This window comes from Myodes glareolus, chromosome 18 (assembly GCF_982192425.1).
Source record: "Myodes glareolus chromosome 18, mMyoGla1.1, whole genome shotgun sequence".
Taxonomy (NCBI): domain Eukaryota; kingdom Metazoa; phylum Chordata; class Mammalia; order Rodentia; family Cricetidae; genus Myodes; species Myodes glareolus.
Window position 1 is genome coordinate 34485812 of NC_142043.1, and position 212486 is coordinate 34698297.

General features: G+C 43.4%; 2 protein-coding genes, 1 long non-coding RNA gene and 1 pseudogene across 6 annotated transcripts; 1 reads left to right on the forward strand and 3 right to left on the reverse strand.

Annotated features, from left to right (window-relative positions):
• Positions 1 to 41876: 41876 nt before the first annotated feature.
• Positions 41877 to 170027, reverse strand: Uggt1 (UDP-glucose glycoprotein glucosyltransferase 1). Of its 2 annotated transcripts, XM_048430378.3 has the most exons (41): positions 169806 to 170027; positions 161485 to 161620; positions 156910 to 156992; positions 153622 to 153752; positions 141605 to 141717; positions 139222 to 139396; positions 130989 to 131085; positions 129317 to 129395; positions 128016 to 128116; positions 126824 to 126923; positions 125683 to 125743; positions 124079 to 124170; positions 121223 to 121373; positions 115367 to 115486; positions 111448 to 111533; positions 103283 to 103418; positions 101895 to 102026; positions 99247 to 99411; positions 94168 to 94288; positions 87570 to 87668; positions 86775 to 86798; positions 86197 to 86291; positions 83751 to 83957; positions 82783 to 82914; positions 82092 to 82222; positions 79079 to 79174; positions 76317 to 76419; positions 75135 to 75214; positions 74162 to 74351; positions 72594 to 72752; positions 71868 to 71953; positions 69834 to 69918; positions 67996 to 68084; positions 67369 to 67470; positions 66166 to 66250; positions 65006 to 65188; positions 59499 to 59659; positions 57816 to 57930; positions 48905 to 49021; positions 48369 to 48522; positions 41877 to 46149 (listed from the first exon to the last, which is right to left on the reverse strand). In XM_048430378.3, exons 1-41 carry the CDS (start codon positions 169861 to 169863, stop codon positions 46124 to 46126), a joined length of 4656 nt encoding a protein of 1551 aa, XP_048286335.3. In that variant the 5' UTR covers positions 169864 to 170027; the 3' UTR covers positions 41877 to 46123. The 2 variants fall into 2 exon arrangements, with proteins under 2 accessions (XP_048286335.3, XP_048286336.3); XM_048430379.3 differs by lacking the exon at positions 86775 to 86798.
• Positions 90837 to 93482, reverse strand: LOC125397951 (RNA polymerase II elongation factor ELL2 pseudogene; annotated as a pseudogene).
• Positions 170028 to 192207: 22180 nt separating the features above from the next.
• On the reverse strand, positions 192208 to 199152 carry Neurl3 (neuralized E3 ubiquitin protein ligase 3). The gene is made up of 4 exons (XM_087898062.1): positions 199011 to 199152; positions 194673 to 195161; positions 194150 to 194203; positions 192208 to 192800 (listed from the first exon to the last, which is right to left on the reverse strand). Exons 1-4 carry the CDS (start codon positions 199036 to 199038, stop codon positions 192607 to 192609), a joined length of 765 nt encoding a protein of 254 aa, XP_087754188.1. The 5' UTR covers positions 199039 to 199152; the 3' UTR covers positions 192208 to 192606.
• Positions 196554 to 207648, forward strand: LOC125397847 (uncharacterized). Of its 3 annotated transcripts, XR_015735454.1 has the most exons (6): positions 196554 to 197668; positions 198396 to 198493; positions 198742 to 204726; positions 206254 to 206328; positions 206421 to 206504; positions 207462 to 207648. It is a non-coding gene; the product is annotated as an uncharacterized LOC125397847 (long non-coding RNA). The 3 variants fall into 3 exon arrangements; XR_015735452.1 differs by having other exon boundaries at positions 196554 to 198493; XR_015735453.1 differs by having other exon boundaries at positions 196554 to 198493; positions 198941 to 204726.
• Positions 207649 to 212486: the final 4838 nt, after the last annotated feature.

Sequence of the window (212486 nt, forward strand, 5' to 3'; positions counted from 1 at the left end):
CTCTTATCCCTCTGGAATCCTTAGCCCAAATAAACTTCCATCTGTAGGTGCTTCTGCCGTGGTTGTCACAAGAGAAAAGTGACCAATCAATATCTAAAAGTGACCAATCTAATATTAGATATCTAATAATCTATATCGATACACACACCAAACCAAGCAGTCGGGTTTGCTGTTGCTGTGCTTTGTAAGACAGGATCTCACCATCACTCTCTGGTTGTCTTGGAACTCAGTACGCAGATCCTGCTGGCCTCGAACTCACAGAGATCCACCCGCCTCTACCTCCCAAGTGCTGGATTAAAGGCATGTGCCACTATGCCTGAAGGAGACCCCATACAGCAGGGACCCCCTCTCAGACCCCGGATTGGACACAAACCACACCCAAATGCCTGTTTTCACAGAGAGATCCTTTATTAAGCAGGGAAGAAAAAGTTAAAGCGGCTGCTTTCTGACTCAGATAAACAGCAGCGAATGACCTTGCGGTTGCCATTCTTATGAGAAGGAGGGGAGGTCTGTGTCAGAATGGGCTAAGACGCTGGGATATTTGATTTGGCCTGCTAATTAGGTGAACCAAAGGGGCCTCCTGATTGCTGGACCTTAATACTTTGGTAGCTGGACCTTGGTAGTCAGCCTCAGGAGCAGGAAGTGGCCAAATAAGGGAATGAACCTTGGGGGCTAGCTTCAGGAATGGAATCTAATGGTTTTTAGCAAGGCAGAGAGAATTTGGGGAGAAGGGCAGGGCCTGCCAGAGCCGCAAGTTCTAATGAGCTAATGTCCCTTCAATTCCCAGCTCAGAAAATAGTTTAAGAAAAATCTGAAAGAAATTGCAGTGGAATGCTCCCAAGGCTCCCAGAGCTTCGCCCCACCCAAACATTTCACTGGGAGATTTCTTAAGTAAACAGTGGGCCTCTCAGCCTGGTTCCTCTTCAGAGAATCCTGCAGGAAAAAGTCCTCCTTGAAAATGTCCTCCCTTTTTTTTTTTTTTTTTTTTTTTTTTTTGGACTCCAATCAGCTTTCTACAACTCATCTCCTGGTCAAAGGTGAAGTCAGACCTGAGCTCCGCCCCCTGAAGACAGTGCTCGCCCAACCATTCCTGTTTCCCATAAAGTCGAAGATTATGAAGTGTACCCGAGTCAAGCCCTGTCCACCCCAGCCCAGCTTGCTACCTAGCCCTGAAGGCCTGGTAGGAACCCCACCATGACCCGGGCCTCCTGAGCTGCTGGGGAAGCCATCTCACCACTAGGACTCTTGAGTTCCAATTAATGCACTCCTCCACCAACCCACAAACCAGTCATGTCTACTGCCCCAAGACCTCGACTGGATCAGCTGGGCTGCTTCTCCCTGCCCTCCCTCAGCCTTAGCCCATCCGCATGCCCTGCTCTATCAGAGCCCCTTGGCACACTGACCTTTCTGAAGGTGGAACAGACTCCTTGGCCTGAGGTCTCCGGTCACCTTAACCACTGAAATGAGCCAACAAGCCTGTCCCCTGACCAGCCTTATGAGGAGGGGACCCACACACACACACAAGTCCCACACACTAGGCCCCAGGGACCTGCAGAACTTCTGGGTGGACACTGGTAGGGTTTATTAGTGACAGGGGGCCTCACATTCAGGGATCCTCCTGCTGGGGGAAGCCCGCTCTCATCCCGGTGACTACATAGCCCTTCAGAAGCGGTCTGTCAGGTGGGGCCTTCCATTCCACTGTGCTGGATTGCTAGTTTTTGGTTTTTGGTTTTTGAACAGTGCCTCACATAGCCCAGGCAGTCCTCAAGTTCTCTATAGCTAAGAATGATATTAAATTTCCGATCCTCCTGCCTCCACCCCACAAGTACTGGAATCACACACACTCCATATGTCCAGCCCTAATTTATGCTGCCCTGAAGACTGAGCCCAGGACTTCATGCATTCTAGGTGAACACACTGCCAACTGACTACAGCTGCCTGTGCCCAGTCCTTGACTGTCTCTGTCAAATGGGAAACAGGTGTGTCTAGTATAGAACGCAGGCATCCACTGAAGGGAGATTCTAACTCTGACTGGGGAAAGACAGCCAAGGACCCTTATGGTCCCTGGAACACGGAAACACATGCACTGCTCAGCCACTCTGAGTCAAACCCATGGGCCCAGCCTCTCCTATGGTAAAAAAAAAAAATGGCCCCTTTTCCTTCCCTCCCACGATCCGCGGCAATTCCCATACTTTCATTCCACTTGGTTTCTGCTGAACCCCCCACCCCAGCTAGGCAGGCCACTTGGCCTCAGCACTAGTGGAACTAGGGGAAGCCAAGCTCCTGGACCTCACCCAGATGTGCCCAGGCCTTGCTCTGTGACAACTGTTCATTGTCAACCTCCGATAGCCACTTTGCATTCTGCTAATCCCCTCATTCCTGCCATCTGATCCAGCATCCAATGGCCTTTTCTAGTATCCCATGGAGTTACCCCAAGGGCACTCTCCCAAAAGGGACAGCATATACACACAAACACACACACACATGCACACACATGCAAACACTCACGTATGCACATACACACTCATGCATGCACACACAAACACACACACTCCTCCAGGTTGCTACCCCTCCTCCTGCATTCCAGATTCAGTCCTCATCTTCTGCCAGTTGTGGTGTTAGTACAGCTGAGGCCCTGCTGGAGGAAAGTACAGAGACTCTAGGGGTGGCCTGGTCCCTTGGGGGCACTATCGCTGAGTCCCCACCTCCCCTACAGGCTCTTAGCATACCCACCGGGAGTGAAACTATCTTCCCACCTACCCTGTGGTTCCAAGCACTACCATGCTCCCAGCTCTCATCCCTGCCCCTCAGTCTGGGGCTTTTCCCAATGTCCAGCCCTGGCAGAGACCCTGGGTTTGACCTCCTTTCTGTGCAGAGGGTCTTTGCTCCAGGTTCCCCCGTGGGCTTCTTTCTGAAGTCCTTCATTGTCACATCCTCCCACTGCAACCCCATCCCTCCTCCCACTGCAACCCCATTCCCAATGGTGCTCCAACCCTGTGGTTACTGAGAGGGGCCAGAGGGCTTTGGAAAACACTTTTCTTCATCCAACAAAAAAACCAAGCATTCAAGATGGAAGGTTTGGTCTCCAAGGAGCCACCTCCCCCTAATCTCTCCGTCCTTCTGGGACCACCCATCTCTAGCGCCTCAGCTACCAAGCACCTGAGGAGCTCTTCTAGGTCTGAAGGACAGTGTGTGTCCCCGACATGAATACACAGATTCTACACTGTTTGTGACAAGGGCTGCCTCCCAGGGACCCGCTGGTCTCATTCAGGCTCTGCAGGAGAGGTGCCCTGGCTTCCGCAGGCTGTGTCTCTGCCCTGAACTGTGGCTGCTCACCTCTAGCTACCAAGCTGCCACGAGATCCCTGGCAAGTCCAAAGCCTGTCAGTGTCCCTGCCGGGCATGGCTGGTGGCAGGGGGTCTTTTTTCTTGTATATCTATGTCATACAAAGCTGCCATAACTCCTTTACCTGTCTTTTTGATGTCAAATATGGAGTGGCTTAGGATTTGCCTCTTTATGAATAAAATCCTAGCAAATTCTCTTTGTCTTTGCCCAAAATGTTATTAAACTGTCTTTGCAGAACAGCATCCAGCCGCCATGCATGTGCACAGCTGCCAGCACCCTGTCATGTGACGGTCACTGTCTAGGACATGGCACGGCCTGGCTCGCCACCCTTTTGTTCGGAGACTGTGGGGCAGAGAGCAAGCAGGAACTCATGTTTAGGTTTCACAATAATCCTGTGACCAGGAGGAGAGTTTTGGGTGTTGATCTTGGCGTCTGGGTCCCAGGCACAACCTTCACTTTGATGACCAACCTGCTCATCTGACCAGCACATGGCTCTGCTGGTGTCAACATAGTAGTTAACAGAATCGACACTGTGGATCACAAACATGAATGCAGCCCTCAGTCCTTGGAACTTTCCAGACACTGTGACCTGGCAAGACAAGGCAGAGGTTCCTCCAACTTGTATCCTTGCTGAGTCCATTTCATGTTTAACTAAAGTATGATCTCCTTGATGGGAAATCCCTTAGAAAATTCTCCAACTCTATTCTAGGAGCCAAAGTCAAGATGCCCCAACTAATTTAGCTTCTGTTAAACTGCCTGATTGTGAAAAGTTCTCTCAGCAGCTGCTGAGGAAGATATCAGGAGGTAGGCTTTACCTAAAAAAAAGAAAGAAAGAAAGAAAGAAAGAAAGAAAGAAAGAAAGAAAGAAAGAAAGAAAGAAAGCAAAACCCTTGGTCTAAATGCTTGGGGCTACACTTAGGTCCCGAATACTCCATTGGCTATACACTGTATCCAAATGGTCATCTCTGGTGGGCTCCCTGTAACATTTTGGAGGCTCCAGCAAGATGTCCAGAGGCTGGACCCTGATACTGAGGAGCCTCAGAACCCCTAGGACTGGTGAAGCATACACTGGCTGGAGAGAACTCTTAGAGAGTATGCCCCCTGAGATGTTCCAGCTGATCACTGCCAAGCACTCCAGAGGCACCCCAAAAACACCGCCCAAAAGAAAAAAGATAAATTGAAAGTTATCAGTCTGAAAGCCTCCACAGGTAGGTGTGGTCTGTAAGAGGCACCATCTGGTTAGGACACAACTGGTTAGCTGTAGGTCCTGCGTCCTCTGGGATTGTGTGAGATGTCACCAGACTCCCCTGATCTGCTCAGGTGCATGAATGTGTAGTGGACACTCCTATTTGTCTCTGCTGGGTGTCTCTCTGTATGACTGGGCCTTCCTGTGTGTCCTGTGTGTGTTTCTGTCAGTTCTGTTGGTTGGAGAAACAGATCTAAAATGGAAGGGCGAGTGAGCCATCCCAAGACCATAACTTCTCCTTGGGCAATGGTATGATTTCCCCTCAGGCTCAAGGGCCACCCTTCTGGTGGCCACTGTGGCCCTGCAGTGGAAGCTGGCTGCTATGGCAATGCCAATGGCTCCCAAACCATGGTGGTAGTCACCGGTTTCCTGGTAATAACTAATGGCTTTCTCTGGGACAAAACAAGAACCACACATACCCCACTATACACATACACACACACACACACACACACACACACACACACACACACACACACACACGGCTTAAGGCCTGTGACATCTTATTGGGAACCTGAGTCCTTTTGGCCTGGTCAAGTTACTTAGAGGAACCCCAAATCTCATCCATTCTCTAAGCCCTAGCCACAAGAAATTGACCTGCCTCCCCAACTCCATCCCTCACCCCCACTTCCTACTCTGGAACACCCACTTCTTGCTTGCCTAATCACCTAACTACCATTTGAAGTTCTGGGGGTCTGGTCAAACATTAGTGGGAGGATTATTGAAAACAGCAGTCAGAAAGGCTGCCAGCTCATCCAGATAGGTCAGGTTTACTCCAGGACCTGATGAGGCATCTGCTGGGTTTCTGAAAAAGCTGAAAGGTATTGGTTACTCCCATAGACCCAGGTGCCCCCATTAACCATATTGCCTTTGCTATGCAGGTGGCCCCAGACATAAGGAGAAAGCTCCAGAAATTAGAGAGATTTGAAGGGATGAGAGATCCCAACTTCTGGAAGTTTTTCAGAAAGTTTACAGCAGCGTAGATTCAGTATAAATGAGATGGGAAAAGAATTTTCTCCTGTGCTGCACTCACTGCCTTTGGGGAAATGGACAAGTGAGGAAGACAGGCCAGGAGAAGGGGTTCAGGACTCAGTGGCATCATTTGGTTGATCTGTTGAAATTTAGACAAAAGTAAACATGAAGTACTCTACTCCAGGGTTTATATGACCTCCTCATAGATCCTGCCACCGAGAAAGAGTGTCGACAGGAAGTATAGGCGGGAAAACCAGACAGGAAGTAAAAGTGATACAATGAGAACAGGAGAATTCTGGGAAGCAGGGAGGTTCCTCTGGCACTCCTGCGCAGACCACCGAAGAGGCAACATGTAAGCTGTCACACTGAGAAAGGTACTGAGCCCATATGGCTAAAATAGATAAGGATAATGGGGTAATATATGTTATAAGAGCTAATAAGTAGCCAGAACTAAGGGCCAATCAGTTTATAACCTTATGGAGTCCTATATGTGATTTCTCTTTGGGACTTGCCGACTTGTTGGGGTGCCAGGTGGGACAGAAACCCCAACAAGCTGGCCCCTCATGCTACAATAATCTTATGGGGACTTAAAGAAAATTTAGAGTTATGATCAAGTCCTGACTGACGTATCCTGTGAGTCTTGATCATCTCAGGCAGCAGTCTTGAACCTGTTCTGGATGAAGAACTCAGACATCTGGGCCATCTGTCCCTACCAGAGATTTCTCAAAGATGATCAAAGATGATTTTTCTTAACTCTGAATAAATACACAGCCTCTCATTTTCTGTGGAAACAAAAGCAAAATCTCTCCTCCAAAGTAACATACCTTTTGACTTCAATTTTGAAGTCAAGGTATTTTCAAAATACCTATCTTGGATTAATTCTGCAGCATTTATAAGCAAATAGCTTTTAGCAGCTGTTGCTCTTTCCTTCAAACAATTCAAAGAGAGCATAATAACATACAGTATCAAGATTCTCTGTGTATTTTCCATCTTTATACAGCTTTATTTTAACCTCTATTTCTTTTATTTTTACTTTTAACTTTTGGCTTTTTGAGACAGGTTCTCTGTATATCTTTGTCCTGGAATTCCCTCTGTAAACCAGGCTATCCTTGAACTCATAGAGATCCATCTGTCTCTGCCTCCCCAGTGCTGGGATTAAAGGTATGTACCACCACACCCAGCTACTCTCTTTCTTTTTTATTTTAAGGCTTTAAACCTTTTTTTTTCAAGCCTGCATATATTTTTAACACACTGTAAACCATTAGAGGTTTTCTTACTCTTTGAATCTCTCTTTACTGTATATCTCTCTTTTTCGGACCACATGAGTCTTTCATTTGCTAAGGAATAAACACTCAAAAGCTCTTAAGGCGTTTCAAGGTCCTTGCCAGGAAGCAAGCTGCAACATTGTGTCCATAGCTCCATAGTCCGAACTGCCTGCTTGAAAGAGTCAGCAGTTTTCCGGGCAGGACGGCCCAGAAAGCCGACATTTTAAAACAGCGCAACTTTTTTCCTGCTATGGCTGAAAACCGAAATGCTTAACTCTAGTCTTTCCCAAGCTTTCTCAGGCTTTCTGTGGATGCAGTTATCCACGTTGGGCGCCATTCTGTAACATGATGGGGCCTGTTTGTTTGGGGGTTTCTGTCCCGCCCAGTACCCCACAGCTGGCAAGCCCCAAAGAAAATTAACCACACAGATCTCTATAAATTATAAAGCTGATTGGCCCATTAGGTCAGGCTACTTATTAGCTCTTATAATTTATGTTACCCCATTATCCTTATCTATGTTAGCCACATGGCTCAGTACCTTTCTCAGCTGGGCAAGTTACATACTGCCTCTTCAGTGGTCTGCACAGGAATGGCGGAGTATCCTGCTTCCCAGAATACTCCCAGTCTCTTTGCTCCACCCCTACTTCCTGTCTGGCTTTGCCGCCTATACTGCCTGCCTGGCCAATCAGCGTTTTATTAAAATATGATTGACAGAATACAGACAATTCTCCTACACCATTTCCCTCTTTTTTTTTTAAACAAAGGAAAATACCCATAGTCCATTTGTTGGGAATGTGGGCGTAGTATTTCAGGCTACTTCCAGCTGGTTGGGGGCACTGATAATCTTATGGGGACTTAAAGAAAATTTAGAGTTATAATCAAGTTCTGACTGGAGGAACCTGTGAGTCTTGATCATCTCAGGCAGCAGTCTTGAACCTGTTCTGGATGAAGAACTCTGTCATCTGGGCCATCTGTTCCTATCAGAGATTTCTCAGATGGTCTTCCTTTATCGAACCTGATTTTTCTTAACTCAGAATGAATCCAGAGCCTCTCATTTTCTGTGGAAACAAAAGCAAAATCTCTCCTCCAAAGTAACATACCTTTTGACTTCAGTTTTGAAGCCAAGGTATTTTCAAAATGCCTATCTTGGGTTAGTTCAGCAGCATTTATAAGCAAATATCTTTTAGCAGCTGTTGCTCCTTCCTCAACATTCAAACAATTCAAAGAGAGCATAATAGCATACAGTATCAAGATTCTCTGTGTATTTTCCATCTTTATGCGGCTTTACTTTAACCTCTATTTCTTTTATTTTTACTTTTACTTTTTGAGACAGGTTCTCTGTATATCTTTGTCCTGGAATAACTCTGTAGACCAGGCTGTCCTTGAACTCACAGAGATCCACCTGTCTCTGCCTCCTCAGTGCTAAGATTAAAGGTGTATGCTACCACACCTTGAACTCACAGAGATCTGTCTGTCTCTGCCTCCCAGGCATTGGGATTGAAGGTGTGTGCTACCACACCTTGAAGTCACAGAGGTCAATCTACCTCTGCCCCTTGAAGTCTCAGAGATCAATCTACCTCTGCCTCCCAAGCATTGGGATTAAAGGTGTGTACCACCACACCCAACTACTCCCTTTTTTTCTTTTTAACTTTTAAGAACTTTAACCTTTAGCCTGCATATATTTTTAACACACTGTAAACCATTTAGAGGTTTTCTTCATCTTTGAATCTCTCTTTACTGTATATCTCCCTTTTTCTGACCACATGAGTCTCTAATGGGTAGGACTAAAGCCATGGCTTTGACAGTTAGATCCAGCCCATTCCTTAGCTTTCCAGCCTCATGGCTGAGATACCAGCCAGAGCTGTGTTCACTGCCACAACTCTATGGTGTTTCAAGGTCCTTGCCAGTAAGCAAGCTGCATCATTCTGCTCACAGACCACACTCAGTCGGACTGCTTGCCTGAAAGAGTCAGAGATTGCTCTGGCAGGACAGTCCAGAAAGCCGGCATTTTAAAACAGCACAGCTTTTTTCCTGCTATGGCTGAAAACCAAAAAGCATGCATTCAGCTTTTTGTCAACACCATTTAAGTGTTTCGTGGCAGGACCTCTTAAAAGAGCTGCAGGGTTTTGAAGCTAAAGCTGAGTCAGGAAGCCTATCTTAGATGAGAGCACTTGTTTGCCTCTAGCAAGCAGAGCAGACCCAAGAAATTGCTGCTACCAAGAAAACATGCTTTACTCTATTCTTTCCCAAGCTTTCTCAGACTTTCTGTGGATTCAGTTATCCATGTCTGGGCGCCATTTGTAACATGAAGGGCTGGCTTGTTGGGGTATCTGTTCCCGCCCAGTACCCCACAACTGGCAAGTCCCAGAGAAAATCAATCACACAGAGATCTCTATAAGTTATAAAGCTGATTGGCCCATTAGGTCAGGCTTCTTATTAGTCCTTGTAACTTATATTAATTCATTATCATTATCTATGTTAGCCACATGGCTCAGTACCTTTCTCAGTATGACAGCTCACATGTTGCCTTTTCGGTGGTCTGTGCAGGAGTGGCAGAGGGAGCTTCCTGCTTCCCAGAATACTCCCAGTCTCTTTGCTCCACCCCTGCTTCCTGTCTGGCTCTGCTGCCTACACTGCCTGCCTGGCCAATCAGCGTTTTATTAAAATATGATTGACAGAATACAGACAATTCTCCCACACCATACAGACAATTCTCCCGCACCACAGAATACTCCTGTTCTCATTGACCTGCCTCTACTTCCTTTCTGGTTGCCCCGCCTATATTTCCTGCCTGGCTACTGACCAATCAGGTTTTATTAAAATATAATTGACAGAATATAGACATTTGTCCCACACCACCTCAGTTCACTTCCCTAATCTGTAACCTAGAGGAAGGAAAGCAGACACCTTCCCAAGACCATTTCAGCCATCCTGCAAATCCTCACACCCACATAGAAAACCAAGGATGGGGGTTCCTGGGAGGTGGTTGGCTACTGCTGGCTATGGATAATGGGGCTTCCTGAGATAGCCAATCCTGTCTGTGCCAGCACCAGGGTTGTGAAGTCTTAGGAATGGGCTGAGACTGAGCAGAGGACCTTCAAGGCCTTGAAAAGGGCTGTGGTGTCTGCCCTGGCCCTCTGAGACATTACTAAGTCATTCATTCCTCTTGTAAGTAGATGGTGCCTGAGGCATTGCCTAGGGACTCCTCATACAAACCCTGGGACCCTGAAAAAGGTCAGTGGCATATGGTTCCTAGAGACTTTGTAATGGTCTCTCACAGTAAGCAGATTTTCCTTCCACTTTCTGTCTTTCTCCCAAAGAGGCAACTTCTGCCTGGCTCCCGTCTCCCCACTTTTCCCCTTCTCCCTCTCTCTCTCTCTGCTCTTCTCCCTTCTCCTCTCTCCCTTTCCCCTCCATAACCCACTAAATAAATACTCACTTTCTCTGCATGGTGTATCTCTGTAGCTCACCCACCCCTGGGGCTCCCTGCCTGGGACCCACTGACCCTCATGGCCCACAGGCCACTGGGGGAACTGCAGCATTTTACCACTGCAGCTCCTTGTGGCCTGCTGCCCGCTGCAGCCACTCGGGGACCTGCGTTGTTTTATCTTTACCATAACAGACTTGACCTGGTCATAGCTGGATGGACGGCATGTATAAGGGAGAGCCATAGCTGCCATGTGCTGGTAAAAGGGGGACAAATTAACTTTAGGGCACACACTGATAGCCCTACACTCTGTTAAGGCGCTGGTGAGAGGAGCACCTGAAAGATGGATGCCTAGCTCCCAGGTGACCCAATAACAAGCTCTTCTTCTTCTTCTGCATCACAAGACAGCAGCCCTCAACCCTGCCAGTCTTCTGCCGGATGATGATCCCACAGCTTCCTGCGTGACTGTCTTGAGGTAACTGACCTGATCCAGTCTGTCAGACCTGATCTGACTGACGTCTCATGGGCGATACCAGGTCTGGTTCTCAGTGTAGAGCAGCTTCTCCTAAAACCAGGATCAGGTATGCAGGGGCAGCAATGGCCACCCAAGATAAGACTATCCTGGCACAATCTTTGAGCAGGGGAACCTCAGCTCAACAAGGTGAGCTTTTAGTTTTGACTTAAGCACTGTGCTGGGGGAAAGACAGGCTATCACAGTGTACACCAATAACTGATAAGCTCTAGCTACAGCCCATGGCCATGGGACTCTCTCTACAGAGAAAGAGGATTGCTAACCTCAGCAGAAAAAAAATCACAAATAGAGAAGAAATCCTGGCCCTATTGGACAGTATCTGGTTTATCTAAAAGGGTGTCCGTCGTCCATTGCAAAGTACACCGAAAGGGGACTCCCCAGAAGCCAGAGGCAACAGAGAAGCTGGTTTGGTCACCCAGGAAGTGGTCCTAGGACCAGTGAGGCCTCTCCAGGTATCGGTAACCCTGCTGGAGCCCAGCTTGCCAGACTGCCCAAGATACACCCCAGGGTAAGGCTGCCTGGGCGAAACAAGAACTGGTCAGATAGAATTGAGAAGGGTCGTGGATGCCGTATCTGGGAAGGCGACTGGTTACGGTTCCCCACCAAGTCACTCACTTAGGGAACCACAGGAACTCCTGGACTCCTCAGACCCAAGTACTATGTCCCGAATTTGAACATCCTGATTAAAGACACCGCTTTTAGATGTGCCACTGTGCTCAGGTGAACCCCAAAGGGGGAAAGGAAGACCCCCACAAGGGATACGAGCTCAAGGAAATGGGCTTGGGAAACATTGAGAGTGGGGCTTCACTGAAATCTGACCTACTGGTTTGTGCTGTGAGCATTTGCTGGTGTTTGCGAACACCTTCTCAGGATGAGTGGGGGCCTACCCCACCCTAACAGAGATTGCTCTAGAAGCTAAGAAACTTCTTCAGGAAATAATTGCTAGGTTTGGATTGCCCCCTAGCTTTGGGGTCTGACAATGGCCCAGCCTTCACAGCCAAAGCAGGTCAAAATCTGATGAAGGTATTAAATAAGCTGAGAATTACATTGTGTGTCTAGGCCGCAGAGTTCAGGTCAAGGGGAAAGAAGGAACAGAACTCTTAAGGAGACCCTGACCAGGTTGGTCTGAGAAACTGGTAAAAGCATTGGGCCAACCTCCTCCCTTTGCCCTGCTCAGAGCCCGATGTACTCTTACTGGGAGGAGCTTCCTCCTGAAGTTGTGCCTGGGAGACCACCTCCTATCCCCTCCAAGCTCCAAGACATTCCTCAGGCAGAAGTGTCTAACCGCTCCTTCTTCTCAAGTCCTTGCAGGTTTTCAGGAAGCATGCCAGGCCTTTGGCCAGACTGTGAAGGGAGTCTTGTCATTTCTCACCTCCAACGCTACCTACCAGGTCCAGTCAGGAGGCTTGGTTTGGATAAAGAACATCCGGGAACCTGTCTGGACAGGACCCTACCCTGTAATCTCACCACCCCAACTGTTATCAAGGAAGCCGGTGTCATCCATTGAAAACAGGTCATTGAGAACCACGACAAATGAGCTGTCACTTGGACCTTAGACCCCTTAAAGATAAGACTGATGAGAATTTACTAACCTGGGATACAAAATCCCCAAACCTGGCCATGGGAATCCGGAAAAACTGAGGATGGGGAACTACCTTTCAGGTGGACCTCTGCCCTCCTATGTTTCTTCTAGAGATAGAAGAATATGGGTTTGGGGAGCTGTAGGAATCAGGAAATCAGGTTGTGGAGAAAATTGGCTAGTAAAAGACCTCAGGAATCGCAATTTTATGCCTACCCTACTAATCGTGAGTCATTCTTCTGAGGATGGCCTCAAATTACCTGGCTTGTGTGTAGTGACAGTTGACTAAATGTGCCTCCTCTGACTCACTAACAAGTGAGTCACACCCCCACTCCACTTAGAATGGTCTACGTCATCCCCCAGGTATATGCCTATAATATAGGAGATGAGCAGAGAGCTCATACCAGGTTTGACTCAGTATTAATAAAGGTTGAACGGGCCCCGGTTCTGGTCCTGAACCTAGTAGGGGCAGGAACAGCCAATGCAACTGCCACAGGCATCTCAGCCTTCACTGTTGGGAGCCCAATCAGTTCCCAGAGAGACTTAGAGCTAGGCCATGTTCAGGCTGGAGAGCCAAGTGGACTCCCTCACACATAGTCCCACAGAACTGAAGGAGACGAGACCGCCTTTTGTATGAAACAGGGAGGACTTTGCAAGGCCTTGGAAGAAACTCGATGCGCCAACCAGTCAGTGGTAATTAGAAAAAGTCTTTCCATGGGCAGATCAAACCTCATTGAAATGACATAGATCAGATAATTGGTATCAGTCTCTGTTTACTGGGTTCCCAAGGCTGACCACTTTACTATTCAAGCATTAGCTGGACTATTGATTCTTATTCTGATTAGGCTGATAGTTAGATGTTGACAGAAGTTTCTGTCGTGCCCAATCCTGTGGCTGTTTAGCCCCCCAAAAAACACACAGTGGTCTATATTAATTATAAGCTGGTTGGTCTATTAGTTCAGGCTTCTTATTAACTCTTACATCTTAAAGTAGCCCATAATTCTTGTCCATGTTAGCCACGTGGCTTGGTACCTTTATCAGTGCGGTGTTCTCATCTTGCTTCCTCTGTGTCTGGGTGACAAATGCAGACTCAGCCTTTCCTCTTCCCAGAATTCTCCTGTTCTGGTTGCCCTGCCTATACTCCCTGCCTGGCTACTGGCCAATCAGCATTTTATTAAAGCAATACAAACAACAAATCTTTATAGGGTAGAAGACCATTGTTCCACTGCAGCCTCAACTGCATGGCCAACTATGTCACATGGAGAATAAACTCAGTTAAGTCCTTAGGAGCAGTTATGCCCCACTAGAGACAGAACGAGTCAACAATTTAACTCATAGAACTAGCGGAGAATGTGACAGGGAAAGGCAGTGCAGAGGTTCCTCCACCTTTTATTTCTCCATGGTCACTTCGGGTTTAGCTAGAATTAGATCTCTCTGATGGAGAATCCCATGGAAAATTACCCAAATCTATTCTGGGACCCAAGGCCACAATGTCCCAGTTCACTTATCCTAGCTTCTGTTAAACTGCTTGCTTGTGCAAACTTTCCCCTGAAGTTGCTGAGCGAGATGCCAGGATGTGGTTTTGCTCCAAATGCTAGGGACTACACTTAGGTCCCAAATACCTGAGAATAGCCCCGGCCAGCTGGGATAAAGGCTTTCATTGGCTATAAACTGTCTGAGTGGTCATGTCTGGTGAACTCCCTGTACCCTCGCAGTCCTTGTCCCCTGCCACCCATAATGAACCACAGCACACCAGAGCAAGCCTTGCACACAGCAAAGGCAACTGTCACCTAAAGGTTCTACCTGGGCGACTTCACACAGACCTCTGGAGGCCGCCTTTCCTCCATGAAGCTCCACTCTCCACTCAGGGGAGTCTTCTGGGCTAAAGTGTTAGGGTCCTAGAGAAGTCCCACAAAGGACCACCATCTGTTATCATTCTGCTGACCTTCCCTGTCACCTGGGTACCCTATCCCTTTAAGAGATAAGCTCCGCCCACCCCCAATTCCCCCTTCCTGGTCTCTCACCTTCTCTACTTCTCCTCTCTCCCTCCCTCCCTTCCTCCCTTTCTCTCCCTCTCTGTTCTTCTGAAGAGGCAACTATTGCCTCCCCCTTCCCCTTCCCCCTCCCTCTTCTCTCCTCTCTCTCTCTCTCTCTCTCTCTCTCTCTCTCTCTCTCTCTCTCTCTCTCTCTCTCTCTTCCCTCTACAGTCCCCTTGCCCTTATGCCCTTTCCAATACCCAGTAAATAAACTCTATACCGAAGCTCTCTCCGCATGGTATATCTGTCTGTCTTCCACCCACCGCAGTCTCCCACCCACCGTGGGACCTGCCAAGGTCGCGTAGCCGTAAATCTTTCACCATCCACATATAAAATCAGCAAGAGCATTTAGTATCTTGAAAAGGTACCAGCATGCTGGGAGCACGCATCCAACACAAAGGCAAAAGTGGTGAATGGTGACCCCCAAGGAAAGCTTGCGGGCTCTTTTATACACAACTAAAGAATTCTAAGAGCCGTGTGATTGTACGGTCTAGGATTGGCTTAGGCAAGTGGCAATCATGTTAGTACGTTTCTAATTGGTTAGGGCTAACAGGGCTTGGCTAAGGCTATAGCTTTTACGTTCTGGGGAAAGACTGCACAAATCCTAGGCTCTGTCCTTATTTGGTTATACCTTAGGGTTTGACTCAGATCTAGTACGTGCAGGTCTTGAAGTCCTCACTGTCAGAGGCGTCAGTGATTGGTTGCCCTTTGTTCATGTCTTCCTCAGAAACTGTGTTGTTTAGTTTGAAGAGGCAGGAATTGAGGCCTGGTTCTTAGCCGAGTTACCGGGGCTCCATCATGCTTTTTGCTGGGCCCTCTCATAGAGCAGTCAGTCCTCTGATTCCCTGACCCTTCCCCGAGTAACATCCTCCGTCCTGGTGCCTAACATGACGATTTCTGCCCTGGCTGGTGTAACTCCAACTTCAATTCCAGTGTAGCTCCCAGGTAAGAAACTCCTTCAGTTCAGCTAAGAGGAAGGAAGAAGCCATCAGCCACAACCTTCCTCTTCCTGGAAACCGGCCACTAATAAGGTCTTGCTGAGGGCCCATGCTTTCGGTTATTTCCAGGGAATAGGACTGGAAACAAGATCAAGAAAGCGACCACCACTCCGACTGAAGCATCTCAACGAGGTCGCTTGACTCGTGGTCGAGAGGGCGAAGGGCTCACAGTAGTGGGGAGCAAGCACACAGAACAGGACGTCTGTTGAGTTCTATCCTCACGCAGGCGGTAACTGTGTCTTCTCCACAGAGGCTGGGCTGCAACCTCACAGTCAGCGGCTGAAGCCGCTGAAGACCTGAGGAGGCAGCAGGGGCTGCGTGAAGACAAAGGTTTTTAACTGGTGGAAGGGATGGAAACATTTGCATGAAAGTTTTACGAGGCGAGAACATTAAAAAGATTTGGATTCCTGCCCTAAACACAAGTCTTACAGGGCTTGATAGGAAAGAAGAACACTTAATGTTTCTTACAATCCCTCACTGGAACGTGAGGGACGTCTCACTGACGTCTCACTGTGCATTTGAGCTTCCTAATAAGCTTCCAGTTTCCTACCATGGGATAATTGAAAGCCAAGCACGGCAGAGCATGCAAAACACTCTCAGACGTTTTGATGAAAATAGGAAGTAGAACTGGTCAGGTAGGGCAGGGACCCTATGTTAGTTAGGGTTTCTATTGCTCCGAAGAGATGCCATAGCCAAGGCAACTCTTATAAAGGAAACCTTCTTGGTATCAGATAATTATCAGTTGGGACTTGCTCATAGGTTCAAAGGTTTACACTATCATCATCACGGCAGGAAGCATGGCCGCAAGCAGGTAGAGAAGAGAGTTCTACATCTGGATAGGCAGGCAGCAGGAAGAGAGAGAGACACTGGGCCTGGCTTGAGCATCTGAAACCTCAAAGCCCACCCCCAGTGACCCACTCCCTCCAATAAGACCACACCTCCTCCAACATGGCCACCTGAATCTTTTCAAATAGTCACTCCCTATGAGCCTACGGGGGCCATTTTCATTCAAATTACCATAGATCCCATACTAGTTAGTATTTTTTTTTGCACATTTTTTTTCCTTTTGGGGGGCTATAATGTAATTACATCATTCCCTCCTTTCCCTTTCTTTCTCCAACTATTCCCATGTATTCTTGCTCTCACTCAAGTTTGTGTCCTCTTTTTATTTAATTGTTCTTAGGTGTGTGTGTGTGTGTGTGTGTATTTTTAAATACCTAAGTACAACCTGCTCTGTCTGTATAACGCTCTTTGTGTGTATATGTTTTCAGGACTGACTTCTTGGTGTCAGATAATCAGTTGGTGTGCTCTTCGTGGGTAGACAATTTCTCCTGCTCTCAACATTGACCAGTTGCCTGTAGTTAGCTCTTTGTAGGGTTGAGACTGCATGAGCTTTCCCCCTTCTGTTTGTGCTGCTTTTTGGTTGGGTTTTTTTTCCCCTTTGGTTTTTCAAGACAGGGTTTTTCTGTGTCGCTTTGGCTGTCCTGGAACTTGCTCTGCAGACTGTAGACTATAGTTTGTGGGCTGGCCTCAAACTCAGCGATCTGCCTGCCTCTGCCCCCAAGTTCTGGTATTAAAGGCAAGTGCCACCACCACCTGGTCTTTTTGGGTTTTCTTTTTTGTTGTTTTTTTTTAATAGATTTATTTATTTACTTATTTATTTATTTATTTATTTATTTTACAGTGTTCTGTCTGCATGTATATCTGCAGGCCGGAAGAAGGCACCAGATTTCATTACAGATGGTTGTGAGCCACCATGTGGTTGCTGAGAATTGAACTCAGGACCTCTGGAAGAACAAGCAGTGCTCTTAACCTCTGAGCCATCTCTCCAGCTCCCTTGTTTTTGTTTTTCTGTGTAGCCTTAGCTGTCCTAGAACTAGCTACACAGAAAAGGCTGGCCTCGAGCTCACAGAGTGCTGGGATTAAAGGCATGTGCCACCACTGTCGACTCTCCTCTAGCCTTTATAATCTTTCTGCCCCCTCTGCTGAAGTGATTCCTGAGCCTTGGGTGCAGGAACCGTGTTGCAGACGTATGAGTCAGGACTGGACTCCACAACTTTATATTCTGATCAGCTGTGGTTTTCTGTAATGATCTCCATCTGTTGCAAAGAGAAGCTTCCTTGATAAAAGGCGAGAACTACACCTACCTGTGGGTATAAAGATAAATATTTAGAATGTAGTTAAGGAGTATGTTGGTTAAATAAACTGGCAGTAATAGGTTCCCTAAGATTCATGGCTTCACTAGCCACAGGTAGTTGGCTGGGTTTCCAGTACCAGGCGTGAGTTCCCTCTCATTGAGCATGTCTTAAGTTCAATTAGAGAGTCGTTGGTTACTGCCTGTCGACTTGACACAACCTAGCATCACTCTAGAAGGGAGCCTCAGTGAGGAATTATGTCTAGATCGGTCAGCATGTAGGCAGGCATGTCTGAGTCAAGGGTAGGGGGAAGAGGGAGTCGTGGTTGCTCACTGACCTGGCCTACCATCGGCAGCACCCTCATGAACTATATTAGATGCAAAGGGTAGGCCAAGTGCCAACCAGCAGATAAGCAGGCAAGCATGTGCTGATCTTTCTCTCTGGATGTGAGGTGACTTGAGTTCCTGCCTCAACTTCCCCTCCGTGATGGGTTGTAACCTGGAACAGGGAGCTGAATAAGCCCTTTTTTCCCCCTAAGTTGCTCTTTGGCTAGAGCATTTTAAGAATGAGTAAAACAGAACAGCTCTCACGGTGTCCTTGCAAGAGGCAGGAATACCAGGAGGGAGACCTTCCTGGGTTCTTGTTATCTTCTCTCCTAAATGAAAGACCCTACCTGGAAGCCATATAAGGATGGGACTGAAATTGAAAGGAGACACCTGAACACACCATGGGTAGGCCAACGGGACTGCCCCCCCACCCCATATCTCACTCCAGTTTCTATCATCAGCCCTATAAAAGGCCCCGAATTAGCAGCTTGGTGGCATCCTATTATCTGGGAACTTCCCTGCCATACAAGATACAAGTCTCTAAAGTTCCCACCTATGACTCCAAAATAGACTTCTTCCTAAAACTCCCCTTCTGTAGTTTGTGAATTTCCTTCTTTGAATCTTAGGAACAAGCACTCGAAGACCGCTGACTCAAGCAGGAGTTTTGTGTGACCGTGAGCATCAGGCACCCAAACTCCTAATTCGAGAGGGAAAAGCCTCCACCAAACTCAAAGACACCCTGCTTTTGATGCCGTCCCAGTCTACATAGTGAAAGACCTTGTCTCAAAACTCAGGGTGAACCAGTTGCCCCTGCAGAGAGGTCTGCGTGTTGGGTGCTGGAGTGGGGGTTAAGGGGGAGACGGTCCATGCTCCCATCCTGGCTGGCCTGCTTGATCCTGCACCCACTTCACCGCTCGCGGGAGCAGGAAGCTCGTCCGAGTTTAGTTTCTGTTGCTGTCTGAGACAAGCAGCCCAGGCAGGCCTCTAGCTTGCTATGCAGCAGGGAATGACTTGACCCTCCTCTTGCCTCCACAGTCTCTGCAGAGGCTTCCCAGCCGCTCAACACAATTCCCTGACTACCCAGTGCTCGCGATGGAATCCGAGGCTCCCTGAGGTCTAGCTGGACACTCCATCCGTCAAGTAATAGCCGCAGCCTAGGCTTTAGTTTCAAGTCCTTAGGTAAGGGAAGATGTTGATTGAGACCCTTTTCCTACACTCAGGGGCCACGAGATACCTTCTTCATGATACTGTCTTTTATTTTTTTTTTTGCTTAAATTAGCATTTGATTTATTATTGACATATACTGAAAAGCCTATTGCTCCTGTTTTTTAAGTGTGTGATTTCCGACATCCATTGAGAGTACTTGGGGGTTGGGTTCAAAGATATTAGTTATGCTTCCTTTTGGCCATTCCCTATATGTATATAAGGTACAGTTGTGTGCCACAGGTACCCCAGGAGGTCAGAGAAGGATGTCAGATTGTTGTCGGAGTCAGGGTTTCACAGGGGTGAACTGTCTGCACAGGTGTCTGAGTTCTTTCTAAAGACAAACAAAACCTGAATGCCCAGGGACCAAAAAAAAAAAAAAAATTCCGAAAAGGTGGAAATGGGGATTTATTAAAGGAAAAGCAAAGTGCAGAAATAGCCCTGTTGAAAAGAATGGAATTTCAGAGCTAGACAATTTCCAAGTGGTGTTTGAACTGGTTCTTTTACGAAGCCTCCAGACCCTTTTCCCCTTTGGTCTCCTTTCCTATTCATTGTTTCCTCTGTGCAAACTGAAAATAACCTCCAAAACAGACAGTATTGTTTAACCAAAATAGTCAGAAAAACACGAGTCATTGTCCAAAGAATGGCCTTGATTTGATGGATGGCCCAGTTGATGCACGCCCTTGTTTGTCAAGGCCTCTCCTCGTGTGGGAAGGTTACCTCCTTCCCTTCCCACTGGGAATGTCTCTCTTCTATATGAATGTTATCTTTTTTCTCAGCCCTTTTGCTGACACCTCATGAGATCCCTGGGCCTGAAGTTACAGAGAACGGTGAGATGCCGTGTAGGTTATGGAAAAGGAGGTTGAGTCCTCTAGAAAAACATCTCCTACCTACTGACCCTTCGCTCCAGCCCCTCGGCTTACCTTTTGAGCGAGAAAAAGACAAAACGCTTCTCACATGGGGATTCTCCTTCTCTGCCCCCACCTGCTTGTCAGAGCATCGCGACTGCCCTCACATGCCCCCAGGCCCGGCTGGACCAGGTTCTGGGGATTCAAACTCGTGCCCTCACCCTTGCTGGCAGGTGCTTTCCCCACCGAGCCGTCTCCCCAGCTCTCTTCTGTGGTCTTTCATGGAGCGCCTTTTCCCAGACTTTTGTTTGACCTTTCTTGAAGAAAAGTTCCCAGTTTCCATAAAGTCTAAGTTGTCAGTCTTTGTCTACTTCCTGGTTACTGTGTCAGCATCTTTTTGCCCAGGGATGAGGGAACCCAAGTACAGCGTGACACCGGCAGGGAGGCTCCTCAGAGAGCACACGGCATCCTCATCAGCCCCTTTCCTCTGTCCTGTTCCCGGAAGTACACGTGATGGCTGGGGCCCTAGCATCCATTTAAACAACCAGGTAGTGTAAGGGCACAAACCCCGCACAACTGGAGGAACCTGAGACATCAAGATTCGATACTGACCCTGAGCTGAGCTTCCAGGTTTCCTGTACGTAAGGCAGGAGACTTCTATTGTTCGGGCCTTTGTTCCTCACAACACAGTTATAGCTTTAAAAAAAAAAAATTCTTTTATAAAGAAAAATTCAAGCCAGGTGTAGTGGCACACATTGTTAATCTCAGCACTCTGGAGGCAGAGGCAGGCAAATCTTGGTGAGCTGGAGGCCAGCCTGGTCTACAAAGCAAGTTTCAGAACAGCCAAGGCTACACAGAGAAACCCTGTCTTGTAGAACAAAAGAAAACTGAAAGATCCAGCCAAACGGGAAGGATGAATACAAGACACATCCTTCAAGCCTCTCCTCCAGTGAGTATTGCCTCTAGCAGGGTTCCACTGCCTAACAACCCATCAATGGGTTAACCTACTCATGAAGCTCACGGTTTTATTACCCAGTCAGCTGTCAGTGGTAGCACCACTTCTGGGTACAAGTCTCTTATACATGAACATTCGTTTCAGTACAAATTTTGAGCCAGGGTCTCAGAAAGCCCTGATTGGCCTTGAACTTCCTAGGTAGCTGAGGGTGACCTTGAATGTTTGACTTTCCTGCTTGTTCCCCAAGTGCAGGGATTACAGGCATACACCTACACCTAGAGTCCAGTTTATATGGGGCTGGAGACTGAATCCAGGGCTCTGTACATGCTAGTGGTTAGGATATAAGGGCTGCACCTTGTTCTTGTATGGGAATTAACGCTTGTCTCCCACAGTGAATCGATCTCATGAGAGCTGGTTGTTCTAAAGTGAGGTCACCCATGAGTTTGTCCCTTCTCTACCAAGCCATTGCTCCATCTTGCTGTCATGCAGCCATGGCCTCCCTCATCAGAGGGCAACTAGGTGAGACCACTGATTTTGGATTTTCCGTCTCTGAAGTGTGCCCTCGATAAGCCTTGTTGATGTATGTGTGTCACCGCAACACGGAACAAATGACTAGCAAGAGCCAGTGAAGGTTGACTTAAGTCGGAAGGGTGGGGCCCAAACTCAGTAGGACCACTGTTCTCATCGGAGGAGGTGGGAAGAGACTGGGAAGACAGCTTCGAATGCTTGCCTCACAAGCTTGATTACCTGAGCAGAACCCCTATATCACGTAAAAACCAGGTGGGGTGGGATGTGCTTGTAACCCCAGCACTGGGCACGGCAGACAGATCTGCTGGGTTCAGAAGCCAACCAGCCAGCCTAATTAGCAAGCTGGCGAGAGACCCTGCCTCAGAAAAGACAGTAGAGAGCCAGCAAGATGGTTCAGCAGGGATAGGTTCGTGTCACAAAGTCTGATGGCCTGAGTTCTGTTACCTAGGCCCACACAAGCACCCGGTGGAAGGAAATGACCAGCTCCACCAGAAAGTCAACCTCTGACCTTCAAACTAGAGCCATGACACACACACACACACACACACACACACACACTCACTTATGCAGTCACACACATATCACACACATGCACACACATGCTCATACACACATGTACACACGCACCCGGTGGAAGGAAATGACCAGCTCCACCAGAAAGTCAACCTCTGACCTTCAAACTAGAGCCATCACACACACACACACACACACACACACACACACACACACTCACTTACGCAGTCACACACATATCACACACACACACACACACACACATGCTCATACACACATGTACACACGCACCCAGTGGAAGGAAATGACCAGCTCCACCAGCAAATCAACCTCTGACCTTCAAACTAGAGCCACGACACACAACACACACTCACACACACATGCACATCCACACACGTACACATGCATATCCACACACGTGCACGTACACACATGTACACATGCACATACGCACGCACACCCTCTTCATAGGAGCTCTGACCTGATCAGCTGCAGTCTGAGTCATTGCAGCCACTGATGAGTCACACTGGTGGCCGTGAGGCAGGTGAGGCTTGACCGAAACTAGGAAGAGGAGCTTAGCCGCAGAAGGGAGGCCACTGGGAGGGAGCAGTGTCCTTCAGGGCTGTGTTTGTTATTTTCCCATTGCTATGATCAGATACCCAGACAAAAAGTTACTTGGCAGAGAGAGGGTTTATCTTGGCTCAGAGCTCCAGAGGGGACGCGGTCTATCATGGCGGGAAGGCACAGAGACAAGACTGAAGTCAGCCAGGCAGTCTGGAAGTAGAGTGAAAATAGGAAGTCAGCTAGGTATGAACCCTCAAAGCCCCAGCCCCAGTGATGGGCCTCAGCCTTGGAAAGGTTCCACAACCTTCCCAAACAGCGCCACCTGCTGGAGAACCAAGGGTGCAAACACATGTGCCTGTGGAGAGGGGCATGTCACATTCAAATCACAGCAGGGAGCTTGAGTTTTATTTTGTTGTGGGTGGGTTTGCTTGTTTGGTTTTTTTGTTGACTGGTTGTCATTGTTTGTCAGTGTTTCTAACCCAGGCTGGATCAGACTCATCTTGTACTTCTGATCCTCCTGCCCCTACCTCCTAAGTGCTCGGATTATAGAAACGGGCTACCATGCCTGGTTTATATGGTGCAGGAGACTGAACCAAGGGCTTCCTGAATCAAGTACTCTACCAACTGAGCCACATTCTCAGTGCAGTGGCCCCTTCCAGTGGCCCCTTCCTGCTTTCCACGTGTTCCAGCTGCCACGATTCTCTAGCCAAGTGCATGGGGCCGAGTGACCCCACACTGAACTCTCTGAGCGGGTGAGTCACGGGAGGCCCTTCCTTCTCCTTTGAGTTGCTCCTATCAAGCTGCTCACAACGATGAGAATCTAAGGAACACAGTTTTAAAGAGCAGATTTGTGTAGTAAGGGCCGCTGCTGAGGAAATTCGAATCACATTGTGGAAATAAAGTCAACTCAATGATAAAAGCAAAGATGGTGGATAAGGAGCCGTAGCCACCCCTGGTGTTTGAGCAGCGACTGAAATGTGGGCAGGGGGATGGCAGGAAAGGGCAACTCTGGTCCCCGCTGACTCACCCAGGGACTCTGGACAAGACTACTTCTAAGCAGGGCCTCCTGTGTGATTAGTTAAGTGAGCATATTTGACCTCGGGTGGGTGCTAAGTTGGAAGGGAGAGCAAAACTGTGGAAGCTGACACTTGCTGCCAGTTCCTGGCTGCCTGGACGGACCCCTTTATCTGTCAGCTTTCTTGGGACAAGGGCTGGAGATCGTTGCCTGGCTTCCTTCGGGTCTGATTTACAGAGAACTGGAGAGCAAGGCAAAATCCTAGCTAAGTAGCAGAACAAAGCACTGGACCCAAGGTTCAGTGCTTTCAGGAAATGAATCACCAGCGTGAGTCGCAAACTCCTCAGCTTCCTTTTTATTTATGCATTTATGTGTTTCTTTTAATGAGCTGTGCCCTGGGGTCAGGAGTTGGCCAGCTGTGGCTTGTCTAATCGGGACACTTCCAACCCTGTGCTCCAGGGAACTACAGCACGCCATGCTCCCTGACCCCTCTGTATAATCACAGCCTTGGTGCCTCTGTCTGGAGATACTCCCTTCCCTTTCGGCTACAACTGTTCTAACATTCCAGCTTCAGACACCGCCACCCTGTTGTCCAGGAGTGTGAACGGCTCAGCGCTTACTCCCGGAACCATGACCCCATGCTACTTACCGCTCTCATTGCCTTAACAAAATGGGTTTAGTTTGGCTCACAGCTGGAGGATACAGTCCCTAATGATGTTTCCCATCATTAGGATTGCATGGCACCAGGGAGCAAGGCAGCTGGTCACATTTTATCAGCAGTCAGGAAGCAGAGAGAGATGAATGCGGGGGCTCAGTACCTTTTCCTTTTCATTCAGCCCAGGACCCCAGTCTGAGAATGATGTCACCTTCCCCTGGAGCGGCTCTTCCTATCTCCTGGATTTCTACCATCCTTCTAGATTCTTCCAATGGTCCTGAGTGTAGTAGCCAAGGAGGTCCTGTTACGACAGAGCTGTGCCTGGTTACTTTTTCAGGCATGACCCTCCAGCGCTGTCTGTGCTGCTCAGCCTGTGACTGTCAGCCAAAGTCCCAACTATGGCCTATGAGAGGTTATGGCAGCAGCTCACGCATACAGCTCATTGGAACACTTCCGCCCACGTTCACCCTGACTCAGCTGCCTGCTTGCTACAGTGATACATCCGGGACCGCTTCAGCCCTTGCCACAGAGACACAAGCAGTTGTAGAGGTAAGACAAAGCAGTTGTAGGCTGCCAGTCACGCACGTACATCTTGGAACAGGCCCTGCTACCTAGATCAACCTTCTGGTGATGGTAACCCCAGCTGCCATCTAAGACCAAGAGCAGCCTGCCCGACTGAGCCTGTCCCAACAGTCTGACACAGCATGACCATAGTACAAGGCTGTTTTATGCCACCATTCATGTGTATATGCATGTATGTGCTTATATGTGTGCATGTTGTGTACATTTGTGTCTGCATATGTTTGCATGGCTAACTGCATCTACTCATGCATGTGTGAGTGTGTCTATACAAGCATGTGCGTACATGTGTGTTTGCTAGAATGTGTATTTGCACACATGTGTGTGCCTTTGTGTATGAGCGGGGCATATAGGTTCTTACACTGCAAAATCCATACGTTTCCCCTGAGCTTAACTCTAGCCATTGTCCTTTTGGCTTGAATCCACACTGCCTCTCCTGTTTACCTGTTGAGTATCCATGACTCTATAGCTCAGGGCGACTCCATAGCTTTGAGCTGTCCATCCTCCTGCCTCAGCCTCTCTGTAGTCAGATTACAGGTCTGCACACTATGTGCAGGTCTGCATCTTTATCGCTTTGCTTTCACATATCCCATAATATTAAGTTAATTCACGGACTACATACTGTCTATGATTTCCTCTATACTTGCCTAACAACAGCAAAGCACACATGAGCATATTGGTACATGGATGCACATGTAGAGGGTTTTAGTGACTCTAGGTTACAAAGTCTTCTCCTCCTTGATTTCCTCACTCAGCGGTGTAGGAAGCTCTATGGAACCCTCCGATCCCCTCAGATCACACCCCACCTCCTGGTCTTTTCACGGCTGCATAATATTCCACGGCGCTGGCAAAGGTAATTTACTCATCCGGTTCTCGATAAATGAGCAATCCTTGGTTGTCAGTTTGGGGCAGGGGTGAGTTAGGGTCAGAGCTTGGACCCTGGTAGCCTCCCTAATAAGTCAGGTTTGGCCACCTGTTTTCAGAAAGTCAATTAAATGAACAAGAATACTGAGAAACAGAAAAGGGAGACTTAGTGTGTTCACCTTGGCAAGAGGGACAAAGAGGCCCAGTGACAGTAGTCCCGTGTCCATCTGTGGGTCCAGACAGGAGGTGTAGGGTTAAATAGAGAGCAAGAGGTGTGGTCAAGACAGGGTCCCTCCAGTTATTGTCTCTGTGGCAATCTTTCTTGCTCAGTGGTCTGATAAATTGTAACTTCTTCAGAAGCAAATCCTCCTCTGGCTGGTCCAGGCCCCAGCCTTTTTCTTCTCCCAGAAAGGAGATTCCTGGAGAAACTGCAGTTTCTGGAGCCCATCATCTCAACAATCTGATACTTACAGTCTTTAGCACAGCTCGTTCCTGCCTGGACAGCCTACCTGCCTCGCCCTTGGGCTTCATCTCTGTAAGCAGCTGCCTAGCTGGAGCTTCTGGGTCTGAGGACAGAGCACCTTAGACTTTAGCATGTGTTGCTGAGAGACTTGCCAGAGCATCAGACATGCAGCCTAGGCAATGTCATGGTCTACCCTGTCCCTTTGAAAGACAAGCCACGCCCACCACCACAGGCAAGCTGATCTTCAGCTTCCAGCCTGAGTCCCTTCTCTTTTACATTTCTCCCCAAGGGGCAACCTTGCTCCATTCTCCCCACTTCTCCCCCACCTCCGTCTCTCTCTCTGTTTCTCTCTGCTCTTCCCCCTTCTCCCATTCCCTTCTATAACCCACTAAATAAATATCCAACCTCACTCTTCATGGCGTGCCTACCCATGTCTCTGTCTCTCGCCTGCTGCGTGGCTCCCTGCCTGGTACCAGCCACCTTCGGAGACCTGTGGCGTGGTCTCGTGGTGTGCCCATCTGTCTGTCTCTCCTCTTGGAACTCGCTGCCCCTTGTGGCCCACTGCAGCCACTTGGGGAACTGCGCCATCCCTGCCTGGGACTGGCTGCTCTCAGGACCCACTGCCCACTGCCCCGCTTGGGGGCCTACAGCATTTCTGCCACTGCAGCCACTTGGGGATCCGCAGCATTTTTACTTAATCCATTACAAGCTAGACTTCTGCTAAAACTGTCACTAGTTGAAGGATCCCACACGCTCCACACACACAGTTCAATGCCCTCTACACAGCCACCACTATCTCTGTCGCTTCCACTGGCCCAGCTAAACTTCAGGGCTCATCAGCACTGCTTCAATCTAAACAAAATCTCTCCTGAATTTCCTCTACTAGTTCCAGCAAGATGAGGCAGACAGAGCCTGGCTGGTGGTGGTGCACGCCTTTAATCCCAGCACTCGGGAGGCAGAGGCAGGCAGATCTCTGTGAGTTTGAGACCAGCTGTCTGAACAAGGACTGCCTAGCCACAAGTATCCACCCCATCCTGAGGACAAACATTGCTCTATGTATGGAGCAGGGTGGGCCCACTAGGAATGGCAGCCGAGGTGCCACATTTTCACTTCGTTTTAATATCTAGTGTCTCAGAAAATGTCAGGTTTTAGGACCGAGGAAGCGGCCAGACTCATATGTTAGGTATGGGCCACTGCACTTAGTGAACACTGATTAGCTAATAACTTTGTCAGAATAGGCACGAAGAAAGCCTTGGGCGTAGCTGAAAGAGAACTAAAATGCCTGAGGCCTGAAGGATTTCTGAACAAGAACACCTCCAGGCACAGCGGAGGCAAGCGGACCCAGAACCACAGCAGCCAGCAAGGGGAGAGAGCAGAGGACCTGCGACGGGAAAGGAAAGAGGTGCCCTCTAGGCCCCAGCGGCTGCCAGAATGATTTGGAATCGGCATTAAACCCCAGAGAGTGGAACCTACTATGCAGTGAGGCACGGGCCAGGCAGAATCCAAGATGGTGAGGCAAAGTGCTGGGTGCGACCACACCTGACCACAGCTATGCCCTTGTCCCGTGGTCTGTGGGATGCTTGAGGCTTCCAACCTCACTGAGGCAGGGGACCGGGGACATGTGAAGGGTGGCAATATCTCTAAGCATCGGTGTGAAAAGCTAACCATAGGAGAGGCATAGGGAGACACTTTAAGACTCAGCAAATGGAGTGCAGGCGGGGTAAGGAGCTATTAGGAAAAGATGTCACAACACAAAGCTCGAGACAAAGGGAGCTTGTTTGTTTGTCTATGTGGGTTTGTGATATGGCTCAGCCAGTAAAGGTACTTGCCACCAAGTCTGACAAACCTGGGTTCAATTCCTGGGACCCACATGAAGGCGTGAGAGAACCAGCTTTGGCAAGCTGATCTCTGACCTCTACATACGTGCCATGATGCGTGGCGCGCATACACTATCCCTTCGCAGAAATGGAAGTTTTAAAATTTTCAATTTATATTTTATGTGTGTAAATATTCTTACATATATGCCTGTGTATTACTTGTGTGAAGTGTCCAGGGATGCCAGAAGAGGGCTACTGATCCCCCAGAACTCAAGTTACAGACAGTAGTGAACCTCCAAGTGGGTGTTGGGATTTGAACCCCAGTCCTCTGGAAAAGCAGTCAGCATTTTCAAACCACTGAACTATCTCTCCAGCTCTAATTTTTTTTTAATTGTCGGCCTTAGAAGAAATTAAGTTCTAGTGGGGGAGCAATGACGAATGCCGGAAAGGAGAGCCAGCTGGAGGCTCTGTAGGTGCAGGAGCTTCCTGAGCAAGCCTGGGAAGTTGACTTTGATCCCTGGTCTCACGGGGGAAGGGAAGGACTACCTCTAATGTTGTCCTCTGTCCTCCATACACTTACCTTGGATGGTATTGGGTGCCGGTGTTCACACACACACACACACACACACACACACACACACACACCCTATGTACACCCAATAATCCTCAAAGAAGGGTTATAAGCCTGGATAGCGATCCCTTATCAAGTACATGATTTGTAACTATTTTTTCTGATTCAGTTACTCTCAGGCTGGTCCCCTTCTGATGTATATTTTCTTTCCCATTTTTTATGTTACTGGGTTCATTTGCTTTTGTTTTGTGTGTTGTGTCTCCCCAGGAAAAGCCTGTCACACAACAGCCTGATGCCTGGAGTTTGGTGGAAGGACAGAAATCACTCACAAGTTGTCCTGGCCACACACGGGCTGTGGCACACATGCATGTCCCGCGCTACCGTCTCGCCCGCAAGAACGACGCGGCACACTTAGGATCCTTCTGCAGAAAAGCTTTAATGCATCTTGAGAGAGAGAGCATAACCTTACATGGCGGAGACCAAGAATGAGGGGAACCCAGCCCTTATAAAGGAAACAGTCCTCGCTTCGGACGTGTCACTCTTGGATTGGTCCGCTGCCCATTATCCCAGATGATGCCTCGGAAGCAGGCAGGGACGCAGCAGTAGAAAGTTACCAAGCACACGCACTGGGATTAAAGGCGTGTGCTGCTACAACACCTTGAACTCACAGAGATCTGCCTGTCTCTGCCTCCCAGGCATTGGGACCAAAGGCGTGTACTACCACACCTTGAGGTCACAGAGGTCAATCTGCCTCAGCCTCCCAGGCACCTTGAGGTCACAGAGGTCAATCTCTACCTTTGTCCCTTGAAGCAATGGAGAATGTGGTTGCGGCCCTCCACACATGCACCTCCGCACATGAGCACACTCACACACAAATGTCTCAGCTAAGGAAATGTGAGAGTCTATTTCGGGGTTCTCTGTTCCTCACAGGAAGGGGAGGAGGACCAGAGGGGCTGTGGGAATATAGAGACAAGGATGCACCTCTAGCGACCTTCCTTCACCTGGTCCTGCTTTCTGCTGTGCAATTATGCTGGCATCTCAGGAGTCCGTGGAAGGGTTAATCTGCTCACAATGTCAAGCATCTGTGGAAATGCGTTCACAGGTGAACAAAAACCTGTGCTCCCCAATCTCCTAGGTGTCCTGCTTATTTCTTCCTGTTGCGGAGATAAAACACCTTGACAAAAGCAACATAAGGGACAGAGGGTTTGTTTAGCTCGAAATTCCAAGTTCGAGCCCATCCCAGCAGTGGCGGCAGGCACCTAAGCTAACTGGTCCCGTCACAGCCACAGTGTGGAGCAGAAAACAAGGGGTTCGAGCATTCATGCTTGTCCTTCACTCTTTCTCATTCAGTTGAGGACCTCGGCCTCACCCCTGAGATGGTGTCACCCACATTCAGGGAGGACTTCCCAACTCAAATCACTCAGAAAATCCCACAGAAGCAGGCCCACAGGCTAGTGTGTAACATGAGCGGGCCTGCTTGTTGGGGTTTCTGTCCCACCCCGTGCCCCACAACTGTTTAGCCCCAAAAGAAAATCACACAGAGATCTCTATAAGTTATAAAGCTGATTGGCGCATTAGGTCAGGCTACTTATTAGCTCTTGTAGCTTATATTAACACATTATTCTGATCTATGTTAGCCATGTGGCTCAGTACCTTTTTCAGTGGGGCAGATCACATCCTGCTGCTTCGGTGATCTGGGAAGGAGTGGGAGGAATCAACTTCCTCCTTCCCAGAATTCTCCTATTCTTGAATCATTTCTACTTCCTGTTTGGTTTTCCCGCCTATACTTCCTGCCTGGCCAATCAGCGTTTATTTAAAACATGATTGACAGAATACAGACAATTCTCCTGCACCACTAGTGTAATCTACATAATCTCTGCCCATGAGTCTAGTGTCAAGTAGACACTATTATAACTAGCCACATCCTCCTAGGTGTTTCTTTCTTTTAAAGTGTGTGTGTATGCACGTGTATGCATGCACACGTATGTATGGAGGCTCAGGTGTGGGTATATGTGGGGGCGGTGGTCAGAGAACAACTTTGTGGAGCAGCTCCTCTCCTACCTTTCCATGGGTTCTGGGGATCAAATTCAAGAGTCAGGATTGCAAAACTGTGCTTTCACTAACTAAGAAAACTCATTGGTCCTCCTGCTTGCTTCTTCATCCAATCAAAATTAACCATCATGGAAACATTTTGTCACAGATTTTTGCATTATTATAAGATACACTGGTTCAGTCTCCTTCTTTGTTATAGGTCCTGACTGCTCTCTCTCTCTCTCTCTCTCTCTCTCTCTCTCTCTCTCTCTCTCTCTCTCATTTTTGTCAGTTTTGATGGTTTTCATGTTTATAGGAATTTGTTCCTGCAATTGTTGCTGTATATCCTTCTCTAAAAAGTAGGAGGTAGGAACTGGAGAGCTGGTTCAGTGGTGAATTTGGGGCTCTTCCAGGGCACTGGAGTTCAGTTCCCAGTGGTGGGTTGGTCACAACTTCCTGTTACTCGTTTCATGGGGCCTATCGCCCTCTTCTGGCTTTCATGGGCACTACACTCATGCATGGCATAAGGTCCCACATACGTTCACAGACACAGAAATAAAAAATAAATCTTTTTAAAACAGGTGGTACTGTTTCCTTTTCTAATTTTGATTATTCAAATATTCTCTCTCTTTTTCTCTCTCTCCCCCTCCCCCCAACACCCACCCCACTCTGCTAAGGGCTTTTGCAATTTTGTTGATATTTTCTAAGAAGTAATTTTGGCTTCGTTGATGTTTATTTCTCCCTTTGGCATTTTATAATTATTCCATTAAGACTGTCAGCTGGGTAACAAACTGACTCCAGAGACTTATATCCACCAGGCAAGTGATCCCTTCATTTTTAACAGAGGCTGTATTTATAGCTACCTGTTTTGTTAATCCCAAAGATGGGAAGAGAAAGACCAAGTCATCATGGCCAACTCAATTAAAGCAGGAAATTAATTAAAGCAAGCTCTTTTATTCTTGTACAAGGGCTGCCTCCCCCTAAGGCAGGGTTTGAGAGGTCAGCATTGGATGTGAGAACGACAAGACTTTTATTGCTCAGGGGTGGGGGGTTCCAAACGCGGGGCTGGAGGGGGCAAAATAGGCCAGGGTACAGGGGCAGAATATAAGCACCCTGAAACAAATACGTGGTTGGAAGGTGACAAAACAAGGTGGTTCTGACAACCTTTTCAAGCAGAGGTAGGGCTGCAGTATGGTTATAGACAACTTCCTGAAACCAAGACATGATTACCATTCCCAGAGCAGGCAGAACAGAATCATTTGTAGTTAAGGTTACAGGAAGGGCATAGCCCAACCCTTGAGAAATAGACGCTTAATCATAAACAAGAATGAACCTAGTTTGCCATTACTATAAGATGGCTTTTGAGCCTAAGATGGAGGTAGGCTGGTTCTTCACTTTCCGTCTTAGAGTTGCATCCCGAGAGTTTTATATGTTGTACCTTTACTTTGAATATATCAGTGCATTTCCAAATTTCCTTTTGGATTTTTTTCTTTGATTGGTTGGGAAAGAATATGGTGTTGTCGGGTGCTCAGGGTGAATCCTGAAGTCCTAGCTGCTAAGGAAACTGAGGCAGGAGGACCACTCCAAAGACAACACAGAGACTAATTAAGACACCTGGACAATGCACTTGGTAGCCTCGCTTCTTCAGCATTGACTGTGTGCACACAAATCCCCCTCCAAACAATGAATCTGGCTTCCTGGCTTCATCAGAGCCTCCCTGAGCCCACGCTTTCATAGGGCTATATGCACTCTCTGAAAAATGGTGCAGATTTTTCACCCCTAATGACAATCAAATTGAGACAGTTTCTAGTTTGCTTTGTTCCCAGTGTTCACACACAGTGAGGCACACTGTGTCCTTCAAATGAACTTTGAGATAGACTCCCCTATTCAACATCTTAGGCCTCTGTGTAGTTGCCATGAATATGATTAAAATACTATGCATTTTGAGAAGGAACATTGCAGTATGAATATGTGACCTAATCTATCAATCAAACTAAGGAATCACCCAAACCACACCTTTAGTAACTATCCCCTTCTAGACCCCATACAAAGGGGCCCTAGGCTGTAGCCTGGGCCCTAGAGTGTCCTCACCCACATGGCCCATCAGTCTGGATAGCCAGTCTGTAACTTCCTCTATTGCTCAACTCGAATCAAGTTGTTTTGCTTCTACAAATCTTCATGAGCCCTTATTTTCAATTCTTTAGATAAGAGGCCAAGAACTTAGAAACTTCTGTTCCGACCTCTGGCATCAGCTTCAGTTCAGGATGTTAAAGTCAGCCAGAGTCAGGTAGAAAAGGAGCCATTTCAAACAGACCAAGATAATTTTCACTTTGGGTCGAAATTTCCAGTCTTCCCCTTCTACTGCTGATTTCTAACTTCATTCCATTTTGACTGAACTATTTGTCGCAAAATTTCAATTCTTGTTTTGTATTTTTGAGACAAGACATGGTGTATTCCAGGATAGCCATACACTTGCTCAATAGCCAAAGATGCCCTTGAAAATGCTGGATCCTCTTGCCTCTACCTCCCCAAGCACTGAGATTAAAGGTGTGTACAACCACACTTGGCTGATGAGGTAATGGGGACAGAGCCCAGAACTCCATGCGTGTTCAGCAAGCATAACGCTAACGGTGCCACAGGCCAGTCAATTCGACTTTCACAATGCACAGAACCTTTAGCATTAGAAGAGATGGTGCAGGAGTGGGGAGCACTGGCTGCTCTCGCAGAGAACCCAGGTTCCGTTTGTTCGCTGCGTCCACTTGGCAGCTCACAGCTGTCTGTAACTCCAGTTCCAGAGGATCTGATGCCCTTTCTGGCCTCTCTGGGTACTGTGCTGGATAGTTTCATGTCAACTTAACACAAGCTAAAGTCACCTGAGAGGAGGGAACCTCAATGAAAAAAAAAAAAAACACGTCTGTAAGATCCGGCACAAGTGTATTTTCTTTAGTAATTGATGGAGTAAGGCCCAGCCCATTGTAGGTGGTGCCATCCCTGGGCTGGTGGTCCTGTGTTCTATAAGAAAGCAGGCTGAGCAATCTAGGAAGAGGAAGCCAGTAAGCAGCACCCCTCCATGGCCTCGACATCAGCTCCTGGCTCTAGGTTCCTCCCCTGTTTTGAGTTCTTGCCCTCACTGCTTTCAGTGATGAACTGTGATGTGGAAGCATAAGTTGAATGAACCCTTTCCTTCCCAAGTTGCTTTGTGTTTATCACAGCAATAAAAATCCTAACCAAGACAGGTACTGCACATACATGTGGAACATACATAACTACAGGTAAACCACTCATACATAAACTAAGTCTCACACACATACACACACGCATGCACGTTCTGAGAAGCAGAGAGCTCCCTGTTTGCTGTGTCTAACAAGCTTTTACTATCACTAACTAGCTTTTATTATCACTTGGTCCTTCTAGACCCTTACTGATCTTCTGCTTGGATATTCTATTCAGTGTTGAATAGATATTAAAGTTACTCCGTCATCATCAGTCTACAACTCTTTCTCCCTTTGGTTCTGTTCATTTTCGCTCTGTATATTTTGGTGCTCTTCTGCTAGGGATGAATCTATGACCTCACACACCCTAGGCAAGCGTTTGACTGCTGAGCCACACCCTCCAGGAGGTTGAATTTTTTAAAGCATACTATTTAATTCCTTTATTTCCTTTGCTGTAAATTCTTTTCGAGTTGTTTTTGTTTCTTTTCAAGACAGGGCCCTACTTAGCTCTGGCTGCCTTGAACTCACTATGGCGCTGAGGATAGCTTTGAGCTCATCATTCCCCATGCCTCCACCTCTCAAGTGCTGCTATCACAGGAGTGTGCCACCAGACCCAACTCCTTCACTGTATAATTTTATTATTTTATTTCTCTCCTCCTTTTTGAAACAGGGCCTCGCTGTAGCCACAACTGGCTCAAACGTGAAAGTATCTTGCCTTATCCTCCTAATGCTAGGCCTGCACCACCAAGCTTGGCTCATCTCTCTAAGCCTTCTGACAGATGACACCGGAGCATGGCACTGTAACATGGTTGCCACCACTGAACAAAGGTGTCTCTGGTTTCTCAGGGTCCCACCAAAGCCTGCTATAAAATACATCAAGCTATATCTGCACAGGACATCGGGTCCACGCCAGCACCAGAATGCAGACCACTGTCTTTGCACCTACAAAGCATTCAAGGCTGAGGTAGAGCCTCGCACGTGTCTCTCAGAAAATGTCAGGAGTGTTTTGGGGTGGGGCGATGGCTCAGAGGGTAAAATATTTGTTATTTGGCATGATGATATTAGTTCAAATCCCCATTACACATATAAAGCCAAACTCAGCAGTCGGAATCTGGACCTCAGTGCTCCTATGAAGATACGTGAGAGAGAGTGGGAGAAAGCCCAAGAAGTTCATAGTCCAGCAAGCAGCAGCAAACAGCAGACAGAAGGTGAAGAACAACCCTCAAGCTCATCGTCTGACCTCCACATGAATGCGCACATACAAATGACCACATGTGTGTGCACAGACAAACACACACACACACACATATACACACATATTCATACGTGCTTAAAAACATACAGAGGAAAAAGAAAATACGCAAGTATTACCAGTCTATCCCTTCGTGAAGCGCCCCCTAGTGGCTGCCAGCGCACAAGCCGCTCCAGGGCTGCACTTGCTCTTGCCAGGTCAGCAGGCGACCAACGCGATGTCACCCCGGGATTTTTATGTTTGTATATTGCAGACCATCACTCCTCCGCGTATTCTTTTTGCAGTTGTATGTGTATGAGTGTTTTGCCTGCCTGTATATCTGTGTACCACATGTGTACCTTATTCCAGCAGAGGCCAGGAGAAGACATCGGATTCTCTGGAGTAACAGAACATTGTGAGCCACTATGTGGGTGCTGGGAATTGAACTGAGGTCCTCCGGAAGAGCAGCCGGTGCTGCTAACCACCAGGCCATCTCTTCAGCTTCCTCCTCCACATATTTTTAAGTCATGTCACAAGGGTCATGTAACGACCCAGTGACATCATACTATCTGCATCTTGGGCTGCTAATGTACACTCTGATTTTTGCACAGTTAGAAAACCACCTAAAAACTGTTTTTTGAGACAACATCTGACCTTGAACTCACTATATAGCCGAGGTTGACCCTAACATTCTGATCATCCTGCCTCCACAGCCAGAGTGCGGGACTGCAGACGGGCATCACCGCGTCAAGTCCAGGAACCTCGTGTATACAAGGTAAGCACCCTACCAACTGAGTTACGAACCCAGGCATCTAAGGGGTAAGTTTTCAAAACGTATCCTAATTCTTAAGCAGCATCCAATTCTACGAACCCAGGTATCTAAGGGGTAAGTTTTCAGAAAGTATCCTAATTCTTAAGCAGCATCCAATTCCTAATGATTTCTTGATAAATTCACTTCTATCATGATAAACTGGACCAGCTCTGGTATTATCAGTCTTGAAACAGAGCTCACTCTATTTACAGAGCCTCACGTCAGCTTCCTTATTATTAGTGGGTGGCATCTTCCCTTGTAACCCAGGCTGGCCTCAAACACATGACCCACACATCCCGTTTGCTTCAGACACCTAAGTAATGGGATTCTGGCTGTGTGCCCCTGTGTGTCACCATGCCTGGCTATTGTTTGATGTATTTCTTTTATTTCAACCTATTTTTCATTAATATTCTTCTTTTAAAATTAAATTTTTATATATATACATGAGTGCACATGTGTATGTGTGTCTGTGTGTGCATGTATTTGTGTGTATCTGTATTTCTGTGCGTGCATGTGTGTCTGTGTATGTGTGCATGTGTCTGTGTGTGTGCACATGGGCTCCTGTGGAAGTCAGAAGACAACCTTTGGGCTTGCTGACTGCTAGGCCTGTCTACAGTGTGGGATCCCGGAACCAAATCAGGTTTGGTGCAATCATCTTTACCCACTGAGCCACCGCACTGGCTTAATATGTATCCTTAGCAAATTGATTCTCAGAATCCAGTCTGAAAATGTTGTTCCTAATTAGTGTTTAAGGCTGGTAACACATAATTCAATTTTAATTTTTTACTTTAATGGTTATTTAGCTATTTGTTTCCCATCCTTTCCCATTATTCTTTTGTTCTTTTCTCCTATTATTTTTGTTTGGAATTTATTTTTATTTCAAATGATGTGCATGTGTGTGCAGGTCCCCTTGGGTCCAGAAGAGGGCACTGATCTCTTGAAGCCAGGGTTATATATGTGCTTATGTACTGCCTGATGTGGGTGACATAAATCAAATTTAGGTTCTCTGCAAGAACATTGTCCACTCTAATTGCTGAGCTATCTTTCTATCCCCTGGGGAAATTTATTTAACAGTGTGTGTGTGTGTGTGTGTGTGTGTGTGTGTGTGTGTGTGTGCGCGCGCGCGCGCACGCACAGGCATGTGTGGATTCGTGTGTGTGCATGTGTGTGATGAAGAGGATTTATTAGAATGTCTGGGCAGTCGACATCAGACACTGTGCATGCTGGAGAGGCTAAGAACCCAGTAGCACACTTGTTCTGGGTGTGCAGATGTCTCTGAAGGCCTAGAAGATTCCTAGAGCTTCCAGGTCTTCAGTCTATGCTGGGTGCCGATGCCAACGAAGAAGGCAGCCCCACCAGGAATACATGTGCCCTTGACCCAGGGGGCAGACCAGCCAGCAGCCACGCTTTCCCCTCCGACCTCTCTACATCTGAGCCACCACTGGAAGACGATGGGATGGTCTTCTTCCCCAGTTCCTGGAAATGCCTTCACAGACCCACCCAGAGATGTGTCTCTCAGTTGATTCCAGATGCAATCACATTAACCATTGAGATAGCCATCATGGAAGAAAGGTCTTCTGGCTTAGTCTGCCGTGTGGGTGTGCACGTTAGGTCAACCTCAGATGCTGTTCCCTGGGTTCTGTCTGCCTTAGCTGTGGCCGTGGATGTTCTGGAAGTTGCTCTGTAGACCAGGCTGGCTTTGAATTCAGAAATCTGCTCACTGGCTCTGCCTCCTGAGCACTGGGATTAATGGCATGTGCCACCATGCCTGGCAACCTTTGGCCTTCAGCACTTGGCCTGTGTGACACTAGCACTGACAGGACATACCTCTAGGCATGGATGTGAGGACACTTCTAGATTGTTTATTTTAGCAAACAGAATGGACTGAGGTCTCAGGCTAGATGAGAAAATGAGCTGAGTATTAACATTCATGTCTCTCAAGCTCCACCACGATGTACAATGGTGAGCCAAAGCAAATTCTTAAGTTGCTTTTTGTCATTTTGTTGCAACAATGAGAACAGTTTAATGACTATTGTGACCTTTATATTTTTTTAAGATGTATTTATTTATTATGTATACAGTATTCTGCCTACATACATCCTATAGGCCAGTAGAGGGCACCAGATCTTATTACAGATGGTTGTGAGCCACCATGTGGTTGCTGGGAATTGAACTCAGGACCTTTGGAAGAGCAACCTCTCCAGTCAGTCCCTATATGTCTCTAAGAAGGCAGGGTGCTGGGGGTAGAGTATAATATAGTAGTTTTGGGTTCAATCTCCAGCAATGTGGGGAAAAATATACAAAAAGCAAAACCAGGAGTGGTGATGGATGGGTGGTTAAGGAGAGACACACATCAGGAGGGGTGTGGCTCTGGGGGATACCTCAGTTGGTGGAGCCCTTGGCTAGCATGTGTGAAGCCCTGGGTGCCAACATTTAGGTGGTAAAGTAAGAGTTCAAGACCATCCTGGCAATACAGAGAATCCGAGGCTAGTCTGGGGTGGGGTGGAGGGTCACGGAGAGCGTCCCTGTTTTTATTCTAGCTCCAGGGGGAACAGCTGACAAGGCTGCAGTGGGCAGAGGGAGCAGAAAGCTGGGTGACTCCTCCACTGAGGCTCACAGGAGGGAGGTGAGGCAGGGGATCATTTGAATGATTCTAGTAAATACGGGACGTCAGTTGCCCCTGCGTGCCCAGACAAGGCTTCAGGCCAGCGGTTCTCAACCTCCCAACGCTGCAACTCTTTAATGCAGTTCCTCATGTTGTGAAGAACCCCACCAGTATTTTCATTGCTAGTTCATAACTGTAATTTTGTTATCAATCTGGGTTGAGGTCGGGCGGGCAGTGGTGGCGCACGCCTTTCATCCCAGCACCCGGGAGGCAGATGCAGGTGGATCTCTGTGAGTTCAAGACCATAATGGTCTACAGAGCAAGTGCCAGGACAGGCTCCAAAGCTACACAGGGAAACCCTGTCTCGAAAAAAAACAAAACAAAACAAAACAAATCTGCTATGCAACCCTTGTGAAAAGGTCGTCCCACCCCCAAAGGGGCTGCAGCCCACAGGGTAAGAACAGTTGCTCTAGGCCCAGAGTATGAACCCAAAGAGGGAGGTGGCTGAGGGGTGACCGTGACCCTAACAGGTCACACCAGAGGACAGACCTCTAGTCGGAGTTTCACATCTGTATCAAGGAGGCATTAAAAAGAAAAACTATCACTAGGCCTACTGACCTGAGTTCAAGTCCCGAGAGGAAAACCAACTCCTCTACGGTATTCTCAAAGCTCCACACGTGATGAACCTAGTGTTCCTGAGGGCATCACCTCTGCTTGCTGCCGTCTTCGACACACAACAAAAATACACCACACATGGGACACACTGAACAGACAATGAACACTGCCTAGGACACCTAACAGTCTGACTACAGAAAATACACACTTTAAATATTTTTCTACCACTATTTCGCAGCATGTATCAAATCAATCCATCTTTGTATTGTATTAAATGTTTGATTTTTTTAATTAAAAAATTTAAATTTTTTTAACATTTTCCAGCTTGGGCTGGAGAAATGGCTCAGCGATTAAAAACACCGCCACAGCCTCCTCTTACAGAGGATCCAGCACCAATATCAGGTGGCTTGTAGCTGCTTGTAACTCCAGTGCCAGGGGATCTGGCGGTGCCTGCACACACACATAGCACACATAAACTCCCATGGGCACACAACACACACATATGTGTAAGTTTAAAAATCATCAGACGCTAGATGATGGTGGAGCACCCCTTTAATCCCAGCATTTGGGAGGCAGAGGCAGGCGGGTCTCACAAGTTCGAGGCCAGCCTGGTCTACAAAGCAAGTTGGAGGACAGCCAGGGCTGCCTCAGCAAAAAAAAGAAAAAAAATAAGAAAAACCACCACCAACCAAAAAAAAAAAAAAAATCATTAGACGACGGGGTTTGGGAAATGGCTTGGTAACTAAAGTGCTTGCTGCAAAAGGCAACCTAAGTCCAGATCTCTAAAAGCCACACTATAAAAAAGTGAGATGTCAAAGGGCAGCCATTTGCCCAGAACTTACAGGGAAATGGGAGATGGAGGTGTGAGAATGTGCAGGAGCTCAATCAAGTTAGCTGGGCATGCGCAGTGGGAAGTGGGAAGCCAATCACGGACTTCCATGTGGGCACGAGGCATCTCTTTCTCTCTCACACACACACGCCACAATCATTAGAACAGAATTGCCAGCAGTTTCTGAAATGGCTCCGACATTTGCACTATGCATTTATGCAAACTGAACGTTGAAGATTACCTGTGTCCCACAGCACCAAACATGTAGCCAAGATCTAACTAGATAAACTAGCACATCCACTTCATCAGTACATAACTTAAAGAAATGGTGCGGTGGTTTGGACAAATGTTGGGAGATGCCAGAGCTGTGAAACAGCTGTCAAAATGGGCGGCACGCAGGAAGTGGAACCAGCCCACGAGATAGATGGATGCTACAGGCAGCAAGGCCCAAGGGGAGCAGTCGCCGGAGGGGAGCAGTTGACCTAGGATACTGAAGTAGAGAACTGAGTTTCCCTTATGGGTTAAAGCATCACTTTTTTGGTTCAGTATTTTCTCACTGTGCTCTGATTTCTCCCTTTTAGAACAGTATATTCTGAACCACTGTATGTTGGAAGTTTGGAACCTGCCTTTAGATCTAATGGAGGGTTACACATTGCTTGAGTCTAAGAGACTTGCAAACAGTGTTGAGACTGTTGAAAGTCTATGGGGACTTTTGAACTGCAGCATGTGGCGGCTGAAATGAGGTATCCCCCATCATCACTTGGTCTCTAGTTGCTGATGCCGTCTGGGGCGCCTCAGGATGTGTGGTCTTGTGAGAGGAAGGGTAACTGAAGGCATGTGACCATTTCTGGTTCTTGCTCTTTGTTTCTTGTTTGCAGTTAAAGACCTGAGCCCTCAGCTTCCGCTCCAGCCTGAACCATTAGGCCAAACAAATCTTTCCTTTTATAAGTGGCCTCTGTCATGGTGTCCCAGCGCAGCAATAGAAAAGAAACTAAGAAAATTATAAAATTGCATGTATACCACACAATGTTTTGAAATAATATATATAATCTGTTATCAATAAATGTCTGGTGTATGTACCTATTTTGACTATTCAGGGACACATGAATATTGCTCAGGCAAAAGGAGTCTAGAATGAAAAACATTTGGAAATCTCGGAGCTCGAGGTGAGTTAGGTTAATGGGACTTCCAGCTAGAAGAACCGACAGCTATCACATACTGTGGTGATAATCATCAATATAGTTGTATTTCAAATCTTCACACTGTGAACCTTGAGTACACATATATTTAGAAATTAAAATTTTAGGCTAAAAATATAAATGTAGGACACATTAACAGTACTAAGGAATCAACAAGGAAAGTCTAAGAGGCCGGTTCCTAACCTAGGTATTGCTAACTAGCTTACCTGGTGAGTTCCAGAAACAGAAAATGAAGACTCCTGAGGAATAGAAGGTGAGGGTGTCCTTACACACCCCCACACACTCCAGAACACCCCCCTCCAACAAAATCCATGTCAATCTGAGCCCAGTTCAAGGTCTGGAACTGTCCTGGTCCCAGATCAGTCCCAGACCTGGCCAGATCGACGAGATGCACACGGACTCCCTCAAGGTCCTTCACCAACACAGGGAAGCAGCCACTTCTGTGCCGGCCTTCTATTTAAGCACTGTTTCACCGGCCACCAAATCCCTCCCCATCTTGACTGCCATCTCAGTAAGAACACTTCACACACCAGTCTGAAGGGTGCACCGATTTCAGAGGGGCAGGATGTGTTCAGCTTCTCTCCTGCCCCAGAGTGGCTCAGAGAACGGGCAGGGGGCAGAACCACATGCCTCCTGAGGAACTCAATGGGGAGGTCTGCCAGAGGCTTCGCCCCTCTGCCTCTCATGGCCCACACTGCCAGGGCTGTTTGCCATCCGGGCTCTATTGGGGGCATGACCCGAGGCTGGGGGCCTGGCTGCTGGCCCAAGATCTGAAGGACTAGCTATGGCCACACCATCAGGGTTTGTGAGTTCTCAAGGCGAAGGGTTAGACTGTTCTCTACCAATCTACTCTTCACGCACCCCCCACGCATGCACTCACGCAGCTAAATGACCAACCAGACAGCTGTAAAGAAGAGAGGAGGAGTTTATTGTGTTGAGCAGAGCTTACTCTCATGATAAACCAGCATCCTTTGGACTGAGACATTCACAGACATTAACCTCATACCAAGTGAGGTGTGGGTTTGAGTGGAAGGTTGGACATGGTTTCTTTAAACACCCTAAGTTTTGTCTCCATTTGTCCTTTTTTGATTGGAAAACAGAGTGCTTGGGAGTCTTTTGTTCCAAACTGCCAACCTTAGGTTAGTGTGGTTTGCATCTGGTTAAAGGAATGGTGCCCATTTCTCTCCTGAGCTCAATGGGGACGTAAGGCAGTGCAGAAAGCACGGGCGGGAAGAGACCACGGCTCCAAGCCCTACTCATGAGTCACAGACCCTCCACGTTGCGAGGGACCCAGGACACTCAGGAGAGGTCTCCTGCTTTCCTTCCCCAAGTTCATGGACTTCCTCGGAGCATGTTGGTGCTTGGCGCTGACTCTCACCTGCTGCTATGAACTGTCAGCACTCACTGGCACCATGGGAAGGAGAGTCTCTGCCCAATTCACTGACTCACCATTGCTATTTAACACAGAAGGGCTCTTCCTGTTACTACATGGACAGACAGACACCAGCGATGGGGGAAGAGATGGGAAATTTCATTAACTTCCTGAGTGACAGTGTTTAATGTGCTTGGACTTGATCTGGCATGTGAAAGTCCTCATTAAGACTTTCCTCGTTACCTTAAGGCAGAGAAAACAGGAGCTCGTGACTTCCAAAAACAAAAGTGCTACCTTCCTAAACAAGAAATATGATGAGCCATCTGACCAACTCTGGTTGTCACACAACATCCCCAGAAAGTCAAGTACCCAATAATTCACTAAGAAGACGGAGCCCTGAAGTCACATTTAGGATTCGTGCATAGACCACACTCCACATCACCAAGACATTTCTCATTCGACAGCCTTCCATGAGATCTATCCAGCAAAGTGGATCAGAGCGCCCTTCCAACTCCTCAGGTAAATAATTTCTTTTAATCATGCAGGTCTAAGAACAATTTTAGAAAAAGATTTAGTCATGGAGGAGATAGGGACAAGAGGAGCGACTTCATACTCCTGACCATGTGAGAGTTCTAAATCTCACATTTAGATTAGACACAGACAACTGTGTCTGACAGTTCTAAATCAGGCCAGTCACGTTGACTTTCTGTTTTTCTCTTCCTTATCTCTGGGCTCTTGGACTCAGCCTGAAACCAGATGACACACATCAGGCAGAGTCTCAAGAAGGTTCAGAACACAGTTTCAAGTAGTGTCAGGAAACATGGAGCCTGCTTCTGGCCAGACACAATGCACAATGCATGGGTGCCTGGAGACAAGCATGCTCATCAGAAAGGCAGCTTCCGCCAGACTAACAATGTCAACATCTTATGAAACCAATACACCACCACTCTCAACTTGACTAAACCCAGGAGCTGGAGAGCTGTGCTCTGACGGTCTGGGATGCCAATCAAGTGCCACTTTCTGCAGAACACAGAGACTGACTAGCACTGGCACGTGTAATTCTGACGAATCACAGTTCACCCTACCCTACTGATTCAGAAAGCAAACTTTCTACTACTATATGACAAGAGGTCAAAAAAAACTATATATGCGTATGCCAAAAACAACAGTGAACTTTCCAGAAGCTTGGACAATCCATATGATCCGTTATCTCCTGCTTCTTGGAAACTATTTCACCTTTCTTTCCAGTCACAGTCTGCTTTTCCATAGAGCTATCAGATGAGACAAACATGGACACCTTCCCTGGGGCACTTAATGGCAGCATCACTTCTAGGGCATTTGCTTAATTTGTTGAGATGAAGCTGGAAGCAAGGAAGAAGCTGGCAAAGGAGGGGCCTGGCCAACTTTAGAAGCAAGCTGGGTCTGGCGTATCCAGCATCAACTAGTATGACTTATGTCAGGGTGGCGACCCATGAGGAACCACAGAGAACGCATAAACGACTTGGTAAAAAGGAAACTGGCCACTAGGGCCAACATTAAAAAGCACATCCCTGTGACCTGATTATTTCCTGCTTATCACAGGCTCCCGGTACACGGGGAACACTGTGTTTATGCCTCCAGTTGAGGACAGCATAGTGGCATCCCTGAAAACTTAATACAATGTGGACACAAAGGCTGAACAACGGTTGGCTCTAAGTTAACTTCTGGATTTAAAAATGGGGGAAAATTAATTACTTGATATGTGTGGTGAAATTCTTATTTTAAAGTTCATGTTGTAATATACAGTGTGTTGATGCCATGTGCTAGCTAAGAAGTTGGCTACAGAACATGTTTATCTCAAAGTGTCCTCCAAGGCCCTTTGTCTGGGGATGTGAGGCCCCCTCTAACTTCATGACAAAACAGTTCAATAGTCCAAGAGTCAAACATGACATCCTTGAACACAGCCGGGAAGTAATTCATTCCCAGACACCTTTCCAAGGGCAGAGAACTCAGCCACTTCCTAGCCCGCTGTCTACGCGCCTGCAGCAGGAAGGGAGGCTGCAAGCTCAGCTGGTTTCTGCAGGGTGTTGTGAGCACCAAATCTGATGATGGTGTTTTTAATTTTGCTATTTGTTCTTTCACTTGTAACCTTACCTGAGGGAACACTCTGCTCTGCCCAGGACACTCACTGAGGAACTCCAGGGGCTGAGTTAAGTAAGGAGTTTCTGTTGGCTGTGTGAGCTCCTGATAGATGATGCTTTGCGGTCTCTCTCTATTTATTACTTAATAACGGCCCATTCAACCCAACTATGGCTACTGTCGATCATTCCTCCTTGGAAACACACGTATTACCTAGCTTAGGTGGGCAAAGACTTCTCCTGTGTACGCACACTTCATATCCACTCTTTCTGAGGGGGTGGGGTGCAGTGCTGGGATGGAACACAGGGCCTTGAGCTTGCTAGACAAGCACTTTGTCTGCCACTGAGCCACACCCCAGCTCCCTTCTTGTTTTTAAAAGGCAGGTTAAAGAGGAAGAATAGCCCCTGTGAGCTGGAAGGCAGGTCAGTACCCAGAAACCCTCTCTGCTGCAGATCCCTGACTCCTGGGCAGAGATGACACCAGACACCTCCACAGCCAGGGTAACACTGTGTCCCCGGCTCCACAGCCCAGGCTGCTCCTGCCCTCGTGAGGTTGGGCTGTGGCTGTGGACATACAAACAGCAATGACGGGTGCTGCTTCACACAGCAGCAGCTACCTTAGAACTGTACCGGGCCTTGGACGCATCTCCAAAGCTAAAGGCAATCACAGAGTCAAAATGAAAGGGAAACAGACAGAGTATAGGAAACTGAGTTCCAGAGACAGTCATTCCTCGTCATAGGTCTCAGAGCAGAGAGAAAGGAAAGTCCAAAGCCAGTCTCCTGGGTCTGAGAGAAAACTATGGTGGCCATCCAGACGGAGGCTGAGTACACTGAGATGGGTCACTGAGGGACTCAGCATGCCTGTGCCCAGCCAGGAAACTGACAACCGACAGTTTTTTAGAAAGTAGGAAGAAAAAGCAAACATTTTCATAAATATAAAAATCGTTTACAAAACAATTATGTAGAAAGTTCACTGGGAATAAAGCTTCCTTTAAAGTCAGCCACAGCAGACTGAAAGAGAATGGCCAATTTTTTTGTCTTCTTCCTTTGATCACCACAAAACTTCCCCCTGCCTGTCGTCTCCACAACCCTCATCCAAACAGCCCCAGTTCTCCTCAAAACTGGTTTCTTAGCAACTGAGCCAACCCTGAAGACACATGATTATCGGTCGGGCTCAATTAAACAATGAGCCTAATGCCTGGGAAGAGAATGTGGGGCACGAGATGGGAGAAGCATGTTGGCATAGACCTTGAGGCATCTGCCGGCCTGACCTGGTGCAGGGTGGGCATCTGCAGGGCAGCAAGGGCTGCAGGTAAACTGAGGTAAGGAAGAACATGGTGGCTTCTCTGGCCAGCTTCCAAGCCAGTGCAGCAATGTGTGCTCTTGGACGTGGGCACAAAGGACTCAGCTTCCTTCAGCTGCTGCCACCACTTCTCCCTCTGGTGTGAAGAGAGTCCCAGAAGGTCAGCCACTTGTCTTCCTCTGAGGTACAAATCCAACAGAGCCTTAGCCCCAAAGATCCAGCACCCACTAGGGTGCAGTAGTCTAAATCAATATGTGGGACACCTGCCCAGTCAGTTCTTCAGCAGTTGTATCGACAGATCAGAAAAAACCATTTAGTATAAAAACTGTCAGACGGTGGGATTTCCCATCTTCCTCCAGAGATCATAATTCTTCATGTTTCTCAGGTTCTATGGAAAAGAACAAGAGAACATAAGACTCACGCCATAAACACAGCATGAGCACTGTCCACAGCACACCCCACGAAGCTCTCAGATGGAGTTAGAGGAGCCTGGGGTTTGGCATTTTTGTATTAAAGTTTGAAAGCAAACATAAGGGAAAGGACACATTTTCAGTTTTAGGAATAGCTGACTCGCACTGCGGCTACATTGCTTTCACAAGGGCAGTACTGGCTCCCAGCCAACATTTGTTCTGTGTGCCAGGGTAACTGTTTTCTTTGATCCTTAAACATTTAATGTTACTAATTGATATGGAACAGTAAAGTAAGCTTCTTCATATGTATTGTCTTTGCCTTGCATTGAGTTATTTAAGATGCGCTCTCACCAGAGGAGCTGCTGAAGGAGGAAGCATTTTCTTTCATATGTTCCTATTTATAACCATTATTGTGTGCACACGCCATGGTGCATACGTGTGGGTCAGAGGAGGACTGTGTAGAGTTGGTTCTCTCCTCCACTTTACATGGGTTCTGGGATCAGACTCAGGTCATCACTAGGTTGGGCAGCAGGCACCTTGCCCGCTGAGCACAGTGGTGCAGGATCTCAGAGGCTCCCGGTAACAGACTCACTGCTTTGGAGCAAGGGCTTTCCAGACCCACAGCTTCAGCAAGGCTCATTCCCCAGTCTCACCACTGTCTCCTCTATGTGTGGCATTATCAGTACATCAATATTTTTGATATAGCATTACTAATGGTCGCTCTAACTTGATTTCTGCCTCCTTATTCCTATGTGGCTTTTCTTTTGAGTAGTTTGTTCATATTCTTTGTCCATTTATCTACAGATAAATTTCACAACGAATATTTTTTTAAATGTATTTTTCATTTTTTATGTGTATGGGTGTTTTGTTTGCATATATATCTGTATATCACATGCACGCTGAGCCCATAAAGGCCAGAAGAGGGCATCAGACACACCCAGAACTGAAATTACTGTCGGTGCTTTTAACCATCTCCCGCCCCAAATCTGAGTTGTTTTTATGGTGACTGGGTGACTGTGTAGCCTTCTAGCTAGGACTCTTACTACCCTGAGTCTCCAGAATGGACTGCCAAGTCACTCAGGACCCAAGCTCTGTATTTGCTCTTGGGATAACTTTAAAGGAGGAGAAATATTAAAATCCAGAGCTCAATTTATTCATTGTTTTTGTACACTGGTCTCAAACTTACTGTGTAGCTGAAAAGTGAGTTTTACTCTTGATCGTCTCACTTCTTAGCTTTGGATTAATTATTAACACTTGTATGGATGGCCAAAGTATTAAGCATTTATTGTAAGTTTTTGTGGCTTCAAAAACAAAACACTTAATTTGACTGGTAAAAATACGAAAGTATTTTGCACAGAGATCCATGTCTGTCCTTGGAAGTGCTAGGAATGGAACCCAAGGTCTTGCACACACTAGGTAAGTGTTCTAACACTGAGTCACACATCCGGCCTTCAGAAAGACACGTCTTACCTCAGACATTATGCTCTTTCAGCTTGCTGCTATAAAATAACACTGTATGTGTGTTTGGTTTTCTAACTTTGTTTCTGTTGTTTGAGACAGGATCTCACTACATTTCCTTGACTGGCCTGGACTCACTATATAATCAAGCTGACCTCAAACCCAGAGATCCACCTGTCTGTTTCTAAAGTGCTGAGACTAAAGGTGTGTGCTGCCACGCCCGGTGATGTGTCTCCCTCTAAATAAGTAAACATATTATGAAGTTGTAATAAAATGATATGGAATAAAGTAAAAAAATTGAAGTAAAGAAGACATAACTTTTTTTATTTTCAGCTTAAATACAAACACTCCATTCTCACTCCAATGCTTGTTTTACACTATTCTCTTTCAAACGAATATATCTTTTGTCCTGATCTAAATTTATTCACTCTCTAGTACCTTGGCAGATTTAATGAAAACAACATACACTTTTTAAAAAAAGAATTTTAGAAAGCATCTCTTCTTCCTTCACCAAAATAAGAAAGTGTATGTGTGTAACTGTGTGTGTTGGGTAGAGGACTGCAAAACTTCACTGAAAGCACTCTTTAGAGGGCTGGCCAAAGGAACAAAATGAAAAGCAGAACTTAGCTGAGGTGAGACTAAGAGAAAAGTAGCTCTCTCCCCTTATGTCACGATTCTGCTGTCTTCCCAACAAACCAGAGACAAAGAAGCACTTACCCAAAGCCAGGCTCACACTCACCTTTCTGTGTCTTCTCTACATGCAGGGTCCCCATCTTCTTCTCCTTTTGGAAGAGGTTCTGCAGCTGCTTGATCTCCTGATCATAGTCCTGCCACTCGGGAACGATTCGCACAGCAGCCTCCAGTTTGGGTTCTTTAGTCATGGGATTATTACACTGAAAACACAAGGAACACACCTCAGTGAGCTCAAGAAAAGGCACGCTGTACAGAATGCAAAGGGGTCTCCCGTGGGCATGGGTGAGACTGAGGAAGAAGATCAGGACTTCAGGGTTAGCCAAGATTATACAGTAAGAAACTCTCAAAGCCAAAGGGAGCAAAGGTCACAGGCACAGATGTGCAATGGAGGGCAAGCAGTGACTCAGCAGAAGATGGTCTGCCCTCTGTGTGGGGATCTAGCTTCCTGAGGAAAGCAAAGAACCCGGCTGAAACAACCAAGACCTGCTTTGCAGCTTCAACCACAACTCAGAGAGCTAGCTTGAAGCAGCATCAGCAGCCGCTCAGGCACAGTCGTGGTCCAGAGCAGGGAAGGCAGCTCACCAGGTCGATGGTCTTAGCCCTCTTCTTAGATGCGTCATCACACCACGTCTCACACCAAAGCCATTCTTGAGGGAGGGATTTGATTGGCACCTGATGGATCATGTTATTGGGCAAATCCTGTTTGGTAAAGAAAGTAAAACACAAAGATCTAAAACTCAGAAATTTAAATAAGCAACCAAAAAAAAAAACTGTTAGCTTAAAATTCAGCTAGATGGCTGGAGAGATGGCTCAGCATTTAGGAGTATACTGTTCTTTCAGAGGATTGGAGTTCAGTTCCCAGCACCCAAGGTGGGCAACTCACAACCAGTAACTCCAGTTCCAAGGGATCTGATGCCCTTTTCTAGCTTCTGCAGCCACCTACACACATATGCACATACCCACACACAGATTCGCACACACATAATTAAAAGTAAAAAACAAAAACAAACAATAATTTCACCTCAACTAGGGGCCCACGGATGGGACTACAAAGTTAAAGCATTAGCAGCTCTTACAGAGGACCCAGGTTGTTCCCCACCAATGGTATGGCAGCTCACAACCATCTGTATCTCCAGATCTGATGCCCTCTATGGCTGCCTTCAGTACTAGGCACACACATGGTGCATATACACACAGGCAGGCCAACACGTATACATATAAAAAACAAACACAAACAAAGTTCAAATACATTTTCCTGTATAAAGGTAATTTTTTCAGTTACTTTTTTATTTTTTTCTGTGATAAGCACATTTTTTTTTATTTATTAAAAATGTCCACCTCCTCCCTGCCTCCCTTTTCCCTCCCCCTCCCCACCTTCCCCTCCCTCTCCAAGCCTAAGAGCAGTCAGGGTTCCCTGCCCCGTGGGAAGTCCAAGGTCCCCCCCTCCATCCAGGTCTATAAAGGTGAGCATCCAAACAAACCAGGCTTCCACAAAGCCAGTCCATGCAGTAGAATCAAAACCCAGTGCCATTGTCCTTGGTTTCTCAGTCAGCCTTCATTGCCAGTCACATTCAGAGTGTCCAGTTTGATCACATGCTCCATCACTCCCAGTCCAGCTGGCCTTGGTGAGCTCCCATTAGATCAGTCCCACCGTCTCAGTGGGTGGACGCACCTCTCGTGGTCCTGACTTCCTTGCTCATGTTCTCCCTCCTTCTGCTCCTCATTTGGATAAAGGTAATTTTTTTTTTAAATCCCATTCTTTTGTTTTTGTTGAGACAGTGTCTCACTCTTGCCCAGGCTGGCTTGGAACTTGTGAAGTCCTCCTGCCTGGCCTCTCAAGCTGGCATTACAGCTGCGAGCCACCATGCCTGGCCTCTGTTCACTTCTAAAGTTCAACTAGTTTATAATTTTCCAGAAAAGAATCTGTGACTCTCCCGTCTGAACCCTGTTCCCCAATGTAGGAGCCCATATGTCCCCCATAATAAAATGCTCCATTATCCTAACGCACTGAGAAAAATCTAACATATCAATGAAATAAAAAGCACAGAATGACTGTGAAGCTTGTAAAGAAAGATGTAGTGCGGCCAGCTGAGCGCAGTAACACAACTGCACTCTAGCACTCTGGAGGCAAAGGCACGAGATCAGAGGCTCTGAGTTCCATGCGCCCTGGCTATGTGGGGTCCTGACTTCAAACCACACAAGTCAGACTAAATAGTATGTTCCAAGCAACAATCACTTGTACTCTAGCGTTTAATGAGATAAATGATTCCTATGGTGGTCTGAAAAAGAATAGGTTCGTAGATTTGAATACTTCATCCCCATTTGGTGGAACTGTTCCCACCAACCATATGGCAGTTCACAACCATCTATATTGAGAAGGATTAGGAAGTGTGGCCTTGCTGGAGAGGTTGTTCCCAGGGCAGGTTTTGAGGATTCAAAAGACACCATTCCCAGTTTCTCTCTTTCTCCACTTGCAATCAAGATGTGAGTTCTCAGCTGTTCCTGCTACCATGGTTCTTGCCCTGTCATCAGACTAACCCTCTGGAAATGTAGGCCTAATTAAACACTTTATCAATTGCCTTGGTCATGGTGCAACAATAAAACCCAATAAACTTAAATTATCAAATATCAATCTTGATGCATCTGAGTTTAGTTTTAGACATTGCTGACCTGGAACTACTGCAATATAAAGAACAGAGTGTCCATCTAACTTTATATTCTGCGGGAAAACAAATTCTACCTCTAGTACTGGCAGACAAGGTAAATGAGACTAACTTGAATCCCAAAGACAACTGAGAAGCTGAATGATGTCATGAAAGACACATACTTGAGGCTAGGAGTGTGGCTCAGAGAAGTGTGTATTCTGTGTAAATGAGGCCCAGTTCAATCACTATTACCACCACCACCAAAAACAAATGAAAAACACATACATTTTAACCCTTTGCATAGATTATGGCTTCCAATTTAGTGTTTTTATGAGATTCCTGAATGTGTAAATGAGTCTCTAATTCTTGTGCCTTTTCTTGTGCTCTTTTGCTTCTGCTTCTTTGCTTTGCCCAATTTCAATGTCTTTTTTATCTTTTAATTTTATTATTATCTCTTAGAAGCCTGCTTATTTTCTAATGGGAGACAGGAAGTCAGCGAATCCAGATGTGAGGGGAAGTAAGGGGGAACTGGAAGGAGTAGAGGGATTGGAAACTGTAATCAGGAGATACTACATGAGGAAAACATAATCTATTTTCAATAAAGAAAAAAAAACAGCTGAGAGAAAACATGAACAAAAAATGACAAAAGCATGAGACCCACAGCAGCTGCATAGATGAGAGTTGACAGGTGGCACAGAGATGTTAAAGTCAAGATAGTCAACTCTACATAAGACTATGCTAAAAAATAAAGGATAGGGAATTTCAGCAAAGAACTGAAAACAAAAAAATATTAACATGGGGGGAAAAAAATCAAAATATCTTTTTTTTTTTTTTTTGGTTTTTCGAGACAGGGTTTCTCTGTGTATCTCTAGCTGTCCTGGAACTCACTCTGTAGACCAGGCTGGCCTTAAACTCAGAGATCCACCTGCCTCTGCCTCCCTGAGTGCTGGGATTAAAGGTATGTGCCACCACCGACCAGCTAAACCAAAACATCTTTATTAAAATCAAGAACAAACAGAAGGCTAAACAAATTAGACAGGAAATCCTAAGAACAAAGTACAAAAACTTAAAATGAAGGATTAAACGGAAGAGAGCACTGAGTACAGGCATGTGGCCGCGGGAGAACTCTGCAGGATACTGCTTAAAGACAGTCAGAGACGAATCCCAAAATAGGACAAAGTCACAAATTTTAAAGAAAAAACCCACAAACCCTGCTAAAAACAAGCAAGACCTAAATGAAGCCATAAGTACGCAGTAGAGGGTCTGTCAAAGCTCGCTACAGCAGCACACACCTGCACACTGAGCACACGGAAAGAAGCAGGAGTTCATCATCATGATATGCAGGCCAGCCTCAGTTACAATGTGAGAGACAGACCCTGCCTCAAAACAAAACGAAAAACAACCCACAACCAGACACCTGGCCACCTCATTGCAATACAAATCTTAAACATGGCAACTAATTTTAAAATAAAATCATCAGGGCAGCAGGTAACAGCTCAATCGGAAATCAGAAACCAAAAGACCATGATATAGAAACTGCATGAAAACTTCTAAAAGAAATAACTGTCAAGTTGCAAGTTCAAATTCACTGAATATCTACTTCAAGTATAGGAAATTGGGGTATAGTTCAGTGGCGGAAGGCTGCCTAGCAATATGAAGTCCTCCTGGGTTAAATCCACAGAATGATGCCCTATGCAAAAGAAATGAGCATAAATACTAAAGAATGAAGATGGACCCTTACCTTACACTATTTGCAAATAAACCAAACTGTAGCAAAGACCTTAAGCTGTAAAACTCTTAGAAGAAAGCACTGGGGAAATCCCTATGATATTGGATTTGAGTATGAACTTCAGGATATAACAGTAAAAGGCATAGGCAAAAAAAGAAAGGGGAAATCGGAGAAAATGTCAACCTCTTGCTTAGTAATGGATTAATATTCATAACATAAAAGAACTCTTGAAACTCAATAACAAATAACTCTAAAATGAGTGACTGGCTTTAACAGACCTTTCTCCACATATAACATACGAATGATCACACAGAAAGATAGCAACAACACTTGTCACTTCAGAAAAACCAAAACCAAAACCACAGTGAGAATCAAGCACGGAAGTCCAAGCCTGTAATCAAAAGACAAGGAAGACTGGACAGGAAGACCACAGAATTAGAGGCTAGCCCGGATCACAGACACCCCCTCCCCACAGTAAGACTCTCCTTCAAACCCATTAGGTCAACTATTGTTTAAATTTAGCGTGTGTGCTTGTGGACGTGCTTGTGTACGTATGTGGAGGTCAGAGGACAAATCTCACCACATGCGTTGTAGGGCTCAAGCTTGGGTTATCAGATGTGCTGACAAGCACCTTTACCCACTTTGCCATTTTGTTGACCCTGTTTTCTTTTTTTCAGAGAGAGCTATGCATCTAGCTCTGGCTGCAGTGACCCTCGTCTCTGCTTCTGGAGTTCTGGGGTCAGACTGCACCACCACACCTAGCCAGGACAACTTTTAAAAAATAAATTAGAGATGTAGATAGGGCTTGAGAGATGGCTCAGCAAGTGAAGGCACCTGCTGCCAAGCCTCACAACCTGAATGTGATCTCTGAAACCTGCATACTGGAAGAGAAAACAAATTCCTAAAAGTTGTCATCTGACTTCCACATGTGTGTTATGACATGAGTGTGAACCTAAGAATCTGGAGCAAATGGAGTCCTGTGCATAACTAATTGAAATGTAAAATAGTGTCACCATTGTGGAAAACAGTTTGGTGGTTCCTCAAAAAGTAAATATCGAGTTCTGCTATGATTTAGTAATTCTATTTCTTGGGATATATCTCAAAGAATTGAAAGCAAGAACTCACATACTTATATACCAATGTAAATAGCAATTGCATACATCCCTCAGTGTGGCAGTAAATCAAATATCCCTAGTAAGAACCAGTAACAAATGCTGCATGTGCGCTACAGTATTGTGCAGTCTTAACACAAGGGGAATTTTGACCTAAGTAAATAAGCTTTTATACAACAGTCAAAACATCAGGATGCTATGGTAAGTGAAATAAAACAAGCAAAGGGACAAACACTAGGATTCCTTTATGAGTTACAGGAAACAAATTCAGTGACAGAAAGTAGAAAGTAGGCAGTCAGTGAGATGGCACAGTGGATAAAGGTGCTAGTGAACTGAGTTTGCTCACCACAAACCACACAAGGGCAGAAGGAGAGAGCCAACACCACAAATTTGTCCACTGACTTCCACATGCATGCTCCCCAACCTCTAAGATCTTAAATAAGAAGAAGGAGGAGTATATTAGCTCCTTTTGTTGCTACAACCCGAGTGCTGGAGGAAGAGTCTGTCTCTCAGCCTCAAAGGATTCCGCTGATCGTAGGGAGAGCAACAGCCAGAGCAGCTCACGAGCTGTGGACCAGTTAGCACAGGTAGTGGACGCCAGTGTTCGATGCTGTCCAGCTCCCATGCAAAGGAACAGTGCCACTGACATTCAGGCTGGCCTCGTTCCGCTCAGTCAGTTCTCTCTGGAAATATTCTAGCAGGCTCAGAAAGGAATGCCTTACCAGCGTCCTCAGAGATTCTAAGTGCAGTCAAGAAGACAAAGACTGGCCAATCCAAGAGGAGGTGATAGTTCACTTAAGCGCTGTTCTTCCAGGATACCTGAGTTTGTTTCCCGGCACCCATGTCATACAGTTCACAATCACATGTACCCCAGCTTATCTGATGGCCTCCCTCTCAGGACACATGCACACATATGGCACACACTCAAACCTACATGAGAATAATAAAAATAAAATCTTTAAAATGTAACAATAAGACCCATACCAATCAAGAACAAGAACCCCAAAATATAGCAATTTAGACATTGTGGAATGGGCATGAAACAGACCAATGGTATAAATTAAAAAGTAGAGACAGGTCTATGTACAGTACATATGAATCCTACATTTTTATTTTCCTTTTTAGTACTGGGAACTGAATTAAGAATCTTGCTTATATTAGGTAAGCATTCTACCATTAAGCTATACTTTCTGGCCTTGACTAAGATGGTATAGTAGATCAATATATTCTGCTTATTTATTTATTTATTGACTTATTCATCTTGAGATATCTTTCTATATAGTCTTGACTGTCCTGAAGTTTCTATGTAAACCAGATTGGCCTCAAAGAGATCCTGCCTCTTCCTCCCAAGCCCTGAGATTAAAAGTGTGTGTTATCATACCTAGAATATTTGTCCTGTTTAAAGACAACTGGGTCAGGTATGGCAGCATACCCCACTTATGTATAAACAGAAAGATATCAATATCTAACATTGATTTAAAACTATCAAAACATATTCAAACTGTTTTGAGATCAGCAGTTGAGATACATGTCATAATCAAAAGATCATCACTGAAGTTAAATCATAATTCATCATCAGAAACCCTGGAGGACAAAGACTGTGGGGAAAGAGATTTAAGTGCTGACAAGAAAAGAAACTGTCCAGCAGGGCTTTTATGTATAACATAACTATTCACCAAAGCTGCAAGAAAACTTTAAAGGGAATCCTTCTGGCTAAAATGAAGCTAGATGGTAACTGGAATTCACATTTATTAACAGAGTTCATATGTATTTTCATAAAGAAAATATCAATGTTTCTGATTAAAAATTAGACAATGCAAAAAACATTTATAAATCTGTATTATTGGCATATAGTGAATAAAAATATAAACCACTAACAGTACAAACAAAAAAACAGAACAGGGAAATGGAGTTGGTTTTTATATATACACTACAGAAATTAGCTAGCATTCATTCAAACTGGATCATCATAAATTAAGATGTTAATGTTAATCATCAGTATGAAGACACACACACACACACACACACACACACACACACACAAACTCAAAAACATGCTGCAGTAGTCAAGAGTGGTAATGCACACCTTTAATCCCAGCACTCAGGAGGCAAAGGCAGGACAGATCTCTATGAGTTCTAGGCCAGTCTAGTCTACACAGTGAGTTCTAAGCCAGACAGTGCTACACAGTGAGATTCTGTCTCTAAAATAAACAATTATTTGATTTACACATATTTTATTTTATATACTGTGCATGTAGATAAATAGACAGATAACCTTAAACATATTCACATATACTATTAAAATGACATATTAGAAAAATATCTATTACAATGAGGAAGACAGTAAAAATGCAGGATTGAAGAAAGATATAATACAATGGTACAAGAGAATGAACAGGAAATATCAGGTATATATTCTGCCTCACTAACAATTACAGCAAACACAAATGGACTGACTTCTCCAATTAGAAGCTATAATGGAAACTCAGCTCACACCTTGAGTAAACAGACTGACCATTAAGTTTTGTTCAAAATATAAGCAATAGCATCTCTCACATTGTTGACGGGAGTACAAACTAGAATCACACTGGATTCTAGCAGCTGGAGAAGTGGCTCAGTGGTTAACAGTAGTGGCCGCTCTTCCAAAGAATCTGAGCTTGGTTCCCATCACCCATGCTGGGTGGCTCACAACTGCCTGTAACTTTAGCTCCAGGGATTCAACACTTTCTTCCAGCCTCTGAGCACTATACTCATGTGCAAATATCCACCTCCCCCATAATTTTAAAAGTTTTTTTAAATTATCTAGTAATGGTAGTAAAGGCACAAAGAACTGATAGCTAGTACTCCGCCTATAGTAATAAATAATGCATGTACAAGTGCTCACAGTGGCATTATTGATGTAGTGAAAAACTAAAAATATGCCAGGCTAGAGAAACACAAGCCTGCAGTGCATAACAAAACTAAAACAAAACAAAACAAAACAAAAACCCAAAAAACCCAAACAAACAAACCCATGAGTAGTAGGGATACATCTCCAAAACAGAGTAGAGGACAAGAGGCAAAACAAGCACACAGCCTAGGCAGGACCAAGGGCTCAGGAGTGAGTGGGCTGACTCCTGTCAAGGTCAGGGAGAAGGTAGCAGTGTGATGGCATAATGATGTACTCCTGAGTGAGGTCAGGTTATGGGCTTTGCTTTGTAGTGACTCCCTGATATACTTTATGATGTATATTTTAATGGGTGCTACATATCACAATAAACAACTAGAAATTTTTAAGAAAGGCAGGTGGATCTCATGACCGGTCTTGTCTACAACTCAAGCGATACCTAGTCTAACAACAACAAAAAAAAAAAAAAAAGAAAAGAAAAAGAAAAAAAAAAGGAAGGAAGGAAGGAAAGAGAGAGAAGAAAAAAAAGTAGAATTTTGTGGCTGGAGAGAAGCCTCAGGGGGTAAGAATACTGACTGCTCTTCCACAGCACCTAGCATGGCATCTATTACCCCAGTTCCCTGGGAACAGACTCCCTCTTCTGGACTCTGGGAGCATTGTACATATAGTGCATAAACACATACATGCAGGTAAAACATGCAAACATATAAAAAAAACAAAACAAAAAACAACAAGAAAAAAAATCAAACCCAAATAAAACAAACCAATAATTTTACTTCTGAAAATGCTATTCAGCAAACCTTCCTGAGAGTTTCTGACATGTGGGGCACGGGGCTAGGAAAAGTTTAATGCTATATTATATAAATTCTGATATATTTGACAGTCTCAGTCCTTTGGAAAACAGATATAAATCTGATCGATCTCTCCTCTGTCTCTCTCTGTCTCTCTGTCTCTCTGTCTCTCTCTCTCACACACACACACACACTTACTCACTTTCCATGAAGAAACTGTTCAGTTCCGAGAGAGTACTGAGACACAAACACTACTTCATTTTCTGACACACAGAGGCATGACTGCATGTATGTATGTATTGGCATGACTGTCAATAATAGTCACTTACTTGATCAAGATTGGAAAGACTGTTGGGATCTTGACTCAGACCTTGGTACTGTCCCCTGAGTCTGTCACCAGCAGCTATTTTCCTAAACTTCTTCAGATCCACGACATACAGTGCACTGAGCAGAGAAGAGACACTTGTTACAGGCACACCCCAGATTTATGTCAACCACAAACCAAACTGAATAATGGAAGCGGTCATGAGCCAGATGCTGCCAAGTGTGACTGAGAGGGTGAGGGGTGAGGCTGCAGAGGAACTGCACACTTCGGAGAGGATCGCCTCCTGCAGGCCAGGCTCTGCTGCAACAGCTCACCGCGGTCAGCTTTTTATTTGTTGTCTTACATGAAAATTCATTCCTGAGGCAAGATTTCTAGCGAACTCAGAAGATTTAGTAAAGAAAATCATTGAAACTGATAAATAACAACCCTGGCCAAAGCTATCCTGATGATCTCTTAAATGGGTGTGGGGGAGGAAGGCAGTGCTACAGTTCTCGCAGGCCAGGAAACTAAGTATAAAACTGAAATCACTATACTTCATCATCCATCTCTATATGTGTTCTTTTTAAAAAGGGTTTATTTAGGGAGTTGGAGACTTGACTCAGAGTGAAAAACACTGGCTGCTCTTCCAGAAAACTAGGTCTTGGTTCCCAGCATTCACACAGTGGCTCACAGCCACTTCTAACTCCAGTTTCAGGGGACTTGGTGGTATCTTCTGGCCTTCATGCAGGGAAAACATTCATACACACAAAATAAGCATATCTTTTCTTTTTCAAATTCATTTTATACATGTAGAGGTGTATGTATACATGTCTGTGTATCACATGAATGCAATACCTACAAGGTCAAAAGGCATCGGATGCCTTGAAACTACTTAGGCAGCAGTGTGCCACATGCGGGTGCTGGGAACTGACCCTTATCCCCATGGAAAGGCAGTCATTGCTCTTAATCTCTATGCTCTCTCTCCAGTCCTGTATTTTTCTTTTATGTATCCTTGCCTCCAAATCTTTCAAATTATACTTCTTCCAGAAGACATGAAATGACCATTAAAAATGAATAAATGCATATACTGGTTGTTGTTGATGGTGGGTTTTTTGTTTTGTTTTGTTTTGAGACAAGGTCTCACTTTGTAGCCCTGGCTGTCCTAAAACTCACTATGTAGACCAGGGTAGCCTCAAACACACACAGACACACAGAGATCTACCTGCCTTTGCCTCCCAAGTGCTGGGATTAAAAGCATGTGCCACCATGCTCAGCCCTAACACTGACCCAAGAGGATACTAATATGCTTGAAGTAGACAAAAAGAATGTATTTCATAGATCATGCATCAGGACACACTGTGTGAGAGGAAAACTATGAACAACGCACTGCAGAATATGCAGCTAAGCAAAGGAATAAAGTATATATAGGTATAAGAGCTATAACATGACATTCTTTTAAAAAGCTGAAATTATAATACAGTGTAAAGAGGAGAGTATATTTTGTAATAAAAAGGATATATATTCATAGAATATATGGAAAGATAGGATATAAGTAAGAGGGATTATCTGTTGAGGGGGACTGGAAAAAAGACAGATGGAAGAATTTTTCTCTTTAAGTCATATTAATATAATATCTATTCACTGATTCAATTCACAAAGTTAAGAAAAGAAAACCCAGACAACAATGGAGGGAATGCTCTTTCAGTACCTGATATGATACTTCCGTCCAGCCAAATGACTGGCCCAGTACCCTGACTTCCAGAACCGGTAGCCATCCATCTCTCTCCTGCTATCACAGAAAGGGGTGTAACCGTAAGGGGCACCATCCAAATTGAAATCCCTTAACTCTTTCAGGTCTGTCCGTACAATCTGCAGTAAAGAAAGTCAAAATACTTGTTAATTGACATACAGATAACTTTAAGGCATTTAAGGCATTTTAAGGCATTCCTTAAAGTAGACTATGTTACATTTAAGGCATTTTAAGGCATTCCTTAAAGTAGACTATGTTACACAAGGCAACAGACAGGGCAACTCAACACACAAGCTCTAGAATACAAGCCTGGATTCCTCCATTGTCACGCTTTAACCTGAAATGATCCTCACAGACTCCTGTTTTGAGCAGTTGGTCTGATGCTGGTGGGTGGTGCTATTTTGAAGACTGTGAAGCCTTTTGGGGGTTGGGCTTAGCTGATGGAAGTCTCTAGGGGCAGGCCTTTGAAGTCTGTAGCCTGGCCTTGTTCAAGCTTCTATTCTCTACCCTTGGTCTGCCGTCATGGGGACAAGCAGTCTCATCAGACATTCCTGTCCCCCTGGTCCATTACCCACTTTCCTTTCTCTACCACGACAGACAACACCCTCTGAGAATAGGAGCCAAGACAAACCTTTCCTCCCTTGAGCTGCTTCCGCTAGGTGTTTGGTCAGACAATGAGACAAGTTCTAATACAGAAAACTGATCCTGAGGCACACACCGAAGTGACAGAACCTGCCCAGTGGCTCGCAGGCCTTTTCAACCTGGCTTGTGGAAGCATGTGGGAGAGCTTGCAGACGCAGGCTAGGGAAGCCTCACAGTGCTGTAAGCAGAGCGTAGAGGACCTCTCTGGTGGACGTGCCGAGGACCAGAAGGTCAGGGACAGCTGACAGTAAAGACTGTGCTGATGAGGTCTCAGATGAGAGTGAGGACCCTATCTTCTGAAAAACTGAGTTAGGTTGAATTCAAAAGTAAGGAACCTATTGATTTAACATGGGCAATTTGAAGACTGTCTTATTTTCAGGCTGTGGCATGGTTAGTAAGCACCCTGCTTTGGGTCAGATGAGCAGGATCAACAGAAGAAAAGGACAACAAAAGGATAGTTCAGCAGCGAGGAGAAAGCAGCTGCAGTGGTTAAAAGGATCAGCATCACTGTGGAGAAGGAATGCCAGAGAAGTATTTGCAGCATTCCTTGTCCTAAGAACTAAGCATTTCCCCTGAACTTCATTTATCACCCATGCCAGTAACACCTATCTGCGCTAGATGTGGGAGCACAGGCCTGGAGTTCTAGTATTCAAGAGGCAAGGACAGAAGAACAATCTGAACAGAGAAAGGTGCTGTTTTAAAATCAATGAATATTCAAATAATAAAGTAATTAACATTTGGGAAGATAACTGGACATAATAACAAAGTAATATTAAACATTTATTTTTTTCAATTCTTGGTATTTATGTTAAATGAATTAAGTAAGATATAGTACTGCGCATACAACAGAGCAGCTGTATTTGAGACAAGACGAAAATGAGATGTGCTAAGAAGCTAAAGACTCAGCCAATCCTGAACTTAGGTGAGGCCTATTGGTGTGCAGAGAGCATCACATCTCCAAACAGCTTCACCAGAAGCTGCAGGCCCAGGTGGGGTCTGAACTGACTCCAAATTAGAACAGAAGTATCTTGAAGTGACTTCGGCAGAAGCTGTGAACTACAACAGGAACCAGATTTTACTCTGGGAAGTTTCACAACTTACTCTGGGAAGTTTCACAACTCAAGAGAAAGCTGCAGACCCAAGCAGAATCCCCACACTTAAATAGGACACTACCTGACCCTCAGAGGAAGACTTGAGGTAGGGATCTTGTCCCTATACACTAGTCCCACAAAAGAAAACAGCACCTCAACCCTACTATGATTTCACCTCCTGAACACTGTAAACACTATCACTGAAAGAAAATAAAAGGTGATTTGAATTTTAAGAATTTAAAATAGAAAAAGACTCTGCAGATAAACTAACTCCAGATGCTCAAGTCCCAGAACAGAAACAAAAACAAAACCAAGATAACAAATCTCCTTCAAAAATTACTAATCAATCCCATTGGTAGGGCTCCTAATGAAAATAGCTTGAAGAACTTACAGTCAAAGAATTTAAAAGAATAAATATAACTATGCCCAAACAACTTAAAGACATGAATATATTCTGAGAACAAAACAAAAGAGCTGAATGCAATGAGGACGTAAACCCAAGACATGAAAATTGAATTGGGAGAGGGAGACAGAAATGTTGAAGAAAAACCAAACTGAGATGATGCTGAAAATAATTCAGTTAGCCAAATGAAAGGCTCAGTGGAAAGCCTCACAAAGGATGGTGTGGAAAACAGAGTATGGGGCAGAAAGAAAAGACAGAGGAATCAAATCATGTAATTAAGGTTAATGATAAATGTTTGGGGGAAGGGAGGGGGTACAATGGGAGAAATCTGGGACACCACAGAAAGACCAAAAGAGCAAATCTTCTAATTATAGGCACAGAAGAAGCAAGACACTACACCAAAAGCACAGATAATATTTTTAATAAAATCATAGAAGATTTTTTTCCCCCCGAATCTAGAGAAAAAGATGCCCAACAAGGTATGAGAGGCTACAGAATTCCAAATTAGGCAGGACCAGAAAAGAAATTCCTAACATATTATAGCTAAAATACTAAAATCATAAAATAAAGCTTCAAGAAAGAAAGATCATGTCATCTAAAAAAGGCAGGACTATCAGAATAGGACCTGGTTATTCAACAGAACCAAAGCCAAAAGGAAAGATGTAATCCAAGCTCTAGAAGAACACAACTGCCAACCAAGACTACTATACCCAGCAAAACTATCTACTAAAATCAAAGGACAGTGGGATAGAGAGAGCACTTAGTGGCTAAGAGCATTGTCTATTCAACCAGAGGACCCAGGTTTGAGTCCCAGCTCCCACAGGGCAGCTCACAACTGTCCGTAACTCAGGTTCCATTGGATTCTCTGTAGAGTTGTACCAGAACTTACAATTTGTAGTTGTAAAGCACTAATAGCAACACTATTCAAATTGTTCCATAAGATAGAAAAGAAGTCTTTTGAGCTCTTTCTATGAAGCTAGTATTACCCTGACACCAAAATCAAATAAACACAACACACAACAATACAAAGAAAACTATAGGCCAATTTTCTCGATAAACATAAATATAATACTCGGTAATAAAATCCTTACAGAAATTAACATTACATTAAAAATATCATTCATTATGATCAAGCAGGCTTTATTTCAGTGAATTTAGTAGTGGTACATGTAAATCAATAAATATAATTCTGCACATTAATGGACAAGATGACAGAAATTATATTTCTCTCCATCAACACAGAAAAGATCATAATAAAAATCAAGGTAAGTTTAGGAATGGTGGGCTTAATAAAAACTATATATAGAACCAACCTGAAGTCAACATCATACCAAATGGGGAAAAGCTCAAAACACTCTTCCTAAGGAACAAGACAAGGAACAGCTTCTACTTAATACAGTACTTGAAGTCTTAGCTTGAACAATACGACAAGAGAAGGAAACAAAAGGAATACAAATAGCAAAATAAGTCGCAGTATTCTTTTCTGACAGATGTTAAAGGCTCCAAGGAAGTCTTAGAGCTGATAAATACTTTCAGCAAAGTGGCAGAATACAAAATCAACATAAAAAAACAACTCAGTAGCCTATATGACAATAGCAAACTGAAAAAGAAACCAGAGAGATCACAGCCATAAGCAAACAAACATAATAACAAAAACCATCTGGGAATAAACCTAACCAAATAGCAAGAGACCTTTACAGTGAAACTTTTTAGACAATGAAGAAAGAAATTGAGAAAGATAGACGATAAAAAGATATCCGTGCTTAGGGATTAGAGAAATTATTATTGTAAAAATGACGATCCAGCCAAGAGCAGTCAACACATTCAAGAGCAATACCAGTAAGAATTCCAAGTCCATTCCTTGTAGATTGAAAAAACATCAAGATAATTTATACAGAGGCACAAAAGACCAAGGATAGTCAAACCAATACTAATCAAAAAGGAAGTGTCACTATGTCTGATTTCAAATTATACTAGTAATAAATGAGCACGGTACTGGCACAAAAGCAGACACACAAATGGATGGAATAGAACTGAGGACCCAGATATAAGACCATACACCGAGTTTTGATGTTATTAAAAAGACACATAAGAGAAAAGACAACATGTTCAACAAATGGTATTGGGAAAACTAGAATTCAATATGAAACTAGATCCTTATCTCCCACTCTGCACAAACTGAACCCCAATTGGTCAAGAATGTTAACGTAAGACCTGATACTCTGAAGTTGCTAGAGAAAAAAAGCAGGAAGCACACTTCATCCTACAGGCACAAGGAAAAGAGTTTTCTGAACAAAACTCCAATAGCACAGAAAATAAAGTATTCAATTAACAAATAGGCTCTCATGAACTGAAAAGCTTCTGTACAACCAAAGCAACTGTGAAGTGAGTGTATGAACACCCACGGGGCGGGGGGGATGTTTTTGCCACTTGTGCAATAGTGGTACAACTGTTATAGGATAACTAACGGCTTTCTGACTGGACTTGAGGCTTGCTCCACAGGAGGGAATTTCATACCTGGTATTTTAACTACAGCCCAAACCATGGAACTGGGGAAGTCATAGGCCCTATAGCACAACCTGCTATTGTCATTTTCCTAAGCAGTGATGCTCTCAAGTTATCTCTAAATACTCATGTTAAAACCCAGAGATTAATGATGCACTTGCCCTGTCAGAGAAGCTTCTTTATGCAATGGGCAGCAGAGGGATACAGAACTGATCAGAGTGAGGAGAGTAAGACACTGACTGTGCAGTGCTAAACAGAATATCTGTACCAAGGTCCCCATCTCCAAGGCTTAGTGGACACTGAGGAAGATGAGACGGAAAGGATCTAGGAGCCTGCGGATGAGGCAGGGTGCTGAGAAACGCTGTCCTCTGGACATGAAAGACCCATACAAGATCAAGGAAGCCAAAATGCAGACAGATGGGACAGATGACATGTAGGCTCCACCCCTTACTGGCACTGAGCTACTGGAAAGGGAGAATCATTCTTTTTTAGGATAATGGCTACTGACAGGATTCCCAGGCTCCAATATCCCCATGCACCTATACACTAACAGGACATAGTTACAGAGGGTATATATGATAGATTATATGAACACATTTTATTGTATACATGCATGAAATGTTCAAGGAAGAAAATTAAAGGGAGATGAGCTGATGGAACTTAAATTTAAAAAGTGATACTATCTGGATGATATCTTTTCATATTTCTGAAATACTAATGCAAAAAAACAGGTACTTTTCCATATCTGAAAATCATCAGTAAAAAGGAAAAGGAAACCTGACCTATTTAGCACTGACTACCAACAGCCTGTGTTCAGAGCTCACCTGATCAGCATCTACAAACAGGAACTTGTCAACAACCAGTGGGAAAAGTACATCCAGGAAGAGGATCTTGTAGCCCCAGATGATCCGCTGCTTCTCTGTCTGCTGATGAAGCCACCGTGGCCATTTGTACTGAACAAGCTCATACTGAAAGTTGTATTTGCTGGCCATGTAAGGTATAAACTCCTATTTTTAGACAGGGAACAATAATAATTCATTCTGAATTGATTCCTTAATGCAAGTTAACCACCACTATTACAGTACAACTAAAACACACTAAGACAAGGTCTAGTAAGGAACTTGGTCTTAATTCACTTGACTCACATAAGAGAACATATAAACTCTGGTCCAATTCCCATTCTTGATGACATCTAGTCACCATTTGATCTGACAGAAACCTGCAGGTGAAGGCTTTTAGATTTAAAACTCCGTGTGTGGGTTATGTAGGCACATAAGCTCTAGGTTCACTTATCTCAATTTGATTTTACTAAAACACTTTGAGCGTGGCAGTAAAATCTTCCCAAGGCTATGTCTAACCCACGGCAGAGCCACAGCTCTCCAATGTCCTTACTTAACAGTAAGTTCTCTGTAGCCAAGACACTAGTGCCTTTAGGAGAGCAGAAGTAACTGCTCATCTGAGATGAGTCGCCACCGAATATAAAGCTGCTTTAAATACTATAGAAAAAAAAAAGTAAGATGCAAGAAAATCAGTCCAGGCCAACACAAGTTAAGTAGAAGACTGCTTAAGTTTGCTTTCCTTTGGCACAGAGGAAGCAATCCTTCCATACCTTAATCATAAGAAAATTAATCATTCTCAAAACATGCTATCACTGTGCTTCTTAAACCAAGGCAAAAACATGCAAGCCTCCAGGGAAAAGGTTATTATTTTGCTAAAACACTGTCTCTTAGAAAAGACAAGAGACTCTTCTCCTACATTATCCAGCTTCAAACAGGCCACAGTTTTGGGTTTAGTTTCTTAATAACTATTACTCCAAATAGAGCAACCTGGAAAAAAAATACCAATATAGAAAAGACAATGAAATTAGGGTATCCTAATAAAAGAGATTAAAAAAAATAAGTGTACCGATAAAACAAGAGCAGAAAAGAATATGTTACAGTGTAAATATTCCCTTAACAAGGTTTTCCTTTCCCCATGAACAAACCTTAAATGTGGGGGACAAATAATTCTTCAAGAACCAGAATTTCACAGGAGTTTTGGTATTCTTCAGCACTGATAGCATCATTATGCTGCCAAACAAAACAAATAATGATTTTCCAATGCTTTTTAACCTCAACAACATTAATCAGAGAAAAATCACAGCAAATTGACAGCAGAGCTGACCTGTGGTTCAGTTAGGCAGAGGCCGTCACTAGTGGGAAAATCTACATACTGTACTACAAAGGTGTCACTGAATGAGAGAGAAGGATTCCCCTGAAAGCATATTCCAAACAGACAGAGGCAAATGCTAATTATGCCGCATGCTTAAATGAGCCACCTCCCAAACTGGAGGTCATAGCCGTCATTCTCCAGAGCCAGCAACATCTGGTGCATGCACCGCCTCTGTCAGCCTGGAAAGAGAAACTTGAGAGAAAGGAGAGCAGGGAAGGGGAAGGGAAATCAGAGGGAACAGGCTCAGGATTCCCTGGCCAAAAATGCAATAAAGTTTTTATCACTATTGTTATTTTATTTAGCTATTTAGTGGAAAAAAAAGAACTAAAAATTACCCAAATGACTTCTTTTTATTGTCTCCTATACCAGAATTAAAATGAAAACTAAAAGGAAAAACAGCTCTGAAATTGGAACAACGACCTTCAAGCAATGTGTTCCTTCAACACTGAGCTCCCAGACACAGTGACAAATCGACCCTGAGACCCTTCCCCTCTGGTAACCACAGCAACAGTTTCAAGCAATGGCCTGTTCTGCTTTCAGCTGCATGACCTAGGCAAACCCCTTCCATTTTAGTCTTGATTGTTCAAGCAAGGGTGTTCTCACTTAGAACTAAGATCTGGCTCTAAAGCTGTGTGGGTCTGCAGAAGGTGGCCAAGAGTTACATGGCTATGGCCTATTGTTTGTCAATTCCCTAGTTTCTGCTTTTAGCAATATTTATGATCAAGGAACAACAATTTCTATAAGGTATACACATAGGACACTAATGGTCTATAGCCTTGTAATAGTCACACTGAGGCAACATGTAGCTCTACTTCATGGAGTGAACCAGATCAAAACAAATAGAACTGTATGTGGCAAGCTATCCACAGCTCTAAGAGTACTTCATATAGATACACACAGTACAGTGAGCAAAACTTTTCTCACAAAGTAAGAATACTGTAACAAATTCATTTATATACAAATAATAAAGACTGACCGAAGAAATCTTTCATAGAGATGACCAGATGCAACAGAGAAAATATTGATTATGTCATCTTTTTCAGGTTTCACTTCTTCAGTCTTCTGTCCTGAAAAGCCCCTGTAACAACAGAATCCAAAACAGAAGCACTTACGATGCTGGGTAGGCACAACCTTTCAGGAGAGGAGAGAGACAGCACCTGTGTCTTCCTGCTCGAGAGGTAAGACTGGTGGAAGCCACATACAGATGCGGGAATGGGCACAGGAACAAGGCCATCTTGCAAGGTAATAAAGATGCTCATCAAAAGGCACCACATCATTTAGGAACAGATGGAACATAAGTTGCTACAGAGAATGCAGTCTGTCCAGGGGAGGTCAACAGAACAACGACTATCACCTCTCCCAGGAGTGGACCCCACCCATCAAGAGTGAAGAGTGTGCCACAGAAGCAAGCTATGTGGAAAAACATTTCCCCTCTCTTAATCAATGGGAAACATTTCTCAACTCCAACGGAAAGGAAACAATCTAGTTGCATGAAGCAGAAGGTCAAAAGTCAAAAAAATATTATCATACTCAAAAGGATGCATGGCGTGCATCTCTCAGATTTCCCCTCAAAATGTTAACCATTTTTATGATGCCAATTTACCATTTGAATGAGTCCCAAAATCCAGATTCATTCTCACTCGTTCCATCACTCAACAAGTCTTCATTAACCATGTCTGCTTTCTTCTGAACCTGCAATTGTATATGACAGATCTTATTTCTCCCAGTAGGTCTGACAGGCACTGAATACACATGGAGTACTGTCAACAGGAAACAATCAACCAAGTCTCCTATAGAAAAAGCCCATCCAGACTGAGTGTCCAAGGAAAGTATGTTTATCAGAATGCCACGTCAAAGCCTTCAAGGAGAATCTAGCAATCTCTTTGAACTGAATGATAACCAAGCTTAATTTGTACAATGAACCAAAGACCAAACTCAACTGCATAGAAACATAGAGCGAGTAAACACATAAACATTGTTTATATACACAATTCATAGCATTATTTCTTCTAGCTGACAACTTCTGGGGAAGAATTCAGCCTTCAGGAGCTGTTGGGAGAGGCATGTTGGGCCATTGCCTGTTTTCAGGACTTATTACTGCAAAGGATTCTCTGCACCAGTCTTCTTTCTGTCTAGCCACATGTTTTACCATGTGTAATAGGTACTTATCCTACAGTCACTTTACTTGAAGTCAAAGAACTTTAAAATGCTGAGGAGAGAGAGCAACAAAAGACAGTAAATAAAATCACCTATTGTTTCTATTTTGTGTTTGTTTTTGGAGGCAGGGTCTCATGTCACCCAAACTGGCCTCAAATTCACTATGCAGTGCAGGCTGACATTGAACTCCTGATCCTCCTGCCTCTAACTCCCTAAGTACTAGGACTATAGGTGTACATCAACTGTGCCTATAAACACTATAATCTTACTGTTGGGTTGTAAATGGGATTTCCCAGTCTTCTGAGAATAATATAACTAATAACATTATGAATTGTGTATATAAAAATGTCAACGCCAGGACTGGAGAGATGACTCAGTGGTTCAGAGCACACACTGCTCTTCCAGAGAACCCGAATTCATATTTCAGCACCCATACTGGGTAGCTCATAACTACCTGTACCTTCAGCTCCAAAGGATTATCAATGTTCTCTCTTCTGGCCACAGGTATCTGCACATGTGTGGCATACAGTCACACAAACACATGTACATATACATAAACAAATAAAAGTTTTTAAAAATGGCAAAGTTGGTCCAGGCAAGGTAGTAGATGTCTTTAACACTAGCATTTGGGAGCCAGTCTGTTCAGACACATCTCTGAGTTCAAGGCCGGCCTGGTATACACAGCAAATCCCAGGCCAATCAGGGCTACACAGTGAGATGCTGTCTTAAAAAGAATAGGGGGGCAGGGACAAAGCCTCTGAGGATATTTTGTATGAAATGGGACTAACATTGCTCTCTGACATTACAATCTTTTGGCTGAAGAAAACTAGAAGCTTGTCTTCACAGAGACATTTTCCTTAAGCAGCATCCCTAGTAACAACACCCCACCACCACCACCACCACCAAATGGAATAGCAGACTGACTTCAAAATGCAGGTGCCCTCCTTTATCTGCTGGGAAACATTCCAAGTCCTTGGTGGATACATAAAATCTGAGATAGTAGAGAACCCAGAACATATACCATAGCTTTGCTCGCACTATTTATGAGAAAGCTGTAAACTAGGCCACATAAGATTCACAACATTAACTAACAGTAAAATGGAGCATTAATTATTTTAATAAACTAATGTGAATGTGCTCTTCTTGAAAGAGTCACACAGGAGTCAGTATCACTAACTGACCACAATCACTAACGCCTTGCTGTCTATATTTTCCTATGACAGTGACTGAATGGGGCTATTTACCAACTATAAACAAGTCACTGCCAAAGCAAAACAAACTTACCTTCACTTTGATGATCTTGCTTTTGAAGTTATTGAGGAGGACAACAACATCACTTGCATCAGGAGGAGAATCTGTACCATCGTGGCTAGAGACAAAAGTAAGACAGAGAATACAACTCACAATCCCCCAAATACAGTAAGTGCACAGACAATGACTGCTATTTTGCCCATCGTCTTTATCATAGCAAAGCTTTCCAAAACCAACAGTTCCTAAAAGAAGCACCTTTACAGGACAAAGAAGTGTTTGTAGAAATCTCCATTTCTAGACTAAAATGAACTGACTTCCTTCTTGAATCTTCTTCAGATTAGCAGGCAAACAGCAACAGGTTCTCAGGCAGGGTACACACATGAGAGATCACGAACAACCGTGTATTTTCACAGCTCTGAGCACTCAGGCCCATCACTGGAAACACTTCTACCTTTTAGCTGGATCAGTTATGTAAAGAAATCTACTCTTGACTGAATGTGGTGACTCATACCTGTAACCCCAAAGGAAGCAGCAGGGAGATCAATTTGAGCTCAAAGCCAGCCTAGGCCACAGTGAGAATAAGAAGAAACAAGGGAAGTCTATCTGTTCTTGGGAGGCAACAGAACCAGGCAAGTTTAGAGCACAGACTCAACTCTGTGTCTCTGGCAGAAAGTCCACAGGACCACCAGCTCTCTTTATAGGCACTGGAGCAGAGGAAGAAGAGTTTAAGCACTCTTTTCCTACAATCATATTCTCCAGTCACCAAGTATCAGGAAGTTGCCGCATCTGCTGTCATTCAGCAGACAGCAGGGTTCTCGGACAAAAGGAGAGGAGAAAGCTGAAGTACAGAAGACTCCAGAGACAGGGACCGCCACTTAGGAGGCACAGGAACCCCAGACAGCAGGAAGAGAAGATGGCACCTCGGCCCTCAGCAAGGAGGAAGATGGACAAGGGCACACAGAAGAAAGAGAATTCAGAAATATTACAATTTTGTGTAACCAGCAAGGCAGTGGGGGCGCACGCCTTTAATCTCAGCACTCGGGAGGCAGAGGCAGGCAGATCTCTGTGAGTTCGAGGCCAGCCTGATCTACAAAAGCTAGTTCCAGGACAGCTAGGGCTGTTACAGAGAGAAACCCTGTCAAGAAAAACAAAAACAAAACAAACAAAACAAAATTGTGCAACCTTACCTAGAAAAATCACTCAATCAGAGAAAGGCCTACTTACAATAAGGATACTACGACAGTACAAAACTCTCATGGGTACTGAGTAAGAAACCTGCGCTAAGTTGGGATGGTGGCATTCATCTGCAGTCTCAGCTGTGCAGGAGACTAAGGCAGGAGAAGGATCACTTGAACCCAGCTCAAGCCCGGGCAAGAGAGCAAATACCTGCACCAAAACAAAAAACACCAATTTATACTGTTTCTCCATGTTCAAATAAACTAATGCAAACCATTCCCTACATAAGCTGACACAGAACTTAGGACTTAACTTAAACTGTGTGACACAGAAAGAGACCACAAGTTTTAAAATGGTGTCTGGGGTTTGTTCGGTAACTGGAGGATGCAGTGAAGTTTAAGCCAATTCCTGTCGCTGACAATATGCTCTAGGAATACATCTACTCAACTCCAGTCCAAGGACCAAGATGAGAATCAGACTCCATGGTCAAGGCTTATGTGTTCTGTGCACGTGTAAACCACTCAAGGTCAAGATATATACCTTCCCATCAATGGACTGAACACGTCCAACCCTATTGCATTTCCAAAACCCAGGTATCATCAGGTACACAAAGCTGCTGCCTGCTGTCTGCAGCCCAGGGAAAGCATAATTTCATTCTGATACAGTTTTGACAAAGGGAAAACAGAGGGAACAAACCTCACTATAACCACTATTTATACCTCCTGCCACTCAGCACACTTCTAAATATCCACCTCCATTTACTGCACTGGAAAGAAAGCTTGGTTTTGTTACATGACTAAAAATTAAATGTGTGATGCCTAGAAGAAGGCCCAGACAACACCCGATTAAAGCACAGTCTCTTTAAAATGCAGCTGCACCACTTAGTCCTACCTGTAGATTCTATAAATATCATCAGAGCGCCCCTTCCTTAGTCTGAGAATCCAGGCTCCTGGGTTGGCTTTGAGCTGAAAATATCCCTAGGACACAAAGAAAGTCAAATTTCAGTTCTCTTTAAAACCTCAAAATGTTGTTGTTTCTGACAGAAATTTACTTTTTTTTTTCCCCACCTGACAGATATTTCTTTCTTTTTTTTTTTTTTTTTTTTGGAAGTGTCAGGTCATGTGTGTGTGCATGCCTATCTACCTACCTACCTTTCTTTCTTTCTTTTGGGGTGTAGGGTCTGGGGGTTGTACTGGGTATTGAGTCTTGCTGCTATGATAATTTTAAAAAATTTAAAAAATTAAAAGATAGTTAGCAAATCAGGGAAAAGTAAGCCAAAACAAACAAAAAAAAACCCAAACTATCAAACAAGCTAAAAACCAAAGCGCACTAGCAGAACAGGGCCAGTGAAGCCGAGAAGCTGTGCTCCACTGAGGAGAAAGTGTGACAGGGATATGTGCTGGAACTTTCAATGAAAAGAGAGCGAGCAGAACTCTACAGTGTGTTTTGATGTTTAACTGGCATATATATGGAATCTCCAAGCCTAACCAACAGTGATTTTCAATGACTACATTTAGTCCATTGTTAATTCTTATTTCACTCCATAGTTCAGAATGTTAGCTGTTCTGTCATAAATTATAGCATCTAAATACCGTGACGGATCAACTGATTACTCACCAGATTGGCCATCACAATCGTGTCCACAGTTGTTGGGCTGGCTGAAGTCCCTAACGTGAACTGCAGTCCTCGAGGGGGCTGGCCCGTGGTGACATCGTAGCAATGGCCCTCTAATAACAGGTACTCCAGCTCATACTCAGCAGTTACTATACTGTCCACCTGAAAGGCCGAAATTAAACCACGTGGACATTATACACGCATACTCAAAACGCAACCTGCAGGGGCCAGGGGAGAGTGGAGTGCATAAAAGCACTTGCCACTGAGGCTGATGACTTGAGCACGATCCCCAGATTCCACACGGTATAAAGAATGCCCACACTGGCCCTGACTTCCATGTGCACAGCATGGCGCGTCCCAGTTCCACCAAAAACTAATTAAATTAAATTAAATTAAATGCTAAAAAATACACCTTTTGTGACTTTAAGAAATTCAAGAAAAGGAAACACAATTTCAGAACATAGATCATCCGCTAATTTTGGTGGGGGTAGGAGGTAATCTACAAAGGGATAGCAAAGGGAATCTTGGGATAAAATGTTCTGGATCTTGATTGAGATAGTGGCTAATGACTATAATTATAAAAACTTGATTGGATGAGAGAGAAAGAAGATAATAAAGTTGTTCCAAAAATATAGATGAGGATAAGATTCTCCATGTTGTTGTGAAAAGCCCTAAATAAAGAAAGAGAATTTACATCTTATGGTAATGGATGGGTACAGCATGTACACAACATTCACAACAGCATCCTCATAAGAGCCAACAATAGAAACAATCCAGTGTTCATCTGTGTACAAGTACACAAAGTACACTATATCCAAATAATGGAATACTATCTGGCAATCAAAATAAAGTACTGACAGGTACTATCACATGCGAGAACCTTGGAAAACAATTTCAAGTGAAAAAAGTCAGTTACCAAGAACCGATTTGGAAAGCTCACAAAAACAGAATGTCTGTGACTGCTGGGGGAGTAAGGGGTGAGTGTTAATGAGTACCGTGACGGTAAGTCTTCATCTTGACTAGAAGCAGAAACATAATTCTGGGCATGTGTGAGGGCCTTTCCAGAGAGGCTCAATTCAGGAGAAAAGACCCACACTGAATGTGCCAGCAGCGTCCATGGGCTGGCATCCCGAAATTAGTAAGAAAGAAAAAGGGAGAAAGCCATCTGAAGGAATTCTCCTTTCTTTTCCACTGCCACATCTCCCTACCACAAGGGACTCCGTTCTTATGAGCCAAAATAAATCACTCCTCTCTTACATGGCTTTCTGTCACATGTCTGGATGCAACAACAAGAAAAGTAAGAATACAGACATGGAACTGATTCTGAGGGCAACAAATGCCAGCTAAACTGAGAGAGCAAGGACGGCAACATCTGCACACGCCAAAACTCCTAATGCGTCACTTTAAAAGGACAAATTTACCGAACATGACGGGTATCTGAGAAAAGCCGCTGCTGTACAGAGCACGTTAGATGTGAGCAGGGAGCCCACTACTCAGTTCAGGGTGACCACTGACTAATTATAAACAGACTGTACACATGACTCAGTATTCAGAAACAGTGATGCTCTTACCTCTTCTAGATAAATGTTATCAAGATCATATGGTGTCCTGACAGATTCCACCATCCAACTCTCAGGTGTGTTCAAATTCAAAGTGAACAGTGGAGACTGTGGCATATCCAGAAACTTCGCTATTGGTCCCTTAGCAAAGCTGTTGTCTGCGGTGAAAGAAATCTCTGGTTCTAAGACATAACGGTAAAAGCTGAAATGGAGATAGGGTGTTAGGCTTTCTTAACGCAATCACATTCACATGGTCCATACAGGTTAACAAAGCTAGATTCTTCCATATCAGGGCATGAATAGGCAAAACCATCTTTTGGTCTAGCAATGCCTCCCAGGGCTGCTACACATATAAGAATGCAGGAGACCACCCCTTCAATGTGGTTCTCCTCTTTGGGAAGAATTCATTTTCTCTTAAAATCTGAGCCCTACATGGTGCTTGTGCTCTCATGCCAGCCCTGAAAACATTATATGCAATTACTAAACATTTCTTAACATAAAGCTAATAGTGGAAACTAGTAGGGCTCTTCATCCTTTGTAAAATTGTTGGGCTCCATTTAGAATCTAACTATAGAACTCTGTCCTTCATCGAGGAAGACATTTCCCGCAGCCAGAGCGTTTGCTAAGCTACCACTACCATTGGGACATATCTTCCACAAATGGCCATCCCACAACCAAGCCTATTCCCTAGGATGCAAGAGAATGAGTACAGTAAATTTCCTACATATGGCAATCAATGGCTACAGTCCTTTAAAGTAAAACGCAATGTGCAAGTAGCTTGGATTAGCGCCATCTGAATGCTTACAAGCCCACACTATGTTCTCAGGATGTCTAACTAGAGCAAACATGTGCCCTAAGTCAACAATCAGCAGACGTCCTTTCAAACACAATACCCACCTATCAGCCTACCTGATTCGTCAGCATTTAGTACTAACTTTTAGATGTGGTACCACTTACAGAAAAGTTTCCTTAAGTGGCATTTTACCTTTTCAAAGGCATGTCGGAAAGTTTAGATTGGCAATTCATAAATACTCTTAGATTCATGTTTATCAGCTGAGTCAAAACCTAAAAAAAAATCAAACCAGATGACAAAATATTTAGGTTTTCTCTTCAGAAACATTATTTCACAATTAGTTAGGAAATAAACATTTTGAATATACCAAGAAGAGCTATGAAAGTGACACCTGTCATCACATCTGCACTGGAGAGGTTTTGAAAAGCAGAGCTGCACTGTGGATTCTACCACACATAGCTAAGGCACAGTTCCACAAGGGGCTGGGAAGGGTGATGAAATGGACCAGCAAGTAAAGGCGCGGGCTGCTAAGTCTCACAGCCCAGGTTTGACCCCTGAGACCCAAATGGTAGGAGGCAAGACTTTTTGTTTGGTTGTCTGTGTTTTTGAGACAGGGTTTTTCTGCTTTGGATCTCCTGGAACTCTTTGTAGACCAGGCTGGCGTCAAACTCCGAGATCCACCTGCCTCCACCTCCTGAATGCCAGGATTAAAGGAATGCATTAGCATGCCTGGCAAGAACTGATGCTTGCAAGATGCCCTCTGATCTCTACCCATGTATCATGACATGCATGCACACAGACAGATAGAATGAATGAATGAGTTTTTAAAAGGCTATTGCAGGTCACTGTTCCTCTCAAAGTTTAGAACTCAGTTGTGAGGAACCAGCAGACAAATGATGGCTATTTAGCTACAAAGGAGAACACAACAGCTCTTTGCTTTAGTTCACAGTAAAAAGCATGAAAAAGACCTCTGTATTAACACCCACAGAGAAGAGTAGGCGATCACACTATCCTAAAACAATCCCTGCTAGGGTTAAAGACATACTTCATTTGGCAGAATGCCCACATAGCATATGTAAGGCTCCATGTTCAGGCCCTAGAATACGCATGTGTGCACATGCACACACACTTAAATGAAATGGTAGGGTGTTGTATTGGTTAGTATTTTTAATCATACATCAAAGTATAGCATCTTATACATATCCAAAAGACATTATATAATCCATAAGGAAAATGAGCCTTTATTAGTCCTTATGAAAATGATATTATCCAGCTCCTTTAGAAGATGTCTCAGGGACAAAGGAAGTACCCAGAAAAACCATCAGTCTATGACTACTTCATTAAAGATAAGAACCACCTCCACAGCAGCCCTACCAAGAGCAAGGGGGCGAGTCTCTGTGCTTCTCTTGTGACAGGGTCAACAACAGCTGCCACATCATAGTATGTGTCCCCTTCATTGGGCTTCAGTTTAATTGCACTAAAAAAAAAAAAAAAAAAAAAAGAACAAAACATTAGCATGGAGGAAACATATGCAGATCAGAATCAACAAGTTAAAATGGTAATCACTTGAGAATAAAACTATAGAAGGAGCTATACCTAAGGGACACTTGTGATTGGTGAAACTAGACACTATGGAGCAAGAACATGCCAAATCCCCGTTCTAGAGACAGAAGCGTACTCTGCCACCTTTTAGTCTGAAGAGTTCTCTCCTGCTCACTATCACTGGTGTTGCAGCAGTATGCACAAGTAAAAGCTCTTACAAATGAAGAGCAAAGAGAAGTGAAGCAGTGACTCTCAAAGGATTAAAACTTCACCCAGCTGTCCAAAACCATTTATTGCCTTGTTTGATCTGATACAAGTTTAACAGTACAAGAACAGTTGCCCCTGTGCTAACAGTACAATGCAAAGCAGAATACAAACCGCAAACCACACAGCAATGGTTTAGCTGTTTTGGTGGTTATTTCAAATGTTAGATGCTTTGGAAACAGCCATTACTACAATACGAGATAGTTCTGCCATTATCACCCCATGGGTGCTCACAGCCATTTTTAACTTCAGCTCTAGGGAATGCAATACCCTTTTCTACTCTCCATGGACACTACATGAACACGGGTGCACATGTATACACATGGGTAAAATGTCCATATACAAAAAATAATTTTTTAAAAAATTCTATAACAAGGAAAGAGGACAAAAAGACTCAAGAGAGGCTGGGTAGTGATGGCACACGCCATTAATCCCAGCATTTGGGAGGCAGGGGTAGGTGGATCTCAGTGAGTCTGAGGCCAACCTGCTCTATAGAATGGGCTCCAGGACTGCCAGGACAGTTATACAGAGAAACCCTGTCTCAAACCATGTCCCCCAAAATACACCTCAGTAAAGTAACAGTTACATGATTATAATATAATATAAAATAAACCAATCCCACCATGCATATGATGTACTGATGAGAGAAAACTCTAAAATAAAAATGACAGAAGATCATACAGGTCCATCAGGGAATAGAGCAAATAGTCAAGAAAACTGTGTCTCCCAAATTATGTTCACAGGAATCACTGGGGAATCTTGCAAAGAGGCAGGTACTGATACTCTGGGTCTGCTGTAGGGCCAAAGATCATTCATTCAGCAGGCTCCCAGACAATACCCTGATGCTGATGGTCTGAGGCTCACACTAAGGGCACACAGAATTGATAACATAGGCATTTTTTTCCTTCTTTCCTTCCTTCCTTTTTCTGTTTCTTTCTCACTGTTTAGCCCTGGCTATCCTGGAACTTATTCTGTAGAGCAGGCTGGTCTCAAACTCAGAGATATACCTGCCTCTGCCTCCTGCGTACTGGGATAAAAGGCATTCATCTCCACCATCCAGCTGCATATTCATTTTTATTTGCAGGAGAAATAGTAACTATTTTTATATAATAATTAAATGGCATTTATTTGAATGATGCCAGTTTTAGCATAGAGAAAAATTAGAAACAAAGACATACATATGATGAGTTGAATGGATAAAGCCTCTTGATAAAATAGGAATGAGAAATTTTGATTTACATGTATCAAATACTGGCTAACACAACAGCAGTAAGAATCTTTATTGTACCATAAAAGAATTTGTAAATAGAGCAATTTTAATTATGTAAAACTCACAGAGCTCATAGAGAAAGGATGTTGTAGAGAGGGCTCAGGCTTCACTAAGGATCTACTATCTTGGCTACAGAAGGCAGATGGGACAGCAGAGCAGTCACCCTTGCCTGTGCTGTTACCTAGTTGTTTCTTACAGATGCAGTGTTGAAAAGAGAGGGGCAGCAGGTGCACAGCACGCTGCCAGTGGTAACTACCAGAAAGTTATCCTGGGTCACAGAGCCGTAGCCTACTAGAGACATAAGAAATTAGAAAAAGGCTGAAGACGCAGTTCAGTGACAGAGAGTGACTGTTTAGAACGCACAGGCCCTAGATCAGACAGCAGGGTAGAGGTAGAAGGGGGAAAGATAGAGATAGCAAGCAAGCAATAAATAAGGGAACACGGGATTAGAGAGAGCTCAACAGTTAAGAGAGCATAATGCTCTTGAAAGAAAGGACCTGAGTCTGGGTCCCAGCACCTACATCGTGGATTTTACAACCACCTATAATTCGAGCCCCAGGGGGAACCCAACAGCCTGAGACCACCACAGGCACCTGCACATATATGCACATATTCACACATATACAAGAGATATGAATAACTTCAATGTGTGGTTTGGAGCATCAGAGAAATCTCAACAGAGACTATGTATTAGCATTGCGGGATGAAGATCACATTTCTCAGGTATGTTCACAGTACTGTGGATAAAGTCTCCATATAACAAACATACGTTATATAATGTTGGCAATGAATTTTCAAATGCTAGAAAAAAAGATGTGAGTATAGGCAAATATATGTAATGCATATATGCACACTGCATGGTGAGAAATACTAAATATGGCACACCAGTTAACCAGTAAATCTGAGTTACATACACAGAAAACTGCACACTAAACCTCTCATTTCTCAATAACATACAAGGTTTCTAAAACCTTATATGAAAAAACAAAGGATGTGAGACAAAGAAAGCCCAAGAGTTTAATATTCAGGAATGTGCAGAAATTCAACATTACTTCTATACCTGTGTTTGTCTTCAAAGAACTGGTAGTCGATCCTTGCTTCGCCTTTGGGTTGCGCTGACAGGAGAGCATCCACCTTCATTACCAGGTCACTTGCCCTAAAAGATGAAGTTATGAAATCTTAGCATCACTTTATCTGCAGATTTTCTAATTACTGCTGAACATCATTAGTCCAAATACAGAATCAATGCCAACAAGGTGGTTTAAAAGAGGCATGAACTTACCACCAAAAGGCAAGATTCTGTGAATAGCTTGATCATCTCTGGAATATTCCTTTTCTCCATGTATGAAGGACAGGTACTACCTGCTTTGCAAGGCTGTTGTAAATACTGTGTTGGCTACACATACTAGGACCTAGCTGAGGGCCTGGTTTAAATAATGCTATTACTTTTAAGGATTATTGCACCAAAATCTATTAACCTAACCAGTTATTCAACATCTATGTTGGTTTCTGACTTCAATATTAGAATCAGCATCACAGTATGCAATTTAAAAAAGATCTATGAGCTGCCGAATATTTCTGGGCTTGTTCCTAGAGTGGGGGAAAAAAAATAAAACTGTAGTGATACCCCTTTGAGATCCTCTAAGACAGTGTTTAACCTGCTGTCTTACTGTGCACTCAGCCCTTAAGTTTAACCTGTCTTTTAGAGAACAATGTAACCTTACTAGTCTTGGATTTCACATGCAATCAGCTTTTATAATGTAAGCTAATATATAGATTTATTCTTCCATGCCCCTAACCCATAGGTGTGTGTGTATGTGTGTGTGTGTGTGTGTATTATGGTAATCATTTGCTGGAATAGCTAACAGGTTGAAAGCAATCTTATACAATAAATATCTGACATAAATGTTGGAAGTAACATGTAAATATAGGTTGAAAACATCTATTCTAGCTTGATCAAATTACTTCTTCCCGTGTAAAATTCTTGTTAAAGATTTCTATAAAGAATCTCTCATTCTTTCTCATGACACACTTTATTAGAGGAAAGTAAACAAAGGAATAGATAAAGACCACACCCGCCCCCCCCTACACACACAAAACACACTACAGATGGACCAGTAACCACAAACTACAGAGAGATAAAAGAAAAAGAGATACAGGAAAAGAAGTGGAGAATTCAAGCTGGGCTCACCCTTGGTCAAATTAATCCAAGAAGTGTTTTGTTTTCATCCCTTAGTGCCCCATCAATCCATTTTGGTGCCTCTGAGGTTCTTTAATGTGTAAACAGACATAAAACAAAACAAAACAAAAAACTCTCTGTTTTATCTACCCCCTCTATTTTAAAAAAATAGTTTAAATTACATTTATGCATTTGTGCGCATATGTGTGTGTTCTCACATGTTGTGGATGTCAGAAAACAACTCAAGGAATTGGTCAGTGGTTACCTCTTCCCACCATATGGGTCCCAGGAATCAAGCTGAGGTTGTCAGCACTGAGCCATCTCACTGGTCTGCTAACCCCACTTCTAAGCTGATTTATAACCAAAGAAGATCTTGAGCCACAGATGTCATGAACATAAAGAAGCTAGACTCGAACACAACACCCCAGTCAAGCCATTCAAAAGAGCAGCTGGGACAGACTTCAATTATGACCAAGTTAGTGCATTTTCTCTGTGAAACAAACAATCACATCATAAGCCACTTATAAGCTTAACTTTCCAGTATCACAGAATAAGCAACTTCCTACATATCACAAGCACCAAAATCAAAGAGTACACAGCCAAGCTTCAGAAAGCTATGGCTGCAACAGGAGACTACCCAAAACACAGTGGCCCTCAGATGAAAAGAACTTTTTCTCAGTCCGGGGAAGTAGCCCAGGGTATAAAACGTTCCTACTAGATATGAGGATCTAGGTTCCACCATCCACAGCACCACACACACACATCAAAAATCTGTATCACATGACAAAAGAGCTACTTTGGTAGCTATCAAGGACAACATATCACTAAAAGATGCAGTGTAACTGTACGTGAAAGGGATGAAGGGAAAAAAGAGACCTTTAATTTCTTTATATCCTCCAAATAGGAACCAAATGGCATTATTCAAAGGGTAAAAGGGAGCCAAGGGAACGGGGAAAATATTTTCAAATCACAGATCTGATAGGGAACCGACATACAGAATTTAAGGAATGTCCACAATTAAACAAGAAAACCAAAGAACCCTGTTTAAAGTGATGAAAAGACTAAAATAGATAGTTCCCTGAAGATTTACACTGGCCGATGTGCATGAGACACGATCAAACCATAAGAGGACACCACTCCATATCCAGAGGATGGCTACTGCTTAAAGACAAACAAATGAAAGGCAAAAGGAAGTGCTGGTGAGAATACAGAGAAACCGAGACCAGGAGCACTGTGGATAGGAACGTAAAATGATCAGCTACTGCGGAAAACAGGGTAACAGGTGCTTATAACATGAAACAAATAAATCCCCAACTGCACATCCCTGTGACATCTAATGTAGAAAGGACTACAATAACCACGGACTTTTGTTACATGGCAAATATATGATCCATTCAAACAATTTAATTCTTGGAAGTTAACATACTAAAAGATATTAGTTAATAAAAATAATAAAATAATTCAATCACAAGCCAGCAACATCTAATTTATCATTCCTCTGCAAGAAAAAAAGCTTTGGATCCCACACAGGTATGCAGAGGAAAAGAAGCATTCTGCATGCATTTCCTCTCCAACACAATGAAACTAAAGGAGACCAAAGAGCCAGCGGACAGTCTCTACACACACACCCAGTAGAAAGCAGACTTGGCCCTCATGTGTTTGAACTTTTCCAGATTCAAAATGGAGAGAAATAATTCAGAAACATAAGTCACAACTTGAGCATTATTACAGTAAATTGGAAATAAATCCACTGTCTTGGTAATATATTTGACAATATATAGTCCTCACTTTGACCAATGTGGAGGAATTAATAAAACTCTATGACATATTCTATCTTCTAATTAGAAAAACAGTTTTATCATTTATTATCTAGTTACTAATTATAAAAACTTACACGTCTTCTTCTACGCGAAGCTGTTGGATATGAGATTTTATTTTCTGTCCTGATGTTTTTAAGATGATATTTTCTAGGAGGTGGAAATCATCTTGATTAAAGAGCTCACTCTCCTCCAGCGGCCCAATGATCTGTGAGGTAGAGAGCAGGGTCAAGCTGCAGAGTGGTGGTCACAAGCTGCTGTGAAGCCTCTGCTAGCCCTGGGACAGCTGACATTCCCAAGTGTCTTACAATCCCAAGCCTGAAGCATGTTTTTGAATGAATGAAAAATAAAAACTAAAGCCTTAAAATACTCAGTGAACGTTTACTATTCATTCTGCTGGCAGCAGGGATGTGTGTTTCACGTTAATTTTCTGAGCAAACTGACAAGAAACAGCAGTGTCATCTGCACTGTTCTCAGCAAACAGCAGCAAGGCCTACTTTACAGGGAGCTGCACTAACTTCTGTTCTGAGAGCCTCCCACTCCTGCTGCCCTCACTGTTAAGACACAAATAAAAAATCAGGGGCCTATGGGGGTGGGCTGCATCAGAAGCACACTTTCTTAGAAAGACAGGACAGACCTCTCTGCACCAGTACTCGAAGCCTGTCAGTTAACAGGAGGGCGGCTCTAGTGCAGACCATAGACATTTCAAAGGAGGGAGACAGCTAAAGACATATCGAAAAAAAGCTTCACAGCCCAGACAGTCCTTACCCTTCCATTGCTGATCACCACTCTCTGCCCCTTCTTCAGCTTCAGAACATCCCTGCAGTACAGGGCATGAGACAAAATGAAATCCATTTTGGAAGACTCAAAAGCCTCTTTAAAAAGACTGACATCCATGCCCTAGGAAGTAATCATTTTTAAGAAAAGTCACTATTATTAAACAAGCCATATAAATGAATAATAACAATGAGTAAACTATACAACGCCTTTATGAAAATAACCAAATTTCATAATTAAGATTATAACATCTTAATTCTCCATTTTTTCTTCCCTCCTCATAAACTGCTCGTTCCATTTTCCTGTTTTCTCAGTAATTTTACTTTGCATTTTTAAATATTTATTACTTCAGGTGACAGTCATTTCCTCTAACCAAAACTCAATATATTCATAATTCTATAAGAAATTTAAAAATATAAAAAAAACTACCAAAAAATAAGTAACACTAGACAAATGAATAAACATGGGCTTTTGCCGGGCGGTGGTGGCACACGCCTTTAATCCCAGCACTCGGGAGGCAGAGGCAGGCGGATCTCTGTGAGTTCGAGGCCAACCTGGTCTACAAGAGCTAGTTCCAGGACAGGTTCCAAAGCTACAGAGAAACCCTGTCTCGAAAAAAATAAAAAGGGGGGGCCTTCATCGGAAATAAGAACAGCTGACTCATAACTCACAAACGTCTTAAATCTGTTTTTATACTTATAAAAAATTAATTATTGTCTTTTAAAGATCATATAAACAAAGTGGCACAAACTTGTATCCTGTGCATCTTGAAACTAAAACAAGTTGAAAAGTAAAATGTAACAAGACAGAATTATTTCATGTTAAGATTCTAACTCAACAATAACAAAAAATATTCTGAGACTCAGAAGCAATCATCACAAACTCAATTATGACTAGTATACATCAGTCCGGGGAGAAACATGAATGGCCAAGCTAGCCTCGGAACCTGCGAGCCTTACCCCAACGGAGAATTCCCCAATGTCCACTCCTGCAGCCAGGGCCTCTGCTGTCTCCTCTTTGGCCATTTTGGTGATGAAGTTCTTAGCAGAGTTGGAGGTCTGTGTTTGGAGAGCTGCCCAGATCGCTCTGAAGATTGGAGTGCTCGAGTAACTTATCTCTTGGCTGGGATTATTGATCATACTTATCCTAACATTGTTACTGGTTTTCTATTTACAAAAAAAAGAGGTAAGAATTATTCAGTACATGTTACTAACTTTAAGAAATAAGACTGACCAGGCATGGTAGTCCATGGATGCCTTTAATCTTAGCACTCGAAGGCAGAGGCAAGCAGATGTCCCATGGTGAGACCCTGTCTCTAGGGGCGGTATGCAGGGCACACAACACTAACACTAGTCATGCTCCGCAATAGCAGTATCTCTTCCACACATCTTCCGTAGTTGTCTGCACTCAAAATTCTAACAATAATTACGATCAGGTCTGCCAAATCCTGTATGAACTGGCCCCAGACTTTCTTTCCAATTTCATTTCTTCCTTTTTTTTTTTTGGAGACACTGTTTTTCTGTGTAACAGCCCTAGTTATCCTGGAACTAGCATTTGTAGACTAGGCTGGCCTCGAACTCACAGAGATCCACCTGTCTCTGCCTCCCAAGTGCTATGATTAAAGGCGCACACCACCACTGCCCAGCCCGACTTCATTTCCTTAGGCACAGCAGACGTCAAGGATGCTGCTTCTCCAGCACATTTTATACTCTAACTGCACTCCATCTTTTCTAAACTCAAACCTTTCCTTAGGTTCCTGCTCAGCCATCTTCATCCATATGGCCTGTTCAGATGCCAGCAGCAAGGAGTAAAAGACAAACCATCTAACCAAACCAAAACATGAATCTACATGGAAAAAGATGGAGGACCATAAAACCAAAGAAGGCTTCTATCAAGAATGTAAGCTGGCCAGTGAGAAGGCTTAGCCAGTAAAGGTGCTTGCCACCAATAAATCCCTATGACTCAGAGTGGAAAGAAAGTACTTTCCCATAAGTTGACTTCTGACCTCCACTTATGCACCATGCTATGTATGTGCCTCTTTCCATAAATAAATAAATAAATTAAAACATAGCAAAAAACAAAAAACCCACAAACAAACAAAAAAGGGATCAGGCACTAAAGAGAGGGCCCAGCTGTTAAGAACACTTGCGGCTCTTTTAGAGAGCCCTCATTTGATTCCCAGCATCCCCATGACAGCTCACAACTATCCATAACTCCAGTTCTGGGGGCTCTGATGCGCTCTTTGGCCTTCTTGGGCATCAGACATGCACGTAGTGTGTGTGTCTGTGTGTCTCTCTCTCTCTGTGTGTGTGTGTGTATACACATATAGGCATGTATATTCATTTACATAAAAAATAATTTTTTTTAAAAAATCACTTAAATTTAAAAAGTCAGTTCACAAAATGTTGAGTAAAGGAACTAAATACAAGTATACATCCTAAGATCTTATGATTCAAGAAGAAGGAGGGAACAGTGGCTGTGGGCCATCAGTGATATTATTATTTATTGATCTGGGTGGTAGACGAAGGGCATACTTGCTTGTGACACCAAGTATATGAATATGTACTTCACCTCAATGAAAATCAATATTTAAGAGCTAAACTCTCCTTCCTGGTGTTCCCAGTGGGCAACCATGTGAGGAATTTCTCCACTCACAGTAGAAAGCCCTGTGTGTACATCTGTGAGCCATCATTAGGAACAGACCTGGCTCGACCTTCAACTGACCACAGTATCCCATCCAGTGTCTCAAACAGTTAAAGCCCTTGGCACCACAGTGAAATTAAAATTCCTGGATATTTTCTTATTTCAGTCAGACTTCTTAAGGCTTAGATTAGAAGGGGGCACAAAGAGAAATGCAACTTCTAGATGAAGCTGCAAAGTGAAACAGGAAGATCTTGACATCTGATCCTGACAGCAATACTATCCCAAAGAACCCACTTCGTCTCAACCACTCCGCACTGCAATGTGTCAGCTCCTAATGTACATATACAAGCTGATTTAGAGCAACCATGTGAACACTCTTCTGGGAGCCTGCATCTATTTATGTCCACGATGGCATGAGACCTCTCTTGATGTTGCAGTACATGGCAAGATCACTGCAGCAAGGACATGGACAGATAATGCGAGAAAATCCTGCACAGAGAATCTCATTACGTTTTCTCTTAAAGAATCTATTCACTCGAGTGAAGCTAGACCCTGTAGCCTGTGACCTCTTTTCTTAGGAGCTGACAACCTTGGAAGACACTATGCTCATTTCCCTCAACACACCCAGAAGCATCAGAATCACTAGAATACCCACATTAGCACAGAGGTGATCACAAGGCCAATTGGAGCCTCAGAAACAAACAAACAAACAAACAAAACACTCCATAATCCCCCTCCCAGAATGAAATCTGAGAAACTTGCCTGATGTTTAATGGCATCATATAATAACTGTCGTCCAGAAGGGCTATCAAAATCCCCAACAATCCAAAAAGTCACTGGCCTAATAAAGGAATCGTCTGCAGAAAAACAAAAACAACAAACTGACTAGAAGGGGCAAAAAGATATTCTTTGTTTCAACATTAAAATTAGGCCAAATAATTTCTGAAAAACATGCAAAAAGAAAAATAAAAAAATGGCTGGTTTGATAGCGATATAAAACAAGAAGGTAGTGGAACTTCTCTACTAATGTAAAGGAGAGCCATCTTCCAAGCAGCTTAATTAGAAAGTAGGATCATGCATTGATTAATTGTCCTGTGGTCTGGGGATCTGTTAGCATATACAATGAAACATGCAGGCAATGCAATGTAGTATTTAATCATGATAATTGACAACTTTTTGAGAGCTCTGCAAATATTAATGCAGTTTATCTACACTCTACTGTTACCCACAGGTTTCAGAAACATCACAATGAAATGTCAATAAATTCTGAATAACAATGGTCCTGAAACCATATAAGTTAGTTATGAAAATGAAGGGATCATTCTAGAGTTTTGAGTTACCATAGATTTCCTTGGAGGACATTCCTGGACAAAGGCAAAGAAAAAAGAGCAGAAGAAAAGAGAATGTCATTTGTATAATTGAACGCCCATCAGACAGATCAGCAGATCACACACAGCTCCGAGGCTGTGCGGCTTTCTGCTCTAGCTCCCACCGTGCTCAAGCTCTGCTTTAGGAACCCTCACTACAAAGTCTCAGAGAAACCTAGTGGACTAATCTGTAAACGGATACAGACATGGGAATCCAGAGAGAGGATCGCAGCAGAGTAAAGGGAGCTGTCCTTATGACAACCAGGGCTTTCCGGAGTAGCAAGTACTACTAGAACCACTCTGGAAGGATAACCATGCCAGCTCCACCAGAGGGGACCTGTCTGCACTGAAAACAGTCACTTTAGACGAGTGTAGCTGCAGCAATTGTAGAAAATCACTTCAGAGAATTACACAAGGCTTCCTAGAATCCAGTTTATCCGGTAAGTGCCAACAATAAAATTAACACTATGAAGTTATTGAAGAATCAGGCAAAATCTTTTCACATGTTTTCCATTTTGAACCATAAAGGGCTTTTCCTATCAATTTTAATGATAAACATAAAACAAAGAAAATAATTGCAATTTGCATTTTTAAACATATACACAGAATTACATTTTGAATATGTATTTTCTACACTTGCATTGTAACAGAAAATTAATAAAAGGAATTATGGAATCTTTTTTCTCAGGACAGTAGGATGGGGTTATATTTTCAAGTACTAAGTAAAGAATAAATATGTTGGATCCAAAACAAGTCCAGATGTCTTACCTTTCTTTGTCAGATAGTTCATACTGTTGGCTATAGCAGCAGTCTTGCCCCTAGAGTCCAAGGCAGAAAATCTGGCAAAATCATCCACAAAAAAGTTATCTGGGGAAAAAAGAAAAAATTTAAACAGATGCATAATTGATAAACCTCAATGCAATTTACCATTAATATTCAATTGATAATCGGCTTTGAGCATAATAGAAGATGCAGAAAATATACAAGTAAAGTACATTAATTAGGTGCTGCTTACTAGGAGGAAGCTGCTCTTGGAAGGGATACGGGTACCTGCCTTTTTGCTTCTCAGCCCCCATAGGAAAGCAGAGCTGTCCCATTGCATGTTCCTGGCTCTAAAACAACAGAGCCAACTGGTCATGGAAGCAAATCTCTGAATGCCAAGGACAAACAGAACATTCCTCTCTTAAAGTCGATACTCTCAGGTAGTTAGTTTGTCACAGCAATATAAATCGGACAATGGCTTCTTAAAAAGGTCCCAGGCCATCAAAGGTCAGAGAAGGATAGTCAGGATAACAGTGCTCTTCACTGAGCCCTGTCCTGGCCGAGTGACAGACAGGAGACCTGCCACTGTAGCACAGAATGAAATACAACCTGACCCATGGCGCTGCTGCCATGCTCTTTAAGCACTGCTGCTCCAAAGACAATTTTCACATTTTACATTTATTTATTTTGTATTTTCTTTTCCTTTTCTTAACTCTCAATCTTCTTGTCTCTGTTACCTAAGAGCTGAAATTACAGAATGTACTGCCATACCCAACCAGCCTACCATTCCAGCTTAATTAAAAGTAATGAAATCTTATGTGGTACTGCACACCTTTAATACTAGCACTTGGAAGGCAGAGGCAGGGACAACTCTGAGTTCAAGGCCAACCTGGTCTATAGGTGGCACGTCCTCTTCTAGCTAGGGCTATATAATGTGACCCTTAAGCACACAATCACACACACACACACACACACAAAGAGAAAGACAGAGAAAGACAGAGACAGAGAGACAGAGAACAAAGACTCAGGACAACACATTGTGAGACTACACTGACTTCTGAAGGTAACACCTGGCCTGTGGAAGGACTACTCCGTTCACTTTCTCAACAGGTTCTTCACACCCAAATTTCTGTGGTGCTAGGGAACTCAACTTAGTGCTTTGTACGCACTAAGCTAGCACTCTTATCAACTGAGCTACACCGAACTTTCTAGATCTCTATCTTACTTTTGTTTATCTTTTCTTCCCTCTCTCCCCTGCCCAGTGCTAGGAATTGAACTCTGGGCCTTGCATATGCTAGGCAAGCAACTAATAGCTAAACTAATCCATAACCTTTTTTTTTTCTGAATCAGAGTCTCACTAAATTGCCTATGTTAGCCTTGAACTCATTAAGTAGCCCAAGCACGTCTCAAACTTGTAATCTCTCTGCCTCAGCCTCCCAAGCAGCTATGATTACAAGCTTGTATATTTTCATTATACTGATCTATAACAACAAAGGCTTCATATGTCTTTTCGTCCCTATGGAAGACTCATAGCAGGCAAGTGATGAGAAGTTCACCTTATTCCCAAGTGTGGTGAAATGCCACTGAGAGTCTGGAACAGACTGCTCAAGGGTACACCACAGCTCTTAAAAGCTAAAGTTGTAGAGAACACCCAAATATCCATCGACTGATAGTAAGGAACAGAATATTTAGTAACTAAGAGAAATAAAATACTGACATGTTACAAGATGGATGAACTATAGGAACAGGCTAAAACATAAATGAGAAGCCATGCACAAAGGCTTCCCAGTTTTACGGAATGTCCTGAATAGGCAAATCCATAGAATCAGAAAGCAGATAGATAGAAAGGAATGAGGGAGGGGGAAATGGAGCAACGACATGGAGAAAAAAGTTTATATAGGGGCGATGATAATCTCAGTATTGGACAATAGTTACAACAACAAAACTTTTGAGAATAAACCAAAAGACATCAAATCATGTATTTTTGGTTTTTTTTTTGTTTTGTTGAGACAGGGTTTCTTTGCCTGTCCTGGAATTCACTCTGTAGACCAGGTTGGCTTCGAACTCACAGAGATCCACCTGCCTCTTCCTCCCAAGTGTTGGGATTAAAGGAGTGCACCACCATGCCTGGCCAAATCATGTATTTTAAAAAGCTGAATTTGATGGTGCTAGAGAGATACTGTTGGTTAAGAACACTGGCTGCTCTTCCAAAGGATCTGAGTTTGATTCCCACCACCCACATGCTGACTCACAATCACTTCTAACTCCAGTTCCAGGGGATCTTCTGGCCTCTGTAGACATCCACATGTAGATAGTACACATACATACATGAAGGCAAACACACATACACATAAAATTGGGGCTGGAGAGGTAGCCAAGTGGTAAAGCACTATACCTTTTAGCAAGTATAAGACGCTAGAATGATTAAAAAGTGCTGGGGGAACTCCTTCAACCAATAGCATTTAAGATACTGGCTACTTTGGGCGTGGTCTCATGTACTATAGAGACAGATGTAAAGCATATGAGGGCCCCTTGACTGCCGGATTCAGTTCCAATTACCAGAGCACACAGAGGGCTGCGGATCGCTACTCTTCCTGTGAGTTTACCCACTAATAAATAAACCTTTGTTATACTCCATTCTGAACTAGTGTGGAACTCATCTGTACAACAAAAAAAGAGATAGAATAAAACACAGGTTGTGTTTCATGGCATATGCATTATAGCTCAACAATTCCTGCCCCGCCTCCACTCCTTTTAACATGGTGAGTTCCAGGCTGGCTAAATTCAGTCTATACCCAAACTTGTAATCCCCCTCCTCAGCTTCCCAAGGACTAGCACTAAAGCCATGTTTTACTCTGCCCAGCAGAAATTACTACATTTTAAAAAGGTATCCTAGGGCTTCAGAGTAAGTCTAGTTGATGTACTTGTTGGGTTCTTACTCAGTATTGACTCTAAATGAGGACGAGGACCAAAGAACTAGCTAGTGCTCTGTGGCTATAAGGTGCCAATACAGGTCCATTCTTATCGTCTAGTGGCATCATATATTTCGCACTTAAATGGCACAGGATATTTTTTTATGGTTCATAGGTTTTACCCAGAAAAAAATAATCCCTATTTACTCATCTATTTGTTGGGATTCTAGAGACAAACATCTTTATTAAAGAGAGTACCAAAATTTCAGCAAACACTTCAACAGGCTTGTAAACACAATGCTTCTCTTTTTAACCAGAAGCATTTTGACAAGACAATTATCATAAGACTACACAATCTGAATCAATATTAGCTCAAAATCCTTTTATTTTTGATCACATAACTTATGCTCCTACATAATCAAACAAATGATAGTTTAAATCAGCACCAACAGATAAACTCCATGAAATAAAAGTTTGTGCTGTTTCATGAATCATAGGATGCTATGGTTAAATATATGTGTGCTCCTTGTTATAGTCCTGATATTCAGGATGAAAAATACATCTCATATAGGTAATAGTTTCTCTGCAAATGTCTTCAAAAAATACATTACAGTAGTATATAAATAGGTTATCTACATACTTAATTTTGTAATTTTGCCCCCAAACTATAGATGTTTCATTTTTATAGCATATCCATTTTTGTCCAACATCAATAAAGCTGACACACTGTTGAGATAGAAATGCATTTGTCTTCTATAACAGAAACAGCAATAGGACAGAAAAAGACAAACAATACACCAACAACCTAGAGGAATATCATCAGCTATTTAACCTGAGACCGAGAGCGGCAGCTCACACCCACAGTAGCACTGTATAGCAAGTCAGTCCATATGTATGAATGTGCATAGCCATCTGTACGCTCACATACTTCTGCTTTTCAACCCTCCAAAACAGTGTTTTGATTTTTTGTATTTTGTGTAAATGTCTAAATATCTTACAACTTAAGGCAAAGAGTTTGTATTAAGAAAGGCCAGAAAATAGGATTTTGTTTATCCAAAAGCATTTTTCTTTGCACATTACTGTTTTGTTTCAAACACACACAACTCTTAAGTGTAGACACTGCATACTAAACCTCATCTCTAATGACAAACACAAGTTTTCAATGAAAAGTCTTCCCAATATCTAAAACAAATAAAACAAACAGGAAAAAAACAAAAACCCCCAAAACAAAAAACTGCAAAACAAAAAAACCTGCTTCTATTAACAAACAAGTTGGGGGGGAGGGTAGGAATCTGCTTCAAAATGCAAGGAAGTAAAATGGAGTGGGAACCTGTCACTCAAGCTCACTAGTACTGAAACTTTCAACAAGCTAAGTTTCATCTTTTAGAATCTTAAAAAAGCTTAAGTTACTTCACATATTTTGGTTCAAGCAGAGTTCTAGTGCCAGGACTGTGCTTACTGTTAGTTAAGTTCCCTGAGTATCTTTGATGTGAACCAGTTTATTCTGAAGATACTCAAATCTGTATAATTCTTCATGGTAACCGGGACTGCTTGATCTTCCTAAACTCTTGTGAGACGTTTTCAAGAACATTCTGGTACTCTTTTGAGCTCAGAGAAAGGCATTTTCATTGTGCATACAGTTTGATAAATCTCCTAGCGACAGTCTCCATCCTGACATGCAAAGTCCTGCATTCAGCATACTCAGTACTGAAAACACCCCTGTAACTCCAGTGTTGAAATACAGTTACTGAGTAATCAGCGAGTTCAACTGTTGAAGAGGCTCCATGGAAGCAGTGCAATCTTCTTCAACTTCTTCACTGAGACACGAGTGGAGTTACTCAGCTTGACACTGATTTCTCTTTGATAGTTTTCTTCCAATGTCATACTTTTTTATTTGGTCCTTTTCGTTAGGAGTTTTAGACTTTTAGACTTTGTTTTACACCATTTGTGAAAAACTAGATGATTTTCTTTCATAGGCTTTGGTGGATACTTTAGCAGATCTAGAAGAGTTTCCAGACAAGTCCTAAAGATTTGTTTGTCTTGCTGGTCCTCAAAGACACTACCATTTTGACTAAACTGTGTCTTGAGTTCGCTAGCCTTCTGGAGCGCCTGGAGAATAGGAATTGGAATTTATCATCTGAGGAGGATTTGGGGCAGGCAGGTGGGTTAGGAGCATGGGGATAGCAGCAGCTGCAGAAGGCAGTAAAAGGCCTGCAAAGAATTTTCACTGGTGGGCTTCGAACGGCCACTTAACATCAGTGGGCTCTCGCAAATCACGTGAGATATTCAAGTGGTTTTGTTCATTAAAGGATCAATGAAATCTGAACCCAAAGACTGCTTCTGAGGAGAAGATGCCGCACCTCTGCTGGGACACACAGGGCATTCTGATTGCCTTGTGCCAGGGCACCAAGATGGGTTTAGGTTTCAAGACAGCATTAACTCTAATGACCATCTGTCTGTCTAGCCATATCCTGGCCAGTCTGAATGAAGCTCTTAAACATAACCCTTTAAGGCACAAGAGAGGTCCTTAGGATGCAGCGTAGCCATCTGCTGCAGAACTGCTCCCAATGAGCTTACTTTTTGACTGACACCATCTTTCTGCAGTTGAGCAAGCAGTTTTTCTCATAAGCCTTTAGCTCTCATAAGTAAATGACCCGGTCTCAAACGGCACTGAGAAACATTGCTGTCACCAAGTATGTGTCTTTTGAACTATATTTGCAGGACTCATGAGAGCTGACATTTTTTTCTTAGCCATCCCATCTGAGATGGCTTGAGGAACTTTCAGATTTGTACTCTTTTCCTACATATAGTCCACAGAGTTTGTAATGTTTACGCTTTGATAATGGGATTCCTCCCCTGTAATTCTTTTCCATGTAATTGCATTCTTTCCCATGTAATTGCATAGGACTCATTTCCTACACATGTATAAATGTGAAGCAGTTGAGCTGGGTGGCTTTAGGGCTGGAAAGTGTTACATCAAATTCCCCTCAGGGCTATTAGCCCACATTTCACAAAGAGATAGGAACTTCACTGAGTTATTTTGTGTGTGTGTGTGGGGGGGGGGAATTCCGACAAGCTAAAAAGACAGAAACAACCTTGGAGTCCTTAAAACTGAACTGAAGGTCAAAAAGGAATTCAATCCCTGTGGCTCAGTCAAGTCTCCAGTGTTCAGATCACTGTCTTGTAAGCTTCTCAAGCTGCACTGTCTTGCCCCCGCCACCCCAGCCCATAAAGTGCTACTCCTCCCAAAGGCCCGTATCACACCTTAAACTTCTGGGGGGTGCCACCCAGGTCCCAGTTCCTACAGTCACCTCCACAATTGTAGCCTTTCTGCTGCAGATATAATGTAATATACTGCTCCTGGCTAGACCTCCTCCCTTTCTTTCTCTCTCACTCTTTTTAAAGATTTATTTATTTTTATTTTATGTGTATGAGTGTTTTGACTGCATGGACGTATGTGTCTGTGCCTTTGGAGGCCAGCAGAGGGAGCTGGATCTCACATCCCAGTTTTCTGCAAAAGCAGCAAGCATTTTTAACCACTGAGCCCCAGAATTTGTCTTTGTTATAAGGAAATCTCTGTGAGTTCAGAAGCATGTATCACAATTTTGGTCTACCATCTTAGCATTATAATCTAACAAAAGCAGGTGAAGCACAATTCAAAAGCTAGGAATCGTTACTGAAATGCTCCTTACTGCTGGCTGTTAGATCCAGATACTCTCGTTTAGCAGTCAAAATCCGAGAATTGATTCGTGGAACAACATTTGGTTGATTCATGATATATTCTACCACATCTTGATCATGTGGCAGTTCACCCTGTAAGAAAAAGAAACAGAAGGGTCAGGAATGTCATAGGAAAATCAGCAATAATAATTCACTAGAAATACAGCATTCATAGCTTTGTAACAGTTTGCTATAGTGTGGGTGCATACACACACAGTATCTTGAACTCCATCACCACACAGGGGTGCTGGGGACATTCATAGAAAGACAGGGCTCAGGAACAAGAAAGATGAGTCAGCTTTCCCATGGTAGGAGGCCCACAACCACTCCGTGGAGTCTCTTCTCTCTTTCCACCTTTCCAAAGGTCCTAGGGAATCAAACCCAGATTGTTAGACTGGCCCAGCAAGCTCCTGACTCACTGAGCTATTTTGCCAGCCCTTGAATTCAATTTTATATGAAGTATAAAGTAAGGGTCAAATTTTGCTCTGCAGTTAAGTGGATACAGAGTTTTCCAGTATCATTTGTTTAAAAGGTCAGAAAATATTTATTTTTGGCTTTTCAAAAGAGAGTTTCTCTGTAGGCCTGGCTATCTTAAAACTGCTCTATAGTCCAGGCTCACCTAGAGCCTACAGAGATCCGCCTGCCTCTGCCTCATAAGTTCTTGGACTAAAGGTGTACACCACCACTGCTCAGCTGGAAATAAAACTTTACAATAAATAGATTTGTTCTAAATGTCAATATAGAATCTCTGTGAGTTCAAGGCCAAGCTGGGCTATCTAGCAAGTTCTAGGCCAGCCAGTATTACATCGTGCAACTCTGTCTCGAAAACAATTATCAGGGTTGGTGAGATGGCCCAGTGAACTAGGAGCTTGCTGGGTCAACCTGGCAGCCTGAGTTTGATATCCCATGTGATGGTTGAAAGATCTAAACTCCACAGTTGTCCTTTGACTTCCACACACGTGTTGTGGCATGTACATCTCCAAACAATAACAATAATTGGAACAATTGTAAATTAACTCAAAATAGGTCAAAGATTTACCCTAAAGATTTGCAATCATAAAAGTTTTAAAAGAAAATACTAAAGAAAATTTTCATAATAGCTGAGGAATGATTTAGCAGTGTTTCTTGAATAAAACAATGAAGAGTACAAAACAAAATGAAAGAATAAAGTCCATCAGAATGGAAACTTTCATGCATCAAAGGACATTATCAAGAACATAGAGGACTAGAGGTGTGGGTCCAATGGCAGAGTGCTTGCCTGGCATGCACAAAGCTCTGGCTTCAGTCCCCAGCAGGATTCATTGCAGGATTAGCCAAGAGAGCCAAGGGATAGACAGAAACCCTCTAAACAGCTGCTGAGAGGTGAGTGAATAAAAGTAAACACACACACTTACACATACACACACACACATATGCATGCACACACAAAATGATAATAAATAAAAAATGTAAAAGCCGGATGGAAAAGATCTACAGGACAGTGGCAAGGCTTGTATAAAACTGTGACTGAAGATTGCTAATTCACTGAACACTGAAAGGGGCAAGATTTCATGTTCTGTATCTTTCACTATAAGTCAGGTGTTTAGTTACTTTTCTATTTCCATGACAAAACACCACTCCAAGGCAAACTAATAAAAGAAAATGTTTAATTTAGGGTTCACGGTTCCAGAGGATTAGAGTTCATGATTATCAGGGCTGAAGGATGGCAACAGGCAAAAGGTCTGACATTGGAGCAGTAGGAGGCAAGGAGAAATAACTGGGAAAATGGAGTGGGTTTCTGAACTCTCAAAGCCCACCCCCCAGTGACACTCCTCTTCCAATACCCGCTCCACATATCCTAATCCTTCCCCAATAGTTTCACCAACTAGCGACCAAGTTTTCAATGTACACACCTATTAGGGTTATTCTCATTCAAATCACCACAGAGGTAATGGATTCAAGTTATAAAAGAGGATATAAAGCTAATAGCTTCTCTAGGTCTAATTTTATCTTAGATTTTTTTTTTGGTCGATAAAAGCATTAAAATATATATGAGGGGCTGGAGAGATGGCTCAGTGGCTAAGAGTACTGGTTGCTCTTCCAGAGGACCAGGGTTCAATTCCCAGCACCCACATTGCAGCTCACACCTATCTGTAACTTCAGTTCCAGGAGTTCTGACATCCTCACACAGACATACATGAGACAAAACACCAGCACACATAAAATAAAAGTAAACAATTTAAAAAATTACGTGTTTATATCTACATGTAGATATATAGATAACAGTGAAAATGCAAACCCCAATGTGAAGCTTTGGAGTTTCAGAATGATGTTCTAACTATATAGAAGTTCACTAAGTTGTATTATCTTTAGATCTGCTTAATTCTGGTGTGTAATGTTCTTTACTTGCAAGTGTTAAGTAATAAATTTTTTTAAATAAAGAGTTTTAAAAATCAGCTTTTAAAATAACAAAAAATTTCAATATTTCAATTTAAGGTTACAAGCATATCATTGTTATTTGATATTTAAAATACTATTTGAGGATGACATTCAGAAGACACAATAAAGTAAAAATCTCCTAGCCAAAGAAACTTTAATATTACAAACACACACACACACACACACACCACCACCACCACCAACAACAACAACAACAACAAAAACAACAACAACGACTGTCCCAAAACTCAGAAAATTAACTAAAGACTTGCAAAATTCTGAGGTACTTTTACTGAAGGAAATGCCTGAATGTTAGTAGGAAAACAGTTTTTATGACTCTTAACTTGCCCTTTTATACTCTACCTTTCTCTAACTAATAAAACCCTTAATAAATCAACAAATCACCAAAAGAAGCAACCCAGAGTTCCCAGGGCTCTCTTTATTTGAGCTGAGTAACACTCAGTAGCTTGTCTCCTGGGATATTTGCAAACACAATCAGGAAAAAGTGCTTGACACATCAGATGGACTAACGAAACTGGCCAAACACATAAACAGCTAGAGAGCGAGATGCTCCAAGAGCTATCAATTCCCGACGCACTCTCCAGAATCTAAAGCACGATGCCCAGAGTACTGCACATGCTCAGGAAAATTCACAGAAAGGATTCTGATGACTAACCTTGATAATCTGTGTAAGCAATAACGGAAGGCTAAGGCTGGGCTGTGGCTGAGTGTTTCCTTAGCAAACACGAGGCCCTAAGGTTCAGCCTCCGGCACCAAACACACACATAAGAACCTAAGCACAACTAACTGTCAATGCCTACCTGAGTACTCAACCCAAGCCTCAATGTGTACACAGAGATACTTGGGAAAATGTGTTCACTTACTAGCTAGCTAATTAGCTAAATTAGCAAATACTTCAGAGTTCATGCACAATAAAGAATCTATTTAAGACGGTAGTTATAAAACAAGTAACAGCTGTAAGAACAACAAGAATGAAAATTTTTCTTGGTTCAGGTTCAAAGAGTTATTACAGCTAAAATGTTCAGTTACAATAAGAAAATAATACTAAAACAATTCAAAAGAAAAAATATACATATACCCAAAACAACAATAAAAAACCAAGTCGCCAATATATATTGTTCTTGCAAAAACCAAAAACAGTAGACTTAAAACACATAATTAAATAATCTATAGTAAGTAACTAGAACTAAAATAATCTATAATAAGTAACAAGAACTAAAAGAAACCATGGCTATGAAACTCATCATCATTAATAGTATCAATAAAAATAAAATATGTAAAAGGACCAATTAAAAATTAGAGTGAAGAAAGGCTGATTGGCAACTGAAGGTCAGTCCAGGCTAACACAAAAGCCCAGTTTGAATATAGACAAAGTGACTGGTCCCTAGGAAATAAAAGGAATCACAAACATATGTTGTGACTACAATCCCTGGAACCCAAGAAGTAACTTCTTAGGTGGTGGGAGAAGCATCTTTGTTATTCACAGTGGGCCTCTCAGATCACACCAAACATAAGGTAAAGCAAAATAAGCCTCAGTTTATGCTAACACAGTAACTCAGATTTGGAGATGAGAGGACTGGAATGTGATGGAAGATCATAGCAACCGGGGAGCAGCCAGACTCCTGCAATCTCCTACAGAGATGTTCAGAGGGTCAAGTCCACAGACAGAAAGCCAGCTGCTAGTGGCTAAGAGGAGGACAAAATGGGTTGTGACTCCAACTGGAGAGGGACTCTTCTAGCATTGATGATGTCATCTGGAACTAGAGGGGATGGCCAAACACCTGTGAATGTACTCAAAATCACGAACTTACAAATTTAAAGAAGTTTAGAACTCGGGGTGTAGCTCAGTGGTAGGCTTAACTAAGCTAGTGTGCATGAGGTTCTGAGTTCCATTCCTAGCACTGCAAGTAAATAAATGAACGAAATGAAAACCAATAAAAAATTGAGTTTTACACCATGTGAATTACTGCTTCATAACTATTAAGTAGCATTTATATAGAAGCAAAGCATTTTTCCAAAGTCAGAATTCCTTATAAACTGAACAAAATGTCTCTTAAAAATTTCAATAATTTTTAAAAGTAAATATTTAATCCTAAAACCAACAGAAGCTGTTATTTCAGTATTTAAGGGGGTTTTCCTTCAAATAAGACTTTCTGAGAATTTGCAAACCTAGTGACCTGTAGAAAATACTAAAAATTTTTGTTTGTTTTTTTTGAGACAAAATTTCACTCTGTAGCACTGTCTGGCCTAGAACTCACAGAGATCATCTGCCTCCTCCTGAAAACTAAGACTAAAGCCAAGTGTCACCACGGAAGGCATAACACATAATTTTACTACTGACCAAAAAAGCTACAAAGTGGGCCTGGAGAGATGGCTCAGAGGTTAAGAGCACTGGCTGCTCTTCCAGGGTTCTGAGTTCAATTCCCAGAAACCCCATGGTAGCTCACAGCCATCTATAATGAGATCTGGTGCCCTCTTCTGCTGCTGTGCAGGCAAAATGCAGGCATAACACTGTATATATAATAAACAAATAAATCTTTAAAAAAAGAAGAAGATGAAGCTACAAAGTATAAACCATTTGCTTTCAAAGTTGGCCTGAAAATACCACTCACCAAATATACTGCCCTTTGGAAGAAGGAAGTGGTTTCCAAGATCTTGTGCATTGTAATGGTTTCCAACTCGTCAGGGTCCAACTGTTCCTTTTCAAAGGGCATGCCATTGAACAAGACAACAGGCAGGGGACCAACACCAGTCTGCTCATAGTAGCCTCTCGCTTCCTAGAAAACAAAGGACAAAAAGAAAGCACATGTTCCCCCTCGTGATACACATAGAACAAATTTACATGCCTGCTTAAATTTAAAAAAATAAATAAATAAAAAAGTTAACAGGGCAGGCAAGATGACTTAGTAGGTAAGACACTTGCTTTGTAAGACCGGTGACCTGAGTTTGATCTCCAGAACCCATGTAAAAGACTCTACAAAGTTGTTGTTCCTCCATATGTGTGTACACAATAATAATAAATAAAAATAATTTTTTGAAAAGAACAAAAGAAGGGCTAAAGAGATGACTCGGTCATTAAGAGCACTTGCTGCCCTTGCAGAGCACCTGGGCTTTGTCCGCAGAACCCACAAGGTGGCTCACTGCCTGTAACTGCAGTTCCTATGAGTCAGACGCCCTCCACTGGCCTCAGTGGTCTCTGGCACACAAATGGAGCACATATATTCACAAATACACACACACAAATAAATAAATCTTCTTTAAAAATAGAAGAGCATAGCAAAAGAAATGACTAAAGATATTTTTTTTCTTTTTTAAGCAGTATGGAAAACAGATACTATCTAAGTTCTTTTTAAAGAACGTGGTATCATAGTTAAAATCTTACTTGGTAAATGTGAAATTAAATTATTGAACTTTAAGAAACAAAAACTTTACAGACTAGCGAATGTGTATATGTCTGTTTACGTGTGTGAACAGTCCGCCAGGCTTCTAAAACTGCATCATGTATACAATGCTCATTGCACAACAAACTTCCTGCAATTTTTGGGAGTAGATTCTTCACTACCCCAGTACAGTGCTTACTGGCAGACAGGAGGCTCAAGTCCAGAGGATAAAAGAGCCCTGGAAACTGGTAACACAGTGAGTGGTAGCTGCAAAGAAACAAGAGCTGAGCAAAATGGGCTGAATAAAGCAGAGATCAGCAAGCTGCTGCAAAGGTCACTGCAGCAATTGGGAGCACACAGAAACTTGTCTCCAGTTTCCTCTCCTCTGCAGAGACAATAGACTTGCAGGCCTGTCCTCAGGCTCGGGGCTCTGTCCTCAGGCTCGGGGCTCTGTCCCCACTCACCCACATTACAGCTCCTCCCTGATTAGCCCTACTTTTCCCACCTTATTTGCACACTGATCTTATTTGCACACTGATCTTATTTGCACACTGATATTCAGCCACAGACATTTCTTTAAACTTGGGCACTCGGGGCTGCTGAGTCCTAACTGCTGCAGGCAACAATTGAGGAAGGGATGGCAGATTTCAGAGCCCAGCTCCAGCTGCTTCTGCCTCCTTCAGAGGAAGAAACTAAAGAGCTCAGCATCCAGCTCCTAGCCAGGCTGCTCACTAGAGAAGCAAAACCGCTTTCAAGAATTGCCATAGACAGATCTCTGGCGCCCTGTGACTGCGGCTTCTGTCCCAGGCTGGGAGCCCACTCCAACCTGCCTCAAGGACTCAACGCCAATCCGCAGACAGAGGGATTCTTTCCAAACCTTTCCACACTAGGTCAGGCTGTAAAAGGGAATTGGCTCTCGCATTCTTACCTTGCTTTACTAAGTTTTGGCTATTAACTTTTATAGCACTTTCTAAAAACTAAAGTACAGTAAGTGTTTTGTAATATTCTCACAGGGTAAGAATATGCATTGTTTTGGTTGTGGGTATGTAAATATGTACAAAGTATTTGGTTTTATGTCACCCCAAAAAAGCTGAAGTTTTCTCTTCTTTCACCTTCACATGAGGCTTAAACTCAGGTTGCCAGGCTTACATAGTAAGCATCTGTACCAGTAAGCAATCTCACTGGCTCTGGTTATTACATTTCCTTCCTTTTTTGTTTTGTTTTGTTGTTTTTTGAGACAGGATAACAACTCTGGCTCTCCTGAAATTTGCTCTGTAGACCAGGCTGGTCTCAAACTCAGAAATCTACCTGCTTCTGCCTTCAGAGCTCGGGGATTAAAGGTGTGCACCTCCATAGTTGGCTAGTTAAAACAGACACATCTGGAGCCTGAACAAAGATGTAAAGTCAAATAATACATATTGTGCCATGCACCGCCTTCTGCTTCTACAATTCCAATAGGTTTTATTCAGAACATACTTCATAGAAGTACAACTACTATACTGAAAAAGTAATTGTTTTCCAATTTAAAAGTTAACATGCAAGTTAAAAAAAAAAGTACTATTTTCTGAACTAGAATCACTTTTCAAAGACTGACAAGTGAGGCCAGATGTGGTTGCAATATGCCTTTAATCCCAGCACCCAGAGGGTAGAGACAGCTGATCTCTGTGAGTTCAAGGCCAGCCAAGGGCTGCATATTCAGATCCTGTCTGGGGGGGGGGGGGGGGAGGTGGGAACTAAAAAGCAGTCTGTCTACATTTTGAAATGCTAGGTACTGAGTACTTTTATCAATATCCCACTACAGACACCATCCAACCCAAGGACAGTCTACTTCTGCAGTCAAGTCAAAATACCAAGGAACTAAGTTCTAAAGAATGTGTTACCTTCCGGTTCTGATCATAAGCAGAATCAATCCCCAGAATGCTATTCACTTCGACATACGGGTATTTCTTCTCCAAGACACTGACCACATGCTCCACTTTCACCTTTTCTCCAGTCCTCACCTTGTTATAGATCTAGAGAAAGAAAAACAAGTAACCAACTACACTTTCAAATCCAAATTTCAAATGTGAGGAAGTTTCTAAACACATTAGAAAAATAAGACTACTTTTATTAAAAAGCAAACTGGAACTTCTTAGCAACACTATCATTTCAATATTCCTTATAAGATATCTTTGATTAAGAACCGAAGATTTTTCTTTCTTTCTCTCTTTTGTTACGATATAGTATCATCACAGTATCATCATGAAGGCCGGGCTAGCTTGGAACTTGCTATGTAGATCAGATGGGTCTTGAATTCAGAGCTCCTGCAGCTGAGTGATGGAACTACAGATTTCTTCAAATAATCTTCTCAGTTCATGAATACATTATAGCCCAAATGTGGTGAGAAGGGGTGCAGGCAAAAAGGTTTAAGGAGTATCAGAAGCCAGGTGTGGTGGGTCATATCTGAGATAGCCAAGTCCTGGGAAGATGAGGGAAGCAGACCCAGAGGTTTTGGCTAGCCTGGACTATACAGTAAGAACTTATCTCAGAAGACAAAAAAAAAAAAAAAAAAAGGAACCAGGCATAGTGCTGCACAGCTAACACCGCAGCACTGTGGGAGACAGGAGAATCAAGAACTCAAGTTCATATTCAACTACACAGTTTTTCCAAGGCTAGCCCTGATTATATGAGACTGTCTTAACAAAAGCGAAAAGAAAAAAGGAAGGAAGGAAAGACAGGGACAAGGAGAAAGAAAAGGAGAAGATGAAAAAATAACATAAGACAGTCTCAAAAGAAAAAAGACTGATTTAAAAGAAAGAAAAGTAGAGAACACCACATTGCCCAAAAGCATTAACTGATGACTTCACAGAATCAAACTGCAGAGGACTCTAACATGTACGCTATTCTCACTCTTCAGGAATCGCATCTGATGACCGGCACTCTGGCTTAACATGCCTGACAACCAAGTCTGATCCTCAGGTCCCATGAGAGAAAAAGAGAACCCACTCAAAAGGTCATCCTCTGGACCTGCATACATGTACCACAGTACATACGTGCCCCTCCCCCCAGTAACAGATTCTAAACATTAAAATAAACAAAGCAATCTATTATTTTCACATCAGTAAATTAATAACGTATAAGGAACCCTGAAATATAAAACATTAGAATTTATATAAGAATATACTTTACCTTTTCTCTTTACATAAGTACAAAATACTCCAACCACAGACTGTTTTAGAGTGAGTTAAATTTCTTAAAAAGTATTTGCCATTTTGAAAAAAAAACATACATGTGTGAGAATCTGGAAGGCGTGATAACCATCCACTTCTTGGACAACATAATTATATGCTCTCAGAACAGCAACTCCAGCATCTTGCATCCCATCAACATCTTCCGAGTCATTGACCACAAAGATAAAACCAATCCTGCAGAGAAGAAGAAAAGGGGTATTTTAAAGAAGGCAATCAGCTAGAGGCGGTGGGGTGCCGCTGCCCACTTCTAACTGAGAAGTACAGTGTACATCCACTCTAAACAAGGCTGGCAAAGCTACATACACATCATTTTAAAAACACAAGAGTAGGGTCACAAAACAGGTTAGGCTTTTCCACAGTGAAGGCTCTTAAAGAGCCTTGACTAGATTTCTTTACTGACATAAAGAGCTTGCTACAGTGATAGGTAGAAATTCTGTTCTGCTTTTAAGTCGGGAGGAATGGAGAAACAGTTCAACTAGTAAGAGCACTGGATGCTCTTGCAGAGTACCTGGGTTCTGTTCCCAGCATCCAAATCAGATGGCTCGCAACGGCCTCTGGCTCCAATTTCAGAGCATCTGATGCCCAATTCTAGCCTCTGTGGGAACTGTGCATATGTGGTGCACACACAGACAAGCAGGAACATACACATAAAGAATAAATACATTGATTTCAAAAATCCAGAAATTGGAGCCGAAGAAAATGTAACTAAAACAATATAAAAGGAAGCCAGGATCACAGTGCACAGCTTTAATCCCAGCACTCAGAAGGCAGAAACAGGAGGATCTCTATGAGTTCAAGGCTAGCCTGCTCTACAAAACAAATTCCAGGGCAGCCAGAATTGTTACACAGAGAAACCCTATCTCAAAAACAAAAATAAATGGAAGAAAGGAAGAGAGAAAGAGAGAAAGAAAGAGAAGAAAGTCAGTCAACTGTCATATATCACACAGAGACGGATAAGTATGAAGACTTTCACTGGGCCGTCTGGGCACCTAGACTAAGAACAATGCAGTAGAGAAAGTTATACTAGCAAATGGTACTGAAACAACTGCACAAGCGAAGTAATAAATTTAGATATAAATTTACCCTTCACAAAAATTAACACAAAACATACAACAGATGTAAGTGGAAAACAAAACCTACAAAGTCCTGGAAAATATCACTGGAAAAAATTGGTTGGTGGCCTCAGGTTTGGCTAATGACAGGTTAGATCAAAAAGCATGATCCAGTTAGGGAGATGGCTTCACAGGCAAAGTGCTTGCTACACAAGCATGAGAACCCAACTTCAGATTCCTAACACCATGTACAATAAACTGGGCATGGGGGTATATATGTCTGTATCCTCAGTATGGAGGTGAAAACAGAAGAATCTTGCTTGGCAGGAGGCAGGAACTCTCTGGCTAGCAGCCTACCCAATCTGTGAGATCCAGGTTCAGTTAGTATAGTGGCAATGACTTAGGGAAACACCAACATCCACTCTGGTGGACATGTGCACACACACACACAGACACACAGTTATGAAATGACTGAGAAGGCAGACTTCATTAAAGTTTAAAACTTCTCTTTAATAAACCTCAAATAGTAGTACATGCCTTTAATCCTAGCGCTTGAGGAGGCCGAGGCAGGTGGATCTCTGTGAATTCAAGGCCAGCCTGGTCTACAAGCTGAGCTACATAGTGAGACGCTGTCTTAAGGGAAAAAAAAAAAAATCAAACCCCACACAAAAAGTTCTTGCTTTCAGAAAAAGAAAAAAAAAAGCCTACCAAAAGAAGTAAAGGAAAAACCATAGACTAGCAGAAACTCCTTGAAAAATAGCCATCTGAAAAGGACTGATGTCCCAAAGTAAAATGACTCAACACTAGCATCAAACAACGCTTTTACACAGGTTAAAGAAGCTGCGCATGGCAGCGCAGTTGTAATCCCAGCACGTGAAATGCTGGGGCAGAAGGACAGTGTGCGTGCAGCTAGCCTGGACTATAAACCAAGTATTAGGTCAGCCTAGGCTATACAACAAAGTCCTGTCTCAAAAAGTCCACAGAAACAAACAAACAAATGAAGTTTTCTGTCTAGATACTCACAAAATAAAACACTATGATCCTAAGCCATTACAGAGTAATAAACAGTGACCTATCGCTATATATCCTCTCAAATGGCCAAAAACTACATGTTAGTGAGAAGCAACAGGACTCTCAATTCATTGCCAGTGAAAAAGCAATGGTGTAGACACTTTGGAAGCCACTTTGGCTGGTTCTTAAAAACTTAAAACCTAAGCATATAGTCATCACACAGTCCAGCAACCCTGGCAACAGAACTTTGTCCACACAAAAATCTGTACATGGCTATTTATAAGCTTTAGTAGTACCTGGTTAGTTTTCATCACTTGATACAAATCTAACCATATCTCGGAAAAGAGAATCCCCACTAAGGAACTGCCTCCGTCATATTCTCCCGTGGGTGTGTCTTTTCTTCATGAGTCATTTATGTGGGAGGACCTGGCCTACGGCTGGTGGTGACCCCTTGGCAAGGGGTCCTGGGCCATGAAGAACAAGACAGTAAGCATCTGTTCCTCCATGTTCTCTGCTCCAGTTCTGCCTGGAGCTTCCTTGATCGCTCTTCGTGCTGGACTCTAAGTTGTAAGATGAAATAAGCCCTTTCCTTCCTGAATTGCTTTTGGCATGGTGATTATCACAGCAACAGAAAGCAAACTAAAACAGAAACTGGTACCAGGATCGTTGGATACTGCTGTGACAGACCTGGTCATGTTGGTTTTGGAAGGCATGTAGAAGTGTGTAGACCTCTGGGCTGGAAAACGCATTGAGTGCCCAAAGTTTAATGGGCTATTCTGTGAAAGCTTGGAAGATAAGGTTGTTGAAAGAAATGTTTGACTAGTGAAGTTTCAGAGAGAAACAAAGACTCTGTCAGGGATAGCATGCAAACATTCTGAATTAGGAAAACATAGTTTCTGGTCAACCAAAGAATTAGTTGTGATTAACAGAGACCAGCACCATTGAAGTGAAGCCTTGGCTCTCCAAGGACAATTAATATTGATTATCAGAGGTTGAAAGATCAGTTGTGATTAATAAGAGAGACCATATCACTGAGGTAAAATCTTCAAAGTTTCTCAAAAGGCAGCATATAGAAGCTATGGTTTAGAGGGGACCAGGGCTGCATCTCAAACTGGCAGCCAAACACAATGATGTGTAAGAGTATCACACATTGTACTGGTCTGGAAGGTATGATGGGTCACAGAGAGCAGCTGAGGCCTGATGCTGGGAGAGGCCAGGAAAGGTCACTGATGAAGGGACAGCCTCAGTTGCAGTGAGGTCATGAAGAGGCTGAGGCTTGACACTGTGAGAAGCTAAACGATCACTGGCGAAGATGCAGCCTGGGTTGCAATGAAGACCTCAGGACTAAAGGGATAGAGAAGCTGAGGTCAGAGTCCCTAGGAGAAGACACTGAGAAAGATGCACCCTCAGCTGCAACAGAGACGCCAACATAGTGGAAATGTCAGGTCCGTGGGAGGACCACCAAGGACAGCAGTGTGAGATGAAGTTCACCAGAGTCTGTAAGACAAGAAGTGTACTGTGGATGGTACACAAACCCTCTGGAGCCCTGAAAACCGTGAGTTCTAGACATCAGACACTGGGCTATTTATTTACACTGTTGGATTCGGATTTTGCTTTAACTTGGTTCTTTCCTCTTGGAATAAGAAATATGTACCTTATTTTTTACTTTACAGAAGATCACAGTTGAAAGAGTTTGGATTTTTAAGAAAATCTAGTTATCCTAAAGTGAATGAATCTTTAAAAACACTTATTTGTAATTATGTGTGAGTATGTGGACAAGAGTGCAGGTGCCTGCAGAGGCTAGAGATGTTAGATTTCCTGGACCTGGAGTTACAGGTGGGTGTGAGCTCCCTGTTGAGTGCTGGCAATTGAACTTGGATTCTTTGGAAGAGCAGTATATGGTATTAACTGCTAAGACATTAATCTAGATCCTGAGACTGAACTGTTAAGTAATGGAATTTTCAAAGACTTAAGGATTTTTAAAAGTTGAACTGTGCTGTATGTGATATTAATATTAACATGAGATTTTGAGGATAAAAAAGAATAGAAATGACTTAATAATAGTGATGTAATTGTGTATTAAGCTAAGTGGCAGTTGTGTTGGTAAGTTCTGTTCACTTTGAAAGAAACCTAGATAGACCTGGGAAGAAGGAATCTCAGTAGAGGAATTACTTCAGTCAGATAATCCTTGAGCACGTCTATGGGGCATTTCCTTGATTCAATGATGTGGGAGGGTCTACCCCACTACAGGTAGCACCCCCTTGTTAAGTCACGCTAGGTTGTATAAGAAAACAAACTGAGCAAGGCTCCATGAACAAACCAGTAAGCAGCATTCCTCCATGCCTTTTCATTCATCCCTTGCCTCTAGGTACCTGCGTGGAGTTTCCACCCTAGCTCCCTTTTCATGATGCTCTGTAAATTGTAAGATGAAGTAAGCCCAAGTTGCTTCTGGAACAGTGTTTATCACACAGTAGAAAGCAGACTAAAATGATGCCCATCAAAGGTGAAAGGATAAACAAAATGTAGCAAACCCACATAATGAAATATTACTCCGTGGTTAAAAGAAATTAGGAGGTTGTGGGTAGTGGTACATGCTATGGAAACTCCTGATTCAAGAAAATCAAGAGTTCTGGGCCAGCCTGGATTGGATGGATGGATGGATGGATGGATGGATGGATGGATGGATGGATGGAAATTTTGTATGAACTCTCACAATTACTAAATAACCTGAATTGCACATTGCTAAATGAAACAAGTCAGACTAAAGAGCTATATACTATATATAGCTGAGGGACTATGACATTCTAAAAAGGATAAAAAAAAAACTATGAGGATAGTTAAAAAGTCAGTGCTGTTGAAAGATTCAAGTTAATGGAGGGAAGGGCAAACATATACAATGGGGATTTTTAGAATAGCAACTTTAGTTAGTATGTATAATGTAAACAGTTAATACTCGACCTCTGTCAAAATCCATAGCATTAGCAATATGAACAATGAACCATAATATATATGTTAGAGTTTATTTAATGATAGTATATCAATCAACACAGATTTGTTTGGTTCTGGAAGTTAAACCCATGTTAGTCAAGTATTCTACCACTGAGCTATACCCTGCAGCTATTTAATCAACATGATTTAGTTTTTATTTCTTTGAGACAGAATATGTGTAACCTATATTGACCACACTAAAAAGCCCAGGCTAGTCTCAAACTTGGGATTCCCCTGTCTCTGCCTCTCAAGCGCTGGGAATACAGGCCTGTGTCAGCAGACCTACCTAACTGGGCTTCCTTCTTGTGGTTGTTGTTGATTTTGAGACAAGGGTCTCAACTGTCTGGCTGTCCTTGAACTCACAGAAACCTGCCTGCCTCTGCCTTCCAAGTGCTGGGATTAAAGGCGTGTCCCACAACGCTGGACTTGATAACTGGGCTTCTAAAAGGCAGTCTACTATAATACAATTTTATTTAGACAAAAAGAAAATTTGTACAAAATGCGTAGAACTGGAGATAATGTTAAGCAAAATAAGCCAGACTCGGAAAAAAACACGCATGCATATGCACATAGGTGCACACACGCACAGAGAGGACCCAGACACATTTAAGAAACATATATGCAAAATAAGGATAATCTTAGTTGTCAACTTGACACAACTGGAAAGAGGGAACCTCAACTGAGGAACGGCACTGTAGCCACATCTGTATGACTTTTCTTGACTGCTGATTGATACAGGAGGGTCCATCCCACTGTGGGTGATAACTCGCTAGGCAAGTGGGCTGGCTGATGATATAAAAGCCAGTTGAGCAAGCCATATGAAGCACCCCAGCAAGAAGCATTCTTTTTTTTTTTCAAATATTTACTTATTTATTATGCATACAATATTCTGTCTACATTTATGCCTGCAGGCCAGAAGAGGGCACAGACCTCATTACAGATGGTTGTGAGCCACCATGTGGTTGCTGGGAATTGAACTCGGGACCTTTGGAAGAGCAGGCTATGCTCTTAACCACTGAGCCATCTCTCCAGCCCAAGAAGCATTCTTATACATGGTCTCTGCTTTAGTTTCTGCTACGGGTTCCTGCCTTAGCTTCCCATGATGATGGACTGTAAAAATGTGACTTTGGGTCACAGCAACAGCGACACAGACACAAGAAAGGCACAAGCAGAAGCAGGAAAAGAGAAGAGGACACAGCAGAGTGATGGGGATGAAGACGAGCAACGGACAGCGACATATTCAGTCTGGAAATGTAAAAACTATGAACATATTTCTCAAATAAGAACTGTTAACAATGGACCTGATGTGGTGGCACATGCCTGTAATCTCAGAACTTGAGGGGCAGAAGCAGGAGGATCTCACTGAGTTCTATGTCAGTCTGGTCTACATAGTGAGACCCTAACTCAAAAAAAAAAAAAAAAAGTATCAGTTATCTCTGTGAGTGTGGGCAAACAGATTTGTTTTCAAGTTAACTCTTTATTTTTTAATTTTTACTCATAATATAAATCCTGTAATTAGAAAAAAAAATGGCTTAAACATCCTTATGTAGGCGAGTTGACACCTAATCACATCTCCAGAATCTCATTGTCTCTTTATAACTAAGTTCACTTCCCATCTCTAGTTTCTAGCTGGGTATCAGTTTTTCTTCAGGTAAGACAAAATCTTCATGCTTTTGTGCCTCCTGGGTAGCTCCCTTACTGGATAGCCCTGGGGAGTCCACAGCTTGTATCAGTGACACAGGGTAGGACCACATTCCCTACACCAAGAGCAAAAAGTCAACCTATCTGCCAGCTCCCCTCTGATGCTCACAAGACACACTTCCTGTGCCCAGGACTCAAGTGCCTTTGTTCCCTACATCTGTAATCTTCCTGTCCCTCAGTACAACTGTACAAATGTTTGGTTAGTGCTCACTGTGTACCATGAACCAATTTACATGTGCTCAGATCCGCCTTTAAACAAACATGGCTGTAATTTAGCAATTTATTTTCTCCATCTGCCAGGTGGTGTTCAAATCTAAATGAAAATTTTCATTGCACCCAACAATCTCTGCTTTTCTGGTCCTAATAGTCCTCCTTTTCTTCAAAGCCCCTGGGAAATCCGGGTCTTCCCTACAGAGCTCCTATTTCCTAAGCACTTGATCAAATACATTCTTACAGAGCGCCAAAGTACAGATATCATTCAGACAAGCCAATAAAAGACATTCTTACAGAGCGCCAAAGTACAGATATCATTCAGACAAGCCAATCAAATACATTCTTATAGAGAGCCAAGGTATGCAAAAGGCAAACAGGACAGATATCATTCATATAAAACTACCACAACTCAGTGTGGGGCAGTAAACATGTCATAATGTTTATTTACGAGAAATTCTTTTGTCCTTTAGTTTCTTCATTTTTAAGAACTCAGATTTCAGGAGACATAGAGGTGCATGCCTTTAAGGCCAGCACTTGGGAGGCAGAGGCAGGTGGATCTCTGTGAGTTCAACACCACCTGGTCTACAGAGAGAGTTCCAGGACAGTCAGAGATACACAGTGAGACCCTTTCTTAGAGGAAAAAAAAAAGTAACTCAAATTTTACAGCATGTAAAATTACCAGAATTATTATAGACTGTAAGGGAAAATATCGTAACACATGTATATGTAACACATATATGTAAATACATATATAACAATATGTGTATTGTTTTTTGTATCATTGTCTATGAAAAGAACAGGGGAAACCCTGCTACCTGGTGTTCAGCTGGTAGACCGGCAACACAACTAACATAGATGTATCGGTCTGTACCTACAGAAGGATACTTAACATTATAAAGCATTTAGTCCTCAAAGTCAAACAAAGCCACTAGCAAAGCTCTCTGCTGAAATTAGAAACGGGCTTTTCTATGTGGACATGCATCCAGGAAACTCCTTTCCAGTAGGAAGCAAGTGAAGACCACAAACTACTTTCACACAGCTACTTGTTAATAATTCAATGGTGGTAAGCTCCTGTGTGCTGAGAATTAAACTTAGTCCCTAAAGACACAGATGTCTTACCAAGCAGAAAATAAAACTGCCATTAGTGAATCCAGCTATTAATTATACTGCAATTCAATGAAACCAGACATGTAATTCAAATAACAAACCAAGCCTCAGCTGAATGACCCCAATGTTACCTTAATGGTATGTGATTGCTGAGGAACATCTCAGCTATGCTAATCAACTCGGTTGTGGTCTCATGCACAGGATCAACGATAAACACCTGTCAGAGTAAAAAGAAAAAGAACCCATGAAATGGCAATCACACATTCCTGGGCTAAGAGAAATGACACAAATTGTCACACATGAAGCCAATCCTTCCCAAAATACTACCGAACCACATATAAAGGGAGTTATGAATAAAAACAGCAGCTGCCACCCTCAACATTCAAAGACTGTGGTAGTGGGAAGAGAGATTTTTTTCCATGGATTTCACTGGTAACATCCACCAGTGATTCAGACTGCTGATGCCTCCCTATTCTACCATACCCTTTAAACCTCAGTTTTATCAGTTCTCACACCTTGGAAAACAGAGCTGCCTTTTTGTTATATTTGTTTCTAATTTTGAACTCAACTTTTAAACCATAACAAAAGCAATGGTGTATTAAAGTCCTCATGTGTTAACCAGCTTGTATATATTCTCTACACGATGAAGTTACTCGGACTGAGGCTGTGATTCATTTGGTAGTGTTCACCAAACATGCAAAAGGCTCTGGATTCAAACTCCAGCTGGAAACCAGGCATGGTGATGCATACCTGCTATCCTAGCACATGGGAGGTGGAGGTAGGAGATCTGAAGTTCAAAGTCATCCTCAACTATATAATGAGTTTAAAGGTCAGCCTGAGGTACATAAAAATTATCTAAAATAAAACTTTTTAAAAGTAAAAAATTAAAATTCACTCATCATAAGAAAGAGAAAGACCTGAATTCTGAAAGGAAAAGAGTAGTCTGAAAGACTGAGAAAAATACAGGATTGGCAAGATGGCTTAGTGAAGTGGTTCTCAACCTGCGGGTAGTGCCCCTTTGTTGGACGGGGAGTCGAACAACCCTTTCACAAGGGTCACCTAAGACCATCAGAAAACAGAGATACTTACATTACAATAACAACAGTAAATTACAGTTTATGAAGTAACAATGAAATAATTTTACAGTTGGGAGTCACCACAAGAGGAACCGTGTTAAAGGGTCACAGCATTAGGAAGGTTGAGAACCACTGGCTTGGTGGGTCATGTGTTGCCAATTCTGAAAACAAGTTCAATTTCTGGTTCCCACATATTAGGAGAGAACCAATTCCTAAAGGTTGTACTGACTTAGATGAACACACTGTGGCATGTGCGGGCCTACACACATGCACACGCTGAGAATTAAATACATGAAATAAAAAGTTAAGATTAAAAGAGAGAGAGAGAAGTTCAGAGGGTTCTTTGCCATATAAATCTCAAGGCTCTCCTGCCTCTTCTCTACAGCCATGAAGAGTAAGAGACAGAGAAATGGCAGAGGGGAGATGTGCTAAGACCCTTCTTTCTCAGTCTCTCTAAAGGAGGGAAATGAAGGGCAATGAGAAGCTAAGAAGGTAGCTGGATCACTAAATCTGAGGGGTTAAGACATTAGAGCTCAGGGGGCCTCCCTCGTCCAGAGGGCTAGAAACAGTTAAAGGCTGCTAGGAAGGGAGAGACGTTTTCCAAAATAGGAAGCCACTGGAGAGTTGGCCATGCTCCATAAAAACCCTTCACCCATGTTCCTCTAAGGAACCCTAGTTTTGTCAACCTGACACAAGCTACAGTCGCTGGGAAGAAGACCCGCAACTGAGAAAGGCCTCCATCAGACTGGTATGTGGGCAAGCCTCTGGTGGTTTTCTTAATTAATGACTGATATAGGTGGGCCCGGCACGCTGTGGCTGATACCTCCTGGGAAAGCGGTGCTGGGGTGTGAAACCAAGCAGACTGGGCAAGGCATGGGGAGCAAGCTAGCAGGCAGCTGCTCAGAGCCCCTGCTTCAGTTTCTGTTTCTCCAGGGGCCTGCCCTGTCTCCCTTTCAGGATGGACTGTAAGCTGTAAGATGAAATAAACTCTTACCCCTAGGCTGGTTTTGGTTATAGTCTTCATTAAAGTAACAGAAAGCTAACTGGGACAGAAACTGGGCTACTGCTGTGACAGACCTGACTGTCTTGTTTTAGGAAAGACTGTGGAAGCGTTTGGAACTTTGGGCTGGAAAAGTCATTAGTGCTCAAACTTAAATGGGCCATTACGGGAGTGTGGAAATTCTCCTCAGGCCAGTGCACAAAAAGTATAGTCCAGAGGGAGCAAGGTTGAATTTCATGCTGGCAGCCAAACTTGTGAGTGTTTAAGAGTCTCCCACACAGTACTGGTTTTGAAGGCATACAGAGGTCATGCAGAGCAGCACAGACCGGCACCTTATAAGAGGTCAAGAGAAGCCATTGGTGAAGCTACAGCCTCAGCTGCAGTGGTAAACCCTATACTCAAGGGGTTCATAGAGAGAAGGTGAGGCTTGTCACCACGTGCCAAAGTCAGAGTCCCTGGAGAGAGCCCAGGTGAGGTTATTGGTAAAGGTGCAGCCCAGGTGCATTGGAGAGAGACGTCAGCACACTGGAGATTTAACAACAGTGAGATAGCCACCAAGAAGTAATCACTGGGGAGAGGACTGGCCCGCACCTACTAAACACGGTGCATGTGCTACAGATGCACAGCTGGGGAAGAGCCCAGAGGATCATGAATAGCCCAGACACCAGGAACTATACATTTTACACCGCTGAGTTTTGGGTTTGCTTTGATGTGACTGTTACAGGAGCTTACTGTTGGAGAGACTTCAGACATTTAAAGAGATGGTGGATATTTTAAAGAGAACTTGAACTTTAAAGTGTTTGCATTCTTTAAAGACTGTGGAATGTTTAATATTATGGTGTCAATATTGTGATATTAGTATTAACATAACATTTTAGGAAGAGACAAGAAAGAAAAGGCTACAGTTTAATAGTGATCTGTTTGTGTGTCAAGGTAATGACAGGCCAATTGTGTTCATTATTTTGTCAGCATGACAAAAGCTAGAGTAATTTAGGAAGAGGAACCCTCACAGGAAATAAATGCCTCCACCAGACTGACCTGTAGGCAAATCTATTAAGGGTATTTTCTTAATTTATGATTGCTATGGGAGGGCCTAACCCCCTGTGGGTGGCGTCGCCCTGTGCAGGCGGCCCCAGGTTGTAGAAGGCTGGCAGAGCAAGTCATGGAGAGCAAGACAGTATGCAGCTTTCCTCCGTGATCACTGCTCCAGGTCCTGCCGTGAGTTCCGTTCTCAGTGAACTATAAGCTGTGAAATAAATTCCTTCCCAACTGCTTTTGGTAATGGAATTTATCACAGCAATAGGAAGCAAACTACGACTCTCTAGTTAAACTCATTGGCTCATGAGAAAGAGCAAGTGAGGGAGCAGTAATGTATCACACCAAGAATACTAACATCAGGACCAACTATCTCACGACCCTGAGACTCACTGAGAATCACAACTACTTCTACTGGACAGATATTGATGCGTTCATTTCTCAAATGCAATGTCAAGTATCCCACTAGTTTTTTTTTTATGTTTCCCTCCTTTTTTTTTTACATAGTAAGATTAAAAAAAAAATCAAGTGAGCCAATGACTAAGTTGTAACTTGAAATAAAAAGACTACTGACATATACACAAATGACATGACAGAAAAGCAGTAGCCATGTATCTTTTGAGACACACACACACACACAAACCAAGCACTCTCTTAAAAACCTATACAGTATTTCTATAAACTTAAAATTGCTCTAGGAAATAAAGTCTTAAAATATAAACCCATAATGTGGTCCATTGTAAACCTTAAGTATGGATGAGGTACATATGTCACAAAGCAACACAGGCTGTAACACTGCTGTAACATGAACATATTTCAAAGTCCTTTCCACTTCAACACTGTGCACACATACAGAGAAAACTGAACATTCTACATATGATGGAAAAGAAGAGACACAGCAAGGAGAAACAGATATGAGGAGGCACAAGGTTTACTTACCATGTTATGCAAGTTTTTCCTGATCTGCCGTATAACACCAGGAAAGGTAGGTCGAAGTAACTCTTGTAAACTAGAAGGCCATGAATTATATCGGCTATCAATCTCTAGGTTGTTGACCCACTTGAATAAAACAAAAAACACAACATGATACATACATATTAGTCACTAACGAGGGACAAAAAGATAATTAATGAGACTTTAAGAATCACATAGTAGATAGGCATGGTTGCAGATGCCTGGAATCCCAGCACTCAGGAGGTAGAGACAGGAGAATCAGGTATTAAAATTGTCCATAGCTACATAGAGTTGGACGCCAGCCTGGGATATATAAGACCTTGTCTCCAGCAAAAACATAAGCATAAGAGATAAGACAATTATCAAATATACAAAGATTGAATAAAAAAATGAATAACTACAACACAGCAATAAAACAGGTGAAATTATTTGCAATCAACACAACCAACTAAAGACCAGCAGCAACAAATACTATTAAAAAAAAAAAATCAAGCAACCCAAAGTAAATGAGACAAGAATAAAAATAAAACTAAGCTAGGTGTGGTGGCACACAACTTTAATCCCAGGGACGGGCAGATCTCCATGAGTTTGAGGCCAGCCTGGTCTACAACGTGAGTTCCAGAACAGCCAGGGCCATTAAACAGAGAAACCCTGTCTTGAAAAAAAACAAAACGAAACGTGTGTGTGTGTGTACATAAAATGTATATATAAATTTAAAAAACTACATAGGGATCATAAGTGATCAGTAAACACAACTTTAAGCATAATCTGTGAAACATAAATAAATTCACAAGAAAACTTTGCATTCATTAAGTTGGAAAACATTAACAGTTTGTCAGGACCTAAGACTAGGCAAAACTACAGAGCACATAGGAACCCTCAGGTAATGGTGATGTCTGCAACACTCATTTAAAGAAACAGATATAAAAACACTGACGACCTGACTAAAACCACTAAGTACTCCACATGCAGGCACCCATTCTAATTGAATTCTCACAGGTACGTGGAACAAAAGGACACAGAAACCCAACGAGGCAGCATCGACAGCAGGAGGGAGGCAGAAGAACGACACATAAACAGTAAGCACCTGCTGCCTGGGTAAGGAAGACAGTTGAAATATGCAACTATTTTCCTGCTTGTGTGAGGAGAATGCTCTGGACGAGCACACAAGCAACTGCTCATGCTAGCCACCCAGGAGGAAAGTTTTTTCTTTTCTTCTTCTTTTTTGAGACAGGGCTTCACTGCCTAGATCTAGCTATTCTGGAATTTGCTTTGTAGACCAAGCTGGACTTGAACTCACAGAGATCCATCTGCCTCTGGCTAGTATCATGTCAATTTGACACAAGCTATCTATCCGCGAAGAGGGACCCTCAATTGAGGAAATGTTCCCATGAGATCTGGCTAAAAGGCATTTTCTTAAGCAGTGATTGATGGGGGAGGGCACAGCCCACTGTAGGTGGTGCCATCCCTAGGCTGCTGGTCCTGGGTTCTGTAAGAAACTAGGATGAGCAAACCATGAGGAGTAAGCCAATAAGCAACAACCCTCCATGGTGTTTGCATTAGAGGAACTTTCAGGTTCTTGTCCTGTTTGAGTTCCTGTCCTAACTTCCTTTGATGGTGAACAGTGATGTGGAAGTGTAAGCCACATAAATCCTTTCCTCCTCCCCCCTCTTAATTTTCAGTCACTCTGTTTCATTGCAGCAATAAAAACCCTAACTGAGACACCTATTTATATGAAATTTTCAGTTATAAAAGTATGTTTTTTAAAAAAAGTAATATATTTTAAAGAAGGAGCAACAGGAACACTCATATAATGTTGGTGTCTAGAAATCTCAATCTAGTCTAATGGACCTACTAAAGCTGAAGACCTTCCAATACCACCAGCTGCGATGGACTATACCATCCTCTCTAAAAGTCTTAAGAAAAACGTGTTAAGAAAAAGGATTTTCTAACAGTATGAGTTTGTTTGTTTGTTTGTTTTTTGAGATAAGGTCTTATTAAGTAGCCCTGGCTGTCCTGGAACTCACTATATAGACCATACTGGCCTCAAACTCACAGAGATCCATCCTCCTGTCACTGACTCCTGAGTACTAGGATTAAAGGCATGTGCCATCATATCCAGTATTATGAATAATTTAAAACCACTATTTAGATGTTCTTAATTGCATGATTTAAAAGGACTTTATTATTTGCTGTATGAGTTCTTGGGGCCCTTGTCATCTTTAAAAAGAATGTAGAGAATGGAAGCCTATAAGGTGGTCACAAAATAAAATCAAGGCTATGAAATGAAAAGGAAATAGATATGAGACAACAACATACACACCAGATTGTGAAAATATTGAAAACCTTTAAAAGGAAATAAAGGTATACAATTAGAGACAGTTGAATGCATGCCAATTTCAGCAAGGAATTGTCTGCGGGGAGAAAAGAGGTGTAGCTAGGAAGGAACACAAAAAGAGCCTCAGTTGAAAAATTTTTAACTCCAAGAAAACAGCAATTATTATACAAATTGATTATTTAGAAAGAATGGTAATGGGCCACATGATTATCAATCTCTTTCTTATGTTATTTTCTTTATTCTTTATGAACAAAATCATGTTGTCAGAAATCAAACTGTATGTATCAAAATATGCAATGGTTATGCCACCAAGTGAGAATGTAAGTAATGAGAATCTACAAACAGGCAGGTCCAAGTTTTAGCATCTATAAGTACACTAGGCTACATTAGTGGCTATCCTGGAATACATGTGGCCAACAGGCTGCAGGATACACATGCCTGGTTCAGAGTATCTATCTTCCAATAAAATGCATCTAAAATAAATGCAGGACAGAAACCAAGGGGGGAAAGGATAATGGGCCACCATTCCCAAAATTCTTTTTACAGATGACAGAGATATAGATCACACTGCCAACAGTAAGGTCCCAGAAAATAAGGCTACTTACTAGAAATATATGTTCTAATAATAGTTTTAAATTATGTATGCTGTCACAAACCCACAGAACCTAGATCCAACTGGGAAAATACAAACCCTCTTTCCCAAGTTGTTCATCTGAATCCTATGAATACAACACAATGTGGTGCGGGAGAATTATCTGTATTCTGTCAATCATTTATTTTAATAAAACGCTGATTGGCCAGGCAGGAAGTATAGGCGGGTCAACCAGACAGGAAGTAGAGGCGGAGTAATGAGAATAGGATAAGGCTAAGGAGGAGAAAAGTTCCTCAGCCACTCCTGCGCAGATCACTGAAGAGGCAGCATGTAACTTGCCCAGCTGAGAAAGGTACGGAGCCATTATGGCTAATATAGATGAGAATAATGGGTTAATATAAGTTATAAGAGTTAACAAGAAGCCTGACCTAATGGGCCAATCAGTTTATAACCTTATGGAGTCCTGTGTGTAATTTCTCTTTGGGATTTGCCGGCTGTTGGGGTACCAGGCGGGACGGAAACCCCAACAAGCCGGCCCTCATGCTACATATGGCGCCCAGACGTGGATAAATGAATCCACAGAAAGCTTGAGAAAGTTTGGGAAAGAATAGAGTAAAGTATGTTTTCTTGGTAGCAGCAATTTTTCGGTTCTGCTCTGCTTGCTAGAGGCAAGCAAATGCTCTCATCTAAGAGAGGCTTCTTGACTCAGCCTTAGCTGCAAAACCTTACAGCTCATTAAGAGGTCCTGCCACGAAACACTTAAATGCTGTTGGTGAAAAGCTGAACGCATGCTTTTCGGTTTTCAGTCGTAGCAGGAAAAAAGCTGTGCTGTTTTAAAATGCCGGCTTTCTGGGCTGTCCTGCCAGGACAAACTCTGACTCTTGCAGGCAGGCAGTCCGACTGAGTGTGGTCTGTGAGCAGAATGATGCAGCTTGCTTGCTAGCAAGGACCTTGAAACACGACAGAGTTGTGGCAGTGAACACAGCTGTGGCTGGTATCTCAGCTATGAGTCTGGAAAGCTAAGGAATGAGCTGGATCTAGCTGTCAAAGCAATGGCTTTCCATATTGCTTTGTAAATTAAAGGCTCATGTGGTCAGAAAAAGAGAGATAAACAGTAAAGAGAGATTCAAAGATGAAGAAAACCTCTAAATGGTTTACAGTGTGTTAAAAATATATGCAGGTTAAAAGGTTAAAGTCATTAAAAATAAAAAAGAAAGAAAGGGAGATATAGGGTGTGGTGGTACACACCTTTAATCCCAATGCCTGGGAGGCAGAGGCATGTTGACCTCTGTGACTTTAAGGGATAGAGGTAGTCAACCTCTGTGAGTTCAAGGTGTGGTAGCAAACACCTTTGAGCCCAGTACTGGGGAGGCAGAGACAGAAGGATCTCTGTGAGTTCAAGGACAGCCTGGTCTACAGTGTTATTCCAGGACAAAGATATACAGAGAACCTGTCTCAAAAAGTAAAAGTAAAAATAAAAAAAAAGAGGTTAAAGTAAAGCCACACAAAGATGAAAAATACAAAGAGAATCTTGATACTGTATGCAATTATGCTCTCTTTGAATTGTTTGATTGTTGAGGAAGGAGCAACAGCTGCTAAAAGACTTTTGTTTATAAATGCTGCTGAACTAACCCAAGATAGGTATTTTGAAAATACCTTGGCTTCAAAATTGAAGTCAAAAGGTATGGTACTTTGGAGAAGAGATTTTGCTTTTGTTTCCACAGAAAATGAGAAGCTGTGGATTCATTCTGAGTTAAGAAAAATCAGGTTCCATCAAGGGAGGCCACCTGAGAAATCTCCAACAGGAACAGATGGCCAAGATGTCTGAGTTCTACATCCAGAACAGATTCAAGACTGCTGCCTGAGATGATCGAGACTCACAGGATACTCCAGTCATGACTTGATTATAACTCTAAATTTTCTTTAGGTCCCCATAAGATTATCAGCGCCCCCAACCAGCAGGAAGTAGCCTGAAATACTACGCCCACATTCCCAACAAATGGACTATGGGTATTTTCCTTTGTTTAAAAAAAAAAAAAAAAAAAAAGAGGGAAATGGTGCGGGAGAATTATCTGTATTCTGTCAATCATTTATTTTAATAAAACGCTGATTGGCCAGGCAGGAAGTATAGGCGGGTCAACCAGACAGGAAGTAGAGGCGGAGTAATGAGAATAGGATAAGGCTAAGGAGGAGAAAAGTTCCTCAGTCACTCCTGCGCAGATCACTGAAGAGGCAGCATGTAACTTGCCCAGCTGAGAAAGGTATGGAGCCATTATGGCTAATATAGATGAGAATAATGGGTTAATATAAGTTATAAGAGTTAACAAGAAGCCTGACCTAATGGGCCAATCAGTTTATAACCTTATAGAGTCCTGTGTGTAATTTCTCTTTGGGATTTGCCGGCTGTTGGGGTACCAGGCGGGACGGAAACCCCAACAAGCCGGCCCTCATGCTACAACAATGGAGAGAATGCTTGTTTGTTTGTTTGCTTGTTTGTTAATTTTTTAATTATTTTATTTGTGGGGACAGTGAGAGCAGGTGCCCCAAGAGGTTAGAGATATCTGATTCCCCTACAGATAGAGTTACAGGTGACTGTAAAACACCAGATGTGGATGTAGGGAAGTGAACTTGGGTCCTCTGCTAGAGCAGTATATGCTCTTAATCGTTGAGCCACCTCTCCAGTCCTGGAAACAATGCTTCTTACTCATGATAGTCAGAAAATTTAGAGCATGTGAAAACCTATCTTATATCCAATGTGGTAGTTCATGCTTTTAATCCCAGACAGACAGAGCCTAGCTTACTACAAAAACACAGTCTCACACAAGCACTTGTAAATCTTTGATAAAGCACAAATTAAACAGTGGTAAGGGACCTGGCCAGAGGCCTTGGGACCATTCAAATAAATACTCACTGCAATAGCAGGACTCCTGATGTCTACTGCATAGTCAGTCTCAGAAGGCTGGATGTTGAGCTTCAAAATATTATGTAGAGAAAGGCCTTCTATTCCCAGTCTGTGCAGACCCTCCATTACCCGGGCTTCATTCCTCAGTGTATCAAACAAACTGCAGAAAAACAAAAACAAAAACAAAGTATCTAGTTTAGGGTTGGCTATTATGCCAGAGCAGAGTACTCACCTAGCGTATGAGACCCTGGATTCAATTCACAACATACAATATACACACACAGCCTGATGGTATTTGGTAGGGAAAAAACTTAAGAAAGCCTTGGAAATTTTCTCTCAGTTCAAAATTCAGTGCAAAAAGAAACTGACTGAAGATTCAAAAATGGAGTTCTTCCCTTTGTTTCATCTGGTCAGACTACACAGGGCAGTGGCAGGATATGCTTTCATTATCCTGTTTATTTAAACAGATGGTATGTAGATCATCTCTCAGTACAAACTTAGATTATCTCTATGTATACATAATTAAGTAGTCCTCAATTATACTTTATAGTGCATATAAGTGGGGGAGTATGTATTCATGTGTTCATATGTATACATTTGTGTATGAGCATGGAGGCCAGTGCTCAATGTCAGGATCATCTTCCACTCTCTCCACCTTATTCTTTTGAGGCACTGATCCTGGAGCTTCCTGACCCATCAAGACTACTGACCAGAATGCTCCATGAATACTCACCTCCATCTCCCCAGCGGTAGGATACAGGTGTGTGCCACAAAAGCTAGCACTTTATGGAAGACATAACTAAGTCGTCTCCCAGCCAAATACCACGTTTTATTTGTTTATTTATTTTTTTAAATAAATTTACTTATCTACTAATTATTGGGCATACAGTGTGTAAAGTATGTATGTGCAGATCAGAAGAAAACTTGGTGGTGTCAGTTCTCTCCTTCCACCTTTATACAGGTTCCAGGGATTGAACTCAGGTTGTCAGGCTTGCACTGCCTGATGGCAAGTGACTTTGCCTTCTAAGGTATTTCACAGGCCTTAATTTATTCATTTGGACTTTTCATTGTGAGCACTATATGAAGCTTACATCCTTGCAAATGTTTCCATGTGTGGATAGAGGCCAGAGGTCCATGTTGGGTGACTGGTTTCTTTGTGATAGGCCTCTTCACTCAACTTACAGCTTCAGAGATCAGCTGTCTCCACCGAACCAGTGCTAGAGTTAAAGAAGTGTGTGCCATGTCTGGCTTGTAGGTGCTGGGGATCTGAACTCAGATTCTCATATTTGAACAGAAGCACTTACCACCTAAGTCATCTTGCTTTAAAAAAAGAATTAATCTATTATATTTTTGTACTATTAAATGAATCCATAATTATCTTAAAAGCACATATTAAAAAGCACATTAAATCTTTAATGTGTTTTAATATCAGGGTCAATTAAAACAGGTTCTCTCTCTCTCTCTCACACACACACACACACACACACACACATGCACGCACGCACGCACGCAGGCATGCGCTGATGGCAATGGAAAAGTCTGGGAACTAAGAGCTAAAGAAACTAACAAGAGGGCAGGAACTTTATTTAGTTTTAGGCACTGAAGGATAGACTGTTTTTAATAAATCACTCAATGAAGTCACATGAACAATATTCTAAAATATTCATATTCACTTTACTAACTTATCACAAGGTCTGTAATACAACAAACGGGTATAAAGATTAATTCAATTAATTCACAAAATAATATTATGAAATTACTCCTAAAGCATTAACAACTGCTTTTATTTTTACTATTATAAAGCCATAATGACAGCAAGAGATGGCTCAGGAGTTAAGAGCATGTGCTTCTTTTCCAGAGGACCCAGGTTCAATTCCCAGTATCCACATAGGAGCTCAAGGCTGCCTGTAACTCTAGTTCCAGTGGTTCCAACACCCTCATGAAGACATACACACAGGCAAAACACTAATGCACACAAAATAAAAATATAAAAAAAAATTTTTAAAAGACACAGTGACAACTGTACTGCTATTAATTCCATAGATAAAAATCTGAATTCTACCTATTCACTGCCCCCAAAATGCACGATAACAATTTAGAATCCATTAGCCTTCAGTTACATTTTAAGAAGAGAAGCACAAAACAAGTATGCAAAGTGACTTGTTAGGGTACACATCTATAATTCCAGCAGTTGGCAGGTAGAAGCAGAAGGCTAACTTAAGGCCATCCTCACAAACCCGGGAGGCCAGCCTGAGCTAATAAGACCCTGTCTCAAAAACTAAACAAAAAATTTTAAAAAATGAATATTTAAAATAATTTTAAAAGTAATGCCTTGGGGGCTGGAGAGATGGCTCAGTGGTTAAGAGCATTGCCTGCTCTTCCAAAGGTTCTGAGTTCAATTCCCAGCAACCACATGGAGGCTCACAACCATCTGTAATGAGGTCTGGTGCCCTCTTCTGGCCTGCAGACATACACACAGACAGAATATTGTATACATAATAAATAAATAAATATTTTAAAAATAAAAAAAATAAAAAAAATTTTAAAAAAAGTAACGCCTTGTGAGACAAGAGAGACAGCACTATGCTTACACCTACTTCACAATTCTCAGAAGCAAGAGAACTGTGCTCTTTTCTATGCTTCTGCAATTAACAGGAAAATTACAACCTCAAACATACATCTTTTAAAACACTCAAGACTTGCTCACACACTGTTCTGCCTACCCCAGCCACAGCATGGGCCCACCTCCAGTAAGTCTCATAAGCTTGAGCCTTACCTCATGCCACACCAAGAAGAAACACAAAACTGAGCATGTCAGTTATAAAACCTTACAGAAAGAGGGGGAGGAGTGTATATAAGCCATACCTGAATATATCCTGGGTATCTAAATCAATATGAAGTCCATTGATGAAGAGAGCTGAATCTCCAGGCTGCAATCCTATCGTTCCCTTGAAATACTGAAAACACACACAAAGAGCGGTGAGAGTGTGCTTAGCAAAGCTTGTTGTTCCCGAGCTGTAGTGCCCACACAAATCCTGACATTCTGGGGCTAGGCCAAAACTCCCTTCCATACTCTTCCTTGGACTCTGCTGTGCATCTCCTAAAGAGACCGAAGATGCTGCTTTACTGGGCCTCCACCTTTTTTTCCCTTCCTCCTGCCTTCATTCCGATGATGACACAATAATTTCTATAACGTTGAACATGCAAGGATGCAAAGTGCTAAGAGTCACTTATCAAAAATGAAAACAGAATAGTCAAGAAGGCGATTCAGGGGATAAAGAAAGTGCTTGCCATGCAAGAGAGAGGACTAGAGAACAGACGCCCAGAACCCACCCACAAAAAGGCCAAGCAGGCAGGCATGGTGATGTACCTGCAACCACAGCACTTGGAAGAGGTGGATTCCCAAGAACGGGCTAACTAGCTAGACTAGCTGAATGTGTGAGTCCCGGGTTCAGTCAGACCATGCCTCAGTAAATAAAGTGAAGAGCAATTCAGGAAGGCACCCAGCATCACCCTCTGGCTTCCATACATACATACATACACTCAAATGCATGTGTACACACAAAAATGTCTTCCACACATATGCAAACATATACGAACATACACACATCACACACAATAGACTATAAGTAGGACTAATTGAACAAATATTATATTTACATAATTTTTAAAATAAAATGTTTCTTCCTGGCCCACAATACAGTAAGATATTTAATTTTTGGGTTCATTTTCTAATAATTCTCTGAACTGACTACGAAGAACTAAAACTTATTGCACTGCCCTATGTAGGACATCAAAGGAATACACACATTTGCTCACTGCTTTCGTAACAAAGAAAGCCCTTATAACTAAATTGAATAGAAGAAAGTAAGCCATGTATAACTGGAGTCACAAGAGGATTCTCCCTTCTAGGTTCTGGAATTTTCCTTACCTCTGTGTATAAGTGCAAGATTAAAGTACATAGCTTTGCTTTTTTTATGCTTCTGTTGCCTTCCCTGATTGTGATGCCAACAAGTCTGGGCTGGCAACCAACACAAGGCCCCCTTGATGAAATACAGGACTGAAAGAAGGGTTTCTAAACACTATCCCCATAGTGACCTAGAGGCCAAGAGACCATAGTGACAAAGACACCGTAGTGAGTGCCCTGGCAGTGGGGCGGATGGGAATGAAGGATGAGAACCCAGCTACCCTGTGGAGTACATCACAGGCAGGAATGAAACAGGTTTAATGAAAGACTACTTAAAACAGGACCAGACTCATCCCCACCCTGCTTAGACTGCTCTCCAAGAAAATGCCACCAACTTTGACTAAAATAAATAAATAAATAAGTAAATATATATACTAATTACTGTATTTATAAGTAAATTACTAAAAGTAATACTGTTAAATGCCACTAATTTAATTCAAGTTTCTTTATTGTTTTTAATGATACAATACAGGATAGAACGTTTTCAACCAATTACTAATACCTTCTGGTTCTCTTCCACTTCCGTTCTAAGTTGTGAGCTCACAGCTGTTTTTGTTATTGCTCTAAGGAACAAAAATATGATTAGTGTTTGGCTTAGCATTCCATATAAAGGCTTTTAATTTCCCTATTTTTAAATATCAAACATGTGGTTCAATAAGCTAAAAGGTAAGAACTAAATAAACAAGACAGCTCTACAACTTAGCAAGTGAATTTCACAGACGTACAAATTTCCACTACTGTCAGACAGAACAACAAAGGAAAGCGGCATAGTGACAGCAAGTCCAGGTGCTTCCAAGGTCTCACTTGACTGTGTGGCCCTACTCCTTATGTGCCATTGACTGTGCACAGATAAACAGACAGCATTAAACGCACTGCAGGCACTGAAGCAGACTGCCTGTCCTATTAAATCCTTCTGGTGGCAGTTGGACACTGTACGTGTATCTTTCAGAAGCATGACAGATTAAGAAATCTTATACAGGCACACTACACAGTGAAATGGGAACTTACTTATAAAACCCTCAGCCCAGAACTAAGCCAGTGTTTTTAGTAATTGGAGACAAAGATTAGCAAAGGCATTTGTTAAACGTTCCTAAGAATTTGTCTCTTAAATAATTTTGCCTTGGAATTTATAGAACAGAGTAACATACAGAATAAACAGTATGTCAGAAAATTCAGACTATTGTTACTAAGAAGGATCAGTCTCTTTGAGCCTCAGTTTCTATGGGAGAATCCTGATCATCCACATCCCCCTCTTCTTCCTCTTCTTTTTGGCAGTACTGAGAATAAAACCTGGGGCCTTACACATGTGAGACAAGAGTTCTACCACAAAACCCCAGGCAAAGCCCTTCTTAAACAGGATTCAAAACTAGCGGTCTGGGCCAGACTCTGGATTAGCTGATCTGGCACAAGTGGGGCCGTGTCAACAACATGCAGATCTCTCTCTCTCTTCAAGCACACAATCAATGGTCTTGTTACCTTCTTAGAAAGAGGACACTAGTCACAACAGTAGTTACAAATAGGTAAAAAACTAAAATGTTTCAAAGCATTTGTACCTTTTAGTTACATCATATTCTACGTAAACATCAAAGTCACTGGGAATAATGTTAAGGGCAGAGATGTACCAAAACCTTAGTAGATGTTACCTGGCTTTTGTAGGAAAATTCTGACTAATATCCTTCATCACCACCAAAGCTAACTCCACAGGAGCAGCCAGGATGCGGGCAGCAGTCTGGAAACTGAGATCTGCAACAATGCCAAGCAGATAACATGTTAGAACATATGACTCTAAAGTAATGACAGTAGAACAAAATCCCAATACTACCCACAATTCCCTGACAGTGAAGAATGCCTTAGAATGCAACCATTCCAGAGAGTGGTCATTCACTTCATGGACCCCTGGAGTTTTTACTAAGTTATTCATAATCTACATCCATAAAATCCTTGGGCGCATGCTAACGCATGTCCAATCTGTAAGGCCCTAGAGCAAACCATCAGCATTACTTTAAAAATAAAAAAAAAAAAGGACAAACCTAAAATTAAAAACTGGCACTTAGGTTTTTAAATGTATGCATAAAGAAAATGGCTGGGCGGTGGTAGCACATGCCTTTAATCCCAGCACTCAGGATGCAGAGAAAGGCAGATCTATGTGAGTTCGAGGCCAGACTGGTCTACAAGAGCTAGTTCCAAGGCAGCCAGGGCTGTTACACAGAGAAACCCTGTCTCAAAAAACCAAATACCCCCCCAAAAAAAAGAAAGAAGCAAACAATGCAGTTATATATTTGGGGGGGTGGGTGGGTGTGTATGTATGTATAAAAAATTACAATTTGGGGGCTGAAGAGATGGATCAGAGGTTAGAAGCACAGGCTACTCTTCCAGAGGACCCAGGTTCACTTCCCAGCAACCACATGGCAGCTCACAACTGTTTATATCTCTTGGTCTAGGGGATCTGATACCCTCACACAAGCATACATGTAGGCAAAACACCAATGCACGTAAAATAAAAATAAATGATTTTAAAAAAATACAATTTGTGGTACTCTCAGAATCTTGCAAATTTCATTCAAAGTCCGCAAGTCTCCCCTCCCAGACAAGGTTTCATTCTATAGCACAAGTTGGCCTGGAACTCATGACAATCATCTTGCCTCAGACATAAGATACTGAGATTACAGGTACAATACAAATTCTGGTTAGCGTGGTGCCAGGAAACAACCCAGGGCTCTGTGCAGGCTAGATAAGCACTTGACCATCTGAGCTCTATCCCCGGAGCAAGTTCTGCAATTTTTAATAACACAAAACATAATGACAACACTGTAGTGAGCTCTGAGTTTTCATTACCTTGCAGCTGCCAAACTTTCAAGGGTGCCATCTCATTGGTGCTCTCCACAAGATACTTTCGGAATTCTTTCAATTGTTCTTCCAAAGAGGGGTGCAGTTCTCTGGCAGAAGCAGAATCAGTTATTTTTATTGTTTTCTCTCAGAGTACACTGAGCAAAGGACTCCAATTTTTAATCTTCATGATTTTCCCCTCCCAAACCTAAGAAAATTTCTTCAATTTGGACAAAAGTGTTTAAGGCACAACAGCTGCCCTCTAAGAGTAAGTTAACACTGTGTATTCTACACAAACTTTTTTGTGCTGCGAATACATAAAATCACAGCGTCACCCAAAAAACGACAAAGAAGGAGCAGTGAGATGGCTCAGCCAGCCAAGGCTTGCCATCAAGCCTGGCAATGTGAGTCTGATCCCCAGGACTCAGAGAGTGGAATCAGAGAACCAGGTCTATATGCACACATGGGACCCATGTACTGTCCCCATAATACACACACAAAATAAATCAACGCAATTAAACAGTCTAAAAGTGCATTGAAAGATTCTGGAAATCTTGATCAAATAAAAGTGGTACCTGACTACGACCATAATCCAAAGTGACAACAGACAAGTGTACACAGGCAATGAACCAACCCAGCACAGCAATTAACAGGAAATGAAGCCACTACTGCCTAAACTGGAAACCTGGTTAGACTATTTCATTCAACCAAATGTCATAGCTGAAGCATATGTTACATATTGTCATCTGTTTTTATCTTGCTTTTAAAGGCAGTCCACCACAGATGTTCTAAATGAAATCCCCACACAGAACAGAATTCAAGGTTCTGAAAAATTTATCAAGTCACCACAGTTAAGAATAATATAAATTATAATGTTTTCACAAAACTGTGAAACTATGAAACAAATTTCAATATTAAAGTCATCTTCTGTAAGGCATGACTGCACATGCCTTTGATCTGCCCCCAATAGAGGCAGGCGGATCTCTGTGTGATTGAGAGTAGCATGGTCTACACAGAGAACTCCAGGCCAAGCAGGGCTACAAAGTGAGACCCTCCTCAAAAAAATCAGTAACAGCAAACAATTTCCTGTTCGCTGACAGAATGTATTTCTGCTGTGTGTTTTTAAAGTCTAAGGTTTCTCCTAGCATTAGAGAATAACCCTGGTCACTCTAATTTAAATGACTAACTTTATTATAAATAAAACGGATTTTCTCCACTGTAAACCACATATATAGAGAGCCACAATTCAGATAGTAATGAGAAAGACACAAGGAATGCAAGGAGGCATCTGTCAACAAGAACTTACATACCTTAATTTTCCAAAAAGAAACCCCTGAACTTCATCAATAGGATCATTCTCACCAATGACTGTGGTATTCACCTCAGTTCCTATAAGGACACAGTAAAGACATGTCTAGTGGCTTGGAATAGAAATAAAATATTAACTTTACAAAGTCTGAATGTTAAAAAGAAATGTCAAATGCTTCAATTAACAATTCGCTGTAGGCTTTTAAGCCAACAGTGTTTTAATATTTCTTCTGTTTCTGTAAAAAATAAGGATGTGTTTTCTCGCTTTAGAAAAATTTACAATAAAAATTTCAAAATAGATTTAAATATGACAAAAGACTTTTCACAGTTAAATTATGAAGAATTTAAAGTTAAAAAATCCTAAATATAGTCACTTTCCATTTGTTCTACTGTTCAGATCAATCACTTTTAGTGTTGAAAACGAGCTTAGCAGATACACTCAGCACACACCAGAATCTGGAGCTGCAGCCGGAGGACCAAGTTCAGGACTTGCCTGAATAATTAATCTATTGTGCTTGGATAACTTAGTGAAAACCTGTCTCAATAAGAAGCGAACAAAACATTAAAAAGAACTGTGGCTGGAGCTCAGTGGTAATGAGTCCCTGTGTAGTATACACAAGACTCTGAGTTCATACCACATGCTGCAAACGATATAATAAAGGTGAATTTCAAAGAAAAAAAGCAGCAAGTAAAACTTATGGTTGAAAAACTTAATTCAGGGTTGGGTGTGATGTACACACCTTTAGTCACAGCGCTTGGGAAGCACAGGCAGGAAGATCTCTGTGAGGGCGAGGCCAGCCTGGTTTACAAAGCAAGTTCCAGGACGAGCTCCAAAGCTAAAGAGAAAACTTGTCTGGGGGACAAGTAAATAAGAAAAGAAAAAATTAATTCAAAACTACACAGTATTATACAGGAAGAACTCAGAGTAAACTGCTCCAAGAAAAAAGTATAATAAAAACATAAAATTAGGGGTCTGGAGAGATGGCTCAGAGGTTAAGGGCATTGCCTACTCTTCCAAAGGTCCTGAGTTCAATTCCCAGCAACCACATGATGGCTCACAACCATCTGTAATGGGGTCTGGTGCCCTCTTCTGGCCAGCAGACATACACACAGACAGAATAATGTATACATAATAAATAAATAAAATATTCAAAAAAACCATGAAATTATTCATTAAGCCCACAATATTCAAATTTCCATACTGAAATCACACATTAACGCCTATTTGTGATGCATATAACATCAACAGCACTGATACTGCTTACTAAATCATTTCATACAAAAGAAAAACTCCACTAAATTTTTGAGCTTCTTATTTTTTGTTTAATCCTTGCTTTTATTGTTTTGGGGTCACGGACTTGCTACAAAGGCAAGGCAGGACTTGAACTACAATCCCCCTGCTTCAGTGCTAAGATTGTAAGCAGGTACAATTCCAGCCCAAATTCATGAATTATATTTCTTACTTCTCTCCCCCCACCCCAAATACTTGAAAAACAAGCTATCATTGCCTATATATTACAGAGTACAAAAATTAGGACTTAGAAAATCTGCTGAAGGTCATCCACTCAGATGTAACAGACTCGAGATGCAAACACAGGCTCGTCACATTCCAAAACCTATTCTTTTTCGATAGGGGAGGCAAGAGAACACATTGGTCTTATTTTACAAATTCACCTTTCACCTGAGTATCATCCTTGGCCTTGTACTCCGTGCTCTTAATTGCCAATTCCACACCATAGCCAGAAAGGTAAACAGGCTCCTTCTTGGGATTCTGCAAACAGAGCAAGAATTCCACCATCACCACCTGGCTCACTATGAGGCCCAGCAGTCCCTTCCTTGCTAGCATGCCTACTGGTGGCGTGCCTGCTTAGGTCATGTTTAAGCAGCCACACTGGTGAGACTTCATGGAAGAGCCCACCAATTGGTTATCTACAGGGCCAGCCCTGAAACATACATGTACAAATGACATTACGTGGACTGAGCAGGTTGTAGATGTGCATGAGTGTTTATATACATTTGGAGATTTGAATGAAACCAAGGTGGGGTACATGTGAGGGGGAAAAAGAGAGAGAATGATGTAATAATTGTATTATAATAAAAAAACTAAAAAAAATTTAGAAATCAACATACAAAGTTATTAACTATGTATTCAGAGAGTTCAGTGAAAATCAACAGTAATAAAAGTACTTGCCTATCATGAAAACATTCATCCTATTTACAAATAAATCAATCTAGAATTTGTTTCCTTCTTTAAAAAAATCCTAGACTCCTTTATATTTGGAATCATGTTACAACTATGGGAATGAGAGGTAGAAACAAAACTAAGGATATATGAAAAGCCTTACAGAAACCCACTACTCTAAAGTTAGTTAAAAAGTATGTTTCGTGAAGCTGCAGAGCTGGCTCGGTAGTTAAGAGCACTAGTTGTTCTTGCAGAGGGCTTGGTTCAGTTCTCAGCACCCACATGTAACAGACTATAACTCCAGTTTCAGGGGACTTGACATTCTCTTCCACATTCTGGAAGTACCAGGCACATGTATAGTATACAAACTGCACACACACGTGTGTGTGTGTGTACTATATATATATATATATATATGTATATATATATATATATATTACTCACGCATTCACAAAAAATAAAAATACAATAGTAAGTATTAAAAACATTTATGTATCTCTTAAATGGAGGTATCCTGCATGGGTGGACAATGCTGCTCCAGGAAGACACTGGTTATTAAATAAAAATCCTTGTGCCAGGCATGGGATACCTCTCTATGTGTTATTCCTCAGGGTGGCCCCAGAGGCCCCCTAAACAATATAAGCTACTGCCACTGCTTTTGGTTGCCTACTGTAACTAGGTGTAAAACCCTATTGTTAAAGACACCAGACAGGGTTGCAGGACATAGAAAAAATTAATTCTGGAACTGACCAGTAAGCTTCCTTGCTGCTGGCTAGATCTCACAGTGCTGGAAGGTGCTATGGAGGTCACTAGGGAAGAAAAGACATCAATGGTCTTAGCCGGCGCTAGAGCCTACATGCTACAATACTGACTGCCAGGCAAGACATACCCACTGGTACAATAACAGCAAGAGAGTTATGGGGGCAATCTATTGCTTTCTCATTAGACTCAAAATGCTTACACCACAGGCGAGAATGAATCCCTGCAAACCTGGTCAAAATTCAATGGCTGGGCATGTCATAGCCCTAAGGAGGAACCTAATATTGTTGTTTTGCTTAATGGTCATATCAAACTGACTTCTACACATTTATGTTTCTACCCAAAGATTATGCTGCTCTCAACTGTGGTCAAAAGCTTCTTTTTCCAGTAGACATTGGGTAATAACAGAGATTCATCACTACTTAAAAGTGCTGAGAATAAGTGACTGTGAGTGCCTGGCCTTAAGACATCTGCATCAACTCCCCTCCCCAAGGCTCGGGAAGGGAAGGTTCTCTGGCCATGACACAGCTGCTGCACTCTTGACCACACAGGAGCTGCGGCTAACTACAGAAGATCTGCCCAAGATCAAGACAGTCACGACTTCAGCATGGGTGCTAAGGAGCTACTGTTGTTGATGGCTGTTGGCAAAGAGTTACTTTCCTTTGGAAGTACAGCCACTGGTAGGTTTCCCACGCTCCAGTGCATGGCCCAAGAACCACGCACATATGAAGAGCACTTGGGAGCCATGTGGCCTAGTTTTGGCCCAGTGTATGAGTGCTTGTTCAATGGGTCTCCAGATGACTTTGAGACAGCTCAAATACTGATAGGACCACGCAGCCTGCATGCTCTCCTCTCTTATAATATTGATGATCTCTTGGCAGTACTGTCATTTTGTCATGCAAGGGACAGATGTGATCACTCCTGGAAACTCCACTTTTTCTGTAGCTGTCACTCCAGCCCCCGGGAGCTGTTCTGACTCAGTGCTGACAGGATCGGAGGCAGATCATCCCTATTTCTGTAAATGTATTTTGAATGAGATTGTTGTTCTTGAAAATGTTTGCCTATGTCAATCGCCTATTAGTTTTGTAAAGATAGGATGTACCTGGCTTGATATTTGGTCAAACTAACAAAATGTTAAGTGCTGTTTTTGCTGTAAAAATATTTTAACGTAAAAGGGCGAAAAAAACATATTTGACATATTTGTTTTTGCCAGAGGTTAACATTGGAAGATGGGGAAAACTTGTTTGCTTGTATGGAAAAATATGCTTGTTTTCGATGTATAAATATTCAGAGCCAGTCACTTGTGTTAAACTCATCTGATGGTCAGACTCCTTCAGGCCAACAACCTTTCCCCATCTCAGGTCCTAAACCCAGGCTGTGGCAAACACTAACTGGACTTAGTGGGTTATTTAAACAAAAACAAAACAAAAGGAGGAGGAAGACATGAGGATAGGAGGGAGGTGTTTGGTGGGGAGTTGGAGAAGTAGATGGATGTTATGATCAAAATATATTGTTTACATAAATGAAGTTCTTAGAGTTAAAAAAATCCATTCCAAAACCTATATAACAAAGAGAAACCTAGTTGAGACGATGTATGTGTGGGTTTCTTTACTGTATCTGAATGTTCCTGGTGGGGGCTGGAGAGATGGCTCAGCAGTTAAAAAGCACTGGCTGTTGTGGAATAATCCTTTTATACACTGTGCCAAGGCACCTTCTGATTCGTTTAATAAAGAGCTGAATACCAGTAGCTAGGCAGGAAGAGATTAGGCAGGACTTCTGGGCAGAGAGGGGAGATGAATCTAGGTACAAGGGAGATGCCAGAAAACACAGAGAAGAAATAGGAGGTACAAGATGGAAGAGAGGTAAAAAGCACGAGGCACAACATAGGTTCATTTAAATGGGTTAACTGAAATTATAAGAGCTAGTGGGACAAGCCTAAGTTATTGGTGAGGTTGAGCTTACCAAATGCCACACCCTCACTATGGGAAAATAACATCAGTATCACACAGAGATCCACAGGAGTAAAGCAAAACTCTTTTTTATTTTTACTTATTTTTTTTTTTTTGTAAAAAAGGGTGTGCCAGAACCCAAACCATGGCTAAAGACCATGAAGGGCCAAGATGGCCTTGTCTGTGGTCCCTAACACAGCGGAGTCTCTTCTCCTTGTAGGAGCCTCTTCTTCACAACATAAAGCAAAAGGGGAAGGACGACGCTCGGGGAATGTGGGGTCTTGGCAGCTAACTATCTTTAATAGAGAAAAAACATTTCTTCCGCTCATTACCAGGCTGACTGACCCTGGCCCTTTAGCTATCTTAATCCTTAATACCCACTACAGGATGAGGAAACAGGAACTGGGAGTAGTGAAAACTGGACTTTGACCGTGTGCGGTAGCACACACCTTGAATTCTAACAGAGGAATCAGGAGCTGTTCTGCATCAGCCTAGACTAGATTGCACTGATCTCAAAAACATCAAAGGACAAAAAACACTGGGTTGATAAATACATCTGACTCTACTCGGTCAAAGTTTCATTTACTGAACTATGATACACGAGCTTTAAAGACTTTCATATTTAAAATGTTCAATGATATAAATTTAACTTCATATTAATTCTACTTTATTCCACCTCTTTTGAAACCCTCTCTTTTCACCAAATAAAAAGATACCAAAAAGACTAAGGTCAAAGTTCAAAAACTATGTTAAAAAGAATGCCTCATCAACATTTACTTAGACAACTCTGGTTTTGAAACATTATCCAGTAGTTAAAAGCGTGCAACTATTCTGGGTATTGAATACCCAGAGGCTACGCTAATGTGGCCAGACTATATTCCCCCTTGCCCTCCAAGGTCACCAGCTCCCAGGGGACTATGGGACACCTCTTAAAATGGTCTGTATCTATGAGAACTTCCTATTCCCATGTTCAGGGAGACCATGGAGACCCATCCAGAACACTAACCAGTGTCCAATCTACAAAGAGGAGGGTCAATCCAAAGGAAAGATTTCCTCATTGCTTCCAGGCAATGCCATGGTGCAACAGACCTCTGATCTATGCTCACATCCACTAACTGGTAAAGAAGGAGCCAGCGGTTTCTCTCAAGCCCAAGTGCCCCAAGAACAAAATCCTCAACTTGCCAGTATAAAAAAGAAAAATAATAATTTCAGCCACCTGCATGTCTTAAATAGCGGGCAAGAAAATATAACCCCAAACTAAAGTGACAGGTGTGATTGTTTGCTGGGCTTTGTTACTGTCCAAAGAATCGCATGCCCCAGACAGTATACTTAAAACTATATGGGTTGTTATCTAGACTATGTCTCACGAATGATCTTCCTCTTGATTGAGGGAAAAAAAAAGCTGCCAAGATATAAGACCTCAGACCTTTCCTCAATTAAACACTGCAGGGCCTATCTGCAGCCAAGAGAGGCAAGACCAGTATTGTTCTAGCCTAAAATCATACAATGGTTAAATGTATTTTCTCTCTGGAAGATATCTGGGAGGGCCCTCACACTTTTTCTAGTCAACCTAACAACTTTCAAAGTACCTGAAAATCAACCCCGGTTTCATCACTGTGCAGTCAGTCTTGGAGGCCAAAGGAAAAATGAGAAGGAGCCCAGCAGACTGATGCTTTGTGCGCCGTCACGGGAGTCTAATGGGCTTTGATTTGGACATGTCCCTGCTTCTCCCTACCTAGGCTAAAACATCTCCCTCACATCTTTCAAGAGACCATTCAATGACTTCCTTTCCTCCCTACATCCTATAGTGGAGGGTTTTAGATAGGCCCTCTGGAGGGGTACCACAAAACTAACACACCTGACATTTTAAATTCAGCTGTAAGACACCAGATTGGTCATTGCCCCAATCACACGGCAGTCAGAGTTACCTCATTAGAAGTGTGGGCATGATAAGAACAACAGACAGAAATTAGTTGGACAGTTTACGGTAAAAGTTCTCAACGAAAAGCAGTCAGTTTCTCTCTTGGCCAAAAGCCAGAAACATCCTTGGGACTCTTGGCAGCCTCATCCTTGCCAGAGACTAGAAAGATCAAAAGAGTTTGAGAGGCTCTGACCTCTGATGTGGTTCCTAAATGATTCCTGGGTTACCTCTTGAGGTGTGGGGTATTAATGTTAACGTAATAAAGGCCTGTTAAGAAATATATTCCTCCTGGTCAAGAATATAGACTCTGGAATATAGCTGGAGCGATAGCTCAGTGATTAAGAGCACTCACTGGCTGTTCTGCCAGAGGTTCTGAGTTCAATTCCCAGCAACCAGAGGGTGGCTCATACCATCTTTAATAGGATCTGTTGTCTTTTTATGTCTAATGCCCTCTTATGTCATGCAGGCATACATGCAAATATACATAAAATACAAAAAAAATCTATAAAAAATACACACATACACAGAGAAAGAGACAGACAGACAGACAGACAGACAGACAGACAGACAGACAGATTCTCTAGCTTGGGTGAAGACTTAACACTCCAATGGGCCAGATCAATCCCCTGGCCAAAGGGCCACTGTTACAGGATATGTGTACACTGTATGAAGATGTATTGCTGTAATTGGTTTAATAAAAAGCTGAACGGCCAATAGCTAGGCAGGAGAGGGGAGAGAGAGGAACTCAGGGGGATGAGTCTAGACATGCAAGAGATGCCAGCAAGACACAGAGCAAGCTGGACATATAGAACGGAGGAGAGGTAAAAGCCACATGGCAGAATGTAGATTAATAGGAACAGGTTGGTTTAAGTCATAAGAGCTAGTTGAGAACAAGTCTAAGCTAAATGTCAAGCTCTCAGAATTAATAAGTCTCTTTGTCATTATTTGGGAGCTGGCAGTCCAAAGAAAGTCTGACAAGAAAGACCAACAACAGACCACTCTTGTACTTGGGGCCTAACTCAGACTTACTAGGTCAGCTATCACTAAAGGACCCCTTCCCTATAGAAGTTTCTTACTTTTAAGATATGATGAAAAAAGAATCAACACCTTCCTAATGAGTTTGAAAAACAGAATGTTTAAAATAAGAGGAGGGGGCTGGAGAGATGGCTCAGCAGTTAAGAGCATTGCCTGTTCTTCCAAAGGTCCTGAGTTCAATTCCCAGCAACCACATGGTGGCTCACAACCATCTGTAATGGAGTCTGATGCCCTCTTCTGGCCTGCAGGCAGACACACAGACAGAATATTGTATACATAATAAATAAATAAATAAATATTTAAAATAAAATAAAAGGAGGGACTTGTAAGAAACAGTAAATACTAGTCTTTTTTATCACACATTATAAAACTTGTAACTATAACAAAGAATTCAAGTATCTATCTTCCCCACCTCTTAAGACTTTTAGAGAAATGTTTTCATCCACCCCACTACCACCTCCAACCAGGTTTATACAAAAGCCCTGCTTTCCTGGAACTTAAGTGACTGAAATGGCTGACCTCTTAAAACTAGTCAACTGTGAAAGACTGTTAAACATAACTCCAGTCATTGGCGAAAAGATAGTCACAACATGTATTAGTATAAAAGGTCCATTTCCTGCCCCAATATGGTCACTCTTCTGCTTTTGTAAGGAGCACACTCTCTTTATCAAGAATCAAGATTTTCTTGACAATACACTTTAATATATATATATATTTATATATGAAAATGTGGAGGGTGAGGACAGACACCTACAAAAGAATCCAATTGTACATGTACACCCCCACAAACGCACATACTCAAATACACAGAGATTTTAATAATCAAGTCTAGCTAGGCCTGATGATACAGACCTGTGGTCACAGCTAGCAGAGAGGTTGAGGCAGGAGGACTGCAAGTTCCAAGTCTTCCTGGTGGAGTTCCAAAGCAGCCTAGAAAACTTAGCAAGACCCTGCTTCAAAACAGGTGTTGAGGGGGAGACCCTAGGGAATGTAGCACAGTAGTAGAGTGGTTACCTAGATATATGAGGTCATAGGTTCAATACTCACTAGCCTATTTCATATATTTGATGGCTATATCAAATTTTTGTACACAATCCTGGTTTGTTTGTTTGTTTGTTTGTTTGTTTTTTAAGATAGGATCTTGTTATGTAGCTCAGGATGGCCTTGAATTCACAGTAATACTGCTTTAGCCTTCCTGATGCTGAGAATGCAGACATGAGCCTTCATACCTAGTTCTATGCAGTCCATTTTAAAATAAAATGCAAACAAGTTTGACATTTTTTTCAGAAAGACAAGTCAACACACTGTCTATATGCAAATACAAGCTCTAATGAGGACAGAGGAAATGACTTAGCAGATAAAACCCTCGCCACCCAAGCATGAGACCAAAGCTCAGATCCCTAGCACCCAGACTGGTGTGACAGCCTGTCTGCAATTCTAATCTACAGAAAGCAAAACCAGGGAAACTCCGGAGCAAAGCTGACTGGCTATGCTAGCCCAATCAGTTCAAACGATAGACTCAGTGAATGGAGGAAACTGAATTCAACAAAGCAAGCAGTTATTCGATATCAACTTCAGACCTCCACATGAACATGATGCTCTCAAACACACATATGAACACACACACACACACACACAGGTATGCACACTGTACAAACATATTCTTAAAAAGAGAAAGTAAAAATTTAATTAAAAAGTGTCATGTGGTGGCACACACCTTTATCTCAGCACTTGGGAGTCAGAGACAGGTGAATCTCTGTGAGTTTGAGGCCAGCCTGGTCTAAATAGCGAGTTTCTAGACTAGTCAGAGCCACACAGTGAGACCCTATCTCAAACAAACAAACAAACAAACAATTAGAGAGGAAGGAAAGGAAGGGGAGAGGGACTGAGGCAGAGGAGGGGAGAGAGAACGACGGGTGAGAGAGCAGAGAGAGAGAGAGCCAATAAAAAAGTAGTTAGACTGAATTATTTCTTTAAGAGGGGGAAAAATATTAACTCATGTTCTACGGTCATTTTAAAGAAATTACTATTCAAGAAATTGTAAAATAAGTCAATACTTACAGATATATAATGTCTGAATACATAATTAATTTTGCCTTCATTGCTTTTTGATATAAGTTGGTGGTGAATATTATAAAATTCTTCATGGCCAATCTCAGAGTAGAAAATCACTACAGGACTTTCAGAATTCGATGAGGGGAATCTGTGATCTCCTTTGAACAACAAAGGCTTAGGTCTGGAAATAAACATTGAAAGCTTCAAATTTTCAATTAAAAAATTTTAACAAAAACCAGGACACTTTTGACAACAACTTTAAAAAAGCAAAGATTTGAAATATCTTAATATAAAGGGTATCACAGTCTTGATCAATCTGCACTTTAAATACTGTCAAGTATGATTTTATTCATTCATGATCATGAAAAATAAAAGTATACCAAAAGAATACTAATTATGAAATACCGACTTGGGTTAAATATTATTATCGATTCCTAAAAAAGAAGGGAAGGTGAGCCAGGACGCTTATCAAATCTCACAGCACTAAAGCTACAGGATATTTTCTTACCATGGAGTATTGACTGTAATTTTACCTGAAATTATAAGGGCAAATAAGATGAGCAACAGATATGACTTCTGAGTGTAATTTGTAAGCTACAGCATGTCTTCCTTCTCTGCCATCTTTGCTAGTGTGATCTTCCTACTAATGAATTCAGTTTTCCTCTTAATTTTTTAAGCTTTGCAAAATACAAACAAAAAAGCCAAAACCACCACATTTCTTAAGACTGGCATCAGGACATTGAAAGTTCTGCTCTACTGTGGCAGTTTGAGTGGAAAATGTTTCTTACAGGCTCGTGTATTTGGTCCCCAGCTGGTACTGTCTGAAGAGAAGTTATGAGAGTTTGGAACACAGAGGACACCACCACTGGGGATAGGCTTTAGAGTTATAGTCGTGACACACTCCAGTTCTTCTCTGTTCCCTGTGTGTGAATGAGATGTGATCCCTCGGCTCCTGTTCCTGCCACCATGCTTGCCATCCTATCATGATGGACATCTTAGCCTCCTGAGATTGTGCTGCTAGTTGTTGTTGTTGTTGCTGTGAACTTGACATAAGCTAGAGTTATTTGAAAAGGGGAACCTCAACTGAGAAAATGCCCCATCAGACTGGACTGTAGGCAAGTCTATAGAGCATTTTTTCCATTAATAATTGATGGAGAAGGGCCCAGCCTTCTATGAGCAGTGTCACCCTTGGGTAGATGGCCTGAGTTATAAAAGAAAGCAGGCTGAGCAAGCTAGTACACAACGTTCTTACATGGTTTATGTCCCAGCTCCTGATCCCCCTGCCTTGTTTTCCCCTGATGATAAGATTTTAAGCTAAATAAACCTTTCCTTCCCAAAAATGTTTTTGGTCATGGTGTTTTATCACAGCAATAAAAAGTAAAGTAAGACAGAAATTTTATGCTAAAATAAATGCTTTATTAAGTTGCCTTTCATAATGGTATCTATTACAGCAAAAAAAGTAACCAACACACCTACCAATCCCTAGTATAATTATTCAACAGAAGGCAAACACATATGAAAAAATATGTTCTTTATAGTAGGAAAGTTCCAAAAATTGGAAACAACTTTTAAAACCAGCAGTAGGATATTTTTACATAGGACAATATGAAGATGCTAAAAATACTGAAGTATACCCACATGCACTAAATGGTGCATATAGAAAGATGCCACAATAAAAATAAACCTATGTACTTGTACAAATTTAAAACCATAAAAAAAGTCTACCAGAATACAACTAAAAGCAGTTCCAGCCTCTCAGAAGAAGAGGCATCACTCTTTACACAGGTCTGCATTATTGCTCAAACAAATCAAACAAAGTTTTGAAGGAACTAAAGTCACCAATTATGTTTCACCCAAAAACAGGAGTGTCAAATACTTCTAATTGTGAAACAAGAGAATACAAAGTAATGTGCTTCATTTTACAAAACTATTTTAAGTAACGGAGCTGATGTTCATGATTAGCTAGTAGCCATATCCTAATATGTATATAGATTAGGTAAGAAAATCAGAGGAACCAGGCATATATCATGTTTATAACCCTAACACTTGGGAGGCCAAGGTAGGAAGTTTGTAAGTTCAAGACCAGACTGGGCTATAAATCAATACCTTTTCTCAACAAACAGACAGACAGACAAAAATCAGCCAGGAATGAGGACATAGGCCTTTAATCCCAGCACCCCAGAGCAAAGGGAAGCCAATCTTTGTGAGTTTTGAGGCCATCCTGGTCTATATTTCAAGTTCTAGGCTAGGCAGTACTATATACTGAGACTCTATCTAAAACAAACAAGAAAGAAAACTAGCAAAACTCAACTAAACTCAGAGGGTACACATAAAAGAAAGGCTTGGAACATGAACATGAACCACATCGAAATGAAGAAATAAAACCTACCTGTCAGGTGCAGTTAGTAGAAGGGTATCCAGAGTATCAAAATCACAGGTCTGCTTCCCATGTACTGAAAAGAATGACTTACATCCTTCCGGTGGAGGCTCATCAACTGCTATCTGTCAGGGAAGAGAAAATATATATTTCTACTCAAAGATCATGTAGAATCTATGTTTTAATGAATATGTCACTAAATGATAATCCACCATCAATAAAAGCAAAAACTACCATCTGCTGACATCCACCACGGGCCAAGAACACCCCTAGCCAGAACTCTGGCTAGTTATGATATTCAATTCCTCCTATCAGTCCAGGTCAGTATTAGTATTACAAATCTACAAAATAAATTACATCAGATGATTATCAAAAGATATCTAGGAATTTAGGGTGTACCTTCAAAAAACCCTTAGCTCAAAATGGCAGGAGACTTTGTGAGTGCATACACATATATGTACACATGATGAGGTCAGATGTTAACATGACGAGTCTTTTCTAGATAACTCTTCACGGTTATTTCTTGAGACAAGTTCTTTAATTAAACCTGAAGCTCACCAATGCAGCTAGGAAGGATAGATGGTGAACGTCAGGGAGCTCCCTATTTGTTCCTCCACTGCAAACCTTGGGGTTACAAGTGTATACTATCATACCCAGATGTAAAGGCATTTTGCCAACTAAGTCATCTCTTCAGCCCCCCAAAATGTCAAATGACCACCTAAGCTCAAGGATCTCCATGGTGGACAACTACACAGTGGAAGAAGACTATTACTGCTGTCCTCTGACGCCACAGTATACCATGGCATATGCATATACACACTAAATAAATAAAAATGTAATAAAAATTTTAGATGTCAATTGTTAAAAGAGTGTTGTGCTTGACACTGAGTGCTGAGAAATGCCAGGAAGATAGAAAGCGGCCAAGAGAAGGGAGGTGAGACAGTATAACAAATCAGAGATGAAGGGAAGGTGTTGAAATACTGGCAATAGAAAGGTCTATGCCGGTGAGTGGGTAGGAAAATAGGGAGAAGAGGGTGAAAGAAGAAAGGGGTAATCAAAACTAAGGAAATATATAATAAGCCATGTGGAAACCTATGAACATACAAGCTTATTTATAAACTATAACTTTTTAAAAGAGTCAGAATGGAGTAGTCCTTCATGGATAGAGCTTCTACTGGAAGTCTTGAGTTATTAAACAAAAATTCCAGTTCTGGATGTGGGCTACCTCCCTATGAGTTACTGACCAGAGAACAACCCTTCCCTCCAAACAATATGGACGATTACCATTGTTCTTGGCCCCACCCAATCTTGATAGCAACATTCTATTATTGCTGGGGCTGGAGAGATGGCTCAGTAGTTAAGAATTCATACTGTTCTTGCAGAGGAACCAAATTTAATTCCTAGCATCTACATCAAACAGCTCACAATCACCTGTAACTCCAGCTCCAGGGAAATTTGACAACTCTGGCCACCATGGAAACCTACATTCATGTGTACCAGGTACATAATTTAAAATTACCTAAAAAAAGAAAATCCTATTTCTAGAGGTATCACAGAGTTTGATCACAGGACATACACAATCAAACTGGAGCTAAGCTAGAAGCTTTCTCCCTACAGGTTAGCCTTCATAGTGCTGGAATATACTATTCAGACTGTCAAGAAGAAAAAGTTATCAACAGTCTTACTTAGATTTAAATTTTTGGGGCTACAATAATGACCTGCAAGGCAAGATGTGCCTGCTGACGGCATGGATATCATAAGTAGTCAACCACTTTCTGATTGCCTGGCTCTGAGACCCGCTCCATAGACTAAGGTAAACCTGGTCAAGAGCATATGAGATGGGGGTGGGAGGAAATCCTAGGAAACAACCCACTACTACTACCTTTGATTGTGGGAGGAAATCCTAGGAAACAACCCACTACTACTACCTTTGATTGTGTCATCAGAGGGCTTTCTACATACTCGTTCATGTTTATACCCACAAAATAGTGGTGTGGCCAAGCCTTCTCTGGAGAAGCTTTTGACTGCAGTGAAATAGCAGTTTCCACAGTTATGAAATCATATCTGGCCAAAGTGCCAAGAACAAGTGATGTCAGAGGATCAACCCTAAATGGAACAGCAACTATCATTTCCTCCAAAGATCAAAGAATACTACATAGCACGGGGAGATATGCAGGGGAAAGACATCTTCTGAACATACAGCAGCTTCACTCAAACTCACTGCAGCTGTGGTTACCTGCATAATCTATACAAGATCAGGTCCTTTACAATGCATCATGGACAGAAGAAGAGCCTCCCCCGTCCCCCTACTCCCAGGACTATTGCCAGTTAAAGGTTGCTGGCAGAGGGGGGTGACATTTTCTTTAATGATGTAGCTACTGTGAAGTTGCTCTGCTCCAGTAAAGAACCTCCTGCCTATGCTCTGGGAAGAAGGTCTAATTAAACACAGCGGGCCACACTCAAAATAAAAATATGGAATTAGAGAAATTTGTTAAGGAGTATTACACATCAAGAAGGAAGATAAAAAGGGGGAATGGAGGCTTAAAAAAAAAAGACTAAATTCTGTGGAGATGTTTTGTTTGTGATCTAACAAATACAGCTTGTCTGAGGATCAGAGTGCAGAGCTAACCCACTAGTTAGTCATAGTGGCCAGGCAGTTGTGGCGCACACCAGAGGCAGATGGATCTCTGTGAGTTCAAGGCTAGTCTGGGCTACATAAGATTGATCCAGTCTAAAAGAGAGGGAGCCAGGCAGAGGTGACTCACACCTTTAACCCTAGTACTTGAAAGTGGCATGCCTTTAATCCTAACACTAGGGAGGTAGAAGCAGAAAGGGATATGGCTGGGTGGAGAGGAATGTAAGATGGAAAGAGACAGGAGCTCAATGTATTCAGTCTGAGAACTCAAGAGTCAAGATACCGCATTCAGGCTGAGAATTGTACAGGTAAGAACTGGTGGCTGGCTGCTGTGCTTCTCTGATCTTTCAGCTTTCACCCCAACATCTGACTCCAGGTTTTTATTATTAAGACCAATTAGAATTCACGCTACAAAATTCACTATAAATGTATGAAACTGGGGCTGGAGAGATGTCTCAGAGGTTAAGAGCACTTTCTCTTACAGAGGGCCCAGGTTCAATTCCCAGCACCCACATGGCAGCTCACAACTAACTGTAAATTCAAGATCTGACCTTACACAGACATACATGCAGGCAAAGCACCAATATGAATAAAATAAAAATAAATTATATTTTTAAAAAAGTGCAGGAGGAGGGAGCTAGAGAGATGGCTCTGGGCTAAAAGCATCCTTGCAGAGGATCTGAGGATGGCTCCCAGAAGGCACATGCACACATTATTTAAAAATAAAAGTAATTTTTTTTTTAGATACAAAAGAACAAGAAGAAAATCTCAGTAACATACTAGTGTACTTCCTTAGAGAAGAGGGAGCTAAGTCATCACACATCAAAATTAATCTAAATCTCTACAGGGCTGAGTACTGGCTCAGTGAGGGAAGCATGAGGGCTAGGGTTCAGATGCCCAGAACCCACCGAACAGCATGTGGACACAGTGAGCCCCATGTGGGAGAGGTGGGGACAGGAGAGCCCCAGAACAAGTAGCCAGTCCGATGAACCAAAATAGCCAGCTCCAAGTTCAGGAGGTGTGATTTAAGGAAGACTCACAACATCTACCTCAGACACATACTCACTCACACATATAGGAGCAAAAGTCTCTATTTCAAAGCCCATACTAAGCTAAGTAATTATTAAAAAAAATAAAAATAAAAAAGGACCAGAAACAGCATCTGTATATGCCAGCTCCATATAAAGGAGACATTATTTTAGGCACAGATAACATCCGCATCAGCCCAAATTTGCAGTCAAGTGCCACATGTGGCTTCTGAACACTTGAAATGTGACTAGTGAAATTGAGGAAGTAAAGTTTGTGTGTAACTCTATTTATATCGAAATAGCCTCACCTCTTCAAGAGATAAACAGCCTCTTCAAGAGTATTGCTCCACTCAATAAAACATGTCATAAATATACAGCCAGAGTAAAGATAAAAAATGCAATCTATAGCCTGGCGGTGGTGGTGTCTTTAATTTCAGCACTTAGAAGGCAGAGGTAAAGGGATCTCTTGAGTTCAAGGCCAGCCTGGTCTACAAAAATAAAAAAAAAAAAAAAAAAAAAAAAAAACAACCCTGACTCAAACAAACAAAGCAATCTATGAGTTGGAAAGATGGTTCACTGGCTAAGAGAACTTACTGCTCTTGCAGAAGACCCAGGTTTGGTACCCAGCACCCATACCAAATGGCTCACATGCCTGTCACTCCGGTTCAAGGCATACGATACCTTCTGCTGGACTCCACAGCCACTTGTACCCACAAGCACATTACAACCCGCATCTTTAAAATTTTTCTTTTTCTTAATGCAACCTATTAGCCAGACCTATAATCCCAGTTTGTTTGTTTGTTTGTTTGTTTTTGAGTGGTTGTGGGCAGAGAATAACAAGTTCAAGGCCAGCCTGGACAACATAGTGAGTATAAGGCTAGCCTAAGCAACTCAGTAAATTAAAAAAGCTGGGGATACATCTCAGTGCTATAGCATCTTCCTAGAATGAACAACAACTTCGGTTCTGTTTCCCTTATCAAAAAAAGAAAGAGAAAATGGGTTATAATTAATATACTAAAGGAAAAAATGCAAATCCATCATATTTTGCAATGAGTTCTTGTGTTTGACAACAGAGAACACAGAAAAAACAACAACAAAGACTAGAAACCAGATACGGTGGTGGAAGCCTGTTATACCATCACTTGGGTGGCTGAGGCAGGACATCTAGAGTTCCAAGATGGTTTGGCTACATAACTGAACCTATGTTTCAAAAGAAAAAAGAAAACAAAGAAAAAAGGGAAAGAAATAGAAGAACCAAAATGTGAGACCACAACTCACCCATCAGTGTCCAATATAAAAATAAGGAACTGTTGAGGAATATATAGAGAATTTAGAACCCTTGTACATTATGAGTGGGAAGTAAAAATGGGGCAGTCACTGTATAAAACAGCTCAGTGCTTCACTAAAATTATAAATACAGGGGCCTAGGGATGTAGTTCAACCAGAGTATCTGCTTACATGTGCAAAGTTCTGGGTTTAATCCCTAACAATAAAAGGTTAAACACAGAATTGCCATATGATCCATGAATCACACTTACATACAAAGGCAAAAGAACTGAAACAGAAACCCAACCAGACACACAGATGCCAGTTCTCTACAGTTGGGCTATTGATACGAGCCAAGTGGTAGAAGCAACCCAACTGTCAGCTAGGAAAAGAATGAATAAACAGAACATGATATACACACACAATGGAATATTAGTAAGCAAAAAATAAAAGTGAGAACCTAGTACATGCTACACATGGATGGATATTAATAATTGTCCTTCATAAAACAAACAGGAAAGGGCAAACATTGTAAGATTGCACTCATATGAGAGGTACCTACAATGGGTACAATCAGAGAGGTAAAAAGCAGAATTCTGGTTCCTAAGGGTGGTAAGGGAAAAAGGGAAATAAAGAGAATTAACATTCTGTAGAGTTCTGTATGGAGATCCAGCTTCACAATACGAGAAAGCTCTGAAGTGCAAGCATGATGGAGGACACAAGGTAAATCCGCTAGAGAAGAGGAGGTGAGGCAGAAAGAGGCCAAGCTTAGTTGCAGCTGCACAGCCAACCAAGTTCAAGGCCATTGTATTAATTTTGCATTTCTATAAAAAACACCACAACCAAGGTAATTTATTTTAAAAAGTGCTTAATTAGGCTTATGGTTTCAGAGGGTTGGAACCCATATGGCAGAGCAAAGGCATGATTGGCACAACAGCTAAGAGTTCATACCTTGGTCCACAAGCAATAGACAGAGAGAACTAATGGGAAATGGTAGGAGTCTTAGGACACCTCAAAGTTCACCCCCGATGACACACTTCCTTCAATGAGGCTATAACCCCTACTCCCTCCCAAACACTTCTACCAACTGGGGATCAAATATTCAAACATATGAGCCTATGAGGGCCATTCTCATTCAAACTACTGCAGCCAGGATGGGCTACAAAAGACATCTTGTCTCAAAAATCCAAGAAAATTCTGAAGAAAAATAAATATACTTAAGATCATTGAACTGTATACTTAAAAACAACAGTTCAGATGATGTTGTCCAGGACTACCCTCCAAGTTAAACTGCCATTGTACAACATTCAACTGTGCCGCCTACAAAAGATCATCCCAGCTGTGCTTGTTGACTGTTTATAACCCATCATAAAGGTATGGGGAAGCTCCTAAGACTCTTACCTGAGTATTCAGCCATTCCTTACCACTTCTGTGTACAACTCTGCCCCAACTGCACATGACCTTGGGTAAGGCTAGTGTAGGGAAGGTTGGGGATAGAGGATTTCATCTATGTAGCTTGGGGAAGCCATCATCCCTTGCTGTTTAAGAATTTTCTATGTAGCCTTCTGAGGTAAAAGCACTCACAATTCTGTAGGTAATCTCTCACATGCTAGCCCAGACTACTATACCCAGAAAAACTATCAATCACAATCTATGAAAAAAGAAAAACATTCCACAATAAAACCAATTTTAAAGTAATTTTTATCTACCAACTCAGTTCTACAAAAGACACTAAAAGGAAAGGGTTAGTCTGAAGAGGTTAACCACACGCAAGAAGACACAAGAAATAAATATCCCAGAACAATAAATCAAGGGGTGGGGACATGGAATCAATAGATAAATGGAATCAATAAACATTCCTCATTTATAACTCTCAATATCATTGTATTGATACAAATTGATTATACAAGGTCCTCGTGCTCACTAGGGAAACCAGGAATGTTAAACACCAAGGTTGACTCTTCAAGGGAGATATACATAACCTGTTTTCCACACAGAAGGCTATGAATGAATATAATTAACAGCCTTGATTCCCCTAGACTCTTAAGTTTTTCCCAGTCATTCTCCCTAGATCTTTATCCTAAGCATTCTCAGTCAATAGAGCCCACCCTTCTGAGAGATGTCACATGTGCTTTAGCTTGGTACTCTACACTGTCTGTATAACCAAGACCACCCCAAATCCTCCCCTAAACCTGCAGGCTATAGAACCCATCTTTATGGTAGAGGTCACAAGTATTTTGCAGAGTTTTCAATATAGTCATGCCTTAAGTTTTATTGTGCACCATGGGATTGAGTTAACTGTCATTAGAAAACTTTTTTTTCCAAAATTGTATTGTGCTAAATTATGCCTAAAATAAACTCCCTGATGTCAAACTTAGAAGTTTAGCCTAAAACCAGACACTGGAGTCATACTGAATCAGATTTCCACGAATCATTACTCTACTGGCCCTCGTTTTTACAAATAACTCCACAATCAATGGTCTCAACTCTCCAATAAAAATATACAAAGTATAGACTGGATTAGAAAACAGGTTCCATCTTTTTGCTAAATCCAAGAAACATGCCTCACCATCAAGAATAGACATCAAGCCGGGTACATGCCTTTAATCCCAGCACTTGGATGGCAAAGGTAGGCAGATCTCTGAGTTTAAGGCCAGTCTGATCTATAGAGTGAGTTCCAGGAAAGCAAGGACTACACACCCTCTATCAGAAAAGAAAGAAGAAAAAAGGTTGGAAAGAAGGAGGGAGGGAGGGAGGGAGGGAAGGAAGGAAGGAAGGAAGGAAGGAAGGAAGGAAGGAAGGAAGGAAGGAAGGAAAGAAGGAAGGAAGGAGAAGAAAAGGAAAGGAAAAGAAAAAAAGAAAAGGAAAGGAAAGGAAAGGAAAAGAAAAAAAGAAAAGAAAAGAAAAGAAAAAGCCACATAACTTGGGGTAACTCCAATGAAGCAGTGAAAGACTTGTATAATAAAAACTTTAAGGGGGCTGGAGAGATGGCTCAGAGGTTAAGAGCATTGCCTGCTCTTCCAAAGGTCCTGAGTTCAATTCCCAGTAACCACATGGTGGCTCACAACCATCTGAAATGGGGTCTGGTGCCCTCTTCTGGCCTGCAGACATACACACAGACAGAATATTGTATAGGTAATAAATAAATAAATATTTTGACAAAAATAAATAAATAAATAAATAAAATAAAAACTTTAAGACACTGACAAGGGACACCATCAAATGAGAGCAAAGTGGCTGTCTACAGAATGAGAAAAAAATCTTTATCAAGTTTATCTGATAAAGGGTAGTATCTAGAATATATAAAGATCTTAAAAAAAAACTGAACATCAAAAAAAAAAAAAACCCAATTTTAAAATGGAATATAAAGCTAGCAAAGAGGCGCACACCTTTCATCCCAGCACTCAGGAGGCAGAGGCAGGTGGGTTTCTGTGAGTTCAAGGCCAGGGTGGTCTACACAGTGAGTTCCAGGACAGTCAGAGCCACAGAATGAGACCCTATCTTGAAAAAACATTAAAAAAAGGGGGGGGGAGGGAATATGGAACTAAACAATTGTCAAAAGATGAAACACAAACAGCCGAGAAACCTTTAAAAATGTTCAACATCCTTAGACATCAGGGAAAGATAAAATCTACTCTGAGATTACGGCCAGATGGCCAAGATCAATAAAACAAATGACAGCACATGCTGGTGAGGATGCAGATAAGGGGAACTTATCCTTTACTGGTAGAGTGCAACCTGGTATAGCCACTAAGGAAATCAGTGTGGTAGTTCTTCAGGAAGCTGGAAAACTACCTTGAGATCAAGCTGTACCACTCTTGGGAATATACCCAAAGGACTTTACATTCTAAGACATACTTGCTCATACATGTGCATTGCTGCTCTATTCATAATAGTCAGAAATTAAAAACAGCTTAGATGTCCATCAATTGATCACTGGATAATAAAAATATAGTACATTTACACACTGCAGTATCATTCAGCTGTTAAGAAAAATGAAATTATGAAATTTGCAGATAAATGGATGGAGCTAGAAGCAATTGTCCTGAGTGAGGTAACCCAGACTCCAAAAACAAAAAACAACAACAACAAAAATGCAGGTTTTCTCTTTTATGTTAGCATTCAAGCTTTAGGTATTTATGTTTCAATCCTAATAACCACAGAACTTAGGTAATCACTAAGGGACCTGCAGGAGATGCAGATCTTCTAAGGAAGAGGAAATAGAATACAGTGTTATAAAGAGATAAAGGGAAACTAGAATAGAGTTAAATGAGGAGAGGGCAAAGTAAAGGAGGAAATACAGGAAGGGACAACTAACACTACAGGTCTTTTGTAAAGCTCTATGCAAACCGACTATTATAAAAGCTCCTAAAATATATACATATATAAAAGAAATTTAAGTGAAGTCACTATATAATGAGAGAGACATGTGCCAACTAGACATCTTATGCCACCAAGTAAAACCTCCAGCGCCAGGAATGGGTTACATCTTAGTAAATTGCTGGCCATAGGAGTCCCATAGACATCCCCTACCAACATCACACCAAGGTTATTGGCTACTCTCCATAACCTGGAGTTAGGTTTTATTGCTAAAGACATGACTTACTTAGGTCATCAAACACGAAGAAATTGAACTAGGGAGCTTCACTCTTATGACTAGTGTTCATGGTACTGAAGGTACTTTGCATGCTACTGGAGAAGAAAATAAATCATCCATTTCACCCACCTACAAACCCCACAACCTTCAACAAAGAAATGTCTGCAAGATATACTGGTGTAATAATGAAAAGTGTTATGAGAATAACCAACCACTTTTTGATTGGATTTAAGGCTCACTTGATGAAATGGAACCCATACAAGACAATGCTGTAGTGGCCAGAACCTGAGACTAGATAGGTCACGGGCCTAGGGGAAAACATATTACAATTATTCCACTAAAGGAACATAGGAATAAAATTACTTCTCATGATGTACTGCTATAACCCTAGAGCAGAGCATCACCCACTCAGTCCTCATCAGAAGCTGCTTCCTGCAGCAGGTAACTAACAACAAGATCCACAAGTAGATAACACACAGAATGAGAGGTTCCCGAGCACTCAGCTCTAAATGGGGTATCTTTATCAAACCCCTCCCCTCAAGGCTCAAGGATCTATGCAGAAGAGGCAGAGGTGGTGGATAACACCAAGGTAACAGGGTCTTCCAAACTGATAAGCATCTGAACTCAGAGACTAAACAGCATGCACAAGACCCGCACAGGTTCAAACTACACAAAATCCCAGCACTGAGAAGGGGAAGTGGACACAAAATTCCACCCTAACCAAGAATCTATTTGCAACTGATATCTGCTAGGAAAGGGAAAACCATCTTTCTCCAGTGCAGTATAACTGGGTATATTTCCATACTCAGAGTACCCCCAATGTCCAGGAGTAGTTGGAAAACACAAAACAAACTCCATGGGTTTTTTTTGTTGGCTTTTTGCTTTGTTTGGATACTTTGTCATAACTGATTATTTTTTATAGTTTGTTTTGACTTTCTAGCTTTTGTGAAGTGGTCAGGTTGGTGTTTTTCCTGTTGTTTTTCATTTGTTTATTTGCTTGTTGTTTTCTTTTGAGAGAGAGAACATGAAGCTGGATGGGCAGGGAACTTGGGGGATCTGGGAGGAGCAGGAGGAAAAGAGGAAAAGCAAAGCAAACCGACACATGAGCCCCTAATGAGTGACCACAGCACTGCAGCAGACTTGTCTAAGGAAGGAGATGGGGTTGTGATTGCGCCTCTCTAGACCCAGCTCCTGATTATAGAAAACAGCAGATAGAAGAGTAAGCTAAACTGCACCATAAATATGTGCTCAACAAAACTGAGAGCAGCAAAAGTATGATGCAGCCCACGGGATACAATAGAAAAGGAAAAGAGGAGCTAGGGACAGCAATACACATCTACAATCCAGACACTTGAGAAGGAAGATGGAGAATTCAAAGGTAGCCCATGCTACAAAGAATAACAGTTTCAAAAAACAAACCAAACAACAAAAACAATTAAGAGACACTCTCCCAGATTTTTAAAATTTTCTAACACAGGACAAAATTAAACTCTATTGGGTACAGATGCATTCTTGGGGAATAAAACAACTGAAAAACAAAACTTCGGGAGACGATTCTGACAGAAGTGGCAGCACGGCTTCTTTTGGAGGACAAAAGGTGGCTACAACTGAAACAGCACAGGGAGGACTTCAAAGTAGCAAGTGAAAATCACTTCTTAGCGTGGTGAAAGTCACTAAGGTGCTCACTTCACACTAACTCATTGTATGATTTGTCTGTTGTGAGTGCTTTTCTGTATCTGTTTTGTGTTATAATACAGGATGGTTTTACAATTAACATTTCTTTCATACAAATGTCTAGTTGCTATAAACACATCTGATTTTCTCTTATGTTCCCCTTTCAAAATCCAAATACGATTCCTGCAATGACATTCTGAAAACTCTTTCTCTTTTAGTTTTCGTTTATCCACAGAAGATCCCAGATCACTTTACTAAAATATTTCTCTAATCCTAGATGTTTTAGACTATAATCCCTCAGTGTTGCCTGTCTCTTGTCTCCTGTTTTTAGATTCAAAGGTTGTGATCAGATTCAGGTTCACTGGCTTAGCAAAATTACATTTTCCAGACTGCGTAGGATAACAGCATCTGGCTGTCACTTTCCTGAAACAATATTCTTTTCATTTCTCACATGAAAACCAGTGTAAATCATTTCTTAAAAATTTTCATACCCAAGTCCAACCCCAGTGCAAGAAAAATAAAAACAAATATACTGTGACTGGTAAAAAGATGTGGCTCAGCAGTAGAATTTATTTATTTGCCTGGCGTGTCCAAGACCCTGCTCTATCCCCAAACCAGGGACAGAGGCAAACATTTGTGACGAAAAGACTTTAGTGATTTAAAAACATCAGCTTTGTTCATTATTTAAAAGCTAACCATAAATCCAAGAAAATATCAGGCAAAGAAAGTGGTAACTATAAATCAATCCCAAGAGAACTACAATCAACTGAATCACCATGTCACAAAGCCTATAAAATGCTGTCTTCTAGATACAATGATGTTTTGTTACCTGCTGGAAGGCTTGAACTGAGGCTGAGTAGGAACGAAGAGAGAGACAAAATTTCAACAAATTCTGCTGCAAAGGTGACAGAAATTGAAACGCAGCTTCCAATATCGCATTATAATAGGAATGATCAGTGTCTGTCAAAAAAGCACATTAACCAGAACAATTGCATGACTGTAGGTAACCAAATATAGACAGTTCACAAAGCACAAGACAAACACAGATGATGAACTGTTCCCACCTGAACTTCTGTCAAGTGACTAAAATTACCAGAGGTCCACAATACAAATGGACACTCCTCTCCTTCCTCTAAGCCATTCTGCTTGCCTGGACTGCTACTTTTCTACTCTTCAGATGGCTTGCTCCTGGAGGAATTCAGCTACGAAATCATTCACTCAGTAAAGTTAAATTTACACTACGCTTCTAGAGAACAGTTGCATCACTGCTGAGGTCCAAGAAGATCTGTCTACCACATCACTTCCTGAAGTACTGACTCACTGACTCTGGGCACCCACAGACAGAGGCAATGGCGTCTATCTTTGTACTCTCAGATCCTAGATGTGCTCTCTACTAAAATAACTAATAAAGCACTAAGGAATGCAACAAAATATTAAAGGATATTGATAGTATCATAAAATGTGATGGTAAGTATTTAAACAAAAAAGCTAGCTAGGCAAAATTATTTAGAAGGAAAAGACATCTGTGTGCTAGCATCAATAACCCCTCCAGTAAAGGAAAAGCAAAAGTACAAAACTTGTTACATAGCAAGCAGTCGGTTTTTGCCAGACTGTGATATGTGTGTGTGCTGTCAAAAAACAAAACAAAAAAATCACTACCAAATAAATGTTAAATGGCTTTTAAAAGCAAGCACAAAAATACAAGAAACAGAGACAAGAAGGAATATCCAACTTTTTATTTAGCTTTGACTACAGTATGAGTTCCAGGAGTTATTCAAAAAATAAAATCTTCAATAGAAAAAATATTAACTTTGGCATGTGTGAGTGTGGTGTACACAGATGTATGTGCATGAACACACTTGTGTCAAATGGACATGAACATGCCTACATGTGTATGTAGCCCCAAAATTTATAGCAAACGTCTTCCTTGATCTCTCTCACTGAGCCCGGAGCTTGCCGACTGCAGCTAACCTACCAGCCAGCTTAGTCCAGGCACACCCTTTCTCTGCCTGGTGACTAGCACATCTGCCTAGCTTGTGTATGGTTCTTGGATCTGACACTGGTCCTCCTGCTTGCACATTAAGTGCTTTATCCACTGAGTTATTTCCCTTATTTAGCTTTGACTACAATATTTACATTTTTAAAAGCAGAATATAAAAGATTCCATATCACATTAGCATTATCTTACATGGAAAAAAACAGAAAGTAATAACTCAAATGGTCCCAGAAATTAATAATGTCAATCTTTAGATGGCAGAACTATGAATAATATTTAGCATGCTTTAATAATCACTTCTAAGAATTTACATCCCTGTAATATTAACCAAGAACATGTATCATTTTTATTGAAATTTCATTTTAAATGTTAAGACTTGAAGTTTTAGCTAAAACCCTTATTAATAAATTCATTACATGAAATCATAAAATTCTTTAAGATTTATCTTATTATTTTTAATTATGTGTTTGTTTGTGTGTTGGTACATACACATGACTGCCCTCAGAGCCAGAAGCATCAGATCCCCTTGGAGCTGGAGCTACAGGCAGTTGTGAACTGCTGGATATGGGAGCTGGGAATCAAACTCATCTGGGAATCAAAGTCATCTGAAAATCATCCACACTCTTAATCACTGAGCCATGTCTCCAATTCTGTGAGATAATTTGTTATAAACAATTCTACTTCACTCTAACTCACATGACTAAAACTTATAGATGGTTGATCAAAATCTGCACGCATTTCCATCACAAGATTCAGATGACTATTAAAATGCTATTTTAACAAAAGTTTAAAAGTAACTGAATACATTTAACTTAACAATAGTCGTTTCCAACCAATACTACAATACCAATAGTAGTATTCCAACTACGCCAGTAATAATTGACACTTGTCTAAGCTTAATGTTCAACATTTTAATGACCGTCATATGTCACTGAGGGAGGATATGGCCATAGCAATACACTATTGGGTGACTTTGTCCCTGTGTAAATCAATAAAATACACAAATAAGACAAATAAGGTCACTCACTGGGTGACATTCTATGACACCACTCTCATGCATGTGGTTCATCCCTGTCCAGAACATCACTATACTTCCCTATTAGCATCTTTGACTAGCAATGCCTGCAACCTATATTACATCCTTTATGTTAGAAAATGTTCATCCATAAACTAAAACTGAGCGATACATAAACTAAAACTGAGTGGTACAAGATACAACTTTAAAAAAAAGATTTATATTTATATATGTGTGTGTGTATATATATTAATATAATATATATATATATATATATATATAAAATATACAGTGTTCTGTCTACATGTATCCCTGCATACCAGAAGAGGGCACCAGATCTCATAACAGATAGTTGTGAGCCACCATGTGGTTGCTGGGAATTGAACTCAGGACCTCTGGAAGAGCTCTTAACCGCTAAGCCATCTCTCCAGACCTACAAGATATATCTTAATTTGACATCTTGACAGTCAAGTATTCAGTGATTAGCAAGCACAGTCAGCAGGCACAATGGAAAACATACTAGGTAGCACTAAGTTAATGATAACACACTTAACACAAAGAGATCAGTTGTGTAGTTAGTTCATAACAAAAAGAAGAGAGAATGAATCAGATAAAGTTAATACTAAATGATCTAAAATAAAATGCACTTTTGCTAAGTAGTGCCAAAGCACATTAACAAAAGAGCACAACAGAGCAAAAGCAATGGGAAGAAAGGCATTATTTGCAGTCAAAGTTACAAACTGCATACACACAAAAATAATGATTTGTGGTTACACACAGTGATGTCTGCCAACAGCCCCAATTATTCAAGAGGCTGAACCAGTGGGACTGTTTTAATCAGCCTGGTCACAAAGTAAGACGTCATTTCTTGAAAAGGGAAATAAAAATGTATTGGTCTAAGTCAGTAGGGGTTTGGGAATAGCTCAGTGGCATAGTATAAGTTTCCCATGCACTGGGTTCAACCTTTCTACCATGACAACTCTAGTCAGTAAAGAAAATAATATTTTCCATTAACTGCCATGTTACATATACTATACAAAGGAGACCATTTTTTTCTAACATTTTCCCAGAACACAAAGTCAAACAAATATTTGCTTCAATTTTACCGTGATGATCAGATGATCCAATATTTTGACTGGCTTCTATAAAACTCCAAAATTTTTCTTGACTGTCTTCTGCTAAGAACTCACTGGGAGAAAAGTGGGAGATATCAGCAATGAGACAATAAAATCTTCCATCACAAGCTATATTACTAGGGAGAATAAAAAGGGATTTACATTTCCAAATGCCTGTAGTTTGGTTTTTATTTTATTTATATATATACATATATATTCAAACATATGTATATATTATACATCTTTATGTAAAATGTATATTATCTTAATGAAAAGTAAGCTTTATTATTTCATATTAGCTATTAATAACAGTTTAATAACTTGTTCACTCGGTTATTTCTTTAAAAACCTAGAACAATAAAAATGTTATAATAGGGAAGCCCTAATATATAAATGACTTATGAAACCCATTAGCAGAACTCATCAGCAGTGAAAGCAGAATTAGGAAATGGCCATTCTAGTGATAGTTCTGCCCACTTCCTTTCTGAAAGATCTTACAAAGAGCAAAGATGTTTAGCTTAAGGTTCTCCCACAGTAAACATGAATCCTAAAAATTTTCTTGAATAAAGGCATATCTTTTAACATCTAAAAAACCAAATTTTCAAGATCACCTATTTTCTTAGCTTAAAATTAGTACACATCTAACAAATCAAATCTAAGAACTAACATCCCTTTCAGTTTTACACTATTATCCTAAAGTAATAGTCTTTCTGAATTTCCTTCACTCAAGTCTAAAGCTCCTGAAACAAAATGCATTTAATGGTCAAATAAATGATTCATGTAAACTGCTGATCATCACTTGAAGCTAAGTGCTAGTGTGGTAGTTATCTCTCGCTGTCTTAAAGCAAACCACAGAGCTAGATCTCAGCTTACCTAGCCAAAGGAAGACTTGCCCATTACTTGCCAACACTGGGGTGTACAACTCTCACTCTACTCCACAGCTAAACACAGAGATAGGGGAAAATAAGAAACAATTTCGGGTAATGCAGCTTCTCTAAAAACAGGCTTCAAAAATTACCCACTATTATTAATGTAGTAGATTTAGTGCCTCCATGAGTCTTGTTTTTCTAGGCTGTCTAGCAACTAATATAAACGCTAGCCAGACTCACCTTAGAATAGCTTACACTCTACAGAAACAGGGGCTAGGATGGCAGGCTATGCAAATGAACACATCCATGAACTCAAGGGAAGATGACATACTCACCAGTGGTAGAAAAAAAACAAGGACTCACTCGGGCTAAAGATACTTTTCACATAATCATAAACAATTTTCATGACACTTATTTTTATCCTATTCAGAGATCTAAGATTGTAGTAGTCATAAGAAAACAACTAAATCCATTGAAATAATCCAGCAGAAAAGAGAATAATAGAAGACATTATTCAAGGAACACTGCTATCTTTTGTGAGGTATAACTAACTTGGCTTTTTAGATGTTCTCTTAGGCTTTTTAGCTTTGTGTTCCTATGCCAGTGAGTAAGGTACCTGTGGATCTGCTATAAAGCATTTCAGCTAGGGAAGAGGGTGACATCAGTTACTGCACTCAAACTGGTCTTTCTGCTCTTTGGTGCTGGATGTGTAACTTAGGGTCTCCAACAATCTGGAGAAGCACCTACTTACAGCCCCAATCATTGTTAAAATGAGTCATGTATACAGAAATATACCATTTTTTCATTGATAAATACTTTTTAAAAGTCATAATACAAAGTTCATCTCCAGAACAAAACTTAAAATCAGCTAAATGTGTAACAGATAGTACAAATGTGGCAGCCATATTCTACATCTCTAGCATTACTGTGGCGATCAGCTAAGTCTTACACAGGACTAGACAAATAAGAAAGAAATTCTCAGTCTGTCGTCTGACAATGCACTTGGCATACTCACTCAAGTGTAAGTCCCCACAGCCACCCTCGATTACAACCACTTTCCAAATTAGGAAGCTGCTATGAACTTGCTAAAGTTTTTCATCTATGAAAAAAAATAAAAAAGGAGCTAGCTGGGCTTGGTGGCTCATGCCTATAATCCCAATAATTACTATTGGGAGGCAGAGGCAGGAGGATCACAAGTTAGAGGTTAGCCTAATCTCTACATAGCAAGACTCTGTGTGTGTGTGTGTGCCTTATACACAAAGTGAGTGTGCACGTGTCTCCCTACAAGCAACCCGATTTTCCTCCAGAATCTACAAATCTGGTGGTAATCTTGTTTCCTTAGTCTAGAAGTTAATATTTAAAGTCAAGTAGATTTGATTTATAACTATCATTCCATATCCCTTGGTCATTTTAATATCTACTTCTATTAGTAACTATAGCTGCTCAAAACATTCAAGACTTACTTGAGTTAAATAAATATATATATCTAAATTATAGACATAGATTTACACATATTACTTCATGAGCAATCACAAAGCTAAAAATCCCTTCATAATCATCAAGCACAATCTAAAAATATACACAGGAATGTTTTCAGTCCCTTAGGGCTAGATGCAGGGAAAACAAGGTCTGTAATAGCTACGTGCTCTGGTACACAGAGCTCTTTACCCTCATCCACAGAGACAGTGCTGAAATTCATCATCATAGACAGGAGGGAAGAATGGTGGCCTCAGCTAGCTCCAGAACAGTGGTTCTCAACCTTCCTAATGCTGTGACCCTTTAATACAGTTCCTCAGGTTGTAGAGACCTCCAACCATAAAATTATTTTCACTGCCACAGTTTTGTTACTGTTATGAATTGTAACATAAATAACTGTTCCAATGGTCACTCGATCCCCTCCCCTGAAGAGAATGAGGTTAAGAACCACTGCCCTAGAGATAACTGCAGAGTGATACAAATACAAACAAATAGGTTTCTTTTGGAGTTGCCTACAAGGCCTATTATGTTGACTACCTGTTAGCAAACACCTACTGGAGAAGAGACTAAAAGTTAACAACTCAAAGTGGCAAACTGTCAGAGACAATTTGAAACAGTGAGATGTTTGTGATGAGGAAGTTAATGATGCAAACATCATAGCCTATACACTCAACTGTGATCAAAGAAAGGGAACAAAGATTGAGGAATTAGAGCTGACAGTATTAGACATGCTTTCTCAACTCCATGGGTATGTACCACAAAAATCTTCTAGGGATTGGAGATGCAACTCCAGTGTTAAGAGTGCTTGCCTAGTATGCATGAAATCCTGGGTTCATTATCCCAATATCGTACAAACTAGGCACAACAGCACATGGCTATAATCCAACAATGAGTAGGTGGAAGCAAGACCAGAAGTTCAAGGTCATCCTTGGCTACACAGTAAGTGTGAGGCAAGTCCCGGATACATGAGACCCTGTCTTTAAAACAAAACAACAAAAATGATTATTTAAAAAAATAATTTATTGTATATTTTATCACCTTTAGACTTAATTATTTTATATAATTAAAGTATGCCCTGATTGTTTATGATACAGAATCATTATGTAGCCCAGTATGACCTCAAATACACATGGAGGGGACCTTAACCCCTCCATGTACTGGATTTACATGTAAATGCCATCATGCTTTGGATATGATGGTTTCTGAGGAGGTAGGGGCGGCATTGAGGACTGAACCTAGTTCACGCCTGGGGAGCAATCGTTCTAACACTGAGTTATATGCCCCATCTTTTATTGTTATTGCTGCTGGATGAAGGTGATGTTTTCAGATAGTGTCTGGATAACTTTCCACCCTTCTGTCTAGCCAGCTGGTGTTACAGATACCTCACCGTTCCCAGCTCTAAGACAACTCTTTTATATCACTGTCTCATGTATTCCAGACTGATTTTGAGATCTCTATATACCAAAGCATGAGCCTGAACTCCTGATCCTCCTGCCTCTCAAATGCTGAGATTACAGACATGTGCTCCTCACCCTAACAGTTTATGTAGTGCCAAGGACCAATACAGTGACACAGGGAATACTATGTCGTACCAAAAATAAATAAATAAATAAATAAATAAATAAATAAATGTGTATAGATGTTAATACAAATTAGTAAGATCTAACTTGCTACAAAAATAAGTAAAAATAATAAGAAGAACCTCCAAATTTAAGGAAGTACCCAGATTTGGGAGACTCCAATGTAGAACAGAAACATCTTAAAACAAGTAAACCCAAACTGGGTGGTGGTGGTGCACACCTTTAATCCTAGCACTCAGGAGGCAGAGGCAGGAGGATCTCTGTAGTTCAACCCAACCTGGTCTACAAGAGCTAGTTTCCAGGACAGGCTCTAAAGCGACAGAGAAACCCTGTCTCAAAGAAAACAACAACAATAAGTAAACCCGTGGCTTCTGCAGCTCCTTCCTCCTCCTCCATCCCCTATTCTCTTACCCTAGAATTTTGTTCTTATGAGCAGTGTTCCTAGACCTGCCTGTGGCTCAGTCCTGTGCAGCTGCAGAGTCTGTGTCCTCAGAGCCCTTAAACTGTACAGAGTACAGTGGGTGTTGTAAGAGATACTTAACATGTGCAAATGAAAAGTACAAGCTCACTACTGCGTATTCATTTACTACCAGACCCCAAGTTTATAATATTCCAGTATACAGAAGAGAATATCTTCTTACCTGGCTTCCAATAGCAGTGGAGGAGAAAACCACTTTGTGGTCAGAGAGGTTGTAATGGCTTTGGAACTGGCCTCTGCTAAGGAAAACAGGCACAGTGAAGCCAGTGCAATTATAAGTCCCATGTTGTAACAAAGCGCTACAAAGGGAAAAAGAAGAGAAAGTAATGTTAAAATTTCACAAGGAAACACAAAACAACACAATACTTAGGGACACAAAGTAAGAATGAAGGTACATGAAGCACAATCAATAAAAACTAGAAGACAATAAAAATTGGGGTTCAACCTGAAGATCCAAAAAGCAAAACAGTCAGTCACTGGCTCTTACCCCGACCTCAGTCTGAAATGGCGATCCTGCCTCCTGGAATCTCAGAATGAGACTGTGTCTGAGAGCTGTCTTCCCCCAACTTACATTCCTCTCTAGGGCTGGGATTAAAGGCAGACACCACCTAATTTCTATGGCAACTAGTGTGGTTACTGGGATTAAGGGTGCGTGTCACTGTGGCTACTGAGATTAAAGGTGTGTGTTAGCATAACCTGGTCTGTAAGGCTGGCCACTGGGATTGTTTTACTCTCAGATCTTCAGGCAGTCTTTACTTATTAAAATACAATTGAAATGCCACTACAGGTATAGAAATCAAATGCTTCTGAAACAGACAGCACTTAACACCTTGATGGTCCAAAAGACAATGCTGAGTACCTGGAACAAGGAGAGCTAAGAAGTGAAAGTTGGCAACAATCTTTCCTACAAGGGTGCCAGTTCCATTCCTGAAGGGTGATAACATACAGAAGTCACACTTCATAAAATATGCAACTTCATAAAGTATGAGGACAAACAAAGCTAAGACAGAAGAAATATGAATGACCAGTAGTGCTATGGACTGAATCCTAATCTACAAAAAAAGGGTTGGGGAATGTTGCAATCATAATTCCTCTGCCTCAGAATAGAAACTGACTTGGAGACAAGGTGATAAAATTCTGGTCATTAGGACAGTCATTAGTACAGTAATCCAGTGAGACCAGAGTTAAGGAAGGAAGAGGGATAAACAGACCCAGAGAGAGGACCTGTGAGGAGAGAAGTAAGCACTGCAACTATACCAAGCAGTATCTGCGGGTCTGATGCTCCTAGGGACTGAAATAGGCAAGCAAAAGTCCCTCCTCCTTGTAGATTTGGAGGAAATATGTTGCAGCCACACTTCAACTGAGGACTTGTAGCCTAAAAACTAGAAGACAATGAAATCTACGATCGGAAGCCACCCAGTTTATGGCTCTTCATTTTGCTAGCTCTAGGAAATAATGTAGTGAGTTTCAAATGTAACGAACTCAAAGACTGGATCTACAATGGGCAAAGACTTCAGTAACGTCTCACACCATCTGCTCCCATCTATAAAGTAGGGAATCCAAGTTCCCAGGAAGCAGCACAGAGCTGCCTTACTCCCATCAGCAGCCTCTCCAAGCAAACTGACATTCTCAGAGACAGCATCCTAACCCCTGCAGAAATCGTCTTCAGGTCTTGATTGACCTCAGTTCTCATGCTAGAAACCTACCAACAGAACTTCCTTAATCAGACATACACATTCACCACCAAGCTATAGACAGGTCAGCACCCTCATTCTACAACACTTGCCTAGCACAGCGTGATGCCCATTCCACCACAGTGTCACAAGAAGAAAAGGAAAAGCCAGGTCAGGTGACTCAAGTCTATATACACCCTTAGCTACACAGGAAGCTGGGGTGAAATTAGGATTAGAGTTTAAGGTTAGCCTGAACAACATGAGATGGGCAAGATGAGATCTCTTCTAAATTGAAGAAAACAAAAATCAGCATCTAACTTTAGATGGGACACATGAGAATGAGAAGATGGAAAGTACTATACATTCTGTGCTTCTAAACGTTAGGCTCTGGCAGGCTCATCCTGGTCACACCCAGTCCTTGATACTGCTTATAAAATCTATTAATGAGATGGACATAAAGATATTGAGTGAGCCGATCAGGATCTACATTTTTACTGATACCATTTATGCTAAGAGCCTACTTGACACAATGCATAAAGACTGAAAAATAATTGAAACAAAATAAATTATAGAAATAGAAAAGTATCTTTTAGAAGCACTGCCAACTTCTCTACAAATACACAAACAAAACAACAAAACCCTGAACATTCCAGGTGTAAATAAAGGACTAAGGATGATAGGAAGGAGGATAGAGTCAGAAGACACTGGGCAGATGCAGAGGGAACAGGAGATGAACATGCCATGCTAAATAAGGACTACAGATTAACTTAAAGTGTAAGAGCTAGTTAGTAATAAGTCTGAGCTATTGGCTGAGCATTTATAATTAATATAAGTCACTGAGTTTTTATTTGGGAACTGGCGGGCAGAAGAAAAACATCTGTTTACATATGGCACCCAAACGTTTGGCAAGAATTTCCACATAAAACCTGAGTGAGGTTTTACAAAAAAAGATTCTAAATACACAAAAGAACAGAGTCAAACAGTTTTTGGTAGCAGTAGTTTCTTGGGTGGGCTGTTTGTTGGTGGTGAGCAGAGATGTAGTTCCTTTGAGACACAGCTTCCTGCTTTGTGGTGGCATGGACAGCAATTTTAAGAGGTCCTGCTACCACTTAAATGGAATTTATGAGCAGTGGGTAGCACACTACTCAGCAGTGGCATGAACTCAGAAAACTCCACAGGGTTGAGGTGGTAAACTCAGCTCCAGCTGGTACCTCTGCCATGATGCTAAGCTCTCACAGACCAGGAAGATGGGTAGAGTCAGCCTCCAAAGCTGCTGCTTTGGTCCTAGCCTCATCACTTAGCAGCATAAAGATTCATATGGTCAGAAAAAGATAAGAGATACGCAGTAAAGACAGATTCAGGCAAGGGAGAAAAACTCTAAAAAGGTTCCAGTGCATTTAACAATGGCATAGGCTTTAAAAAAAAAAAAGGAAAAGAAAGAAAATGGGTATAGAAAGTCACAGAGAGTTTAAAAAAAAGTCTTTAAGGAAACAGTAAAAGTAATATTTTAAAAAGCCAGGTAAAAATGAAAAATACACAGAGAGTCTGGATACTATATGTTATTGTGTTGTCTTTGAATTGTTTGACTGCAAAGGAAGGAGCAAAAGCTGCTAAGAGACATGTGATAATAAATGTTACTGGATTAAACCAACCTACATATTTTTAAAAAAAAGTCTTGACTTCAAAATAGAGGTTAAAAAAAAATGTTACTTTGGAAGAGAGGCTATGCTTTTGTTTCCACAGGAAATGAGAGGCTCTGGATTCATTTTGGATTAAGAAAAATCAGGTTTGATCAAGGAAGACCCCCTGAAAAATCTTCGATGGGAACAGATGGCCCAGATGATCCAACATTTTCTATTACAGTTACCTTTGAATTTTGCATCCAGAACAGCCTCCACTCCAACACGTCTGCTCCTGGCAGCACCAATCTACTTCAGAGATGATGGGCATCAAAGAAACTCTGTATGGAGTTGGTTTTCTTTATGATGAAAGCTGGCCATATGGGTCAAAAACTGTTTTTGCCTCAATTGCTGACAATTACTGTCCAAACTGGACCAGCAGGACACAAAAGAAAGTGACTGCTGAACTTTGTTAAGACAATGTGGGACAGTCCTTCAAAAATCCTGCTTCACAGAAAAGTTTGTCAGATATTCTAGTTGGATGGCTCAATGCTGCAGAGGAACCTAGGGTGACTGTCCAGGAAGCCTGATGTCCCTATCATTCGGTAACATTTCACCTTTCTGAGATCTTTATTGGAGTTGAAGACTGAATAGTTACAATTTTCCTTTGTTATAATAAAAGGTAAATTAGATGCAAAATTTGAGTCATAAGGTCTTCTCTAATTTTGCCAAAAACAGTCTAGATATTGTAATTCTTACTTGATAACTGTTTTGTTGTATATAATCTTACTATGTTAAAGCTAAAAACCTTCCTTTTTAATTAGACAAAAAAGGGGAAATATTGTGGAACAATCCTCTTGTACACTGTAAAGATTTGTCACTCAAATTGATTTAACAAAACACTGATTGGCCAGTAGCCAGGCAGGAAGTATAGACTAAAGATGATGGGAAGGAGAAGGGCAGAGTCAGGAGACACCAGCAGAGGAAGCAGGAGATGAACATGCAATGTTAATAAGGTACCACCACATGACAGAGCATAAATAAGAAATATGGGTTAATTTAAAATGTAAGTGCTAGTTAGTAATAAGTCTGAATTATTGGCTAAGCTTTTAAAATTAATATAAGCCTCTGAGTGATTATTTGGGAACTGACAAGTGAGAGAAAAACATCCATGTACACCCTTATTCACTATTAGTAAGGATATAATTAATATAATCATTCTGGAAATCAATTTGGAGATTTCCCAAAAAATTAAAAGTATAGCTACCATATAACCTAGCTACTTCACTCCTAGGTATATATCTAGAGTACTCCATACCCTGGCATAGAGATATTTGTACCCCCATGTTTACTGCTGCTTTATTCAATATAGAAAATCAGACTCAACCTAGCTGTCCATCAATAGATGGAAAATGAAAATTTTACACACACACATATGAATACTATTCAGCTGTAAAGCAAAATGTAATCACAAAGCTTTCAGGAAAATGGGTGGGCTTGGATGTATATTAACTAAGGTCACACAATCAGACAGAAAAAAAAAAACCTGCATAGCCTCCCTAACATGAATATATGTATACATGTGAACAAATGTGCATGTGAGTATATTATGACATGTAGAAAGAGAACAAGAAAGGATAAGTATTTGGGGTGAGGAAGGACTCAATGCAGGAGTGGCCAGGAGCTGTGAAAGAGGATATGAAACTCCAAATGCTTTACACACATCATGTCAACTGTAACAGAAGGGCAGTTCAGGCACCCTCTCCACTATCGCTAGAGTCTTTGCTGGGGCCATCCTTGTGGGTTCCTGGGAATTTCCCTAGCACCAGGTTTCTCTCTAATCCCATGATGGCTCCCTCAATCAAAGTATCTCTTTCATTGCTCGCCTCTCCCCCAACTCAATCACCCCCCATTCCCTCCCCTCTACCCCTTCCCTGCCCCCAATTACCCAGGAGATCTTATCTATTTCCCCTTCCTAGGACAATCCATGCGTCCCTCTTAGGATCCACCTTAAAAACATTTTTTTAAAGTAATTAAAGTCAGGTGGTGCTAATACACGCCTTTAATCCCAGTACTCAGAAGCAGAGGCAGGAGGATCTCTGAGTTCAAGGCCACACTGGTCAACAGAATGAGTTTCTGGACAGCCAGGGTTACATAGTGAAAAGTGAAACCCTGTCTCGAAAAACACACAAACAAGGTAATTCAATAAAGTAGAGCGTAACTAAGGAAGATTCTTTTATATATCTGTTCATTTTTATTTCCAAGAATTTTTTTTTAAAGATTTATTTTTTTTATGTGTATTGGTGCTTTGCCTGCCTGCCTGCCTGTGTACCATTTGTGCCTGGTGTCTGAGAAGGCCAGAAGAGGGTGTCAGAGTCCTCAGAACTGAAGTTATAGATGATTGTGAGCCACCATGTGGGTGCTGGAAATCAGAGTCGGGTCTTCTGGAAGCGCTGTCAGTGTTCTAAACAACTGGGCCATCTCTCCAGTCCCCTGAGGAAGAATCTCAACAGTGACCTCAGGCCTCCACACACTGATGAATGCACCTCCCAAACACACAAGGAAAAGCAAAACAGGAAAATGACAAGAATGTAAGGAGGATAAGAGGAGGGAAGCTGGAGGGAATGGGAAGAGGGGAGGGAGTGGGAACTGGGATTGGTATGTAAAATGAAAAAAGATAGTTTGTTTACTTTGTTTAAAAAGATAAAATAAAATAAGGATAAAAGTGAGAAGCTACATACCCAGAGGTACTCTTGCACTATTTTTAATAGTTTAAAGATTATTTCTTATTTTTACTTATATGTATATATGTGAGACTGTGCTCATTTATATACATCATGTGTGCACTGGTGCCCAAGTACCAGAGAGCATCGGATCTCCCAGAACTAACTACATTACAGGGGGCTGTAAGCTGTCTGTTGTGGGTGCAGAGGGCAGAACTCAGGTCCCCTGACAGAACAGTAAATAATCTTAATTGCTGCCATCACCGCTCCTGCTCTCCCTTGCAATATTTTATAGAGAAATGATATATCCTTGTGAAGTACAGCACCACTGGAGATGGGAACAAGATGAAAGCTATACATTATAGAGCACCTTTGCCAACCTGACCCCACGCTTGACCTCACAAGTGATACCAAAGCAAAGATGTGTCCGGAGAAACAAGCAGGTAAGAACTTCACTGAAGTTCTCACTTGTTTGAAGATGCTTTCAATTTATAAGCTCCAGTAGCATTCTGACCCTAGTGGTAAGTGTTGCTTACAAAGATGAGTATTCCGAAGACGGCAACAGAAGGAGCAATGCTGGCAGCATGATGGACAAACAGCAAACAGTCTAACAAGTTATAGGCCTAGTCTACTATCAACCATCTGGGAGCTCCCAGAGCACTTAAACCAATGCTTGCTTGATGATCCACAGAACAATATAAAAACTGTAAGTAACAGGTGTGCATGGCAAATGTTTTCACTTCTGGAAAGCAGAGCAGGATGGTGATTCATTCTTAAGATGTCACCAAATTCCTTCTTTCTCTTTCAGGACAGACCAGGCTGAGGATGACCTTGAATTCCAAATCCTACTGCCTCTCCCAAGTGCTGGGATTACAGGAAAGTACCTCCACAGGCCTAGCTACTTGCTTCAGCATTTTTAAACAGAAGAAGTGTTAGCAAACTCTTGTAAAAAAAGAGAAAAAAAGGCAAAAAAAAAAAATCTGCGAACTGCAAGTCTACCGACTGGATTTCAACATGTTCAACAGCAGGAAAGAAAAACAAGGAAGCATCCAATCCAAGTGCAAAGATATTAATTTGACAAATATACACCTAATAACCATCTGCTGTGGCTCGCATAAACTTGGTTTCAACTCCAAACAGTTACTATTCATCTGAATGAGAACAAGGAGATCCCTGCAAAGATGTTCTAACTGAAAAGTCTCCACAGCTCCATTCATTCCCACCTAAAGGTGCACTAAGACTCCTGCTACTATACAGAGTGCTGTTAACTTCCTTTAATAAAGTTTTAGGCCAGGGAGATGGCTCAATGGATAAAGGCACTTGCTACACAAGCCTGATGACCTGAGTTCAATCTCCAGACTCAATGTCCACACACTCACCATGACAAAACTCTCACTCTTACTCTGTCTGTCTCTGCCCCTCTCTCTCTCTCTCTCTCTCTCTAAAAGGAAGTTCTATCAAGATGGCTCAGTGGGTAAAGGTTCTTGTCATGCGAGTCTGGTGACCTGAGTTTGATCCCTGAAACCCACAACAGAGGTGGGTGGTGAGGACGAACTCCACAAAGTTGTCCTGCACACACAGGAACAAAAACTACATAAATAAAATAAAATTTTTAATTTAGAAAAGTTTCAGCGAAGCAAGCCAAGTGAAAAGGCTCCAATCTGCTCCAATCTGGTACAGTAGTTTTAACTAGCTCTTTAAAATGTCTTCAATCAAGTCCGGTGATGGACGCCTCGCCTCTAGTTCCAAGGCTAGTCTGGGTTACGTGAGATTCTATCTCCAAAAGGGGGAGGGGAAGCAACAAATAAAAATATGTCTTCATGCGTTTGCCAGTGTATAAGATATTTCTAGGAAAGAAAGCACTTTATACTAAAATAGGCTTGCACGTACACAGATATTTCCAAGGCACGGTTAAGGGTCAGATCCCAGGTCTCAGAACAAACAAAACGTTCTCCTCGTACCTGGCAACAAATGCAGAACAAGAGAGTTCCGACAAGCAATGAGAAGAGCTTACGTCCTTAACGTATTGGAGATGCAAGCGTATCTTCTGCAGGTCACAGATTTATTAGTGAAGCGGATCGTCCAGTTTTATTTCAATTTATCACTCACAGAAAACGATAACCAAGAGGTTAACCCGATTTCATTTAGGGAAAACAGAAACCTATAAAAACATCAACTCGTTCTCCAGAGACAAGCCAAAGTGCTGGTTCTCAACCTACTTAGGGTCAGGCTTGGTCTAAATTCCTGGGGGCACTTTCTCCTCCTAACACTTCAAACCGAGTCAGGACGGCTGGAGAGAGCCCGCCGCCCCGCGCATTGAACCTAAGACCGCTGGGGACAACTTGAGGAGCGTAGAGAACACTGGAGGAGAAACCGAGTCGGGGTAGATCAAGGTGACTCGAACTCACGGTCGCCTCCCGCTCTGGCCCCTCTCCTATTTCCGAGGCCTCCCCACGCCACCCGAGGTACCTGTCACCCGCCGAGCAGCCGAGGCAGCTGAGGCGTTCGCATCCCCCCCGCTGCCCATGCCCGGACAGCACTTCGTCCACTCCGGTGTCAGCAACGAGGCCCGGGTAGGGCGGGACAGCGGCGACCTCGGTGGAGGCTGCGCCAGTGAGAAGCCGACACGCGCCTTTCCCGCCGCTGCTCACAAGCCGGCTTCTCAAAGCAGCAACCCAGTTGCCAGCCACCCCTGCACTTCCGCTTCCTAGAGGGGAAAGCAGGACAACTTCCGCTATAGAGTGCGGGCTGGAGTTTGCCAGAGCGTCCTCCGGCCGCCATATTGCCAGCTGAAACCTCGCCCCTCTTTCCGGCCACGCCCCCTTTCCCGGCCACGCCCCTCTCGGGGTCGATCGGGTGAACAGTCCGGAAAGCCTCTACTTTCTAAAGTATCGGGTAGAGGCTAATCTACGTGGCTGATCTCCAGGGTATTGCCCAAAGGTGCTGGCAGATAGGTATTTCAACCTTTGTTTTTCAGATTTTTATCATTTATTATCCTCAAGTTAAATCAATGTGCAGTTAAACTCAGGAGGCAAAGGCAAGTGCATCTTTGTGAGTTCAAGGCCAGCCAGGACTACGTAGAGAGACCCTGTCTCACAGAAAGAAAAAAAGGTTATAAATTTGTTTCATAGTGTGTGATATTAGTTAATGCAAAGACCCATAATTGGTCAAAGTGCTGAGAATAAGTGATTGTTGACTTCTCAGCCCTGAATAAAGAATCTATATCACCACTTTCCAAGACCCAAGAACCACCCGGGGGGAAAAAGAACTGAAAAAACAAGTCCATGCTCTTGCTGCCAAGCTGACCCGAGCTCAGTGCCCAGAATGCACAAAAAATCCAGGCATGGGCTGGGGAGATGGCTCAGTGGATAAAGTGGCTGTTGTCCAAATCTGAAGATGAGTTCAGGGAAGGTGGGGGGAGCAGGAGGATGGAAGGGGAGAGAACTGGGATTGGTATGTAAAATGAGATTGCTTTAAAAATCAAAAAGAAAAAAAAGAAAGAAAAAAAAAAAAAAGACTGGAGTTCTACCGCGCCAGCACGGTCTGGAACCACGAGTCTCGGCAGAGGGTGTCCAGGTTGAATGAAATCCTCAGAGCAGGGAGTTGAGGTGAAACAGCAGCTTGTCTATTGTTCTGCTGGGGCTAGCTTTTATACCATGGCACCAAATGGGGAGGGGGCTGCGAAGGGACTGTCACCTGACCCAAGGAGGAACTCTCACCTGACCCTAGTAGGGGTCAAGGACTGATCACACTCCTTCACCTGTCCCCAGTAGGGACTGTCACCTGACCCCAGCAGGGATCAAGGAATAATCGGGAGCACTCAAACTTCCTCATCCAACTCCAGGAGCAGAGGGAAGTTAAGATTCTTTGCAGATAAGCACCTCAAATGGGGGCAGGGAAATATAACTCGGGGTAGCAATTCCCACAGAGTTCCAATTGCCCTGGCAAGGTGGCTAGCTAAACTAGTCAGAATTATTGAGCTCCAAATTCTCAAGAATTCTACCTCAATAAATAGGGAGTGGCTGGGGCGAATAATCAGTTACTAAGTGTCGATTGAGCATGTGCATGTATGTGTGCACACATACATACTCACAAAATAAGCCAGATATGCTATGGAGCTAGAGACAAGCAGATCCCTGGGGCTTGCTGGCCAGCCAGGCTGGCTGCTGAATGGATGCGTTTTAGACTACGAGAGACTCTCAGGAAACCAAAATGGATAGTGTCCTGAGAACTGACACCTGAAGTTGACCTCTGGCTTCCACACGCAGGTGCACACGTGTGTACACCAACCCAGAGACACAGAGAGGGAGAGAGCAAGAGAGAGCATGCGCATAGCACTGTGCTTTCCGCTCTGAAATCAGTTCTCTCTAGGTTTTTATTTTCAATTGTCTGTCTCTTGGTGTGAGGACAGGAGAGACATCTGAGCCTCTTGTAGGTAGAACAGGAACCGGAAGTCTAAGACTCACCACACTTAGGGTGAGTTATGACAGAATTCGAGTCTCCAGATGACCAGTGCTGTTCAATAGAAGTTAAGTGTCAGCCCGGGCAGTGAGACGGCTCAGCAGGCAAAGGCGCCAACAATTCTACTGACTGGAGTTGGATACCCGTGGACCCGTGGTAGAAAATAAAAACCAACTCCCGGAAGTTGTCCTGTCTTCTGAACTCCACGTATACACACACGCACAAACAAATGTAAAGTGTGGGCTACATACGCAGTTTCATTTTTTCTTGTTAATAATTGCAGTTTCTGATGAGCATGCTTGAATCCGTGGCTTCGGGCATACAATGCATGTGCTTTACCACTGATTGTACCCTCGCCCCTTTATCTTTTACTATACTCTAGGGGCTGACAGAGGTGGCTGAGCAGCACTCGTTGCTCTTGCACAGGACCCACATTCAGTTCCCAGCACTCACATGGTGGTTTATAGCATCCTTAATTCCAGTTCCAGGAGATCTGGCCTCCTCTTCTGATCTCTGCAGGCACCAGGCATGTACATGGTCCACATACATGTATACAAGAAAAACACACAAACACACACACACACGAAAGAAATAAATCTTTTGAGTTAAAGTATGCTAGTAGCCACTTCATTTCCTGAGACAGGATCTCACTATGTAGCCCTGGCTGGCCTGGAACTCATGGTAGACCAGGTGACCTTGAACTCACAGGATTAAAGGTGGGAGCCACCCCGCACAACCACATAGCCCCTCCCCCCTCCTTTTTTTAATACAATGAGGTTCTGGGGCGATAACCCAGTCTCTAAAATGTTTGTCAAACGACTATTAGGACTCGAGTTCAATCCTAAGCACCCATTAAAAGATTGTTATAGAGTGCCTCAGAAACCCCCTCAAACAAAGCAGGCACAGGTTACACACCAGAACTTGATGCTAAGTACTTGATGGAGCTAGAGAGATGGCTCAGCAGTTAGGAGCACTGGCAAGTTCTTCCAGAGGTCTTGAGTTCAATTCCCAGCAACCACATGGTGACTCACAACCATCTGTAATGAAATCTGGTGCCCTCTTCTGACCTGTAAACATAATAAATAAATAAATCTTAAAAAAAAAAAAAAAAAGAAAGGAAGGAAGGAAGGAAGAAAGAAAGAAAACCTGTTGCTAAAAACACCATACACTTTTGGACATGAGAAACCAAATTGTTGCTGGCCAAAAGATTCTCCCTGGTGACTCGCTTTCATAGTACCAAATGGTATGCCGGCTGCTGGGAGGAAAAAGCCATCAACACCTTATACAGCTGTGAAGACTGAGCTCCAGTAATGACCAGAATGACAAGATATGCTGTGGATGCATTAGTTATGTGAGTTATAGGGATAGCCAAGTGCTTTCTGATTGGACAGAAGGCTCACTCCACAGTAGAAAATAGAATGTTGATGTTGTAAATCTGACTAAGACCCATGACTGGAGCTCGTGGGCCCCAGAGGTTAACTTACTACTATTAATTTTGGTAAACAAACATAGTATCCAACTGCCCTCTACGCTCTTATCTCTCTATCCTCAGATTGGTAAGGCTCTCAGACCTCGTCCGAGAAGTTTCCTTTTACAGCAGACAGTGGTTAATGCTGAAACTCACAACTGGTCAGAGTACAGGGAAGAAGTTCTGTAATGCTCAGTCATGAGTGATACATATACATCACACCCTGACCCCTAAAGACTGAAGGACCATTGAGGAAGAGGGGACCAAGAGATTATAAAAGTCAGGTGATGGGGATGGGGAGGTGTGGGTCAGAACGGTGCCTTCTGGATGTGGAGGGAATGCTGGACTCAGGAACCCAACAGCCGCTGTGGTTGCCTGCCCGAGATCAAGCCAGTCAGCATTCCAACATGGAGTAGAGAGGAGATCATGGGCCCCTACCTTAACTGAGGAACTGGTGACGGTTGGTGGCTTCTGGAGGAGAGGGAGAGTCTATTTCTTTAAGGGTGTGGATCCTAGTAGGCTGACCATGCTCTAGTGGCTGGCCCCATGGTATGAGTACAGCACAGAATGAAGTCAGTAGGCTATGAGAAAACAAAGCAAAAGAGAAGCACAAAAGTCAGCACATGGGGGTGGGGAATAGACGGTGGGTCTGGGAGGAGCAGGAATAAATATCAGAAGACACTGTGTGCGTATTTGAAATTCTCAAAGAATTAGTAAGTGTTATATGTGTATACTAAAGTCTGGTGTAGAGGGCAGACGCAAGAGGATCCCTGGAATTCACAGACCAGTCAGTCTAGCCTAACTGGTGAGCCTCAGGTCTCAACGAGAGATCCTGTCTCAAAAACTAAGATGGGTAGATCCTAAGGGACGATGAAGTTTGGCCTCTGGCCTCTACATACATACACACACGTGCATATGCTCCTGCACACTCATGAACGAACACAAAAGGCACAAGGAAAAAGATAAAATTCACTTTGACATTTTATTTCACCAGGAGTACTTTAAAAGTTACCAGTTAAATGTAATTATGAGGGGCCTGGAGAAATGGCTTTGCAGACAAGAGCATTTGTTGTTCTTGCAGAGGACCTGGCAGCTTATAACCATCCATTACTCCAGTCCCAGAGAATCTGGTACTCTCTCCTGGCTTCTGTGGGCTCCTGGACACACACATATGCTACACATAAATTCATATAACCACATACACATAAAATATCAGAAAAATAGACACAATTTTAAATGTAATTATGAAATGTTACCGTGACATTTTATTTTTCAAATCGTGTGTGTACCCAATTAGCTGGCTATGAATTTCTAGGGAGTCTCCTGTCCCCACCACCCATCTCTCCGTAGGAGCCCTGGGACTAAAGATGCGCACTACTGTGTCCCGCTTTTTCGTGAGTTATAAGAATATAAACTCACCTGCTCTTGATTGAGCAGCTAGTGCTTTACCCACTGAACCATCTTTCCTTACTCATTTGTGTGTGTGTGTGTGTGTGTGTGTGTGTGTGTGTGTGTGTGTGTGTGAAATCTAGTGCTCACAGTATGCACGTTTCAACTCTGTGATCTAGGGCCCAGTGCTCAGTAGTCAGACCCTGTGCAAACTGCTGCCTTGCTGTTGTTTATTGTCGTCAGTAACACCAATAATGAACAGAGCTCTCTGTGCCTCTGATTCCTTAAACTCTCAGGGCCACCGTCACTTCCTCTATTTATCCTCACCTTTGCTAACATTGTGTCTTCAAAGACATTTCCTAACCCCAGCATTTAGAGTCCTGTCCCCCAGCCATTCCTTTCTTTTCTGCATCTGCTTGATTCCTCCCCACCCCGTATATTTATAGAGACTCTCCACCGCTCATTAGACTCCAGCTTCAGGACAGTGCTCAGCAAGCATCCACGGCATAGCTCGCCACAACTCCCTGCTCTGGCTGTGAGGACACACTCTGCCGCTGCTACTCTCCTCTAGTTAGCCTGTAGACATAGGCTATACCTTGATTTTTTTGTTTCTTTGTTTTCTTGAGACAGGGTTTCCCAGTAGCTATGGAGCCTGTCCTGGAACTCGCTCTGTAGACCAGGCTGGCCTCAAACTCACAGAGATCCACCTGCCTCTGCCTCCCTAGTGCCGAGATTAAAGGTGTGCGCCACCACCACCTAACTAGGATACACCTTGATAATGTCTCTTGAGCTGCTGGGGAAAAGAACATCAAATTCCAGACCCAGAAAACCTCTTGCTTTTGATGTTGAAAGCTAAGACTTCAGCTGACTATGTGCACCTTTTCTCCTAAGATTGGGCTTAAGAGTTGTCAGATTCAGGACTGGAGATGTCGATCAGTTGGTGGGAGGCTTGCCTAGCACATAGGAAGTCATGTGTTTGCTACCCAGTACCACAAAACTGTGGTGGCACATACCTATAATCTTAGTGTATGGGAGGTAGGAGCTGGAGGATCAGAAGGTCAGGGTTATCTTCAGTCATATAATGAGTTGGAGGGCGGCCTAAGCCAATAGTAGAGAACTAGGAAGGAGGTACACTCAGGTAGATCTTAAGACCAGAAATTTGGTTCATAAATGTTTTCATTCAGGGCCATGGTAGAACACACCTTTAATTCCAGAACTTGGGAGGCAGAGGCAAGTAGATCTCAGTGAGTTCGAGACCAACCTGGTCTACAAAGTGAGTTCCAGGATGGTCAGCCCATCCCACAGAGAATCCCTGTCTAGAAAAAGAAACGGGGGGTAGGGAGGTTGGAGAAATGGCTCAGAGGTTAAGAATAGAGTTCAATTCCCAACAATCACAAAGTGGCTCACAACGATCTAGAAAGAGATCTGATGCCCTCTCCTGGCCTGCAAGCACACATGTAGACAGAGCACAATATACATAATAAATAAATCTTTTAAAAATGTTTTCATTCATTCATTCATTGAGAAAGGGTCTCATTATGTAGCCATGACTGGCCTAGAACTCACTATGTAAACCTGGTTTCAAATTTGTAGAGATCTGTTGCTTCTGCCCCCTGAATGCATGACTGTTACTACCATGACTGTTGAGGTTATTTATTTATTTAGTCAGTTAGTTATTATTCTTTGACAATTTTATTTATGTATATCCATTGTTTTTCCCTCTGCTTCCCTCCCTCATTCCCTTCCCACTACCAGGGGCCCCTTCTGTTTTCCTGTCTTGCCTTTGTTCTGTCGTTTTGTGACCACTCAGTTTAATTAGGGTAGCTTGCACACACACAGGGCAGGGATGGCTATTTCCTGGAGCATGAGCAACTTAGTGATGGCTATCCCATCGCAGAGCGTTAGCCACGTCATGTCCAGGAGACAGCAATTCACGGGACTCCTCCCACTCCCGAGTTCCTTAATTCTTTTAATCCCTTCTTCTGCAACATTCTCGAAGCCATGGAGGATGTTACACAGATGCTCCCCTCAGGGCAGAGTGTTCAGCAGTCACTTCTTTTCAGTACTTCACATGTCATGTTTCTAAGATTGGAGGAGGTAGGGTATCAAACCTGCAGAACAAGTGCCATGATTTGAACAGGGTTTCAGTGGTTTTCCAGAAATTTCGTGACTTCAAACTGTGGTCCTCTCCTGGTGATTTTTTTTTTCAGATTTTACTTTTATTTACATGGATGCATGCTTGTCTGAGCATACGGAGAGCTGATCTGATGGCTTCTTCTGGCCTTTGCAGGCTTCAGACACACACATGGTTCACATACATAATGCAGCCAAAGCACTCATACACATAAAATAAAAATAAATCTTAAAAAAAATGAAAAGAATGAAAAGGTCAGTACTAACCATTGCCCTATAGACTATCTTACTTTTCCTTTTCAGACTCAAAATCCTTCTGCTTCAATCCCTCAAGTGCTGTGATGAAAGGAACACTCAGCTTTGCCTGGCTCAGACACCGGGTTCAGATGTGAGACTGTGTTTTCCCCGGCATTCTCCACGTGACGTTGATGGAAATGATTCTATGGTGTCATCCTTCATTCATTTTTTGTGACCATGTGGCCAGTCTTGGCTGTGACACAGAGCTAAGATGGGTTTCCTCCCTGGAGGGTGGCAGATGTGCTGAGAAGCAAGCATAGGGGGTCCTCAGCTCTGTGTTTTACATCATGTGAATGCAGATCACATTCTAAGGAACAGCATTGGTCAGTGCCTGGGAAGTAGGAACACTATCTGGCCTCTTAATTCGAACTTGGATGAGGCCCTGGTAATTAAACTATGGAAAAAGAAAGCTCCCAAGCTGGACCTTGGACACAGCTGGAAGGGACAGTCTCACACCTGGTGCTTGCGGTTGATCTGCCTGCCGGGAAGCCACCTGGGTAGTTAGCAGAATAACAAAGGGCCCAGGTCCTTTGAGACCCTGAAGTCCGTTACAGCAACTTAGTGATATTAAAATGCTGTGTGTTTGGACCTCTGGGTATAGCTGCTTGCTAAACCTAGGTGAAACCTTGGGTCCTCTGCACAAGGGTAGTGATGGGGGAGTGTGGTTTCTCTGGAAGAAGGAAGCAGCTGCGGATAGCCGTGAATTTGGTCCTACACAAAATCGTAAACGTACTTAAAACATTATGCAGGGGTTTCTTTTGACATTTATTTTCGAGTTCATTTACTTTGTGTATATTCTTGCCTATGACATTTGCACATGTGTGGAGGTCAGAGGACAACCCATGGGAGTCAGGTCTCCCCTTCCTAGGTGGAACCCAGAGATCTAGCTCAGATCAACGGGTTCGGCAAGTGTCTTCACTCCCAGAGCCATTTCACCAGCCCTTGATGGATTGGTTGATCGATCGATTTGAGGCAGGGTCTCACTGTGTAGCCCTGAGTGGTCTGGACTAGTTTAGCAGACCAGGCTGGCCTCAAACTCACAGAAATCTGTGCCTCTGCCTCCAGAATGCTGGGATTAAAGGTGTGCGCCACTAAGCCGTTCCCAATATTGTTCTGGTTTTAATGTGCTTTCTTGTATAGTTGTTAACAAAAAAAAGCTTCAGTGCTCTTTTGTTTTACAGGTGCATGTATCCAGGTAAAACAGCTGAGAAAAGCTAATTACCATCTCGGAGAGATTCTTCTGGTATCCCCTGGGACGGGAATTGTTTATCTAACTAGCAGACAGTTGTAATGGGAAGGTCAGGCATGCTGGCAGGCACAGATCTGACAGAATGTCCCTTTTGAAACATTACTTTGTATAAAAACAAATAAAGATGAGCTTCTATAAACTAATTAGATTTTAATGTAACTTTATTTTGAGAGTTCTTCTGTATCCCAGGCTAACTTCTAACTTGCCTCCATCTGTCTCCCAAGTGCTGGGATTACACAGGCCTGTTCTGTTACTTTGTTCTTATGTAACGGTGGGGATCAAATGCAGGGCTTTATGCATGCCATGCAAGCATCCTACCAGTATAACTGCCGCCCAAATCTTAATGTTATTTTGTAGAAACTTTTCCTTCTTCAAGAAAGGCATACATGGGGCTGGAGAGATGGCTCAGAGGTTGAGAGTATTGCCTGCTCTTCCAAAGGTCCTGAGTTCAAATCCCAGCAACCACATGGTGGCTCACAACCATCTGTAATGAGGTCTGGTGCCCTCTTCTGGCCTTCAGGCATACACCCAGACAGAATATTGTATACATAATAAATAAATAAATATTTAAAAAAAAAAAGAAACGCATACAGAAGCTTTAGGCTCTAAGGTTTAGGGTGAAGGTCCTTCAGCCTGCACTACTTCCCAGGGGTCCAGAGAAACAAAAAGCCTTAGGAGAATGCCTACCTGCATGGGGAGAGCAAGGACTCGAAGCTGAAGTGTGTACTGCAGATATTACTCAATTGGTAGCGTGCCTAGCATGTATGATGTCCTGGTCCTACCCTCAGCACAGCATAGAACAGGCCTGGTGGCACATACCTACAACCCAACACTGGAGAGGTGGATGTTCAAAGTCACCCTTGGTTAATTTAGATAGTTCTCTAAGGCCAGACTCTGCCTCAATACAAATTGGAAAAGAAAAGAAAACAGGTATATAGACCATTATTTTAATTTTTATTTTATTATAAAATAAAATATAATATTTTATTATAATTTAATAATTAATAAGATTTAATTATTGAATCTGTGGCTAGTGAGATAGCTCAGCCGGTAGAAGTGCTTGCATGCAAGCCTGGGGACCTGAATTCATCCCCAGAATGCACGGTAGGAGAGAACTGACTCCCAGAAGTCGTCCTCTGATGTCCACAGGAGTACTGCCAGCACTCACAGTCACACAGTCACACAGACACATACACTCACACACACTCACGCACTCACATACACGCACTCACACAACACACACTCACACACACTCACACACATTCACATACACACACACACATTCACACTCACACACACACACACAGTAATAATAATAGATAAATGCAGTTTTAAGAAGCACTGAATCTAAGTGGGGTATAACTTTCATTAGTTATATGATCCTTTCAGGTCTGCTGTAATCTTTGAAATGTTTCTGATGGAGGAGGGTTATCTGTCTATTGTGTTATTTTCATTGGTTAATAAAGAGACTGCCTTGGCCCTCTGATAGGACAGAAAATTAGGTAGGCAGAGTAAACAGAACAAAATGCTGGGAAGAGGGCTATGAGCCAGATGCCATGGAGCCAGCCACCAGGTCAGACATGCTGAATCTTTCCCGGTAAGCCACACCTTGTGGTGCTACCACGAGATTATTAGAAATGGGTTAATATCAAGATATGAGAGTTAGTCAGTAACTAACTCTCTAGAGATAATGGGCCAGGCAGTGCTTAAATGAATACAATTTGTGTGTTGTTATTTCTGGGACTAAGCTAGCCGTGCGGGAGCCAGGTGAGGTGAAAAGCAGGCCTGCCCGCAGCCCCTCACTACAGATGGCGCCCAACGTGGGGCTCGAACCCATGACCCTGAGATTAAGAGTCTCATACTCTACCGACTGAGTTAGCCGGGTGGGAGCCGGGTGAGGCGAAAAGCAGGCCTGCCCGCAGCCCCTCACTACATGTTTCAAAGTAAGTTGGAGGGGAAAATTAATGACATAGCGAAGGGCTTCTAGTTCTCAGCTTAAAGAAGTTAAATCCAAACCATCCAGGATGTTGTCTGTCTAGAGGGAAGCCTGGGGAAGACTAGATGTATACCATGGCCCCAGACTGGCTGCTTTCTAGACTCTCTGTTCTGTTTCCCCAAATCTGGGGACTCCAGGAAGAGAGTGCTTGGTACTCAGGATGAGACAAAACACAGCTTCAGCAGTCAAAGATATATCTGGCCGTGACCGTCAATTAGATAAATATGGGCGGCGGTGACGTGCAGCCTTCATCCAGTGGCGCATTCCTGGCCGGGAGATGGCGCAGTGGCGAAGATGCTTGATGCACAAGCATGGAGTCCTGAGTTTGGGTCCCAGCACCTATGTAAAAGTCCGGCATGTAGCATGCCTGTAACCCAAGACCTAAGGGGAAGAGACGGGAACATCCTGGGGCTTGCTGGCAGTCAATCTAACCAAAACAACAGATTTTAGATTTAGTGAGACTTCCTTGAAAAAAGAAGGAAGGAAGGAAGGAAGGAAGGAAGGAAAGTGTAAAGTGAGTGAAGATGCAGCCTGAAGTCCACTTCTGGCCTCTGCACGTGCATGATCACCTATGAGTACACCTGTGTGCACATCCACACACAATCTAAATTCATTAATTGATTGATTAAAATGGGTTTTCTTACCTAAAGGCTACCAGAGAACATCATTTGAACCTACGACGTGTGAAGGGAATGTTCTCAATGAATGCTGGTGGTTCTGGTTCTCATTTTATGTCTATGGTTCACGGGTTACAGTCCTCTCATGATGGATGGCTTCTCCAGAATGGGTGGCCTTACTTTTGTGGGTTACCGAACCACATCCATTCACTTTTAGAATCCTGGCTGAAAGAGCGGAACGATGATGGGGCTCCTAGTCCGTGTTCCTGGGGATCCCCCTAGAGGCCAGAGTGAGGCACTGACACGGGCAGCGAAGAACCCCACTGCACAGGGTTCTTGCAAAACCTGGGCGGTGAGGGGTTGTTTCCGGGAGATTCAATAGTAGTAATCCTTACCTGACACCCGAAGGCAGTCCCATGGGAGTTTGTTCCCATGGGAGTTTGTAGTTCCTCCAGGTACTCGTCAGGTACGTAAACAGGAGTGCTGTGTGCTTGGGGAAATCAAGGGCGTGCATAGATGTGTGATGAGACATGAGAGATTCTGTACAGCCTTCGACAGGACACTAGCATCTTCTATTTTGAAGACTTTGTATGGGACTACAAATTCTGTTCCTGAGCCAGGATTCATGTTTCTCTCCCCCTCCCTCCCTTCCTCCCTTCTCCTCTGTCTCTCTCTCTCTCTCTCTCTCTCTCTCTCTCTCTCTCCCCCTCTCCTTCCTTTTCTCCCTCCCTCTCGCACTCTCTAGATCATTAGATCATTTTGTTTTGTTTTGTTTTTGTTACCTTTTGAGACAGGGTCTCATTATGTAGCTCTGACGGTCCTGGAACTCTGTAGACCAGGCTGGCCTTGAACTCACAGAAATCTGCCTGCCTCTGCCTCCTGAGTGCTGGGATTAGAGGTGTGTGCCCCTACACCTGGCTTTTAACCTAGATCTTAAGCATGAGGACTAAGGGAAAGAGAGGTGCTGGAGAAGAAAGATATGCCCTAAGCCCATTAGGTCTCTCACAGAGTCCCAGTTAAGCATCTGAACATTAGCCCTGGATATCATTTTGGTGGCTCTCAAATGGTTGCCAAGAAACATCCCCCCTCTCTTTCTCTCTCTCTCTCTCTCTCTCTCTCTCTCTCTCTCTCTCTCTCTCTCTCTCTGATAAATGAGATTATAGAATGACTCTAGAGGTACCTTGGTAGGATGTCAATCAAATAAATTAAAACCAAGATCAACTAGGGTGGTACAAAGGGGGTTGGGACATATGTTTTGCTGTAAATAGGGTTTCTGATGGTTCCTGGAGATTCGCGGGTATACATCTGGGGAACGAGAAAGGTCTAAAGGGCGCTGAAATTCTTGATTCTCAGGTGGTGAGAAATAAATTCACCAGAAACTTTTTCTATGTGGAAACTCCCTTCTCTTCCTGTGTCCCCAGAGTTTTCTGCCTTTCCATCCTGCCTCAAAACCAGGAAGGGTCTATCCTGAAGTAAAGGTCTCTCTCTCAGCGGGGCTTCTGGAAGCCTACATCTTGTCTCAGCTAAGCCAAGGACTTCTGCACAGCCCCGGGCAAGTCAGACACAACCTCTGAGCCTCAGGTGGCTGCCCAACGGGACTGCCACCGCCCGCTCTGCTCTTCTTCTGAGAGAAGCTAGCTGCACCAGAGGACCACCGGGCAGGTACCACCTCCAGGCACATGTGGGGACACTGACCAGTTAGCGTCTAGCTGGGAAGATAGCTGGGACAGTAGCATGGATGTTTCCCATTTCCCTTTCAACCAGACTCAGAAGTCTGGCCTGCCACTCCCAGCCTTCCCTTGTGGACATCTAAGCTGGAAATTTTAAGCAGCTTATCTGAGGTGAGAGGACTCTGCTGTCATTCTGCGCTCCAGCTGGGGCTGAAGACCACGTGAGGCTAGGTTGTTATGGAGAGCAGGTCTGCCAAACACCTTGTCGAGCCATGGGAATCCCCTCAGGCTCAAGGAAAGCCCCTCAGCCGTCCCAGGCCCGGCCAGGCGGCTTCCTGCTCACACCACAATAATGATCCTGCGTGGGGATTTTGCTTTCCTTTCTCTCTGCCAAGTGTCCTGTAGAGGGTGATTAACTAAACACGCCCTGTTTGCTTTGATCCAATTCCCTTCCATCCCAGCAACCTAGGAATCAAGCTGGCTTCCAGGGAAATGAACCTTACCGGTGGCCCACCTGTCACTTAGCAGACACAAGGAGGGAGCAGGCCTGGACGGGATTAGCACCCAGCTGTGACACAACCTTGCAGCTTGGCTCTCCTGAAGACAGATAGGACAGCAAGCCCTGTGCTCCTCCTGCCTTGGCCAGGCTTGTCCTTGAACTTGGGAACCACAGACTGTACCTCAAGAATCCACGTCTGTACCTATCCCCAAGAACCCAATAAGAGCAGCCAAATTAATAGTAAAAGGCAGAAAGGGGAGATTTATTCAGTGTGGCCACATTGGGAATTGTGTCCATTTTGGGGGTGCTGGAATGAGACTGAAGTTTAAATAAAGGGCTAGGAATAGGCACATCTCGGCAGTTTTGTCAAGGTGTGGTCCTGCCAACCATTAACCCTGGTTGGTCTGGGCTTCAGTCTCATCAGGTAAGATGCTTTGACAGACTGTTGGAACTCTGTGGAATGTCTCTTCCTAGGATAAAAGCTCTACCTCACTACTTCTGTCCGGGGCCTTTTCTTTCTCCTGGGGAAGTTCTCGTCTTGTGGGCCCTTTGTTTCTGCACTCTGCTGGCCAGACTGAGAGACATAAATGTCTCATTAAAATATCTTCATTTCTGTCAGACTGGGTACAGGCTGAACCCCCTCCTCACAACTCCCACATGACCCTGTCCTGTCCCTTTTCCGTCTCCACACTTGCCACTGACTCTCTGAGGTACCCATTCCTCCCCTCTCCATCTTCCTAGCAACTGTGATGTCAGGACCTGATCTCTGTTTGCCCAGGGGCTGTGATGTCAGGACCTGCTCTCCATCCACCTAGCAACTGTGCTACCAGGACCTGCTCTCCGTCTGTCTAGGGGCTGTGATGTCAGGACCTGCTCTTCATCTGCCTAGGGGCTGTACTGTCAAGCTCCGTTTTCTGGTGTCACTCAGGTGTCCCCACTCCAGGATCCTTACTGCCACCTTGATTTTCTTTGGCATGTTCTTGGTTGTTTGTTTCCCCTACTATTGGTTCAGAGTATCGTGGAGGGTTCTGGTTTGACTAATACATTTTTTGTTGAGCTATAACTCACAGACCATAACCATCTACTTAAAAATGTGCCAAATGAAGCTCACTGTGGTGCCACGCACTTGGAAACTAAGGCAGGAGGATCACCATGAGTTTGAGGCTAGTCTGGACTACACAGTAAGACCCTATTTCAACAACAACAACAACAGATAAAAACAGTGATGGCTTTAGTACCATCAAATTGTGCAGCCATCAGCAAGACCAAGACTCCATTCCTTATCTCTTCGTGAGAACAACATCCTCAGTGTTGTTCTGTTCGAGACAAGGTCTCTAACCCCCACAAACCTCCAACTTACTTCATGGCTTTGAACTTCTCGTCCTCTTTTCTTCTCCACCTTCTTTGCTGGGATTGCCAGTGTGCAGTACCACGCCTGGTGTCTGCAGCACTGAGGACTGGACCCAGAGCCTCCCGTCTGCTAGGCAAGCATTGCAGCGAAGGCTGCGTTCTCCGCCCACATCCTTTTCCTCTTCCCAGCCCTTGCCGCCCACTAATTTCTGTGTCTGGGTTTCCAATTGTGGATGTTTCATGCGTATGGGCTCATGTAAACATGTGATGCTTTCCTAATAAAAATAATAGTTTTATTACTACTTTTTAGGATGTATGTGTATGAGTGTTTTATGTATGTGCACCCTGTGTGTGCCTGGTGCTCAAGGAGGTCAGAAGAGGACTCTATAACCCCTGGAACTGGAGTTACAGATGGATGCGAACCACCATGTGGGTGCTGGGAATCAAATGTGGGTCCTCTGCAAGAGCAAATGTTCTCAACCGTGGGAGCCATCTCCAGGGGGGACCTTTATCTCATTATCATCATCTTTATTATTAGGGTTGCTTATGTATGTACCTGTATGGGACCGCAGTAGTCCAGGGGAGGGTGTCAGTCACCTAGAGCTGAACTTAAAGTGGTTGTGAGTCATCTGACATGGGTGCTAAGCACTGAACTTGGGTCCCTGTAGGATGTGCTTTTAACTGCTGCACCATCTCCAGCCCTGATGCGGCCCTTTGTGACAGGTGTCCTTCTCTCAGTGTGTTTCCAGGGTTCACCCTCAGTGTATGAATCAGTTGTTCCCGTGGTTTTCATGGCCGAGTAATACTCCACCGCTGTGACTGTGGCTCTGCTCCGCCATCTCCCTTTCAGCTGGCACATACTGGGGTTGTTTCCTCCTTGGGGCTATTATGAGTGGATGGATGGCTCTTCTCTGAACCTTCGTTCTGCGTGGGCGTGTTGTTCCAGGCCAGTTGGCGCACACCAAGAGCAGAACTGCTGGCTCATATGGTAACTATGCTTTCTCAGAAGTCGTCAGAGTGCTTTCCAAAGCAATTATTTTTGTTTCTTAACCAAAAGATAATGCAGTCCCATCATAAGAAAAAAACAACAACATAGGCAAAATATCCATGACCTTTGGGGTCACTCTCCTTTCTTTCCCGGGTGACCTTTCATTTTGTTACACATTAACATGTACATGCAAATATGCATACACATATTATTCTATGTATTTTAATCTACGTGCCATTGGCTGTATATCACATTCAAGATGTCAGAAACAGGAAAGCCAGACCTGGTGGCACTAGCTGGGAGACTAAGACAAAAGGATTTCAAGTTCAAGGCCAGCCTGGGCTACACAGAAAGACCCAGTCTTATAAAATCAAAGCAGAGTTTTGCTCAAAAATAGAGGACTTCTGAATGAGGGATTTATCATCAATGCCAGAAAGAAAAGAACAGAAAGGAAGGAAGAAGAGAAGAAGAGAAAGGTCAGGGGTGGTGGTGCACACCTTTAATCCCAGAATTTGGGAGGTAGAGCCAGGTCGACCTCTGTGAGTTCAAGGTCAGCCTGGTCTACCGGGTGAGTTCTAGGATAGTCAGAAAGGACTACACATAGAAACCCTGTCTTGAAAAACAAAACAAAACAAAACAAAACAAAAAAACCTGTTACATCATCTTCAGATTTGCCCTCCAGTGATGACATCACCAAGGCACCAGGTCTCTGCCGCAGGCAAGTAAGGTGGATAGATTTCATTCCTGTAAGCTATCAACTGACGATAAGTCAGCCTGAAACCAAACAAGCTACACTTTTTCATCTCTCTTTTTCCAGGCAGCTAAAGCCTCGTCCAGTCTGACATTCCCATGAATTCCCATGAACAAAACCGGAGCCTTTGTTTCACGGCCCAGAGATACCTCAGGAAGCAAAGCCTGCGTCTTGATCTCAAGTTCTCTGTCTGAAGACCCAGAGTAACTAGGGTTAACCAAATGAACTCTATTCGTGTGGAATAGTGGTTCTCCAGCACACACATACACAGGCCCGTTCATTTTCTTTATCGTCCCTGACGCGGACCCCACTTCCACGGGCATTGTTTCCATAACAAAGATCTGGGCAGAGTGATGAACTTGCATCAACAGACCCCCTTACGCCGTTTACTGAACTTTCCACAACTATCCAGCTGTTCTGCTTATGTAAGAAGCCGGCCATGTTGGAGAGGTCTCAACCCCCTCCCTGTTCTTATGGATCACCTTTCCGGAAAGACCATCACTATTACTCAACGTTATCGTGGCAGTTCTGTTTTTTAACACTAGGTTCCGGGTGCCATCATCTTTTTAATACTGACACCTCATGGTACTGTGCCACCTCAGTCCAACCCCCACCTCCACGCTGACCAACTAAGACCGTGAGGTGTTGATCCTTCTCCCCAGGACCAGCGGGCTATAGTATCTTGGGTCTCAGACCAGAACCACCCCCTATTCAGGCACAGATACTATGTATCTATATTTTGTTTCAGCCTTACAGAACTATGATTGACATTAAAAATTGTTTATTCTTAAGGTGCACAATGCAATGGCTTAGCATGTGTGTGGATCGTAAAATGATCACCACAGTCAAGCTAATTAGCCTTTCTAGCATTTCTCATAGTTGCCAGTTTTTGACTGGGACAAGAAGATGGAGGATCTATTCCCTCGGCAAATCCCGTTTGCCCAGTGCATCTCACCCACTGTAGTCACCGGCTGTGCATCCGCCTTTCAGAGCTGACTCTCTTGGGGATTATTTGACCAGTGATTCCCCCTTTATTAAGGTTGAATAATAATAAACAAATAAAAATATTTTTAAGACTTATTTATTTATTTATTTATTTAGCATACAATGTACTGCTGGCAAGGAAGGCACCAGGTCTCATTACAGATGGTTGTGAACCACCATGTGGTTTCTGGGAATTGAACTCAGGACCGCTGGAAGAGCAGCCAGTGCTCTTACCCTCTGAGCCATCTCTCCAGTCCATAAAAATATTTTTTAAAAAAATAGTAAAATTCCCCATCAGATTTTACTAATCTACTCGCGTGTCAACAAGCCATTAACGCTGTCCCTGTATTTTGGCCACTGTGAATAATGTTGCGGCACACAAGGCAGTGGGAAAGATGCTTCCAAATCTGGCTTATTGGCTTTGGCTGCAGGCCCAGCAGAACTGCTTGCCGCTTGATTTATCTTTGAGGAACCTCCATGCTATCCGTACCCCCGTGACAATGAATAAGAGTCCTCATTTCGTCACACCCTCAAACTTCCCTCTTGATTTCTTTGATAATGGCCATCCCTGCAGGTACAAGCTGACATTTCACTGTGGTTTTGGTTTGTAGCTTCCTGTCCTTAGTGAAGTTTTACTCTTTTTCACATCCCCGTTGGCCATTTATAGGTTTCTACGGTATAAATGTGGTTTGTCTCCAACACTCATGCGGAAGGGATTGCCATTGGAAGGTGGGGCCTCATGGGAGATGTTTGGCCATAGGGGTTGGGAATGGATCAATGCCTCTCTGGGGCGGGGAGACAGGATCTACTCTCATAGGCATCTGCCCCCACTCGCAGACTGTGTCGCAAGCTAGGATGTTTAGTAAGCCCCATAGACTCAATGCGTTTGACTTGCGATGTTTCCTGCCCAGGCTGGGTTACTGGGCCAGAACCACACAGTGCGGAATGGCTGCATATTCCCACAGTCTCAAAGGAAATAAGTCCATCAGCTCTGATTTGGGTGGCAATATCCTCCTGTCTGCTTTCTCTCTCTTATACCGTGATCTCATTTAGCTTTACTTCTTTTGTTTTTGAGACAAGATCTCACTACATAGCCCAGGCTTACTTCAAACTCACAATCCTCCCGCCTTGGCCTCGCTAGCATTGCTAGTATGAGCTACCCCGACAGGCTTCAAATTATACTTTTTCACTTCTTGTTTGGAGGTTTCCTGAGATGTCTGTAAATTCTTGACTGTCTGCTCAGATTTAAGACTAAAGCAGAAATAAGCCACTTCAGCGTTAGCCCTGTGAAGCAGGACAAGGGACTTAAAGGGATCAAGCCGGATGACCTCTGGGAATGACTTGGTGTCGATCTTTTTAGATCTTTTCTCTCGGGAACACTGGCAAGTGTTCTGGAAGATGTTCTTTCAGTCTTCTACTTGGAGTTGTAATTATAGCCAGGCTCTGTTAAGTACTCCAGGCTCTCTTTGAACTTATAGAAATGCTCCTGCCTCGGCCTCTCAAGTCCTAGGATTATAGCCACAAGCCCCAACTTATAAGTGCTTCCTGCGTCTACCTGGGCCTGGAATCTTCCAAACTAATGACCTTCATCTTAGCCTTTCAGGAAGTCCTGTTTCTCCGCTATTCCTTTGGGTATCTCCTCCTGCGTCTCCATTTCCTTCTTTTTCAGTTCCCAGTGATAAGCTTTTGAACTTCTTCACCATTGTCCTTTCCCATCCTCTTCATTCCCCCCAATTAGTCACTCTGCAAGGCATCGAGGCAATTTCTGCTATGGTCTTTCTGCTCCTCGCTCCAGCTGACTAAGTTTTGGTTTCCAGTAATCACGTTTCTAATTCCCAAGACGTCTGACTTTGTCTGATCACAGCTGTGGGAACGCCCAGGTCTGTCGGCCCTTCTGTTCCTTCAGGTATGAATGCATGAAAACTGGGTGCCTTTTCTCCCACGAGATGCATGTTCCTCAAATGCTGGCCTTCTCTTGATTGTGAGCTTACTCTCACATCTGAGGTAGATCCCTTGTTAGCCTCAGTAGCCTCCTTGAAAGACGGGAGGTGCCAGCATGTAGCTATGGTGTGTACAGTGCTTGGCTGTTTCTTTTCCAGTTGCCCTTTCAGATGCAACAAACAAGTATCTTTTCTTTCAAAGTGTGCCCCACTTCCTCCCTTTCCAAACCACAAAGGTTGTTTTTCAGTTTCTGTCTGGCTCTAAGCCACCATTTCCTGACCCTACTTCCTCCTTACTCACACACACACACACACACACACACACACATACACACACACACACAAGAAAACTCGGGCTTTAATTTTTTTTCTTTCTCATCTTACCTCGATGCTCTGATTAGCAACTCAGGTTTGGATTCTGTGCTTGGTCCTCGATCCCTGAGGGACAATCCAGCTTCTCTTTTACATCAGGGATAAAACCAGGAGGACTCCGCCATCCCTGTGCGTGGGCCACCGCTTTTGTGGGTAACAACTCTTGTGCTGAAGTAAGGATGCGAACAGAACACTAATTTTAATTACAGTGGTGGCCTCTTTCTTTGTGACCTCAGAAATATTCTAACTCTCTGATAAAATACCCTAACCAAAGCAACTTAGGGGAGAAAGGGCTCGATGTAGCCCACAGTTCTGGGTTATAGGCCATCATTTCCGGGAGGTCACAGAGGCACAGCAGGTTAAAACGTGCCCGTAGTGGGGAAGCAGACAACTGGATGACTTGCTGGAGGCTCCCTCTCCTTTTCAGTCTAGGAGCTTGAAATAGCGACACACCCACCCCCCTCGCCCATTCAAGATGGGTTCCCAACGCAGTTAACCCAATCAGGAAAATTCCTCACAGGCCAACCCGATGTAGACACTCCCTCACTGAGACTCCCTTCCCAGGCAGCGATTCCAGTTTCTGCAAGCTGATGACTGAAACCAGCCATCACAGTGGTTGCTGGGCGAAGGAAGCTGTGCTCAGCTTTGGGGATGCAGAGGCTTCCTGTCTCTGAGCTGCAATCATCAGGTTGCCGGCTTTGCCTCGCTTCTCTGAGCCAAGTTTACCCCGGGGCTCCTGCCCCCAGGCAGATCCTCCATGACTCACTGTTTGGCCAGAGGTTCGGATCTCTGACCTCCTCTGGCCACCAGCTTTTAAAACTGGGGGTGAAGAGCTCTTGAAGCTCTTCCTCTTGGCAGGAACCCCCTCATCCACAGTCAGCAAACTCACTGCTTCAGTAAGTAGACTTGGGTGGGGTCATTTCTTGGGTCCATCGTCAGTGCCTTGTGGTGAGAGTTTTTTCCTAAAGCAAAGGTACTTCGCCTGGCAAGAACTCATATTTCCCCAAATCTTCTTCACGCCAATTAGTCAATCTGGTTGGACTGTGAAGTTGAGCTTCCACAAATGGAATAAAACACGGTCACCACCCACCACCCACATCAGAGATCAAAGATGGGGTCCGTGTTGGCCCTGTGTGTTACCAGCCTGCCTTGGACACTGGTGCACCCTTTTTGCAAAAACAATCACCTTGCTGCGATATTTTCACGTTCTTTCTGTGTGTTCTCTCTCGAGACACCCAGTGTATTTCTAGCACTGACTGCGGTGAAGAGGTGGAAAGCCTCGTATCCGTCTTCAGTTTATTTATTTTCTATCTTTTATCAAAGTTCTTGGTTCCTGAGGTGTTTCCTATGTAGTTTTCTGTGAAACATATACATTTGTTTAGCTCATCCCCAGCAGTTTATGGTGGGAACAGAAAGGAGGAGCTACATCACCTGGTGACTTAGGAATGAGTGAAAAGACTTGAGTCAGGAGCTGGCTCTCTGTAGGGAGTCAGGGAAAGGGTCCGTGGTGTAAACTGCAGTTTCATCCCACTGAGGGTGCAGGCTCTAAGCTGAGGGGTGTGTGTGTGTGTGTGTGTGTGTGTGTATGTGTTGCTGGAAATTAAAAGCAGAGCTGTGACACAGGAAGCAAGCACTCCACCTCTGAGCTACACCCATAGCCCTCCTTTAACTCCTAGACACGGTTTCCCTTTGGTTACCCGGATGTAGTGTAACAGCGTAATTAAAGTATTTGTCTAATAAATCTAACATCTGGCTCTCTCAAGGACCATTTCAAGCAACCAGTGAGGCCACAAACATAAGCCATACTTTCATTTATTTCAAGTCTCACATAGCTTGATACATAGAGGAAGATAGAAGAAAAATTATCTCTTAGGTAATGAAATTTGGCAGTTCTGAAGAATAAAGCACCTCCATTCAAAGACTTACTGTTCTTGCTATCTTATTGTCCTTGATGGTGTGTGTTTGTTAGTTTAGCAGCTTTCCTGGGTAAACTCTGTAGAGCTGTCTCCCCTGTTACATGCCACTGACTGAACTCTCAGTAGGTTACCGGCCCGCTAATGACTGTGCAGAGGTTTTTAAACAATGCTTTGTTCTAGTAAGTGTCTACACCTTGCCAAGGAACTCTGTGGGGGCTGAGGCACCGTCAGTCAGTAGGCAGTTTACACGTATACCTTAGCCTTCATCTCCTTTTTACACAACTGGCCTCAAGTTCAGCCAGAATTGAGAAACTGGGGTGCTTCCAAGCCTTTCCTGGACGTGCACGAGTCTTATAGATCCTTAAGAATATATCAGAGATTTCCAAAATTCTCTACAAAATCTTATTTTCCAAAGACTCTTTTCAAGTTTTTGCCCCCCTCCCCAGTCTCAGTTTAAACGGTATAAACTGATCACATTTAACATTTGACAATGTGCTGTGGATAGGGGTTCCTCCATAAAGGCAGTCCCAGGTTGGCCTTCCTGGCCATTAATACCCGCCTTCTGTCAATGTCAGAGCTTCCGGAAATCCCCGGAACCCAAGCTGGCAAGACTCGAAAGCTGGGAGTGTTGATCTAATCCCTGCCATGTTCAGGGAATAGAACCCGTGGACCTGGGTGCCCAGAGTTCCTTGCAGCCCTTGCTGTAAGATCAGTGTGGTCAGGAAGGGTTGGACATCCCCAAGTGCCCTAGCCAGATTTGAGTGCCACCTCCTCCCATGGCGAAGGCGACAATCAATACAAAAACAAACTTTATTTTGCTGTCTCACAAACCAGCAGAGAAATCACCATGATACACGTCCCCGCTTCTGGAACTTCCACCAGACACAGACCGTTCCATCCCTTCATGTCCTCAGCTGTAACATCAGGGCTCAGGCTGCCCCTGCTACACTGGGGACGTCCCAAAGTGGCCGGAGAAATTTCTCTTTGCCACATCAACCTCTCCCAAACTTCCATCTGGGGAAAGAGTCACTGAGTCTCCCTCATGGGTAACAATGCTTGCTGATCCAAGATCAGGCGTGGTGGCCTAAGACTGCGTTTGCTGACCCACGTCCAGACAGAGGTTCTTCCTTTCGCAGGGGCCTGTCTCAGAACCAAGCCCCATCTACCACCCACTCGAGGATGCTCTCTCTTCAGGAGCCTTCTCCAGTCTTCAGTGAAGACTCCACAGCCACCTCCTCAATCTGCCAGCGGCACATGGGGCACCTAGCCGTGTCTTTGAAGATGTGCCAGGCACAGGCGCTGCAGAAGTGTGCGTGGCCACAGGGCATAAGGCGGGTGTTGGCGGTGTTGTGGAAGCAGATGACACACTCCTCTCCTGATGCAACTGGAAAAGGAGACAGCGTGGGTCAGGCGCACATACAGGGGAGGCCACCTACCTACGGATGCTCTTATCACAGGGCAGGAAAGTACAGTGGTTAGCTAGAGCAATGGCTCAGTTGGTAAAGTGCCTGCTTGGTCTGGGTTGAATCCCTAGAACCCACGGGAAATGTCAGGCAGTGCTGGGAAAGCAGAGACCAAAGAAGCCCTGGGACTTGCTGTCTAGCCAGCCTAGCCAGTCAGTGAGCTCCAGGTTCCGTGAGAGAACCTGTGTCAGAAACGAAGGTGGAGAACCATGGAGGAAAACACCTGAGATCTACCTCTGGACTCCACACACACATGCATACACAGACCAATGTGTACACACACACACACACACACACACACACACACACACACACGGCTGGGGATATGGTTCCGTTGGTAGAGTTCTTGCTTAGCATGCACAAAGCCCTGGGTTTGGTTTCCAGCACTGACTAAGACCAGCAGTGATGGTGACAGCCAGGCAGTGGTGGCGCACACCTTTAATGCCAGCACTTGGCAGGCACAAGCAGGTAGATCTCTGTGAGTTCCAGGACAGCCTGGTCTACAAAGTAAGTTCCAGAATAGACAAGGCTACACAGAGGAAACCCTATCTCGAAAACCCAAACAAACAAACAAACAGTAGTGATAAAAATGGGGGGGGGGGAAGGCCAGAAATTCAAGGTTATCTTCAGTCACGTGTAGTGAGTTCAAGGCCAGCCTGGACCACAGGAGACTTTGTGGCAGCCCTTCAACTGTAACTCCAGCTCCAGAGAATCTGGTTCCCTCTTATGACCTCCGAAGGCATCAGGCACATTCACGGCGTATAAATTTTTCTTTTAATTTTTTTAAAGAAAATATGAGAGCCAGACAGTGGTGGCGCACGCCTTTAATCCTAGCACTCAGGAGGCAGAGGCAGGTGGATCTCTGTGAGTTCCAGGTCAGCCTGGTCTATGAGAGCTAGTTCCAGGACAGTCAGGGCTACACAAAGAAACCTTGTCTTGAAACAAACAAACAAAATACAAAAAAAGAAAGAAGGAAAAAAAACCAAGATTAAACTAAGCTGTAATCCCAGCATTTGAGTGTTGAGTGAACCTGAGTCCAGATTCGGCCACCCGAGGCTGTTTCAGACAAAGGAATCATGAAAATCAGACAAAGTTTCAGACTCTTCTAATTTGGGAATGAGCTAAAAGGCAGAAACACCCCCTTGTTTCTGAATCTCTAGCTGTCAGTAAACTGTGGGAAGCCTCTCTGCGGTACCTAGAAAGCCGGCTTTGAACAGCTAGATTTCCCAGCCACTCCACTCGGTGCTGGGATCCCAGGACGTGTGCTCACCTTCAGACTCCGGCACAGCCTCCCCGCTGGTGATCCAGGCGTTGGCTTTGGGATCTAAGGCAGAAAGGCAGGTTCAGGGTCAGCACTCAGCACAGCAGCTCCAGAAATCCACGGGCACGCCTGCGTGCAGGCACCCTACCCTTCAGCAGCCACTCCCTTCCTCACTGCTGATCTCCCTGTCAATGTTAAGAACCCAACTGAGAACTCTCACGTCTTTTTTTTTTTTTTTTTTCCTTGCGTGGGGTGAACTTCTAGTTAAGCGTAAGGCCGCATCCAAATGCTTTCTCCTTTGTGAAACGCGACCAGCCTTCTAACATTATTTAGAGCACTGGTCATATCTTATCGTTTAGGACAAGGCTAAGGCGTGTGTCCATTTAGAGTCTCCCATGCCCATCTTTACATTAGGCAATGGGCTGATGGCCTAGTGAGCATGAAGGAACGAACGGCTCTACCAGGGCCTCTAGGCATGGAAATTCTGTCTCCATGCCTCACACACACTCCGGAACCTCAAGGATTGTCTCACCCAGCAACTCAATGGCTTTCGTGGTCCCGTACACATCCATCACCGCCCAGAGCGGGGCGCCCTGGACCAGTACGTCTTTGCGCAGCACGAGGGGGCGGCCAGCGTTGACCTTGGCGTAGAGCCAGCCTCTCCGGTTCACCCAGAAGCAGACCACATTCCCCGCACGAACAAAGCCCTCTGGAAGCAGCGCTGCCCACGTGGGACTCTGTTCTTCTAGATCCGGGCACACAAAGGGCGGCAAGCAGGACGCAGCCACGTGTGCAGGGTCGAGGCGTGTGAAGCCCACGCGGAGGCCACCGCACCAGCCTGTCTCTTGTCGCAGCACGCGCAGCGCAACACGCTCACCGGGCCACACTGGCCGCTGGCTGAACACGATGCCATCGTGGAACGTAGAGCGCCTATGCGCTGTGCTCCGTAGGTCATCCAGATGCACCTGTGCGCCGGTGGCATCCCCGTGGAAACTAAGGGCCTCGCGGGGCACCTCAGCGTCTGTAGGGCAGAGCAGGTAGCCTATCAGTGAGGGCCCATTCTAACCTACCCGCTTCCCAGAAAATGACCAGCGTCCTAGGCTACCCGGGCCTTCTCCTGAGGACCACTTCAACAGCCCCAAGTTCCCTGGAGTCACCTCCACACCCCCAAACAACCTCAAGCCTCACCTGGCAAACCTCAAGGATCTGCTAAAAGTCCGAAGGGCAGCACACTCTACCTCCCTGGGTCTGTTAACCTCCCCTGTCCCCAGCCTCAGCCGCCTCTTCTGCCTGGCATGAAAATTAAAAGAACCTCTATCTAAACCTTGTCTAAACTCAGCCCTGAACCATGGTTATTACTGGGATTGAACAGAAAAAGCAGCTTCTTGGTGTGGTGGTGCCGTAATTCCAGCCCTGGGGAGGTATAAGCAAGTTCCAGGCCTGCCTGGGCTATATAAGTGGTTCCAGGCCAAGCCAGCCTGGGCTACATAGACAGGGAACTATTGTTAAACAAAATGAAACCAGACAGTTAGGCATATGAACTTAGATGAGGTTTATTGGGTCTTGTTGTTTGTTTGGTTGGTTGGTTAGTTGGTTGGCTGGTTTTTGGTTTTTCAAGACAGGGTTTCTCTGAATAAAGAGTCCTGGCTGTCCCGGCACCTGCTCTGTAGACCAGGCTGGCCTCGAACTCACAGAGACTCACCTGCCTCTGCCTCCCAAGTGCTGGGATTAAAGGCGTGCGCCACCACTGCCCAGTTGAGGCTTATTGTTTGTTTCGTACTCTTACTTCTTTATTGGGTGCCAGGATGTATGCATGGGTGGAGGTCAGAGGACAACTTGCAGAAATCAGTTCTCTCCTTCTACCCTGTAGGTTCGGGGGGATTAAACTACAGTTGTTCAGCTTGTTGGCAAGCACCATTACTTGCTGAGCCCCTAGATGAGATGTAACACTCATGTATTCTCACCTACCTAGCCTGAAAGAGCGAAACTGGCTTGCTGACTTGTGCATGCCCTGGCAGGTGGCCCACAATGGCCGTGCCTTCCTCTCTGCTTTGCTAACCTCCTTTCCCCACAGGTAAGCTGTATCAATGTCCCCTCTACCCCGCAAGGTGACTTCCTGGTCCTGGGAGAGGAGGGAACACAGCAGTTTCCCACAGGACAGGGGAACAAGTTGAAAAGGGTCTGCGGAGATGCCTATGATCAGCCAAGGCCTGAAGTGGGCTTCAGAACTAAGGGACTTCTTACACAAAGGTACTTAGCAGTCAGGAGGAAAAGGTCCCTGCGGGGCAGCCCCTCTTCCCAGCCCTGGCTTCAAGAGAGCAGGAGCTGATCTGCTCCCAGAGACCTGCCTTGCCTCTTTAAGTGGGGGTGAAGAGAGGAAGTCAGCTGACTGTTGGCTGAAAAAGAAAGATGAACTCCATCTGAACTTGAGCCAGGTCCAGGAGAGTCCCCATCCCCCACCAGCTGATTGTCTCCTGTTCCGCTTACAGACCACAGGTCTGTTTGCAGAGCCAGACATAGGACTGAGGGTTCCTGGTGCTGCCGCCAGAGCCCACCCTGTCACTCGGGTGGGTCACAGCCACCATTCATGTGAGGGACCCAAGAGAAGACCAGAGATAGGCTTGGTAAGGGACCATTCCAAGTGGATGCTGGAGACAGTCACCTGCCACCCTGCTGCTGGAAGAAGCCAGATGCGCTCTCCTGAGAGCCCCAAGCTACAACCTTGGTCCATCACAAGAGCAGAAATAGAGCTAAGTGGGACCTTCAGCCTCATCCACTACAGCCTCGGTGGAAACGACTCTCATCCTCCTTGGGTCTGAGAACTTTGAACTGCTCATCTATAATGGTGGCGAGTCCTCCCTGGTGGTGGGTGGCCTCTGGGAGATGCCAGGGTCCCTTGGCACCCCAGGAAAGGAAAGCCTTGACCTGGTTGCCAGCTCGAGTGGGCAAAGCTCCACTGTAACTCAGGAGACTCCTCAGTGGCCTGCGAGAGTTACGTTCCCAGGTCCTATGTTACAGGGGAAACTGAGGGATCACACTGCTGCCTCCACCGGTCGCTAGGTGACCAGAGCCTCTAGGACCACCTTCTCTCAACTGCAAGCTGAGGTCTTGTATCCTTACCTTCAGTAGCCTCTGGGCAACTCCCTGAGTGTGGCTCTCAGGAGGTGTCACAACAGGCACAAGATAAGGGGCCTCTTGAGCTTGGTCTCTCTACACTTACTCTCTCAGATGGCTTGTGTTGGTTTATCACTGAGCATAACCCAGGCTGAGTAGGGATGAAAGCCACCCTCACCCAGCAAGTCTATCAAAGGCCTTCAGGACTTTGTCCCCAATAGGAGCCCCACCTTTCCTTTACAATGAGTTTTGCTTCCTGACTTTAGAGCCGGGTCACAGTGGCACTAAATGGGGGGGAGGGGAGGACACCATCTCCATTCTGTCTTGTTCCGTTCGCAGAGCCTTGCAGAAATTCTCCCACCCATTGACTAAGCAAACTGACAGATCTCACTGCTGGACTGAGGAGAAGCAGAGGTGGGCATAAGCTAAACACAACTCTCTAATTGGGTCTGTTGCAGTTGGCAGGGCTGGCACGGGGTTCAGAGCACTGTCCACTGAAGGGTTGCCGTTTTTGTGCTGAGCCCCACTTTCAGGTCAGATCCTGAGGCTCCATGGAACAGAGTTAAGTGGAGGACCCCCTTCAAGGACTCCACCTTTGGTTTCCCCACTGCTGTAGGGAAGGGGCATTGCTGGCTTGAACCTGGACTGCTAAGACATTTGGGACAAACAAGTCATGTCCTTAGGGTCATCCCTGGACAGATGAAGGCAAGCTCCATGATGGCCTCCCAACTGTCAGCATCTTTATCACCACTCCTCCAGCCACCAAGGCTTTTGGGGTGTCAGGCACCCACTCAGCCCCATTGCAGCCTCTTATTCTACTCTCTACACCCTGTATAGAAGCACTCAGAGCTTGTGGGAGACGGGGGAGAGTCTTAGGAAAGGTCCCTTCCAATCCTCCCAGCACCAAGGAAACTGTGGACTTGGCTGCACACACACACACACACACACACACACACACACACACACACACACACCTGCACCTGTTACCCGACATCCCTTTTGGCATTGGTGCCCTGCCTTGAATCCAAACATAGCTGCCACAGCAGAGGTGGCTCAGGGTGTGGCCATCCACTGTGAGTGAGCCTTGGGTGCTCGCCATAGGGCCCTAAGCAGGGGTTCTGCTGTGCTTGTGCATCTCCAGGGTGCCTGGTCCCAGACTCTGTGCTAAGAGCTGGCATGCTATCTCCTGCCCACTCACCCAGGTCCTTCCACTACGGGACACTGTGACCACAGGTACAGGTAAGTGTCTCAGAGAAACTTTCTATCTCATTACTATTTAGACTTCGGTATTTGGAGCCCTAAAGGCCATCAGGGTGGGTGGCATTATTCCCAACCTTCAGATGATAAAAAAACCAAGGGCCCAGAGTCAAAATGACTTGCCCCTGGTGCCATCTCTAATTTGGAAAAGCCGAAATCCGTCATCTTCTACCTTCAGCCCTCTAAATTCTACCCTTCTACCCACCCCGGTCCTGTTTCTCTCTTTGTAGCCAAGTCTTAGATGAACACTGGTTACAGACAATGGGGGAAGGAGGGGTGTTTATCTCTGCAACCATCCCGGACCTGAGTCACCCAACCTCTCCTTGGTTCCTGGGAAGCCGGAAAGTCACTCCCTCGCGCACGCCAGACCTTGACAGAAACCTACTCTAGCTGGCAATGACCTCAAGGTCTCCGTTCTCCCCCTTCCAGACTTCCCACCTGGACTCCTTGTGGTCCGGCCTCCAGAAGCAAGCTCAAGGCATACAGGAAGTCTACTTACTGGCCTCAGGGCTGAGGCGGGCACCCATTCGCTTGGGCTCCTCCTGAGAGACAAGTCCTTGTGTCTGGAGATGTCTGTGAAGGCCAGTGGTCAGGTTTACAAGACTCTGAAGGTTCCCCTTTTATAGGCTGGAGATCACGTTACAGGGTTGATGATTAATTAGATGCTGTCACGCATGACGATATCCGGGACTTTCCCCATGATGTCTCCTGGCTCACAGTAGACCTACTGCAGGAGGCTGGCCTGAGAAAAGGAAGCAGGGACTGTGACTGTGGCTGCAGCATAGAGTTCTTCCTCTCTGCCTTCTGATCAGCCCTCGCCTGTGAATGAGAACTGCCACACAGCCTGTTAGTAAACATCTGTGCTCACCCCGAGCTCCCTGCAAGAACGCTGGTGCCCCTGGCCTAGGGTGAGACCTGCGCATCGGAAGTTTCAAAGAGTATGCAGCCAGTATGGCTCACCATGGCAACCCCATATACAGAAGGCGCACAGCACTACTGAAGCAGGTTAAATTGAATGAGTTAAATCTGAAACCTGTGCCGTTGAGCCTGCCCGGTGGCAGGGACGGTTTGGAGGCTTATAAATACTCTGCACCCCTGCCGCCCCCAACAGCAGCAGCCACCGCCTAAGTCCTTCTTGAGACTCCAGATCAAGGCTACAATCAGTGGCTTCTTTGGACCCTTACAGAAATGAATAGTGCCAGGAGGTAGTGGCACTATTTGAACCTTTAAATTAAAGGTGCTGGCACTTTTAATCCCAGCACTGGGGAGGCAGAAGCAGGCACAGCCCTGTGAGTTTGAGGCCAGTACAAATGTATTAATGTACAGAGTGAGTTTCAGAACAGCCAGGGCTACACAGAGAAGAGCTGTCTCGAAAAAACAAAAAAACAAAAGCAAAAACAAAACAAAACAAAAAACAAGAAAGAGAGAAAGAAAGGAAAACTGGGTAGATGAATAGTCCTCAGCACATCCCTGGGGCACCTGAAATGGCAGTGTCCTCTTCTGAGGAGGGAGATGGAGAGTTGGAGACCCAAGTTGTACCTGCGGTGTTCCCTTAGGCAGATACCTCCCTCACCTTTAGCTCTGGTGTTCCCATGTTATAAAACAGGGAACTAGTGGTCTCGGGACCTCTTCCAGTCAACATGCTGTGCCTAAGTAAGAAGAAGTGGTGAGAGGAAGGTGGGGGACATCGCTGTAACCCCTGGACTTTTCTTCTTCCTGCCCCGCCCTTACTGAGTGCCCTTTGTCTCTGCGCTCCCTGTATTACTTCTGCCAAGGGCAGCTGTGCAAGAGCAAGACCAAATCCCTTGAGTCAGAGGCCTGTGGATCCTAAGAGCTGCAGTTGACCCAATGCCCTGACTGGCCCGGTCTGAGAGGCTCAGGCTCCTGGCACCTCCTGGCAGGCTGGTTGCTCTCCCCTCGCTGGACTTCACCTGTGGTATCGGCCACCTTGAGTGGCCGCCCAGGGCTGGAACCAAAAACTCCTTCTTGATAAACCTCATTCCCCCACCACAGGTCTGTGCGGCACCTTATCAAGGGACCTGTTCTGGAACTTTAGACTTTATAGAAAAATCACTGGGTTATCGTACACCTGTAGGCAGGTGGTGGGGCCGCACGGGCAGGACCTGTAGCCTGCTCAGGGCAGCAGCCAGCAGATGGAAAAGACAGGCAAGCCCAGACACCCACATACTCCACTGGTGGGGTGCAGGACATCCGTTCTAAACAAGCTGCCTACATTTGGGAAGTAGCAGAAACAGGAAGGTCCCTCTCTTTTACCCCGCCTTTCTCCCACGAAGCCACCCCTGAGCCCCTCACACTCTGCTTACCACTGACCTCAGGGCAGGGGAGAACCTGAACGTCCTGCTCTTGCTAGGCCCCGCCCAGCTCATCACCATTTGTCCACACCCACCTTTGCCCCAGTATCCTTCACTATAGTAGTGTTTATAGCTACTCTTGGGTTCAACTTCAAACCAGCGTACACACATGCAGACTTCCCCCTTCATTGGGTCTTTTTTGAAACAAGTTCCCATATGACCTAGCCTTGCCTGAACTCACCACATAGCTGAAAATAACCTAAGACTCACAATCCTCCTGCCTCTGCTTTCCAATGCTAGGGGTCTAAACTGGGACTTAGAGGCCGGTGAGATGGCTTCTGGGTAAAGACGTGTGCTGCCTACCCTGGCCACCCAAATTCAATCCCAGGGACCCACGTGGTGTTTAGAATGAACTGACTGCCACAAATTGTCCTCTGACCATCACACATGTGTCACGGCATGTGTATATCCACTCCCACAAAAACCAATTAATTTAATTTAAAAAATAACATACATACACACACGCATACACATGCATGTACACCCCAGGGCTTCATGCTTACTAGGCAAGGCCACCTTACCAACTTAGCTGCATTCCCAGACCTGTGTTCTCATTTTTCTTCTATTTTTATTCTTTGACAATTTCATACACGTATATAGTGTATTTTTTGATCTTAAGTTTTGTTTTTATTATGTATATTGTATGTTTCTGTATGTAGCTACACACACCTGAACATGAGTGTCCTTAGAGTCCAGAAGCTTTGGATCGGCCTGGAGCAGGATTTACAGGTGGTTGTGAGCCCTAATGATTCTGGTCCTCTGGAAGATCAGTAAGCCCATGTATGATATATTTTCATTATCATCGTCCCGTCCTTCTCTTGTCCCTTCCCACTCCATCTGGACCCTTTCTTCTTCTTCTTTTCTTATTTTTTTTTTTTTTTGTGTTGTTGTTGTTGTTTTTCGAGGCAGGTTTTCTCTGTAGCTTTGGAACCTGTCCTGGAACTCAGTCTGCAGGTTAGGCTGGCCTTGAACTCACAGAGATCTGCCTGTCTCTGGGATTAAAGGCACACACCGCCACCACCCGGCTGAACCCTTTCTTCTTCCCAACAAGTCCCTTTCCAACTTCTGCACCTTTTTTTATGACCCACTGAGTTTAATTAAGCTTGCCTGCAGACATATGCCTGGGTGTGGGGTTACTGAATGGATTGCGGGCAACTTTCCAGCAATCACGCTCTAGGTGAAGATGACCCCCTCCCTCAGCAGGCAGTAATTACCAAGAACCCCTCAGCTTGGGGTGGATCCTTGTATGTCCCTCCTCCACCGGGGTTTCTATTTCTGGGAGGCTCCAGGTATCATAAAACTTTACACAGCATACTAAATTCTTGTACTTTACCATGGAGGTGCCCACTAACTCTTTGTTCCAGCTGAGTTGTGCAATCGGCTGAGGTGCCCATCCAGCAACCGATGAGGGCAATGCGTGCAATGCAGTGCAGTGTTATCCAGCCATAAAGAATAGAGTTATGCCACTTGCAGGTCAGAACTGAAGATTATGTGGCGTGGAATAGGCCAGGCTCAGAAGGACAAATGTCACCAGTTTTCCCTCCTATACAGAATACAAATTTTAAAAGGTAAAGCATGTACTGGTAGGAGATGTGGCTCGGTGATGCAGGGCTTGCCCGGCATGCGTGAGGTCCTGGGTTCGATCCCTGGGAGTGGCAAAAGAAGGAAGGGAGACTTGAAAGCACAAGGGACTCTTTGCGAGTGGACTTTTGTCGACTTGAGACAGATTTCAGTCCTTACCCCAGGCGGATTTGGAATTCACAGTAATCTTCCTGCCTCAGGCTCCAAAGATCTGGGATCGGAGGTGTGAGCCACCACAAGCAGCTAGAGGGGACTAGAGAAGAGAACAGGAGAAGGCAATGGGAGTTAAATATGATTAAAGCATGTTACAAATGTGTGTGAAAACGGCGGGATGAAGCCATTGTTTTGTACGGCAAATATGTAATCGTAAGAAATGCGTGTTCCTCTTCTTGTCGGGCTGTCTCATGTAGCCAGGGGCCTAGCCATAAACCCTGTGAAGGGAAGGACAGAGGATGCTCGCCCAGACATTGCTGTTCTGAGTCTAGTATTGTACTAAGCTGACAGTTCTTGGGGGTGGGGGGGAGTCCTCAGAAAGGGTCTATCCGGAACCACTCCCAGTTCACAGAAGGGGAAACAGAGGCACAAGGAGCATCAACAGTTCCTGGAAGAGGCTCGGTGGGTAAAGGTGCTTGTTTGCCGCATGACCCTGGCAAACTGAGCTCAATCTCCAGAACCCCCACTAAGGTAGAAGGAGAGGACCAAGTCCACAAATTGTCCTCTGACCCACACACCCATACACATAGATTGTGTGCGTTCACACAGACTAATTTAAAAAAAAAAAAAAACTGAGTTCAAAGTCTTCCTTGAACAAATAGTAAGTGTGAGGTTAGCTTGGGCTACATCAGACCCTGTCCTGAAAAAAAGACTTCTGTCGTGTGGCTGTGCCTTCTTTAGTGGTTCCTCACTGGCTCTTTATCGGTATTCAGTTAACTAGGTTGACACATAGTAGGAGTTTTACAAATAGCAACTCATAGGCCACCCGAGTGCCCTATGTGCCCCCATTCCAGCAAAGCTGGTGCCTGGGAAGGGGTGCTCCCAGGACCAGACAACCTCTGTGCTACAAGGTAAAACAGGCCATCCTAAAGAACTGTGGCAGTGACTGGGGCGGCCTCTGCTGGCGAGAGTCAATATTGCAGAATGCACTGAGGCCTCGTGAACCAACAAGCCCAGCATGAGGCCAGCAATTGCCAGAGCACCTTCTGGGGCTTCCACACATCTTCCAGCCACCCTGAAGCTCCCCGAGACACTCTTCCTACTCAGGGCCAGCTTGTCACCTCGTTGAACCTTCTGGTGGCAGTCAGCCTTCAACTTGTCCGGTCCCTTTCATTACCAAGTGCTCTTGTGTGGACCACCTCATAGAGATCTCCTTTTCTGAGGAGGAGATGGGGGCCAGACTAGCCTGTGATCCAGCAGAGGCAGGAGCCCTGCACGAACTGGGACTCCTTTGGACCCAGCCATCAACATCCTAGACCCCTACATTATTACATAATACGGCGGAAGTCTGCAGTGCCAGAACGCTAGTTCCTCATACAACCAAAGTCATGGAATAGTGACTTTGAATTGAAGAAGTGAATAGCAAGATTTGCCAGGTGCAAACAGAGCGGTATCATAGCCTCTTTGCCCATCTGGTGACCTATCAAGAGATTGGGAGGGTAAAGGTGTTTGCGACCATGCTTGCTGACTCGAATCTAATCCCGGGACTCACACGATGGAAGAAGAGAAAACAGCTTTCACAAATTCTCCTCTGGATGCCATATGTGCACGGTAGCAACACCCTGGCACACACACACACAAATGTAAAATCTGCCCATCTGCAGCCTTGGCATGGCGGTGCATGCCTGTAATCCCAGAGGCAGGGGGATCATGAGCACAAAATCATTACTGGCCTTGTAACCAAAAGGGTGAGAAATTTCACCTTCAGAGAACATGTACAGACCTGTCATTGTTCCCTAAGCAATACGGCCTAACAACTATTTGCGCAGCATTTCCATAGCATTGGGTGTTCCAAAGCAATCACAGATGGTGTAAAGTTTACCTTTCTCCTCCAGGATGCATTCATAGGTTGAACATTAACATACATAGGTTGAGTTTAAGAACTCGGGCTAGGGATATGCTGAGTCCACTGGTGAAGTGCTTGGCTAGCATGCGCAAAACCCCTAGCAAGGCATAAACCAGACATGATGGCATGTACCTGTGAACCTAGGACTAGGGAAGTGGACACAGGAGGCTGTGTCCAAGGGCATCCTGAGCTACACAAACAAGGTTTGATTTTTGGGGTTTTTTTTTGGGGGGGGTGTTTTGGTTTGGTTTTTTTGTTTTTTGTTTTTGTTTGTTTGTTTTTCAAGACAGGGTTTCTCTGTAGCTTTAGAGTCTGTCCTGCTGAAACTCACTCTTGTAGACCAGGCTGACCTCAAACTCACACCTGCTTCTGCCTCCCGAGTGCTGGGATTAAAAGTGTGAGCCACCACCGCCCGGCTCTACACACCAAGTTTGAGGCCAGCCTGGGCTACAGGAGATTTTGTTTTAAAAAAAAAAAAAAGCTGTAAGTAATGGCCATTGTTGAACACCGAGATTTTGGCATCCGCAGGGGTCCTAGAATTAGTCTCCATAGAGACCAAGGGATCACTGTACTATTGTACAAAATACTGTTTATCACCTCAAGACTGTGAGGTAGATGTCAGGAAAGATCCAGAATATTCATGAACAAATGACTGCATGTGTATATACTGCTACACACACACACCACACACACACACACACACACACACACACACACACACACATTTCCATTCACAAAAAGTTTAGATGTAAAAGTCAGGAGTGGGCTTTTCTCGAGTGTAGGACTGGAGAAGAACCCCGAAGAACTAGGGTGGCTGTTATATATCTGTGTGCACAGACAGAAAGCGCCGTCACTTGGATTTTCAAAGGGCACATAATCTAAATCTACCTAGATTTACTTCCATCCTGAAACTTCTGAATGAGCTCCGGGGAGCCCGTGAACGGCTTGGTCAGCTCTGCCCCCTGGTGGAGACAAGAAGGAGTCTGGGAAATCCTGTCACCAAGATTCGAAAGGTTCCCAGGCACCGGGTCTCAGTCACCAGCTCAACTTGTCCCATGGGCATTCTAACAACTCTGGGGGGCCACTGAGTCCTCCGAGTCAATAGCCGAAGTCCCCAGGCATGTGTCAGTCAGCTGTTACTGGCAGTAGGGCCCAGAAGTGGTAGACCAGAGCTTGCTGACACAGTAGCCAGCCACAAGGCTAGAGAAAGGCTCAGCAGGGCAGAGCGAGGATCTGGGTTCGGTTCTCAGCGCCCCTAGGGCAGCTCACTACCATCTGTAACTCCAGTTCCAGGAGATCCAGCACCCTCTTCTGGACTCCCTGGTTACCAAGGACACACGCAGTACACAGACATGCAAGCAAAACATTCATGTGTGTAAAATTACAAAATAAATCTTTATTTTAAAAAGTAGCCAGCTGTTTGTGAGGCCATGCAGGTGTTCCCCCTCCCACCACCCCAGAGAGAGAGAGAGAGAGAGAGAGAGAGAGAGAGAGAGACACTTATAAAGCACCTACCGTGCCCCAAATGTTGTCTTAATTCTGCGTAACCAAAGGTTAAGGAAAACTCAATTATTGTCCATTACCACTCAGGTAAGTCTTGGTATTTAGGTAAGTACTACAAAATGATCACACTGAGGGCCACAAGGGTTGTTATGTCCAGGGAATGGGTGGTGTGGTGGCTTGAACGAGGCGGCCCCCACAGACTCATAGGTTTGATACTTGGTCCCTAGTTCATAGTGGAGCTGTTTGGCGGAAGGATTAGGAAGTGTGGCCTCGTTGGAGAAAGTGCAGCCAGGCTGGAGCAGGTATGTTATTGGGGTTGGGCTTGAAGGTTTTAAACGCCCCCCCCCCATCATTCCAGTTAGCTCTCTTTCTCTCCCCTGCCTCTGACTTGTAGATAAGATCTAAGCGCTGCTTCAGCACCAGGCCTGCCTGCTGCACGCTCCCCTCCACGATGGTCGTCGACTCACCCTCCGCAATTGTAAGCAAGCCCTCAATTAAATGCTTTCCTTGGTCATGGTGTCGACATCTTCACAGTAATAGATCCGTAACTAAGACAGATGGTAGAAGTTTAGGGGTGGAACGGGTATAGAATTGAACCCTGAAGGAGACTTGAGGTCTCAACAAGAGGAAACAAAAGAAAGGTATTCTGGGAAAAAGAGAAAGCATGTGCCAAGTCACAGAGACACAGTCATGCCTGGGGCTGCATTCCTGTCTGTTGGAATTGGCAGTACTTGCATAGAATAAGCTGAAAGAATGAGATTTTTTAGATACCCATTTATTTTTCACATAAAATAAGTTGAACGCAGTCATCCAGCAAGATGACTGCAGTCATGTAGCAAGAGCTACAGTCTCGGAGGTGCTGGACTGCCTTCTGCTACAGCTGCTCACATCGGTCACTTTGTGAACCCAAAGAGCTGCTGGCCTTTGCCCATTGCCAAACCTCTTGTTGGTCATTGCCTCCATGCTTCAACCATGAATCCCTAGACACCACATCCACCATAGCAGAACTAGGAGTGACCTAACGCTTTCCAATATGACCAGCTTTTATTTTTTTTAAATATTTTATTTATTTATTATATATACAACATTCCTTCCATGTGTGCCTGCAAGCCAGAAGAGGGCACCAGATCTCATTATAAATGGCTGGGAGCCACCATGTGGTTGCTGGGAATTGAACTCAGGACCTCTGGAAGAGCAGCCAGTGCTCTTAACCATTGAGCCATCTCTCCAGCCCCTAGGGCCAGCTTTCAGATGCACCAAAACCTCCTAACAGTACCACCCTGGAAGCATGTCTTAGCGCATGAACCAATGGGGGACAGGTGGAGACCAAACTATAGCCTGAGAAATAATTAGACTTATTGCAAACAGTTTTGCATATTACTAGAAGCCATAAAATAGTAAATAAAATTTTGTTTGCTTGTTTGTTTTTCGACAGGGTTTCTTTAGGTAGCCCTGGCTGTCCTGGAACTCACTACATAGATCAGGCTGGCATCGAGCTGACAGAGATCCTACAGCCTCTCTGCCCACGAGTGCTGGGATTAAAAGTGAGCACCACCACAATCAGATGTGTGTGTGTGTGTGTGTATTAAGGCTAAAATAAACTTCCTGGTGTCACTCTAGAAGTTTGACTGAACTGGATTTCCTTCTTGCCTCCCTTAAATCGGTTTTCTCCCAGTCTTAGCATTTGCAGAGACACCCCCCCCAGGACTTCAACGTCACCCCTGGCTACACGGTGAGTTTGAGGCTAGCCCTCGGCTACATAAAACCTTATCTCAAAAATTGAAAACAAAACAAAACATTTTTTTAAGTTAAAAAAAAAATTAGGAAGGCTGGCCACAGTCTATACTTTCAATTCTCAAACGGGAGACTAAAGCAAGAGAGTGGTGAGTTTAAGGCCAGCCTAGGCTACATAAAAAGGTCTATCTCACAAACCAGAGACAAATAAAAGAAGAAAGGGGAAAAAAAGATACCTACCGACAAAAACAAGTCTATCATTCAAGAGTCTCTATAAAAAAAAAAATGGCTGTGGCTTCTGCTACTGTAAGAAGGAAACCAGACTCAGAAGATGTGCAATGGTGCACGTCTCCAGTTATCTTTTCCTGCCACAAATCACCCCAAAGTTAATCAAGTAAAAGACCAACGATTTTATCTTTTACTTAAATGAATTAAATGTATTATTGTTACTTTTGTTATTATGTGGGGTTTTGGTTTTCTGAGACAGGTCTCATGTAGCCCAGGCTGGCCTCAAACTTGCTATGTATGTAGCTGAAGACAACTTTGAAGTCCTGATCCTCCTGCTTCTGCCTCCCAAGTGCTGGGATCACAGACGTGCGTTCCCCATGCCTGACTTAACCACTTCTCTATGTCGCTCAAACTCCATGGGAGCTCATTATGTGGCCCAGACTGGCCTCCGGCTCTTCGTGTCCTGCCTCAGTCTCCCGAACACAGGGATTACATCGTGCCTGGCACTCGACCATCTTATTGTAGTCTTAGCATCCGTGGATCAAAAGTCTCCCAAGCTACGCCAGGGGAGGCTGAACTTTGTCTTCCGATGTTTGGGGCCTCTGCTTCAGTTGTGAGTTGCTGGGGTCTGGAAGCATATGGAGGCTTCTTCATCCACACGCCTAGCGCCTGAACTTGAATCTGAAAGACCATGCTTAATGGAGACTGGTGGCAAATGGCCTGTGTACCGGGAGTGTCCAAAATGAGAGTTCTAAGAAATCAGGGACAGCCACACAGCCTCAGAAGTGACACGGTGTCCCTTCAACCACATCCGCTGACTCAAACAAGTCCCTATGGTTAGCCCAGATGCTGGAGAAGAATTAGACTCTGTCTTCACGGGCAGTACCAAGGTCATACTGCCTATGGGATGGGAGATGGGTCATCTCTACCTTGGGGTCAACGACAGCCGGCCACGGCTAACAAAACAGCCGATAATGTTTAAGTGTAAAAAGTCATTGATTTTTATCAACAGTGATACTAAATAATTTACTATGGTAAAATCAAATTGAAACACAGTATCAGATGACAACGTATAGACAGGGGAGGAGGCAATGGGAGCTGAAGTTTTTAAGACCCTTGTCATTGCTTGGGAGGCGCACAGAGGAAATTGATCAGTTTTATCTCTCAGTCAGCTACGCACGACAGAAATATAACTTAACCACTGAGAGAATCAGCAGCAGGAGAAGATGCAGGAGGCTGATGCTGAGCCTCACCCCCACACGAAGTGTGGCATGCTCACTTGAATCCAGAGGGCTCAGGAGAGTCAGTCCTCTGTAACCTGAACGTCTAGACCTGCAGTCAACCAGCTGCATATACAGAATATTCTAGAAAAGCAAAACTACTGACACCGCACAGGTTCTCTTCTTGTCACTTTCCCATAGTCAACGAAGTATGTGAATGATTTGCAGGCCGGAGAGCTCTTTCAGTGGTTAGGAGCCCTGGCTGCTCCTGCAGAGGAGCTTGGTTCCCGGTACCCACGCGGTGGCTCACAACTCTCTGGAACTCAGTTGTGGTTCCAGGAAATCCAATGCACCCTTCTGGCCTCTGCAGGCACTGTACGCACATGGTGCACAGGCACACATGCGGGCAAAACATTCAAAAGAACTTTTATAGAATGGTTTTCCAGAGCATTGACATTGCACTAGGTATAATAAGCCCTCTGAAGATGACTTACAATAGACAGGATGTGGGCTAGGGAGATGGCTCAGTGGGTTAGCACTTGCCACATGGCTGGCTAGTTTTACGTCAACTTGACACAAGCTGGAGTCATCTGAGAGGAGGGCGCCTCAGTTGAGAATGCCTCCATCAGATCCAGCTGTAGGCAAGCAAGCCTGTAGGGTATTTTCTTTCTTTCTTTTTTTTTAACTTTCCTTTTATTCATTCTTTGTGTCTTTCCCATCATGCAACCCAACCTGCCCATCTCCTGTGCCCTCGCATCTGCCCTCTACCCCTGCCACCCCCCCCCAAACAAAACAAAACAAAATAAAATGTAAGAGAAAAGTGGAGGGAGGAAGAAAGGGAAAACCTCAGCACGGAAGCTGTAGTGTGAGACGGTAGAGTCATGCAGTAACCCCTTTATCCATACATCTTTACGTGCGGTGGTTCATTGCAAGCAATCGCTGATCTGACTCTGCCCCGGCCTCTGTGACACCACTGGAACACTTCCTGGACATTGCCTTGCTGCCCTGTGTCATAGCGATCCTGAAGCCCTGGGTCTTCAGGAACACCCCCCCCCCCCCGCCCCTCCGTGTTCCAGCAGATCACAGATGGGGTGGATATTGGGGAGAGCCAACACTTAACCCTGGTTCTGGGCCTGGGTAGTTGCAGGATTGGTGAGGCTACCAGCTCTCCCCCATCTTCACCACCAACCAGCACTGCCCTGTCTAGTTAACCCCTTGCAGCCATGAGCAAAGGGCAGGGCCGGTTTCCCGGCTTTCACATCCTCAGGCTTGGCTCTCCCACACCTACACACACCTTCAAGACCAGCTCTACTGTGTTGCCCAGGTGAGGTATAGGTCCCACCCTCTGAGTACGGCAGCTGGTGAGGGACAGTTCTCTGGCTTTTATGACCTCAGGGCCAGCACCCCCACCCACTTCAGGAGTTGATGAGGAGGAGGGCATCTCTCCCCACGTCTACTGCTACAGGACAGATGAGTAGTAGGTACAGCTCTCCCATGCTCAAAACTTTGGAGCTGGCTCCCCTACGCCACACCATAAGAGTCAGCTCTACTGTATTGCCCAGGCAAGATGCAGGGTCCATTTTCCTGAGTGTTGCAGATGGTAATAGGGAGGGTCAGCTCCCTCACCCAGCACAGGTGGTCGGGGCAAGAGAGGGGAAAGGAATCTTTCTCTCCGTAGGGCATTTTCTTAATTAGTGATTGATAGAAGAGGGTCTGGCCCACAATGGGTGGGGCCACCCCAGGACTGATAGTCCTGGGTTCTATAAGGAAGCAGACTGAGCAAACCAGTAAGCAGTACCCCTCCATGGTCTCTGCATCAGCTCCTGCCTCCAGGTTCCTATCCACTTTGAGTTCTTGTGTTGGCTTCTCTCAATGGATGGCGACTCAGGATATGTCAGCCAAATAAACCCTTTCCTCCCCAAGTTGCTTTTGGCCATGGTGTTTCATCACAGCAATTAGCCACCCTGACTGTGACATCACGTACTGTGAGGATCTGAGTTTGCGTTCCCAGAACCCACAATCAAGTTGGATGTGGCAGGGAACACATCTGTGATCCCAGTGCACCTACGGCAAGATGGGAAGCAGAAAATGTGCCAGCTAGCCTAGTCTGTGCATCAGTGATGAGAACGTCTCAATCAAGGAACAGACCAGGACTGACACCAGAGAGTGTCCTTTGACCTCTGCACTCACACACAAATACCCATATGCACGCATGCACGCGCCCACACGTGCACACACACACACACACACACACACACACACACACACACACACACACACCTCATACTCACACAAAACATTTTTTAGAAGAGTACCCAGAATGTACAAATGTGGGATTTGAACTTCCATGGATTTGCTGCCTTAAGGGGTCTGAGTCTCTCCTGTCAGTGTCCCTCATGGACACTGAAATATAACTATATTTCCACTTTACAGACAACGAACTAGAGGCCTGGAGAGTTGAATGACAGGCCTTGATACCCTGTTGCTGAAGAGGAGACTGTGCTTCTGACTATGACCTAGCAGGTGTGTACACGTGTGGGGTGGGTGCACATGTCCAGGCTAGGCGACTGAGCATCACACTCCCCGGCTATGGCTGCCTCCTCCCCCATCACAGCCAGCAGGAACCAAGGTTTGATTCCCATCATCCACATGGAAGCTTACAGCCATCTCTAACTTAATGTCTCCCGAGATCCCCACTTGAGAGCAGCCTTTCGGTCTCAAGTCAATCCAGGGACTAGACAAGAAAAGCTCCCTGAGCCTAGAAGGAGCGCAAGTTTACTTGGGAGCTAAGAAGGAGAAATACTTAGGCTTGGGAATTTAAGACGAACCTGGGCAGCACAGCAAATCACCATCTCAAAAAGAAAAATGAAGGAGAAAGAGAAAGAGGCAAGGAGAGTGGAAGGAAGGGAAGGAGGCAGAGGAGGGAGAAAAGAAAAGGACAGGGAGGGAGGGAGGGAGGGAGAGAGGGAGGAGGGAGAAAAGAAGGAAAGAAGGAGAAAGGGAAGGAAAGAAGGAAAGAAGGGAGGAAGGGAGGGAAGGCGGAAAAGAGGGAGGGAGGGAGAAAGGGAGGGAGGGAGGGAGGGAGGGAGGGAGGGTGGGAGGAGGGAAGGAGGAAGTAGGAAAGAAACCAGCTCCCTGGGTGCATCAGGGTGAGACTCAGGTCCAGGCCCCTCTAGTCTCCTACATTTGCCCAGAATCCAGAGCCTGCCCAGCTTTCTCCTCAGATCATGTGTCCTCTCTGCCTTGCTAGGGGCTGGGAATGCCCTCCTTGGGAAGAT

Coding starts and splice junctions, on each gene's coding strand:
- Neurl3 (XM_087898062.1), bottom strand. CDS start 199,038: ATGGGTGCCCGCCTCAGCCCTGAGGCCA. Junction 194,204..194,672: donor GAAAGCCATTGAGTTGCTGG/GTGAGACAATCC, acceptor TTTCTGCCTTAG/ATCCCAAAGCCAACGCCTGG. Junction 192,801..194,149: donor GGCTGTGCCGGAGTCTGAAG/GTGAGCACACGT, acceptor CTCCTTTTCCAG/TTGCATCAGGAGAGGAGTGT.
- Uggt1 (XM_048430378.3), bottom strand. CDS start 169,863: ATGGGCAGCGGGGGGGATGCGAACGCCTCAGCTGCCTCGGCTGCTCGG. Junction 121,374..124,078: donor GATACCCAGGATATATTCAG/GTATGGCTTATA, acceptor GTTTTTCTGCAG/TTTGTTTGATACACTGAGGA. Junction 68,085..69,833: donor GCAAGATCATCAAAGTGAAG/GTAAGTTTGTTT, acceptor ATACAATTGCAG/GTTCAGAAGAAAGCAGACAT.